The sequence below is a fragment of the Drosophila erecta genome, unplaced genomic scaffold (assembly GCF_003286155.1).
Source record: "Drosophila erecta strain 14021-0224.00,06,07 unplaced genomic scaffold, DereRS2 tig00000092-arrow-pilon, whole genome shotgun sequence".
Lineage (NCBI taxonomy): Eukaryota > Metazoa > Arthropoda > Insecta > Diptera > Drosophilidae > Drosophila > Drosophila erecta.
Window position 1 is genome coordinate 9,824,917 of NW_020825207.1, and position 269,707 is coordinate 10,094,623.

At 43.7% G+C, this 269,707-nt stretch overlaps 48 protein-coding genes, 1 long non-coding RNA gene and 4 other non-coding genes across 79 annotated transcripts; 24 read left to right on the top strand and 29 right to left on the bottom strand.

Annotated features, from left to right (window-relative positions):
- Positions 1-6,488: 6,488 nt before the first annotated feature.
- LOC6548001 (calbindin-32) lies at positions 6,489-27,314 on the top strand. 2 transcript variants are annotated; one of them, XM_015156259.2, is made up of 12 exons: positions 6,489-6,703; positions 16,796-17,017; positions 17,118-17,203; positions 17,261-17,350; positions 18,336-18,422; positions 18,493-18,633; positions 18,947-19,002; positions 19,070-19,115; positions 23,893-23,904; positions 26,350-26,406; positions 26,475-26,546; positions 26,603-27,314. In XM_015156259.2, exons 2-12 carry the CDS (start codon positions 16,867-16,869, stop codon positions 26,747-26,749), a joined length of 945 nt encoding a protein of 314 aa, XP_015011745.1. In that variant the 5' UTR covers positions 6,489-6,703; positions 16,796-16,866; the 3' UTR covers positions 26,750-27,314. The 2 variants fall into 2 exon arrangements, with proteins under 2 accessions (XP_015011745.1, XP_001975280.1); XM_001975244.3 differs by lacking the exon at positions 23,893-23,904.
- An 807-nt stretch (positions 27,315-28,121) lies between these two features.
- LOC6548000 lies at positions 28,122-30,839 on the bottom strand. 2 transcript variants are annotated; one of them, XM_026980741.1, is made up of 4 exons: positions 30,705-30,839; positions 29,237-30,645; positions 28,524-28,911; positions 28,122-28,469 (listed from the first exon to the last, which is right to left on the bottom strand). In XM_026980741.1, exons 3-4 carry the CDS (start codon positions 28,853-28,855, stop codon positions 28,259-28,261), a joined length of 543 nt encoding a protein of 180 aa, XP_026836542.1. In that variant the 5' UTR covers positions 28,856-28,911; positions 29,237-30,645; positions 30,705-30,839; the 3' UTR covers positions 28,122-28,258. The 2 variants fall into 2 exon arrangements, with proteins under 2 accessions (XP_026836542.1, XP_001975279.2); XM_001975243.3 differs by having other exon boundaries at positions 28,524-28,934.
- Positions 29,374-30,838, bottom strand: LOC6547999 (CAAX prenyl protease 1 homolog). The gene is made up of 2 exons (XM_001975242.3): positions 30,705-30,838; positions 29,374-30,645 (listed from the first exon to the last, which is right to left on the bottom strand). The coding sequence occupies exons 1-2, from the start codon at positions 30,813-30,815 to the stop codon at positions 29,389-29,391; spliced, it is 1,368 nt and encodes a 455-aa protein (XP_001975278.1). The 5' UTR covers positions 30,816-30,838; the 3' UTR covers positions 29,374-29,388.
- A 15-nt stretch (positions 30,840-30,854) lies between the features above and the next one.
- Positions 30,855-32,427, bottom strand: LOC6547998 (CAAX prenyl protease 1 homolog). Its single transcript, XM_001975241.3, has 2 exons — positions 32,228-32,427; positions 30,855-32,174 (listed from the first exon to the last, which is right to left on the bottom strand). Exons 1-2 carry the CDS (start codon positions 32,327-32,329, stop codon positions 30,933-30,935), a joined length of 1,344 nt encoding a protein of 447 aa, XP_001975277.1. The 5' UTR covers positions 32,330-32,427; the 3' UTR covers positions 30,855-30,932.
- A 77-nt stretch (positions 32,428-32,504) lies between these two features.
- LOC6547997 (CAAX prenyl protease 1 homolog) lies at positions 32,505-34,176 on the bottom strand. The gene is made up of 2 exons (XM_001975240.3): positions 33,975-34,176; positions 32,505-33,851 (listed from the first exon to the last, which is right to left on the bottom strand). The coding sequence occupies exons 1-2, from the start codon at positions 34,065-34,067 to the stop codon at positions 32,589-32,591; spliced, it is 1,356 nt and encodes a 451-aa protein (XP_001975276.1). The 5' UTR covers positions 34,068-34,176; the 3' UTR covers positions 32,505-32,588.
- Positions 34,162-35,809, top strand: LOC6547996 (probable asparagine--tRNA ligase, mitochondrial). Its single transcript, XM_001975239.3, has 3 exons — positions 34,162-34,326; positions 34,386-34,593; positions 34,657-35,809. The coding sequence occupies exons 1-3, from the start codon at positions 34,237-34,239 to the stop codon at positions 35,739-35,741; spliced, it is 1,383 nt and encodes a 460-aa protein (XP_001975275.1). The 5' UTR covers positions 34,162-34,236; the 3' UTR covers positions 35,742-35,809.
- On the bottom strand, positions 35,762-37,452 carry LOC6548168 (nuclear inhibitor of protein phosphatase 1). The gene is made up of 5 exons (XM_001975238.3): positions 37,286-37,452; positions 37,009-37,223; positions 36,737-36,951; positions 36,097-36,679; positions 35,762-36,039 (listed from the first exon to the last, which is right to left on the bottom strand). The coding sequence occupies exons 1-5, from the start codon at positions 37,312-37,314 to the stop codon at positions 35,918-35,920; spliced, it is 1,164 nt and encodes a 387-aa protein (XP_001975274.1). The 5' UTR covers positions 37,315-37,452; the 3' UTR covers positions 35,762-35,917.
- Positions 37,453-37,670: 218 nt separating this feature from the next.
- On the top strand, positions 37,671-39,967 carry LOC26526822 (phosphatidylinositol 4,5-bisphosphate 5-phosphatase A). Of its 3 annotated transcripts, none has more exons than XM_015157379.2 (3): positions 37,671-38,781; positions 39,262-39,531; positions 39,606-39,967. In XM_015157379.2, the coding sequence occupies exons 1-3, from the start codon at positions 38,035-38,037 to the stop codon at positions 39,633-39,635; spliced, it is 1,047 nt and encodes a 348-aa protein (XP_015012865.1). In that variant the 5' UTR covers positions 37,671-38,034; the 3' UTR covers positions 39,636-39,967. The 3 variants fall into 3 exon arrangements, with proteins under 3 accessions (XP_015012865.1, XP_015012864.1, XP_015012863.1); XM_015157378.2 differs by having other exon boundaries at positions 39,750-39,967; XM_015157377.2 differs by having other exon boundaries at positions 39,262-39,967.
- A 174-nt stretch (positions 39,968-40,141) lies between these two features.
- Positions 40,142-48,513, bottom strand: LOC6548167 (EH domain-binding protein 1). Of its 3 annotated transcripts, XM_026980740.1 has the most exons (14): positions 48,245-48,513; positions 47,509-47,762; positions 46,325-46,532; positions 46,082-46,263; positions 45,821-46,017; positions 44,451-45,273; positions 44,112-44,314; positions 43,658-44,052; positions 43,390-43,479; positions 42,762-43,034; positions 42,517-42,637; positions 41,335-41,431; positions 41,072-41,260; positions 40,142-41,013 (listed from the first exon to the last, which is right to left on the bottom strand). In XM_026980740.1, exons 2-14 carry the CDS (start codon positions 47,610-47,612, stop codon positions 40,932-40,934), a joined length of 2,964 nt encoding a protein of 987 aa, XP_026836541.1. In that variant the 5' UTR covers positions 47,613-47,762; positions 48,245-48,513; the 3' UTR covers positions 40,142-40,931. The 3 variants fall into 3 exon arrangements, with proteins under 3 accessions (XP_026836541.1, XP_026836540.1, XP_015012275.1); XM_026980739.1 differs by lacking the exon at positions 43,390-43,479 and having other exon boundaries at positions 41,959-42,637; positions 48,249-48,513; XM_015156789.2 differs by lacking the exon at positions 43,390-43,479 and having other exon boundaries at positions 41,959-42,637.
- A 638-nt stretch (positions 48,514-49,151) lies between these two features.
- On the bottom strand, positions 49,152-52,240 carry LOC6548166 (polyadenylate-binding protein-interacting protein 1). Its single transcript, XM_001975236.3, has 4 exons — positions 52,109-52,240; positions 51,883-51,995; positions 50,758-51,629; positions 49,152-50,435 (listed from the first exon to the last, which is right to left on the bottom strand). Exons 3-4 carry the CDS (start codon positions 51,610-51,612, stop codon positions 49,602-49,604), a joined length of 1,689 nt encoding a protein of 562 aa, XP_001975272.1. The 5' UTR covers positions 51,613-51,629; positions 51,883-51,995; positions 52,109-52,240; the 3' UTR covers positions 49,152-49,601.
- Positions 52,241-52,622: 382 nt separating this feature from the next.
- On the top strand, positions 52,623-60,917 carry LOC6548165. Its single transcript, XM_001975235.3, has 11 exons — positions 52,623-52,954; positions 55,775-56,187; positions 56,279-56,916; positions 56,972-57,095; positions 57,167-57,363; positions 57,467-57,711; positions 57,780-57,969; positions 58,059-59,733; positions 59,801-59,920; positions 59,973-60,119; positions 60,180-60,917. Exons 2-11 carry the CDS (start codon positions 55,786-55,788, stop codon positions 60,861-60,863), a joined length of 4,422 nt encoding a protein of 1,473 aa, XP_001975271.2. The 5' UTR covers positions 52,623-52,954; positions 55,775-55,785; the 3' UTR covers positions 60,864-60,917.
- A 358-nt stretch (positions 60,918-61,275) lies between these two features.
- On the top strand, positions 61,276-78,787 carry LOC6548163. Of its 8 annotated transcripts, none has more exons than XM_026980634.1 (24): positions 61,276-61,323; positions 63,091-63,438; positions 65,491-66,289; positions 66,466-66,558; positions 66,620-66,677; positions 68,777-68,916; positions 68,975-69,148; positions 69,484-70,545; positions 70,953-71,037; positions 71,091-71,907; positions 71,962-72,145; positions 72,212-72,323; positions 72,384-72,533; positions 72,590-72,640; positions 72,708-73,017; positions 73,076-73,213; positions 74,520-74,956; positions 75,024-75,615; positions 75,680-75,857; positions 75,925-76,118; positions 76,180-77,761; positions 77,824-78,033; positions 78,095-78,205; positions 78,267-78,787. In XM_026980634.1, the coding sequence occupies exons 2-24, from the start codon at positions 63,413-63,415 to the stop codon at positions 78,453-78,455; spliced, it is 7,692 nt and encodes a 2,563-aa protein (XP_026836435.1). In that variant the 5' UTR covers positions 61,276-61,323; positions 63,091-63,412; the 3' UTR covers positions 78,456-78,787. The 8 variants fall into 8 exon arrangements, with proteins under 8 accessions (XP_026836435.1, XP_026836437.1, XP_026836439.1 ...); XM_026980636.1 differs by lacking the exon at positions 61,276-61,323 and adding an exon at positions 61,526-61,765; XM_026980638.1 differs by lacking the exon at positions 61,276-61,323 and adding an exon at positions 61,526-61,761 and having other exon boundaries at positions 73,082-73,213.
- LOC6548164 lies at positions 66,695-68,179 on the bottom strand. The gene has a single exon (XM_001975234.3). The coding sequence runs from the start codon at positions 67,491-67,493 to the stop codon at positions 66,768-66,770; it is 726 nt and encodes a 241-aa protein (XP_001975270.2). The 5' UTR covers positions 67,494-68,179; the 3' UTR covers positions 66,695-66,767.
- Positions 66,695-68,224, bottom strand: LOC26526309. Its single transcript, XM_026980640.1, has one exon. It carries the CDS (start codon positions 68,032-68,034, stop codon positions 67,573-67,575), a length of 462 nt encoding a protein of 153 aa, XP_026836441.1. The 5' UTR covers positions 68,035-68,224; the 3' UTR covers positions 66,695-67,572.
- LOC26526475 lies at positions 68,233-68,746 on the bottom strand. The gene has a single exon (XM_015157323.2). It carries the CDS (start codon positions 68,659-68,661, stop codon positions 68,260-68,262), a length of 402 nt encoding a protein of 133 aa, XP_015012809.1. The 5' UTR covers positions 68,662-68,746; the 3' UTR covers positions 68,233-68,259.
- Positions 78,788-78,839: 52 nt separating the features above from the next.
- LOC6548236 (SET domain-containing protein SmydA-8) lies at positions 78,840-80,904 on the top strand. The gene is made up of 3 exons (XM_001975232.3): positions 78,840-79,143; positions 79,195-80,458; positions 80,544-80,904. Exons 1-3 carry the CDS (start codon positions 79,091-79,093, stop codon positions 80,691-80,693), a joined length of 1,467 nt encoding a protein of 488 aa, XP_001975268.1. The 5' UTR covers positions 78,840-79,090; the 3' UTR covers positions 80,694-80,904.
- Positions 80,905-80,979: 75 nt separating this feature from the next.
- On the top strand, positions 80,980-82,801 carry LOC6548235 (SET domain-containing protein SmydA-8). The gene is made up of 4 exons (XM_001975231.3): positions 80,980-81,044; positions 81,100-81,228; positions 81,287-82,415; positions 82,470-82,801. Exons 1-4 carry the CDS (start codon positions 80,980-80,982, stop codon positions 82,641-82,643), a joined length of 1,497 nt encoding a protein of 498 aa, XP_001975267.1. The 3' UTR covers positions 82,644-82,801.
- A 172-nt stretch (positions 82,802-82,973) lies between these two features.
- Positions 82,974-88,123, top strand: LOC6548234 (uncharacterized protein KIAA0930 homolog). Of its 2 annotated transcripts, XM_001975230.3 has the most exons (7): positions 82,974-83,614; positions 84,296-84,462; positions 84,519-84,941; positions 85,005-85,452; positions 86,109-87,434; positions 87,547-87,696; positions 87,757-88,123. In XM_001975230.3, exons 1-7 carry the CDS (start codon positions 83,497-83,499, stop codon positions 87,795-87,797), a joined length of 2,673 nt encoding a protein of 890 aa, XP_001975266.1. In that variant the 5' UTR covers positions 82,974-83,496; the 3' UTR covers positions 87,798-88,123. The 2 variants fall into 2 exon arrangements, with proteins under 2 accessions (XP_001975266.1, XP_015011750.1); XM_015156264.2 differs by lacking the exon at positions 86,109-87,434.
- Positions 88,124-88,225: 102 nt separating this feature from the next.
- LOC6548232 (spondin-1) lies at positions 88,226-93,543 on the top strand. Its single transcript, XM_001975228.3, has 5 exons — positions 88,226-88,549; positions 91,188-91,582; positions 91,642-92,103; positions 92,159-92,384; positions 92,438-93,543. The coding sequence occupies exons 1-5, from the start codon at positions 88,363-88,365 to the stop codon at positions 93,454-93,456; spliced, it is 2,289 nt and encodes a 762-aa protein (XP_001975264.1). The 5' UTR covers positions 88,226-88,362; the 3' UTR covers positions 93,457-93,543.
- On the bottom strand, positions 88,732-91,118 carry LOC6548233 (protein teflon). The gene is made up of 3 exons (XM_001975229.3): positions 90,623-91,118; positions 89,473-90,563; positions 88,732-89,414 (listed from the first exon to the last, which is right to left on the bottom strand). Exons 1-3 carry the CDS (start codon positions 90,990-90,992, stop codon positions 88,899-88,901), a joined length of 1,977 nt encoding a protein of 658 aa, XP_001975265.1. The 5' UTR covers positions 90,993-91,118; the 3' UTR covers positions 88,732-88,898.
- A 525-nt stretch (positions 93,544-94,068) lies between the features above and the next one.
- LOC6548231 (general transcription factor 3C polypeptide 3) lies at positions 94,069-97,017 on the bottom strand. Its single transcript, XM_001975227.3, has 2 exons — positions 95,183-97,017; positions 94,069-95,126 (listed from the first exon to the last, which is right to left on the bottom strand). Exons 1-2 carry the CDS (start codon positions 96,932-96,934, stop codon positions 94,269-94,271), a joined length of 2,610 nt encoding a protein of 869 aa, XP_001975263.1. The 5' UTR covers positions 96,935-97,017; the 3' UTR covers positions 94,069-94,268.
- A 55-nt stretch (positions 97,018-97,072) lies between these two features.
- LOC6548230 (putative helicase mov-10-B.2) lies at positions 97,073-100,298 on the top strand. Of its 2 annotated transcripts, none has more exons than XM_026980024.1 (4): positions 97,073-97,243; positions 97,301-97,419; positions 97,481-98,340; positions 98,461-100,298. In XM_026980024.1, the coding sequence occupies exons 1-4, from the start codon at positions 97,217-97,219 to the stop codon at positions 99,888-99,890; spliced, it is 2,436 nt and encodes an 811-aa protein (XP_026835825.1). In that variant the 5' UTR covers positions 97,073-97,216; the 3' UTR covers positions 99,891-100,298. The 2 variants fall into 2 exon arrangements, with proteins under 2 accessions (XP_026835825.1, XP_001975262.2); XM_001975226.3 differs by having other exon boundaries at positions 97,305-97,419.
- On the bottom strand, positions 100,057-121,593 carry LOC6548229. 6 transcript variants are annotated; one of them, XM_026980023.1, is made up of 8 exons: positions 109,528-110,036; positions 106,714-107,096; positions 106,056-106,450; positions 105,816-105,944; positions 105,193-105,599; positions 104,010-104,796; positions 101,619-103,877; positions 100,057-101,558 (listed from the first exon to the last, which is right to left on the bottom strand). In XM_026980023.1, the coding sequence occupies exons 1-8, from the start codon at positions 109,916-109,918 to the stop codon at positions 100,892-100,894; spliced, it is 5,418 nt and encodes a 1,805-aa protein (XP_026835824.1). In that variant the 5' UTR covers positions 109,919-110,036; the 3' UTR covers positions 100,057-100,891. The 6 variants fall into 6 exon arrangements, with proteins under 6 accessions (XP_026835824.1, XP_026835822.1, XP_026835823.1 ...); XM_026980021.1 differs by lacking the exons at positions 104,010-104,796; positions 105,193-105,599; positions 109,528-110,036 and adding exons at positions 114,982-115,723; positions 121,117-121,593; XM_026980022.1 differs by lacking the exons at positions 104,010-104,796; positions 105,193-105,599; positions 109,528-110,036 and adding exons at positions 114,982-115,723; positions 116,358-116,430.
- A 731-nt stretch (positions 121,594-122,324) lies between these two features.
- Positions 122,325-125,848, bottom strand: LOC6548277 (sphingosine-1-phosphate lyase). 2 transcript variants are annotated; one of them, XM_015156782.2, is made up of 6 exons: positions 125,686-125,848; positions 125,229-125,393; positions 123,651-124,312; positions 123,147-123,595; positions 122,939-123,085; positions 122,325-122,879 (listed from the first exon to the last, which is right to left on the bottom strand). In XM_015156782.2, exons 2-6 carry the CDS (start codon positions 125,380-125,382, stop codon positions 122,654-122,656), a joined length of 1,638 nt encoding a protein of 545 aa, XP_015012268.1. In that variant the 5' UTR covers positions 125,383-125,393; positions 125,686-125,848; the 3' UTR covers positions 122,325-122,653. The 2 variants fall into 2 exon arrangements, with proteins under 2 accessions (XP_015012268.1, XP_001975259.1); XM_001975223.3 differs by lacking the exon at positions 125,686-125,848 and having other exon boundaries at positions 125,229-125,634.
- On the top strand, positions 125,814-126,956 carry LOC6548276 (enoyl-CoA hydratase domain-containing protein 3, mitochondrial). The gene is made up of 2 exons (XM_001975222.3): positions 125,814-126,366; positions 126,424-126,956. The coding sequence occupies exons 1-2, from the start codon at positions 125,888-125,890 to the stop codon at positions 126,800-126,802; spliced, it is 858 nt and encodes a 285-aa protein (XP_001975258.1). The 5' UTR covers positions 125,814-125,887; the 3' UTR covers positions 126,803-126,956.
- Positions 126,957-127,137: 181 nt separating this feature from the next.
- LOC6548275 (glutathione S-transferase S1) lies at positions 127,138-131,404 on the bottom strand. 2 transcript variants are annotated; one of them, XM_015156781.2, is made up of 5 exons: positions 131,091-131,404; positions 128,644-128,942; positions 128,408-128,575; positions 128,195-128,337; positions 127,138-128,108 (listed from the first exon to the last, which is right to left on the bottom strand). In XM_015156781.2, exons 2-5 carry the CDS (start codon positions 128,915-128,917, stop codon positions 127,941-127,943), a joined length of 753 nt encoding a protein of 250 aa, XP_015012267.1. In that variant the 5' UTR covers positions 128,918-128,942; positions 131,091-131,404; the 3' UTR covers positions 127,138-127,940. The 2 variants fall into 2 exon arrangements, with proteins under 2 accessions (XP_015012267.1, XP_001975257.1); XM_001975221.3 differs by lacking the exon at positions 131,091-131,404 and adding an exon at positions 130,667-130,851.
- Positions 131,405-134,152: 2,748 nt separating this feature from the next.
- LOC6548274 (triple functional domain protein) lies at positions 134,153-141,472 on the top strand. Of its 3 annotated transcripts, none has more exons than XM_026981203.1 (8): positions 134,153-134,200; positions 136,372-137,523; positions 139,524-139,622; positions 139,689-139,986; positions 140,047-140,133; positions 140,201-140,305; positions 140,366-140,500; positions 140,563-141,472. In XM_026981203.1, exons 2-8 carry the CDS (start codon positions 136,724-136,726, stop codon positions 141,064-141,066), a joined length of 2,028 nt encoding a protein of 675 aa, XP_026837004.1. In that variant the 5' UTR covers positions 134,153-134,200; positions 136,372-136,723; the 3' UTR covers positions 141,067-141,472. The 3 variants fall into 3 exon arrangements, with proteins under 3 accessions (XP_026837004.1, XP_001975256.2, XP_015011752.1); XM_001975220.3 differs by having other exon boundaries at positions 134,160-134,306; XM_015156266.2 differs by lacking the exons at positions 134,153-134,200; positions 136,372-137,523; positions 139,524-139,622 and adding an exon at positions 138,207-138,604 and having other exon boundaries at positions 139,693-139,986.
- Positions 141,473-142,784: 1,312 nt separating this feature from the next.
- On the top strand, positions 142,785-148,139 carry LOC6548273 (triple functional domain protein). Of its 2 annotated transcripts, XM_001975219.3 has the most exons (7): positions 142,785-143,218; positions 143,880-144,011; positions 144,110-144,443; positions 147,134-147,220; positions 147,281-147,385; positions 147,435-147,566; positions 147,629-148,139. In XM_001975219.3, exons 1-7 carry the CDS (start codon positions 142,935-142,937, stop codon positions 148,079-148,081), a joined length of 1,527 nt encoding a protein of 508 aa, XP_001975255.1. In that variant the 5' UTR covers positions 142,785-142,934; the 3' UTR covers positions 148,082-148,139. The 2 variants fall into 2 exon arrangements, with proteins under 2 accessions (XP_001975255.1, XP_015011753.1); XM_015156267.2 differs by lacking the exon at positions 143,880-144,011 and having other exon boundaries at positions 142,792-143,218.
- Positions 148,140-153,162: 5,023 nt separating this feature from the next.
- Positions 153,163-154,754, bottom strand: LOC6548272 (alpha-amylase A). Its single transcript, XM_001975218.3, has one exon. The coding sequence runs from the start codon at positions 154,725-154,727 to the stop codon at positions 153,243-153,245; it is 1,485 nt and encodes a 494-aa protein (XP_001975254.1). The 5' UTR covers positions 154,728-154,754; the 3' UTR covers positions 153,163-153,242.
- A 2,503-nt stretch (positions 154,755-157,257) lies between these two features.
- LOC6548271 (serine protease inhibitor 42Dd) lies at positions 157,258-158,605 on the bottom strand. Its single transcript, XM_001975217.2, has 2 exons — positions 157,588-158,605; positions 157,258-157,528 (listed from the first exon to the last, which is right to left on the bottom strand). Exons 1-2 carry the CDS (start codon positions 158,603-158,605, stop codon positions 157,407-157,409), a joined length of 1,140 nt encoding a protein of 379 aa, XP_001975253.1. The 3' UTR covers positions 157,258-157,406.
- A 559-nt stretch (positions 158,606-159,164) lies between these two features.
- On the top strand, positions 159,165-160,754 carry LOC6548270 (alpha-amylase A). Its single transcript, XM_001975216.3, has one exon. The coding sequence runs from the start codon at positions 159,200-159,202 to the stop codon at positions 160,682-160,684; it is 1,485 nt and encodes a 494-aa protein (XP_001975252.1). The 5' UTR covers positions 159,165-159,199; the 3' UTR covers positions 160,685-160,754.
- A 79-nt stretch (positions 160,755-160,833) lies between these two features.
- LOC6548038 lies at positions 160,834-161,435 on the bottom strand. The gene has a single exon (XM_001975215.3). The coding sequence runs from the start codon at positions 161,366-161,368 to the stop codon at positions 160,922-160,924; it is 447 nt and encodes a 148-aa protein (XP_001975251.3). The 5' UTR covers positions 161,369-161,435; the 3' UTR covers positions 160,834-160,921.
- A 1,434-nt stretch (positions 161,436-162,869) lies between these two features.
- LOC6548037 lies at positions 162,870-164,618 on the top strand. Its single transcript, XM_001975214.3, has 3 exons — positions 162,870-163,455; positions 163,518-164,242; positions 164,294-164,618. The coding sequence occupies exons 1-3, from the start codon at positions 163,219-163,221 to the stop codon at positions 164,541-164,543; spliced, it is 1,212 nt and encodes a 403-aa protein (XP_001975250.1). The 5' UTR covers positions 162,870-163,218; the 3' UTR covers positions 164,544-164,618.
- Positions 164,619-168,155: 3,537 nt separating this feature from the next.
- LOC6548035 lies at positions 168,156-168,998 on the top strand. The gene has a single exon (XM_001975212.3). The coding sequence runs from the start codon at positions 168,238-168,240 to the stop codon at positions 168,829-168,831; it is 594 nt and encodes a 197-aa protein (XP_001975248.1). The 5' UTR covers positions 168,156-168,237; the 3' UTR covers positions 168,832-168,998.
- A 178-nt stretch (positions 168,999-169,176) lies between these two features.
- Positions 169,177-169,715, top strand: LOC6548034. The gene has a single exon (XM_001975211.3). It carries the CDS (start codon positions 169,277-169,279, stop codon positions 169,655-169,657), a length of 381 nt encoding a protein of 126 aa, XP_001975247.1. The 5' UTR covers positions 169,177-169,276; the 3' UTR covers positions 169,658-169,715.
- A 132-nt stretch (positions 169,716-169,847) lies between these two features.
- On the top strand, positions 169,848-172,124 carry LOC6548033 (glutenin, high molecular weight subunit DX5). Of its 2 annotated transcripts, XM_026980249.1 has the most exons (3): positions 169,850-170,205; positions 170,302-170,966; positions 171,102-172,124. In XM_026980249.1, the coding sequence occupies exons 1-3, from the start codon at positions 170,084-170,086 to the stop codon at positions 171,626-171,628; spliced, it is 1,314 nt and encodes a 437-aa protein (XP_026836050.1). In that variant the 5' UTR covers positions 169,850-170,083; the 3' UTR covers positions 171,629-172,124. The 2 variants fall into 2 exon arrangements, with proteins under 2 accessions (XP_001975246.1, XP_026836050.1); XM_001975210.3 differs by having other exon boundaries at positions 169,848-170,205; positions 170,302-172,124.
- Positions 172,125-172,448: 324 nt separating this feature from the next.
- Positions 172,449-172,897, bottom strand: LOC6548032. The gene has a single exon (XM_001975209.3). It carries the CDS (start codon positions 172,808-172,810, stop codon positions 172,571-172,573), a length of 240 nt encoding a protein of 79 aa, XP_001975245.1. The 5' UTR covers positions 172,811-172,897; the 3' UTR covers positions 172,449-172,570.
- A 534-nt stretch (positions 172,898-173,431) lies between these two features.
- LOC26526816 lies at positions 173,432-173,835 on the bottom strand. Its single transcript, XM_015157375.2, has one exon. The coding sequence runs from the start codon at positions 173,748-173,750 to the stop codon at positions 173,556-173,558; it is 195 nt and encodes a 64-aa protein (XP_015012861.1). The 5' UTR covers positions 173,751-173,835; the 3' UTR covers positions 173,432-173,555.
- Positions 173,836-176,614: 2,779 nt separating this feature from the next.
- Positions 176,615-176,823, bottom strand: LOC6548031. Its single transcript, XR_046712.2, has one exon. It is a non-coding gene; the product is annotated as a small nucleolar RNA U3 (small nucleolar RNA).
- Positions 176,824-177,069: 246 nt separating this feature from the next.
- Trnal-aag lies at positions 177,070-177,151 on the bottom strand. The gene has a single exon. It is a non-coding gene; the product is annotated as a tRNA-Leu (tRNA).
- Positions 177,152-178,398: 1,247 nt separating this feature from the next.
- On the top strand, positions 178,399-178,480 carry Trnal-aag. The gene has a single exon. It is a non-coding gene; the product is annotated as a tRNA-Leu (tRNA).
- A 243-nt stretch (positions 178,481-178,723) lies between these two features.
- LOC6548028 lies at positions 178,724-178,932 on the top strand. Its single transcript, XR_046711.2, has one exon. It is a non-coding gene; the product is annotated as a small nucleolar RNA U3 (small nucleolar RNA).
- A 3,363-nt stretch (positions 178,933-182,295) lies between these two features.
- On the top strand, positions 182,296-182,977 carry LOC6548027 (leucine-rich repeat extensin-like protein 5). The gene is made up of 2 exons (XM_001975208.3): positions 182,296-182,395; positions 182,501-182,977. The coding sequence occupies exons 1-2, from the start codon at positions 182,393-182,395 to the stop codon at positions 182,795-182,797; spliced, it is 300 nt and encodes a 99-aa protein (XP_001975244.1). The 5' UTR covers positions 182,296-182,392; the 3' UTR covers positions 182,798-182,977.
- Positions 182,978-184,459: 1,482 nt separating this feature from the next.
- LOC6548049 (palmitoyltransferase ZDHHC15) lies at positions 184,460-186,017 on the bottom strand. Its single transcript, XM_001975207.3, has one exon. The coding sequence runs from the start codon at positions 185,932-185,934 to the stop codon at positions 184,909-184,911; it is 1,026 nt and encodes a 341-aa protein (XP_001975243.1). The 5' UTR covers positions 185,935-186,017; the 3' UTR covers positions 184,460-184,908.
- A 105-nt stretch (positions 186,018-186,122) lies between these two features.
- On the bottom strand, positions 186,123-186,834 carry LOC6548048 (leucine-rich repeat extensin-like protein 3). The gene is made up of 2 exons (XM_001975206.3): positions 186,740-186,834; positions 186,123-186,668 (listed from the first exon to the last, which is right to left on the bottom strand). The coding sequence occupies exons 1-2, from the start codon at positions 186,827-186,829 to the stop codon at positions 186,237-186,239; spliced, it is 522 nt and encodes a 173-aa protein (XP_001975242.3). The 5' UTR covers positions 186,830-186,834; the 3' UTR covers positions 186,123-186,236.
- Positions 186,835-187,942: 1,108 nt separating this feature from the next.
- LOC6548047 (skin secretory protein xP2) lies at positions 187,943-188,717 on the bottom strand. The gene is made up of 2 exons (XM_001975205.3): positions 188,622-188,717; positions 187,943-188,556 (listed from the first exon to the last, which is right to left on the bottom strand). The coding sequence occupies exons 1-2, from the start codon at positions 188,622-188,624 to the stop codon at positions 188,014-188,016; spliced, it is 546 nt and encodes a 181-aa protein (XP_001975241.1). The 5' UTR covers positions 188,625-188,717; the 3' UTR covers positions 187,943-188,013.
- A 4,350-nt stretch (positions 188,718-193,067) lies between these two features.
- LOC6548046 (skin secretory protein xP2) lies at positions 193,068-194,154 on the bottom strand. Its single transcript, XM_001975204.3, has 2 exons — positions 194,045-194,154; positions 193,068-193,974 (listed from the first exon to the last, which is right to left on the bottom strand). The coding sequence occupies exons 1-2, from the start codon at positions 194,045-194,047 to the stop codon at positions 193,165-193,167; spliced, it is 813 nt and encodes a 270-aa protein (XP_001975240.1). The 5' UTR covers positions 194,048-194,154; the 3' UTR covers positions 193,068-193,164.
- Positions 194,155-197,160: 3,006 nt separating this feature from the next.
- On the top strand, positions 197,161-197,473 carry LOC113564314. Its single transcript, XR_003407912.1, has 2 exons — positions 197,161-197,278; positions 197,359-197,473. It is a non-coding gene; the product is annotated as an uncharacterized LOC113564314 (long non-coding RNA).
- Positions 197,474-210,688: 13,215 nt separating this feature from the next.
- LOC113564291 lies at positions 210,689-211,032 on the bottom strand. Its single transcript, XM_026980545.1, has one exon. The coding sequence runs from the start codon at positions 211,007-211,009 to the stop codon at positions 210,899-210,901; it is 111 nt and encodes a 36-aa protein (XP_026836346.1). The 5' UTR covers positions 211,010-211,032; the 3' UTR covers positions 210,689-210,898.
- Positions 211,033-218,165: 7,133 nt separating this feature from the next.
- On the top strand, positions 218,166-220,071 carry LOC6548044 (transportin-3). Its single transcript, XM_001975202.3, has 2 exons — positions 218,166-218,210; positions 218,308-220,071. The coding sequence occupies exon 2, from the start codon at positions 218,317-218,319 to the stop codon at positions 220,069-220,071; it is 1,755 nt and encodes a 584-aa protein (XP_001975238.1). The 5' UTR covers positions 218,166-218,210; positions 218,308-218,316.
- An 8,019-nt stretch (positions 220,072-228,090) lies between these two features.
- Positions 228,091-228,569, top strand: LOC26526088. The gene is given in 3 exon segments (XM_015157254.2): positions 228,091-228,138; positions 228,197-228,395; positions 228,398-228,569. Coding segments are annotated over 2 exon segments (231 nt in total). The 5' UTR covers positions 228,091-228,138; positions 228,197-228,214; the 3' UTR covers positions 228,448-228,569.
- Positions 228,570-263,848: 35,279 nt separating this feature from the next.
- On the bottom strand, positions 263,849-264,432 carry LOC6548043. Its single transcript, XM_001975201.2, has one exon. The coding sequence runs from the start codon at positions 264,365-264,367 to the stop codon at positions 263,927-263,929; it is 441 nt and encodes a 146-aa protein (XP_001975237.1). The 5' UTR covers positions 264,368-264,432; the 3' UTR covers positions 263,849-263,926.
- Positions 264,433-264,648: 216 nt separating this feature from the next.
- LOC6548042 lies at positions 264,649-265,500 on the bottom strand. Its single transcript, XM_001975200.2, has 2 exons — positions 265,403-265,500; positions 264,649-265,302 (listed from the first exon to the last, which is right to left on the bottom strand). The coding sequence occupies exon 2, from the start codon at positions 265,294-265,296 to the stop codon at positions 264,898-264,900; it is 399 nt and encodes a 132-aa protein (XP_001975236.1). The 5' UTR covers positions 265,297-265,302; positions 265,403-265,500; the 3' UTR covers positions 264,649-264,897.
- Positions 265,501-269,707: the final 4,207 nt, after the last annotated feature.

Sequence of the window (269,707 nt, forward strand, 5' to 3'; positions counted from 1 at the left end):
GCTTTTAATTGGCCACGGAAAATCGAGGCCAAGTTTTCCACTGGGAGTGGCAAATGTGAATGCTCTGTAACGAATGCCCGAAACAAAATACGCATTTCATCAGCCAGCGACAAAGTAAAGTCGTTTCCCCCAGTGAAGTGCTCAATAAACTAGTAAATGAGATATTCCCGCAGACATTGCTCAAACCATCAATCCATCCATTCATCCAGTCATTCATCCACTTCCCACCTTTTCAATTTCACCACCCACGCAATTGATTGACTTCTGTTTTTGGAGGCCTTTTGTCTATTAAATTCCATGCAAACAAATTTAAACCAGAAGATCATTATTTTGTTATGGCTGCACATTTGATACATATAAACAATGTTTCGAAAGCAATTTATGGTAAAATTAAAAAATAATGTTGACCGGAACCCGGGCAGATATTTCAATAAAATACGAATATTTATATGCCCTCAGAAGAGATATAAAGTCATATTTAATGTCTTATGTCTTAAGACATACCTATATAGTAGCTGATACAAATACTGAAAATATTATAGTACAAATATGAAGGACAACTTCTACACTTAATAACCAAATGAAATCACTTTGTTAGATAAATTTATTAGATGTAATATTCGATTTCTAACCATTTTTTTGTGGTCAGTTTTCTTTAATTAACTATTGATCGCAATTGATTAGAGTAGCTCGAAATTTAATTTGGGTTATTATTAATATTATAATGTCCGAAAGCCGAATCACCCATGGAATTAAAAGAATTTGGGCGGCCCAATACCATAAATAGCAATGATTACTGTAAAAAGTCGTTTGTATTTATACAAATATCAATCAATTTTTATGTGATTTGCTACACGAAAGCTAGATTACTCATACGCCCAGAGTGCTTGTGGAGAAAACAACAAAAAGTGCACAAAATAACCAGCTTACGATGGAGAGCAAGAAAAGTGGAAGGTCTGGGACAAGATTAAGTCGTTTTCTCAATCTATTAATCATACGCCATGTTGGCCATTTAACAGTTTCTCACTTGTCATATTAAATTATGCTTTAAGCAGAGCGACGGGGATTAAATGTATTCATTATTCAGTAAGTGCACTCACTTAAGAGGAAAGCGGAAGGAAAAGTAGCCAAAAAGAATAATGCTGAATTTCCATCGAGTGCGAAAAGTTTTCATCGATTGCCAGCGAACTTGTAAATTATCGGAAACTTTGCAACCGCAAAAAAATGGAATAATTATGCAGAAGCCCTTCAAGATGCAATTCAGAACTTGGCGCTTTCATGCACACACTCTCTTGCTAACTTGCTGTCTGTAAATATTTAAGTAAGAATCTTGTGGCAGCCACATGAACATCGGCATTATCAGAGTGAAAATAGCCAGGATGGAGGACTCCTTGAGCGTTGGCATAAATATTTAGGATCCAACCTCCTGGCACACATGCATGTGATGATGGGAAAGCAACTAGGGCGACGGAAAATTCGCATACGAGCTGCCAAATTACACTTTACGCGGATATTACGCATACGACGTGGTGGCATCGCTTTAAGTTGCACAAATTTGCTGGGTAAATACGTGCGAAAGACACAATTCCCAAAAGGCATTATAATCTTCTTATTTTCAGTATTTATTCTTATTGAATTAATCCTTCAACTGTTGCTGCTGCGTTCTTGCTGCCAATTTTATTTGGCTCTCATGGCATATTAAGTGCCAGCAATTTACCAAAACGAAGCATGCAACCCGGGCAGCCACATTGAAAAGGGGCGTCACGGGTGGCAGGGGGCGTGGCACACACGAAGGGGGCGTCGGGTGGGCGTGATAATGAGCTGCAGTTTGTTTTGAGTCCTGCGCTGGGCGGGGCAAAAAGGAAATTTGCTTCGTCTATCCAAAGTTAACGAAGAAACATTTCATCTGACTCTGTCGGAATGGAATCAGTGTAATCCAGCCTTAAATCAACTCAATAAGCCAAAAAGTGCCGGATCTCAGGCTCTCAGCATCAATTGTGACCGCTAGCCTTTTGTTGGCCTCTCTATATGTGGTTAACCCCAATAAGCTAACCTGTTTTCACAGGGTATTAAAAGGTCTTATTTGAGTGCTTGGTCTGCATTATTGCTACTGTAATATATGCCCCTTTCCCGGCAATAGAAAAATGAATAAGAATGATAATCAAGCGTATGAAAATCCATAAGAAATGTATATATTAAATATTATATAAATAAATATATTATGCACTCTAAAAAATATTGGGAGTTATGAAACATTAGTTGTCTGTCATCTCTAATTAAAGTCAATAATTCCGTTCTGTCAGAATGAAAACTCTATGGACCATTAAAATTTTACTGCAATTACAAATGTAAAATCAATCCGCAAGCGGAATGTGAAAATAAGTCGGAAAAGGGATGAGGCATGAAAAAGCCCGCAGCAATTGGCACAAACCAAATGGCTTCACAGTGCCAAAAACCACAAAAAAATAACATGATGAAGAGGGAAAGCTGTGAAATGCAGGGAAACTGAGCAGCGAAATTCCAGCAAAAGCAGAGGAAAAGCTGAAGGAAAAGCAGAGGAACCAACAAGGGAAATGGATCAATGTCGAATGTCTGGGAACTGGATGGTAATTTGAGAGAGAGCCTTTGCTTCCCATTGTAATTGTGATTTAGATTCGAAGAATCTGAAATGAACGGAAGCAGATAAAGGAAGAGACATGATTAAATTAAGAAGCTTTTCTCCAAATCAGAGTTAGAAAACGAGATTGCTTCGCATCTCTGAGTGGAAGGACACGTTTTCTAGAGTATTTAATTATTCAATTAATTTATTTCGTTCTAAGATGAATCCGAAAATAGCATCAATTACATTAATCTGCTTGTAATTTACCCCTAAAAACTCCTTTTTGCAAACCCCAAACCAATCAGTGCTGCATTGTTGTGCATACATGTGACTTCCCTGTCGATACAGCACAGTAATTCATTTCACTTTCCCATTTTTTTCGCCAGCACAATTTTTTATTTACTGATTTTCCTGTCGATTAAGCCCCACGGAATGAACACTGCCCAACAAATGGAACCAAAACTGAACAAAGGGACACGTGTATATACAACATACCCAAATCCAGTGGCAAATTGCAACATATTTGCATGTGCCAGATGCAACATTTACGATCGACTAAAGCACTCACTCAATCATCGCTCGGGGACAACAACATACAAACAGCCACCAAAAATACGACAAAATTTTCCGCAGCAAAGAGGGAAATCCCGCAAAAGGGAAAGCGCGGAAAGTGGGAAAAGTGGGCGAGTTTAAGGGTGAAAGCCATCGATTGCGTGCCGCGTTAAATGTCAGCCCGCAGCCAATTGCAGATGTCAACACATGCATGGCACACAAAAAAAAAAAAAAAAAGAAAAGGAAAATGGATCACAAAAACCGGCACACACTTTGCGCCTAAAAATTGGCAGACAATTTCGCGGAAAATGTTGTGATTTATGCCCGCTTTTCCGGTTGTTCATTGCGTGTCGAATGCGTTCAATTACGAAATGCCAAAACTGTCCGGCAAATTCGTTTCAATTTCAAAGAACATTCCCAATTACCAATTTTGTTCATTGTACTGCCTGTCAATCGCATTAATTTATAATTATGTGCGGCCCAAACAGGCACATAGACACAAAGGACAACTAATTAAGCAAGGCAATTAACTTAAGCAGCGACTAAGTCGGCTCACGAACCACTTGAAACCTCAATAAGGGGCGTGCCACATCCACAATCTGTCTAATCCCATCGAGGGTCCAAGGTAATTTGGCTGGATATCACGATTTGCCTATTACTCATCCCCCATGCATCCAATCTGCCGACTTTTCCTAGTTGTTTGCACTTTGAATTAATTAAGCTGAATTTGATTTTAGTGATTGTGTCGCCTTTTCTCCTTTTGATTGCAAGCTGTTTAATGCAATGTAAACAGAAATAAATAAAGCTTTTGGCCCGGCTGCCGCAATCTGCTCTTTGCCTCCCACACTATGTTATATAATACGCTTTCCCGATGCTGATAAGACGGCGAGCTGAGTACAAAAGAATTGGGGCAGATGAAGGAACAGCTCCTTTAATGCCAACCGAATCTGAGGACACTCTTCTTATTAAAGTACACTTTGTTGTGGTATATTAAAAATATAGCTACTTAAGGAACAAGGTATACATCCCAAGTCATTAGAAGACACACTGAATTCCAAATACAATAAAATACAGTGAATAAAACACTAAAGCTTGAAAAGTATTTCACAATGCAAATACTCTTGGTTAGGGTAACAAAAACAAAGCCAGACTACTGAAAGAATATTGGCAGGGGATTGTATTGCGCCAGCATAAAAAGTTCCTCATCGCAATCAAAGCAGTGTTCCCGAAATAAAAACTTTCCGAATTTCCTCCTAAGAAATCAAAAACAAAAGAATATGCCAATATATTTAAGGTCTCAAAAGGAAAATCGCTCTTCAGAACCACCTCAACTAAAAAAACCCCCAAATTTTTTAGCTCCCCTGCAAATATTTGCTCTTTTTTCGGGGTTTAACGTGTGTGTGCTTGTGTATGGGGCATGATAAATTTTGAAAATTTATTTGAGGCGGCCTGTGGCTGCATTTGAACTGGTAACCATTACCAATGCCATGATGAATCCCCAGTCTCCTCTTTTTGGTTTATAAACATTTGCATGGCAAATTTTTGGAGTTTCTTTTATTTCGTTTTTACATATTATTCGGTGAATGTTTTATTCATGCTACCCCACAAAATCCCATTAACAAATTTACACATTTTCAATATTGAAAATGTGCTTTACTTTATGTATAATAAAAACAAACCGAAACAAAAAACCCAAAAACCAAAAAAAATAAAACTGTGAAGCAGAAAAATACTTTCAATTAAGCAATGTAAACAAATTTTTTTGCCCCGAAAAACTAAACTTGTGCACATGCTTGAGGCACTTATTTAAAATCTATTTTTGATTTTTTTGTGGCTGCTGTTCCATGCGCCCATTTTTTTGGTTTTTAAATATTTTAATTGTACGAAATATACAAACACATGATTTCCTTTGTTTTCCAATTTCCCTGTAAACGCAAAGACAGCGCAAAATCCTCTTAGCCATCTTTAGTTGAGTGATAAGCGGCGCATTAGTGGGGAAAATTTATGGCCAACTCTCATGAGCCGAGTTGCTAATGCCGGGATTTCACAGCTATTTCTTATGGGATTTCTGTTCTGTCGCGGTTTCGCAGATTGTTTTTCTCAGGTTACAACGTCTTGTAATTTAGGAGATAAAGTTTAAAGATCACACATGTTCTAGGAAGTCAAGTTCTTATACAAGCTTGAAGTAGACCAAAGCGGGCAGGCTAAAACAACAGAAATAAATAACTGAGCGAATGAGAAAATATTTTAGCAAGTTTACGAATTCAGCGAAAAATTACATAGGTGTTCTGCATTTCTTTGTTTTTAAAGAGTGATTGAATTTGAAAAACACGTGTTAAGTATTTGTAAGTTATGTATTTTCTCTTTGGCTCCACTCAACAAGTAAGAATGAAGTAATAACTCCGCCAGTCTTAAACTTAACCCTCTGTCTTACCTTTAAGATTCTACTCACAAACTCAGTGAGCTGGCACTCGAGGCCCAGTAGCAATTGCATAATGGACACAGGTCCGTCCCTTTGATATGACCCAGAGATTAGGAACCAGGCACACACAATGGCGTTCATGGGGCGTATGATTAATAAACACTTTTAGTTTTCGTTTCGGTCAAAATGGAAACCTTTTCAAGAGTCATAACAATTAACTTTAAAGGCTTAGACATAAATCCTTGCACAATTGTAGTCCTCACAAAACATACATGTGTATAATAGAACACGAAGAAAAAGGCAGAAAGTAAAAAGTAAAAGATGAATAATGAATGAGCCGCACGCGAGCAGAAACCAGGTGGATTGGGGGCGGGAAAATGTGGAAAAGCTCGGCGGCCATGCATGAGTAACACTTGACATTGCCAGGGCGAGGAAAATGGGAAAAGGAAAACCCACACACACGCACTGGGCCCGAAGGGCAGCCGAAGGAAGCTCGTTTCTAGTGAATTATAATATGGCATGCAGATAAAACATTGAAAGTCAAAAGGCCCTGGGGGAACTACAATTAAGCGCACTGCCACCCACAGCCACCCACAAAAATGAGAGGAAAAACATAGCAGTTTCAGCATTGGCGGAAATCATTTTCCAACGTATGTTTATGATATTTTGTAGATAACTGCAAGTGCTGGCGCAAAGTTTACTTGGAATTAGCCATATTACAGAAAACAATGCCTGCGTATTTTTTTCGCTTTTTATTTGCCCGGACGAACTACCACATAGGAGAAGAAAAAGCCCAGGAAATCTTTGCCCAAAAAGAAAAACAATTCAACAGTTTGTTGCCAGCAACATGTTGCCAACGCGCGGCTGCAACACTCTCCTACGCTCTCTCCGTGTTGAGTTTTCCACTTTGATAAAAGCAAAAGACCTGGCCATAATCGAAACAGTCTGCAAAGGATTCTAGGCGCTAGCGGTTCTCCAAAGATAACATACCGTCAGTATTAGGCAACGGCAATCGTCGCGTGCGTTTTAACCAAATAAAAAATCGAAAATTACCTGAAAAACGGTTGAAAAAAGTGAATTTTAAGTTTTGGAAAAGAAGAAATTCCAAAGGCGAGGAGCAGTTATAAAAAGTAAATATGACTAGTTATTTGAAACATTTTCTTGGCGGAGAACAAAATATAACTATGAAACTTCTAAAATTTCTTGAATTTATATTTTATTTATATTTGTTTAAGCCCGCAAAATATCTATTTATACAAAGCAATGGATTTTATTTAAGTCTTCATTATTGCTGTAAGGACACAATTTGTATTTATTTAAAAATGAATTTAGGTTTTTCAAGCTTAAACCAGATTTTAACCCTACGTAATGGTTGAAAACCTTTTATTAAAAATATTTGCATTTTATACAAAACAGAATAAGCTAGTAGTCTGAACTAAAATAGGCGGAATTTTTCACACTCATTTTATATGAATCCGCTTAGAATATAAAAAAACGTTTCTAAAAAGAAAATTTGCATTTTTCTCACGATTTCCAATCATTTTATTCAAATTTTATAATTTACGCTAAAAGCCTTTTAAATCTGAGCTAACTAGCCTAAGCTGAAAAACGCAGAGCAGATTGTGCTTTTGCAAAAAAAAACGTTCAATTTGCAATGGATTTCCAAAGAGGTGGAAAATTGGTTTGACGAGGTCGTCGAAAAAAGAGCAACAGTGAAAAATGTTTCGGCATTCTGTATTCAACACGCTGACAGCTTGAAGCGTGTTAAATATCTGAATTTTTCCGGGCACCACGGCGAAACCCTTTTGTGATAATTTTTCAAGAAGTCCGCATTCAATTAGGACAGAAGGCGAACCCTCATTGGTATGCCAAATGGCAGCCGCAGGAGTTGACAGTGAAATGCCGTCGCCATCTCCGAATGTCCTTGACTTTGCCTATTCATACGCAAAATTAAACAGCAGAAGGCACAAATAATGAGCGGGAATGGGTTGGAATGCCATGGTAATGGGCAATACACTACTATGTGGCCATGGCAAGTGGGGCTGCGTGCCAACATTTACGAGTCCCCCTAATTTATGCTCATTCATAAATCTCCCTCCGTGGAAATCTCTTGCAATCGGCGACGCAGTCGACGCCTGAATGTATGCAATGCGATGAAATAAAGCAAATTGAAAATTACGACTAAATCAAGCACTTCTGTCAGACGACGAAGCTCTGAATACCCTCTAAAATGGCCAGGATATTTTATTTTATTTTATATAATTTTTCAACAACATGTATTTACATAGAACAAATGCACTGGAAGCTGTTCCAATTATCTACATGAATTTTTGCATAAATAGGCAGCAAACAATATCATAAAAATTAATGAAGAAGAACATGTCTTATAATCACTGTTTCTATTTAAATTATAGAAACAAAAAAACCTAAAGAATTAGAGCAATGATGCACATGATGAGAACTATGATGAGAAATCAAAATGAACCTTGTGAGAGCATAAAGGGAGCTGTCAAAAATAATTGAGAAATATCTAAATATAAAGTACGACCCTTCGCTGGGTTCCCCTGAAGATACGGCTGCACAGCATTGTTTGCCAAGTGCAAATTTGGCTAATTAGATGACATACCAATTGTAACTTGTACGATCCGGATTGTCGTACTTTCGACCAATTGCTTGGTTGCTTAATTGCAATTACATTCGTAGTTGAACACAAAATCAAGCGAGGAATTTCTTGTACGAACAATTAAAATAACTAATTTCCTGTGATCATTTCACTTGAGATGCTTTTATTTTCGTTTTTCTCGATTTTGTGCACGTTCCCGGCCAGCGAAAACAAATAGGCATATCAGAGCCGAAGAATTATCAAAATAAATACGTTTGTCAGCCGAGAATGGAGGCCTTCTTTGCATTTTCGACCATTTAATGGCATTGGGAAGGAAGTTGGATTTCGGTTATAAATAGACGGCTATTTGCAAAAGGATGGGTGATTAGGCGGATGGAAAACAGTGGCCGAGTAAGGAGACGTCATTTGACAGACGCAGAGATGAGCAATTATTGCCATTAATTTGAATTAATTTCACACTATTCAGGGGCTGTAAGATTGATGGGTTATATGCAGTTCAAATTGTGTGGGCTTTGGAATACAAAATGGAAACAATGATGTAATCTCGCCGCTGCCAAAATAAATATGGTTTCTGTGAATTTCCAGTTGGTAAAGAAAGCAATTCGTTAAGCAAAGCTTCCGGTAATTATTTATCTACTTTTTTCAAAGAAATAAATTACACCCAATATTAACTCTGGGCCATTGGAACAAAATGCGCGGTTTTTAGAATATATATATAAACTCTGACAAAATTGGTGGAACCAATGCTATGATGTTTTTATGTGTTGGCCATCATTCAAACTGAAGGAAATGATCGCATTTGTATGAAAAGGGAATATTTTTTTAAGTTTTCTAGAACATCAGATACAAGCAAACCTTTCTTCCCTTACCTTCTTTTACTTAACCTTCAAATTCTCGACAGTTAAGTGCCTTTATTTTCAGGACACCCACTACCTTCGCAAGTTTCCCGCCCACAGGTATTGGGCGTAATTATCTTAGAACAATGTCAAAAACACAAAGTGCCATTAAAAAACGTTCGCGCCTAGCGGTAATAATTATTCTAATTACGAGGCGTTTCGCTGGAAAACTTATCGAGGTGCTTGAATGCCCCGCAGGGCCTGTCAAATATGTACAAGTATTTTGTCCGTGCAAACAAGCCAAGAAGTGGCCGAGATCGCACAGCAATCAGCATAATTTTCCTCCTGTTGTACTTCACATTTTTGCGTATTGACTCTGGTCTGAAATCTTTCCACACCCCGACATCCAGCTGGTTAATTACAGCTATTGGCCCCGAGCAGCATTATTATTTATTATTATTATTATTCTTTTCTGATTACTATTTACGCACAGGCAGCGCAAAAAGTGCCTTCTATTAGCTATGTAAATATTTACATCATCATCACTTGAGGTTTTTCGGCAACAATTACGCGTTGCGTCACCAAACCGAGTAAACACTAATAAAGCCTTTAAAAAAACGATGGAGTAAATATTCGTGTGGGCGAAATGTACATATGTGCATACTCTCAGCAGTTTTGCATTTATTGTGATCTTTTTATGGTTCTGCTTTTTCCTGGATTCCATGAAAAACAAAAGAATACAGTAAGGAAAAACAAATGACGCACGGATTTTTTGTTTTTGTTTTGGCTTGTTTGCCCGGTTTTCATTTCGACGCTTTCCTTTTGTCGGTTATTTATGATGGCAGGCTATAAAAATGCAATTCCAGTAATTGGGCAAACTTCAATACTTCTGCACTCTGTCGTCTTAAAATGTTGATATAGATTGGCAGGACTCCGCACTCTATTTTGTTATTTATAGCTTTTGATTTTTGAGCCCTTTTCGACCCTTACAACTGTCATGCTCCTGGCTACAGTGACAATTCCCAAATTGAGTGACAGGCATATCCACATATCCATTTCGAAATGTGTTTTATCCCAAATGCTTAGACAACACTCGCTTTTCCGGTGATTTGTGTGCCCATTTTTGCGTATAAATTTTAATGTCATCATCATAATGTAATACTAATAAGATATCGATTTGGAATCGGTTTTCAAAAAGCGAATTGTTTTCAAATGGAATTAATGTAAGGAATTGTAGGTCCTGTAATTTAACATGGCTGTTATTTTAATTAATAGCTTCCCCGTCTGTCAATTGCTTGTGGTTTCATTTTCATTGTCACTTCTACACATCACGCATACGCAGTGTATGCCATCGCTAAAACGGAATTCGTTCGAAGATGAAATCAATTTACACATAGTATGCACTCCATAATTAATCTGTTCTCCTTACTTTATTGCTTTTTACAATCAAGGGATCGACGTCTGACACGGTTTGCATGTGGGCGAATTGAAATTTATTCACAGCTGACGGGGACTAATAACCATCCATAAGTATAGCCACATAGGGAGCTGGCATGGCAGGACATCGCATTCCCCTCTGCCCATTCGGTATTTAATTAAAACTGTCTAAAGCCCAGCGGGTGTCAGTCGCCGGACAAAGAGAAAAAGCGTGGTGTCATGCAAAAAACCATTATTCTTTAGATTTCTTCCATGCTAGATTATTTTCCAATATAAATTCAACGGAGCCCAGTGGTTAACCAGAGTTGGCCAAGCTAATTACGGCCACGCGGTGACCAATAAAATGTAATTAAAGTACGGGCAGCAGCAAAAAAAAGGGAGAGAAAAAAATCGGCTTAAACAGCACCGCAACTAGCTGATACTACAAAGAAGGAAACAACTGAAAATAGTTTCCCTCTGGCCCTGCGAATTTTCACACATTTTACTTCGCACGCAGCGCTGGCCGAGAGGAAAAAGAAAAACACAAATGAAAAATAAAATACACAAAAGCTTCCGAGCAGCAGGCATCCCAAGCAACACATCGTAAACAACTCTTGGCCAGCTCGGCATGACAAAAAGCCAGATAAAATCGGCCAGCGAACCAGATGCAATGTGCCCCCCAAAATTTTTGTAATTTAGCAAATCGCTTCTCCAACACGAGTATACAAATTGGCTACATTATCGACAGTAAATTACAAAGAAATTCTCTTCGGCGTTCAATAATTTCTATAATTGTTTACAAAGTGCCCAGGTCCGGAGGAAGAGGCATCTCTCTTCCTCTGAATGCAAACTATATAAATCAATATGTGAGGCGTTCTACTAAATCGTTCGCAGCTGCAGAGGAAGCAAAGGAAAAATAAATAAAGCGATTTATTAAAATCAAAAGCCATAAACCATTGCATTAAGTGAGTTATCTGGGAGCAGCTAAGCATGTGAATTCTAATTAAACCTATTGAAATGACCACTTTTTGGGCAATTAAAATTTATGTTTGCACGCCATAAATTCGGCTGTACGGGTCCATAAATCAGCGACAAGTTTCCCGTCTTTATATCAACAGATCAACACTATATATCAACAGATTTTCATTCGGTACTTTTCGCATAATACACAACGTACCTTGGCAAGCAATCATCCGCTCGGCGATGACCTAGCAAATTGGCATTTAAATTTTTAACTGCATTTTTATGATGGTGCCGCAACCCACAACCCACTGACTACCAATTTCTTTGGGCCAAATAAAATACACCGTAATGCAATAAATTACGCTGTTTATCTTGTCGATCCTTCTGCAAATTGTCTGCCGGACTTTGGGCCATAAATTTAAACCCCTTACCATCCGAATCTTTTGCGTCCGACATAAGCCTTTTTAGGATAAGTCTACGGCTTTTGAGGGTGGACACGCAAATCAGTGTTGGACTCGCCATTTAATAACCAACTCGGGGGATTAACTGATGAATATTCCTTGGGATAACCAGCCTTGCATATACTTGCATAAACGAATTTCTTGAGGCACGCCAAGCAAATGTCAATGTCAACTGGCCTTCTTGGGCCTTGGGTTTGCCTGGGCTCGCTGGGTTTTCTTTTGGGTGGCCCAGAGTGGCCCAAGCCAAGGCTAAGTTTATTATGCCGCGAAAAATGCAGGCCCTCGAGTGTGAGTGCCGTAACCCTTGAACTCAAAGACATGGGAAAAACAAAGCACCAACTCAAAGTACACCCACCACCTTGTGTCTTACATTTCAAATGCTAAGCACAGTGGTTCCTCAGAAATAATAATCAGGACTACTCTTTGTTTAGTGTTAGATTTAGGAAAATGTTGATTTTTTACGCAAATTAATTGTACTTTCTGCTGAAAAAGAAAGAAGAATTTTCTAGAATTTTATTTATGTCAATACTTTTTATTTTGAATTTACTCTTGTATATTGATCACTTATTTTTTCTTTTCTTTATATTCATAAACGTACCTGAATGAATTTTAGTTAATGCAAATTCGCAGCTCGCCATATCCGAGAGATACATAGGTGTGTTCTAATTTTGTCAATTAAAATACTTAATCAAAGGGCGTCATTTTTAGACTTCCCTGTATAAGAAGCCTGCGGGCAAGGAAAACTTTCTGCCAGGCAGTCAGTATATTATGTGAATCCCCTGCATTTCGAGTGCCCGAGCTTCAGGTCACTCGTACTTGAATATATTTTACAGCGCTCTGTCTGTCGGCTATGTCCGCTCATGTTTCAAATGTCAGATGTTTCAGAAGTGTGAGACTGTGTTTTGTACGAGCAGGAGTTTTTCATATTATTATTTATGAATGCGACTTTGGCTGGCATTTATATATTTTGTGGCACGTTGTACGTTATACAAGTGTAAGGGCTTTAGCTACCCGTGAAAGCCATCTTCTAGTTTTACAACTGCGTCACTCAAGGCCAATGGCAAGGAAAATGCAGTAACATTGTAGGAATTATGGTCAGGTTGTAAACAGGAAATATCCCTTTAAACGAAGCGGGCAATCTTTTACCTAAGTGCATTTTTAGGTGCATTAGAACATTGATATGATTCTATTAGCTCACACACTCCGGTTTTATCACCTTTGTGGGTGGAAAGCATCGGGAAAACCTTTAGGGCGCCACCGTAATGGATGCTGGATATGATGGATGCCTGAGATACCATTGATCCATGAAATTGACACAAGGTGTTCGGAAAGCAAGAGGAGCCCTTCATCATTTATGCTTTCATTGAAAGGACATCTTTGCTGGGAAAGCTTAATCAAATTAACGCAACGACGGCAGAAAGATAAATATTTGTTCAAATAATTATAGTAGTAGTAGTAGTAGTTGTAGTTGTGTCCTGATTCTTGCTCGCTGATTTACACCTACATTACTAGCATGTGGAGTAGCTGTTGTGTTGGCCCTAGTAGTTAAATTATGCACCTTTCCAATATGTATAGTAGAGCCGAGTGGTAATTAAAGCTATATATAGATACACTGGTATGGTATCAAACCAAATAAAGGCAAAAACCCTAGTCTATAATTCAGACTAGGCAGAAAAACTGCGGTTGGGCGCAAGCTCTTAAAATAGAAATAATAACAGATACGCCAGCAACAAGCGAGGGGAAAACCAGGAAAGGGAAAGGGAAATTGGAGGAAAAGGAAGAACTGGGAAAATGCGGGGGAAATGACTGGCCGCCAAGCGGGGAAAATAAACAGAAAAACACTTAAATTAAATTGCGAACTGAGCTTAATGCACTTAAAGTCAGTACATGCCCATGAAAGGGTGGCACTGTGGGCGGCCATTGTGGAGCAATGCCAATGTCAGACAGACGGATGGATACCATTGACAGGTAAGCAGGTGCTCTGCGCTTTTCCCTGCCTCTCGCCCCCTCCCCACTGGTTTTCCCCGACTTTCCTGTGGCACTCGAGCACGCGCCCGAGAAAAGCCCAGAACTGAGAACTGAGAACTGAAAATCGAGTGTAAGCCGCGGCTTATGCAATGCGGCCAACGAGGCTTGACAGTCTGGTTTGCTTTTAGTTATCTGTTTTTCTTGGCCCAAAGGCTCGACTTGCTTTCTGCCTTTTTTGCCATGCAAGGCGGCCATTAGTGACGTCGAGTGAACCAAAAATATTTCCTGCTCAATAGGTCACCCCATTGATTCATGGCGGCGCAAGAATATTTAAATATAAAGTTGCCAAGTTTATTTCCTTGGGGACTCATTGCCGCAGTTTTGGTGGAACCAACTTTTTATCTGCAGCATTTTATTTCATGTTTCTGCCTTATCGTTGTTTTATTGATTTAATTTGTTGTCGGGCCCTAGGCTGAAGAGTATTGAATATTCAAAAGGCCTATTCCAAAGGACCAGTTCAAAAGTTGTCTCCCTACTGTATATGTAAACTGCAACTTGGGTATGTAGACACACCAAAATATAGAGTCGCTATGGAAGTTACTTTCCTGAATCCCTTCGGCTGATTATATATTCATTGCTGTAGCCATATTGATTTATTTTTTCATCCCCAGGCTGCATGGGTTTGCATATTCAATGGGCAAAATTCCAGTGAAAAGTTCTGCCATTTGTTTAAACTATTCAATCTCAGATTAGGAAAATCCGTTTCAAAGAAGATTACATTGGTAAATTATTGTCGGCAACACACTGAGAACTCCAAATGTTCTCATGAATTTAATAAATCTTTGACTAAATAGCTACTTTTAAATAGAATTTTAATATAAATATTTATTTTAGCTAATGAAGAGTGCTTCCCAAGAAGCATTGCCTTTATTTTCTTAAATTAATGACGTACATACCACGATATATCTATATTATTGCAAATTCGAATGCCTGCGTATTTTTTCTATATAAATTCCTCCATTCGAGGGCACTGCATTCGCAACTCGGTCCACAGCTCATTACACAATTTATATTAAAGCCGTAACTTAAACCTCGGCATCCAGTTTGGCATTAGCTGGCAGTTGGAGCGGGGCCAAAAGTATTTGCCATATTGCACTCTGGATTGCAAAAGTTCTCGACCAGCATTCCGCCATAATCGTATAAATACGTATACAGTTCTAGCACTTCCTTTCTCTACACACATTTGAAAAAAAAAAAACAAAAACCAACAAGGACAACAAAGGATGTTGGATGGATGTGGGTTGGGTGAACAGCGGAAGAGGCTTGAGGCGACTGCAGTGGGTGAAATGCAATTTCCAGGCCATCAAATGGCTAGGCAGGAAAAAATAGCACTTGGCCCGTACGAAAGCGTTCGCAGGTAATGGCCATCATCGCAGCCGGTTAATGCGGCCAACTTGTTCTGCAGGCAGATAACACGAGTTCCAAACTCCTCGCGAACGATGCGATGCGAAAAGTTTGCCGGCAAATTAAATGAAAGTTAATATGGGCAGCGTGTTCGATAAACAATAGGGACACAGTCAACAAGTTTCGCCCTAATGCGATTATTGCACAGTGCCTAATGTCTTTGAGGTTGGACAAGATGTTTCAGTCTTATCGAGGAAATCAGCTATTAGTAAGTATATTTATACAGAATTCTTCTGATTCTAGAGCACCTGATTTTTCACTATTTTTCGCCCTTCAAACTGAAATTAGTGGCGATTTTCCTGTGTGTCAAGAACAGTGTGCATTGCGAAACTCATTTAGTGGTAACAGCTGCTGCAAATTTATGCTCACGGCTTTTCTATTCTGAGCGTTGTTTTAGCCACAAAGGAGCGACCGCAGCAAACTGTCAACGATTCCCACCGCAGATATATGTACACGTATATCCGGATGCCGGCAAACGGACTGGCTAAGTCCAAGCCAAACTGGCACATTTCAAAGTCCACTTAAATACAGCTTGGACACACATATAGCATTATTTGCTCCTTTAATAATTTTAATGCCATATTTCGACTTTAAAAGCCTTTTGTATGCATTTGATTAAGACGTTCAAGAGCTGAAAAAAAGCAAAATATTATACAAGGTGTATTGAAATTTTATTCAAATTCATTTGATGCTTTTCTCAACCATTAAAACATGAATTCCAACGCCGGAAAGTATCCAATTAAAATGCTCTTCCTCTTTCGTTGCTAAGAAGGACGATTTCCTAGTTTTCTAGACGGAAAATACCTTCTTCAAATAGAAAGATACTATTATTTTATAAAGATATTGTCTGAATTTCCACAAGTGAATGAAGACTCAAGGCTTTTCAGCACATAAAATAAATAATAATGTAAAGAAAGGCCGCCTGCAGTTTGGCACCTTGGTAATTATTTTTTTAAGTGTCCCTTTTAAGCCCACATCATCTGCAGACGCGCCTTGGCCCAGGACTTTGCTTTCTTATTTTTAGATCCACCCATCCGGGAGGCAACTGCAGTCGTGGGCTGTGGGTTGCTCAGCAATTTTGTTTACATTTCTTGTTTTCCCCCTGGCCGCTGGTGTGTTTAACCCTCAATGACTTGTGACAGGGGCGGTGTCAAGCGATGTGGGCGTGGGGGTCGCTTGGGGCCGCGTGGAGGTAGCGTGGCGTCCTTTCTCACTTCATCTGCGGGAAATCCCCGCGCACGGATGCAATGTCGGCGCCTCCTGCGCTGCAGTGGGACTCCCACTGTGGCCATTCCTCACCAGCCATACCCGTGTACGTGTGTATGGACCTGTGGGATGGATGGCTGGCTGTGTTGGCTTTCGTGGGTGTTTCTGTTTTATGCTATTAATTTGACAGTTTCAGCTGCGCTGACAACTGGCTTTTCCCCAGACACCGAGCATAGCGTTTAATGGCTGCAAATTAATTGTTGTATTTCTTTTTCTCCACCCCAGAGATAATTGCTCAGCATCTAGTTTCTCAGCCAGGACAAATAAACCCGAGACAAAAAAACAAACCATAAGAAATGGACTCTGCCGCCGCCGCCGCCGCCAAACGCGTCCAAATCGAGAAGGCCCACAACTTTATGCGCCAATATCGCGATCCCGAGTCCAGGGAACTCAAGAAGCTGTCGGCCAACCAGTTCATGGATGTCTGGGCGCACTACGATAAAGATGGTGAGTGTAGATCGAATGGGGCTTGCAGAACTTTCAACGAAATGAGTATTTGTTTGATGTATTTCACTTATGCCATTACTTATTTAAATTGCCATCTTAGGAAATGGCTACATTGAGGGCACCGAGCTGGATGGATTCCTGCGGGAGTTCGTGTCGAGTGCCAATGCCACAGACATTAGTCCGGAGGTGAGCCTAAAATGGAATGGTACAATTGCATCCTAATCCATCTGCCCCAATCCCCAGGCTGTAACGGACACCATGCTCGAGGAGCTGAAGTCCTGCTTCATGGAGGCCTACGATGACAATCAGGATGGTAAAATCGATATCAGAGAGGTGGGTAATACATGCGCCACATTCGGACCCAAATTTCGGCTTGATGGGGGCTTCCATGTCGTATGCGCAATGTTGTCTGTATGGATTTTTGTATTCGAAATGACATTTCCGTAAGGCGTGGTGGCCCCGTTTTTGCCTTCTTTAAATTGGTTTTTAAATGTCTTGGCCGGCCCGAAACGTATAAATTATTTGGCGATTTTCCCTGGAGAAAGAATCCACTTCTGGCAAGGTCTTTGCCCGAAAAAAGTTTTTTCTTCCTTTTCTCTCATTGTGGGAAGGCCACATTAAACGAGTTTTTAATTGAAGTTGAACTGGCAGCAGAAGTAGGGACTATTGGAAGGGGATTTTTCCATTTTTTTTTTTTTATACCAAATAATACAGCAGTGCACAATGGGCTTTTGATAAATGAGCCCACGAAAAAAGAAAGTTTTGGGGAAGAAAAGTGAAAAGTTCAAGTAGCCGGGTCCCCCATGGATTGTTGATTAAGATTGCTCGCAATACAAAAGGCACTGGGCATTCATAATTCATGTGGTTCACATTATTCATACGCCACGTCGAACGCCAATCGAAATGGCTTGGGCTGTTAAATTACTGGCTTGTCAACAAGGCTTTGGCCTGGGGATAAACTTTAATTACGATAGTGCTGTAATTACCAAGAGCAAATAAAAATGCAAATCCCACGGCCACAGCGAATTATAAAGTTTTCCCTGCCACAGATGATTACTTGTAAAGGGTAAGGGCTTCAATTCGACACTTCAATTATGCCGGAAACTTTTAACGAATGCCAGCGGCGAAACTTTTCCGGCCGTTCGCTAATGAAAGTGCAGCAAGATTTCCCCGCCTTTTACGCAATGCACCGGAAAAATAGGAGTCCTAGGTACCCAGTATGCGAAACATCCCCGCAGCATTCCCATTTATAACTTATTTCATTGTCAAGTCACGCACTGAAACAAAAGGCTATTTTTCTTGTAACCATCTTCCGCAGCTGGCTCAACTTTTGCCCATGGAGGAGAATTTCCTTTTGCTCTTCCGCTTCGATAATCCCCTGGAATCAAGCGTTGAATTCATGAAGGTAGGTGACAATCTGGACCCTGGAATTCCCCAATTCATTTGCACTCCCATCTCGTCTCCTATGAAATTAGATCTGGCGCGAATACGACACCGACAATTCGGGCTACATTGAAGCGGATGAGCTGAAGAATTTCTTGCGCGATTTGCTCAAAGAGGCCAAAAAGATCAACGATGTGTCCGAGGACAAGCTCATTGAGTACACCGATACTATGGTAAGTTATTAGAAATAAATGCACTAAATGGCTTCGATTGCTTCCACAATTCAGCAGTAGAAGTGATACAAGTACAAAATTCTATAACGCAATTCATAAACTGTCTGTTTCTACTATCTACTAACTACTACTACTACTCATCAATGATTATACATAGAATTGCTAAACAAAAACGATTTCATTTTGACATGCATGGCTGTGATTGTTGACAGATGAGCCATGCATTTATACACAAAAGTGTAAATTATGCAGATTTGCTATAGGCCCAGAATAATGTATGCCCAATCACCATTCCCACTCCGAATCCTTTCAGCTCCAAGTATTCGATGCCAACAAGGACGGACGTCTGCAGCTGTCGGAAATGGCCAAGTAGGTGTCCTTGAAGTTGCTTCTGAAATTCCAGGCGACAGCCAGCCAACTCACTTATTTATTGCAGATTGCTTCCGGTTAAAGAGAACTTCCTGTGCCGCCAAGTGTTTAAGGTAAGTGACAAAGATAAAATGTAAAAACATCGTTCAATCGAGGAAATTGCCAAGAGCAGATACTGTCAGCAAATCGCGGTTTTCCGATCATTTATTACTAAGAACTTATTTATGAAACCAATTCAAACCAAACAGCTTGCCTCGAACAAAACACGTTTAGCACTTAGGTTAGCCTGGCCTTTTGGTTTATCACTAGCTGCAGCCTTGACTATTCAACTAACTTAGCTTTGCAACTAACTCAATCAGCAATGCATATTGGTTTGTCTTTTCTTTTGTTTACCTTTCATTTCGAGCGATGTCTGTGCCGACTTCGGAAATAATCTTTAAAACAAATGAACCCAACTTATAAGACAAGACTATACTTTTTAGTACGAAAATATTAGGGCTTTAAAGACAATATAAAAGAGTACTTATATAGTTGAAATTCCATGCAATTTACAGCCAACCAACCATTAAAAACGAAATGGAATGATATTGGTTATCAATTATAATAAAAATTAATTACCAAATTTAGTTTTCACTCATGAACAAGCATTAATTGGATAAAAGCATTGCCATGGACTAAACTAAATTTAAAACTTTAAATGGCTCGGAAGGGAAAGTGTTATGCCTTTCTGAATAGAACCTCGAAACAACAGAGATTCTAAATCCTTTCAACAGCTTTTCATTCTCGCTCGACAGATCAGCAAATACAATTTTTACAAAAAAGAACAATGGCACTATTTGTTTTAACTTTCGCATTCGACACTGAATGCAACATTGAATTGTTTTGGCCATAAAAAAATATATTCAAGCCAATTTTGTCTGCATCGCAACAAATAAAGCCATGGCCAAACAAAAATAGCAAAGAAATATTGTCTGCAATCGTAAAAATAAACGAAGCAAAATGGCAAAGCTCAGCTGAAACTGGCAGGTGCTTTCCACCCACACCCACACCCATTTCTTCATTTTTTTGTTTCGCAGAAATAAAATGCGTGGGAGCTGGTGGAATCAATTTCCGCAGGCAACAGCTTCCTTGTTTCCCCAGTTTTTGCTGAAGCGTCAACAGATTTCATGCGATTCGAATGGGCTGTAAAAAAGGGGCAGCTAAACAGCAATCACTACACAAACAGAAGGTGGAAAGTCCCCAAATGGCTGGCCATTAAATACTTTAATATTAGTTTGCCTCGAAGAGATACCCAGCCGAACAATTAGCAGAAGAAAAGCCATGTGGTGTTGGGAAAACAAACTTTTTGGCCACGACTGACGCCGCCGCCAGATGTTGGGTCTTAAAATTCCCCTGGGAAATTCTACGAACCCATTTTGACTTGGCCCAAATGCTGATGCCGTTGCTGATGATGCCAAATGCGGTCAAATGAAGCACTGTCATTGCATTTGAGACTGCCTCCGAATGTCACGTAGGTTCCCGCAAGCCAAAACTTGGCCAAAGGAGCATATATTTCGAGCATGTCGTCCGTTTTCGCATTTTAAGCATGTTGGCAACGAATTGGGCCATCCAAATGCCAAGAAAACGCTTTGTTTGCTCAAAGCAGCAGCTGCTTAAGGAACATGCCTCGCGTATATGGAGGCCTTAAGGTGATATGGTTCTCTATCTAGGGGTTCCAAACATTATTTGAAATTTCCTAAAAAAGTATTTAAAATCAAACAGCTTCCATGAATTTAAGTATAATGTGCATGCGAGGAAAGAGCTTACAAAGACCACTGTACATAAATAATACTACTTAAGAAGGGCAGGCGGAAATAAATGTTGGACCTGCAGCCTTGAAAACTCCCAATTTGCTGAGCCAGCCCCTTCGAAATTTTCCGAGTCGCGTTTCCAACGTCCTCATCGAACACTTTTCTGCCTCTTCTCGTGTTCGTCCTCGTGTTTGGGTTTCCTCTTTGCTGTTTGCCACATGAACCACCACACATCGCCACATGGACTATCCACCCAAAGGAAAACCACCTCCATTCGGTTGTCGGTGTTGCTCTTGGCAATCAAGTGGGTTAGATGCACGGCAAAATGATCTGAGGGGGCAGAATCGAAGGGCATTGAGAGCTCTTATTGTTACGAGTATTTGCTGCAAATGTACGTGCTTCAGTCGCATTGATGCTTATTCTCATTGCTCATTGGCAGTAGTTGCCGAAAAGTTGGATGTGTTCGCTATCGGAGCGCCATTTTTCGGCCAAATTTTGTGGGTGGCGCCTCCAACAGTGTGCCGAAATCAAATGTATTGCATTCAGCCTGAACTCACTTTGTTTTGGTTTTCTATTGCAATCGGATTGCCATTGCACTGAATCACTTTGCTGGCTGCGCACGTTGTTGGAAACTAAACGGAAAATTTGGAGATGTGGCTAACGAAATTGGCGTTCCTGACGCGTTGAAACCCCCAAAGAACGCCCCCGACTATTTAATTATAATATTTCAAAGCCAATTATTGCAACTTTCGCTGTGAAAAGAGAGAGTTAATATTTGTTCCATTTGAAACGCACAGGAAAAGTTTGATGCTTTTTTGCGAGATATATGCGCTTTCGGGCTTTAACTTTAAACTTAAGGTGCGAAACGAAAAATCCTTTAAATTGAAAGTTTAAAGACAGCTAAGAGATCTTTGATATACAAACATTTTTTGCCAGGAAAGTATACTATAAAACGTTATATAAATGTTTTACACTGCATCAAACTAGCTACTACAGTTTGGCTAAGAAAATGAAATGCAAATGTTTTGCCAAACCATCACTTTTTTCACTACTGCCCGTCCAAAATAAACATATTGAAGTCAACTTGATGCCAGCTTACATCCTTCACGCTTTCCAATTTAAAACGGCAAGCTGCTGGTGTAAATTCAAATGCAACTCGCATGTTCCTTCAACGAGATATTTGTGTTGTGCGCGGAAGGACGTCCTTTTCGCCAGGATAGAGGCAGGATCTGGAGCAGGACTGGGGACCGTGGCCATGTAGCGATGTGCACCCATGTGGAGCGGCAGTCCGAGCAAGGAGCAGAAGAAGCCGCAGGATTGCACAACGAACAATGCCCAGTGCTCGGTGCTCATGGGTTGCATGCCGCATATTTGCTCATTGTTACAGCTCGCAGCACAAACGACATTTTATTTGGTTTTTATTGATGGGGGGAGTGGGCAAGAGTGGGCAGGAGTAAGCACCACTCGTTCGGAGTCATGCATAACAATGTAGCGGCGGGACAAGTTGGATTTTAATCGAAAACGCCACGGCGCGGACATGGTTGCTGTCACTCAGTTCCGAGCCACTGAATCCTAAGGCATCCCAGTGCCCAGGCACCTGACCGCCAAAGATACGCGTCTGTACTTACCGTACTTTCGCCATCGTAAGTCGGCCGTTATGAAGTGCCATAAAAAAGGCTGGAAGCCGCAGCTTCTGGCAGCCATAAAATAGGCATTTCCAGCACATTTACCCCAGGTGCAGTTATTACTTTTCAACATCATTTCTTCGGGACCATAAAAGCCCAAGCATGCATCAGCATTTTGATAACCGCAGTGGGCCAGCTGCTGAGCTATACCAACATGCAATGCCCCTCAACCTTTTTCGAGAAGCTGCATGACTCCCAGAAACTTCTGTCTCCGGGCGTCCAATTATACGGCGCAGTGTATTGCTGGCTGGTGGCCAAAAATGCCAGAAAACGTTATGCTAATGCACATCACGTATACGCCGCATGCACAGCAACGAGCAACGAGTGACATAATGTGCGGCAACAGGAAAAGCCACTGCAAATGGCAATAGGTGTGGAGGGGCGGGGAGGGAAGAGGGTGCCGGACAGACAACTGGGGACACGAAGCAGCAGGACATTGTGAAAAATAGCGCGGTACACTTAGCGTTTTGCCAGGCGCATTATTTTGCACACATACAGTATACATACATATATGAGCACAAGGACTCGGCTAAGTAAATACGTGACATTGCGGCACAGACAATTTTTCAGTTCATTTTCTTGTGTTATTTTTAGAACTTGCAATTAGAAACAATTTTGAGCAATTAACTAAGAAAGCAGAAATCGTTTTCTCTACAATTGGTAATGCATTCGACTAGCTTACGTTCAACTAAGCGTATACGTATTTTTTCTCACTTTTGGTTTTTGCATCCAGATCTTAGATCTTTTAGCTTACTAAAATAATAATTAAAATTTTAGCCTAAAATCATGTATACAACTTTAAAGCGATAAGTTAATGCAAGCTGGCAAACTATTAAAGAAAATAATAATATACAAAAATATCATTTAATATTTGCCCATTTTAAATAGCCTACAACAAACTTAATTGCTTTAGTTTATGAATTTTCTAACTTTCTATATATCTTTTTCGTTTCCCCCCGCCTACCTCCTCTATGCCATCTGTATACTATCAACAAAATATACCATATATCTTTGCATATACTTCTATAATCTTGTGCATTTTTATTTCAAAACAAACAACTTAACAAAACCCAAACTAAAAATAACAATTACCGAATTAACTATACCGTGCACGTGGTGTATAACAATTTGGGCTGCCACCTTCAACTTCCGACTTATCTCACAAATGCAATTTGAAAATCAACTCTGAAATAACAAAACAATTACCGCAAATCAAAACTCTTGCCATCTGCTGTATATACAAAAATTTGCATACAACAATCTGCAACCAATTGCACTGCCAACAATAAAAACAAACAAAAATATTTCGTAAAACAATACACAAACTATTTGCATTACTGCAAACAAAACCGATACCAATGAAATAAAATAAATAACATAAAAACGTATATATATATATAAACCACACACTGAAGGAGGGCATTGACGTAAGTATTTTCCACCCCATCATAAAACATTCAAACAACCAAAAAAGAAAAGCCCACAAAAAATAATAACTCATGTGGGTGATAGAGATTACAAAGACACTGGTGGCCCATTTAAACTCTCAATAAAAGTGTATCATTTCGTGCTTTAAATAACACTTGTTTGAACAATTGTTTTTTGTTTTGATGAGTACTCAACCATTTATATTTATTAATGCAAAACACCCGAATACCTTCTAAATGTATTAAATTTGCCAGATAAATTCATGTTCATAAATGGAATTGCATGAGCATAGCATGGTTTATTTTTTGAGAATAAAAATAATCTTTTTGCTGCGTGAACGATATAAATCTTTCAGTATAATAAATAAATACAAGCCGAGCTTATATAATCAAATAAGCTTGCCAAAGTGAAAATAGTGGAGTCAAATAGTGGCTAAAAGTGTTATCTAAATATTAATGATGTTTTGAAGCCACCAAAGAGTGTCTAAAAGTATGCAAGACATCTGAAATTTTATTATGAGACATACTAGTTTTTGGATGCAAGCTTTTAGACAGTTCTACCAAGTTTCTCTTTTTGTTAAGTAACTAATAAAAGCTTACCTCTATTAACGTTGAGCGACTAAAACTTGCTGCCAGTAAAAGTTAGAGTAATTTGCAACTTGCCGTTTTTAGGGTCCTAGCCCAAAGCCACAAGCCAACTCGAAACAAGAAAATGATATCTACGAGCTACTAATTAGACTTTTGATGGCATTGGTCCACCCCATTTGCCACTTAACACATCCCGCATCCCAGTACGTGAACAGCTTTGGCCCTAACGATGTGAGGTCCACGCAAATTACACGTTGATGTGGAATTCCGCCTCCACCTCCTCCATGGAACCTTTTGCATAATTTAGTCATTGAGTTCGTTGGCTGTGGGGCCGGAGAGCTGGAGAGCTGGGGGAGCGGATATATTTTGTGGCAGTGCCATATGGATAATGGCAGCCACAGGCTGACACGCTCTCTGCCATCGGCTTTTCAAAGTGTTGAAGTGTAAAATAATTACTTCATTTCATCAATGTGTTGGCATGGGGCCACATCACATCACATCCCATCACGTTCAAGGCGAACATCGACTTGAGTCTGGGCAATTTGACAAAGAGTCAGGCCACGAAAATGAAAATAAAAAGCCAGCCAAATATATACCTTTTGCGTTCGTATGAAATTCAATTTAAGGAGCTTTGCCACCGGCAAGTGGCAGCAAGATCGCAATTTATAATGTCGGGCTAAGCACATTTTTTAAGGCTTAAGCGAAAAAGGGTATCCACTTAATGGGTTTCTAATCCCGGCAAGAAAGAAACCATGCGCCCGCTGCGTTTTCTTGGCGCCAGTAAAACAAATGTTATCAGACTTTCCCAAGGATAAAGAAAACAAAACCTTGAGTTTCACGCGCACCGTAAGTGCACTGTGAAAAAAAGAATCTTACAGAATCAGAAAGAATCTTAAATAGTCACCGCTAATGCTTACTATAAGGCAACATTTTACGAGACTTACATGTTACGGTTGTATAATTACTATACTATTTTCCCCAGTGCAGTGAACTTGAGGCGCCACCTTGGCCACATTGCATAACCCCCAAAATTCGAAACTGCATGAGTATGTGGGGGGTACATACATGTATGTGAAAAGAGGTTTATATACGGGGGAAAGTAATTCGTGCAATTTGCCGGGCGCAAATGGAATCGATAAATTTCGTGTTCCCTCGTGGAAAACACATCCGGGAAAATCCCGAATGAGCATGCTGAATGGTAATGACAAATCTGCTCTACCTGCGCTATAATTCATATTAATTAGCGAATGTCAACGGCAGAAAACACATATGTGTATAGTAAACGGCAGTATGTTTCATTTAGCATAATTAGGCTTCTACCTTAAGCTTAATGAATGAGTGTGAATATGGAATACCTGTTTTTTATACGTAGCATGTTAATTATTCTCTTAGGATTTTCATAGGAATAATGATTCGCTCCTCATTGCATTCCTAAAAGCATGATTTCATTATAATTAGCTGTATTTCGCATGAGCTCATTCGTTTATATTTAACTAATCAAAACCAAAATCGCACCAGAAGACACAACTCAACCTGTAGTTTAGGCCTATATAGGGTAGCCCATTTGGAAAGTTCCGGGATAGTCTAAACAAAGTTTTGTGCTATCCGGAGTCTTGAAATAATATTTTTGCATTTGATTTGATGGATTTAGCATACTTCCAATTTTCTCGGACTGTATTTGTGTATTTAAGTTTAGTGTCCCTTAAATACGTTATTCAACATTCCTTTATTTATGTAAGAAAAGTATGCTAAATCCCACTATACACGTTATTTATAAATACAACTTTATGTGAAACCTGCATATGAACGAGTTTTGTTGAATAATATTATATTGAGTATGGCAATTTGTATCCACAGGGCGCCACAAAGTTAACCAAAGAAGATATTGAAAAAGTATTCTCGCTCTACGACCGTGTAAGTAAAGCAATAGATTGAGGAACCTTTATAAAGTTGTACAATAAAATAATACAATATCCTTGCAGGACAATAGCGGCACTATTGAAAACGAGGAGCTCAAAGGCTTCTTGAAGGACCTTTTGGAGTTGGTCAAGAAGGTGAGTGTCGCCTCAAAAGATAAATACAAAGAATATTAACATTGGGTGGTTGCCAGGACGACTATGATGCCCAGGATCTGGCCGCTTTCGAGGAGACCATCATGCGGGGAGTTGGCACCGACAAGCATGGAAAGATCTCCCGGAAAGAACTGACCATGATCCTGCTGACACTGGCCAAAATATCGCCCGACGACGAGGAGTAAGCCGGATGTTCGAGAACATACCACAAAGAGATTTTAGCCAACTCTATTTTTGTCACCCGAACGCGGGAAATCCAGAAATGAGGCCAAAATGGGCTTCGAGGCAATTGTTTACTTTAGAGCTGCATTAAATGGGGCAGCAAATAAACCAAAAAAAATGAAGGGATATTGGAATCGGGGGAGAATCGTGAAAGATCCAAACCGAAACGAAGCTATTGGTAACATAAATCTAATATAAATGTTTCAATCTTAAATAAATGTTTATCGTACGTTAAGATATTGAGAGTATATTTCCCCCAAACTCAAACCGAAACGGAAATTTATCCAGTCAAACAATTTGCAACACTAAATCGAGCCACTTAAAGTAAACAATTAAGAAATGATAACAACAAGATCAGTACATCGATTTTATATTATACTATATATGTATTTATATTTTCTATATGTATTTGCATAACGTATTTTATTTTATTACCAATTAAAATCGAAATAAAAGTAGTTATATTTAAGGATACCACATTTATTTGAGACTACCTAAGTAAAAGCATATGTGTGGCTACAATCTGTAGATAATTGTTGTTAATCATTGTAACAGTACCCCCAAAAGTGGGTGGCTGCATTCTGCGCCCAACTCCCGCACTTGTGCTATGAATACCTCCCGCAAACATCAATCAATCAATCAAGAGCCACTTGCATCAGCCCCACGGAGGATGCCACTACTGCAGGTGAATGCGAATGTAAATGCATCCGCCACCTGAACGTGACAATGTCAAGCTGTAGGGTGGCGTTGTATGCAGTTAATGTTGGACACACTCGTCCTTGGATTTTCCACCCGAGGGGAGATTACGAGGAGCTGATTGACGCCGGTTGAGGCTAACTTTTCCACTCAATTCCGCAGCTTAGGCAAATCGAATTCTTAACCAAAACGAAAACCTAAAGTTTACCTACAACGCTACGAACTATCTAACGTTCTTTCAAGGTGCTATAGCTATATATATTATGACTTGTTTCGATACATATTCCCTTCCCAAGCTGTTACCATTGTATTTTTTCGAAACCGAACTAACTAAAAAAACTAACAATTAATGACTTAAGCTTTAAAACCAAGACAACTTGTTCCAATCCTGAAACGGTCTTTACCCAAGGATTCATTTTTAGAGCCAAGGTTATGAAATATATCGATTCCATCGCCTTTAAAAATGAAACCCTGAGTACAGACGACATGCAACAAAATGCCAACTTATCATATAAATATACTAATTACGATACAACTCTATATGATAACATACTTATGCTAATCCTAAGATATTGTTCAAAACCACATGCATGTAAAGCTTCGAACGGACTTTCTCTATATGAAACAAGATACAAAATATCGAATATCTAAATGGATATATGTCTAATACTATGGAAATACAACAGAAATGTTTTAATAAAATAAATACAATACAATCTATGCAGACATCAAGGGGTCAGCACTCCAATCGCAGTCTTTGGCATTCCTATAATTTTCTATTCATACAGGCGCTTGTATCTCCGGTTGCGCTTCTCCTGGAGCTCTAGAAGATCATTCAGTTTCTTCAGCATACCAGTGGCACCAAACACTTTCTCGGTTAACGCGGCTAAGGGAGAAGAACAATCCTTCACAGAATTGTCCTGTTCCAGTTCCGGGTCAACGAGACAGTTGACATTGTCCATCGTTTTCTTGATTCGCGAACAGAAGCTGAGGTGGAACTTTTTAGCTAAATGATAAAAACATTAGTTATAAGCTAGTTACCACTTGGCATCCTTCATTCTATTACTGATGATGAGCTGCCAGGCCATGCAATTTTGCAAGTGCCAGGAACAAAAGCAAGAGCTTAGAGTTTCCGTGAAGGGATCCTTCCACTCCTTGATAACCGCACACTGAGCTGGAGGAAATCTCACCTTCTCCACCAGCCAAGTGTGCCAGATAATCGTCTTCCTGTCCTGGAAACCCACTGCACCCCAACTCTCGTTCAACTGCATAGAATCCAGACGCTTGATTCCGAAATGTCGCTCCATAAAAGAGGCTGCCTCCTTTTCAGAATCATGGGTATGCGGTTTGTCTATTGGCCCCAATTCCATCATTCCATTTTGGAAGTTCAGCCACGTGGGATTTGCGTAGAAGGATCGTGTTGTGGCATCTGCATAGGTAAGAAAGGTTTCGCTAATGGATTTTATTTTGGTGAGTACTGAATTGGGAACTTATTAATTCTGTCTTCTAGATATATGCAGTCTAATCTTTTCATTTCTAACCAAGTTAATATATTCTGTATTTAATTGTATACTTTAGAATTTGTTCAAAGGTGGTTGCTTAACAGTATTCTGGTAACATTTAAAAATAAATTAAAAATAAACTAAACATTCTTTGCAAAAGAGAAAGAAGGCGAAGGATTCCATCAGAGCTTGAAAACTTCAGTTGAACGATCCTCCATCCTAGTTCCCTCCATTAACATTTGCAGAACTCACCCACTGTCGATGCTGACCACCAATTTGGCAATAGTTCCACAGCGGGGCGCAGCAATTTGTGTTCGAGTCATGGTAACACGGTCAATTTTACAGGATATCTCGAAAAACATACAAAATCAAATGGATTTATAGGGCGGGGACTACTGAGATTATTAGGACCAGGCATTCATGGCCCTCCCATCCAGTTTTTGCTGATAGGCCAGTCTCTCAAGAATCGTGGGATGGGTGTGATGCCAGCGAGCATAGCACTGGTCGTAGACCGGAAAACTCATGTGATCCGCATAGATCTTGACCAGAGCCATCCTCAGTTGAATGGAGTATCCCATGCGATGGGCAAATTTATCGGCGGCATATTCAAAGCGACGCAGATTCCACAACATCAGGACATTCGCTAACGTGAGATAAGGAGTCAGGGCAAATCTCAGGACAATGATGAATCCCACAATGATGGGCATTACGCCGGGTGCGAAGCCCACTGCCATGTACAGCTGCGGGGAGTGGAAGAACAATCCAAAGAGTCCCATGGTGAGAAAAAAGTGAATCTTCATGATGATCGTGGCCTTGTAGAAATGTCCGTGCTTCCAGTGACCCAACTCGTGGCACACCACGCCCGCCACCTGCATGTTGGTCAGACCTCTGCCCACCTCATAGGGATGGATCTCATTGGCTTCCTTGCCCTTGTTCAGTAGCAAGGTGTCAAAAATCACAATTCTTTTTAGACAGCAGCTTCCGTAAAAATAGGCATTACTATACTGCATGGTCCGGGTCTTAATGATAAACACCCGATTCATGGGAAAGCCAACCACATCGCAAACCCGCTTCACCTCCATATAGAGGGCAGTGCCCTCTGGGAGAACCACCTGTCGTCCAATGCACGGAATGCAGCAGTAGGGCAAAAAGAATACCAGCAACAGGGTGAACACAGCCCAGAAGAGCCAGAACCAGAGGAAGAAGTAGTAGCCAATGAGCTGTACGCTGAACACAATGGCCGCCGCCAACGGGAGCAGGACGAGCTGGCTCAGGAGAACGGACAGTGCGCCAATACAGCAGTAGAGGTACCACGGAAACTTGCCCGACATCCCATATCGCAGCTCCAGCAGGCACTTGTCATAGATCAGCACCGGCAGGAACCTAATACAGATGTAAATGGTCAGGTAGAACACAAAGATCAAGGTGATCCAGATCTCTTGGGAGGTAAATTTCTGTAGAGTCATCGCTGACAGTTTCCAGAGGAAGGGATAGAAACCCAATATCAGCTCACAAAGCGTAATAATCAAGTCGATGAGGTACTTCCATAGCTGCAACTCCGTTTTATGCAGCTCGTAGATGCGGGCCCGGTGGTAAATCTCCGGCGGAATGATACCTCTCAGCTCCTCGGGCACCATTATCGAATTCAGGCACACCAATTGCTGAGGAAAGAGATCCGCAATTAGTTCTTAATCGGCAGAGCAACCAATCCACTACTTACCTGCCTCTTGGTGAGTATCATCTCCCATATCCGGTCAACTAACACGATCAGACATAACACCACCAGCACTATGACTGGATCTACTTTCGGCCAAGTATCGTAGAATGCCATCAAAACTTATCATGTTCCCCCAACAAACAATGTTTACTTATTGTAAATTGTACATATATCTATATTACCCAAGACGGATAACTCAATCAGCAGCTACTATGTTTTAAAGTATATCGCCTAACGTCGATATTCTTCCAGACGACTCAACCGATCCAGCATAGTGGGATGCGTATGATTCCAGCTGGAGTAGCAAGAATCCGAAACGGGGAATGCCAAATTATCCGCATATAATTTGAGCAGAGCTTGACGAAGTTCTCCTCCATATCCGAGCCGGTAAGCAAACTTATCCGCCTGGTACTCAAAGCAACGCGTCATGCTCAGCATACTGAAGTTGGCCAGTGTCATGTATGGAGTCAATACAAAGCCGAAGATGATTAAGCATCCTATGACTATAGGCTCGAGACCGGGAGCGAATCCCACCGCCTGGTAGATGGGTCCATGGTCAAAAAAAAGCGCGAACAGCATGATAGTCAGTATGAGATGGACTTGAAATGCAAGAATTGCCTTGTAAAAATGTCCATTCCTCCAATGGCCCAGTTCATGGGCCACCACAGCAATCACCTGAGGATCCGCCAGTCCCCTACCCAGCTCCTCTGGCGACAACTGGGAGAGATCCGCTTTGCCCCTATTCAGCAGCAATGTATCGAAAATCACAATTCTCTTCAGGCAGCAGCATCCGTAGAAGAAGGCATTACTTCCCGTGTTAGGGTCATGCACACGGATAATGCGCACCTGGCTCATGGGAAAGCCCACTTGTCGCGTAACGTACTCCAGTTGAGTGCGCAAATTCGAGTTTTCCAGGGGCACACGTTGGCCCACAAAAGGATCGATCAAAAATGGAATTAACAGGAGTATGATCATCGTCAGGATCAGCGATTGAAAGTACAAGCCCAGAGGTGCATAGGAGCCCAAGCCGATAAACATGTACACCAGGGCGACCACCACCACAGTGGTAACCGCCACTCCCACAATCAGGTCAACGACAAAGTGACAGATGCGGGACCACCACGGTGGCTTCGGCCTGGGTTGTAAGCTTTTGATGCAACAATGCTCGTAGATCATGGCCGGCAAGCTTTTTAGCCAGAAATAAAGGCTCAGGAGAAGGACGAAGATCACGGATACGCAAGCCTCGTGCTCCATCCACTTGGCCAGGGTGCACTTCTCAGCCACTCCATACAGCCAGGCATAGAACCCGAAGTATAGCTCCAGAGCACCCATTATAACCGCCGAAAGCAGGGTGTGGACAATGGTGAACCAGCCCTTGTGAATCTTGTAGACGCGCATTTTATCGTAGAGGTCCTGTGGTAGATATGGGCTGATAACATTCGGTACTTGATGCGTTTTGTAAGCCACTTGTATCTGAAAGAGCAATTAAATCCAAAATATACTCAAAAGATATTTTCATCACTTACGTCCCGCAGCAGCAGATATATGGCCCATAGATTGTCCAGAACCAAGAGAGCTATGATTATGTAGAGTATTCTTACTGGATCATCCCAGAAATTTGTCGACATGTTGGGTTCCTCTGACAACGCCTTGATATGTTAGGCATATTTTTTCAATTTTGAAGCTCCGTTAGGAAATCATTTTCGAATCATTTGGTCTAGGCTCTGACGGACGGATTTTTAACTACTAGCTTACATGTTTTGCTTTTTAGCAATACACTTTTCCACATTGAAAAATCTGAAATCTGTTGGAGTCCCCTTACTTTATTTTGTGTACGTTAAATCAAGGGAACAACGTGAACTTTGGTCTTTCATGATGTGAGCGGTCTTAGTTAAGTTTCTTCTCTTCCCTCAGCTCCTTGAGGCGATTCAGGCGCTGGAGTAGCGTCGGATGTGAGTGGTTCCATGTCGAGTACAGCCAATCGTAAACGGGAAAGCCAAGGTTGTCAACGTTCAGTTTAATGAGGGCCTGACCCAACTGATCAGCAAAACCCAGCTTGAAAGCGAACTCATCAGCCTGGTACTCGAATCGTCGCGACAAAATCGTCATGGCGAAGTTCATGAGAGCATTGTACGGAGCCAGCACGTAGGTAAAGACGATTAGCAAGCCGACCAGAATGGGACGAGTACCAGGTTGGAATCCCATGGCCACGTAGAATGGTGGATACTTGAAGACATTTCCGAAGACCAAGAACATCAGAAAGAGGTGAATCTGCATGATAATGATGTTCTTGGTGACGTGTCCCAGTTTCCAGTGTCCAAGCTCGTGACCCAAAACAGCCAGCACCTCCTCGTCGGTGCAACCTTTCCCCTTTTCTTCCTCTGCCAATTCGGAGTCGTCCGGTTTACCTTTGTTTAGCAGCAGCGTGTCGAAGAGCACAATCCTCTTCGAGTTCCAGAGACCATAGAAGTAGGCATTGCTGTGCGAGGAGCGCTTGGATCCCTCCACCACGAAGAGCTTAGTGAGGGGGAACTTGAGCGAAGCGGCCAGATCCTCAATAGATTGCCTCAGAGCACCCTTCTCCAGCGGAGTATACTTGTCGAACAGGGGAGCAATGAAAATCGGATACAAAGTGAGTAGAACCAGCGAGATAACGCCTGTGAATATCCACAGCCAGATGAAGAAGTTGTCGCCGCCGCGCTGAACGATAAAGATAATAGCCGCTGTGATGGGAATCATGAGGACCTGGGTGACTAGGAAGCCTTTGAGCTGATCCCAGGCGAAAAACCTCGCTGTTTGTTTGTTGAAGCCATGAGTCTCCTCCAGCACGAATATCTTGTAGATCTTGAAGGGCAGTCCTTTGAAAGTGCTCAATATATTCGATATAAGCACAAAGACGCAGCTGACGATGATCTCGTTCTTGGAGTCCCATTGCAGGTGATCCACCACCTGGACAGACAACTGCCAGAGCACAGCGATAAGTCCGATATACAGCTCCATGCAAAGCAGCCCCACATCCATAACAACAGCTTTGAAGATGCCGAATTTCTCCTGGTCCAGACCATATTTCCGCGCCTTATGGAACGTCTCCTCGCCCATGTGTGACGTCAGTTCGGCCGGCACCTTCAGTGCAGTTCGGTACACATTCACCTGGTGGCGACGGAAGGGTAAATCATTTAAGGGGGAATTTAACATTTGGCACTCTAAATTTATCATTCGCATTGATAAAATTCCTCGCCTGGCTAGATCATGCCGGCACTTCGGAGAACTCACCTGCCGCAGCGATATATAGATCTCCAGCGCATTCTCGATAACTACCAGAAACAAAATGCTCAGCAGCACGGTGTCTGCGTCCAATGAAGACATTTTTAAATGCTATTTCATTAAAAAACTAATAAAACTGGAATTTTACTTTACAAGCGCTAGTGACGAATTGTTAGTGTGACCGTCGTGTGGCATTTTAAATATATCAAAGCAATAGCAATTCGAACGATGTGGCAGCGCTGCCTGCAACAGAATCAAAATAAGAATAAAGATGTTATTCTTGAGACGGTTTTATAGTAAATCCGGACGGATAGCTCAAATATTTAAGACTAATAAGCCAGGCGACTCTTTGGCAATACAGGTACGCTCCATGAATAAAAAATTCAACTCCGTTTATGTACAATTCACACATGTAAAAAGGGATGGATCAAAAATGTTCGCCGGTTGAAGAATAACACATTCCTGGACATCAATGATGGTTCCTCGAGCTGTCGATTCCAGGTGGTAGTGCCCCGGACTCCGGAAAACCAGCACTTATCTCCAGGCAGCGTCATTGCCGCGGTCGGTAAAATTCAAGTAGCTCCAAATGGTAGCTTTGAGTTGCATGCGAATCAGGTGGAAATGTTGGGTAACTATGTATGTTTGACAACAAGACGAAGGAATCTTTTAATGCTTTACCTCCATTCCCCAGCGGAAGGTCGATTGCAGGAAGGTTATCCCTTCAGTCCCAAACAGAAACATCCACCGGAATATGTACGTGAGCATCTACATCTTCGATCCCGCGTGGATTTTGTGGCCGCCCAAATGAGAGTCAGACACAAAGCACAAAAAGCCATTCACGACTACATGGATGAGCAGAATTTCGTGCAAATAAACACTCCTCTGCTGACAACCAATGATTGCGAGGGAGCAGGAGAAGTTTTCCGGGTACAACCGGACTCCGAAAATCTGCTCAAGCAAATGAACAGACCGAATATACCCGTGGAACAGAGCTACTTCGACGGCAAGGTATTCCTCACCGTCTCTGGTCAACTGCACCTAGAGGCCATGACATACGGTCTAGGCAACACATATACCCTCTCACCAGCCTTTCGGGCGGAGAACTCGAAGTCTCCGTTGCATTTAGCCGAGTTCTATATGTTTGAAGCGGAGCTGGCCCATTTAGAGGAGCTGGAGAAGTTAGCGAAGTTCATTGAACAAATGCTGAAATCTGTAACAAACCGTTTGCTAGAAACTAGTGCCGAGGACCTAAGTTTCTGTCAAAAGAATTCAAGCTCAGTCTCCGATCTGCCTTGGCTGCAAGTTCCGTGGACGATAATAAGCTACGATGATGCCCTACAAGTACTGCAGGAAAATAAGGACAGTCTAAAGACGCCCATAAGTCTGACCGAAGGTTTCTCCAAGGACCAAGAACTTTTTTTAGTGGCCCACTGTGGTGCTCCCGTATTCATTGTGGATTGGCCAGCTGAGCAAAAACCTTTTTACATGAAAGTATCGCGTACAAATCCCAATCGAGTTCATGCCCTAGATCTGCTGATGCCAGCTGTTGGAGAATTATGCGGCGGAAGCCTGCGTGAATGCGATCCTTCTATATTAAGATCCCACCCGCAACTGCCAAAGGATCTGGAATGGTACGTTGACTTGCGAAAGTACGGAGGAATTCCAACTGGAGGATTTGGAATGGGCTTTGAGCGTTACTTGCAGCTTGTCACGGGTGTGAAAAACATACGAGATGTAATACCCTTTCCCAGGTATCCACACAGCTGCAAGATGTGATCAGTTAAAGATGTAAAATGTTTTGGTTTACTCATGTTGAAAGTGTAATAAACAAATATTACTCCAGAGTGTGTTTTCAATCATACGCTTCAGGAATTCGTAGGTGGAATCTTAATTATTTTGCTACGAACATAATTATTGGTGGCCTGCCAAGTCTCAAATTAGCTAATAAGCCTTTACAGCTGTCCTAGCATGGGCTTGCGACCTGGCCATGCTTCCTTGGCGTATTTCTTTTTCTGTGGGCACAGAGCGTCGCCCTCGCCACTGGAGTCATGCGGATCCTCTCCATAGCGACGAACTAAAATGGTATATACAATCAGAGAGTTTACGAAAGAATTGCCGCGAATACTATTACCGTTTGCATTAGCAACTGCCAACTTTTGGGCCAGGGTCGATGAGGGCTCCACAGCCTCATCATAGACTGGCAGCACTTCAGGGGCGGGATTCGGGAGCAGTAGGCCGAGCTTGGATCCAATGGTCAATGGGGAGATGGGCTCTAGGTCACCCTTGGCTTGCGTTTCGGCCGGTAGTCCTTGATATAGGGAATTAGTAGGCGAGTGAAGCACCGCATTGGGCGGAGGCATGTCCCTGTGCAGCTGCTGCTGGTGCTTCATGTCAACTAGGCTCTGCTGGAACATTTGGTGCACATGGGCGGCATTGGCACTGGACAAACTGCTGTTACCCGAATGGATGCCCATATGGTTGACGTCGAAGCGAGCCCTCTTGGCGGGCACCACAGTGGTTTGTACCAAGTTCCTGAAGCGACCCACATTGGGATCTACGTCCTCAGGATTGATGACTATCTCCTCATCGTTAAAAGTGATATTTCGGATGCGACGTCCCTGTTTCAAGGCGTTTTGCTTTCGCATATTGGTATCATCATCGATGCCCAGCATTGAGATGCGCCGGTTGTGTGCCGTGTTATATTCTGTGAGATTCTGAAATGTAATAAATGGTTAGTTAACATCGTAGCTTTTTCCCTTGACCCAACGCACATCAAGCTCCGTTTGGCTTTCGGGCAGGCCCAGGAGAGCTCCATCGCTGGTTTCACTAAGCGGCAGGTCTTCCATGATGTTGCTGTGGTGACCAGATGGTCGTTCCCTCAGTATGTAATTCCGGGTAGAAGCCCCAAAATGGAAGGTGCTATTAATCTGCAGCTGGGTGGGCTTGTGCGGCTCCAATCTGAGGGTTCCAATGAAGGTGCCGTGGGCTGTGGAGTAAAGTAAATTGATAAGTCTACTCGGAACCCCTGACATCTAGCACCTACTGGACCCCAGATCCACGAGGTAAGCTATGTTGAGGTGCTTGTGGTAAACGAATGCCGAGTGGACCCGCGAACAGGAAGCGTGGTCTATGCAGAAGTCGTTCATCTGACTGTTGCGACCAAAGAGATAACACCTCTTCTCGTCCACCATTAGTTTTTGAACCAGTTTGTCGTCCTTCAGCACATCCAGATGCAAGCCAGTGGGCGGTTTACCGGCCCTAAAATAAATCAAATCCTATGTGAATTTGAAGCAGAGCCGTGGCTGAATTTGATAACGAACCAACTCGGTATGTCGTAGCTGCTAGCCATGAGATTAATGTAACTTAAGTCGTGCGGAACGTCAGTTTAAACAAAAAGTGTTTATTTTTATGAAAAATCCTTAGCCACCAATGTGTACACATCAAAACTGAAGTGCTGGCGATAGTATCGGTCAATGGTGATAGCCCAATAAATTACAAAAGTGGTATTCCCTTATTCAAAGTTTTTATAGGCACGTTAAGTACAGTACAATTATTATGTTACACACACATGTAACAGATAACGTGACATCAATTGAATTAGGATTCAATTTTTGACTAAAATAACATTTTAAGAGTACTTCATGGTATACTATATACAATATATATAAAGTTCAACACTACCGATGTTCCCGATAGGTTCCAGAGCTTTGTACTATCGAGATACCACAAAGATTTTAGCGCCCCCTATTGTATATTTAAATAGTTGTGCTGCGGTCACACTAGCTAACGCAACGGGCGGACAAATAAACATAAATAACGACAACTGAGAATTCTATAAATAATATAGGCAACTAGCACTACTTAATTCAATTAAAGCGGCTTAAAAAATTAGTGCTGAAGAATTAACGATTACATAAATGAAAGTTGCGTGTGCAAACAGGCCCCTCGCTTTTTTTGCTGATGCTGTCAAATCCGTAAACCTGTTTTGGATGCCCGTGAACTCATCAACAGCCACCTTGTGACGTTCCAAGCAACAAGTATTATTCATAGATAATTAGAAGACGGAAAAATGGTTACGGCCACTGCGATTGCGGATCTGTGCATCTTCCTTTTGACCTGGAACGTGGGCACTCACTCGCCGCGAAATCAGGATCTGAACTCTCTCTTGTCCCTCAATGGCACCACCACCTGTCCGGATAACCAGCTGCCCGACATCTATGTGATCGGATTCCAGGAGGTGAGCACCACACCACAGGTGCTAAAGATCTTCCATGACGATCCGTGGGTGCTGAAGATCGCGGACTCCCTGCACAAACAGCAGTTCGTAAAGGTGGACTCGAAGCAGCTGCAGGGAATTCTTATAACCATGTTCGCACAGCACAAGCACATACCGCACATGAAAGAAATCGAGACAGAAGCCACACGCACGGGACTAGGAGGGCTCTGGGGCAACAAGGGTGCCGTGAGCATTCGACTTTCCCTCTACGGAACAGGCGTCGCATTCGTCTGCTCCCATCTGGCGGCCCATGATGAGAAGCTGAAGGAGCGCATCGAGGACTATCACCAAATTGTGGACAATCACAAGTACAATGCCCAGGGATATCGTCGGATATTCGACCACGACTTTGTCTTTTGGTTTGGCGATCTCAACTTCCGTCTCTCCGGGGACATGTCCGCATGGGATATCCGCACGGATGTGGACAACCAGCGATACGCTGAACTGCTCAAGCTGGACCAGTTGAATTTGCTGCGGGAGAAGGGCAACGCCTTCAGCTTGCTGGAGGAGCAGCTGCCTAACTTTGCGCCCACCTTTAAGATATTAATCTAATATACAATCTGTTTATCTCTACAGTCAATGTTTGCCTTGAACTTTCTTATCTTAAGTTACATAATATAAGGGTAGGGTAGCGAACTAAATTTTAATTAATTTTATCTGCACTTGAATTTTCTATTTCTGTTTATGGCACTTCCGTTCCCAAATTAATTTATGGTAGAATTTTTGTCATATTTTGGACATTTTTTTTCGCAAAAAAAATTGCAATATATTTTCTTAAACTGTATTTTTGTGCCATGTTAAAACAAACAGTTCGTCCATTAGGGAATTCACAAATCCGCAGTATTGTTGGGGAATCCCCTTAAGAGTACTCAACATGTTTTTGTCTGTCAATCACTTAAGTCAGCTCCACAGACTTCACGAAAAAACCCAGTCCAACTAATTTATTAGCCAATAAGGCGAATGTAATTAATTCGGTTTATCCATAGCACCCATATAATGTTCATTTGATTTTCATCGCAGTTCGAGGAAGGCACTAATGATTACAACTTGAAGCGACGACCAGCATGGTGCGATAGGATTTTGCATCGCGTGCAGAGCAACATTTATCCGGGCATTACACTGAGTGCCAACCAGCTGTCCTATCAGTCCCACATGGATTACAGTCTCTCCGACCACAAGCCCGTATCAGCCACATTCAACTACAAGGTCGAGACTGCCAACCGAACCTACACCGACGAGGAACTCCACGAAATGACGCACGGATCTGCCTCATCTCCCGCTACGCCAAATGTTAGTCTAACCTTTGCTTTTGTTGTGCTCGTAGCTGTGTCCTATACTCAACTTTGATTTCGCTTCTTTTGTAGTTATTTAACGCTGAACTAGAGCAATGGTAGCACCGTCATGACGTCACATACATATTTGTACACTTAAACTTTTAAATCTCTTTGCATGCTTTTATGTAGATATACCTAATACAGTTGTAGAGTAATTAAAAGACTTCCTTTCAGAGGGAACCAGAGAAAGGAAAATAATGTCAAGTACAATGTGATGAAATCTCTGCTAATTTAGCAATCATTAAAGCAATTCTCAAGTGATCCAAGGAATCATTGCAGCTTCCAAGTATATATCACTCAATTAAGATATTATTTTAACGATTGATTGTATTAAGCAAATGTATTTTTGTACATTAACCTGTTGATCGAATAAAAAAACTATTACCTCTCGATGTGACTAATCTTTTTTGTTACTGAGTCAATTGAAATGATATTCTGTTAAATATTTGTATTGAAAAACCTGTTACATAAAATAAATAAACATAATGCACCTCGATATGACGCATTTTTGTTTTGTTAATGGACTGTCTTTCCTAGGAAACCACAGATAAGACTTCTTAGAATGGTTATTGGGTTTATTCGATGCTGATGACAAACACCAGCATTTTGGTTTATTTTTATTAGCTATTAATGTTCCTTGGGTCGAACAGTTCTTTATACATTCGCTTGGGCAAAGTAAATTAAAATGTATATTATATAAGTATATAAGCCACCTTTAAATTATGATTAAAGCGCTTTGCTTAACTTAGAGCAAATGTACGGGTCTAAATAAGGTATGGTAAGATAGGTTTTTGTATATGTAAGTGTAATTCATAAATATATAAGTGTACGTGTATTTTTGGATGAAGCGTTTCTAGTTATGTGGGATAAATGCTAAAGTAAAACTATCGTAAAGTTGCCTCCTCAATTCCCTATCTCACATCGTTATTGCGTTCAGGATTTACGTTAGGAGTGGTTCAGATGGCACAACAACAAAACATGAAACAAGGTTACCACCATTAAATTTAATGTAATACCAATAGCTGATTATCGTAATTAGGTGTATAAACGTGTGCTTGTCTTTTTACTTAGTTCACTAACGGACGTTTTGTTCTTATTTCTTGAATTGTTTTGCTTAAATACAAAAGCAATTTGTTGTGTTTCACAGTATACCTTTTTTTTAAATAACCATACCAAGTGGTCCAAGTATTTGTTGTCGTTGGATATAACGATTGCATAAGAAGCGACATCGAACCACAAAAACCACACGACCTTATCGCGTGTCACTGAACATAGTCGTTATCTAACTAGTTACATAGATAAGATTGAGTGTGTGTAAGTAAGTAATCTCCAGTCAGGTTTGGTTAATTTCGATTTCTATTGAAGAACACATTTGTCTTTTTCAGCACTGATGTCCACGTGCTCCAGTTTTCTCGCGATCTCCTGGTCGTCTTCGATCCTAATAGAGTGCGAGGGTTAACTTCATATTTTAATGATGGGAATAGGGCTTTACTTACGCTATCTCTTGGTTGTGCAAATGCTGAACCAACTGGTCACGCTTGTCGACAATCGTCATCAGTTCCTCTAGCAGCAACCGCTCCTTTTCCCGCTGAACTTCCGTCTTGCGCCAATCTTCCACAGACTGCGCCGCGCGGAGCTCCTGATTAAGCATTGTATACTTTCGCTCCAAATCTTTTTCTTGTTCGCTGAAGGGCAAATAAATTAATAAGAACCAAAGCTGATAGTAATTTTATATATGTATATACTCGTATATACTTACAGTATATTTAGCTGCATCTGTCGTCGGAGGAGTGCGTTCTTCTTGTTGACCAGCGTAAACCATTGCGATAGCAGTTGCTCCTCTGTCTCCTCGGTTTCTGTGGAATGTTATAATGACTGGTTATAAAAGGCAACGATAGGGTTTTTCTTTGTAAAACACTACGATTAATTAAAGCCTGCCTGTTCTGGTTATACTACTCAAAGGTCGCAACCATACTAGGCTACATAAAAACAATTTTGAAAAAGGTAAAACCAGAACAGGCGCTTCGTGCTTTGTTTTGTTCTAAGGCGTCCTTTGGCGGTTTCAAAAGCTGCTGCAGAGTGAGGACTCTGTGATTAGTGAGCGTTATATCATCGGGGCTGTTAGAACCAAGTCCGAACATAGTTAGACACAATTTAACGGTTGCCCGTCAAGTTAAGAAGCAAACACAGACATTAATTGGAACAAACAAACGGCACAAAGAATGAGCGAGTGGATGCGGTTGAAAGAGGCGAGCGAGCGAGCAGGCGGAAGATCTGGGCGATCGGCCGCGCAGTCAGGCGGTGAGGCGTGGCAGTGCTTTGGCAAAAGCAATTAGCAGGGCAGCTCAATGAATCAGGCATGATAGGATGGGCCGCACTTTACCACAATGACTGGGACTGTGACATAAATGGGAGCGCCGCTCCCGCCGCTGACGGCGTCGCCTGTGGCGATCCTGCTGCCGCCGCAAGGAGGCCGCACGACCGGTGGCCGCCAGCGCCAGGACCTCGTCATCATCGCTGCACGCGGGCAGATTATCACAGGAAGACTGCTGCGAGGAGAGCGCCGACGGGGAACTGTCTAGCATGTGGGTGTAGGGCACAACATGATGCACATGATGCGGGCGCAGATGAGCGGGCGTGTTCATGGTCGATGGATGGTTCTTGTTCACATTCACAAAACACGAATGGGAGCGCGGCCGGGGGCGCAGCCGCGTGTGCAACTCGTCGCCGGAGTTGCAGACACTATCGCTGGACGAATCCCTGTCATCGTCCTCGCTGCATGCCCCGCTTCGACCGCCACCACTACCGGCACCTCCACCAAAAAGGCTCTCGTCATCCGAGTCGAGCAGCTTAATGCGTATCACATCACCACCACCAATACTATTTCGGATTAGCCTAAGGAAGGGGTTGCTGTTTCTAGCGCCACCTCGACGATTATTACTTGGATTGCCGCCCATTACGGCGCGCAGCTTGGCCTCCAAATTGCTGGCCTTCTGGTCGATAGCCTCCTGCTCCCGCTCGAGGGCCTCCAGCTCGGAATCGATGTAGGACAGCTTGTCACCCTGAGAACATTGAGAAAAAGACTTCAATTAGTTAATAATGTCAATCAAGATGAAAGACCAAGTGGACACATCACACATCAAAAGGTAGCTATTTTCTTTGACTAATTAAACCATTTAAGCTTACCCTCTTCTCGTGCTTTGGTGAGACGCGGTCCACGATTGCGTTGAAGGACTGTAGAACCTTCGGATCACTTAACCTATGACTAGGACTGCCTGGCTCCTTGTGCTCCAGCTTTTTCACATGCTCCGCGTAGAATTCCTCGGCTCCGTTGTGGATCGGCGAGATGGTGCGCTCCAGCTTGGGCCTGGTTGGACTCTCGATGGAGCCACCGCTCTTCACACGAGTCTCCAGGATAAGGCGACGAGCCTGCTCCCGCAGACGCTGCTGCCTCTCCTCCTGTCAGGGCAAAGACATTGAAAGAACTAAGTGAGGATTTACACAAGACACCACCTTCAGTATGACAAAGTTAAATAGCTAAAAAAATTATCAAAGGTTTTCTTAGGAATTGAAATAAAATCTGTTTAGATCACTTTACGAGGGCAATATGTACACAAGTTTCAAGCTTAACAAAATTATACATATAGAAGTAATGTTCTAAACAGGAAATACTTAAAAATGTTTCAAAAACGCAATTAAACTTTCTGTGTACTCGAATTCTTAAAATTAATACAATATATTAAAATAAGAAGACATGCTAGAGATAAGCTGCGCTTCGTGCGGCGAACTGCGGCTTTAGCATGAAGCTACTTACGTCGTTCGCGTCGCTGGTTTTGTTAAGCTTTCGCTTTTCCATCATCAGCTTGGCTTTTTCGCTCATCAGCTTGTGGCGCGTTAAAATTCGCTACAAATCAAACCAAAAATAAGCCAAATCAAGAAAAGCAAATACATATATACAGAACTGAAAAGGTCTAGGTAATAAAGTGCAAAGTAGATAAATAAATAAATCGCTAAAGCCAAAGCAACAACTCAATGGATAACTTCAACTCAACGAGGCAACTCTGATGCTGGCTTTTACTCACACTGGCTGCCTGGGGATCGATGGTGGTTATGGAGCTGTTCTCCTTGCCACCCGGTTGTGCCACTTTATCCAGCGATTCATCCTGCGGCGGCGGTGTCTGACAGCTGAGCATGGGCGACTGATTTGCATGCTGCGATGCGTTGATAGAGTTCTTGTCCTTCGTGGGCGACAGCACCTTGTCCAGAATATTCTTCGAGTTGTACAAAATCAGATTCTTCACATCCTTTTTGCTTGTGGGAGATAGTTGCTCCGATTTATTTGAACCATTTATCTCCTCATCGAATGAGTTTTGATGCAGCAGCAACGACTTGGGGTGCGAAAAGTTAATACGACTCTGCGACAAATTGTCCGACTTGTAATCTCCAATAACGTAGCTCGATTCGTCTGCCGTTGAACCTAAAAGAGTGTTTGCATGTTAATTATATTTTAATGACTATTTTTTAGAGCTTCCTCACCGATTTGCTCAATTTTTAGCTGCTTGCCGGTGAAGTGCGCCCGCAACTGATGCAAATAAGTCATCACGGCCAACTTGTCCGGTACTGTTAGCATATTCATGTCGCGCGGCTCGATTACACGAGGTATTCCTAATGATTCCGCCGCATCGAAGCCAATCCGACAGTTGCCGACAACGTCATGGGCGCTCAGCTTGGACATGTCACTAAGAAATTAAATGCATTTATTAGTTTATTCAATTTCCGTTATTTTAACCTGTAGTTGGAATTGGATTTGTAATAAATCAGTTGATTGTAAATAAAGTGTTCGATAAGAAATTCAACGTAATCATGACCACTCACATGAGCTCCGGCACAAAATGATGAATAATAGCGCAGAAGGCCATGCCGTTGCGCCAGCTGGTCGTCAGGTTGGTAACCTTAACATTGGGGTAGTCTTTGGTAACTTCTTTGCACCACTCCAGCAGATCCTGCCCGGGCGTGTTCTCCTTCAGCACGATCTTCTCCACCGGCTTGAGGCTGTTGTTCAACGAGCCAGAGGTACTAAAACCCGATCCAATCGATTCGCTTATCACAGATGCGGGTGCGGGTGCGGGTTCAGGTGTCGGCGAGGGTTCGTAGCTCTTCTTTAAGTTTAGGGGCTGCAGTTCAGGGCGCTTGGCACTCGGAACCACCACGGATGAGGCATCCTTACTGGACTGGCTTTCTTCTTTGGGCTTTTCCTTAGTGGTGCTGTTGTCGCCGATGGTCTTGGTGGTATCCTCTTTGACACTTTCCACCCTTAAGTCCTGCTCATCCTCCTTCTCAGGGAGGAACAGGGCCCTCTTCTTCTTTGGCTTCACATTATCCTTGTTAATGTTGGGTTCGAGTGGCGTTGAGGTGACCATTTTGTCAAAGGTCTCGTTAGTTTTAGACCTCAATGCTTCCGCCGGTGTCTGCTGTGGCTGCTTAACTTCATCTGGTGACTTTATTGGCGTTTTGTTCACCAAATGCTGCAATCCATTCGGCGTTTTCAAAGACTCTTCAGCACCACTAGAACCACCGGATGCAGCTGTGGGCAAGTCTAACTTGTTAGCAGCTTCCCGCTTGCCGTCGGCTTCTAGTTCAAAATGCAAGTGATTAAATGACTCGGCCAACGGAGTTGGATCTTCAGATAACGAGGGTACTACATAATGACAAACAAAAAGAAAACGAAAAATAAAGGAAATTTACATTTAACAATTTACGCACAAATTACAAGTTGCAGGAAACCATTCAAGATACGTGGTGTGATGAAGATGTTTTGGGATATAGAAAGGAAATAATTTCGTTTTCAGTCAGAGAGAAATGTCTGTACAAAGAATCTAAAGCTAGGATGCTATAATTAGAATCAATCAATTTGTTGTTTTGGAGAATGTGGAATTTTGATTTGTGTGGATTAGATCATGCATCATCTAGTGTACATATATGGCATCCATAAGATGCGTAATTTCGCAGCTCTGTATCTTATCTATAGATAAGAAAACATTTACAAGGTATATAACATACTTAACCAAAGTACCTTACATAACGGAGACAGAGCTTCAAAATACTTTAACTCCCTGTTCCTTATGTTCAGCACTCAATATACATAATAGATACAGTCTAGTCCATTTTTACATACTAACAGATACAAATACTTGAATTTTAGCACATAAAACTTCGTTTGTAAGTCATAGAAATAGAATTCTTACCACTTTGAGGCGTGGCCACATCAATGCAGCCATTTAGGCTAGTTGTCATATGCTCCAATTGCTGGGTAAAGTCATTAAAATTGTCCGTAATTTCACTAAAGCCATCTAGATCGGGAATATCCTCCAAATCATCCAAAGGCGCCACATCATTATTGTTCACGGACATCATGGAGACAACGCTCTGCATGTCCTCATCTCTGAAATAGAATTTTAGTACTGAATCACCATTCTCAGTTAATATTTCAAGGGCAGTGGACTTACGTAGCCTTGCCTTCTCGCAAAAATACACAGCTAATCGTGAGTTCCAAACTGGCTGCCGTAATTTTCTTCGAAGCTGGCTTAAGTGTCAATGTAAAGCTCTGCTGAGTGGATTCTATGCTGGCATACTTTCTCATATTGATGCTGGCATTGGCCAGCACACGTTTCTTGCCCATTGGAGTGACCTAATGAAAGGTAACGCCAATTACTGGTAACTTTATATACCAATGTCATTATTTAACCCACATCTTCGATGACGAACGTCCAGTCCTTGTCCTCTAGCTCATGTGTACGGGGATCCTTAAATAGGGTGACCGATATGGTGTGATTGTCGGGCACTGGCCAGGATATATTGCCCACCAGGGGGTTCATCATGTCCGGCTCCCATGGCAAAGGAGCACTGGCCACTCGTCTAGATCTCCTGGTCCAAACGATAGAGAGGTTCGACGGCCGCCTGAAATTGGCCATCACATGATTATTAACCATTTCATGCCAAATTGGTTTACCAAAGTTCTTTCAACTCTATTCAAAGAACACACTCGGCGTTTTTGTTCATGAATTTTATATACAAGATGAATAACAATTTCTGGTCACCGGATGCGACGACATTATATGCATATGTGGGTTCTTCAGTTGATAAATGTATGCAATGAATGTTTATTAAACAAAAGTCTGTGCAACACATTTCATGTCAACAGGAAAAGTTGGGGTCATTTGTAAATATAAAGATATGGAATGTGAATGGAGTACATGTATATTAAAACATTCCCATTCAGTATTTGATAATTTATTCGGCAAAACCCCCATTTTTTTATTTGCATGACTAATTCCTGTCGGCAATTCAAATAATCTATATAATTAGTTGCTCAATGATATGATCTCAAATATGTACTTACTACTGCATTAGCTTACGATAAATAAAGATGCAGATGAATAAAGTTCAAGCTAAGTGCTTATCTTCAAGAAACAAGTCAATCATGCAAACATATATTTTAAAAACATTTATAAAACATTCATTGTATAAGTGTTTGTTTATCAAGTTCTTTGAATGTGATAAGAAATATTATTACTTCAATAAGTGAGATAATGCAGTAGTACTACACATCTTTTGCGCATAAAAAATATATTCATTAATAATAGTATACGCAAATAATATATATGCAAGATAAGGCAAATATATAAGAAACGCGGAGTCATCTTAAAATATTGTATTAATGAAAGTTGTATTTTTAAATTAGATTTGAACAGAAATAAGAGATATTGATTTCAATGATACAAACAACACTAATGGAAATCTTTAAACAAGATACATTTTCTCCAGAAACCTGCTATTACCCCTCAAGTTGAAAGGCACTTAAGACCGCCCACACCGACACGCCCACTTGAACCGACTCCCGATGAACTAATCCACTTTCATATGGGGCACTTACCACTTGGCGGTGGTTTCCAGATGCAGATCGTGGTACGATGCGGTGAACTGGAATTTGGCGGCTCGCTTAAAATTGCGCTGCAATCGCTTCCATACGCTGGCCATTTTAGCGGGTGTGGATCGTAGGGTACTTTAATTGGGATTTCTTCGGGGGTGTTGGGGTTTGTATAAAAATTAGACCCGTTTCGATCGTCGTTGCCTTGTTGTTTCACTAATTTATTGTGTCATGTTTACCAGCTAACTTCTGCAGGCGATCTAGATTCGGAATGAAATGCAATATAGACGCCTGGTTATATGCTATAAATTTCTGGGTCAGATTACAAGGTTCATTCATAAAAACAAACAAAAAAACGAAGCGAATGCACACGGCAGGTGTAAAAAGGTTTACTCTTTCAAAATGGAAAGTTAAAGTGTGCAAGGCGGAAAACATTATTTTGTAAATTTAATTTTGAATTTTACTGCTTTGTTGTCTGCAAAAACACTCAAAAAACACACGCACACACACACGCGCGCTCACGGTTCTTGTGTTGTATTTGTTTTTCTTTTTCGCTGTTTTGTGACCTTTAGTTGTCACTTTGCCTTTGTCTTTCTTGAATTTCTTATAAATACTCGAGATTTACAGCTTATTGCTAGTTTTGTTTTTATCTATTAATGTTCCCACGAGCGTGTGTATGTGTGTTTGCGTCTCACTGGCAAATATTTTAGCGAAATTTGTATACATAGATGGCTAGACGTACATACAAATACATAAATAGCACCATTATGACGTCACTTTTGTTTTGGTCTCCAATTTCGTTTCAAGGTCCTTCGATTTTGGGACACTGTACGCCGAACATTTGCGCGTTTATTACGAGCACTCGCTGCCGTTTAGTTTTTATCACATCACAGCGAATAATTTAATTCACACCGATTTACACTTCGATCCGATTTTTTTTACTGTCGCGAGCAGAATGAGTAGAGATGGCCTAACTGCAATAACATGCCCCAGACTATCGATACACCAAACATATGCGCTTGTTGTTTCTATCGATGAGGTAATATCGATTGTTTTTGTCAGTTTAAAAAATGTATAAATCGACCAAAATTTAAAGCTTTTTCTTGGTCGTTGCATTTTTAATTCCATTTGTGAAATAACTTTAAAAGCAAATATTTTTATATTCAAAAAAAAACGATACAAACAGCAGCTTAAGATCAACAGAGTACCCTTATTTGTATTAATCCGAAAGGTTCGAAACTCGGCTGTCAATTATCACAGACTCGACCCATTCTACATATGTAAATAAAACATCTAACCGCTCTTAGTCCGAAAACTACAGCTTTCTCTCCATTTTCAATTAAGTAGCTCATTTTGAATTTGTTTTAAACGCAATTCGATAAATTTTATTTATAATTAAATCATGGATTCGTTAACATTAATTACAATTATTTAAAAATTAGGCGTGGCTGCTGCTGTTTTTTTTTTTTTTTTTTCGTTTTTCGATTTGTATGATCAAGAGAATGTCGTTTAATTGAATGTGAAATTTGCGGTTTTGTTTTTTTTCTGCCGTTTATGAGTCTGCATATGTGCCATGCAAGTGTGTGGGTGCGCATATGAGTACGAGTCTTTGAGTGCAGCTGCGTGTGTGTGTATCAGCGGTTCACATCGGCGTGGCAGTGGCTATAATTAAAAATATATTTTTTTACCGTTTAAGGTCGAAATCCTGGCTTCGCGATTATTCAAAACTGAGAGTTAAAAAGTACAAACTGATGAATGAACTGGCTGGCTATCATGGCAGAGAGTTAGTTATCAGAGATACAGATACAAAACGGGCGTATCACACAAAAAGCGTTCGAACAAAGTTATTAACACATGTCATATTATGATAGGTGCATGAAACACGAAGATATCACAAACAATTTGCTATCAATAATTTAAAAGATAATCACAATTGGTTCTGAACCAAGCAACTGCAATCATCGATTCTACAACCGAGAATTTGTTGGAAATGCTCCACTCCTGCGCTCTCCACCATCCCTCCTATACCCTAAGCTACATCCTGCCAACGACCACGCCTTCATGAATCCGTCCAATGCCACACACTTCTCTACAGTCGTCTAGGTCTTCTGTTTGCCCTGCTTACAGAACTCCTTGTAGGCCCGCTCGGTTTCCTCGTCCATCTCGGCGTCCATTTCCAAGTCGGCAGCATCCCCTTCGAAGTCATCATCGCCATCATTATCCCCGGTGGCCAGGAAGTCGGTCTCTTCGGCAGTCAATTCGCGGCCATCGGGTCCGTAGAAGACGGGCTCATCGCTCAGGCGCAGTGGCTCCTTTACTGTATCTTCATCGTCACCCAAAGCGTTCGACACTTTCCTGCCCCAGTTGTTCTGCTGCAGAGCAATTACACTGGCCGCCATGGGGTATTTGCCCGGCGACTTCAGCTCGATTGCCTGCAGGGCCGTGATAATCTCTTGTATATCCTTGGGGCAATCGGCCGTCAGATCATAGCCAGCCAGCTTGAGGGTCTGGCACAGACAGCGAACATTCTCGTTGCTCTCGCTGGCCAGCAGCTTACTCAGTGAATATACAATATTCACAGCGATCAACTGGATGCGCGAGTCGTCGTCGCCGCGCAACTGCATGTATAGCTCGGCCAGAAAGAGGGCAGTCTCGCGAACCTTCTGCTGCTCGTTGGAGCGCATGTACTTGGTCACTTCCTCCTGGTGGTAGTCCAGCTTGCACTTGAGCAGCGTGTGGAACAGCGAGTCCGGCTTCGAGTTAAGCATGTGCAGCAGGTTGTACAGCTTGGCGCCCATGTACCGGAAGTTCGGCTGCTCGATCGACTTCTCGAAGATGTCCTCCATGGCGATGGAGAGCACAAATTGGTTGTTTTCCATGCCATCGAAAATAGTCAGGAAGCGTGATGCAATCGTATCAAATTGGCCCGGATTCTGGATGGGGATCATTAACATTAATGGTTAGTGGGGAAATTAAATTTAAAGAGTAAGATAAGTGCGTCAGATAGTCACTGAAATCTATTTCTAGATATTTACTATACACAAAAAAATGTACTTTGAAGCATAAAAGGAACACAGCCTTTCAATATACAATTATAATATATTTTAAGACGACTCTAAGTTGACCTCTATTAAAATTGCTTAAGCAATCATTTAACAGAAAAATATAAGTCATACGAAGCCGCCTTCCTCTAAGTTACTTTTAAGCTATTGTTCCGATGAACCCATTATTTTTCTTATCAATTTAAATCCTCACCTGGTTAAGGCAATGTATGACTGTATCGAGATACTCCAGTGCTATGGTGGCCATGTCCGGCTGCGAAGAGTTCGAGGACGACGAGGAGGCCGCCGCAGACGAAGTGGATGGCTGCGGTTGTTGCTTTTGTTGGTTCTGGTTCTGGAAATACTGCTGCTGCTGGTGGTTGTGCTGCTGGTGGTGCGGCTGGTGGTGCTGTGTTTGCTGTGCGATTTGTTGGAATGCGTTATTCAAGTGGGTATGCCGTTGGAACTTGGCGTGTTGGTTGTGTGGCTGATGCTGCTGCTGGTGTTGTTGGTGGTGGTGTGTGTTTTGGTGTACCTGCTGCTGCTGATAGTAGTTGCCGGCTGAGCCTTGCTGGCTATTTAGATGCAGACGATTCTGCACGGAATTCGTTAGCTTCTGCATATCGTTGTTGAACTTCTGCTGATGATTGTGATGATGGTTGTAGTGCGGCTGCTGGTGGTGCTGCTGCTGATGGTGATGCTTAAAGCCATTCATATAGCGCGGCTGCTGTTGGCCATAATGAGCTCCTCCTCCGGAGCCGGCTCCACCAGCCTGCTGGTATTGCTGATGTCGCGACTGCTGCTGCGGGGGAGCAGCTTCTCGAGGGATGAAAATGGTGGCCGTGGCCGACAGATTGGATGCATCGGACAGAGTCTGCGCCTGGGCTTGCATGGCCTGCACAGGGAAATTACCAACAACCTGCCCGTAGGCCTGGGCCCCAGCGTAATCCCCAAAGAGATGCGCCTGCTGCTCCAGTCCCGGCATGGCCACTCCGCCGGTTCCGCCGACGTTCGGCCGGCGCAGCTGCTCGTACTGATCGTCGGGCTGGAAGGGGGCGCGGCATGACATTGCGTTGGACTTGAAAACTGCAAATCACGAAACAGAGTTAAATAATAGATGGGGATTAGTTAATCTAAATAAAGACAAATCCAGCGTGGTTACGTCTGTGAGCGTCGGGGACGCCGATTCCGTCAGGGTCGCGGACATTTTGTTTTCCTTGCACTGGTTTTTTCTTGCTTTTTTTATGTCTTTTTTTCCGCTGCCGGGTCAGGCGGTGTCGCCCAGTGTAATGGACCTTTCCTATCGACTGCCGTGTAGGGAGGAAATTGCAATGCCTACCTTAATTCTGTTCAAGTTGAATGTGTACGTCGCCGATTTTCGTTTTTGTTGCTTCGTTTTGCTGCGTCGTCACTTTCTCGTCTGCGTCTGCTGCGCTGCTCCGAATTTGCTGGCTGATTTTGGGTGGGATTTCACGTTTTACTAACCGTCGAAAATGGAAAATGGGACGGGTGGGGGGGCCGGGTCGGCCGCTGACCGCCGATTGGGTATGAGAAAAGCTACGCACCTTTTATTCGCACTGCGGCAATTTGTTAAAATTAATTATTTCGCCTTTTCACCGTCGGTGTGGTCGCAAGTGGCTAGCGGAAAATTACCTGGCGAAGAATACCTTTGTTGTCTTCGGCGGCAGGATTGCTTAAAATGAATCGAAATATCGATACGTCCCAACATGGTCACATTTTAAGTAAAGAGAAATGTGCTCAGCAATGTCGTAGAAAATTTGCATTTAACCTACTTTATTCCAAGCAATTAATGCATAAATACATATAACATAAATATATTATATTGCGAAACTATTATGATCATAACACTTTTTGTCTCAGGCGAACCACTCGAAGGAATAACTGATATCATATAACTGATATCTGGCTTAACTTTTAATTTTAATTTTTATGATTTAATTTTTAACAACTTATTCCTTTTTAATATAAATAAACAAACAATTATCTTGAAACAGTACAATTTAGAAAATAATAAATAAATACTGTTTATGATTATTAATCACTATGCAAAGCGGAATCACAAATACACATATTTTTTAACTGTTTGACAACCCTATTGCGATAGCGCAGAGCCAACTTGCTTGTGTTATTTTGCTTGCGTGCAACGGTCACACCCGGAAAATGTTCTGTTTTGTTATTTTAATGGACCAGCTTAGCTGGTGGTGTGCAATTATATGTTATTTATTCAATTCGCTTGTGTGTCGCTTAGAATGTGCTAGAACAATGTGAACACTGCGAAGAGTGCGCCCCATTGCAGCCGGAGCATCGATATAATTAAGTTAAAGTGCAATATTTACGCATACACTAACTAAAAAATAAGGACGACGATTTGTTAAAAATAAACGACGAGCGTAAGTATATGTGCAGGTGAACGCATATGTACCTGTAGCGCTTGTTTTCTGTGCTCTACATGTGCAATTGTTGAATTGAATTCTTCTGTTTGGCCGTGTGCGCCTCCTCGAGAATTCCTTTGTGGCTACTCCGCTCTTTCATGCTGTAAATTCAAGGCACTGTGACGTGTGTGTGTGTGTAAACTCAAACAATCGCATTTGAATGCTACACAGACAGCGGCCAAGTTCATTCACTCTTTCCCTTGCTTATATATAGTTACTCATCTTATTATATAGTTACTCATCTTTCATATCTGTCTTCTCGCGCTTATCTAACTGTGGAGCTGATTCGGCGTGCAAATAATGTTGATTCGATTAGTTGATCACCTGATTCGAGTCGTTCTGATCCCAACCGATTTTGGTTCGACGACATTGGCGAGCGGATCAGAACAGAACTGCAAGCGGAATTGCCTTTTTTGACGGTTGCACCACCGCTCACGTATTCCGAGCTATTTGGAGCTGATCTCGTTCGCGTCCTTGTCGCTTAGTTGTAAAATTACCGATCCTCCAGTCGATGTCGCATTTTGGATACGTTACCGTATTTCACCACTCGCCGGGATCTTTTTTTTTGCGTTGGTTCGTTCAAATAAAGTGGGTCAAGACCGCTTGGCGCCAAGAAAATCGCCATATGTATGTACAGCTGCGGCTAAAAAAATAGCACGACTGCAGGTGGAAAGTTTATTTCCTAAAAAAAATGATTGAATGTTTATTTTTTTTAAAGTCAGTTTGCATTAATAATAAGTACCATATGTTGTCTCTCTGAGCAAGAAATTTTTACTCTCTCAATGTAACGGTTCTTTTTGTTTTTGGGCACTTTCTGTAAAAGCGCCCGAAATGAGGCGGTAACAAAACTAGCACTGACCACGTATTTGCTGAATAAAATTAATAGGAGTGATTGCTTTGGGTTTTTTTTTGACAAATTTTGAAAAAAGGAGTTGCATTAAAGGTTTTAATTGAATTTTTTCCAAACGAAGACCAAAAATTCTCTAGTCATGGGTCGCGGAAAGCATTGTACCGTCGAATAAAGGAATTTGATTAAAAACATGGTCTCTGAAGGTAAAACCTACGCTAAAATTGATCGAATTTTTGGTTGTTCAAACAAAATGATCCGCAAAGCACTGCTGTTTGTCGAAAAGAACGAAACACGTGGAAGAAAGCCCTCAATGTCCAACGTGGAGATCAAGCGCTTGGTTCGGCAAAGCAAGAAGGAGCCTTTTAAGCCGGCAACGGAACTGAAGAAGGAGCTTCAGATAGCTGAAAGCGTGAAAACAGTATGCAAACGCTTAAGACAAAACAACTTTAATGCGTGGAGTCCCAGAAAAGTCCCGCTTTTGACTGTGAAGCATGTGGCAAAGCGAATGGAATATGCTAAGATACACAAGGATTGGCCTGTGGAGAAGTGGCGCAACATTTTGTGGTCAGATGAGAGCAAAATTGTGTTGTTTGGTGGAAAAGGCTCTCGGTCTTATGTTCGGCGTCCACCACGACCTGAATATAATCCTCGCTTCACCTCTAAGACGGTAAAGAACGGAGGATCAAACATAATGGTATGGGCGTGCTTTTCATACTATGGAGTAGGTCCGATCCATTGGATTCAAAGCATCATGGATCAGCATATTTACACAGATATCCTGGAAAATGTGATGCTGCCATATGCCGAGGATGAAATGTCGTTAGTTTGGACATTTCAATAAGGTAACGACCCAAAACACACGAGCAAGAAAGCTCGAAAGTGGTTTGAGCAGAAATCGATCAGAGTAATGAAATGGTCTGCTCAGTCACCCGACTTGAATCCAATCGAAAACCTTTGGGCGACGTGAAAAAAAAGGTTTCTGAAGCCAAACCCAATAATATCGAGGAACTTTGGGGTGTGCTCAAGGATGCATGGAGCAAAATTCCTCAAAAACGGTGCCAGGACTTGGTGGACTCCATGCCAGGACGATGCGCAGCTGTCATCGCCAACAAAGGTCACGCAACCAAATATTAAGATTCTTTAAACATAGTTCTTAAGATATAATCCATTTGTTGAATTATTTTTTTATTTTTTTGCTTAGTTTTAGCAAACTACGAAAAAAAGTGCTATTTTTGTTATCGCCTAAATTTGAAGGTTTTCTTTTTGTTTTGCCAATTATTTTCAAAATATCCATTAGATCTGTTACTAATTTTGTTATTTCGATTGAAAATCATTGTAGAATTTAAGTTTAGTGAGTAAAATGATGAAAAAGTGTCAGAAAATACAGAAACGCTGGGACAAACACGAAATGTGCTTATGGTGCTATTAATGTCTCCGCAACTGTACATACGTGCAAAATGCTTGGAAGCCAGAATGCAGTGCTTCCTCACAAAAATAAACAAAAATTGAAACTTTTTAGGGACTGGCACAAAAACTAAAGAAAAATTTATTTTTCTTTACTCTTATCAGTATGCTTAAGCTCATGGGCGTTATAACGCATATTATGGGCATATTAACGCAATAAAGGGAATTTTGTGAATGCGTTGGTATGACTTAATCGTCATCCCTTATCAAAAAAATTTTATTGTCAGTCGATAAATGATATTTTCCTGGTTTTGCCTAATTTTGTTCCGACTTATGTTTGTTATCATGTCAAAGACACTATTTTTTGTTTGTATATGAATCTTATATATGTGTTTTCTTTGTTTAGGCCAGTACCATAAATATTTTTTAAATGTCAAGAAATAATTTGTATTATTATTATTATATAATTATATGCCATAGAATTAAAATTGTATTTATCTGAATACCCTTTACTATTTACTTAGTTAATACCAATATGGATTTTGAAACGAGAGTTCCGCAATACAACTACAAGGACATTTTGTTCGTGTTCTTTGACAATTTCGTCGAGGATTTCGACTGCAAGGATGTCCAGGACATGCTGCTACGAGTGTTTTCCAAAGAGGAAATTGACCACATCATCAACTCCAAGGATGCAGACACCGCCACTCTTCGCTTATTTTGGGCACTGCTCTCTAAACAGGAGAAAACAGTACAAATCTTTGTGGAGGACGTTCTCAATGGTGGTGATTCGGCCAACTACGCATTTTTAATGGATGCTATCAAGGATGAGCTTCGGCAGCCAAGGTTGAAGACAAGGATGTACGTCGAGCAGCGAGATCGTCTTTACAATGACAACCAAGTGTTTGCAAAGTACAATGTGAACCGCCTGCACCCGGTAGGATAATCTCTCATTCGAAAGCAAAAAATAAGTCGAACTTGAAAAACCAAAAAAATAATTTTACTAAAGGGAGTTTTTATATTTTCAGTATATGAAACTAACGCAGGCTCTGCTAGAACTTCGTCCATCAAAAAATGTATTGATCTATGGCGCCTTGGGATCGGGAAAGCATTGGGTAGCCTTGGACGTGTGCCTATCGTACAAAGTGCAACGCGAGATGGACTTTAAAATCTTCTGGCTGAACTTAAAGAACTGCAATAGCCTTGAGACCGTGCTAGAGATGCTGCAGAAATTACTTCACCAAATGGATCCAAACTGGACCACTCGTAGCGATCACAGCAGTAACATAAAGCTTCGAATCCACAGCATTCAGGCGGAACTGCGACGACTACTTAAGAGCAAGCCATATGAGAATTGTCTCCTTGTACTGCTTAATGTGCAAAATGCCAAAGCTTGGAATGCCTTCAACTTGAGCTGCAAGATATTGCTGACCACAAGGTTCAAACAGGTCACTGACTTTCTCTCGGGAGCTACCACAACTCACATTTCATTGGATCATCATTCGATGACGCTAACGCCGGATGAGGTTAAGTCTTTGTTTCTAAAATACCTCCACTGCCGACCACAGGATTTGCCTCGTGAAGTTTTGACAACGAATCCCCGCAGACTAAGCATTATTGCTGAGAGCATACGGGATGGTCTGGCGACTTGGGACAACTGGAAACAGTAAGTGAAGTTTGGGGTTTCACACTAAATAACTACATAACTACATTGCTTCCAGCGTAAATTGCGATAAGCTGAAGACTATCATTGAGAGCTCCATTAACGTTCTGGAGCCCGCTGAATATAGAAAAATGTTTAATAGACTGTCCATTTTCCCTGCCTCAGCCCACATACCCATTAATGTAAGTAACCTCCATTTTTTACAGCATTCATATGTATATGTACTAATCAATATCAACTTCCTGTTGAACAGCTCCTATCGCTGATATGGTTTGATGACAAATCCGATGGCGACGATGCAATGGTGGTGGTTAACAAGCTTCATAAATATTCCTTGGTGGAAAAGCAACCGAAGGAGTCAACCATAAGTATACCCAGCATATACTCGGAGTTGAAAGTCAAGGTTGGAGACGAATCTGCACTTCATCGGAGGATCGTTGATCGCTATAAGTAAGCCCCTAGCCCTTTTCTTGATATAACCAATCCTTAATGTATTAACATTAAGTTACGTGTAAAAAAAAGTATACTGAGTGATTTTACCTTTTTTTTTAAGCATCCCAAAAGCGTTCGATCACGACGACTTAATACTGCCTTTTCTGGATAAATACTTCTATAGCCACATCGGTCATCATCTGCAAACAATTGAGCCCACCGAACGGGTGACTCTCTTTCGCATGGTCTTTTTAGATTTCCGTTTTCTAGAACAAAAGATTCGCCACGATTCAACTGCTTGGAATGCCAGCGGATCGATCTTGAACACGCTGCAGCAGCTGAAGTTCTACAAGCCATATATCTGTGGTACGTACACATGGAATCATTAGAAACAAAGAAATCTTTTATACTATATTCTTTTTTTTTTCGTACAGACAATGACCCGAAGTATGAGCACTTGGTAAACGCCATTCTGGATTTCTTGCCAAAGATTGAGGAGAATCTTATTTGTTCAAAGTTTATGGACCTGCTTAGGATTGCCCTGATGGCCGAGGATGAGGCGATTTTTGAAGAAGCCCACAAGCAAGTTCAGCGATTTGGCGATCGAGTTTGGTTTACCGAACAGTAAGTACTTACCAACTATTGATTAGTTAACCAAACAATACTGTGATAGTTTTATATGTAATTAGTAATTCACTTTTTCCTTTTATCAGTGGTCGTTTCCACCAGCACCGCCAGATAATAAACCTGGGCAATAATGAGGTGCGCCATGCTGTCTACCTTGACAACGACTTTTGCTTGCTGGCGCTGAGCAGCAAGCAGCTTCTGCTAACCGATGTTTCGCTAGAGGGAGAGGATACCTATTTGCTAAGGGACGAAAGCGACAGCAGTGACATTCTACGTATGGCGGTGTTCAACCACCAGAAGCACTTAATCACCTTGCACAGCAACGGCAGCGTAAAACTTTGGTCGCTGTGGCCCGATTGTCCAGAAAGGCGCCATAGTGGTGGTAGCAGGCAGCGTGTGCGTCCTCCCGCCTCCGCTCATCTTCGAAAGCCCACGGGCACGCGCAGCTATCAGCAGTTAGTCAACAGTGTGGTCAAACGCTTTATTGGCAGCTATGTAAATCAGAAAATTGTGGCTTTCTATTTGGATGAAGACGCCAGATTGCCAGAGACCAAAATCCAATTGCATGTGGCATTCAGCAATGGTGATGTGAGCATTTTGAATTGGGACGACCAAGATCTGGTGTTCAAACTCTCGCAAACGCCTATTTTAAAAACGATGCAGTCGGAAATTCGCTGTTTGGTTCAGGTTTTGAAGCGATATTACGTGGTCTGCACCTCCGATTGCACACTTACTGTATGGGATTTAAAAAATGGTTCCGGCGACAAGCCGGAACTACAAGGTTTTGATGTTGATAACGACACTCCATTGGCCTTAGAAGTATTTGGCGAAAAGACTCAGACCTCCACCGTATTGCTGATTTTTAAGTACAGCGTATGGCGGCTCAACTTTATGCCAGGTCCGTCAGTTAGCTTGCAGTCGGAGCCAGTGCAACTGCCAGAGGGAAGTTTTATCACCTGCGGAAAGCGTTCGACTGAGGGACACTACCTACTTCTTGGTACATCGGAGGGACTTATTGTGTATGATCTTAGAATCTCTGATCCCGTACTACGCAGCAATGTCAGCGAACATATAGAATGTGTGGATATCTACGATCTAATTGACCCTGTCTATAAGTACATTGTTTTGTGTGGCGCTAAGGGAAAGCAGGTGGTTCATGTGCATACATTGCGCTCTGTAAGCGGATCGAACTCACATCAAAACAGGGAAATCACCTGGGTTCACAGTGCAGATGAGAAAAGCGTTATGACAAAGGCTTGCCTAGAGCCCAATGTTTATCTGCGTTCTCTCATGGACATGACCAGAGAGCGGACGCAACTTCTGGCTGTGGACTCCAAAGAGCGCATTCACCTAATTGAAACTGCCACCAATCCAAGAGCTCGAAGGAGATCTAGCATTTCGGCATGGTCTACAATCACACCCACTCATGCTGCCAGTAACTGTAAGATAAATGCCATATCCGCCTTCACCGAAGAACAGATATTCGTGGGATATGTGGACGGGGTGATAATAGACGTTAACCTGGATGCAGCTCTACCTCAGCAGTTTATAACGGGGCCCATTGATTACCTCAAGCAGGTCAGTCCAAACTTTCTGGTGGCGTCGGCACACAGTGCCCAAAAGACTGTGATATTCCAGCTTAGAAAGACAGATTCGCTGCAGCCCAATTGCCAGTGGCCATTGCAGCTGGATGTAAGCACCAAGTACGCGTCCTTACAGGAAGGAAAGTATATCATTTTGTTTTCCGACCATGGAGTCTGGGTGAGTGTTCTTAATTTCAGTTTATGCGAATAAAAGTTCAGTATCTGAATTCAATATTTTCCAACAGCATTTGGATATAGCTAACCCATCTGCATTCGTGAAACCTGAGGAATCGGAGGAATCCATTGTTGGCTTTGATTTAAAGAATAGTCTTCTTTTTCTGGCCTACGGAAACAACACCATTGAGGTGGGTTAAACAAAAGTAGTAAATACCATTACAATGTTATTTCCAACCACAGGTATTTCGTTTAATATTCAGCTGTAACCAGCTAAGGTACGAACCGGTCTGCGAAGAGGAGATCGCCCAGAAGGCCAAGATCAGTTATTTGGTAGCAACGGATGATGGTACCATGTTCGCATTGGGTTTTGAAAATGGCATTTTAGAGGTATACGTCGTTAAAATACGTCCCATATTAATATCCTGCTAATTATAAATTTCGCAAAAGATCTTTGGCGTAGAAAACCGACAAGTGCAACTGATCTACAGCATTCAAGAGGTCCATGAGCACTGCATCCGGCAATTGCGATTCTCGCCCTGCAAGCAGCTCCTGGTAAGCTGCGCTGAGCAGCTGTGCTTCTGGAACGTAACGCACATGCGCAACAATCAAATGGAGCGCGAGCAAATACAGCGACGCAGTCGACGCCACAAGCAGCACAGTGTTACACAAGAGGATGCTGTGGATGCGGCGCCCATTGCACCGGACATCGATTTAGATCTCACATTTGTTGCCCACGAATTTCAACCTGGTAACCGAGAGACGGCGGAACTGTGGCGGAATAAGCGCGGAAATGCCATACTTCCGGAACTCTTGGCCTGCATTAAATTTGTGGGAAATGAAGCGCGTCAGTTCTTTACAGATGCCCAGTTCTCCCACTTTTATGCCATTGATGACGAGGGTGTCTACTACCATCTGCAGTTGCTGGAATTGAGTAGACTTCAACCTCCACCTGACCCAGATCCAGGGGAGGTTGCCGATCAATATGAAGACATAAAAAATCTCCGAATCCTGGATAGCCCGCTAATGCAGGATCCGGATAACGAGGGTGCCGATGTGGTCGGCAACCTGGTTCTGGAGAAGAACAGAAGAGTGGCGGCAGCGAAACCAATTTTGGAGGAGGCCAGCTCATGACGCCAGAAGTACGCCCCTTGGCGGCGCACGATACAGGAAAGTCCAAACTACAACATGGCATTTTTAGGATTAGTGCTCTACTACCTGGTGGTATTGCTATTCTACCTCCTGGGTCCAGATTTGTCCTAGGCAAACAGTGGTTGTTGGCCCGTACATTTGCACATGTTGGTGGCTAGTCAAGTATGATATCTCAGGAGGCGGTGGGTGCGTTGCCCTGCCTTTGTTTGGCAACCCGAGTAACCGCCACCAAATAAACGAAATTTAAAAAAAAATGCAATTTTGTTGTCTGCTCTTTGTGCTGTCAGCTTGTCTGCGTGTGTGTGTGTATGTCACGGTGTTGTGTTGTGCGTTTGTTTTGATTTCTGCAAGGCACGCCAGATCAAGTGTTGCAAAAGCATTGGTCCCGGGCCAGTGCTGCTAAGTACTTTTATCGATATCAGTGTTGCGGGCCAATAAAAAGGTACGTACGGGGATTGTAGTTGGGGGAATTCGAATCTGTCTGAAATAACTAACAATGTGCCCATAATGCTTACATTTATAATTTATTTAAAATTTCAATATATGTTCAGGCACATAAGCTTAATGAACAGACGGCCAGAGTATAATTTGCGTCAAATAAAGCGATACGTAAAAATCCAATGTGTTAGCTAATTCTTATCTTCGGGAAGGTACTCAGTTTCTACCAATCGTAGGTACGGTACGAGCACTGAATTCCGTACCTAACCGCCGCCCTATTCAACACTGGCAGATATGCGCTCTTTCTCGTCATTTCATTCCAATTTTCAAGCTGAAAAGAAAAGAACGTCGTGTGCGTGTTGATGGCGCGATAAGTGGAAAAAATAAAAACTTTTTCGCAGCTTTGTGGAATACAATTAGTGGCAATACAAGTGCGTTTTAAGTAAGTGCGTGGCGAAAGTGGCGGAGCAGAGAAAGAATGATGCGCAACTCGCTACGCGTGAGCTCACTGAAGCAACAAAAGCAATAAATAAAAAAGTGACTTTTACATGCATTCCGCGCACCCACACACTGGCGTTAAATACATACATATTTAAGTGCATTTGTGCATGCTCGTCAACGGGAAAATCGTTTATTCGCGAGCTTGCAATTGCCAGGAAATATTGTACGCAAATTTGTCTAAAAATGATCTCTAACCCATCGCACTCAGACAGACGCAGCGCGCTTATAGGGGCAGCGTATGTATGACGGCATATGTGTATTTATTTTCCACACTCGCCCATCGCTGTAAGTGAGTGTGAGTGAGCGGCGCGCGTGTGTGTGTGCGTCGAGTGCTGAACTCTTGAACTGCAGTACATGGCTTTAATTCGATTTTAGGGATGTGCGGCTTGGCGGAGTGGGAGGCGATCGAATTAATGAGTACATGATAAACAACTGGACGCTTTCCGAGGCTCCGAATCGCTTGTTTTTCTCTAACAAGTGGCTTGCGGCAGCCATATTGTTTTGCCTTGCGTTTGCGGCGATGATCGCACTCGCACCCCCACACACACACACACACTCAGTCAGTCTGTCAGTCCAGTTTGTGTGTATACATATTTATTCAATTAAATATTTGCGTTTAATTAAAAAGGAGTGAAACTGCAACAATTGATTTATTTAGGTAAACAAACAGTGAGATCAGTGCAAATTCAAAGAGAGAGAGAGAGTCTTTGTTTTTATTTTCGGTTTTTCGTCATGCTAATTGAACAAGCCATTAATTGAACAATCAGCTGTTCCAATGGAAAATACGCAAATCTGGAAAGGATCGCTGGAATTTTCCTGCTTGTGTGTCCGCTCTGACCCATTAGTATAGCATTAGTATTTCAGTTTTTCGGCCAAAAACTTGTTTTCCCCCCAACCCCAAGACGTCATCCATTAAATGTTTCGTGAAAACTAGTCAGCAAAAAGCACAACAATAAAACCAGCAACAACTGCTGCCTGAGAGTGACAAAGAGAGCAGGAGACAGAGATAGCGAGAGTGAGTGAGAGCGCGGGGAGAGAGCCATAGGCATTGGAATATGTATGGCTTGCGCGTGATTGTGTGGGTGTGCTGTTCAGTTATCTGTGTTGAAATAAAAACAATGAAATTGCAAGGAGATATCTGCCTGAACCCTCTCCGATCTGCCCCGCCCCCTTAACCCTTCACCACCCACTCAAAAAAAAGCAAACAAATATTTTAATGTACATGCATTAATGCCCGAAATGTGTTCAAACGAATTTTGTGTGCCCACAGGTTTAAGTGAAAAGTAGCAGTGCAAATATATACATACATATCAAAACCCATTGGAATAGTGCAACCAAAAACACATAAAACAGTACTAAAGCCGCGAAAATCAACGCAATTAAATCACTTCTGGATTCATTTCGGCCCGGTATTACTAGCTAATTTTAAAATAGCTGCCGAAAGCATTCCGCAACCACTGCTGGTGACTGGTCCCAAATCAATGCGAACAATACTCCACGGGATCCTCCGACTTCGAGTGGCTTACGCATGCCTTTGAATTTGCATCTTCGCACCCGCACAGCAGCCAGCAAAAGCCATCGCAGAAAACCCTATGGATGACCCATCAATCAAAAAACGGTGAGTTCAACTGCTCCACTGTCTCCATGCGCTATAATTTCCCCCACTTTGCCACTGGTGGTTAAATTGTTCGCAGTGCGATAAGAGTTTATCTTTTGTCCTCTAGAGACTTAATGATTGTTATTTTCGCTCTTATTGGCAAGCAACAGTCGATTATACTAATAAATATACAGTATGGAGGCAGGTTTAATGCAAAGTTTGAAGGCAGTGTCAACTGGTTGTTAGGATTGAATAATTTAAATGAAATCTTGGAGTTATGTGTGCGAGTAGTCACAAAATAAGCTAAAGCTTTTCATATGTATATTAATCATAGATTATAAGAAAACTTAAAAACTGTTGACCTAAGTGCTTTGCTATGTGGATTTAGGCAAACCATAAATTGTACAACCGACATATTATTTGATCTGGGAACTGCCAAGTTATGTAAGATCGTTGTTCAAATTATCTTGAAGTAAGTAAATATAGCCAATAATATAGGTAAATAGTTCCAAAGCCACATACAGATGATTTAACTGTGCATTAGATCACCGATCAACTTTTGTAACAAATTACTAATTCATTTGACCCGTGATTAGTCACCAAACGTTGTTTGAAAAATTCCAATTGGCGAGGTGAAACTTTTCGCCGTCTCACAGTTCTGAAACGCACTGTGTTTGCTGATTGTTTATACCAATAGTTCCCCCAAGCTTGGGGTTGTTTTTGTGCGGTTTCGACTACCAAATGGATGACTTAATACATATATACTCGCACCAACTTAGGGAGCGGCCAGTTTTCACATTTTACCATTTATTTCTTTTATTGCCACCGAGGGAAGTTTTAGCCCAAATAGATTGGCGAAACCAGTGACTTTCTAAGCATGCTAGTGTGTGCATTTGGTGGTGGTGTCTTAACTACGAATTGTATAATACCCATGCAAAATGATTTAAATCTATTAACAGCTCACTATGCTCACCATGGTGTTGTTGTCTCATTTGTGGGCCTTAACAGGTTTTACTCAGCCCGTCAACGGGCTGCATCAAGATTTCCTCAAAATTAGGCAGCTATATTTAGACATAAAGAGAATTCACTTGGATCAAATGGAGAGACATGCTATTGACATGGGCGGCCAATCAGTCAAAAAAGTTAATGTAAACATTTGATTTTTGGAGGTCTTGCCCGGCTGTTATGGAAATAACTCATCATAATGATGAATACACCAGGCGGGAAATGAGCTTTTATTATATTCCGGTATATGGACGGGTCCGAAGGTACACACTGTATACTCGGACTGTGTACATACATACATATATCCATTCCATTCACATGCAAAATAATCAAATAAGCGGCAATTAAACTGTATCTATTCTTCTGGCTGATTTCATTTTAGCTCAATTAAAAGAGACCCACCAGCGACGACAAATCGCTTCGCTTTGGCTTTGGCCGTGACTTTCGTTACATGTTTGTCGCATTCACGGCGAGGTCTTGATTAGCCACTAATCTAGCTATCTGCTCTTTAAAACCCAGCATACCACATGGGAATCGTTGGCGAAGAGCAGAAGCAGTTCCGCCATGAAATTATTTAGCATTGATTACCTCCCATAGATGATTGAGCTGGCAATCTGCAGGTTCTATTCACTGCCTGAAGTCTGGTATTTTAAAGGGCATAAAAACTTACTAACCAATCAGCCTTCTGTTATAGTGAATGAACAATAGAAATGTATTTATTTTAAACACAGAGGCGGTAGTCAGAAATCTGTGTGTATAAAAAGGCGATAATAGGTTTTACAAGATAATTAAAATGGTGCTGGTGACAACCAATCTGAGTAAATGGAGATAAAGATTTGATAAATAGCGTTGGATGGGTTAGTCACTCAAAACAAAGACTTCGAAATAATAAAAATAACCACTGAGCTATGTGTCTTTCATATTGAATTATTTGTCATTTTCATTTTTGCTTTAAAGAATTCATATTATGCGGGCATTGTTTATCTGATTTTCATTTTACTTCACTTTATCGGAATTAATTTTAAATAAGATTTTTAAATTAACTACATATATATTTTGGTCCCTCAGGTTACTAGATTTATATACTGACGAACATGAATACGATGAGGTTCAGGAGATACCAGAAGAGTCAAGCATTCAGCCCCCGGAGTCATCAACGAGCCATCCCAGCACGAACGGATCGAGCCACTCAGGACCTGGAACTGCAACTGGATCAGGAGCAACATCTGCAGGCCCATCACCGGTTGCGCCACAGTCACCAGCTATCGTTGTGGACTCGGTTCCCGAGCTGCCAGCGCCCAAGCAGAAATCTGTGAAGAACTCGAAGAGCAAACAGAAGCAAAAGCAGTTGGCGAACAAGTCGAAGATTCCACGGTCCCCTTCGCTGGCGAGCAGCCTAAGCAGTCTGGCCAGCAGCCTCAGTGGTCACAGGGATCGGGACAAAGATCGGGACAAGGATCGGGACAACCACAACCCAAACGCCGTGCCGCCGCAGACGCCGCCGTTGCCCTCGAGCTACAAGCAGACCCAAATGAATGGTGACACCACATCTGCAGCTGGTGGTGGTGTTTCTGCCCCAGCCACGCCCACCACCGCCAATAATAACAATGCGAGCCACAACAACGGCAGCGTAATGGGCGGGGGCGTGCAATTGAATCAATCGGACAACGCCAACCCTGTTCTCCAGGCGCCGGGGGAGCGCAGTAGCCTCAATCTGACTCCCCTCTCCCGGGATCTGGGTGGTGGCCACTCCCAGGAGCCCACGACGCCAGCGACCACGCCGACTACGCCAAGCCTAGCATTACCAAAAAATTTTCAGTATTTAACCCTGACTGTGCGAAAAGATAGCAACGGATACGGGATGAAGGTATGTGTTCATGCTTAAAGGGTTGCTGCTTTCCTTGCTGTGGATATCTGAAATTTAACGTAGAGCATTAAGTAAGACTTTATATAGCTTATTTGTAGGCTTTATCCATTAGCTTGAGCAACAAACCATGATAATAATTGATTTACTTCTTAAACCTTTTTCTAAATCATTTACAGGTTTCCGGAGATAATCCTGTGTTTGTGGAGAGTGTTAAACCCGGAGGCGCGGCGGAGATTGCAGGACTGGTTGCTGGCGATATGATACTAAGGGTGAGTAGGATACATTGTCCTCTTGCACCCACTTTTCTTATGTTCTTGACTATAATTTTAGGTGAATGGCCATGAAGTGCGACTAGAGAAGCATCCAACTGTAGTGGGCCTTATAAAAGGTATGAAAACACAGTCCTTACAAGAAAGTAACCAAATTTATATTGTTGAGGTTACTGTACAATAAATTTGGTCAATGAATTAAGGGATTTCTAGGTAGCGGTTTCTCGAGGTGTTTTTCGGCACTGTTTGCAGGATTTGATGGGCTCCGAGCGGGGTTCTGACTGGGGTTTCTCACCGCATCTACACTTCCCTTCATCGCTGGGTAGTCTGGCGCACTTGCGTTTGTTATCCTTCCAATTTTCCGCCTGACGTTGCTTGCACTTCGAGCACTCGCACGGTGGCTTTTTGGGCAATCGCGGCTCGTAGATAAAGCTATCCCTGTTCCGGTCGCATCCTGGTGGAATCAGAGGAGCCTTTGGGCAGTCCTTGTCCTTACAATGCGGTGGGACTAGTCCTGGTGGTCTGACCAGAGGAGTCTCGTCCAGCTGCCCCTTGGATATCTTTATTTCCTTCTTCGTCGACTGGCTCTCCTTAATGTACTTTTGAATGGTTTCGTTAAAAGCATTGACAAAGCTTGGTACTTTTCCCAAAAACGATGCCAGTCCAGCGGGAATGACGCTCAGTAAGTCGAAAACCGACTTAACTAACTGATTGTAGTAATGGATGCCAAAGAAGGACCATTCTCCTTGCGGTGGCGGCCTAGGCGGGCAGATGTTCAGTTGACGTCGCGCCCGATCGGCGTAGGGTTCAATGCGCTCCACAGTTTCATCGTACACATCCTGCGTCTTGTTCGGCGATCCCCACACGCCGTAGTTCTTGGTGACCATTACCACAGCATAGACAACGCCCGCTCGCAAAATCAGGCCCACTACCATTTTACCTAGCGTCGGAATCCCGAACTCCCTGTGATGCTTAGGTGTGACCTCGAATTTTCGACAGCCAATGCCAGGGTGTTTAGGATGACACTTTTTTGCCACACGTTAAGTCGTCCTTGATCTTGGGTGATCGCAGTGGTCGCTTTGATTTCGTTTGATTGGAAACTTGCATTTCTCGGGGAATGTTTTCAAAGAATTGTGCACCACTGCTCTCCGAGAAGACTTCGCCATAACGCTCAGAACGATAATCTCCATAGAATTTCGATATGTTCGTATGCTGTTCGTTGCTGCTTTTGTAGCTTTTCCTTGAGCCGTCAAAACCATGGGATAGGATCTTCTGGGTCTGGTGCTTAAAGTCCTTAGCCCAGTCGGGCATGCGAAGGGAGAAGTAGAAGCCCCGCTGGAGGGCCACATTGCAGCTGCTTGCAGCCACGAAACTGAACTCGCTTTCTCCAAACAGTTGAGGGCCCATTGACTTCCAGGACTTCTCGGAGGCTGCCAGGACCATCTGCTCCTCCGGCTTCAGTTGGCTCACAGACATGTTTATTCCGTATATATAGCCCAATAGAGAAATTAATTTGTTTCACTTTGATTATAATGGATGAAAATCGAGGGTTAAATTTTTAATTCATTTTTGATTTTAAATTTCTAGAGAACTTTGAATGCTTAAAAGTAAAAGGTTATGTTTACTAAGTTTGGTGAAATTTCTAAACCATTAATTAAATGATTTGTCAATTCATTTGAAGATGCTTATTTATATGTGAAGTCATTTATCTCCCCTGAAGAACTGACATATCCTAACGCCCACCTTTTCAAAGGTTGCGCTCCAGTAGGACGGAATACCTTTTAGGGCCACCCATGTCTTAGAAAATGCCTCGCCAATGGTTTCGCCCAGAGGCTTTGGTGGGGGTTCGCAGAAGGTGCCCTTGGGGCAAAACTTTTTCTCTAAATCCTCTTTTTTCTTTAGGAGTTCTTTAGATATAGTGGTTCCAATATCTGTGCCCTCCTGTGGCTTGTCGTTTGAATTTTTTGTCTTCAAAGGTTCTTCTGCTTCTATTCCAAGTTTACTGCTTGTGGGTTTGATTGGTTCGTCCCAAACTCCTAGTTCTTTGACCAAGTAAATGGTACTAGAAAATAGCACAAGCTTCATGAGCCTGCGCATGATCATTTTGAATTTGAAAAGGAAATATTTTAAAGAGATAATGATTAGAAAATTTGTAAAAAAAAATATTAATTTCTGACAAAGTAATCAAAGCTTCTTATTATTTCTTCAAACTTTCAAGCCTCGACAACTGTTGAGCTGGCGGTGAAGCGAAGTCAGAAGCTAACGCGTCCCACTTCGGTGTCAGTGGTAACGCCCTCGACCCCGATACTTTCTGGACGAGATCGTACCGCTTCTATAACTGGACCACAGCCGGTGGACGTAAGTATCTCAAATGGGAGTCATAGAGCATCCTAATGTCATTGTCTTTTAATTGCAGAGTATTAAACGAAGGGAAATGGAGACTTACAAGATCCAGACGTTGCAAAAAATGCTGGAGCAGGAGAAACTAAATCTGGAGCGATTGAAAAGCGATCAAAATAATCCGAGCTACAAGCTGTCCGAGGCGAATATTCGTAAGCTGCGCGAGCAACTGCATCAAGTGGGAGCCGAGGTGAGTGAGGGAATATTTCTGTAGGGCATATCTATTTATACTTTAGGCAATATAGGTCACCAAAATCTCCATAAGCCCAGGAATCCTTGCCCTCCCAAAACATGATATTAATGCCGCAAGCAGATGCCAGGCAGCTCTGTTAACCCAGCTAATAATACAATCTAACAATGCTATTTCGCTGTTCGTAACCGTTTTGAGTTGAGTTGAGTTGAACGCATAATGAAACGAGAGTTCCAAAGGGATTTAGTTGAAACCGAATGATGCTACATGATCTCTATCTTTCTCTTCCATTTCGCGGCATTCTAACGCACTCCCATGATGAAACCCTAACACAGGATGCACCGACTGTTAAACTTCAGGCGGCCGCTGGCAATAAGAACACAGCATTACTAACGCCCAACCAAATCCAACACTTGTCCGCGTCCGCCACTCACAGCAATCAGCAATTCCATCATCTTCACCACCACCACAATCTCCACAACAACAATTATCCGCCACAGCAACAGCCAGCTAGCACCTCACCTGCATTCCTGTCCCTCCTGCCGCGTTCCCTTTCGTCCTTGTCGCTGGGCACGCGAAAAAACAAGACCGAAAAGGACCTAACGACTACATCTCCCTTTGGCCTTACGACGGATTTCCTGCAGCAGCAACGGATGAGCCACCAAGCGGAGTCAATGTCTCAATCGATGCATCAGCACACCAGCACTCCGACTTCGCAGCAGTTCTTCCACCCGCATCAGCAGCAACATCGCTTTAAGGAAACTGGGCCGTCTTCGAAAGGCAAAAACAAGTTCCTGATTTCGAGGAGTTTAATTGAGGAGGATGTGCCGCCACCACTACCGCAAAGGAATCCGCCCAGGCAGTTAAACTTGGACCTCAAAAACGGAAACGCATCACCGAGCGGCTCACACCTGGTGGCTCCAGTTTCCGATCTGGATCGCGCCACAAGTCCCCAGTTAAATAGATCCCAACAGCAGCCACTACCTAGCAGCACTGACAACAGCCCGAGCAATGCCAAGTCCAAGCGTTCCAAGATCAAAACGAAGGCCTTATCGGATCCCAAGATGTCCACCCAGATGTTTCTGCAAATGGAATCGGCGTGTGCGGCTGGAGTAGCCGGAGGATCCATCGAGGTAGATGGTGGTCCACCACCACTACCGCCTCGTTTGCCTGGCATGATGACGGAGGACATGAGCCGCGGCAGCTGTCAGAACCTCGCTCAACCCAATTCCGTGGGCACTGCCTTCAACTATCCTCTGGTTTCCACAACAACAGCGGTGCAGAACGATAACCTGAACATTGCCTTTCCCTTGTCCCAACGCCCCAACATTGTCCAGCAACTGCAGCAATATCAACAGCAGCAGCAGCATCAAATGAGCGGTGGCCAGGCCACAGGCGTAAGTAGCCAACGAATCACTCGATCTCTATCTCTCTGCAAAGAAACGCACTGCCGAAATCCTAACCTTCTAATTCTTTATTTCTTACACCCTTTTCATTCTCTAACATTTCTCTGTTTCATGCTTCTAATTAATTAATTGACGCCATCATAAGTTGCCAATGTTTATAATATTAATTTAAATTAGCTTACCGCTAGCTCAACTAACAGCAACCGAAAACACATTTGATTACTCACTAAACAATGAATAACACGCAGGAAATTCTTATTTTGGGTATATTGTTTGCATCGGAGATGTAGTTTTTGAAAAGCTATTTACAGGTTGAATTATTTCTTATTTCGTGTGTAACTTGGGCCAAGTATTGTTTAGCTAGATATTTTAATTTCTAAACGCCTCTATGCTCACAGGCTCTTGGACAGACCCCGAATTTGGGAAAAAACAAACATCGACGCGTTGGCTCTTCACCGGACAATATGCATCCCCGTCATCCGGGTAAGATATATTTTTGCAATTTAATGCCAATCTCAATATGAAATCATGAACAGATCGGTTAACGAAAACAACTTCGGGCTCGTGGGAGATTGTTGAAAAGGATGGCGAATCCTCGCCGCCAGGAACACCGCCACCACCATATCTATCGAGCTCTCACATGACCGTGCTGGAAGATCCTAACGAGAACAGTCGCGGAGCAGCAGCCGGATCAGGAGTCTTCATCGAGTCGCATCAGTTTACGCCGATGGCGGGAGCCTCTTCCCCGATCCCGATATCCTTACATTCCGGCCACATACATGCGGCCCAGTCGAACGATACGCAGAAGGAGATCATCTCGATGGAGGACGAAAACTCGGACTTGGATGAGCCTTTCATTGACGAGAACGGGCCCTTCAACAATCTAACTCGTTTGTTGGAGTCCGAGAACGTCACTTTCCTAGCCATCTTCCTAAACTACGTGATCTCAAACTCGGATCCCGCGCCACTTCTGTTTTACCTGATTACTGAGTTGTACAAGGAGGGCACCTCCAAGGACATGCGCAAGTGGGCCTACGAAATCCACTCCACATTCCTCGTGCCGCGGGCTCCATTGTCATGGTATCGCCAGGATGAATCCCTAGCCCGCGAGGTGGATAATGTCCTGCAGTTGGAGTATGACAAAGTGGAAATCCTACGGACCGTTTTCCTACGCAGTCGCAAGCGCGCCAAGGATCTGATCAGTGAGCAACTGCGTGAGTTTCAGCAGAAGCGCACCGCCGGCCTGGGAACCATATACGGACCCACGGACGACAAGCTGGCCGAGGCGAAGACGGATAAGCTAAAGGAGCAAATCATCGACAAATATTTAATGCCCAATCTGCACGCGCTGATGTGAGTACATTAATATATTTACCTACTCTTGTATTTACACATTTATTTTTCCAGTGAGGATGAGAACGGTTCACCGCCGGAGGATGTACGCAAGGTGGCGTTGTGTTCGGCTCTTTCCACCGTCATCTACCGAATTTTCAACACTCGTCCGCCTCCAAGTAGCATCGTCGAGCGGGTCCACCACTTTGTGAGCAGAGACAAGAGTTTCAAGTCGCGTATAATGGGCAAAAATCGCAAGGTAAGAGATTTGGAATGTAATATTTAACCGACATTACTTTTTAAATAAAAATCGATCACCCTGCAGATGAATGTTCGTGGTCATCCATTGGTATTGCGTCAATACTATGAAGTGACGCACTGTAATCATTGTCAAACGATTATCTGGGGCGTGAGCCCGCAAGGTTATCATTGTACAGGTGAGCGTCTCTCTTAAATTTGCTTTTGAAGTGAGTATATTTTTAACTTCCGTGTTGCAGACTGTAAATTGAATATACACCGTCAGTGCTCGAAAGTAGTGGACGAGAGTTGTCCCGGTCCATTGCCCCAGGCAAAACGTCTTGCCCACAACGACAAGATCAGTAAACTCATGGGCAAAATTCGACCGCGCGCCAGCGACGTCATTGGAAGTAAGTAGGAGTATCTAACACTGAAACGGAAATAAATGAAATGTGTTCTTTTCTAGATGAAAAGCGCAGTCGGCAAGATGAGGAATTGGATGTTGAGTTGACTCCAGGTGCGTCACTTAAAACCCACATTAAACACTTAATTAACTAAATAATTCTGATATTTGTTCTTTTCAGACCGTGCTCAGACGTCGATTGTACGTCAACCCTCTGATCGGCGGCCGGATGCGAACATATCGATAAGGTCGAATGGGAATACCTCCTGCAACACTTCGGCGCTGAACACTACCGACCTGCAAAGTTCTTTTCACGGCAGCTGTGCCAACGACAGTATTAACCCCGGTGGTGGAGCCGGATGCAACATGGATTTATCTACGAGTGTGGCGTCAACGACTCCGTCAACCAGTGGATCCGTGTCAGCCGGTCTGAGTGCGTTTGCCGAGCTGAACGCCCTGGATACAGTGGATAAGGAAGCGCGTAGGGAGCGGTAAGAATATTTAAAGTGGTATTAATTTCCGTTTAATAAGATACCTTATCCCCCGCAGTTACAGTCAGCATCCGAAGCACAAAAGTGCCCCAGTCTCCGTGAATCGGTCGGAATCGTACAAGGAGCGCTTGTCCAACAAGAGGAACCGCAACAGTCGCCGCAAGACCTCTGATCCAAGCTTGTCGTCGCGTCCCAAGTAAGTTTAAGAAATCGATTTCGCTGCCATCTAGGATAAGAAGTGGAAGTTCTGACCTACTGTCTTTATTTCTTGTCCTCCTTCGCCGTCTCAGCTTACCAAATAAATTCTTTCATTCCATTGTCATTGGCTGAGCCACTCCTTAGATCCTCTCAACTAAAGCATTTTCCTACGCCTTTCTGTGGCCGCGAAGTAACCGGATATTAATTTTACTAATTAATGTGAAGTGCGACGCACTGCAATCAATATACGCTGTCTGCTTTCCGTTGTCGCGTCTCTGTGGCGCAAACTTTCCACAGACTTTCCGCCACACGTTTATTCCAAAAGATTCGCTTTAGTTTGAGTTTTTAATTAAACAATATACAAGTTGGCAAGGATATGATTAGCAGACATTGCATTAATACATTTTCATGGAATCGCTGGGAACCCGCTGGGTCGTCGACCAGGGTATCCAGCCTTCGACTAATCATTACCACAGACCTCGTCTAATGTTTACGATGACTATTACCGCTGTATATATGTTTAGCAGCCACTGTAGATAGGATAGTTGATTAGACGCCGGCATTGACATCGATTATATTGTCCGCCCCGCTTTTTGCACCGCAATGTAGGTTACGCCAGTCCGCTCCCGACCATGTTAGCCAATGCCAGTATGCGTCCTGGCTTCGAGCTATCCTCGTTTCGTGGCTTCCTGTTGACAAACTGTTTGAGCAACTGGTCCCGACATATATTCCTACCAACACCTGCCAGAACTGCTGCCCTTTCAGTGGCATTTCTCGCGTTGGAATTGACTCATCAGTCCGACACGGAACGCAATTGAAAATCAAAATAGTGGCAATGGAAAGAAACATTCGGTTCAATCGCAGTAAAAGCTTCAAGACGACTCTGAACTTTAATAGCTTCAAGTAAATGAATATTGTATTTGATTTTTGATTTGTGAGCTCCAATTCTATTAGTTGATCACATAATACTCGTGATAAAGTTCCATGTACATGGAATTATTTTTGATGTAAATCTAAAAATAAACCTTTCGGATGTTACACTTATAGTTCTGGGAAAATGTGTGCACACATTCAAATTGATTGAACTTGAACGCATTCGAAATGATCAAAACATACAGTTGCTATTTTATTGACAAGCCCTAAATTATTTTTTGAATTTATTTGTATTTGTTTTTAAATTTACATAATCGAACTTGCACTAGACTTGTACTATATCTTTTTCATTCGCTGTCTACACACATTTTTTTTACGCTTCCTTAACGAACACATTCAATATTGTTTACTTTTCTTATCTTCTAACAAAGTGATGAGCAACTGGACTTGGGTCTTTCGAATGCCAACTATGTGGCCAGTTCGAATTCTAGTCTCTCTTCTGCTGGCGGCAGCGAGAGTCCCAGCACATCGATGGAGCATTTTGCTGCAACCGGAGCAGCGGGTGGCGTCCAGGTGCCTCCAATGGGATTGAACCAGAACCAGCATCCCCATTTGCTCATCCAGCAGCACGCTCAGCAGTACTGTCAGCAGGATTCCTTTCAGGCAGGTTTTGCAGGGACCGGTGGGAGCAGTGCATCGAGCAACTCTAGTTTCTGGAATGCTGGTCACCCGTTGCCTGTAGGTCGTTGGACTTTGGAGAGCGAGGATGAGGACGATGTGAACGAGGTCGACTGGAGTTCCATGGTGGCCGCAGAGGTGTTGGCAGCTTTAACGGACGCTGAGAAAAAACGTCAGGAGATTATTAATGGTAGGTTTATCCTAATATTTCTGTTTAACAAACTATACTGAATTGATTTTCGTTTATTTATTTTAAGAAATCTATCAAACTGAGCGCAACCATGTGCGCACCCTAAAGCTGCTGGATCGACTATTCTTCCTGCCACTCTATGAGAGTGGATTGCTGTCACAGGATCATTTGCTTTTGTTGTTCCCGCCCGCATTGCTGTCGCTCCGTGAGATTCATGGAGCCTTCGAGCAGAGTCTTAAGCAACGACGCATCGAGCACAACCACGTGGTGAACACCATAGGGGATCTGCTCGCTGACATGTTCGATGGTCAGTCTGGAGTCATTCTCTGCGAGTTTGCGGCTCAGTTCTGTGCCCGCCAGCAAATCGCCTTGGAGGCCCTCAAGGAGAAGCGCAACAAGGATGAGGTGCTGCAAAAGTTATTAAAAAAGTCGGAGTCACACAAGGCATGTCGCCGCCTCGAACTGAAGGACTTGTTGCCCACTGTGTTGCAACGCCTCACCAAGTATCCGCTACTGTTTGAGAACCTGTACAAGGTGACCGTGCGCTTGCTGCCCGAAAACACTACCGAGGCGGAAGCAATTCAACGGGCAGTGGAATCCTCTAAAAGGATTCTTGTCGAGGTCAACCAGGCAGTAAAGACAGCGGAGGATGCTCACAAGTATGTATTTATTAGAACGCTGTCAGTTGCTTATATTAAATAAACTTTTATTTTATTTGAACAGGCTGCAAAACATTCAACGTAAGTTAGACAGATCCTCCTATGATAAGGAAGAGTTTAAGAAATTGGACCTGACCCAACATCACCTCATCCATGACGGCAATCTGACGATCAAGAAGAATCCCAGCGTGCAGCTACACGGACTTCTGTTTGAAAACATGATTGTTTTGCTAACCAAGCAGGCAAGTTAACCGCCATAGTAGCATTTTAATGAAGTTGTTAATTAAAGGATTACTATTATATCTTTAGGATGATAAATATTATCTAAAGAATTTGCACACCCCGCTATCGATCACCAATAAGCCAGTCAGTCCCATAATGAGCATCGATGCGGAAACTTTGATCCGGCAGGAGGCGGCTGACAAAAATTCCTTTTTCATCATCAAAATGAAGACATCACAAATGTTGGAGCTACGCGCGCCCAGTAGCTCGGAGTGCAAGACGTGAGAAATTTCTGCATTCCATCAGTCAGTCACTTCTTAATTCTTAAATGTTATTTCGCAGATGGTTCAAGCACTTCTCGGATGTGGCTGCGCGCCAGTCTAAAAATCGTTCGAAGAACGTCTCGAGCAACCATGACACGAGTATTAGTGATCCAGCTCTCGCCGCTATTCCGCATTCCAACACCAAAGAGTCGTTGGAGTTGAGCACCGATACAGTACAGCCATTGACTGCGACAGCCACATTGACTACCACTCCCTTGGCCCCAATGTTGCCTATAGCCACGGTTACACCGGCTCCAGCGACCAATAATAGTAACGTTAGCTCTATTACTGGAATTCAGCTGCGAAACCCTCAGCGGGATGCGACAGCAAGTGAATCTGATGCGGATTATGTAAACACACCAAAGCCGCATTCGAGCCAAAATGAAGTTAATCGCTCTATGTCCATAAGGAGCACTGGGGAGCCCATTCAGAAGTATCCTGCGAATGGGACTGAAGCAAACGACGTTACTTTACGCCACTCTCAGTCGACTAGAGAATCAGTTAGACCGGGTTCAACCGGTGAGGAGAGAAACTCCACCTACGGTATGGTTGGAGGTAACTCCAAACGCGACAGTGCCAGCATTGTCTGCTCGAACAACTCGAACAACACGCGCACCCTGTTGATGCAAAGCCCCTTGGTGGACCCCACGGCCATTCAGGTCAGCATTAGTCCAGCCCACACGGCGGAACCTGTGTTGACTCCAGGAGAGAAGCTACGCCGCTTGGATGCCTCTATTCGGAATGATTTGCTGGAGAAGCAGAAAATCATTTGTGATATCTTCCGTTTGCCTGTGGAACACTACGACCAGATTGTGGACATTGCCATGATGCCAGAGGCGCCGAAAGACAGTGCAGATATAGCTTTAGCTGCTTACGATCAGATTCAAACCCTGACCAAGATGCTGAACGAGTACATGCACGTGACGCCTGAGCAGGAGGTTTCAGCGGTGTCCACGGTGGTTTGTGGCCATTGTCATGAAAAGGAAAAGCTTCGTAAAAAGGTGGCACCATCCTCATCGTTTTCCTCATCACCACCACCGCTGCCGCCCCCCAATAGGCAGCATGCCCAGGCTCAGGCCCAGATACCGCCATCGCGGCTGATGCCAAAACTACAAACCCTTGATCTTGACGAAGTTGCCATACACGAAGACGATGACGGATACTGTGAGATAGACGAACTGCGCTTGCCGGCGATTCCGTCCAAGCCACATGAACGGCCCACAACGCCACTGGCTCCGTTCAAAACTGAGCCAAATACTTCACAATCTGTTGTCATAGATTCCTCGAAACGTCAAACCACTGATGCCGATCCTGAGAAATTACTGGAACAGGAACAACTCGAGGGCGTTACGACGGAGAACAAGGCTGAAGATGATGATGCGAAAACTGTTCCGTCAGATAAGCTTAGTGAATCATGTAATGAAGAGATGCAAAGTGTGGAGACGGATATCACAAAGGAAATGACAGTTCCAACGACCTCTAAGAATGAAGCTGCGACAACAGCATCGGTGGATGACTTACCAACCCAGAGCCGCGAGATAAAATCGGCTGAAACAGCCAACAAATCTGTAGCTGACAAAAAGGAAAATAACGAGCAAACCGTAAATAAAAAAAATATATATTATTTGTTATAAGTAATCTTTTAAATAATTATCCACTCCAGATCGAACAAGACGAGGTATCCAGGGTCGATAGCTCCACACAAACATCACCAACTGAAGCGCCAAGGGAGACGGATAAGTTAACTGGAGGATCGAGCAGCACCTGTGGGCCGAATCGCATTCAGCACGCCAGTGTGCTGGAGCCGAGTGTGCCCTGCCATGCACTCAGCAGCATTGTAACAGTACTGAATGAGCAGATTTCCATGCTTTTGGTGGGTTTTCATTTTGTTTAGTTTGAGATAAACTCTGTAACTTCTCTTTACCTAATAACAGCCAAAAATTAACGAGCGCGATATGGAAAGGGAGCGTTTGCGTAAAGAAAATCAACACCTTCGTGAGCTTTTAAGTGCACTGCATGATCGACAGCGAGTGGATGAAGTAAAGGTAATAACTCGAAATTTCAAACCAAATATATCAGAAATGTTGACACTGTGCCTTTCCTCAGGAAACTCCGTTCGATCTTAAGAAGCTGATGCATGCTGAGGATGTAGAGTTTGACGATGATATTGACGCCATTTCCAACAGTTCGCTGACGCCAACGCCTACGCCGATTCCCACGGTCTCACCTAGCGCCAGCGGCCAGGCACAGACAGCGGAAGCCATCAGGATTACTAGCACTGAGGATGAGGAATAGGAAACTTGTTTACTTTTTTTGTATAAAATACATATTTGTTCTTGTTTTTCCCGCACGCATTTGACCAATTGAATTGGCGGCGTCTATGTTTTACGAGTAGCCTTTCTTAGAGCATGCCTTTTACTACTGTTAATGTAGCTTCATTTGTTTTCTTAAAATATAATGTATTCCACAAGAGCCGATAACACTTTAAATTAAGTCTAACATTGTCCCCTCGTATAACTAATTAAATACATATATATATGCATATTATCGACTTAAAAAATATCAGATAAACACACAATGTTTGATACATTTATAAAGAACAATAAACAACATAGTTATTGAGAAGATTAACAAAAATGTTCATATACATAATTTTCCGTAAAGGGAAAACAAAGTAAAAAGTAGACACCTTAGTGCGGCATCACCTCCTCCAAACGAGTGATTCTATAAATAAATCAACATCTCGTTCGAGCTACGCACGCAATTAGCAAAAGTACTTAGCAATACGACAGGGCTTCTGAAAAAGAGGGATATTCCTCAACCAGCAGCACTGCAGAGTATATTTATAATTGCTCAGTGCGTTTTAGGAGAGTAAACGAATCGTTGGCACAGTCACTAAATCACTTCTCGCCAGGCAACAGACGTAATCGATGCAGGAATTTGGCGAAAATATTCAGCAGGCTCACGATGAGAAGCTGGGCAGGTATGTTCAAATAGCTTTCCAAAGCAATAATTAACTTATATTTCTGTGCAGGCATCTGGTGGCTAGTATAAGCATCGAACCGGGAGAAACTGTATTGGAGGAGCGACCCTTGCTGGTAGCCCCGCACTGGGAATGCCATCAGCTAAAGTGCGCCCAATGCCTTCAGGAATCCTATGTGATATGCCGAAGGTGTCAGGTATTTCCACTTTGCATGGATTGCAGCCAGCATGATGAGTTCGAGTGCGAGTTTTTCGCCAGTGGGGCGGGAAAAGCGCTCTGCAAGGATATTCTTGTGAAGAACTTTGGCATATGTGGGCTTCTAAAGCTCCTCCTTTTGCTGGAGAATCCCAATACGCAAGCAGATTGCCAAATGCTCATTGATGTTCCTATAAATCTGAGTGATTACCGCGACGGAGAAGGAATGTGGCAAGAGCACGAGGAGCTAGTGGTGCGTCCGCTAATGGAGAGTGGACTAGTGGATGTTCTACCCACTCAGCAGTTAACTTCGGATGTACTTCATGCTCACTGCATACGTATCGACAGTAATTCCTTCGAGGTGACCGCCAAGGATGGGGATACCTTGAAGGGAGTTTTCGTTTGGGGTGCTACTTTACCGCATCACTGTGTTCCGAACACGGTGGTGGCCTTGGATGAACAGTTCAATATGAAGCTATATGCGGCGGTTCCCCTGCAGCCTGGTGACATTATCTACAACTCGTACACCAATCCGTTGATGGGCACCAGTCAGAGACAACACCAACTGCGTCTAAGTAGGAGACTGGAGTGTTCCTGCTCGCGCTGTCTGGATCCGACTGAGATGGGCACCCACATGAGCAGCATAAAGTGTAAGGAGTGCGGCGGATTCTCAGTTTGCGAGATTGATTTAAATGGAAAACTGGGAGACTGGCGCTGCCCGGATTGTAGAGCTCTGCTAACCGCGGCCGAAGTCCACGAACTACAGGCCGAAGTGGGATCAGCTTTAGTAGACGCCATGGGTGACCTACAGGTCTATGAAGCTCTGCTGACCCAGTACGGGCCACTGCTCCATCCCAACCATTTCATGCTGCTGGATATCAAGCAGAACATTGCCAGTATTCTGCGAGCGGCTGCCCTAATGAACTCCATGGACCAGCCGTGCAAGAAACTTCTCGCCCGCCGGGTGGAACTCTGCTCCGATTTACTGCCCGTCTGTCGGGCTGTGGTTCCAGGCATCTCCAAGCTGTATGCCATTGGTCTGTTTGAGTATTTGCTGGCCTTGGTGGAGCTGGTGGAATTACAATTTGCCGAAAGTGATCTGAACAAAAAGGAATATGTGGTGAGTATATTAAATAAATTTTAAAATTGAATTCAAGTATATGCCGCTTTTAAAATTGAAATTATTAAATGCGTGTATTTTACAGGCTCATTTAAGGACCGCAAGTCTGGTGGCCACGGAAGCAATGGAACTACTTCGTTTTGAGCCGGAAAACTCAGCAGAAGGCTATCTTGCGGACCGGATTTCGATGGAGCTGGAGCGGATTGAGTCCGATTTGAAGAAATACGGCAGATAATATACCCACGTTAGGCATCTTGTATCCGCTTTGTGCCACTGCTGTGGCGATTTTAAATTTAAAACAAATTTGATTAGTCGAAGGGAAGCGAACACAATGCGCTCCCTTCAGTTGTTGCCACTTTTACATTGTGTACCGGCGACATGGTTCAACGTTTGGCTGGGTGGGGGAATCATTGACCAAGAAATAAATAAAGAATTGTCGTTCAATTAAAAATAAGTTGCCAGCATGGCGCTGGTTGTGTTGTCAGTATGCCAAAGGTAGCCAAAGGGAACGGGAACAGAGAATGGCCGCAGTAACCGACGATTTTGCAAAGAAGTGCGAGATAAAGCAGAATGACACGCTGGGCAGGTGGGTGCATCTATAACCCATTTTATATATTTAACTCCTACGGGTTTCCTTCAAGATTTGTGGTTGCCTTGTGTAATCTTCGGGCTGGCGAAACTCTGCTGCTGGAGAATCCCATCGTGGTTTTGCCCCAAATGGGTGATAGGCGCTGCTCCAAGTGCTTTAAACTAACCCAGAGTTTTTGTAGGTGGGTGAACTCCATACATATTTGTTACTCATTTACGAATCTTATGTAAGCCCTTTAGAAAGTGCCATCTTTTGGCTTTGTGTGAGGATTGCTCGAATCATGATGAACGCGATTGCCGAAGGCTTGCTGAAATGCATTTTTCTGCCGACCAGGTGGAGCTGCTCCAGAGAAAGGAGCACACCGAAATCCAGCCAGTTCTAAAATGTCTGCTGTTAAGAGAACACGAGGAAACCCTGCCCTTGTACGAGGAAATGTCCCAAATGGAGTCCCAACTGGCGACTAGAAGAGGCACAGATATATGGAAAAACTACCAGGAGCACGCATTTGCTCCTTTAGATGCTGGTGGAGTGCTAAAACAACTACGGGGCTCGGCGGATGAGGACCTGGTGCAGGGCCTTCTAGGCATCCTGGACATAAATGCATACGAGATAAGGGCTCCGGAGTCAGGTGGCGCCATGAGAGGACTGTATCGTAGGGCGGGACTCTTTGCCCACAGCTGCATGCCCAACCTGGTCATCTCAATAGATGACGAGAAACGTATAAAGGTCTACGCCAATCGATTTATAGCCGCCGGAGAGATCCTTTACAATTGCTACACCAATGTGCTCCTGGGCACCGAGGAGCGTCGCCAAATCCTGAAGGAGGGCAAGTGCTTTGACTGTACCTGTGCGCGATGCCAGGATCCCACCGAGCTAGGAACACACATGAGCAGTTTCATGTGCAGCCACTGCTCCTGCACGGGTGGCTACATAGTTCGTCAGCCGAATACGGGAACTTGGCAGTGCCTTCTAAATCCGGAGCATACACTGAAACAGGAGTTTGTATCGAACATGCTGGAGCGGGCTAAAGAGGAAATATTTCACGCAAGGGATGATATATACAGGCTGGAGCTCCTTTTGGCCAAGTTGAGTCGCCTTCTGCATCGCAATCATTTCCTAATGCTTGATTTAAAGCAAAATATCGCTTCTATATTGCGACAGATCCTTCAGAATATAGCAACGCGACCAAATAAGAAGGTCTATGAGCGGAAAATTCGTTTGTGCCAGGAGATATTGTTGGTACTCAAGGTCGTAACCCCTGGAATCTCCAGATTGAAGGCTATCGCCCTCTATGAGCTGGCCAACACGCAGGCCGAATTGGCCAGAAAGATGTATACGGAGATGGAGCACAGTGCCAATGACCTTCTGGTGGGAATGTCCTGGATTTATTCCTTAATATTACCTTAATGAAATTTTTTCCAGGCGGAATTGGAACGAGTTGAGGTCATGCTGCGGGAGTCTCTGCGAATGCTCCTATTTGAGCCACTGGCCACGCCAGAGGGTCAGCTGACGCGAACAATGCTCCGAGAGCTAAAGGAGCTGCAGGATGATATGAAAAATCTTCGAGAATCTAATGACGATGTGGTAAATCAGTAAGATCTACGAGTTTTCATATTCAAACTGGTATTTGAATTCAATACACATTGATACCAATTGATGACTTATTAATGCTGACAGATTCAACTTTTTGAATTAAAATTTAAATCCGAAGGAGGATACAATATTACTTGAGTTAAACTTAAATTCAAATAAAAGTTTGGCAAAAGCAATCAACCGAAAGTAGAGAACGTAACAAGCTACTTTATTGGTTCACTCTCAGCTTTAACTAAAAGTCAGCCTCTTGGGATTCTAAAATCTCTATAATCAGAGTTTGCATTGACGTATTATTTGAATTTAAATTCGATAACTTGTATTGAGCTTGTTGTGCGATTAACTGTAAGTTTGCTGTTATCGTTTAATTGACAGCTTTTGCAACACTACTGAGTTTATTTATTGTTATTTATCTTTTTGTGCATTAAACAATAAAAGCTCAGCTAGACAAAAGAGTTAACCGTGGAATTTTCGACCTTTTCAAATAAATAACATAAGGAAGCGGTGAAATTATGGGAACAGCTGATGACTGATAATACAGAGGGGTATGCACCTCAAATAAGGGATAAAACAACCCTCAAGTGGGAAAAACCGAGGGTCTGCTGCTCAGTTGCGATTTGCATGTGCCGTGGTGATAAGGTGTTCCTCTACGCCGCTTGATTCTGCGACAGCAAAAAATTCCCAACCGCGGAGCAACAACAAATGCTGCAATATATACAGCACTAGTAGCGTTCCCGCACCGCTGCCGCCATCCCCGCAAAGGCCGTAATGTGTTGGACGTTGTGAAATAGTAATACTCACCATTCTACATCGACATTCATCATCCGGAAGCGCGGAATCGTGGAAATCCACCTTTAGGATGGCCCTCGCCAGTGCCGCCGCCGCCCTCCTGAAGGGCTCCCAGACGCCTCTGCAGCAGCTCCTGGAGGACATCAACTTCCAGCGCACCAAGGAGATGCGCCAGCTGCTCAAGGATGGTGGGTACAGCCCTAATCCGGACACCGGAGCTCCCCGATTCGGTTCACATAGCAGGGAAAATTTGTCTACATTTGCACTTTATCGATTTGTCACGCAGGGCAACCCCCAAGGATGTGTGTGCTTGTGTGTGACCTGCTGCGCCTGTGTGTGTGCGTGGCTTTTCCGCCCCACTTTTGGGCAACCTCTTTGTTTTCCTTTACATAAGCGGCTTTTACTTTTATCGGCTTAAATGGCAGTATGGGAAAACCGCAAACAGCTGTTCACCTGTCGGTCAACATCAGCATCCCCCAGTTCCCCACAATTCCTCTAAATCCATAAGATGGGGCAGAAGCATAAGGTTCCTAGAACTATGATTGCAAATAGAATTTCTATTTCAATAATTTTCTTTAATTTGTATCTAAATAGTTAAATATTTTGATGGTTAATGGAATGGATTCAGGGAATTAATTCGTTCCATTTCTTACTGGTGTACTTTTATATTGTTTGTATTCGAGAAGTTTAGCCACGCTTTGGTCATAATAATTCTACATTACAAATTATATAAGATACATATATACATACATAAGTATATACTTTTTCCATTTGTCCTTTTGGATTTCATAACTTTGAAGCTCAAGCTTAAAAGGTTTACTCTTTTCATTATGGAATTACACTTTAACATATGTTACCATGTCTTTTAGATGGCGGTTTCGTGGTCCTACAGGGCACCACGTACTGGACGGACCTGTTTGTGCGCCACTTCCTCTTCCAGACAGAGCCCGTGCACAGCATCGACTCTGACGACTTGCTCTTCTTCGTGCGCAAAAAGCACGTGAAGAGCTCCTCACGCCAAATGCCAAAATTTGAGGTAAGCATCAGGAATTACCACAAAAACCTATTGAACATATTGTATTCTTTAAACAGACTGAGGTGGAGGTATTCCGCAAGGACTCGCGCAAACTGCCCATCGGCGATCCCGATGTGGACTGGGAGGAGACGGTTTATCTCAACATGGTCATTCATCAGTTCGATTACACGTTGACACTGGCCATTTGTACCAGGACGTCGCCCAAGGAGCTGCAAGTGCTGAGAAGGCATTCGCAGAGAGTCTACGCAAGCCCCAGTCGTCGGAAGATGGACACCAAGGGCGAGGGCGAGGAAATCACGTATCCGCACATCTGCTTCATGGTCGATAATTTCGACGAGGTTTTCAGCGACATCTTGGTACGCGACGGGGAGATGGTGTGCGTCGAGCTGGTGGCCAACGACAAAGATGGAGCAGTCCAAGGGGTCATCTTCTTGGGGTCCATACGCTATGATGCCTTAAAAAAGGTGTACGATGCCAGGGTAAGAGCAATCCGAAATACGCTCTGTATTTTCCTATCCTAACTTGTCCATTTTGCTTCATAGCAATCCAGTCTGAGTTCCAAGGTGGCGCAACGCATGTCCTTTGGCCTGTTTAGCAGTGGTGCTGGTGTCCAAACGCGCTGTGAGTTTGTCCGGATGAAGGGACCTCAGGGAAAGGGCCACGCCGAGATGGCGGTGACCAAGCCAAAAGGATCCGGTGTGGAGACACCCACCAGCGAGCCGGGATTCTGCGCCACTGATATGTGGGACGAGTGGGAGGAGGAGAACGATGACTATTGCACCTATCGACATCAACGACGACTCAGCGACCCGAGCGCCAATCTCAATAACTTCTCACGCTACGGGTGGCGTACGAAGAACTCAAATAACCAGGATATGGTGGGCAGTGGCACCAGTCCCAGTGTAGGAGTCAAAGCGCGATCGGAGAATGAGGGACTGGACTCGCTAGCTAGCGAGGTGTCAGAGATCGAGGCTGGAGATTTGCGGGACGGTCAGTTTGAACATTTACTTCTTTATCATAGTTTCGTTTTCATTTGAGCATCCTTTAGTTGCATGATATTTAGAATTGTATTACTGCTTACAGTTGTTGCCGTAGTTTATGCTGCTTTTCCGCTTGCTCCTTTCATTTTCGTTCATACTCCTGATTTACTTCTCGTAATGTGTTGTCGTTCCATTGATTTTCCTTTTACAACTTCCAACTATCAAATTTATATACACTTTAAGTGTGCCCCTAAAAACGACTCCAGAGTATATATATAAAGAGAACACCAGACATTGCCGAGAAAGCAGGACAAAAACTACACTAAGGACAACCAAAATTATATTCCGTTTGGCTTATTGTTTGACACTGGATTTTGGTTTAAACGGGAATCGTTCACCGCATTCCGTAGTCCCGATCATTTTCCCAATTCCCAATTCCCATTAGAAATTGTTTGGTGGCTTGACTGTATATTCATTAGACATTCATTCATCCGCCTGTTATCGATCGATCCCCTAGGTTTTATTTGTGTTTCCCTATTCTGGCTTATCATTTCCACTGCTTTCTGTTGCCAATTACCGATTAAGTTGCTTGGGCCGATCCTCGGTTGTACATGTGTGTCGATGTATATGCTTTTAAAACGGAAAAACCGATCTATCTACTTGTAGATCAGCAACGTCCTGCTTTCTCGGCCTCTGCGGCAAAACTGCACCCAAATCCGAACTGCGAGACACACAAACTCGCGACTGGTGACCAAGAAAAGTTGCCCCAAGAATCTCCTGGTGAGGGTACTTCCTCTGCTCCAGCGGAAGCCGCTGTTCCTGCTGTTACTCCGCCCCCATTGAGTGCCGCCGTGGAGGTCACAGTTTCCGGCGACAACAGCGGCACTGGACAAATCTCAACCACGGGCTGCAATTGCTTTGGTGGCAAAAAATGTAAGAAGCGCTGGGCGTCGGCCAAGAACACGGACACCCCGGAAATGTCCGAAGTATACTGTCCCAGTTGCGAGGATCCGTCCAACGAGTCGCCCGCCTGTCTGGCCAAGATGCCCGACAAGCGGCCCACTCGTCTCAAGCCCAAGAGCAGCATCCTGAGCGTGGAGAGCGAGCTGCTCGTGGGCAAAAGAAGTAGTTTCCGGCTACCATCAGAGATCAAACGCAAGCAACAGGGCGGAAGCATTACGAGGAGCGCCTCCCTGAGTGCCGCTGATCGTAGGACCAGTCTCCCGGTAGCCACTAAGAGGATCATACCTCCAAGACTGCGCACGGCCAAAGCCAAGGATCTCGAGAAGGACAAGGAGAAGGAAAAGGATAAAAACAAGGAGAACGATAAGAAGTCTTCAAATCAGAAGGTCAACGGCTCTGCGACCAACTTTCTGGCCAAGATGTCGCCGAAGCGGCTTAAAGCCGGCAAAGAGAAGGACAAGGACAAATGTGGCGATAAGGATAAGGGAAAGGACAAAGGCAAAGCGATTGATGCAGCTAAGAAGAAAGCTGTTGTTAATAATAACAATCCAAGGCCCGACACTTCCAAATCGGAGGAGTACGAGATCGCCGATGATGCTACCTCCCTAAATGGTAGTGAATCAGAAGCAGTTGGAGCCGCCAAAATGGTCATCCTCAGTGAGAGCGACAGCAAGCTAATGATTAGCGTGCGTGGACGAGAAGAGCTGCCGGTCGTGGATTCCCCCAAGACCCCGCCAAAACGTTTTGAAAAGTGTGTCGGCTTGCCTGTGGAGCCAGAGAACCATCCGCTGCAGCCGGACGAGAACAATGAGAACGAGCAAAGTGATATCACAAACGTGATATCGCCCACGGAACTTACACCCATGCTGGATGCGGCCAATGGCAACGAGGAGGCCACCAGTGCTACGCTTCCGAGAACAGCCAAGCAGGCTCATATTAACAAGATGCTGCATTTGGTGCCCAAGCGCAGAACACCCGATGGCACTAACATCTACTACTGGTGTGATGTGCCCAAAAAGGCAATAAAAGGTTATCTCCTAGGCTCTATTTCATAATTTTTGATATATTCCGTATGCATGTACTTGGATTTGAATAACTTTGACTGACATAAAGTGATTTGGTGTGCCTTATATACTTTTAGAGCTCGACGATGGCGCCTACAATCCCCTGTGGACTAGTCGAGGCTTCACGCAGTCTTTTCATTTCTGGAAGGAGAATAGAAGACAGCAGTCAACGCCGCTCAACGCATTCCTCACATATGTGACACTGCCCTGGTGGAGCATTGCAAAAGGTGAGATACTGAAGCCGCGCTTAAAAACAGTCGATAATCTCATGTAACTTACTCTTTCAGATCTCTTGGATCACCGGGAAACGCCTATTTTGACCTTTTAGTATTAACTTAATCTGCAATTGTGATTTAAATGCTTTATAGTTCTCACGTGTATTCCCTATTTATCGATCGAATGCCAACTGTGTGATCAGTCCAAGTTTGATTTATCAGTATATTTGCTATGTTCTCGACCAATGTTGAGTTTCCTAAGGCGCAACCTCACGAATCATACTATTTCGTGAGCGGAAAGCAAACCTACAAATTTATGAACTACAAACTACGATAGTGAACTCTGTTACCGATGATATGGAAATATATAATTGTAATATTATTTGTAAATTGTACGGCAACATTTATACCACGAAATATATACCGAATAGAAAAGACACGAGGCGAAAGAAAAAATATTCGAGGAGCCAGTAGATGAAAGTCAAGACCATCTCACGAGTAATGCTTGTAATCAGAGTTCCCGAAGCATTCGACATCGGGTCACCGCTCGACTTAAAGATTGCTCTATCGCCTCTCCGGCTTGATTAGTCTGTTTTTGAGCCTTGCCTGAAGCGGTCGTTGCTGCAGCTGAGCTTGGTAATCGAGTCAAGTGATAACGCGTCAAGTGAAGCATTGGAGATGGGGCAATCGCTGCCGCTGCTCATCCGCCTCGTCGTAGTGATCTGGCTGACAATTAGTACGGTCACCGCATGTCCCCGGGCGCCCACCCACTTGAACCACGGTCGACGCACACGCGGCGACAATGGATACAAATTAATTGTGGCCGATGGACCCAACGGATATGTGCCCGGCAAGACATATAATTGTAAGTCAGCTACCTAGCTAGCTGGTTTCGTAATCATCGATGTCACTTGAAAACTAAAAGCAAAAGCCATTGAGATGATAAGAGAATCCAGAGCAGATGGTGGTGGGGTCCATCTGATCAGTCTAGTTGCTATTTTGATAATGCTTTAAGTATTATTGTAATAATGAAGAAACTGAAACGTATTTAGTAAACAAAACGTGGTGATTTATTAGAAAAGATCATCGAATTCAAATTGTAAAGTTTTTTACAAAAATTGGTTATCAACATTTTTTGGAATCCTTTTTTGACAGATACATATGTAGTGTTGAAAAAATTGAAATCTAACGAATCGTTAATGGCACATGGTTTCTTAAGGATGAACGTTTTGCAAGTGCTTCTCAAAGTGTCCCCGGTACTTAAATGCTTTAATGCATTTTGTGCACTGATACCGGGCTTGCTGAGAAACCAAATGCCTTGTGTAGTCTTCGTTTAAGGTGAAAATATCGTCGCAACACTTGCAAAAGTAGGCAAAACTAACAGGCAAAAACGAGAATAGCTTTAAAGTATGTCGGGCAGTTTCCGAAATGGTATCCAAGACAATACATTTGGTATATATATTGTAATGCCAAACTGAAATCTGATTAATAATGCTTTTTATAGCGCTGTTAGCCAGGTTGCATCCCATTGTCTCGTTAACTTCTCGAGTTAAAGCGAACATTTTCTGAGAAATAAACTCAGGTTTTCCGGGAGGGAAAATTTTCCTATAATTCCAAATAGAATCATACTTCTTGTAGATTTTGCTAAATTGATCTGCCTTTTTTCGCATCGTTTCTAACTCGTCTAGCAATAATGTATCCTCGAGTTTTTGATCTGTGATTGCCGGCAACTAAAATGGATTAAGAAATGAGATGTGAAATGTGCAGTGAATTATATTAAGTGCTTACTCCAACGACTTTTAATATTTCGCAACTGCTTATTGTTGCCATTTTGCTTAAACGGATACTTTTATTGGAGCAGGGGTCCTCCTTCTTAAGGGCGATGGAATTTTCCATCTTTAATTTGCGAATCTTTGTGCTGTTGAACTCAGAAGCAAAACATTTCGTTTTGTCATTAGATCGTATTTGGGTTTTGCATGGACTAGATTTGGCACTGGAGGTCTGCACCCGTTTTACTATAATAGGGTTTCCCCTGTACTTTGTTATTTTTACACTTTTGCTAGGACTGTCTTCACTTTTCATCCATAATTCGCCACGCTTTTTGAAAAACTTTTTAGGTTTTTCTTTGGGCAGATTTTGGGCGGTGTATAAATTCACCGTGTTATTCTCCACTAGGGCATTGACACGCTCTTTTTGATTGGGCGTAGTTGAAGTTTCAGGTAATATAAGTGGTGGTAAAACATCTATTTGGGTTATTTTTACAGGGAATGACTCCATTTCTTTTGATCCTTGACTAGTTGCTTTGGAGATATGATAAGTTTCACTTCTCCCATTTGAATCGGAATAAACCTGAGATTGCTGACAAGGTAAATTGGACTTTGGTGTGCAGTTCAGTAGCTTAGGTATGGTAAGCGTTGTTTTTTTCGCGGCATAATTGGTACACGCCAATGAGACGTTTGGCTCTGATAAAGAAGACTTTCTTACACTTAAATTAGATGAGCTCGGTATGGGCTTAGGCTGAGTTTCAAAACATATTTTAGGTATGTTGTCTTCTTGGATGGTCTCAGTTATAGGGAGTATGTAGTTGGGCTCAGACGGTTTCATTTCACGCTTAGCAGACACATCGCTGTCAATAACTCGTAGGATGCGGTTCTTTAACATGCTCATTCGCTTTCTCGAAGTCCTTGCAATAGTATGACTCTTTAGATCGCATATTCTCAGAGAATTGCTCTCGCTACTAGCCTTCTTGCAGGGTCCATTGAATCCGCCATTTTCGGGTTTTGATTCATTATTAATGTGTTCCCTCTCTTTGCTTTGCAATAAAATGTTTGTCACTTCTGCCAGAAGGTTTATTTCATTCTGCATGCCTTTTTGTTCAGCTGCGGATTAGGTAATACGCTAAGCGATAATTTATAAAGATATGCCACCATATGCTTACATTTTACTGGGCTATTGTCCGAATTATCCTCGGACGCATCGATGGCCCTTGAATCCTCTGATTTCGCCGGTATCCTGGAGTCACCGCTGCTACTGTTGTGCCCCGCCGAGTGGGCATCCTCCTGGGCATCGTCCTGTTCACCAGACATCAACTCCTCCACGCTGTACACATTGTGCTCCTTGGTGAAGTGCAGCACATCCGAATGGGCGCCCTGGAGGTGTCTCAAGAACTCCGGCAGTTGTGTGAAAAGGTCCCGGCAGAAGTGACAGTAAAGTGCAATCATACAGTCGTTGGTCGAGACAACCACATCGCCGCACTTTTCCAGGCTAACGCACTGGCTCCCCGATAGCTTATCCAGAAACGCAGACATTATCAAAATTACAGAACTAAAAACTAAATAATATTAACAAATTACAATCGCGCGTCGTCTTAAAAGAGGGCTGATAGAGCGAGATAACTATAGGTACTGAAATGTGTCGATTACAGAGCTAGAAATAATGGCATCGATTTCTTTTAATCGATACGTAGTTTTTCTATCGAAATTTAAATTTGAAATATTTGACAGTACTTCTACTTGGATCCCGTACTCACTTGAAAGTCCAGCATTTCACCCACTTTACCATTGCTGCGGAGGCGCACACTGGCGCTCGACGACCCCAGGCAGCTAGTCCCCGGCGAGTGGGCCGCTTTCAGCTGTTTAGTGACTCCCTGACCCAGTTCAACGACCGATGCGTGAACACAGTTTCCGAGGCGGACGACCTGCCCAAAACAGAAGTCCAGGTAATGTGGGTGGCCCCAGAGTCGGGCTCTGGCTGTGTCTCCTTGTCAGCAATGGTCTACGAGGGTCCGAGAGCCTGGTTCGCCGACGATGGCAATCTATCCACCGTGATCTGTGAACGTAAGCCTGATGCAGCTGCTGCTCAAAAGGAATGCTGCGCCTGCGATGAAGCGAAATACAGCGTAAGTCAGGAAGACAGATTATTTTTTCCGAGACATAACTAATTTTCTTCCCATTTCAGTTCGTTTTCGAGGGAATCTGGTCAAACGAAACCCACCCCAAGGATTATCCGTTCGCCATCTGGTTAACCCATTTCTCTGACGTGATTGGCGCCTCGCACGCGGCGAACTTCTCTTTTTGGGGCGAGAACCATATAGCCACCGCTGGATTCCGTTCTCTAGCGGAGTGGGGTTCTCCGGCTGCTCTGGAAACGGAGCTGCGTGCGAACGGGCCCAAGTTGCGCACTCTGATTAAGGCCGCTGGGTTGTGGTACCCGAACGTCAACCAGAACACCTCCTCCAAGTTCCGAGTGGATCGCAAGCACCCGAAGGTATCGCTAGTGTCCATGTTTGGTCCTTCCCCCGATTGGGTGGTAGGCATTAGTGGTCTGGATCTGTGCACTGCGGATTGCAGCTGGAAGGAGTCCATGGATTTTGATTTGTTTCCATGGGATGCGGGCACTGATAACGGCATCTCTTATATGGTAAGATTCAATTGATATTTCATCTGCTAAATATTAAATGGATCTTTCTTGGTAGTCACCCAACTCAGAGACGCAACCTCCGGAAAGGATGTATCGCATCACCACCATGTATCCCGAGGATCCTAGGGCTCCATTTTATAACCCCAAGAGCCGTGAGATGACTCCACTTGCGAAGCTGTACCTACGACGTGAGAAGATTGTCTCTCGGAACTGCGATGATGAGTTCCTGCAGGCTCTTCAGCTGGAGGTGTCCGATGATGCAGAGGAGCAGGACACCAGAGGTGGGTTGCGTCTGCTTGAAACCATCGTTTCCATCTAATCAATCGTTTTCCAGCCGAATGCCGATTGAGCGACTACTCCGCCTGGAGTGCTTGCTCTGTGAGTTGCGGCAAGGGAATCCGCATGCGCAGCAGACAATATCTGTATCCCGCGGCGGCGGCTCGAAACAAATGCGATCGCCAACTGGTGTCCAAGGAAATGTGCGTGGCCGCCACACCCGAATGTACCGATGGTACAGGACCGAATGATCGAGACGATGATGAGGGCGAGAACCTGGCCAACTCGCAGTCCCTGGTGGACAGCAATGGCGAGGGAGCCGGTCTCTGCAAGACCACTTCCTGGAGCGGGTGGTCCGAGTGTTCCGCCAGCTGTGGCATCGGCATCACCATGCGCACGCGCGGCTTTGTCAATTCCTTGGGAAGGAAGCGATGCCCCCATATCACCGTAGTGGAGAAGAATAAGTGCATGCGGCCGGACTGTACGTATGAGCAGGTGGAACTTCCTGATCCGCAATGTCCCATCACCCAGTGGACCGACTGGAGTCCTTGCAACCCGACCTGCGGCCGGGGAGTTACCATTCGCACTCGGGTGGTTCTGCTGGAAAACGGACCCGATAAGGAGAACTGTACGCGACGCATGGAGCTGCATCAGCAGAAGGAGTGCGTCAATCCCACGGACTGTCACATAAGCGCGGAACAGGCCAAGGAAATCTGTGTACAGCCACCGGATGCGGGTCGCTGTCTAGCCTCATATATGAGGTATGCCTACGATCCTCAGACCCAGCGTTGCAGCTCCTTCAGATACGGAGGATGCCTTGGCAACCAAAACAACTTCCTCACGGAGAACGACTGTCTGAATACGTGCAATGTGCTTAGATCGCCTTATCCCTCAAGAGCGCATCAGCCCACGGCCTGCGTCCTGTCGGATTGGTCCGCCTGGTCGTCCTGCAGCGTTAGCTGCGGAGTCGGAGTCTCCGAGAGCCATCGTTACGTGGTCAGCGAACCCCAGAATGGTGGTCAGCCGTGCTCCAAGCGCCTGGTTAAGTCACGTCCTTGCTCCATGCCGGCGTGTTAGGCGCTACTTTCTTCATCATTTTTATAGTAAATGTTACTCCACTGGAGTCAAAAGAGACATTTTCTTAATAAAGTTTATTCGAGAAACTGTAGCCATTTTTTTATTAGGCGGTATGTTTAGTACTAAACAAAAAATTATACTATATTATACATATATTGAATTGACAGTCACTAAAATATGAATCAAAATAATCATATGGAGTTTGATTAGGAAATCCCAAAGATCAACCCCTTGGGATGACTACGCTTCATTCTAGCCATCAAATAAGTGTTATCATTGTTAAGCTATAAATTCTATACCATTACAGAAATGTATGTAATGACTATGAAAATTTAATACAAAACTCGAAATCCGAATGGGCATCGACTGCACTTGAAATATTTGATAAGGCATGCATATAAAGGGACTTCCCGTTATAAACTTTATAAATACATATGTCGTACGACCAACGCTTGATTTCATTACTAAGCATTCACTTCAGTTACGAGCATCGCGTCCCGCTTTAAAATCCATTGTGCTTCCTGAATTTATGGAAACGGGTTCATGTTTCCAGAGCAGGTAAAAGTGCTAAAGATACATGTATCTTTACATGTAAAGATGTAATCGAAAAGGATCCTTTTATAAATTTTTCATTTCAATATGTGCAGAAAGTGTAACATTGTAATAATTACAATCCATTTGCGGAAGAGACGAAAAAAGTCTGTTTAGCCATACGAAAGCGAAATGCTAGTTTTGTTAAACGTGCTTATAAAACCAAATTATTTACAATAATTAAACCTAATAGTCGAGTAACAGTTCATGAACGCCGCTGATCAAACCACACAGTATCGCATAAGATATTGGCGCGCTTTCCACTTGTTTCCATTGGCTCGGTAGATGAGGTGCAGGTTGAAGGCCACTTCATGCTGCAGACCAAGGGTAGATTCGTGCTCCGCAATTAGCGGATGCACGGGCACTGCCAGTGCCTTTTCATAGTACTCCACGGCCAGGTGAAGAATGTTGGCCTGGTGATAAATACGGCCGATGTTGTAAAAGATCTCCTGCTGGGCGGCACAATCAGCTAACTCTTGGCCGGCAGATCGTAACTCCTTGTAGCGCTGGCCAAACGCCACGGCTTGTGCCACAGACGCCGATTTGCGGAGCACCTTCTTCTGCAGCGACAGTTGGTTAAAGGCGACGGCTATGCAGAGGGCCACCAGGGGATCGGGATTCTCGCGCAGAATGGGCATGTAGATGTTCAGAGCATACTTAAAAGATGCGCAGTTGAGGTGATAATGGCCCTGGAAGATTCGCATCGGTTTGGTATCCACCGGATGTCGGTGCATAAGGCGCCGCATATAGCGATAATAACGCACTTCGTCACCCTTTTGTATCATCAGCGAAAGCATGTTCCACAGCGTTGTCTGGCTGGGCTGTTTGGCGATAAGCTCACGCAGATACGAGAAGGCTATGGCACAGTCGTCGTTGTAATAGCAGGTCAGTACCATAATTCTCTCGATCTCGTGATGGTAGTATGTAAATCTTTTTGTGGTCACCATGGCAAAGCAGATCTTCTCAGCGGCGCTGTGCATGCCATGCTTAAAAGCCGTACGCACAAGCTCCCGAAAGAGATCAAATTCATCCTTGACGGTCAGGTCGGAGGTCTCGCTGGCGGCATTTTTTGCAGGATCCTTCAAGGAAATTGGTTTAAATGTAGCAAATATGTATTATTATGCGAATTTCTCACCTGAATATCCTGCTCTGCAGAGCTGTCAACCGCCTTGCTTCTCATTTGGATGATGGTCTTGAGGCTCTCCGAATTGTAAGCGCTGCCTCCATTGGCGGCCGCCATCATCTCCTCGCGGTTGTACAGCTTGATGGAGTGCCGACTGAGCAGGGCATATCCCACATCCAAGAACTCCTCAATGCGCCCGATCTGCTGTAGCATCACACATCTCTCATACAGCAGACGGGCAATCAGCGGCTGGCCGTCAGCCTCACCCGGTTGCTCCAATGCCTGAACAGCCTCCTCGTGCCGGCCCTGCTGTTTCAGCAGAGCGGAGAGGGTGAACCGTGCATCGTAGCAGAATGGCGCCAGTTGCACCACCCTCTCGTAGCTCTGAATGGCCTCGTTGGTCCGGTTAAGCTGACGAAGACACTCGGCCTGCCTCAGCCACACGAATGCCGGGCACTCTACGGTGTCGCCGTCGGTTATGGGACTCATCAGCGCAATGGCTTCGGCGTACTTGTGCTCTTGCATCAGAGCCTCGGTGATGTCCATGTATAGCTCAACTCGATCCGCCGTCAGAGTGATGTGCTCTTGGACATTCTGGATAAGGTAGCCCAATAGATGGTGAGCCCGCATGTGGATGAGACTGACGCAGAGCTTGGCACGCAGCTCGGGGACATAGTCATCTGGGATCTCGCAGAAGTATATTAGCTCCAGACTCTCCTCTTGGTCGTTCTCCAACTCAAAGTTAGTGCGCTCCCGCAGGCACCGAAGAACCTTGGCATACTGTTTGTTCAGGATCAGCAGTTCCAGGTAGATGTTGATATCCTCCAGGCTAAATCGCGCCCCACAAACACTGTACGCTCCCTCCATGGCCTCCAGGGCAAGCGAGTGCTTCTCCAACACATGAAAGTACCGGGCCACGTTTTTGGCCGTATTCAGGCACATTTTCCACTCATCTGGCGGCATCAAGGGAAGCATTTTCAAGTACGTAAACATGGAGGCATTGGTTTCGCCCATTTTTTGCAACAGCTGCGCCTTTCGCAGCCGGAGCTGGTACACTTTGGGCAGCATTTTGATGGCCTTCGTGTAGATAAGTCGCGCACGGGCCAAGTTTCCCTGCTGCACCAGCAGATCGGAGACCCGTATCCACATGTCCCGGTCCTGGGGATTCAAGTGGGCCGCCAATGTGGAGAAGTTGAGAAACTTGACCTCATCACGGTTCTCATAGATCTCGGCCAGCGTGTAGAACGGTTCACTGGCCAGTGGATTCTGTCGGATGATCTCCATGCAGATGCGCTCTGCTGTTTCATAGCGGCAGTACGCAAAGCTCAGGTTCGCCTCGCCCATCAGTCCTTGCAGAGCGGTGCTGAGTTGGCTTTTCCGAAAGCCACCTCCCCCAGAACGACCACCACCAGTTGACTGTTCCTGCGGCGGTTTCGCCTGCGCCGAAGTGCTGGGCTTGTCAACGCTGCTCGCCGCCTCCCCGGGCTCCCCTTCATTACCCTCCTCATCCTCGTCGCTAGCCTCCAGCTTGGTGCAAAAGTCCGGGAACTCCAGGCACTGGACACCCTGCACATAGCGCTTAATCAGCGCACCCTCCTCCTCGTCCTCCGCGGAGGAGCAGCGCCGCTCGCCATCAGCGTCGCAGTCGATGATGTCCACCACGCGCAGCGGCTCCGTTTCCTGGAATTGCTCCAGTTCGTTCTCCGGCACATCGTTGCTGTCTATTTCCTCAATTAGAACCTCGTTCGAATCTGAATCGGCCATTTACGCCGATTCTATTTTGTAAACAGATCTCAAGATATTAGCGATGGTACAAATCCAGTTATCGCCTGAACAATGCTGCTCAGCAGAGTGACTATCGATGACTATCGATATATCGATGAGTGCAAACGCGCAAGCTTTGCGCCAAATTATCCGCCTCTAGAAAACTAACGGAACTTTTAATTTCATCGAATTGGTTTTTCTCCAAAAAGCGGCGCAGTTCTCCTCGTCTTCGTCTAAATGTATGTGGTTAAATCTGTGTGACTGACTTTTAGCAACCAAACAATGTACGAAATTAAGAATTTGGAATCGGTGAGTGTTTAAAATAAAAAACTCGTCAATATGAGACTATACTTCTGGAGATTTCAGTTAGATCGACAGTTATCGAGTATAGCTCACCATGGAGTTCCTTTGGAAAAAAATGATAAAACTACGTTCATTTTGTGTCCAAAAGCCAAGCAATGCAAACCTCTGGGGAAACAACAGAAGTGAGTATTTGGTCCGCATGTACATACATAGATCACCAAACTGATTAAAATCCTCTCCCAGACTTTTATCCCTGATGCACAGTCTGCCATATTATCCGCCAAGTAACAAAATGGTGCAGGCTCTGCCCACTAAATTCACGGACACAGATTTGACCGTAAATAATATTGTATTCGCCGAGTTTTTGCATACCAAACGCTTGGAGTTTTATAATGTATGCTCAGTGATGCAAACGCTGCTAACCATCGAGGACCTGTCCGTCATGGCTCTGTACGCTGAACTGATCCAGGCTGATGTGTCTGTGCAGCGGGTCTCCAAGCTGTTATATAAAATTCCTCTTAAGAGCAAGCTAGTGAATGCAGAGGACATTGTTGCTCCCAATCTGGACGAAGTGGTGCTGGTGCCCAAGTCCAGCCTGTTGGCATCTCCACTACCTGAACAATTGGTGCTGGCCCTGCTTCCGCATCCTCACGAAAATTTGGAGTCGGGCCATCCGATGCGTCGGCTTGTGGCCGGTGTGGAGCAGGTCAGCCGCACCACTGTTCACGTGCGCTTCACACGCGGAAACTGTCCAAAGGAAGCGGTTTTGGTGGGCCAGCGCTTCTACGTCATAATCCGCTCCAAACGCACTTCAATGCGATACATGTACCGCGCACTCAAGTTGCTCCAGGAGAGCCCCTTGGTGCGCCGCTACCTATTTCCCTTTCCCAGCTGGCTGACGCAGATGGTGTACAATTCCCAGAGGTTAGGCGTCAATTTGCCCAGTTGGATGCAAGCGAAGCCATTAAAACAGCCAACTACTCCGAACTCACTCTCCCTTCTGAATTCGACCATCTTTTCCAACGCTGAGCAGTTAGAGGCCGTACAACGCATTGTTGCGGGACCAAGTACTCAGGGACCATACATCCTGTTTGGACCACCAGGTACTAATGCTGAATTTGACTAAGTAAAATTGTGCTAGGGTGCACATCTTAAGCATCTTTCTTAAAGTAAAATATTTAGATTTTTACATATCCCTTTTTTTCCTGCACTGCGTTTTATAGGCACTGGCAAAACCACTACCATTGTGGAGGCCATTCTACAGCTGCGCCTTCAAAAACCACAAAGCCGTATCCTCGTTACCGCCGGTTCGAACTCGGCCTGCGACACAATCGCCCTGAAGCTTTGCGAGTATATAAAAAGCAACCCCCGCCTTCAGAAGCACTTTGCTCGGCAGAAGCTCCCAATGCAGGATCACCAGTTGATCCGCGTGTACTCGCGCAACATTTATAGCAAGGGACTTAAGTCCGTGCCGTCACTGCTGCTGAATTATTCCAATTGCTCGCAGCGCATTTACAAGCATCTTAGAGGGTCATGTATTCTGGATTACGGCATAGCGGTGGCCACGCTCTGCACGGTGGGTCGCTTGGTCTCTGATAACCTTGCCAAGTACAACTTCTTCACCCACATTTTCATCGATGAGGCGGGCGCTGCAACTGAACCCGAAACTTTGATCGGTATAATGGGTATAAAGCAGACAGCGGATTGTCATGTGATCCTGTCCGGAGATCATAAGCAGCTCTGCGCCGTGATAAAGAGTAATCGAGCTGCATCTCTGGGATTAAGCCAGTCTCTAATGGAGAGGCTTCTTCGATCCGATTGCTATAAATTTGATGAAAACGGAAACTACGATCGTACCCTGCAGACGCGTCTGCGTCGTAATTATCGATCCCATCCGCAGATTTTGGGCCTGTTTAATAAGCTCTACTATAACGGAGAGCTGATCTCTGAGGCACCTGCTAGGAATGTGAATATAGCGGCCAACTGGAGCCTTCTGCCCAATCCAAACTTCCCGATAATATTTCAGGCTACTCATGGAGTAACCGAACGGGAGCAGCACACCACTAGCTCTTACAATAATCTGGAGGCAGAAGTAACATGTTGGTATGTAAAACGCCTGATTAGCGGAAAGATAGTGAGACAGGAGGACATCGGCATTGTTGCGCCGTATTCCGCTCAAGGTAAAGTAGTTACCAACTTACTCCAAAGCCGGGGACTATCAAATGTGGAGGTTGGCAGCGTGGAGAGCTATCAGGGTCGCGAAAAGACTGTAATCATTGCAAACTTGGTTCGATCCTTTGCAAATATGGGGTTCCTGCGTAATCCCCGCCGTGTGAACGTTCTTTTGTCAAGAGCTAAGGCACTGCTGATCCTGGTTGGTAATCCGGTCACCCTTCGTCATCATCGGGACTTCAAGTTCATAATCAAGGAGTGCAAAAAACAAGGCACATATCTTTTCAAGAATAAGCGGAAACCGCATATCCTGCCTGACATTAAGGATGATGAATCAGATGAGTCGAGCAGTGATTCGGAAGACGAGGAGCTTACTCCTTGGTCTGCCAGAATGCCACAGGACATTGACAAAATAAAAGCGCAGGTCAACAATGAACAGGACCAGCTCGCTGAATCCATTCTGAAACTGCAGAAATTGTAAGACTTATGTATAAGTTGTATAAGTAGGCTAAGTTGAAAATGACAGACTACGAAAAGTTCAAGGCATTATCGTGTCCATAAGATGAACCTCTAGAAGAGATGTAATGAAACCAAATCTAATTTATTGGATGCTCAGACAGCACCAAGCTATGCCATCCGTAAACCTGAAGTTTTTGTTATGTTTTAATATAAGTTTCTGAAAACAAGTATGCAGTCATAGATTAAGTTACGAAGAAGAATACCCAAGATATTCCATTTGGTGTCCTGCAAATGGAGAAAGGAAAACATTTGATTCAAGCTTTGTGTAAGAAATGGACCAATGAAATTCAAACGGATGTGTTCTCATGAATGTTAAGTCAAAATCGTCGTTTAAATTTAATTTTTTTATATTCAACCAAATCGGTGATGCGAATCCGGATTTATCATATATATTTATATATATTTAAGCAGTGTCTATATAATTAGTAAAACGATTACAAAATACAAATACAATGGAGTTGCTGCGTTAGGTATTGAAAAAATGTTTAAAAATAGTTCTGCACTTGTCGCGATAGTTATTCCATTTTTTAACGCTCTATCCTTTAAATTTGTTCAGTCTTTGTTAATCAACAACTTTGTTAAAGTGTTTTTTTTTTTTTTTACGTTGAGTTGCGTTTTTTGCTTGCCTTTTCGTTTTTTAAGCAACTGAAGATGAGAAAAATGTTTACGATTGAAATGCCAAGTTTAGTTCGATTAATTAAAGTTTGTTCGACATAAAACCTTTGTTTTGCTTGATTTAGTTTGTATTAAAATATATATTATTCGTATTATTCGGTATATTGGCGGTGTTACCGCTCTCCGCAAAGTGTTTGCGTTTAACAACTACATTTGGTATATTTAAGATCCCAAAACCGATCCAGGAGGACGTGTTCATTCCGGGTCAGTGTTCATTTTTCGGTTTCTGAGGACTTTGTGTTTTGTGAGTGGTGTCAGCTACTGAAAACAATGGCTACGTGGGTTAATCTAAAGTTCAGCACGCCGTAGGCCGCAATCCATGCAGAACTTGGCGGTCTCGAATATGAACTTGGAGCCACATTCGTAGCAGTAATTGGACTTCTTACTTGAGCTCATGGACGAGTTGCTCATCAATGAGTTCTCGGATGTGGTGGGTGTTATCGGTACATTGTTGTTGTTGGTGTTGTAAGCTGTTGGTGTTGGGACTTGAGCCTGCTGCTGCTGCTGCTGCTGATGTAGCTGCTGCTCCTGTTGGTAGTTGTAATTGCAGTTCATTTGCTGCATCTGTAGCTGCTGCTGCTGCTGCATCTGCTGCTGCTGCATCTGCTGCTGCTGCATCTGCTGCTGCTGCTGCTTCTGCTGCTCTTGCTGCGGTGGCTGTTGATAGTTGTAGTTGATACTCTGCTGCGGTTTTGGATGTGCTGCAAAAGAGTGTTCAGATCCGCTACTGTACGACTCGCCTCCATCGCCATTGTTGTTTCCACATTCTGGTGCAAAGAGACGCTGGCGAGCCTTCAGGGTTCCATAATCAGTGTGTGCCTGCGTGGAGGCATCGATCATGCAGCTGGGCAGCTTGGCACTGGCCGTATGCGGACGCATCAGTCCCTGGAAACGTTGTGTTCCGGCTTGGAGTTCAGAGGAGCGTTGTCGCGACAAGCTATAAGGTGAGTTGCTGCTGCAATGGAATGGCATATAATGGAATATAGTGCATATTACCATTTGCAAAAGACCTTACCTTCCGTATGCTGAATCGGAGCTCAGCTTGGAGCTGGCTCCGCGACGTGAACCCTGCGACGAGGACATGGTATAGCCATCCAGACTGCTTAACTCATCTGAGTCTGCCGACGGTGAAGGAGTCATTGGCGAGCTGCCTGCTGCCGCAACCTGGTGTGCTGGATTTGGAGCAGGGAGCCCACTGCTGGAGCGCTGTTGTTCCTCGCCTCGTCCGGCGTTGCTTGCGATAAGCTGGCGCCGCATGGAGGCACTCGCCTCCTCGCCCATTTGTCGGAACTCGCTATGCATTTGGTGGATCAGATTCTTGGCATTGTTCAGCTGCACGTTGGGCGCCAATGCGGAGCCGCTCGAGGATGTGGCCAGCCGGTTGGTGGATTGGCTGGCCTGATCCCTGGGCTCATCTTCGGCGTCCTCCGTGTCGCTGATCTTGCTGAACCTTGCGTGCTCCGGCTCGTTTCCGTTCTCAATGTGCAGGACATCGATGGGCGTCTGGGCGTTGCCCACCATGTGGCGCAGTGAATCGGGCGAAATGGGTGAGCGCCCCTGGGCATTGGCCTCCGTCTCAATGCTGATGAAAATCTCTCGCTTCTTTTCATCTTCGTCGACTGGCCGTTTCACCATCTCCAGGCGGCTCTTCTCCTCCTGGCTGCTGGCACTTAAGGAATTCGACTGCTGCCGTTGCAGTTTGTCCTCGGGCATTTTTGGATCAGACCTGTGGGCGTGATTGTCTTTAATCTTGGACTGGTGACTGAGTGGTGTGATCTGTGTGGCTGTCGTCTGTTGCGTCGAAGTCGCTTTCTGGAACGAGCGTTGTCTGCTCGTCGAGCGATTCATGAGGAACTCGCGACAGTCCTTGAACAGCGGGAATTGCTCGTCATCATTCTCGTTCTCGAATGAGGAGAGGAACTCCTCAAAGTCAAAATCATCGAAGGTGGGCATGGCGTTGTGCACCATGGGCATGACCAGCGGCAGTGGATTCGCCAGTAGTTGTTTCTGCTGTTGCTGCCAACACTGCTCGTCGTACTCCATGGACGAGCGGTTGGCCTCGTCGTCTGCCGAACAGCCCGATGAAGCATCCGCATCCTCGGGCGAGGCATCGTACAGAAACTGGTTCCGTCCCAATCGCATCTTCCGCTTCAGCAGGTTCCTGGCCTCCCCGGACTGCCTGCGTTCGTGGGTGATGGTGGATTGGGAGCTACTCCGGCTCCGGGCTTGGGACAACTGCTGGGGCGTGGAGCTGGCATCCGAGGATATGCCACTGTTTACATGCAGATTATCGAAGGCGTTTATCAGCTTCGGATCTATGTAGTCGCCTGCCACAGATCCCGATCCCGATCCCGACCCTAGACCCGATTCTCTCCGCGGTCCAAAGATGCTTTCCAGCTTGATGGGCGTAAGGGGAGCCGTCGAGTTCTTCGCCACCTTGCTGATGGGCTCCAATCGGAGGGGAGTGGCCACCGGTGGATAGTTGACCTCTTTAGCCAAACCTGGCGAAACTGGCAACATTGTTGGAGTTAATGGTGGCAACTGGGTGGGAGTGCTGTGTCCCAAGCTCTTGGCAGAGTTCTGTTTGCTCAGCGTGTTGCTCTTGTCTTTTTGCTCCTTGCTGGTCAACTGGCTGGCGGCTGCCAGCTCAGCCGCCTTGGCATTCAGCTGCTCCAGCTCGTGCTCGTACTTGAGGAACACAGCCAGGGAGTCCGTTTTGGCCACACTGCGGGCGGCCTGAGGAGAGGAAGGTGCGTTGCTGGCTTCACTGGTGCCACCCACTGGCAATTTAAGCTGTAGCTTTCGGTTGGAGGCGCTGGTATCCCGGCGCACGACTCTTGGGCTGTGGAAGTCATTGCCGCACGCTGCTCTCACCGGCATCTCGTCGAACTCCTCTGGTTTTAGGAAGTTGGTGGAGATGGGCCCCTCATCGGAGAGACCACGCTGAATGGTGGGGCGATAGTTGCTGGCGAACAGTGGTCGGCTGTTAAGCATGGGCGTACGACGCGGCCCTCTCAGCGATGAAGTACGTCGGAAATTGGAGGCCGGAGTGGTTCTTTGGGTAACCTGTGCGTGTTTACCGGCTGCCGTGGTCAAAGAAGTGGTCATGGCGATACTGGGTGTGGTTGTAGGAGTGCTGGTTACTATGGGTGTCAGTGTTCTGGTAGCTTTGGTGGCGGTCACCTCCTCCTCCGGCGGCGGCGTGCTGGGTGAGCAAAGCTCCTCCAGCTGCCGCTTGGCCGAGAGGAAGGGATCGTATTTGTCCCCCAGGCCGCTGTTAAAATAAAGATTACAAACGGTTAGGAACACATGATATATGCTATGATGAACCGCCCATTAGTGCTCTGTCTGGCCGTCGTCTGGGGAGGATTGGATGGATTAGTTGGCTCTCATCTGGGATACAAACCTATTTGAACGACGCTTGGTACTAGGTGCCGACTTCAAATACATAGTACCATTTTCGTTCTCCTCAAGGAACAAACGGCGACTGACGTTGCTATTTTGTTTGGTCAAAGGCGGCAGCTTGAGTTCCGGCTTCGCCTCGGGCTGAACCTCATCATCTTCACTGTGTGTATCTACTTCCTTAGGATTGGGTACGGTACTTGAGCTGGATCGAGCCCTCTCTATCAGCTCAATCGCGCGAGCTATGAGGGCGGAATCATGGGGTTCTGCGGCTAGATCACTGGCATAAGTATCCTCATCGTGCTCCTCCGTTTCGTCGTCCTGCCTCGTATTTTCCAGCTGTAATCTTGGGAGTACTGCTTGCCCCATGGATTGCTTGATTGCCTCAAAGCTTTCCTTTAAATCTGACATTGGCAAAGCGCGCATGGGCTCCGTGTTACTCTTCACCTGGGAGGAGCGACCTGATCTCTTTGTGCGTCGGCATGTGCGCATGGCTGTGGCTTCTAGCGTGATCTCGATTTCTGGCCCTGGCGAATCCTCCTCAGATCCGGAGTACACTTTGGGCTGCTTTCGCTGCATGCACTCCAAGCTGGAGTTCAGGGAAGCATACTGCACGTCCTTGGAAATTACGGAGCAAGACGACTGCAGGGCACGCAACTCCAGATCGGGGTTCTCCTTGGTGCGAATCCGACGTCGTGCCTGGCGCACTAGGGATGTTGAGGAGGGGTGCTTGGAGACCAGACTACCGATTCCCTGCTCATCCATTTCCACATTGCAAATGGGCGTGCCGCCTGATATGGAACCGCATGGAGGATGGGATGGTTTTGACTTGGGTTAGACTAGGTTTTCTTAAGGAATTTTCCTCAAATATTCGGAGGATTACTTTGTGGTTTTCTGTAGGAAACTAATGTTACTAAACAGCCCCACTTCTATTCCCCCAACCATATTTTCTTTTGATACCCCCCAATCTTATTAAAACCCAACTGGAGGCACTTGCACCTGGTCTGCGCCTACTCTTAATGCTTCGCTGATCTTTCGAGTGCTTCGATGCGGCGCGCACTAATTAACGATCATGAAATGGTTCCGGGTTCTTAGATCTTGAATGCATCAGTGTTTCAGTGTTTAATTGGAGAACTGCATGCCGCTTAGGGATTGGCAAATTGGCAAATCAGAAGTTCAACCCATACCTTTGCGCTTGATTAGCCCATTGAGTTCATCGAATGTCATGGTTACTTGGGGCAGGCAGATCCGCTTTTCGGCCGCATCTACTTTATCCGTTTTGGGCCCACTCTTGCCGCGTCTAGCTGGCTGGAGAACCGGCGCCTCCACGCAATCGAGTTTGGCCACCTGGAGAGCATCTCCGCTGCGGTTCCACCTCATTCGCTCCAGGGTCTCGTCCATTTCGCTGCGCAATTCCAGCTGAGTGCGCTTGGAACGACGCAGTTCAACTCGTTCCCTGGGCGGCGGCGAAGATGGTGGATCCTCATTGTTGGCCATGTACAGATTCACTTGGTTATGGGTCACCGTGGAGTTTGGTGTGGCACGGCTTCCTGCTTTCTCCAAAGCTCTTGATCTGGAGTCTTGAGCTTGGGTGCTGAGGATCATTTTGGGGATGAGTGGAGATCGCTGATCGGAGGACTAACTACGGTGTGTTGAGACTACACGACGGTGGCAATTGCTATCGAAAGCTTACGATTACGGTTACGCTTTACGGGATTAATCAAGGACGACTAAGATAACGCCAGAAGAGCATCGGGGGTTAGGACTATCTATCTAAAAGAGATCTATGGATCGGAAACCTTCTACTCACTTATCACTGTGCACGGACGACGTCATCGAGAGGGACATCAGGCTTGGCTTGGGTACCGTGACCTCACCCGCGTCCAGAAGCTCCTCGTGGTTACCGGAGTACTTATCTCTGGCGAGGGATCTCTTGGTTCTGTGTGACATCGCGGCCAATTGAATAAAGCAGCAAAATAAATTGAAACGAGAGTGAAAACAAAAAACGTGAGTTGATTGGACACAGTATGTCAACTAAATCCAGGCTTACTTCAGATTGGGAGGCCTGTACTGCTTCCTGGCCTCCAGGCGCTCCTTGGCCTTGCTGGTCTCCTGACTGTTGGTGGACTTCATGGTAGCCTGAATCGCCTTTTCCTTGCACCATTCCACGTGGCGATCAAAGGCCTTCGGATTGAAGGTACGCTCGCAGTGGGGACAACGATCGCAGGCGGGTGCCTTGATCCGCTTGGCCAGCGATCGTTCACGGACGAGAGGAGCAGCCGGAGTAGCTGGAGCAGCGGCTGCAGCGGGAGCAGCAGGTGCCACAGTTGGAGCCTCCGGCGCCGAGTTAGAGGAAAGTGTGGATGCTGCCTTTCGCAATGAGGCTCGGGCGGTGGAGCGCACCATCTCCGACTTTCGCTGGTCTGGCAGTGGTGAATTTGCTGGCTGAAGTCGGTAGAGAACATACTTATCAGTCTTATCTATAGATTAAGACAAAGAATATTTGTCTAAGAAGCTGGCTTCCTTTGAATACTGATAAATTTGGGTTCACAAACCATAAGATATTCATAGATATTCATAGATAGAGTCAATAAAATATATATTAAATATTATATAAAAATGCAAATTCGCTAATAGTATCTAAATCTCTTGTATATATCTTATACATCTCTTGTATTATCTAGAAATTTTCAAAGAGATACACTCACCTCGGGAGCAGCATTTACAGACGTGGTCTCGCGACTGGTGGTCGGAGGAGATGGTAATCCCGCCGTGCGCTCCGCATTGGGAAGGCCAAAGTTCTTGGGCAGCACGTACGTGGAGAGAGCGGTTCCATCGCGGCGTTGGCGCGACGAGTCGAAGATCTTGCGCTTCTTGGAGGCCTTCTCGCAGATGACGACGTGCTTGCGCAGGGCGTTCACGACGAAGGTGCGACTGCAGCAGGGACAGGGTGTCAGCTGGGTGGCCTGATCGGGCACGTATTCCGGAACCGGAAGGGAGGATCCGGAGGTCAGTGGCGGCGGGGCAGGCGTATCGTCCTCCTCTCCCCGCCTGGAGTCTTCCGCCTCGGGATCCGTGGTGCTGCTTGTTGCTGTGGATGGGTCCAAAAGATGGATATGTTATTTGGGTATCGAATTTCGACCGGGGTTTCAGTTAGCTACGAGCACTTTGGCAATGTTTGTTAGATGAATTGAGGGGTAAGAAACAGGAGTGTGTCTCAGTTTAAACGAATTAACAGTAGCAAACTGGCAGTTGATTTTAAAAACTTCAAATTCAAACTGTTGAAGAAAGAAGTCAATAGTGAAAGGTCAATAGGTTCCTACAGCTTCCAAGAAGTAAATTCCCATCCGAAGTTACTCAATTTTAAATTTGTTTACGTAAATATATGGTACATGTTAATTAAAAGACTGTTTTAAAATTAAGCTGGGCCTGGCTCATACAGGGAAAGTTCGGCAATGGGAAAAGCCCAGTCACTTTCCCAGTGAAAATGGCTGGCAGCCAAGTGAAAAACAGCCGCTGGCAGATTCATGGTCGATTGTTTTTTGGGCGACAAATTGTCTGTCACACCAATAAATCCACCAAAAATACAGAAACAATGGAGCAATCCCAGTCCCAAATAATTTATAGCCATTATTTCGGTTCGTCTTTGGCGATCAGCCTATAAATTGTTATTTATCTTCTGGCCGCAGACTGATGAAATGTAGCTTTGTCCAAATTGGGCAGCTGGTCTCAGCCAAAAGTCTTTTGCTCTTAGCCTGTGGGCGGGAATTGTATCTCAAAGATCGAGTATCTAGTGTTTCGCGGAAGGCAGGTGCCAGCGTGGGCCCACGATCGAGTACTTCATTACTTGATCTATTTACTTTGGGTTAATTTACCTTCACTTCTAAACACACATATTAGGTACCTAAGAAATATCCATTTTCCTTAGGACTAGGATCACTATCATTCCAAGAATAGCATCGACTAGAACGTGTTTTGTTTGAAAATTGAACCATAAAATCTGAAAACATTAACAAATGCTCCCATTGCTTTCAATTAAACAGCAAATGAATTTTTAACTAGCTTTTCAGGTTATATTCTTTGTAATAGGACCGTACTACTTTCGCATTCCGCTGATAGAGAAACCATTCTTTAACTGAGCCGCAAAAAACTCCCCCTACTTTGAGTGGGCATTGGGAAATAGCAATTAGAAGCACCCGTGGAGTTGGCCACTAATCACAGAGATGAAGGAAATCCAATTACCAAGTCAGACTGTGATTACATCAATCAGCGACACGCACAAGACAAGAGTAGCAGAATTTCCGCAACATCTTGGGAGCATTATGTCTCATTTCCATTTGAATCAATGCAAAGTTGTGTGTTACGCATATTATTCATTATATTCATATTGTTCCAACACAATCCTTAGCGCTGAGAAGTGGGTGAGTTGGGCTATCTATCTAGCCGTCTGTCTAGTGCTAATGATGCTCCGCACATGAGATATATGCATTATGTGCATCCACTTCAGATATTTAAAAATACAACCCACCAGGGCCTCCCCGTCTCATCGGATCTTTAGCAGATCTCGAGCGATGGAGCCCAGGGACTTTCAAATGGTCAAGAGTTTACTAGATCAAAAGTTGAAAGCCATTGAGGCGGGTGATGAATGCCACTGTAAATCTAGTCGAGCATGCTATTTCGGCTTGCCCAATCCAAGGGCCATCTTTCTATTTGGTTAGTCGGAGTAGTATGGTGTAGTCTGGTCTTAGGCATTTCCATATTTCGTTGTCTTTGCGGCAGGTTGAGCAATCTCCATAAGCCACTTAAGTCGTCAGTGGGCCCATAAATGTATTCTTGTGTGTGCAATATGGTAAAAGCGTAATACAAACAGTTTCCCTGTTCCCAGGCCAAGCAGTTTTCAGGTTCTTGGCTAGTCTCTGAACTTTTAACCCTGCGACACCCAAGAAGTATGGCCGTGGAAACTAAAACCGAGGACTTGGCACCTCGGAACGGGTAAGCTGGCAACCAGACGGGCTGCACTTGGCAAAAATATCGAAACTTTACTTTTGAATTCAGTTCAAAAGCCTATTTTTAAGGGGAAACTTACTATCTAAACAACTGCCCACTCAAAACTTTATATTACAGAAAACCCAAGATGACATCATTTTCTGGCCGAGCATTGATAAGCGAAAGGAGTCAACCAAGAGGTCACCGTGGAGCCAGATTAAACAATTGGAACAGATGTGGGCAGCAGGCGATTTGGCTGAGATTTTACCCACAGCTTTCACCGCAGACTAAGCGCTTCATTAGTCAGAAATGAGTTGTTAATTTGTACTGGAAATTACTTGATTTAATTGCTTCAGTTGTAGTCGCAGTTTCTGTAGGATTGGCATGCAAATGGTTAGTCAGGCAGTTAGTGGCCACATCGATCTTATTGACAACAATCAAGACGCGTTGCAGTTGATTGTTAGTTGATGTTGCTGATGTTGCTGCTGTTGCAACTGTTGCTGCTGCTGCTGCTGCAGTTGCTGCATCCGACTCACTTGGCTTGGCATTTTCCAGCTTTTTGCTGCTGTTGCGTTTCATGGAAAATGTGTTGCGAACGCGCGAAAACGTTGACAGCTGTTGCTGCTGCGATTTTTGTTGCTGCTGCTGCTGCTGTTGCGCCTCACTAAACTGCAGCGAGTTGAAAGAACCTTGCAGCGGCTGCTGCTCGAAAACGTTAATGCTGCCGCTTCCACTGCCATTTCCATTTTCATGCTCATTTTCCTTTTCGTTGCTGAAGCTGAGTTGCCCATTTTCACCGGCCAACAGATCGTTTAATTGCTGGAACTCCTCGTAAACAATGCGACTATGCCGCTTGTTGATTTTGGCCAAGGGCTGCGGCTTCTGCGACTTTGACTTGAAGATCTTTTGCCACATTTTCTTGCTCATTGTGTGGCGATTTCAATCGGAATCTAATCACTTATGAATCACTTATGGGTAAAAAAAGCTTCTTTCGAACGCATTTCGAGCGAACTTCACGCGCCGGCTTCTCGTGCTCAACTGAACGGCAGCAGCAACATCGACGGCGCAAAGCTCGCGCAGCAACATGTTGCACGGCATTATAAATAGTTGCACTCCAGTTTTGGCCCGAGTGTGGGTGTTGTTGTTTGTGTGGCTGGTGCTATTAACAAAGGCCACGATTCTGTTCCGACTCCCGCGCTCTCGCCGGGATTTGAGTTGTCTGCTGGCGGCTGGTCTCCGCTGTCTTTACGGCTGATTTATTTAAAGCCGCCACCGCCGGCGACGTCAAATGTTGCTGAACCCTCGACTACTTGGGCATTATTGTTCGCTCTCTGCCAGAATGACTGCCAATTTCCCAGAGCCAGCCATTCCAGCAGTTCCAGTTCCAAATTGAAATCTCACCCGCCACGGCCATCAGTCAATCAGTTAACCGACTTCAAAGAGAGCCCATTTCCTGGGCTAATGGGAAATCGGAATGGGGATCGGTGGCGCGACTGGGTGTTGCCCCCACACATGTGCAATTATGTCCACTTTTGGGGCATGAAAAACATCCACTTACTGCCACTGCTGCTGTTGCATAAGTGTGCCAAAAAAGGTAGCCGCAGTTGGAGTTGCAACGGCGAAACTGCACCACCAGCAACATTTGGCGATCCCAGCAACACGCGGTGTTGCAGCCGCTTCACATAAATAAGCAGCTGGCCGCAGAGTTGGAGACACTTTGGGTGGACTTTATATAAATCAGGGGCATCACAGCTGGGGAAGTCGGTTTGTGGTATTGCACTGAAGGTCTGGATGTTCTAAGGCCTCAAATGTGCTCTTAAATACTGCCACGTAGTTTTGAATATGCTTCTGAATCAAAGATTACACTTCTATAGAAGTAATATATGCCCTATTCTTGGATTTTTTTTATGTAAGGGAATAATAAAAATATTTATAAAACTAAACACTATTTCGTAAAGTTCGCTACTTAACACCTGGAACTTTTTGTATCGTATGCTATTGATGCCAGCCAAAAAACTTGTATCTTTAAATACAAATGCCTCTATTTCGTCAAGTGTAATTTATGCTAAGCTATGTTTGGGTGATCTTGAAATTATATAGTCCGACACTCGTTTGCAGTGCATTCCATATTCGATTTTCGCCTACATTCAGCTCACCATATTCGTATCTTCTTTCCATCTCTCTTCGCTGTTTCTGATTTAATTGAAATGCGAATGCACTTTTGAGCATCGCTCTCCGCGGGCCAAACGATCCCCATTTGTTGATGCTATAAATCTGGGAATATATACGCATATATAAGTTGCGGCATCCGCTGACGTCACTAGGCTGTGGAACTCTCTTATGAAAGTTGCCTTGACATACGACCAAAAGTTCGAATTTGCACGTGCCAAAAACCAGGCCGAATTATTAGTACAAGTCATGAACTTGAGGCTTGATGATGTTTGTATTTATATCCGGTTTATCGAACCAACAACTTCCCTTTCAAGGGATTTTTGGTGCTGAGGAAGTGGGTGGTACTGGGTGGAATGGATGGTTTTCGGGTGGTGTAGGCGGCATCGTTTGTGGTCGCCCACGCGTCGCGACTTTGAGTCTTGGATAATCTCTTATAATTGTCACGCTTCGGAGCGCCAACGAAAATAGAAAATCTGTTGCAGTTGCATATGGTCGCTTGTTGGTGGACGGGGATCTGATGCACATAGATATATCTCTGGCATCTCTGGCAATTTTCACGGTACAGCCGCCTGCCCTCAGGAAATCGGTTTTAAAAAGGGGCGCGTGCTTATAAATAGTCAAAGTTCTAGAATCTAGATGATGTGCGGATGGCGTTTTGGGGGCAAGGCGGCGACACGACCGAAGAACTATATTTTTATAGTGAACTTAAAACTTTATGTTTCCCATGCACTGTTACAAAAACCATTTACAGTTTAATAAAACAGCTTTTAGAAATATGCTGCGGTTGCTTTCGTCACTGGGATTTATCTCGTGTGTAGCTTTCACAGCGCTTTCTACTCAAGGAAAACGCGGTAATTATATGATTCAATATGATTTTATATAATATTTTAACTTGATTTTCGCTAGCTCCTTTTAAGTCAGATGAACATTTTTGCTCAACAGGAATCTGCGCCCAAGATCTATAAATATTGTGCTAGTGTATGAGAGACTTATTCGATAGATAGATAGACTTGGTGACATTTCGGTGGCCCCTGAAACTTCACCTGCGCTCTCTTTCCAACCCAGCTATATTCCTTCTCCCTCTGACAGACAAAGAACACACTTCACATATCAACAACATAGGGCCGTCGTATTTTCCACTAATTAAGTTCTATTTCTTCCAGTCGTCATTTGCCCCTGGTTTCCCCTATCGCCCCTTCGATCTTCTAATGAAACCATTTCAGTTCATTGGCGCTGAATGTTTTCTTGTTTTTGGTTTTTCTTTTTTATTTTCAGTTTTCGTTTGTTCCCATCGCAGGCATTTTGCAGATTGCACAATTTTCCCTCTGTTTTCAGTTTTCTTCTGTATTTTTTTGTTTCTGTCTTCGGTTCTGTTTGTTACTTGTTGAGTTCGATGTTGTTGCAACAAATTGAAGTTGATTTGTTTGTTGTTGGCAGTTCGTTGTTGGCAGTGCTGATTGGCTTTTGGAAAGTGTGAAATACTTTTGTGTTTGTATCCAATACGATTTTGTGTGTTTTCCGCTTTTCCATCTTTTGTTTTGCATTTTTTTTTGAAGTGTGAGGAGAATTGGGCCGCTAATTGAGGTAGGTAATTTCCAATTGGATTTGGAACACCTTCGATCGATAGGTGAAGCCAAACGATTAGCAATTCAATTTGTGAGGCGCTAAGCCTTTCAATTCTTTTCAGCAAATTAAATTTAAATTTGAAAGGGACTAAGTGATTTTCTCTTTCGGTAGCGCATTAAATTTAATGAATTAAGCAATTATAAATTATTTAGGTAATGAAGAAAAATTATATATTATTAATCAAAATTTCTGAAAGATTTAAACCACTTTTTTCGAAGTTCCCAAACGTAATACTACACACAATATAAATGTAGTAGCTAACATTCAGCACGGCAACACTGTTCACTACTATTTTGCAAAGCTTTCTTAAGCTTTTTGGATTTGGATTTGCCGGCATTTAGCGTTTTTAAATTTGTTTCTTTGGTGCAAATAATTGTGCCCAGATGCTTGTGCCCACTTCAAATGGACATTTAATTGAAAAGCTGCAATTCATCAATGACCAATTTCTTCAATGGCACAACTCATCCCTAACAGATAGTGACTTGCAAGAGATTTTGAAAAACAGGTTTTTTCAAAGCGCAATTAACACCTTTATACGAAATGCCAATACGAAAACTGGTTGGGATTTTGACTTGGAACTGATTCTATGTTCGTTTCATGGGACTTGTAAGCCGCTTGTGCCACCAAAAGTGTTTCAATGTCAAGGAAATTCAGCGGATTAGCAGAGAGAGGGAAGTGTTTTCGAGTGGGCCGAGGGAAGTGGGTCAACTGCCTGTCGTTTAGGCCATATATATGTGTACATACGAGTATATATGTGTGTATATAGGGGCAGGCCATTACTGTCAGATGGTAGGGCGACAATGGAATAGTTTTTTGTACTTATTTATTGGCATTATCGGAAACTTGTTAAAACTGGCACGCAAATCTGCCGGCCAGACGTGACTGACATGGCTAAAACCGACTAGAAATCGGTCGCAGCGCCCGATTTCTGTCAGCCAGTTGGCATATTTATCAGCCATATAAATATGGGCTATAACCCGAGCTAAGCTTTTTGCTTCTGTCAAACTTTAATTGAATTATTCTCGATTGCTGCGCAAAACACATTTTGGGTTCCAACCTGGGTTGAATTTCTTGTTTTGGGCTTGTCTTTAATTTAATTAAAACTCATGTGATTCTTTTTGTGTATTTCTTCTTTTTTTTTACTTTTTGGCTGCTTACTGCAAATGGAAATTGACATAGATATGTCATTTGGCGTTGTTGTCAACTTCTTGGCTTCTGTTTGTTGTGTTTACTTGCGATTTTTAAATGCCTTCCACGTTTTCAGTGTTTGATTTGGTTGGAAGCTTTTTGTGCGTTTTGCTCATTTTCGCAATATAAAACATGCTATATAGTATTTGCAATAATAACTGATGTCATCTCGGCCTCTTTGGCTGATAGAAAGCTATATATGTTATATTCAAGCTGTTTCTTTTATTAAAAGGAGCTTTTTTATATTTTTTTTTGGTGTTATTCACATCCGTCCACTTAATAATGATTAATGCTTTGTTTCCATTATCAATATTGTTTTATTTTTAAAACATGTATTTAACATATATATTTCATAACATATATATTTCATATTCCCATATTCATATTTGTATTGTTCTCTATATCCGCCGGAAAATCCCTTGAGATCTTCGACACTGCATATTTTTATGGTTCCAACAAAAATGTTAACAACCTCTGTTCTTTGCCTTTCCATTGGAATACGATGCTCAGTTGGTCATAAAAAGAGACTTCAGGCTTTTTGAGTTCATTATAAATTCAAATCGGCGCCCTCTCCTCTTGGTTATTGGCTTTAAGTGGATTCCTAAACACTTCCTCTAACACAGCTGGAGTTTCTTAGCCTGGGGCTGCATGCCAAGTGCTTTTCGGGGATTTTTATTTTGTGCGCCTGCGCGGAAGTGGCATGGGTATTTGAGTATTTTGAATTAGCCGCACATTGTTTGCATTCACATTGTATGCATTTTTTCCCCAGTGCACTGGAAAAACCTGATTCACTTATTTTAAATCATATTTTTATCTAAGTAGCTAGTGCGGAATAATAATAGGAATAGGCACCCGAAGCAGATAACTTTTAAGTAATACAATGACAGTCATTTCTTTCAGTGTAGCGATAGCTCATGGTTTTTGTGTGGGAAATCGATTGACAAGCTCCTAACGCTGGGCCTGCTTACAGCTGTAATTGGCCAAAGTACTTAAGATTGGCTTACCGAAATCGAAGTGGTACATGGTGGGCATTTCGCGGGGTGTGGTGGTGCGCGTTATAGAGCCGTGGTGGTGGAGCAGGGGAGTCGCCGGCGGGGTGGCGATGAAGATCGGCTCCAGGGGCCTCCTGCTCTGCTCCGAGGTGGCCATCCTCCGCAGTTTATGCAACTAACTTGCTTTTAACTTGGCTATATATCTTCCGCTAGTTGAGCAGGTTTGGGGGGTGTAAAACGCGAACGCGTCTTTAGTCGCGAGCGTTTAAAAGCGCGCCAAACGCTCGTTTGCTCCACATGCAAGTTGAAGTGTTTTCTTAGCTTTTCCCGTTTTGTTCGTGTTTTGCTGGTGCTTTACTTAATATTCATTAATGATTTTGCCGCATTGCTAATTAATCATATTTCGTTTTCACTGCACTTTCAAAAAATCATACAAAAAGGCTTTGGAAACACTTTTGCCTAATGTATCTTTTGTTGTTTTCACAATATCTTTTTTACCATGCACGCTATTTATTTGGTGTTTTTTTTTTTAATTTTTGGCTTCTGCGTTTTTATTGTATGATTGGTTCACATTTAAAATTCACTTCGTTAGTCGCAAGTTTCCACCAAAATCCTATGGAAATGCGGCGGCTGGCTTATAATTTTGGGTCTGCAATTGCTGTTGGATGTATCCGAGAGTTGCAATTGGAGTTCGGCGCTGGGTTTCCCCTTCTACCCCTTTTCGAAGTTCGTTGTCGTCTGTTTTTACAAATATCTGCAAAAGGTCAGAGCGTGAGATATGAATTTAAAGTGAGTTTTGGCAGTGGCTGGAGAGATGTATATTGTATTATAATCCAACAGGTCTTAGCCTTATGTATCAGAGCTTATAATTTAATAGATACTTCTTTTTTTCATCTTACATGAAATTTATGTAAAACTAAGGCCTCATTGATGAGTTAAAACTAAGAAGCTAGTTATTCTTTTGTTTAGCAGACCAGTTTTATAAGTTTTGTAGGCTGTTTGGCTATTTTTCCTGTTCTGTGGAAATAAGCTGCCTTCAGAAACCAACACAAATCAGAATTGTATACCAATTCACTACATACTTCTCCACATGTGACGTTCAAACAAATTCGAAATGCCAGACAAACATTCACCAATGAGGCTAAGCGCACATTAGCTAATTTGCAAATATCCACGTCGAAACACAGGGAACTGCAGGAGCGTGTATCTAATGGATACGCAAAGCAGAGAATATGATGAAATCAGCTAAACTTAGATTGCGAATTCACGAACTGTTTTTTGCTATTTGGCTTTTGGGGCTTGGCTCACGCAATCGCAGCAGAAAAGGGTGGAAACGGAGTGAGAGAAAGGGTGATTGAATAGTTTTTCCTAATAGGCCAATTAATTACCGTTAACTTTTCGTTTCAGCCACAAAAATTCGCTTTCAATGGGAGATCTCCCGGTTTGTTGCGCAGTTGAAACGAGACTGAAAATCTACAAAACCGCGAGAACCAAACATTTTTCTCAGCCTCTCTTAATTGCGAAATGAAAGTGAGCATAAAAATCAATTGAAGATCTTTTGTGTGCGAGCATCTCTCCCACAAGTTTGGCCATCTTTGAGATACAAAAGAATATCGCACACTAAATGTGTTGGAGTGAAACTTTTTATTCAGGTTCATTTGGTACATCAATTACGATCTGAGACCAAAGCAAAGGCGCAAATAAAAGATATCGTGGAAATAATCAAAGATTGGCAACCCAAGCTCATTAGTACTATTAGAACAACCGAAGGCCAAGCCGATTATAATAACCAACTCATTAGCAATCAAATAGTCATTATACTAAGCGGCTAATCCAACCCACACTTTCCTATTTTCAGACCTGAAGATGTCTTTGCATATCCGCAGATAAGCTAATCTAATGACACGCTTGTCGATATCTATGTTTGGCGACAACTAAATCTATAAATCTTAATAGACGTCGACAGACGTTATGTGCTATATAGAACAAGTTTGTTGTTGGGTAATTGCTGGGCTCACTTGAAGCGATAAACTCGTTTGGATTTTACATGTTCGTTCCCAAGTTAATTTATGCCCCTCCACTCCATTCGAACCCCAACCAATTTACCAGTTTCTATGCGTAGATAAGGCCTCAAAATTTATGTAAGATCATTGTGCATAATTCGAGTTGAAAGGTTCGCCGCGCCCTCCCTCCATTTCGATATTCTCTTATGCATATGAAGTGACTCGGAACAGTCATATCGACCATATTGGGATAGGGCTGCTGAGCGGATGGAGGACGTGCTCTGAATCCATCCGGAAAATCAAGTGAGTAATGCCATTCGAGATTTCAGTTATTGGGGTTCCGTGCTTATACATGAGCTAAGAGTGCCTTTGAGCGACATTAAGATATAAGTGAATTGAAAGGAAAAATAACCAAAAACCACAGTCGTGCTGTGACTCTTTCAAACTGGTTTCCATATAAAGCTAATTTATTTATTTATTATTATCCCAGCCATATAATCATCTTCATCATCGACTTTTTCGCCACCCACTAATGTCATTCCACGGCGTTGACGAACTTTATCTTGATCTTACTTCATATATCTGTACAAGTATATCAAATATGCAGCTCCCACGCTTTAACATTTCAGCCCAATGCGCACACACTCAAATTTAAATGATGACAAAGTGATGGGAGTTTCTTGAACCAAGTTTTGGAATAATCACAACTTGCGAAACTAGCACACTTGTGCTGCAAAAAGGTTCTAAGCCGTCGAACCAGAGCATTGAACCAGTGGGCCGGTAAACAAATGCTCCGCCTTGGGTTTCCACTTCGGAATCTGTCCAAAGCCGCGACAGCTGTCGCAAGCCGCCTCCGAGTCTAAAAGTTCTCCAAGTCTGGGGCCTAACAAGTGCAGCATTGTCGTTCCATTTGGACAGGCTCACCTTCAAAGTGGCTGCGACAAACGCACTCTTCTATATATACATACATACATGTAGACTGCATCACTTTCGATTTGGCACAGTAACAGATGCAAGTGAAGGTCGCTTGGGATGCCAGAGGTGTCGGCTTACACAGATCTCTGGGTCTACTCCTTATCGAGCATGTGTGCTGACCCGCAGTTTCAGTTTCTGTTTACCTTCTCGCTCGGCTTTATCAGCTGTTGTTTGATAAGTGGTATTGCAAAAGAGTCAACAAATGTGGATCCTCCTGCTTAAAAGATACACATTTTTGCGTTCATTTATAAGATACACATACTTAACTAATTAATACTAAGCAGTGAGCGGCAAAACTGGTGAGAAATTTCATTTTACACTTTATGCATAAACAGAAATATTTCAACTCCACTTTTGATTTAAATTTACTTTAATTATTTAAGGAACCTTACTTTTATCTGCACTCGCTTAAGTGGAATGAGCAATAATTCCATGGCTAATGGTGTATTTCTACCAAGTTTTCACTATAATGTGTAGTAGATATATCTATTTGCATAGCATTGGCATTAGATTCATTGGCTAATTGAGTTAATCGATCGACATGAGCATTTGCCTTTCAGCGGAATCATTAGAGTTGTTTTTCCCTCTGCAGCTGCATTGTCGAGCAATTTGTCAGCATTTTAACAACTTGACTTATTGATTGCAAACGGGGAAATGTGAAACCGGCCAGTGCCACCCTAAAAAACCGCACTATTAGCATGGAGGTTCCACTCAAATTACCAGATACCGATTAACCACAGATGATAATCGTTGGAATCGCTGGTTTCCATAATTAATGAAGCCGTTTTTGGCCAATTTCAAAGCTTTCGCTGGGCGAGAAGAAAGCCATAAACTGTAGTCACAGTCGGTTTGCTCGGACTTTTGCTTTGTTAGCCGCGCTGATGTCATGTGGCAATCATCTGAGCTTGGTGAGTCCGCTTAGAAGTCGTCAACACGTCACTCCAGTCTACGCTCTACAGTCTCCAGTCTACAGTATACAGTCTACAGTATCTGGGGATCGGGCGAAGGTTACCCAGAATCTCGAAACAAAACGAGGCACATTTCCAGAGGCGTGTTTGGATCTCAATTTCAAATTAGAGCCCAGTACGAACGAGGCACTTTGTCAATAATACTCGCATGTAAAGTGCTTGAGTTTGATGTTAATTGCGGTGTACTTACACACATCAGTATGGATACAGATACGAGTGTACAGATGTATCTGCTCTTTATGCAAATCTTTTGCCATCGCCAAAAGCAATGAAAAAGCATTTGCTGCTGCCACTTGTGATTGCCGTTTATTGGACTTTTTGGAGCGTTGCAAGTATGCATGGCAAATAGCTACAGACTGTGAAATACTCCTAGATTTTCGTATTTTGCTTTCAAAGAAATAGGGGATTATGGTAGTGAAGGGAGCATTAACTAATTAATTGCAGGCCGATTGTTAATAAACTTGGCAGACCGACTATGTACAATTTATCGTATAGATAGATGATCTTCGAAAAATGTTTACCCTATAAAGTATGTTGAGTAGGTTCATATACATTGTATAAATAGCATCAATCTTAGGTCAGGTAACTATGCTCAACTCTACATATCATTAAAAGCTTTCGAATGTTTGACTTGTACTTTGTTGATCTTTTAGCATACGCTATTCATGAGATATTCACCTGCAAAGTCAACACTTTGGGGTATTGGTTCCAAACTGCGTCGCGAATTTCCGAACGAAAATTAACAGCAAACCTAACGAGCTCCAAGCAAATGGTAAACAGTGGACTGGGCCACCGCCTCCACAGTGAAGCCTCCTAGTACTGCCCCATAAATCAGTTACTTGGCCCCGATCTGCAATTAGCACACAAAAGGCAGAGGCAAAGTGGCAAGGAGGCAACCAGCAGCCATGAAAATGGGAAATTCCGGGCTTTCCTACGCTCCTTTCGGCATTATCGATTAAACACCGAAAGGAGCAGCGAAAGTTCTGGGAAAACATGGGCTATAAATGGTGTAATGACGCCAGACATTAAAGCCGCGCCCAGCTGGCCACTCGCCGGAACAAATGTCCCTGGTGGTCAGGGGGTTGCCCGGGTGGACCCGGTTGGCATTGCCATTATTGTTGTTGGGTGGTGGCAAACAACTCCGGCCGTGGTGTTGGATGTGGTGGTGGACTTGTTGTGACCGGCTGGCGGCGGCCAGGTTGCCATGGCAGAATTGCACATGCGAGTAGCTCCAAACTTTTTATCTGACCGAGCATGGGGATACATACGAGTATGTGTGTGAAAGGGTGCTGCCCCATTGATTGCCCCATTGCATGCCGACTTTTGACCGAACAAAGAAACCCATCAAAACTGCGGACAAATCAAAAGTTTCTGCGCGAAATTGGAGCAAGAGTGCCACATAACCTAGAGATATATGTGCGCGGTCATATCTTATCTGCTAGATAAAATACATAATACTAGGCGAAAATCGGAAAAAAAGGAGAACCTTATCTTTTCGACTGGGCGGGGGTTGGGAGTACCAAGATGTTAGCATAATATGAGCCTTGGATATGCCATGGGAACTCAAGGAGACTTCGGTTCGAGTGCCTCATAAATTTGTGGATACTTTGCGCATTCGTTTAATAACTAGATTTCAATATTTACTCAGCTCTTCTACGATAAGCTGAAAGAAGCCTGAGAGACTGAGATAAGCCTGTCTAGAAAATATATTCAGTGAATATATTCAGGTATATTTACGCAGTGAGTCAATAATAAAAAGATTATGGGGAAAGAAAAGGGTAAGATAGTAAGTGGTAATTACCAAATTAAATTTACATTTCGTAACACAATAGATATTGTAACACTGTTACGTGGAATACACCTCGTCTGCCAATCAACGGAATAAACTATATTTTTCCCATCTTTGTTATGTTACATAGTACGATCCTCGCTCGAGAACCAGTTAATTGTTTAAACAAAGTTGGGTTTACTATAGCCCGGTCTGCGTCTATTTCCTCTGCTATGTATTTCAGCTCGTCTGTTTACCTTATCGATACTGAAAAAGCAGCTAATGAACAATTCATGATGATGATGATGATGTGGTTGCTGGTGACTTAATAATTGGCCATTAATATGGCATTTAACTTATCGCTGCCAAATCAACGGATTCCATGGGGAATTGAGTTACTGTTTCACCTGTACTCCGTTTGCTTGGAAATTACCTTGAAGTGCACTCTTTCCTATCGAGTGGCTAAGTAATTGAAATTCCGCAATGTGCACTCAATGAAAACCGCTTAGACAGCTCAACCGATGGGCTAATTCACTCCATATCATATCATAACACAGTAGCACATATATACGCGAGGGCTTAAACGGAAACTATAGGTACAACCACTTCGGGCGCCAGCTTATTTATAATTTATTAATAAGAACTGCTTAGCTCGACTTTACACAGGGTGCGTTTCGAAATGTGAGATATATGCAACTTTTTAGATGAAATCAGGTTTTCTTCCCAATATTTTATATTCCCTGTTTGCGCTGTTGTTTTTACAAGGAAGGCGCAACTTCTCACACCCGCGACGAAGGCGGCAGCGGTTTGAACGTCTCGGCGGTTCGACGAGCGCGTAGCGAATGAACATATCTCACCCAGTGGAACCGCTCCACCTTCCACCTTCGCTCAGCGCTGCGTCGGCGGCGACTGCGCAGTCGGCGGGCAGCGTCAGTGGGGAAAAAAGTGAATTTATATCATGCATATTTTTTGGCAACCCGGTTTGAGCCGAATCTTTCTGGCTGCTCGGCCCGGAGTTGGTAGTGCATCCGGAGATCTGGAGCGCAGGGGCAGGAAGTCCGGAGTTGCGTGGGCGCCTTGTTGGTGTGACAGGTTTGGAAACTGATGCCACCAATCGATCGCCACCTTTGTGCGACACTTGTTGCTCACTCTCGGCTATTTATGTTTAAAAATATTATATTTTTTCCTTTGAAAAATGACAACGAACGCGTGCCTTCCCTTTGAAATATATGTTTCCGCCATAGAAATGTGTTTCAAATAATTTGTGCACGCCATTCGAGACTTCCATAAATTACAAAAGCGGAAATGGGCGTGTCAGCTGGGCATCCAAGATCAACTAAATTAAAAAACGCCGACGCGTGGCAAAATGTTCGAAAATAAATAAAAACACCAACCCAGATCAGATCGGACCGGATTGCATATACCCACGCAGCAGTAATTATTGTTAATTGCTGAAGGGGTAAACTGTAAACAAAATATAAATTAAATGGTAACAAATCGAGCCATGCTAAACAATTGTGGTTCCACAAAGCAATTAAGCCATATGGATAAGTTATGATTCTATAGAACACACACAAGTGGTGTTTAAGGATTAACAAGCTCGCTACCATCATCGATTACAGATTAAATTAAATCATTCAATTATTTAAGCACGAAGCTACGGGTAAAACACTTTACTTTCGTAGACAACATTTGATTAATATTATATTATTTCACTAGCAAGTTACACAGAAAAACACTTCAATAACATGGCTCTTAGAGCGACGAATGTTGACAAATGGGATGAATATAGATCATTTTCGCGTAGAACGACGTTTTGTACCCTCGATTACAGCACTAATTGCAGCCTAATATAAATTGCTTGAGGAAGGTTTAACGACGGGGTGTTTTGGTGGTTTAAATACAGCACAGGAAATGCATTAGCTCCGTGGGGTGGGCGAGGAGTAAGGGGACTCCATTGCTCCAGGTGTCTATTTCTGGCTGGGTGTGTAGTACATGGAGTGCAGGAATAGGCGAGTCACTTCTCCGATCACCGAACGGTCGGGTATGCTCTGGGCCATGCCGTAGAGAGCCATCTTTCCAACGACGGGCTGGCCGGGATCCTTCATGATCTCCGCCGTGCAGCTGCGCACATCGGCTATGAATTTATCCGCTACTCCGGGCTGTGTGTGCATGTCCGTCACGCAAAGGTGGATACTTAGAGGGAATTTCACTTATTAGAATGGTTCCGCTAATTTAAAAGTTGAGTCACCTACCCAGATGGAAACTGCAGGGCATTCAGGTTCCAGCCCAGTTTGCACAGCGAGTCCGATAGCCGGAAAATGTCGAACACATTGGAACCTAGGGCAATCACCGAAGTAGCTGGCTTGCCAAAGATAAAGATGCCATTGATGTCGCGAACGCTGGAAAGAGATATACAATTAAATCATTGTTACAACAAATCAAATGTTGAAATAAACTTACCCCCTCTCGATGTACCGCGCTGTGTCCACAATGCGCTTGGTGGCCTCCAGATAACCATCATAGCCAAAGCTCATCATGGTAGCCCAGCAGGCGGCGATAATACCTCCAGCACGAGAGCCGTTGACTGTGGGAGAACCGTACACGCCACCAGGCCAGTCAGTGGTCACAGTGAACTGATGGTCCTTGTACTTCTTGTCCGAGTAAAGGATCACCGAAGATCCCTTTGGTGCGAATCCGTACTTGTGGGTATCAGCGGAGATACTGGTCACTCCCTTGACCTCAAAGTCGAAGGGACGCAGCTTGTAGCCGGCGTTGCGGACCAGGGCCACCACAAAGCTGCCCAGGCAGGCGTCCACGTGCACGGGTATGTCGTACTTAACGCCCAGAGCAGCGATAGCTTCGATGTCATCGATGGTTCCATACGGGAAGTTCGGCGCAGACCCAACCAGCTGATAGAAGTTTAAAGATTAGTTTTACGACACATTTAGCTATGTAAGACTCTACCAGAATCGTGTTCCTATTGATGGCACGCCTAAACTTCTTAATGTCCACTTCGTAGGTCTCCGGATCAACATCTACGGATCGCACGTGGATGTTAAAGTACTGGCCGCCCTTGTCAAAGGCCGCGTGGACCGTTTTAGGCACCACGATGTTCGGCCTGGTGATTCCCTTGTGCTCTCTCGCGTAATCCCTGTACGCCTTCATGGCCATTACAATGGATTCGGTGCCGCCGGTTGTCATGGTTCCACAACTGGCTGAGTTTCCATGGAACAGGTTGCATGCCATGCGCACTACCTCCGCCTCCATCTTGCAGACTCCCGGGAAGAGATCCGCGTGCAAGGGATTGGTGTAGGAGGCCTTTCCGTACACTTCTGTGACAAGCTCCACCAGATCGGGCTTGTAGCCGTATACTGCGCCAGATACGCGACCATCACGCCAGTTGTAGTGACCGGTCTTCAGGTGCTCATCCACCAGTCGGAGGATCACCTCCTTGCTGAGTCCCTTCTCGGGCAGAATTTCCGTGTAGGTAAGGTGGGCGTTGCTCTTCTTGATGTCCGCCTCGAAGTCGTTCTTAGCCTTGGTCAATTCGGTCTCCACCTGACGACGCACAGCAGGAATCTTCTTGGCACACTTAAAGAACTGGCGCTTGCCACGGATGTAAAGATCTAGTGAAAAGAATTAGGAAATTAGTTCGCGTACAGTTAAGATGTATATATTACTAAGAGATAAACCTTTTTTTTATCCTTTGCTTTCACCAGACTGAAGTCGTTAAAAAAGGCAATTGTTTTATGTTCTTGACGGTAAATGACCCGAAACAAAGAATCATTATTGAAATAAATTGCAGTCTGATAAACGAAATATGAATGATACCCACTCCATCTTATCGGACATGGCATGCTTTGCTGTGGACGAAACTTTGGACTTTGTGGCACTTTATGGGGAAGCTATGCTCGGAACACTTTTCTTTAATCATTCCTTATTTAAAGCATTACTCATGGTATCGGGGAAACTACCTAATCATTTTAGTTTTGGTACCAAGCATGAAGAATGCATAACCCCTAACCTATTACTATATGTTAGCAAGGGCATGATATCTCAATCTTATCAGTTTTCTTCGCGCTGTTGAACTTTGCATATGTGATTGATTTTAAGTTTCTACACGCTTTAGCAAACATTTAAACTCTAATCTATTGTAATCTGTGGCTAGATTAAATCCAGAAGTTCGGGGAGGGCACCTGACGAGGGCATGCTTTATATAAGCTTGAGCACAAAGTACACTGTAAAGTGTGCCATTGTTAATGAACACTTATAAAGGGAGTTAAAATGTTAAGGGAAGAAGTCTAGCTGCGTTTGCAAGCAACGCACCCAGCAGATAAGATAGTTTGATGGATTTAGGTAATTGACGTGCCCTGCTCTGCAACCACGAAATGAAAGAAATCGTCTGACGACGATGACTTGGCACTATGTTCTATACAAGTCCAGATCTGGGTGATCCAGCCAGAGATCTGGCTTCTTTCCTGGCATATTAAGCAGTAAAACGGGAACTAATAACGGGGGATGCATCGCATATCACCAACTCACTTTCATCCTGGCAGATCACAGTCCAGAGCCAGACGCCTCCCAGGACCGTGGTGGCCGTGATGGTGGCCACCTGCCAGGGCTCCTTGGCGCCGAAGGCCCGGTTGATGCCCTCGGTGACGGGCTTAACGAAATCGCTGCCGGAGAACGGACGCATCGTGTGGCAAGCTGGAATGTGGTAATGGAATGGAGTACGCTTTAGTGGAGCTCAGGTCGGTGGTTCCGCACTCGCGTGGTTCGAATCGTTAACTGATTGGCGGGGCCGTGAGTGTGGGGCGACAAATACAAATGGCTTTGGTGGCTGATAAAGTTCTGCTTTTGTAGTAGTCACATAGATTTACTAAGTACATTAGGTGTCGGGAGCTTTGTTGTTCTGGCTTTGTTGTTGTTCTGTCTGACCGCTCAGCTGTGATGCACAAAGAGCCGCAGCGGTTGTTGACGCACCTGAGCGGTTACTCACCTGTACAGTGGGGCAGCTAAAAAACGGAAAAAGCTTTGAAAAACGCGAATAGACATAAACTTTTAATCGTAAAAATGCATTGCGGCTTAGAGTGACCGTTCGCCAACTGTTGCGCGCTGCTATCGCTTTACAGCTGTTTCGATAGCTGGCCAGCTGTCTTGGGCGGCGAATTTACCAACACTGATTGCAAATCAAAATAAAAATGTTGCGCATCTTGAACAACTCTGTAAAGATATCGAAATATGCAACAGGTTGCGTGCCACAGGTTCTTCGCTTCGCCAGCAATGCCTCCAGTGATTTGGTCCTGGTCAGGGAGCAGAATGGCGTGCGAGAGATAACGCTGAATCACCCAAAAACTCTGAACTCCCTCTCACTGGACATGCTGTGTGCCCTTCAAGATGCTCTGCTGAAGGACAAGGACAGTGTGGATCTGAGGTGCGTGGTCCTAACGGCCCAAGGAAAGATCTGGTCGGCAGGCCACAATCTCAAGGAGTTGCACAATGACCCCAAGATACAGGCTTGTGTGTTTCAGAAGCTAACCGACGTTATCAACGACATCCAAAGACTACCGGTGCCCGTTTTAGGAAAAGTCAATGGCTATGCGGCTGCTGCAGGCTGCCAACTGGTGGTCTCCTGTGACATGGTAGTCTGCACCAAGAACAGCAAGTTCTCCACTCCTGGGTAAGCATAGGAATCTTCTATGGAACCAGTTAATCATGTTAACATTTCTACTTTTAGGGCTGGCGTCGGAGTTTTTTGCTCCACACCAGGCGTCGCGGTTGCCCGCATTATGTCGCGTCCAAAGTCCGCATATATGCTAATGACCGGTCTTCCTGTTACCGGTGAAGAAGCCTACGTATCGGGAATGGTCACCAAAGCTGTTCCTGCTGAAGAACTAGATAAGGAAATCGAGGAAATCACCAACGCCATCAAGGCCAAAAGTCGGGCCGTTATCTCGCTGGGAAAGGAGTTCTACTACAAACAACTAGCCATGTCCCAAGCAGAAGCCTTTTCTGCTGGGCAGGAGAAGATGTGCGAGAACTTCCAGCTGGGCGACACCAAAGAAGGCATTGCTAGCTTCTTCGAGAAGCGCCCACCCAACTGGAAGCACAACTAACATAATCTATTATGTAAAACTAATGAAACAAAACTGGCCAATTGTGCATTTATACTTTTAAGCGGATTTAGCTTGAATTGTCCAAAGTGTCTGAAAAATATGTTAATATGAAATGTTTTTTTAATATAATGTTTGTGATAAATGTTGAACAAGACTCCGTGCTTTATTTATTTCTGTCTGTACGTTGGGTCTGTTTGGGAATGCCAATTTAAAGTATCATTCAGTGAGTATAAAATTGTATTTATTTTTTTTTAATACTGCCCTTATGAAATTCTTAAATGAGTGAATTAAGTATTCCAATACATTTTATAGCAACGAAATAAAACGAGTTGTCGTGCTTTCAAAAAGTGCTCTTTCCTTTTTAGGTGTTAAGTTTATTAAAAAGTGTTTTGTGAAAATATTTAAAAAATACAATTACAAATTTGAATAAATAATATGTATGTAATAATGTACGTGATTATGTGCATTTGAAATTTGGCAGTAGAAGTCTGTTTTTTTTAGAGAAACCGGTTCTATTGATGTGAGTCTTTTTTTAATGGTTACTTAAAGAGAAAACTGGATGAGACGAAGAAAATTCCTGGGGCCGCGATGGCGTGTTATAAAAAAAAAAACAAAATAAAAATTTGTAATTGTTGCTCAGCCTTGGCTGTGGTTGTTTTAAATATTTGTTGAGCTCCTCGCATTGAATTAATTGTAACAGAATACGTCTAAAGATGAACCACTCGTAGTTTTTTGTATTTATATAATATAGGTACAGCAAAGGTCTGCATAGGTGCGCTAAATGTATGTTCTAAATGTAAGCCAAAATATTATAAACTGTGCAATAAGTATTATCTTTCATCATTTCAGAAGAAGCTAACGAACGGCGATCCGCTGCCGGACCCCAATAGAAATATGTATATAGCGCCATGCAAAGAGAATTATAACCAAGAAATTAAGGACAAATACGATTTGTCCATAGTGATACGTGCTAAAATCCTACGCGTCTATGACCCCGTGCGAAAGTCCGCTGCCCTCTCGGATCCTCCGCAAAAAGGAACAAAATGTGTACAGATGTGGGTGGTGTGCATTTCTGCGGTGCGGGTGTGTCTGAGTGGTGTGCAATGCTTTCCCTCCTCCCAAGTCCCGTTCGGGGAACTTAGACCTCGGTGACGGGGCGCTTCTCGATCCAGGCCTTGATCGGTTCCAAGGCGTTGATGGCATCAACGACTCCGCGCAGAGCTGGGTAGGGTTCCAGCAGATCGCGCTTGACCATGTAGTTCATGTAGTCGGTGATGCCTGCGAAGTAGACGTCGGCCCAGGTCAGCTGTGGGTGAAAGAAAGCGATGGAGTTTTGAATTGTTCATCCAGAATTGAAGAGTGAATGGTGTAGGTTCCAATTTGAGCACCAACCTTGCCCAGAGCCAGGTGACCATCGTTGTCCTTGACGGTCTGCTCGAGCTTCTCCAGGTAGAATGGAATGACCTCCGCATTCAGGGTGACCAACTTCTTCTCCTTAATCTCGTCCTCCGGTTCGTACGAGACGACTGCAATTTCTATACATTAAAAATTCCAGAGTTAATCAAGGACACTGAACATGAAACTGAGGCACACATTGTTCGCTACTTAGACGGAAGTCATTGATGGTGTCAACGACAATGTCGATCTGCAGATCCTCCCACGGAGTGGCACCGCACAGGCCGACGGTCTTGGCCAGGAATCGGGCCATCGAGATGCTCTGGTGCACACGCTTGCCGTCCACCTCCAGCACGGGCATCTGTCCCATTGGCATGGCTATTGAATGCAATGGTTTAGACTATGGTTAGTCCACTGATCACTTAACTACGGATTGTGGCACTCACTGGGCTTCAGGGCTGGCCACTCGTCGCGGGTGACGCGCACATCCTCGTACTCCTGGTTGCCGTAGGCGAACAGGTAGCGCAGGGGCTCGGCCAACGCCTTCACGTTGAAGTAGAAGAGCGTGTAGCTGTGCTTGATGGGCTCGGCGGGCTCTGCCGGAGGAGCGGGCTCTCCGCCCTCGACGGCACCCTCTGCGGCACCCTCGGCGGGTGGTGGCGCCTCTCCCTCGGCTGGTGGTGCTCCCTCAGCTGGTGGTGCTTGTGCTTCATCGGCCATCTCTGCGTTTTCTCAATGCAATTCCCTGAAAGAAATGTAGAGCAATGTGTGTTAACAGGATCTTATCGGAGCAGTACTATTGATAACTTGAAAAGTTAGAACCATTACGTTTTCTTAGCTTCATAATAGATATATGTACATTTGATGAAAACTCCGATATTAGCAGTCGAATACAAATTGCAATGCTAACCATTTCACGCCATTTTGAAATGCTTTGATTAGTTTTCCAGAACTTTCGTAGTTTTTCTTTACGTTTGCTGGCTGATTAAACCCAGTTAATCAGTCGATAGCCTGGTTTTAATGATAAGGTGAACGTTGCCAGCTGAAGTGGGCCAGAATATGCGTGAATGATAAGGATAAATTAGAGTCTCGTATAACTTTTAAGATTCACGATAAAGAGTGCCTAAAACACTTTATGATAACTCTTTAGCAGTGTAAACAAATAATATAAGAACCGCTGGGTCAAGCTGCATAAACTCTATATAAAAGCTACTAGCTAATTTTGCTCTAGTTTTAAAGCCATGTTTGTCCTCCAGTTGTTTATTTGCGTGCCTTATGAGGCGATTCTTCAAGAACAATGCTATAAATCAAGCGCAGTCAAGGCAAAAGTTGACAGAAAATATAATTACCATAAAACTGCACTATATATATAGTTGATATATACTAAATTGCAAGAGTATTTCCCAGCGGAAGTGCATCGATTGGCGCACAGACAACACACCCACGCATATCAAAGAAACAGACACCACTCCTCCGCCCGGCTGCCCACTCTTGGTCCCCTTATGTTTTCCGCTGAATCGCACAAAGTCGGAATCAATATCTTTCGGGGCGTTGGCGCTGCTGGAAGAATCGGAGGAGCAAACAACGCCCCTGTTTCCACTGTCGTCCACACTTTTTGCCTGGCTGGATAAACATAAACGATTCAATGTGCTATAGGGTCCATGTAGAGCGTAAACCCGTTTTCGTTCGACTTGGCTGAGGAATCATGGTGTCTCTGCCTTCGCCATGATTTTGGCAGGGCGCCCAGTCAGTCACCAAGACTTCGGAACCTCTTCCCAACCCCATCCCCTTTTAGTAATGGCCGATTGGCCGCCTCTTCCGCTGCAATTTTCGCTTTCGGAGAGTCTCAAATTGCAACAATCGATTCGACTTTTCGGCGTTATCTTCTGGTTTCACCGTAGTGCTCTCCCTTTTTCTTTTTTTTTTTGCTGGCACTTGTTGCCATGACAGCTTCAATTGAATTTAATTTGGTCTGTCTCGGTGTTTCGGTGTCATGATTTAATTAAATTTCGATTTTCTGATCTATTTTGGCTCTTCGACACTAAAATCGAGGCAATGGGTTTCACTTTAGTCGTGGGAAAAGGTTAGAAAAGATAATGACGCCAAGATTATCCAATCCGTGGGAAAGGGCAGGGATCACAGCGGGTCAAGGACCCAAAAGGGGGCACACAAAGTGCGTCAATGGGCACCGAAGGGATTCACGTGCACCCGGCCCATATGGGCAATATTTTGCAGATGAACTCGCCGATCGGGGGGTTATCACTTGAATACGAAAGTCTGGGACCCCTCGCCTCAAGGCATACACTTCATTATCAGTTCAAAAATATAACTGATTGTTTGTTGCTAAATAATTATTTGTTCGATTTCAATTATTTCTCTTCGAAAAGGTATTAATAGGAGTTATGTAAGCCTGCGTTTGGATAAGATCCCGAGTATGCACCGCACTCAAGTTGGTTCCGGTTCGAGTACCTCACGCTTCGAAATACGTTCACGCACTCCACAGTCGACGGAGGTGCTATGGTCGTTTCTATATTTCAATTCCGATCTGATCGGTTCTGAAGAGGCAGAAGAAGAGGGCTTCTAGTTGATCGGTTAACGTCGTTGTCCTTCACATATTTGCTTGCGAGCGGGGCGAGAGATCCGCGCGAACTGCGATTCTGCGAAACGAGTTCAAAACTTTTCGATTTCGAATCGATTGACCCAAAAATCAAATCAAATCAATCGAAGCCAAAAAACCATTGTGTGTAATTTTAGAAACGAATCGAGACGAACACCATTCGGCATCGAAGTTCGCAATAGCGTTTTTCACTTTTTGGCAAGGGTAAAACTTGGTGCGTAATTACATCACTAAGGTGCCACGAAATGAGGTGGTTCCAGGGATTCCTTGGCTTACCTCAACAAAGAATACTAAATCAGCTGGGCACTGGGGCTCTCGGGTCTTCAATTCGCCAATAAGCGTTCGCTTTAATCGTGGGTGAAGGAAAAGCGTTCGGTTCGATGCGCACTCTCTTGCCGTTACTCTCTACTCTCACTGTCTCTCTCCAGCCACTGCTCTCACTGAACCGATCGGCACGACGACTGCACTTCAACTGACTTTCTTCTGCCGGCGACACTTCTTATATACACTTGCCGCTCTCCCCAAACACAAACTCTCAACTCTCTTCCAAGTTTGCGGTGCTTGACTGTATGTGTAAGCCGGCCGGTTAACTGGAAAGAGTTTTACTCTTTCTCTCTCTCTGGTTCTAGTTCCAGTGGGCGTTGTAAAAAAACGCAGTTATTGAATTCATTAACATATTTAGCAGGTTTCCAGCTCTTCTTCTTACCCTCTTTTCTTAGATGGAATGCAATATTCCTATAAGCTCGGCTCCCTAATTTGGCAATTATCTTTCATCTACAGGTTGCTCTCTGTTTTTTGAAATCTCTAGATCTGCACTTAGATCTCTTGGGAGAGGTTCTCAGTTCAGAGATAAACCAATTATAGTAGCAAAACAAGACAGTCAATATTTGTTTGTGGATGAAGCTTGTTTACTGCCCACTTAAAAAATAGTTTAAAGAACGAAGATAAAACATTTATCTTATGCGTAGCTAAAACTAATTATTAAGTAATTTGCTAACTTTCAAAAAGCTTTGGCTCAATTACATCTTACTCTTATTTTCATTAAGTCCTATCTTATCCAATCTTTAAGTCATACTACCACACTCGCAGGAATTTCCGCCGCATAAGTACATAATTAAAGTACTTCTGGTAATGCAATTAAAGCAGCCAGGAAATTTGAAACGCCCAATATGGACTTTGCTTAGTTCGATCCCGACTGGCGGTGCCTGGCGACGAAATTCGAGTGCATCTAAGATGTTTATTTATGTGGGAGGCATCAGGTTCACTTCGCAGGGTTGCCTACTATCGCAAAAATACGCTTATCAATTTTGTCAACTTAACATTAAAACTGGCGATTTAATGCATTTTTAATTGCTATAAACGGGGTAGGATATTTTTATATTCTGTAATGGCTTAAGGTCGAGTTATTCATGTATTTTCGAACTCAATTTATAAACGTAGGCTCATAAAGTAGTATAAATACTTTAATAAAACTTATTTATCTAGACATATTTTATGAAGGTGGGAAATATAATCTCTTAAATGACAAATTCAACTTTTAACATATTTATAAACATTGACTCATAAAGTAGTATAAATACTTATTTATTTAGAACTTAGTAAACTTACTTAGTAACAAAACTTATTTATCTAGCATGTTTTATGCAGTTGAAAAGTATAAACGTTTAAATGACAATTTAAACTTTTAACGTATATGTTCTAAATTAATAGTCTGGCAGCTCTAAGTGTGGTTGTGAAACTGAATATTGAATGGCCTGGTAGGCAACCATACTAAATCAGGTTGTGTGCTCGGCTGACAGTAAGTGGATCGAATTGTGGCGAATTCGATTACGTAAAGTATGGTCAATTTAAATTTTGAAAACTGGCGCGATAATTAAGATACAGTTCAGAATATAGTTGAGCTTCAACTAAGTACTATTGCTACGAAAAATGTGTTGCATAAATTAAGTTACATAGTAAAGTTGTAAAACATCTCCTAACCCATATCTTATCCTTGGTTTAAAATGACTGCTCTTTACCTAGCACTTGTAATAATCTAGTATACAATTGATTGAATTGTTAAAAAAACTTGATTAAGAGTGCTATTCACTGAGAATCGATGGGACTCCCACATTTTCAGATTGCACCTACAATCTTTGGTTCTACCCAAATAACTACCATAAAACGCCATCGAATTCACCAGTTTTTCGCAATCGTTGGACTCCCACAGCTGGCAGAGGAGCATTCCAAGCGATTTGGGCACTGTTTGTGTGTTTTTGTGTTGGCTGGGTGGCGTACGTTCGAAAATGTGCAAAGATAAGCAAATCGGTGCAGAAGTATGAAAACAGAGCCCAGAATTCTCGTAGAGTTACGCCAAAATCCACAGCAAATGACCGATTTGTGGCCTTTAATGCGAAGGTGTGTATTCAGCTCTTCGTTTTGCGTTGACGGCTTCGATTGCGGCAGACCTCGATTGATAAGATATAAAAATCGTTTGCGATAGGACAGACATTTCAAACACGCTGACGACTGCATAAATGAGTGAAACAAATGGCAGACATATGACAAATGGGAAAACGGGAAAAACTCAAACTGTGATTAAAAAAGCCAGAAGTTTATTTGACACACTGCTCGCACGCTAGTCGGGGAAATTTTCAATTCGTTTTCGATTTTGAAGTAGGTTTGCCAGACTGCCTGGTTGTGCGCGAATTTTCTCCGCATTCTTATTCGTTTCTCTATTGGCGAAGACCAATAAGTTTAATGCACTGAAAGAAATTGCCATACTAATCCTAATGGATATTAAAAAAAGAATTATAATTGCAGCTTTAACTACAGTTAAAAGTACTTGCAATTGAAGCATGTTATGTTCGATATGTGCATGTATTTCGCGTTCTAAAAAAGTATTTTTCAATTGTATGCTATGAAAAACAATACATATTCCCGTAAGGTGCCAACTTTGAAGTGAAAATAATATACCAGTAGAAAAAAAAACAAATTTATTTGCTGTGTGGCCTGCACTAATTAAGAATTTATGCCGCCTGCAATTGCACTCCAGAAATAAGAAAAAAGGAGGAAGAAACGAAGAATGAGCGGCGGAATTATGACAATAATTTGCTGTGGAAAACGCGACACAGAACGGAACCGCCGAGCCCGCGAGAGCAATCTACATAATAAAAAAGCGAGCGCATAAAAAAATTATAACTAACACTCGGCGGGCGAACAGTTAGAAGCAGACGGCGGGAGCGGGAGCGGGAGCGGGAGAGGGTACAGATATATGGAGCTATATGGAAAGAGAGAGAGAGCGGCGGAGAGATCGGGAGAGGCGATAATTCTCGCACTTGCTGCACTGCGAATTCCACCTTCAGTGCGAATTCAAATGCGCAGGTGAGCGAACGTTGCGCGAGTCGGTGAGTGCACTCCAATTGGGCGATCGCTTCAAGCCCACATTGCGTATACGCAGCGTGAGCCGTGACCTTAAAGCGAGCAAAGGCCGATCGATAAATAGCGAACAATGTAAGTGCCGAAATTGGCAAGTGAACTCGAATGGCGGCTAGTGAAGAAATCGCATTTCGAAGCGAACACACGAAGCGTCTGCACGCGCTTACAAAGCTGTCTCATTAACACGTGCCCACAAATTATGAACTGTGCAAAACCTGAAAATCAAACTCTGATTTTAATTGTGTAAATAAACGAAAAAGTTGTCACTTTTCGCCCGAATCAGTGCTGGCTGTAAAGCTGTTTTGGTTCAAACTCGCACCGAGTCGTGTCGGTAACGAGCGGTTTTCCCCACTTTAAGCCATTAAAACCATTCTGTGCGCCTTTATCTTTGTAATCGGCTGACTAAGCATACAAACTCTGTTTTGTTAGCTGACTTTGCTGATGGGCGGGCGAAAATCATATCATCCAAATGTGTCTTAATTCAAGGTTTCCACGTATCCATTTGTTAGCCGTTCTCCCATAAGATCGATTTGATTAAATAAGTTTCATATAGCTGTGCGAAAATGTACCCACTTATGATTGCCGACAAAAATACCTAGAAGTGGCTTTAAAACCCATTCAAATATTATAAAGGGCGATAAGGAGTGGAATGGGAAGATAACAGAGTGAATCAGAAAACGATCGACCCAATACTTTCCGATCGTTTCTGTAACTGCCACTTTTGTTGCATGCCGCACTGTGTGATTTTCGGGTGAGATTCGGAATCTCCGGCAGAATGCCAGCGATAACCACCGGATTACGTCTGTGCAACCTCGTTGCACCTTCGTTTCAGCCGGCGCAATGTTAGCCAAAGGCAAACACAATGGAACTTGCATGTGACGACGCTAAATGGCCAATTAGGCGGCTATAACCAGTTTGCGGTCTATTAATAACGATTGAAAAATCCCCCAAGACACTCGAACTTCCATAAGCAAATTAATCCGTTTTCGGTACCAAAGCACCAGTAAATAAAATAACAAAGTAATGCTGAATAGCATTCGGTGAATCACTTTAGATAACACGGGTACTTTTTGTAGTTCAGGGCAGTGAAACTGCACCTGCGATTGAAGCAATAAAACAGTTGTATAACTATAACTATAATACGAATATGGCACCCCCGATTAGATATGGAGTTGGAATATCTTCGAGAGTTGTGCCATTGTGTATTGGAACTTATCTAACTGGGGCATGCAAGTGATGTTCTATGATACTGGCATCCGCTGCGTGCTAAGCGTGGATAGAATGAGATCTAGTTGGGCAGAAGTCCTCGATAACTCATTATTTTGAATGAATGTAGTAGACAGTGTGTTAGAATTGTTCTTGCAGTGTTTTTTATACGAGTGAATAGTTAACATCGTAGGCCTGTTGAAATGTAGACATTCAAATGAGGAGCTATTCCGGAATCGAAGTGCTGCATTTGTGCGACTTTTTGCACTTTCTTTTGTTCGGGGAACCTCGTACTTCCTCCTCTATCAAGCCGTTCACTCTTCATTTGCTTTTTGTAGGGCCTCGTTTGCGGTTTCGAGTGCTTTGTACTTGTTTTTTGTTATTACTATTTTTGTGTAGCTTTTTGCTCAAATAAAAAGCGGCAGAAACAGCAAACCGAACGTCACACATAATTAACTATGCACAGAATGCCTCCCTTTCCCACTTGAGCGCTCTCTCTTTCTTTCCTTGTCACGAACCTCCGACAATTTGACGTCATTTGTCACAAAAATAAGTCTTTCGTATCTCTTAGTTGAGTTTTATGCAAAAATTTAAGAATCTTTTCTGCGCAGACATTTGAATTAATATATATAGAAATATATATGTTACTTATTTGCTTACCTACTTATTTGCTTTCAGTTTTAGCATATACAAAAGTTGCTCCTAATTTCTTACTAGTTATTGTGACCCATTTCATTTGTAATTACTTCCTATGATAGCTTTGTGTTCAAGGTTACTTTCCGGATTTCCTAGTCGCTAATGATTAAGTCCCTTGTTCAAATTTGCATTCGCCATACGACAACACTTATTTCCCTACATGTCTAATTAGTTGTACACTCGTTATTTTTAAGCCTTTGACGATAAATCGCTTTAATTGTAAATTTCTGTTTCGCAGCGCAATAAAGTGACGAAAAAGTATCAGAAGTCAGGCAAAAAGCGCAACAGTTGACGCCAACACAAACAGAAAGATACGAATACGTGTTTCAACGCCAAAAAAAAGCTTAAAACAAACACATTGAATATACATACGTATAAGATAAACATTATATACACTTGGTGCTGACAAAAACCGAAAGTAAATAGCTGCTCGTAAACAATTAATTCAACTGGAGCGGCGGGCAGAACTGAGAGCCCAAACTCGCTCGACGACAATGTCGCAGTGAAGTCTCCAAGACAGAGAGAAAAAACCCCAGAAGGTGAGCCCCAGCCCATAGATAAGGTTTATCGGAAGACCACCCACCCGAAAAATGGCGGACGACGATCTCAGTCCGCTGCCCTTCCGCCGGGAGCGCAATCTCAGCAACCGCAACTTCAACAAGCGCAACTCGCGCCGCCGGATCAGCCAACAGGCGGCGGAGCAGGAGCGGCATAGCAGCACGCTCGTCAGTAGCAGTCTGGAGTCCAACGACGTCGCACGGCCAGTCAGTTCCGTGAGCAGCAGCTCCAGCTCGATCCAGCTCTCGTACTCCGCGAATTCCGATACGGAAAGTGCCTTCCGTCGCCGCCAGCTGCTCAAGATGCACGAGGCGGAGAGCACAGGTGGATTGGAGTCTCCAATCTCGCCCCAGCCGCCAGATCCCGCCCTGCTGGATGTCCGACAGAAGGTGCACCGCTTCGAAGCGTTCAAGACAAACATTTGCTTCACGAAGCAGGAGAGGCACAGCCTCAAGTTGCTGGAGAACCGTCGGCATCCGTCGTTCGAGGATCAATCCGGGGATCATCGCACGCCACCTGCCACGCCCCCGCGTCGCATACGCCTCCCGGGGCTGGGCAGCAGTCGCAGCAGCTCCATACCCAGTATCCAAGGTGGCATCCATGAGGTGCGATCCGAGGACGAGGTGGATCAGATATCCGACTTTGAAACGGATCCCCATCCCCATGCCGCCGCTGAGGAATACATAATTGTGGATACCTCTTCGGAGGTCGTGCCCAGTGGGGAGGTCGAGGACTCAAAGGTCAGCCAGCAGCAGGTGCAGCGATCCATTAGCGCAGATCAGCCCAAGGAAGCACTCACATTGCCGCTGAAAATGCGCAACGATTTCCCCAGGTAAATACATAGATAACAATAGATACGCCTTATCAGTGCGGGCGGATTTAGGAAAACTTTAGATTGCGGAAACTAACGGGTGCAGCAGTGTTATATCGCAAATTATTTCTAATGGAAATAGTTTGTAAGGGTGCGTTATGGAGAAAGTTCTCAGGAAAGGGAGTTCCCTTTCCTTAAAATGTTTTATGTGGCATGTATATTAGCTAAATACTTGGGAACTGGAAGCCTATCACCTATAGTTTTTATCTTATTTGAAAGTTGCAGCAATTACACCCTCTAGCGCCTCTTGTTTTCATAGCTAGATTTATGAATAGATTTTAAATCAAATAGTTATGTTCAGTTCTATAGATTTTTCTGATTGTTTTCTAACAGCAGAATAGCTGCAACTGAACGTTTTATCTTTTATTGATTAGGTAGCAAATAGTAACATGATATAATATAATATGATAGTGATAGCAATAGCTGTTACAACTCTTACGATAGTTTTACGTCAGGATAGCTATATAACTAGTATAAAGCTCCGACACAGTTGGCCTCACTCCAATCTGGACTAACTAGACTTCGCGGTCGTTCAGCTTCCTTTTCGGCGTCAAAATCAAATTATGCGAGTTTGCCCATAAAAGAGTGAGCTTTTCACAGCAATCGCACCGTCGAAACCTAATTGGCAAAGTGTTAATTGCATTTTGGAGCACTTTTCGACGACCGGTTCGTAAGTGAAACGTCCAAAGAAAAACACACCAAAACCGAGCATAGACAGCTGCCAAGCAGAGCAGGCATTTCGTAGACTTTTTTAGTTTTGAGAACTATGCCAAAAATCGTAAAATGAATCCCTGGGAGCCGGGCGCCTTAAAGCAGTTCCACCTCGATCATGGATGAGCCCAAGAAGGACGCGGATAGCAGTTACTCGCAGTCGGATACCGGACTAGATGCCGAGCGCCAAGTCTCCGAGGAGGTCCTCCAGGAGCGCGAGCAACGCACCATAGTGTATAAGGCGCCCGCTGGAGTGTCCGTGAGCACAGATACCCACGACGATCCCTTACCGCCGCGGAAAAAGGTAAAGAAGGTTCCGCCAAAAGTGCCGGCGCGGAAACACGTGGATGGATATGACACCCAAACGGATGTGGGAAGTGCCGAGAGTGCGGCCAGTGCACCCATATCACAGCGCTCGGAGAGATCTGCCAGCACCGAACTGACCTCCAGTTCACGATCCACTCGTAGGGAAGTGCGAGTAATGCGAACACGTTCCCTCGATCGGGACAGTTTATCCTCATATGATGATGGTGATGTGCCAAAAAGAAAAACTAGTGTGGCGCAAAGACATATAGACTACGACACGGCCGAAGTTCTGAGGGAGGGCAGGTCGGAGGAGAACAGGGAAGACGTGGAAGCCCGTCCCACACACAGTTCCTCCTTCCACTGGCGGATGTCCAGCACTTCGCTTAATGTGGAGGAAATGGATGGCCTCCTTGCCGGGGTTTGTACCATTCAAAATCCAAATCGCACGGACTAACTGCCAACTCTGCAAAGTCCTTTTCCAGATGACCGGTTTCATTGTGACCGCACTGGCCATGGGTCTTCTAATAATGATCTCCTGGTTCATTATCTCGCAAATGGACTTCATTCTGAAGGTGGTCACCTGGACGGCCAAATCGCTTGAGGAGTCCATGTTGATCTTTGGCGCCCCCAATAAAGTTCACCGAGACGAAAGTCGTCTTTTCCCCGAGCTACCGGACTGAACTCCCCGAAACTTGGGTTCTGTGACTCACTGCCTGGGCAAACATGTTTGCTCCGACATTATCTAGGCCTGTCTTCAGCTGCCTAGAGGTTGCCATTGGTCTTATCACTGCTGACTCACCCGATGTCTCCGGCTGCCGGGGGTTTATCTAAACAGTTATCACTGCTGCACTTGTTTTTGCTATTGTCTCGAGGAGCTATTTTCATTAAGCTGCAGATATCAAGTTTTTCACTTAACCGGGAATCGCATCTCTCTCCCTCGCCAGAAACTATCGTTCTACGCCGAGGCGAAAGACTGAAATCATTGGGACCACCAACGAGCATGTAGTGGGCAAGTTTCACTCGGTCTACCAGCCCAAATATGAGTGAGTATTACCTTCCGCATGGGAAAGACTTGATTTATGTTAAATTGTATCGTTCATTTTTTCCAGGGAGGAGGAGGCCGAGATCGAGCTGCGCGATAAGAGCGACAAGTGCGTGCATCCCATTCTGGAGGAGCTGATCAAGACGGAGGAGGCCTACGTGAACAACCTGTTCACGGGCATCGAGAACTACGGCAACATCTTCCAGCGCAAGGATCTTCCGCTGGGTCTCCGGGGAAAGAAGTACGATCTGTTTGGAAACATCGAGCAGATCGCCGAGTTCCATCGCGATGAGTTCCTGCCCATGTTGCAGCGCAACAGACGCGATCTGAAGCGTTTGTTCGACGAGTTCCTGCACTTTCTAGATGTGAGTTTCCCTACCATATACCATTGCACACTATTCTGACCTCAATATATTGATCTGCAGCATAACTGCTTTTATGGCTATGTCATCTTCACCATGAACAAGCAGAAATCCCTCAAGCTGTGCGATCTCTACAAGAATTACTTCACTGTAAGTCAAGTCCGCTCTCTTTCAAAGTAGTTTTCATTCATATATGCATATATATTCAATTTTTCAGAACATCCGCCTGGAACGCGACGACAAGTTGGGCATAAATAGCTTCCTGGTCCAACCCATTCAGCGCATGGCTCGCTATCCCTTGCTGCTCACGCAGTTCATCAATGTGAGTAATTCAAAGTGCAAGATTTGAAAGTTAATTAACCCTTTCCCCAACTATTCCCAGACCTTTTTCAAGAACCGCGACATAGTGATGAAGCCACTAATCGAGTCCTGCTGCCGCCTGGAGAAGCGCCTGCGTTCCCTTCTGACCACCACCAACGAGTCGGAGATCATCAACGACATTGTGGATTGTCACGAGGTAGATATTACCTACAGGGCTTACCTCATCCGACTCTACTAACTATCCCACTCCACTCACAGTTCAACGTGTACTATCAGGGCAAATTCCGAAAGGTGAACGAGTTCCAGGTGCTCGATCATAAGCTGAAGCGCAGCTATCGCTCCAAGGTCTTCATTTTCGACAAGTGCATCATCTACACGGAGATCAAGGGCAAGAACCTGCTCTTCCATGGTCGTTATCCCTGCGAGCACATCGGCATCTCGGCCAAGACCAAATCCTTCACGCTTTACTACGAGCGCAGGAAGCAGCAGGAGTGCGAATTCACCGCGGATCCTGTACAGATTGCTGCCTGGCTGGACCTCATCCGGGATATGATCAATAACTATGCCAACGAGGAGCGCGAGAAGCTGCAGGAGCGCTACTCCCGCGAGAACGACCACCTGCATCGCAAGGCACCCAGTTTTTCGCTGTACCGCGACTCCAATCGCTTCAGCTCAGATAGTGGAATCGGTAACATCTGGATAATGCCAAAGCCGGACGAGGATGCGATCAGCAACAGGACCACTTGGTATGCGGGCACGTAGGGAATGGAATAAGCATCAGACATGCAGAGGATCTTCGTCCGGTTAACTGAAGTCGGCAGTTCCGGATCGATGTGTAAGGAAACCAATCCCATTCCATCTGGAGGATGGATGCTGCTTGGGGCGTCCAATTGTCGAGGGCCACTGAGCCAAGCCAAGTCAATATTTGAAATTGTCTCAAATTCCTGCTCATTGTTTGTGGCTCAAGGAGATGTGGGAGTCAAACGTCTTTCGATTTGAATGCTATGTAACCAAATATTGAATTATAAGTGTAGCTGGTTAGTTAAGTTGTATATATTCCTGTATTATTGTTGTCAGCAAGCGCAATTCGTTGAACGTTTTCTAGTGCCTAGTTTAATAAGCTATTTTTTGTTCGTAAATATGGAATAATAAATAAAAGTTAAATAAATCGAGAACAATTTACAAACGATTTATTGAAACTGGGAGAAGCGCAGTCAAGCTGTATTTAATGGTATCTTTTTAAATTCCGTAGATACAATTGCGGAAATTTACCAGCAGATTAAAAAGCAATACAGCCTCACTTTAATGAGACCAGTGATTCGAATATTATTTTTTATCGCGATTTCCCACTGCTCCTAATTAAGGAAATATTTGTGTACCATATTTTAGAAATAACCGCCACTTCCTTCCACTTTCCGCCAGCGAAATCACACGCTTCACAGACGTCAAAACAAATGAATCTATCATGGAAAGGTCGCACGCCATCGGCGTTGTCATGAGAAGCAGACGTGGGGCAGCTGTTACGGACTCCCAGCCCCAAGTCCCCGAGATCCCCGGGTCCCCGATCCATGCAATTCATACAATCCACCTCATCACTCTTAATATTGCTAATGATACGGCACGCAGTACTCGAAACAGCGAAACAACTTGTTTCTGACTGGCACTTGCAGCCGCCTGTGACATCACTAAGAAAATGTATAAAAATAAACAAATGGCGCATATAAATAAATATAGGCAATTATTATAGATCCCCATCCTCATCATTCCGCTTGCAGCTCATCAATCGCGCCCAGAAGTGTTCGGTGCTCGGTGTTTATTTATAATTCTCATTGTTTTTTGTAGCCCCATCAGGGAATTCTTTGATACTGACTACCACCACTAACAAAATCAGTTGTACAAACAATAAAATGCGAACAATTTGCCTGGTGAAACTCAAAAATGCAAATGACAATTATCGGTTTTCCGATCATCTGTATGAGATCACCACTATTTGCACTCTTAAACGTTTAATGAGTGGGAAAATGATTTACGTTCTGGCGAATAACTCTTCGATTTCTGTTTTATAACTCCATTCGCATAGTGCCGAGAGTCGATAAAGCGAAACAAAAGGCAACCAGTTTCAATGCACCCGAAAGTTCAAGGCGAAATCGGAATCGCTGATTATAGGTAGTGGCCATAATAACAGTTATTGCCGGCCATTAGCCAAAGCCTTCGTGGCCTAATTGATATGCAAATGTGAAATCATAAGCGATTCAACGATGAAAGCAAAAGTGCTACAGACCATGTTGAATTCTATTCCAATGCCAGACAGCGAAATGGTTTACACAGTTTCAAATAGTTTTTTTTTTTTGTGTTTACAAACAAAATGCTCGACGCGTGGTCAGCTTAAGCTTTTTATATTAAAGAGTATTCGGCATAAGAGAGAACGATCGCATTAAGCTTTCGAAGCTTTTTCAGCCTTTGCAATGCTCATCCACGTTTTAGCTCAGTCGAGTTTCGCGTTTGATTCGCTGCGGATCGGTATCGTTATACGGTTGACCATATATAGTACACGTTTTGCCATCGATATGCGTCGAATTCGGCGGCGGTTTAGTCTATAGAAAGCAGTGCAAAAAACGAATTCGGCCATTATGGAGTTAGCATTGTTCAGCTTAAATTGGCTGGATGTGGTGTCGGTGGTGCTCACATTTCTTGTGATATTCCTAGTGCAAGTTCTCAACGTTTATTTGCATATACTCGACGATAATGCCGATAGTAGCAAGTCGATCGATGTGGTGGACAAGGCCCCCGTGAAAGAATGTAACACACTGGAGTCCCACTCCCCCAGTTCACCCGTTGCAGCCACTCCACCGAAGTTCCAGGGATCGGCCAACGGCAAGTTGGAGAAGCAAATAAGTCTGCTGGATAACGACAGGTAGGGCTAACCCTCCGTTTACCCAGCCATGTTGTGTTTGAACGTGTTCCTCCATCTGCCAGCTGTTTGCTGTTTCTCATAGAATCTATCGTCCACTATTGAATGTACGAACTTTGGCTTGTTTAACACCACTTACTGTGCGTATACGTGATAAGATAGCGCATACGCCCCGGTTATTTTAAGCCTTTCCACGGTAATTGCTGTCGGGAGTGGCTGAGTTCATGACATGTTAAAAATTAATTCCTGATTTGAGATAAGCAAAGTGTTTTTATTATTAAGGCTTTGGTAGGAAGTTGTTAAAAGAAATTTCATGCAATGCGGAATTTTACAGAGGAAGTAGACTATTTAAACGATAAATGGTCTTCTCCTTTGCAAGACGTATTTTGTTATGACTTTGTACTTCAGCTTGCTCTAGTTTATAGATGCCTATTTTTCAACAAAGTTGATAGCTTATATCGTAGCACATACCAGATTTTTCCATTCAAAGTTTAGCTTTAGCTGCAGAGAGTAATATCTGTCGGGGCTTAAAGTTTCTGGAGACTTAAAAGTTCGATTATACTTAATTTTGCTCATAATTATAATTTATACACCCACCTCATTTTCAAGTGTTCCTCATTCACGGCTTGCTGTTCTTGTGCTTTCGTTACTGTTCTGTTTCCAGCGGCATCTCATTGAGTTCCATCAACACCTGTTCGTCAACCGCAGCGAACTCATCCCCAACATACCGAGCACCCAATGGCCTCCACTCTTTCCCATCGCACACGCTCAGCTTCGAGACTCTGGGCGATGAGTAGTAAGTACAGCTGGGAAAGTCACAGCCATTCTAATTATCCGTTTATTGGTAATGGACTTGGTAACTACGTACTGACCACCCACCTCCACTTTGTCCAGCCACGAGGATGAGGACACGTTGTCCTTGGAGAACCTGTTTCCCTGCGACCAAACCGAGATCTATGCCTCCAAGAAGATCAGCTTCATAATCGACGAGCTCATCCAGACGGAGGTGAACTATGTGAACAACCTGAAGAAGGGTCTGCTGAACTATGGCCAGCTGAAGGCTGTCGAGGATCTGCCAGAAGCCCTCAGTGGCGAAACGAAGCAGAAGCTGCTGCTGGGAAATGTCGAGGAGATACTCGAACTCCATGAGAAGGAGATACTGCCGCTCATGCTGCGCAATCAGCGGGATCTCAAAGGTCTATTCGATGAGTTTGCCGCTCATTTTGAGGTGAGTTAAGGGGCATGTTTGCAGAGGGGGGTGCTGCGTGGGCTGGGTCCATTAGCAAACCCGTGTCGTTGAGCTGCGTCCAAGTAGCCGTTAGACAGGTTCCGACATCTCATCTATCAAAATTCTTTTGTCTTCCGTAGGCACTTGGGTGCCTAATTTCAACCTCAAATATTTACACATAGTGATGTGCATAAGTCTTTGTGCACATTTTTCGTACGGACTTGACACCTGCGATTCGTGTCTCGTTTCTTTATTACCTCTTGCTTTGTTAAGCTTTTTATATTTATTATTCGAACGCCAAGTGATTCGTGTCTTAATGCAAATGAAGGCAATGTGGGTTATGCAAACTGTGCGAGAATCTCAATTGAATCTCAATTATTACTTAATTTTTAGTAATACATTTCTGCTCACACCTCGCGGCGAGTGTGTCGCCAAATTTAATTATTTTTTGTATTTTCACAAAATACAAATGTACATCCCAGATCACTTAACGGATGACGAATGGGCTGGCTTAGTGCAGTCCCTGATAAGATTGAAGTAATCAGCAGAACGCCGTTATAAAACACAAATGAAATCAGCCATAAAAGCTGGCACTCACTTACGAAAATCAGTTGAAAATTGTTGGGGCAAACAGACCCAATATTGTATTTTTACTTTTTCATTTTTGTGGGCTGGGGTTCCATTTGCCGGCAGCCAGCAGCTGACGTCATCGGTTCTCGGTGAGCAGAGTCGACAATTGCTGTCCGGGGCTTGGCGTCTCAGCATATTCAGATATAGCTATAGAAATCCCCAAATCATCTCGTTAAATTTTTCGGGCCACTAGAGAGCGGCCATGTGGCCAAGTTGAGCCGAGTGTTGACAACGCAAATGATCAATTTAAATTGAAATGGAAATTGTCTGAGGCCTGTGGAATTCTTGTTCGCTCGTAATTCTCTTATGTCATTCTCGGGTTCCCAGAAATCCCGAATATAAATTAGGCAGGAGTACAGTAAGCTGAAAAACTGCGGCAAAAGCAGGTAACATTCTTGGTGAGCACCCCGAGGATCTGGCATCTTAAGATCTTAATGTTCGACAGACATGCTAAGCCCTGGGTTGTGAATTATGCTCTTTTTGCCACAACCACTTTGCATTCTTCTTTTGGCCAATTCAAAACAAACATTTCTGACTCACAGGACCAGAGCCGAGCGAATATTTTGCTAAATATATCATAAAAATGCTCGAGATTTGTTTATACATATTTTCTAAAATTTTACTATTCCCTGCTAAAATTTGGCAGCATGCTGCATAAACAAAAGCGGCGTTGATTTATATAAACTCGTGCCATGAATTTCCTCTTGACTCGTCGTCATCTGCAAATTAATGGGGCTTTTCACAACCAATTGTAAAAACCGATTAGATCGAACATCGATTGATGGGGCGACTGGATAGACCTAGAATTGATGAATGCTAGATGGAGATTTGGAAGCAGCTTTCGGTCTCGAAAGACAGAAGTGTCCATAAATAGAGTCGCCTTCATTTATTAATCGGCTTTAAATGGCCAAAACATCAAGTGACAAGCGTGTCGATCAGACTTCTCACCCTCAAATCGAATCAGCCACAAGCGCAAAATCAATTAAAAGTTCCACCACATTCGGATGGATGTTTTTGAGTGGTTAAAGGGGCCGGGGAATGCTGAGATTGATGCAATCGATTTGGCGATCCAAATTGTGTTAGACGTTTGCTGCGAAATAAACAAACGAAGATTATATTGATGGGGAAGCCTCTGTAGCTATAAATTCTATTTATACAGCTGCGTGTTAAAAGAACAATAAAAACACTTCAAAAACTAACTTGCAATCTCATTGAACAACGTGAATAAAACAGGCTACTTATGCTACTTTGATATATATTAATATTGTGTGTGTTTAAAACACAGAGCACTAAACACCATTAAGCATAGCTGACATCTAGTTTGGATTTCTACAACACAGCACCCACATTTTTCTTTAGACAGTCCCAATTACTAAATTAGTAGGAATGCACTGTAGATAGCAATTTCATGCTAATAAAATTCCCGCCCACCAAAGACAATTTTGCAATATGCAAAAATATATACTTGGTATATATATTTGTCACCTTTCGCCAGCCAGGCGAGGCGACAATTGTTTAAGTCATTTGTCCGACTAAATCGCATCAGACATGCAAAACCCAGAGCCCCCGGATGGAAAGGGAAATATTATGGCCAAGTCCGCAGAGAGATGATTATCAAATCATCTAAATGCAGAACTTCGAGCTCTGATTGTGATTCCGCAGCCGGGCGGAGCTAATGAAATTAAAATGGAAAGGAAATCGTTAGACAGGCAATTTTCTTTGCAGTTTGCACTAGTTTCGGTTTTGGCAAAACATTTGCATTGGCATTGGCCACAGATAGCGACAGGAATTTCAAATTTTCCCTCTGACTTGGCCAGGGCCGCTCCACTTGGACCGCTCTACAAGTCCGGAGTTACGTGACTTAAATGCTTAAGAAATTATGATTCGCCAACTTGCCAACGGCATGCGTGTATATAGCACAATTTACACATGTACTTATATATATCAACGATGTGCCAAGTGTGAGACTGAGGCACTTGGCCCAGACACAAAGGTTTTCCCAGTTCCGACGAGGTTAAGATGGGTTTATGATATGCCTTGCTGTTTTCTTTACCTAACAGAAAAACAGCTTCTACTGCTATGTGAGCTTCACCATGGGCAAGAAGTCGTCTATGCAACTGCGCCAAGATAATCGACTGTGGTTGCAGGTGAGTGCCCTAATCAACGACTATCAGAGCTCCAGATTGCATCAATTATAATCGTTTCAGACATATCAAACCCTGATAAAAGACAAGCTGGGCATCGACAGCTTCCTAGTGCAGCCCATCCAAAGACTGACCAGATATCCATTGCTCCTGCAGCAGTTCATATCGGTAGGTAACGCATTTTACACCAATCAACTGACTAATATTTCCCTTGCAGGAGTTCTACAAAAGTGGAATTAGTTGCAAGCCAGTGCTGACTGCAGTGTGCAAGCTGGAGACGCGGATGCGCCGCGCTCTGGATGTGGTCAACCAGGCCGAGGAGATACCCAACATCGAGGAGCTCAACGAGGTGCCTCACGGACGTCTATTAAGTCTGCAACTGGCCACTAAAGCTATTTTCATCTTCCCCAGTTGGACCTGCTGCAGCTGGGACACTTCCGCCGTGCGACGGAGTTCGACGCCCAGCACATTCCCACCCGGAAGAAGTACCGCTCCAAGGTGTTCCTGTTCGACCGCTGTCTGGTCTGCACGGAGGTGCGCAAGAAGCGATTGGCCTACCGGCAGCACTACAACTGGGAGCACGTGGAGCTGCAGCGGCCGCTGGACTCGGTCTCGTCCAATGCGAACAAGATCATCAACCTGCTGCTGAAGCAGCAGGAGGGCGGCGCCACTGGCGGCACCAAGCGGGAGGAGTACTCCTTCGTGGCAGCGGAGGCGGCGGTGGTGAAGCAGTGGCTCCAGGCCACCCACAAGATCATCGAGATCGCGCGCAACGAGCACGCCAGGCGGAACACCTTCAGCCTGCCCATGGACCTGGTCCTTGGCGTGCTGCTGGCCATCTGGCTGATATGGCAGTACTTGTAGATAGTTCCCATAGATCGTAGATCGTAGACATCTAAGAATAAAGCTAAGTTATTTCCTAGTCCTGTTCTGTGTCGTCCTCTTTGCTTGTCCAAGCGTAAAATAAGCTGCAGTCGCCTGACAAATATTCATGATAAATTGCCTTTGCAGTGGCCATCTTGTCGTTGTCGTTGTCCTTGCTGCAAAATGTAAATAGCTCTTCATCTTCTTTGGCCGGCACACACAAGGCAATCCCAATCCCCGTGCAGTGTGTGTGTGACAGGCTCCGAAAAATGTATGACAAATCTTTTATTTAGAATTTATGACGGCCCAGTGCAGGAAGCCCCCAAAGAAAAGCCAAGTCACGGTGTGCGGAAACCTAATGAACCGCATCCAAGGATGTGCATGTGAACTGCTCAGTATGCTGATGGCTTTTGGTAGTTTTGGCATCAACTTCCCAGAGATTAAAATGTATATTTTTAGCCAAAATCTGTTTGTTAGCAACCATTTTATGCGATTCGGTTTTACTTATGCGATCAGTTCTTATTTATATGTTCATAGCTCAACCCTGAAATTAGGCTACACGTTTCCAGCGCTCCTCCCAAAAGACAACTTGAAAAAACAACTATCAGTTCATATCAATCTGGCCTGCCCGCAACCACTGTATGACAGCCATCGATGGAAATCAAATCAGAAACTGATTTCCCACATTACACGGCCTGATTATCCGGTCAAACGATGGTCAAGTAATCATGGTATATGTGTGTGTATAAGTAGGAGAAAATCTGCCTTGCAAATTGGTTGCAACTTCAAAGTGGAAAAAACCAGAGTGCACTAATGAAGCTGCGCAGGATGTGGGGTGGGATGCTCCAGCTGGCTCTATTTTCATGTCCTTGGATCCGTGGGTGGAGTGGAGAGGAGTGGAGTGGGTTTGTATTGGTGTTTGTGCTGGGGATGTGACAAAATTTGCACAAAAGCAATTTGTTAAAAGGGCGCAAAAAATAAAACGCGACTCCCTTGACATCTTGCTGCGGAATGTGGCGCATGGGGCATGGAGATTGGGGAGTTTTCATGTGAGCTGCTGTCTAAGCAAATTTCGGTTGCCGCTTTTCCTATCTACGCCCTACAAGTATATCCGCTCATTTTGTTGGTCGCTGTTGGTTTATTATATTATGTCATTTATGTTGGCATGCCGCCATCGCATCCGCTTGCCGTTTGCTCAAGGGATAAAGGATGTACGAGTATGCAAGGCAGCTGGCTAAAGGATAATGCCCGTGTTCTTACCAGGCAGCTTAAGTGTATTAATGTCTGTCAAGTAGTTGTCACAAAAGTGACGTGTATGTAAACGATTTGACATTTTTATGAGCCAAAAAGTCGCAGAGCTGAAAGATTACAAATTTCCGGAGACGTTGCCCCATCTGAACTCATCTTATCTCCGCTCTTTCAATATTTCTGGGCCATTGGCTCTTGAGTTGCGCTTAATTTTTGTCTATGCCCCTCACGTAGTTTGTTCTGCACGCTCCACATGTTTTTTAAACTAAATGCATAATTCCGAACGCAGAAAAAAGTGTGGAAAAAGAAGAATTTGGCAAATAGAATTGGAGCATGCCAGGGGCATAATTTATTTGAATTTTTTTTTCGGGACACGTCGCAGGGCAGCGAGGACGCCGAACAAATTTGCCAAGTAATTGCACAAATTATTGCACGTAGGCGGGCAACACATGGCACTGCGTATCTGCCACATGCCCCACAGCCACAGCCACCCACCTCCCCCTTTTCATGCTACATTAAATTAACTTGACATATTCGCAGCCTTCAGAGTCTGGGCCACAACTGTTGCTAATTTTTGCTTAATATGCCCCACACACGAACTTATCTCCTGCTCCATTGGATTTGTGCGTATCCAATTCACGCCACGGCGCCAGTTGTTCTTCCCCATATAGGAGTACTCGTCGATATCCCAGCCTTTATCTCACCCACAATCCACGATTGTATGGCCATTCCATGTAAATGCAGCACAACACTTAGGCACGCATCCAGCACACATCTTCATCCATCCGTCCGACATTTACTGCCTCGTCTCCGGATTTGTGAATTCGTTTAGTTCTTCTGCTCCGGGTGCTTGAAAAAGTTCAAATTTCAGCTGCGAAATGGCACGTGAAACAATGTGCTTCTCCGTTTGGCAGTTGGAGTAATCGGGTGGTGGACAGTGGTATTCACGGGATGTCAGGTTCGAGTGGCAAGAAAAAGGTTAATAGAAAAGTTATTCGTGAAGGATTGTTCAAGTAGGACTAAATTAGATTACATTATAATTAATGCGTTCAAGTTGGTGCCGCAAGCAGATAAATATATCTTTTTTATTGTGAAAACATGTCATTTCAGCCCACTGTACCGGTTACGGTGGCACAAATCAAGCAGAGCGACAAATGCCCATGCGAATGTGTGAATTTGCCGACGATGACAACTGATAAAAGATCGAATTGCGCATCTGAATCCCGTGGAGAGTTCCAGGACACGTTTCGCAAAAATGAACGGGGAGTGAATTGGGAGGGGGCGACCCTTAAGACCCCGGGTTAGGCATAATGTCGCCAGGCATTAGATAAAAAACAAAGGCATGTAATTTTCGGGGCACGGCCTAAAGCCACAGAACGAGCCGAGCAGCGGAAACGGAAACGCTCGATAATCGCACGGAGTGCAGCGTCATGTGTGGAAGGGGAATGGGGATGGGAATGGGGATGGGAATGGGGAAGTGGTAGGTGGGCACGTTACTGGATGAGGTTGCTTCCTGATGGCTGATAATGCGGGGCGGCGAATCACGTAGGGCTGGAGCAATACCCACTCCCTCATTGATAAATGCCCTCCGTTAAGTGGCATGTTTTGGGTTAAATGCGGTGTAAAATGTCCTAGCCCCTAACACCTAATGGCATAATAGCCTGGCACTGAAACAAGACCATTTGGGGCATACTATGCAGAAAATAAAAAAGAAAAACCTTTGATTTGACAATTATCAGCATTAATTTTAACCGTTACATGTAGGTAACAGGCAGACGGAAGTGTTTCCGCAATATAAAGTATATATTCTTGATTAGGAATAAAGTTCTATACTCCATAACTCAACTAATCTTAATCGGATTTTGAAGTGGCATACCTCTAAATGTTTCTGGCGCAATTATCTAAAAATCTGCATTTAAATTTAAAAATTTATTTTTTTTAATTTTTTTCGAATTTTTTTGATGTATAATGTAGAAATTCAAGGAAATTAAGAAATGTCCCAGGGCCGAAGTTCTATACTCCATAACTCAACTAATCTTAATCGGATTTTGAAGTGGCATACCTCTAAATGTTTCTGGCACAATTCTCTAAAAAACTGCATTCAAATTTAGAAATTTATTTTTTTTCAATTTTTTTTAAATTTTCTTGATGTTATGATGTTGCAGAAATTCAAAAAGTTAAAAAATGTCCCAAGGCTGAAGTTCTAAACTCCATAACTCAACTTATTACCTCTAATAATGATACCTTTGAAGTTTTTGGCGCAATTCTCTAAAATACTGCATTTAAATTTAAAAATGTAATCTTTTTTTAATTTTTTGTAATTTTTCTGATGCATGATGTAGAAATTCAAGAAAGATAAGAAATGTCCCAAGGCTGAAGTTCTAAGACGCCCACCCTAACGCCCACAAACCGTCTAAAACTGTCAATTCAAAACTGCCCTATTTCTGCCGATATTCCAGAAAACTATGAAATTTCGCGGATGCACTTCCACTAGCTGAGTAACGGGTATCTGATAGTCGGGGAACTCGACTATAGCACTCCATCTCGCTTTTCATTCAAGCCATTTCAACTCGAACTTTTTATTTAATTTCGAAAAATGTAACGTTCGGAAAAATGTAATTTCTCTGCGTGTAATTGAAACGAGAAATGGTAACTCCAGCTGAATGACAGTTTAGTTAGCAGCCGGGTCAACAAGTCACAGCACCTTGAAAGTGTCAACCTGGCGCACTGACGCAAATAAATCGACCATCGTTTGGTGCACCTGAGACTGTCAACATACGTATGCTCTCCGAGAAGGAAATGCATGGCTTTTCTGGCGGGGATTGGGGGAGCTGCTGCTACGGCCTTGTACATACATCTTGCTTACAGGACGCCAAATTGAAATTTAAAACGTGAAAACCAATAAAAAACAAGTTACAGACGCCGCGTTACGGGCGGCAATACAAATTGCACTGACGACAGCTGAAAGGCCAGTGCGCTGAGCCAACCGAATCCGCCCAGAAATCAGCCAGGAAGCAGCCGAAACCACCCGATCCCAAATGCAATTCGCGCCCGGGACCAGCATACAAATGCCTTCAGCCAAAGGATAATATAATGCACGTTGTTGAAGAATAATGGTCCTGCCAGAAGACAACGTCGCCATCGTCGTCCAAGGGACTAAGCATGTCTGCCATTCCGAACAGAGGAAGGGCACCAGAGGGCCAGGATGAGGCAGCCCAGCCATCCAGGATCCAAGGAGCGGACAATAACGATGCCGGCTACGGCAATGACAGGCAATTTTAATAGAATCTGCCGCCGGGTGTGGGTATACGGACTTAACTTGGTGCGTGCCTTGGCCGCTTCTCCGGGAACACGAGGAACATCCCGGACAGCTTCAATTTGCACCACCAGCCTACGAGTTCGCAAGTCCTTCGCAGGATACCAACAATGGGCGGATGAGGTGTGATTTATGTATAGCTAAAGTCAACAATCAATATTCAAACTCTCACAAAACCTGTTGAAAGCTGTCTGCTCTTCAAAAATCCATGACTGTTTTAAATAAAGGAACTCGAAAACGTATTTATACATTTCTCATTTGATATCATATCGATATCATCCGAGACTGTCATCAGTTGTATCTCCATGTTTGAGTAACCAAATTAGACTATCATTTCATTCGCGTGGAGTATCCAGATCAATAGATAGCCTCACCGCTGGGGACTTTAGACCTGGTCAGAGAATAACAAGGAAATAAATTTTCCTCTTGGCTCAATAAATAAAATCAATGCTTTGAAGTATACGAATATACGAGTATTTTACATTCTTATCATCCACGCGAATAAAAGTGTCGTGCGTCTATAATCTCATCATATATATTTCGTACAATTAATAATCTCAATTTACTGCCTGGCTTTTTGCAATGCTCCCCAGCTGTTTACAACTTGGCGTTGACGTGGATGGCCAGGACTCCGTCGTCCTCGGAGCGGCCAACGGAGATGGAAGCCCGTCCGTCGGATCCGACGCTGACGGTCCTGCCCGTGCAGGAGGAGCCGCTCTTGGAGCCGGAGATGACGTCGCAGTAGGTGCCGGCGGGCAGGCCCGTCTGCAGGGAGCTGTTCAGGTCGTAGTTGTCGTTGTTGAAGGCCACGAAGCCGCGGCTGCCGCGGCTGAAGGCGATCTGGTTGCTGCCGTTGTCCCACCAGTTCTGGATCGCGTCCGAGCCCACGGCGTTCCGGAAGGCCACCATGTTGTAGATCTGGCGCCAGCGGTGCTCGCACACCCAGCCGCCGCTGCAGGAGTGGTCGCTGTTGAAGACGGGCGAGGCGATGTTGTGGCCGTCGGTGGTGGGCGGGCCCTGGTCCGTGTCCGAGAAGGAGAAGGAGGACATCACGCGGGGAGTGCCGAAGGGGTGCGCCAGCATGAAGGCGGAGGCCATCTTGTACTGCTTGGGCACCTTGTAGGTCAGCACGTCGGCGCCTCCTGCTCCGTGTCCGCGCTGGTTGTCGTGGTTGTCGACGAAGACCAGGGAGCGGTCGGAGGCGGCGAAGCCCCAGGCGGTGCCCCAGTTGCGCAGGTACTGCAGCTGGTCCTTGCCGCGGAAGGCCTTGCCGATGGAGTCGGAGTGGCGGAACTCGGTGATGGCGCCCAGGCCGGTGTACTCGGACTTGCTGATGGCCTCGCCACCCATGTCGATGACCTCCTGGACGATGTAGGCCTTGGAGCCCGAGGCGAAGCCGTGGTCGGTGTTCAGGTTCTTGAGGCGGCCATAGATGACGGCCAGGTCGGCGGGCCACATGTGCTTGGCGGCGTCCACGCGGAATCCGGCCACGCCGAGGTCAATCAGATGGTCCAGGAACTCGACCACCTTGTCCCGCACGTAGGAGTTGCCCTGGTTGAGGTCGCGCAGACCGACCAGCTCGCAGTTGCGCACCTGGTTGGCGTCGTTGTAGTTGCTGATGCCGCAGGTCGGGTTGAAGTCCAGCGAGGAGTAGGGCACTCCGGGGTAGCTCTTGCTGCTGGGGCTGGCGGTGCTGCCGCCCGTTCCGTAGGTGCCTCCGTCGGCGGCCATGTGGTTGAAGACCACGTCCACGTAGATGCGCACTCCGACGGCGTTGCAGCGCCTGACCATGCTGGCGAACTGCTGCTCGTTTCCGGAGCGGGTGTCCAGCTTGTAGGAAATGGGCTGGTAGCGCTCCCACCAGGGGCGGCTGTCCTTGACGGCGTTCTCGTTCACAGGGGAGACCTGGACGCCGGCGAAGCCATTGGGTCCCAGGAAGTTCTCGCACTCGGCAGCGATGTCGTCCCACTTCCACTCGAAGAGGTGCACCATTCCACTGCGACCGGAGGCGTAGTTGGTGTCGAACTGGGCGTTGGCCACCGCCAGGAGGGCGAGGCACACAATGCTCTTGGCCAGAAACATGCTGATTCCAGATGGAAGCTCAGTTTCACTCTGGTCGGCATTAGTCAGTGCTGCTCCTTATATAGTGGACCCGGACCCCACTGCTACTTTATCTGAGGGCTTCGTGGGGAGTGATTTGTGACTGCGCGGGATCTTATCGCTTTCTAAGGGGTTTATTTTTCACGCATGGGGTCTAATCAGAATTCCGAGCAGACGTATTGACTGGGGATCGCAATTTTTCGGAGATGATTAGTGGGCAGGCTTATTTTGATTACATTTCTATCAATAACTCATCGGGAAAATGCATTCCTTTGATATCGGCTTCTGTTGGGAATTTATTGACCGTTTATTACGTCCAAGCTCCAATTCCAATGGCCGGATTTTTATTTTTAGCATTTTAAAACCTTGCAATCTTGCTGTATCGCCAAAACAAGTTGAAGTAAAGGTAGCAACCTTTTTTGGCTTCAGGCTTCGGTCGCACCGTTTACTGGAATACGTGACTTCTGGCCTTGACTGGCGGCCACTTGATCTCCGGGCTCTGAAGTGGCGGAATGTTAACACGTCCAGGACGACGGATTAATTGGCAACTGCTGCGCAACTTATCTCTGTCTATGGAGGACCCTTTTCGGCTTTGCATGCTCACATTTCCTTCCTGTCGCAGTGGCAAATGAAATTTGCAGGGCGTAGGAACGTAACAAAAAAGCGAGAAGGGCGAAATGCAACACATGGAGCTAGTCAGACTCCTTGGGGCGCTTCCTGTTGATCCTTGAGCGCATAAGAGAGTCCTGTCATGCCGGATGTCTCTGGGTAATTTAGATAGCTGCAGTTCTTGCTGCTGCCGCTCAAAGTTGCATAATGTCACTTTGAAAGTGTCGCAGGGCAAAGGACATGCGAGCACCCACAGGACATGCAGACATCTTAAAGCTGCGATAAGCCGGCAACGATTTTTATGAAATTCCTGAGATGGCAGTCTCCATTCGCTGTTTGCTTACATCGCACCCTGTTCCTTTTAACATTTGGCTCTTAGTCAACAGCCTTTTTTAATGCGACTGTGTATGCCCGAAGGATTTGTGCGTAATGAAAAACTGTCACGAAGGGCGAAGGATGAGCCTAAGCCATTTCGCAGGTATGTGTATGTGGAGAAATTGAAAAGCGCTAGCCGAGATCCGGGGCGCATTAAAATGGCAAATTTGTGACCAGGACTTCGGCCAGGACATTTATGGCCGACAGACGGCGACGACAGGCACATAAAAACGGCGACGCCTGCGTGATAAGCGCATAAATCAGTGGAAGGACGAAGGAATCCCTTACCCCAAAGCCAAGGGCTCAAGCCAAGACGTAACTCCCGATGTAGAAGACACTTTTTAATTTCAGCTAAGATCTCAGCTGGAGTTACTAGAGTAATTCCCTCCCAGTTCATTTTGGCTTAAAGGCGCTGCTAGTTTACAGGTAGAAAATAAACTTTCTTGCTTACAAATTAAAGTCTCTCATCAGACCGACAAATTAAATTAGTCATATCACGCTCTTGGATGTTAGCTCTTGCAATTAATTAACAACTTTTTGATTTAGCTGATTAATTGAATTTACCTTATCATCGTTACTAAACATTACCTCATTTTCTTATCACAAGCGCAGAACCACAAATCATTGCAACACACAATGAAAAGATAAAGCTACAAGAAAATTTAATTATTATTCAACGTCAAGCGTTTGTTTGACACATGTCAGAATGTTATAAGCAATATATCACACCTGCTGATTTCCGGTAGTGGCATCTAGGAGCCTCCTCTGATCACAACGGGACTGGATTCCTTACCCCCAAAGGACACCGGCGAAGGACATGCTGGTGAGCTCATTGCTTATGCCCGAACACGGAGCACATTCAAATTACAAATTATGTTTTCGTCATTGAGCCAAGTTTTACGAGGGCGTGCCCTGAATCCCCGCCCCCAGCATCCGATGGCCAATGTCCGCGCGGTGTCAACTATTTAGTTTCCGGTTTTAACTTGCGCCATAAACCGGGCGTTATGTGTCCGCTTTTATGGCTTCTAGCGACGTCCCGTCTTCATTGTTTCTTAATAATCCGACGAGCGTCTTCGGAGTGCACACGTCCTCGCATTAAGGATGTTTATGGGCCAGACACTGTTACCACCGGGATCTGGTGATTCCCGGGGGTGGTGACCCCGACTGCTGCCCGTTGCCCACCCGGCTAGTTGCATGCCACACATACTTCCGCTGCGCTGCAGTCATAAATGCGCTTAATTGGCAATTTTTGTGTGAGCGTGTTGAAATTTTTACACCCACCCGACTCGACCGAAAGTTGCAGCCATAAATAGGAAATATGTTCCTGGAGTGCCTCGGAGTCCGTTGGCCGCGTTGGGTCGGGGGTTTTTATAGGTCATGCATGAATTTGCCGGGATTTATATGCGGACTACATGACCTGGATTCTTATGGCCCACAACCAGTGCCATTCCTTTGGCTAATCAAAAGATATTTCGGCAGCCCGAATAAATGAAAATGGCTCGACCACAAATGAACTGTATCTTTTTAATGCATGAAACGATTTACTTTATTATTCATAAACATCTCAGCTCTGCAATCACTTTTACCCCAAACGGTGGGAGTACAAAAATTACCTGACCATTAGCTATCGATGTATTGCACAAACTTGATGCTTTAATGTTTAGATACTGAGTCGTTCTAAAAGCTTGTTACATGACCGGCAAAGAAGATAGTTGTGCGGTCTATGATATAAAAGGCAAATGGATGAGTAGCCAGAAAGTATTTCACCCCATTAAAGGTGTGCGTCAAACTACCATTGCCTGCAAACAATTAAGCAATAGAGAAGTATCTTCCAGGTCCTAAGAATAATTCAACTTACCAACATCAGTACTGGGCATACCAATGCCCTGCTCCTGGAACTCAAAGGTGACCACATGGATAACTCCGTCAATCCGAAAGTTGGTATTTCTGTGCAGCAACGTTGAAAACGACTTGCTCGGCTTAAATATATCCTTGATGCCCAGCTTTTCAAGAGCTGAAGTGAGTTCCAGATGGCTGTGTAGCCTGAACTTCGGTAAGCCCACAAACACATCCATCATTGTGAGATTCCTGGCCACGCTAACGATATCCATGCCCGTCAGCTTCCCTTGCAAGTGAGCGAGTCCATCGGGCTGGTCTGGCTTTATCAGGAGCATTTGGAGATCTCCTTGGGAAAAGGGCACGAGCACGGCGGTGGCTTTAAGATGCCCCAAGGTGCCGAATGCAAACTTACTGTCCTCGTGCATCATGGGTATCAGAACCTCCTTTGCGGCACTTACTCGAAACTGCCGGGGATATGTGGCCTCCGGATTGAAAGTGCGCTCCCAACTGAGATTGAAGAAAATGGCATTTATGAGGACTCCTTGGCTATTCGGTTTCCACCAGCTTTCCTTCACCACCTGCCCAAAGTGCTCGCCCATTTCGTGGCTGTACAAGGTATTCACCTTGTCCAGCGTTTCGCGATTAAAGGCTATATTACGAGCTCTTCCCTCTGTATGTCGCATAAAAACTCTGTATTCCGTGGACATCTTCAGATTCTGGCGTACGTAAAACCGGGTAAGACTCTTGGCCACAGGTGCCTTCTGCGCACTCATATCGAAGATCTTCTGTGCCTCCGGCTTGTAGTCAGACAGATGGGTTCCCTGGTAGTGCAGCGCCTTGCGAATCTGCTCGGACTCATCCTCCTCCACGCCCACATAGATGAACAGCATGCTGGATCGTATCATCTCCGTGGAGAACATAATGCTCCTGTTTGCAAAGCTGCTCACGATGGCTGTGTAAAATCCCTCAGTCCATTGCTGATTCTTCTGGGCCTTGTAGCGCGAGATTCCTAGAAGGATTAGCAGTGGCACGTACATTACTATTATGTATAATTATATTATTACTATTATTTAATATTGTGTTCGATTGTTTAGCAATTTCAACCGTGTAATTAAGAACTGTTTGCGTACAAATTGCAATTCTAGTGGTGATATGTGGGCCACTTTTTGTTGGCAATATCGATATCTGGAACTTATTTGTACATATTTAGTAAATACCAAATAGTAGTGACCAAACTTTCGGCATTTTCAATATTATGTTTATGTTCCAGTTCTGGAACAATATAAATTACTCCTGGTAGGCCAAAGTTCGGATGGATCACGCTTCTGGTGGCGTGCAAGTCAAGTGGCCAATAAATCTCCAGTATCAACCAATATCTGTGGAATGCATTGTCTTGGTGTTTACTTACCTCGAACTAATTATAATTAGCCACCAGTCAATAGGTCTGCCCCGAACTCAGATAACACGCCTTAATCGCGATTTAATCAACTCAATACATATAAGCCTTAGGAGCGATAAGATCAATCCACAAATCACTCCCTGCAAAGCGAATGGATTTAGTCATCATATATAAGGAGGTGCATCAACGCGCTTTTGATCAGAGTGAAACTGAGCTTCCATCTGGAATCAGCATGTTTCTGGCCAAGAGCATTGTGTGCCTCGCCCTCCTGGCGGTGGCCAACGCCCAGTTCGACACCAACTACGCCTCCGGTCGCAGTGGAATGGTGCACCTCTTCGAGTGGAAGTGGGACGACATCGCTGCCGAGTGCGAGAACTTCCTGGGACCCAATGGCTTCGCCGGCGTCCAGGTCTCCCCTGTGAACGAGAACGCCGTCAAGGACAGCCGCCCCTGGTGGGAGCGCTACCAGCCCATTTCCTACAAGCTGGACACCCGCTCCGGAAACGAGCAGCAGTTCGCCAGCATGGTCAGGCGCTGCAACGCCGTCGGAGTGCGCATCTACGTGGACGTGGTCTTCAACCACATGGCCGCCGACGGAGGCACCTACGGAACGGGCGGCAGCACCGCCAGCCCCAGCAGCAAGAGCTACCCCGGAGTGCCCTACTCCTCGCTGGACTTCAACCCGACCTGCGGCATCAGCAACTACAACGACGCCAACCAGGTGCGCAACTGCGAGCTGGTCGGTCTGCGCGACCTCAACCAGGGCAACTCCTACGTGCGGGACAAGGTGGTCGAGTTCCTGGACCATCTGATTGACCTCGGCGTGGCCGGATTCCGCGTGGACGCCGCCAAGCACATGTGGCCCGCCGACCTGGCCGTCATCTATGGCCGCCTCAAGAACCTGAACACCGAGCACGGCTTCGCCTCGGGCTCCAAGGCCTACATCGTCCAGGAGGTCATCGACATGGGTGGCGAGGCCATCAGCAAGTCCGAGTACACCGGCCTGGGCGCCATCACCGAGTTCCGCCACTCCGACTCCATCGGCAAGGCCTTCCGCGGCAAGGACCAGCTGCAGTACCTGCGCAACTGGGGCACCGCCTGGGGCTTCGCCGCCTCCGACCGCTCCCTGGTCTTCGTCGACAACCACGACAACCAGCGCGGACACGGAGCAGGAGGCGCCGACGTGCTGACCTACAAGGTGCCCAAGCAGTACAAGATGGCCTCCGCCTTCATGCTGGCGCACCCCTTCGGCACTCCCCGCGTGATGTCCTCCTTCTCCTTCTCGGACACGGACCAGGGCCCGCCCACCACCGACGGCCACAACATCGCCTCGCCCGTCTTCAACAGCGACCACTCCTGCAGCGGCGGCTGGGTGTGCGAGCACCGCTGGCGCCAGATCTACAACATGGTGGCCTTCCGGAACGCCGTGGGCTCGGACGCGATCCAGAACTGGTGGGACAACGGCAGCAACCAGATCGCCTTCAGCCGCGGCAGCCGCGGCTTCGTGGCCTTCAACAACGACAACTACGACCTGAACAGCTCCCTGCAGACGGGCCTGCCCGCCGGCACCTACTGCGACGTCATCTCCGGCTCCAAGAGCGGCTCCTCCTGCACGGGCAGGACCGTCAGCGTCGGATCCGACGGACGGGCTTCCATCTCCGTCGGCCGCGCCGAGGACGACGGAGTCCTGGCCATCCACGTCAACGCCAAGTTGTAAGCAAGTGGGGCAAAGAGCAAGCCGAGCAATTGTTTGAGATTATTAATTTTTAAAATATATATGATGCGATTATAACACGCAAGTGTTTAACATTTTACAATGAAGATGGGGAGCAATCGGTTTGTATGAATCTGAAAAACTTTCCGATGACGAATGGTAAATTTTATTGTACTAAGAATTGTCCACAAAAACTGTTGCACATAAAATGGGGAAAGACACACTTATGGATGAGCTTATTTAAGAGGGCTGCCTTTTCGCCGCGGTATTCAGCATAATTTGCAGCCGGTTCACTACAGGCACAATCATCTGGAGCCCGAGATGTTCCTCCAAAATTAGGACAATTTCCTTGCGGAGAGCCTGCTCCAAGGATTCGCTGATATTGCGCTTCTCCACGATCTGCACCTGCGGCACTTGGAGCGGATAATTCGCGGGACAGGTGAAGACCAACTGGAGGGCAAAGCCCCCTCGTTCCCCCGCTCCATGTTCATAGTTTTGGGTGGACATAGGAACTTTCAACTGCAAGTTTGGGCGACGGGACAAACCGAAGTAGGCCATTCCCAAATAATGCATCGTTTGCACCTCATTTTCCTGCAAATCCCTTAAGTATCGAGCCGTCCTTACAGCATCCCACTCATCCGGCTTGGTCCTCTTCCCAACTCCCCGCTTCTGTTCCCTTAACGCCATCCTTCGGTAATTTTGAATTTTGCCTATCTCCTTGGAAAATTTCAGCTTTGCCTGGATTTCTGCTTGCCCCGCCGAGAATTATTTGAAATGAAATGCCAGGCCATCTCGCAAGCCGAGATTTGCATAGTCCCATCAAAGCAATAACAGATGGATGCGGTGGTTATGAAGGCTTATATCAGACTTAAGATCTCTGGGGTGGGAGTCCTGAAAGCCTCTTTGCGAAGTTCAAATGCTCTACTGGAAATATTTCAAAAGAAACGCAGAGAAAAGCCTATTTCCGCTTCCCAGATTAAGCAAATTTACCATTTGTTTTAGGGTTCTTAAGTTATGTTTTTATTTGTAATAAAAGAAGAAGATGAAGAATAAATAGAAAACAAAAGGAGCCCAAAGGGAGCTAACACCAATATCTACCTCTTATGTAGAGGGTATTTAAAATAAAACATGCATACTTGTGTCATGAATAAATTCGCATTAATACTCGAGCCGCAAATTGAGTTTGTTCGTTTGCCTGATTTGATTAGCCCAGATTTGCTGGTCTCAGTGCTATGCAAATTAGATGTGTGATTATCGCGAAAATTGGCAAACAGAAGGCACCCGGAACCGGGGTAGAATAACCGCCACCCCGTAATAGTTTTCAGCTTCAGACGTGCGTGCGAATTTTCTCTTTGGTCGCCTGCGGCACTTGGGAAATCTTCCACGCATATGAGTAACGTTTTTATTAGCCCCGGAAAATTTGCATTTTAGAGCAGTTTCGGTCACGTGAGCAGGTTTGATTAGGGCTCACATGTGTCCTTGGTGTGAGGCTGGCTGGTTGGCGGAGGTTGGCTTATCCTTTCCTTTGATTTCACACCCCAACGCCCTGGCATAGTGCTCCTCCACCTAATGAGAGATGATGAACGAGCGATGCTCACCTCGCCGTCAATCAGATTTCAATGAAGCGGCCCTCAGCAGGCAGTCTCAATCTTCATTAGAATCCATCGTGTAGATGGTTGGGAACAAAACCCTATCATCGAACTCACTCAAACATGTTGCATCGCCCCTACAACGGAGAGCCAGAGTGCCGAGCGTCGAGCGTCGAGGCTTTCCACCCAGTTTTCCGCCCGCTTTTCCGAGAGTCCTTTCGGCTGGCTGGCGGTTGGCTGGCCGCGTTTGCGGCTCCTGGCCGAGATGGCAACGCCCAGGAACGTGACCAAATCGCATTCGGGGCGTGCACCCCGAGTAATCGGGGAACGGATGCCTGACTCCTCCGTCGACTCCTCTCGCCCCCAAGGGAATTGCAGATTTTTCCTCAATCTTGTATTGACTTTTTGCCACTGCCTGCCGGGATTTGAGGACCTCCACCCACTGTGTGATTGGCTGGGGGTCTGAGAGTTCCTTGTGCTTTGTTTTTGAGAGCTTCCTGTCGCTGTTGTGAAAAGTTTCTGAAGCACTTGTTTACGATTTGAAGTGTATTTTCCTGGCTGCCTGGGGGAGGGTCTGTCATAATTTGGGCTGCAGTCGACGCCCATCGATTGCGATCTCCGGCAAGTGTGAAAAGTTTTCCACTTCAGCCCGGCAAATCCCAGCTGCTAAGTTCTTTGGTTATGCTAATGAGCCAAACTTTGGCCACTCCGATCGCTGGCATGTCTATAATTGAAACTTCTGTCTCTTTTTGCTTGAGTGAAGTTGGTAGTGCTGTGCGGAGGAAACAAGGTCACTTGAGGAAACCCCACCCAATTCAGACACACCTTGTGCTGAACAAGCAAATCGTATTTGGAGCCCCAAAAATCTGATAAGATATCGCCTTTCCCCGAAGGTTATAAGAAGCCCATCCAGCATCGATGGCTGTGCATAGAGCTTTCTAGCCCAGCATGAAGTACTCTACCTTGCTAATTCTGGGTCTCGTTTTGGCCCTCGCCTTCACGGGCGAGGCCAAGTCCAAGTCCAAGAAGCACAAGAAGAAGCAAAAGGAGCTGGCCCAGCAGGAGTTGATCCTGGCAATGGCCGAGCCCTGCAAACCGAGCAACTGCAAGCTACCCGATTGCCGCTGCTCCGATGCCGTGTTACCCACATCCAAGTTCCAGGGCAAAGAAAACGAGATTCCGCAGGTGATATTGCGCACATTCTGTTCACCTCAATAAATCAGAGATCTAAATACTCTTTCGCCCAGTTCGTAACCATCACTTTCGATGATGCTGTAAATGCTGTCAACTTCGCCCAGTACGAGCTGCTCTTCGAGGGATTGATCAATCCGGATGGATGTGGAGCCGCTGGCACCTTCTTTTTGTCCCACGAGTACACGGACTACGGGAGGGTGAATGCACTCTATAGGGCAGGTCACGAGATAGCCCTGCACTCGGTGACCCATGGAGATGGCACCGATTACTGGCGATCGGCTGATGTGGCCACCATCGAGCGGGAGTTTGGAGCGCAGATCAAAATGCTGGAGACCTTTGCCAAGGTGGATCCCAAGAAGATTCAGGGAATGCGCCTGCCTTTCCTCCAAATTTCCGGCAACAACACCTTTGCAGCAGCCAGTCGCTTGGGCTTGACCTACGACAGTTCCTGGCCAACGCAAAAGTACAAGGATCCGGCCATGTGGCCCTACACCCTGGACTACATGTCGAAGCAGGACTGCCAGATAGGACCCTGTCCGGAGGCATCCATACCCGGATTCTGGGTAAATCCCATGGTCACGTGGACCGACACTGAGGGCTACAGTTGCTCCATGATCGATGCTTGCGTCTACCCGCCGGAGGACGATGTGGACGAGCTGTTCGACTGGATGTTGGAAAACTTCAATAGGCACTATCTGGGCAATAGGGCTCCCTTCGGGATGTATCTGCATGCGGCTTGGTTTTCGCGGGGTCGCAATTACTTTGCTGCCTTTAAAAAGTAAGTAACTACTACAAAATTGGCCATATCTACCCATTTTAATTCGCGCAGATTCATAAACCACCTGAACACCTACTCGGATGTGTATTTCACCGGAATTTCGCGAATGCTGGAGTACGTGCGGCAGCCCACGCTGGGTTCTCCGTTCAAGGACTGCCCCGAATTGCCGGAGGCGGAGTGTCGAGTGGTCCAGTGCCATGTCCAAAAGATGTCCACCGGCGAGGAGCGCTACATGACCGTCTGCGACAAGTGCCCCTCCGTCTATCCCTGGCTGGACAATCCTTTGGGTCAGCAGCTGTAAGCCCGCCAAGCGTGTGCACTGAAAATAATAAAATGTATGTTTTGAATAGAAAAATAGCGCTCTGCTTGGACATGCACTTTTCTTTTCCTTTGTGTGCTGTGTAATGAAACCTCCGTGTTTTTCGAAGGACAACGGCTGACATTTGCCATCTCTAAGGCAAATTTACATGCGCCGCACAACCGCCGTCACTGATAAATGGGCCCAAATTATGTTGCTGGCCGTGAGACGCTTAATTAACTCATTCAGCGAAGCAGAGCCCCCGAGTGTTGTCATATTTCATGCCGTCCTCCTGAATTAATGCGCCAACTTCCGGGCCCTCACATGGAGTCCTGCTCTTGGGCTCCTGTCAATGCAGCTGCTACCTGTAAATGACGTTCGACCATCGCCGTCTGGCCATCGCAGCAGCCATCGCAGCAGCCATCGCAGCCATTGCATTTTTGTTAATGGACCTCTAACTAATGACAGCCCTCGGGTTGCATATCAGTCAGGGGCTGAGTTTTGGCCGGAGTGGGGATCCTGTGCGGCCGCATTTTGCGGTTGCTGTCGCAAATTATGTGTGCGGTTGGCCCGTCCCCTGGGTAACGTTGCTCCGAGCGGAGGTGGGGCTGGTGGCCAGGTTGGACATGGAAGCAACCGCAACATATTGGTTGATAGTTAACCGAGGAGTGGGCAATCGGGGGCCATCGAGGCTCTTCGCTGGCAGCAAAAATCCTCGATAATGGGTGGGCAGAATTTTCTTGTAGCCACTTAGCAATACCATAAGGTGATATTTTGATCGAGTGTTTAGTTTAAAGAGTACAGAAAGCTATTTCAAGTTCTCTACTGGGCTGATTTTAAATCATATTTCACATATTGTGTGATAAATTCTATTAATTATTATGAGGATTATGTATACACACTTAGCAATACCATAAGGTGATATTTTTAGCGAGTGTTTAGTTTAAAGAGTACAGAAAGCTATTTTAAGTTGTCTTACTGGGATGATTTTAAATCATATATATTTCACAAATTGTGTGATAAATTCTATTAATTATATTAGGAGAATTATATATATTTCTTTGCTCTTCCGTTCAAAATTTGTTATCATGGAAGTTATCTTTAGGTAACCATTACTTTTATTTCAAAACCAAATAACTTTTAGGCACGCTTGTGGCAGTGCTTATTAGCCAGGACATAGCCAAGTGGGCAGTTGGTCTCCAGAATATTATAGGGTTGCGCCTGCATAGCTCCATCGGGGCTCCAAGTTTTCTCCGGTTTCATTTCCACATTTCCACTGAGGTTGCTTGACTTGACTTCGCTGTCCAGCGCCGAAGTATCCAGCAGCCTGCTGCTGATGACCAAGATGCCAAACAGGCAGAGTAGCCCCGTCCACGATGCCATTTGGGCTTAAACCGCTGCCGATGAGTAGTTAAATTGAACTGAATCAAAAGCGCAGTTTTCAGTTGATCAGTACGCCTCGATGGCCAAGATAATTGTGAAAGTAGTCAATCTCTTGCCTTTTAAGGCTACATGACACAAGGGCTCTCGAATATCAAACGATGATGATGCAAATGATTGTCGAAGGTTGGCAGTAAATCAGATCTGTGATAGATTTCCATTTGTATCTGAGATGGAAGATGGCAGTTGGAAATAAATACATGAACAATCGAGCAAACAATGCGGCAGAGGAAAGAAACCGCGCTTTTATGAAAATTACGAGAATGCTCGAGAAAACCGCAACAAAAAGTGGGAAAATATTTGCTGATTACTTTCCGAAACTTGCACTGATTAACAGCAAACGCAGTTCCATTGTCCTTTTGCCAGGACATGCCATTGCTCAGAGCCCAACTGCCACCCTTCAATTTGACTCTTCTTCCCCGTTTGGCTTCAATTTCGCTTGGGTGAGAAGGTGGCTGTCATAAATAAATGACTCTACGAGCCTTTCGCTCTGCCCCAGCTGTCTGTGACCTAAACAGGCATTATTTTAATGTACTTTTATGTGGTACACAGTGAAAAAAGGTTCTGGTATTTAACACTGGGTTGCCCCATTGCCACCACCGTCGCCCACACAGTCAAATTACATTTTTATGTTTCAACTCTTGTTTGCTTTTCTTTTTACTTCGCGAAAAATTATGCCAACCACCACGGCAATTTGATGATGATTATGATGATGTGGGTCGCCGGATGGCAGTAGCAAGTATATCGAGGGCCCTATGTGCTTTGCGGTGGCTGACAATAGAATTGTCAAAATTATTTGCTCAAATTGCTGACATTTATTAGGCAGGTTACGGCTCGAGCTCAGGTTACTTCGTAAAAAGTCACTTAGAAAATGAGATATGGGTTTTTCATCGATCCTCGGGACGCGCATCTGACTGGAAAAGCGTGTAATGACAAAATGTAATCAAAAATGTTATGTTTGCTGAAGCTCCTGGTAAGTTAAAAAATTAATCGGGAATATTTATCTGGGATTTATATTAAGGTCTTTATAATCTTAAGCTTATTTTCCCTACCGTCTGGTTGAAGGACCTTCTTTGTACAAAGGCTATCACACTTAATAACAAACTTTGACAATCATATCATGTATTTAAAATCTAGCGCGTTGCTTTATGTACTAGCGATGTAATTCAATTTGAAGGTAAATTATGCTCGGTATGTAAATTATTATATTTTCTTCACTTTCAAATCCTTTCCGTGCAATTGCCAATTATTCACGGCGGGGATTCCAGAATCAGCTATAAAGATAAATTCTAAGACTAAGGTGTGTCATATGTATATAATATATACATATATAAATATATATAAAAGTATAAATAAAAGTTATATGAAAGTGTTTAATTTCCTAAAAGGGGAAATACACATAGGTGAATTAATAATGCATATATTGCGACTATCTTTGATGAAGTTTCTATTCCCCCAAATAAACGATGTCCTAAACTTGCTTAGCAGTCTTGAATTTCCAGTGATTATAACTGAATAATACTTAGAAAATAGTTAAACCTTTTTTTAGTAGTTTTTGCGACGGGAGGAATACATTTCTGTTTTATAGGTGTGTTAAGCTCACTGTTTTAAATTAGAAGCGACTTGGAAACTGCAATAAATTCGAAAGAACGAGACTCGTTTCAATCACATTAAATTTCACAATGATTATCAATCGGCATTCCTGCTCGAAGCTTCTGTTTCTGATGGTTTGCCTGTGCTTGGCATTTAAGGCAAGTGAAATTGTATCAGTTGAAACAAGTAAATAAGGCCTGAACATTACAAAAGCTTGGTATTTAAGAAAACTATTTTTCGAGATAGTTTTTCAAATCAGTTCGCATGGGGGAGATAGCATTCGAGTATGGACTTATGAACGTTGCCTCGAATCTGATTACTCGCGATTCATTCGACCGATTCGCTGACTACTCTCCTAATTATGTAAGCGGCTTCCAATTGGGTGCCATGTAGCCTTATCAGCGTGCAAATATACCCGCACATTTGCCAACAGGTTGTACAACTGACAAGCTAATGCCTCTCGGACCCCGACTTCTGCCTCTCGAAGTGGATCCCAAACTGAATCAGAATCAGAAACTGAGACTGAAACTGAGACTGAAACTGAGACTGAGACGGAGACGGAGCTGGAAACTGAGACTTGGGAGATTCAGTCTCGAAAGCGATACTGGCGAGTGTGAACGTGTTTACTTGGGCTTCGATTGCAAGTACACAAACCAACTTTACGATGGCAATTACGCGGCTTTCCTGGTCGAAGCTGCTGTTTTTGTTTGCCTGGCTGTGTCTGGCATTGGATCCAAGTCGTGGAGCTCGAGTGGCCAGCGATCAGTTTGTGTTTCCCTCGGAGTCCAGGCCAAATGCCACAGCCATCCGCCTGGAGTCCAGACTTAGGGAAATCGAGCGGGAGATGGCGGAGGTGACCAGAGCCACCAATGTAAGCCTGCCAATCCTCAAAGAAATCAAAAAGGGCAGCCCGAGAACTACGGCTGCGGACAACAAGTCGCAGACTCCAGCAAATACTCCAAATGAGTCGAAAAACTTGACCGAAACCCGGAACAACTCGTCAGGGCAAGAGATCAAAATGAACGGAATACCCAGCATATCCAAAAATCTTACACATCCCTCCACCGAGTCCAAGATGATCACCTTCGGCAAGGAATCTGAGTCGGATAAGCCTGCTCCTTGGGATCAAACCAAAGCCAGCGCCGCTAGCAATTCCAGCAGTGTGGTCATTGGGCCCAGGATTGTCCTGGAAACAACGCGAATTTGTCCAGAGGGCACCACCCTGACTGTCAATGATCATTGCCGGAAGATTGCCTAGCCTGCAACTGAGCATTATTTGACAGTAGTTAAATAAATACGAGTATATTCAAAAGTATTAAGTGTAAGCGATCGTCTTGCAAATCATGTTTGTGTATCAGAGAGCCACGTTTGAAATAGCTGGGAGCCAAAATATTTGATTAAAGAAAAGTTTTACAAAATATACCGTTGACGCTCATTAATTTCTGTCAGTGTAGACTAGCTGAGATATATCTGAAAAGCTCAATGCTACTCTTCTGCTTTGTTTACGTTTTGTTTTTACGGGAGAGCTTGTGAGCTCCCCTGCCATTGTTATTGTGGTCCCCCAGCGATTTGCTCCCATCGTTTATCTGGTTTCGCTGGGAATGAAAATGTGAATGTGTTTGGAAAGATGATCGCCAGCCAGTTGCTTCCGCGCTCAGTCATCGCTGCTCCATCGTAGCAGACGAGCGTGCATCTCGCAGATAATGTTGTTACACTTAAGCCCATTGGTGCTGTGCATCCTGCCGCTGGCGGTCCTCCTCATCGAGGCAAGAACTCAGCCCAGTGGTGACGCTCGCATCGTGTTCCCAAAGGACGACGAGGAAACCAGCTATAGATTCACATATCCGAGCACGAACTCGATTACGACGACGACGACGACGACGACAGAAGAACCCGCATCCACAATAGCATCACGTGCGGAAAGCACCAACAGCTCAGAACAGATGAGCAGCGGATCGGAGGAGCTGGATAATGAAGGCACCACCATGCTGCCCGTCATAGACAACCGAATTCTGCTGGAGACGACCCGAAAGTGTAAGCCTGGCTTTGAGCTGTTCGGAAAACGTTGCAGAAAGCCGGCTTAGTCTGTAGACTCTAAGATTGATGTTAGTCAATAAAGTGATATTTGTATAGAGCTAGAGATTGATTGATGGTCAGATTGCTTTTTGGTGATTATTCAAAGCGATTTGAAGGCAGACAGAAATACCCATCAAAAACCCATTTGACAATTGTGGGAGAAACGCTCTGGGGAAATTTAGCGTCGTGTGAAACAAAGTAAATATTGTTTGCTGTGAGTCAGTGTCCAACTCAAACTATTCCCGGTGCATTCAGCTGCGTCCGTAATTCCCTGCTCCTCTGCTATGTAATTTGATGCCTTATCTGATGTCATGAACCTCGCTTATCAGCAGCTCAAAGTAAATACTGAGCTCGGTTAGATCGTCTATTCTCGACTCGACAATGCTGTTCAGTCTCTTTTGAATGTTTAACGCCGCCGGTGGTTCGCGTTGAAAATGTTTTCCCAGCTCTTATCTGTAAGGTTGGCCGTGTCACTGATCCTTTTAATCAGTGGACAATGGACTTCAGCTCGTCCCCAGAATCCGTACTATGTGGAAAACGGAGGACATGGTTACTCGTGAGTATATTATTTCAAAAAAGCCTTCAACTAGAATATCTCACCGAGATGGTGAAAGATTAATGTTTTAATTATTAATAATTTCCTTTTCTTTAGGCACCATCACCACCGCCATGGTCATCCCGGACATGGGCCAGGACATGGGCCAGGACTTGGCCCAGGATCCGCTGGACCACCTCCCTTTGCCTTCGGTCGCTTCCCACCGCCCCCTCCGTATTATCCAGAAAATCAACCATCTGGAGGTCGTCAACCGTATTATCCGAACGGTGGTGCAGTTCACGGACAAGCTGGCGGTCCATTTCACCAGCATGGAGCTGGTTTTCACAGAGGACAACAGGAATACCCGGACCCTGTAGGAGATTTTAACAGGGGACATCCAGGCCTCCAGCAACCCGGTGGAGATTTCAACAGGGGCCAACCAGGTTTTCAGCAGCCAGGCAGTGAGTTCAATAGAGCTCAACCTGAGGGAAGGGCGCCAGGTCGTCAACAACCAGGAAGCAATAATGAGTTACCCACCTACCCTCGAGGATTGGAAGGCGAGCAGCCGGGTGGCAATGCAAATACTCTGCAGCCTCGACCTGGCCAAAACTCTGGTGGATTCCAACAGCCAAATGAAAATCCAGGCGGATTCCCACAGCCAGGCCAAAGTTCGGGGGGGTTCCGGCAACCAGGCCAGAATTCTGGAGGCTTCCGGCAGCCAGGCCAGAATTCTGGAGGCTTCCAGCAGCCAGGCCAAAGTTCTGTAGGATTCCAACAGCCAGGCCAGAATTCTGGAGGATTCCAGCAGCCAGGCCAGAATTCTGGAGGATTCCAACAGCCAGGCCAGAATTCTGGAGAACTCCAACAGCCAGGCCAGAATTCTGGAGGATTCCGCCAGCCAGGATTCCAACAACCAGGCCAGAATTCTGGAGGATTCCGGCAGCCAGGATTCCAACAACCAGACCAGAATTCTGGAGAATTCCAACAACCAGGCCTCAACCAGGGACCGAACCAGGGACTTGGAACGTCTAATAAGCCCATACAACCACGTCCCGGAAGCGCAGATGAAGACTTCTCCGAATTTAACTTCCAGTCGCCCAAGACTTTGCAGCCTCGACCTGGTCAGGATCACGAAACTGGGGTCGCCGGCGAGGGGCAGACTATTCAACCGATTCCCGGCCAGCAGCAGCCTTCTGTGATCCAGCCTATTCCTGGGAAAGCGCAATCCCCCGACAATGTTGGCCAAAACATCAATGACCTCTTCAATACCCATGAGTTTTTGTCGCCCGATTTGAGCAAAGCACCTGGATCCAACAGAGATCCCAAGTCGGATGCTGAGGAAGCGGATCCAGAGATGGTTAATCAGCGCAGTCTCTTCGACCTGGATCCCAAGTGTCCTGAAGGACTCAAGGTTATGGCAGGACGTTGCAGGAAGGAAGCCTAGAGAATTCGCGAATGAAATTAAAATCTGAATAATACTGATTCATCTACACAAAACATATTTCATTGTGCCATTAAATCTGTCATTCTGTGTAATAATTCAGGCTGACATTTTTTGGGACATTTTTCTCTACTGATAAGGTTGTTTATGTAAGATTGGAAGTACAAATTTCCCAGAGATTACCTCAGAATGCTCTTTGGGAAAAAAGTGACTTACAAATAAATGAGTGCGCTAAAAGTTCGTACATAAGTAGATTACGTATGCCACTGTAACAACTTTTGATAATCACAAAATGTATTAATCAGCCATATGCAGTTATTGCAATCTTGAAATATATCAGTTAAGAAAACGTTATCTCTATAATATTGAATTACAGTTGTATAATTACAAAGCTGTCTGTAATTGATTACATTGGCTTATCAAGTTAATGGAATGCGTTTCGCCCTGTCAATTTTATCTTGAAGAGCAAATACATAACAGGGAGAATCCCCAAATAAAAGCTAGCTTTTTAGATCCTCGGGTAACATTAGTCTTCTAGCGATTGTAGTGCGAAGTCTGGAAATGCGTTGTCCGGAAATGGCGGTCCACCTTAGAAAATGGATGTATCTGATCACTTTGACGGCGATTCTTTTACTACTCCAAGTCGAAAAAAAGTGCTCTCCTGGTTTCCAACTGTATATAGATCGATGTCGAAAACCAGCCTAAAATGCCATAGGAGCTACGGATAAACTCTACCGAATATTTATTATTGAAAAATATTTCATCAGTGCCAACGTTTAGTTTTAATGAATCTGTATTCTTATAAAGAAACTAGATTTGTCAATATGTGTGCGAGAATTTCAAGTATTTATATAATTTATTTGTACGTTTAATTTCGTTTATTTAAGTATCAATAAAAGCACATTCTGGTATTGAACTTTAAGCCGATGGTTGCAGTTCGTCTTCCTAGGCAATCCTACGACACGTGTGATGTGGACCCGTGCGAACGTATCCCTTGGGACACTGCGATGGATCGATGTTGAAGATGCTCTGCACAAATATATCCGGGGATCCCGGTATGTCCGGCCTACTTATGGATACTTCGCTGGGTGGGTTCTTCGGAAGGGGCGGCATGGCCATCGCCATTGTCCACTGCCAGCTCAGCATAAGTAGGCCTACTACGATCAGCACGGATCTTGATAGCATTTTCGCGAGTTTCTCCAGGTGGCTCGACTCCTCACCTCCGGCTTGGGAACTGAGTTACTGAATCGAGCTGGGCTTATAGTTGCTAATTTCTCAGTCAAAAGCTGGCAAAGCTTCCATCGGAGGGCTTTCGGAGAGATTGCGAGAAGCAAAGCAACTCTCTCTGATCGTTTTTTAACTACAATTTCAAAAGTTGACCATATGCATTAGCATGTCCAGTAAACATTAGTTAGCCATCAGTACAATTTATATATGTACATATGCGGAGAAACTTGTATTTTAAAAACAAGCTCATGTTTAACATGAAGAAAAATATATACAAAACAATTGTAGTGCACAAATTTGCATATACATTTCTTTATAGTTTTAATTAATTCCTGTTCGCATTGATTTCATCATAGGAGATCATATGTATACAAAAATTAAGCTAAGAATGCTTCAAAATCAAAAACATGAATCATATTATATGATCTATATTAAATTAAATTCTATAATGTAAAACATGGCACATAAGCAATTATTGGCATATTTTTGATACGTCGCTGACTGAAATCACTATGCCTTCTGCAAGGGTATAAAAAGCTCTAAGCAACGGTAAGCTTTAAATGAAATCTTTAAGACAAATAGGTAAGCAATTCATTTTATTTTTAATTCACTTATTTGGCTCGGTTTCGAGCAACAATTAACTAATATGCACTCAGTCCGTGGTGGTTTGCTGAACAATATGGGTTTATCATCCGTAGTTATATCACTTTTCCGCGAATACCGCTCGTAACTGTTCTTGCTGGGCCTTCGCCGCCGCCTCCTTGGATTCCGCACCCTGGTTGACCGCCTTCCAGCCCAGCCAGCCGACGGTGTGGAGGACCAGGACAGCGATTCCGATCCGGACAGCTGGTCCGTATTTAAAGGAAGAGGCTGGGACTGCGTTTTTGGAACTATTCATAACAAAACCACTCCAACTGATCAACTGATTGCACGTGAATAAATAAGTGAGAGCGAAAGCTCTCAAAAGCTTTTTTAATATATTTTCAGGGCTACAGAACTTACGATCAATGGAATCAGTTCCAAATTAATACTTAGTGCATTAAAAAGTATTAGTACTAAAATACAGAAGAAAGAAAATGAAACCTAACAAAAGTAAGGATCCACAGCAAAGTATTTAATTCCCTTTCATACAAAACAAAAAAGCCAATTGAAGTTAACTTTTTCAAAATAGAATTATTGTTAAAAGAATAAAATTGTTTTACATAAAAACGCCCTAACTACCATGACTGCAAAAAAAAAAAAAACAAATAAAAATTCCTTCTGGCAGGGAATACAAACCCACACATAGCACAAAGGCAAATGGCAGAAAATAGAGGAGAACTTCGGGCTCAAATGGCACACAAAACGCTCGTATTACATAGCCAACGAGTCCTGCCGCAGGACGATCTCCGAGGGCCCAAGGATGGCAGCTGGTGCACACATATGTGTGTATGGAGTGGGTGTGGGAGTTTCACCTGGGCAGGTGAAAGATTGAAGCTGCAGGCGCCAGGAATTAGCATGTTATGTTTAACGCATTTTTGCACCTTCGGCATGTGTGTGCTGTGTGCGTTTAAACTGCTTTTCCGACTTTTCCAAAATATCCGACTTTCGCAGCGGCATGGGAAGAGCTACGTGGTGGCGCCCCCTAGCGACACATGTGCAAACAAGACATTGCTTTAACCCATTGTGGCTTATCCAGCAACAACATGGGCAAATCGAGAACAAGAGCTCAGCATTTTCCGCACATTTAATCGCATTTTGTTTGGGAGAATTGTTGAAAAGCTCACATGAATTTTAAACTGCGGTTGGAGCTGGTGCTTTTGGTCTGAGGTTTTCGAGGGTGTTGGGGGATTTTCGGGGACTTTCTTGAGCCGCTTACGTGTGAGTGCCATTGAATAATGCAGCCATTGCAGCTAAATTAAATTGAATTTAAGCTGCGACATTTAAAAATTTCATGAGCTCTGCCCACTCTCCATTTGCCTTCAAACACTAGATATTCCAAATATTCCAACCAGCCATTTGCAGCCACCCCACCCCTTGAAATTTCTTCGCAAGAAGAACCTCTTGCTGGGCTCATTAAATAGATGCCCGGTACGTGCTTCCATTTTGGGGCACATTTCATTAAGTGCACGTAAACGGCTGGCTGTCAACTAGCTGGGGGCGTGGTACCCCGCCCATACACCGAGCGACACACATGGGTAATTCCCAACGTAAACACTTTGGGAAAGCATGTCGCAAAGACATCAATTACGGCATCAGCCGCATTGCCATCAGCAGCAGCAGCATCATCATCATCATCGATTGGCCCGGGGATGATGATGATGATGATGTCAATTCGGGCCTCTAGGTGGCGCTGCCCCGACTGTGCTGTGCTTGCTTTTCCTTTTTCCCTCGGCTCCATTTTCCATTTCCCTTCGACTTCCTTCGCATCCCTTTAACCGCATTTCAAATGTGTTTTTATGTAAGCACTCAAAAAATACGACATTTGTAAGTGAACCGAAAGGGGGTACAGTGTGTTTCAAAATGTTATGCTACGCCCAGAATTATCTACAGTTCAGATATTGAGAGTAAAATTTAATATTCCATTTAGAGGTAATAAATACATTCCCTACAATTCTTATTGATCTTCCGATCACCATATATAACTTGCTTCATGAAACGCACTGTACCCTAACTGGCGCTCGTATTTGCTTTGCATTGCTTAAATAAATTTTCACTACGTGTTGTTCCGTGTTTGGCAATCGAAATGGCAAAAAACGAGGCCCCAGAGCAGAAGCAAATGGGACAGTTGACAACAACTAGGCAACCATTAATTGTTGTTGCGTGCAGCAGACAAGCTCCTCAAATATTTATGCACCATAGTCTTACGTATACGATTGTGAGCATCTCGAGGAAGTGGAGCAGTTCGCCAACCAAAACACGAACTCGAAAAAGTTCGCCAAGGACCTACTTGAAGGCACTTCCAAGTAGTCATCATCCACTAATTGGGTTCGTTGCATTAAGCCAAAAATCACGCCCTCGCTCAAGGACCATTCATATGCAGCATTGAGTAATTAGAGCCCCCAAACGCCCCCACAACCATTAGCGAAAATTGTATTACAAATTTGCAGTTTTTTCGACCACTCACTGCCAAGTCTTGAGCACGAAGCGCACTTGAAGCAACAAAAAGCGGAACTCTGTTTCCCACTAAAATGTTTTATAATTCTCGTGGGGTGGCGCCTGTGTCACCTTTAACGGACTGTCAACGTGCAACAAAAACACTTGAAACTGGCAACAAGCGGAGCGGCAAAAGGGTCGCCCCTCAAGTGCTGTTTTAATTGCTTTGCAGAGCACCAGCAGCAACAGTGTTTAGAGCAGGCGGAAACAACAATATTATTACTGCCTGGGGACCGAGAGGTTTACTGCTCTGCATATTCAATTATAGCAGTATTAAAAGTTACTATTTACTTGCAGTAGAATAGCTCCATTACGCAGGGTAACAAAATTTTCAATTAACAAATATTTATACTTTTAAAGCCCAAATGATTGTAAAAATACTATATAATCACATTTGAAAAGGCAACAATTTAGCATTGCATAATAAATACAGCACTTTCAATTATGTAGATAAATAAATGCTGTAACTGATGTCCAGTCCCGCACTGGTAGTAACATAAGCTCGTTCCATAATTAACTCAAATGCTGCTGATAACAACAAATGAAATGATTTGAAATGATGAAAATATTTTTCAGGAGAGAATTCATGTCTCCACAGAATTTAAATTGATTAGCTAAAAAGGGGGCACCACTCAGAATTCGCTCTATCCGTTTCTACCGAGCGATCATCGAAGCCCTGCGTCCCGAAAGATGCGAAGCACCAAAAGGACACTGGACAAATCCTCACGCTGCCGAATAGAACGATTCAACTCATCAACGCGGGTGCACTCAGCTTTCATCTAGTGTGAAAGTATGTGAAGACTGACTACAGAAATGATCCTGTGAAGTATAGTCTTACCTTTTCGTTGCCCAACCTGTGGATCTTGGTGCGCCGCAGGCCAGAACAAGTTGGGAATTATAAGAGCGTGCGCACGAACAAATTGAACAGCACGCGCGGCGATAAGTGAGCGATGTATCTGCTTGTGGATGGAGGGGGAGGGGGAGAATAGGTTCTTGTACGTTTCTTCTTCTTCTTGCTTGACAATCGTTGGCGAAGATCGGAAGAATAAAAATTTTGGCAATTAAGGGATAAAAAAAAAACTTGGCAGCGGTGGGATTCGAACCCACGCCTCCGAGGAGACTGGTGCCTTAAACCAGCGCCTTAGACCGCTCGGCCACGCTACCTCGATGGGGCGCATGTCCAATGCTCATGAATAGACGCTAGATAGCATCTGAGACGTTCTAACAAGACTGGCACATAAGAAGTAAATATATATGCCAGTGGAACTATTTTTATGGGCGCAACACCTTGTCTTTATTTTGCCACCCACACTGCTGCGCATATAAATGCTCTAATTTGGAGAAGAGTCAGAGAAGAGAATGTCAATCAAACGAAATCAATTTCTGGAGCAAGCCTTACTCCTTCGCCGCTCTGCTGCATTAAAATATTTATTATATGTATTTTGCAAAACTGTCAGCGTTTTTTCCTGGCAGCGTCAGCTCTGAAATGTGTTTAAAATTCAAATGAAAATGCGAATTTATGCGTGACAGGCGGTGGTCGTGGTCTCCTAGCTCACACATGCAACCGCAGCAACAATTTCTGGGCTTGGGCTGACTGGCGTCCCATTGTTGCAGCCATAAACTGAAGCCGGCATCGGAGTTGGGCAGAAGACTCCGCAATGAAATTAGAAAATTGCAATAAAAATCTTTGCACGGCACGAGAAGCAAAACAAAATAAAGTCTGCGGTTTCCATAAGGGTGCTGTCCGTAGCCGAAATAAGGGGTTGTGAGGCAGCATTTGTGGTTTCATTAAAATGCCACCGAAAAAGGGAGCAAAAAGTCGGAAGCCGCGTCAGCAATGGGAATATTTTGCCACACACGTGGATTTGTATACAAATTTAAAGGGGAGCGACATGGAAATAATTATAAAATTGTTAAATTTCCACTCCAGACAGCTGCTGGGAAAACACAAAAAATCACGTACAATCCGAGCGGACAGAGGTGAGTCATCTGAGACCGGCCAGGTAAAAACGCTAATGGAGTTAATTGTGGGCATTACCAAGAATGTTGGGCAGCTGGTATGTTGGAATCAAATTAAATTTCAAACAATTGACAAATTGAAATTCCACCGACACAAACAGAACAATAGCCGCATTCCGAGCGCTTTACTCGGTTAGGCGGATGTCCACTTAATATGCTCGCCGGCAAGGAGCAGTAAATGAAATGAATGACTAGACAAAATAGTTTTGTCAAGACCGCAGAGCTGCGAAATCACTTGGGACAATAAGGAGTAGTTGTGGAAGAAAAAAAATCTCCAAAGAAATGCTGAAATATACCACAATTTCAAAGTACAATTTTCCGCCAGAAGTCTGACTTTTCTCGTTGCTTTCTCGCTTTATCTCTTAATGAGTGTTGGACATGCGGCACATCGAGGTAGCGTGGCCGAGCGGTCTAAGGCGCTGGTTTAAGGCACCAGTCTCCTCGGAGGCGTGGGTTCGAATCCCACCGCTGCCAAGTTTTTTTTTTATCCCTTATTTGCCATAATTTTTATTCTTCCGATCTTCGCCAACGATTGTCAAGCAAGAAGAACAAGAAACGTACAAGAACCTATTCTCCCCCTCCCCCTCCTACGGACAGATACATCGCTCACTTATCGCCGCGCGTGCTGTTCAATTTGTTCGTGCGCACGCTCTTATAATTCCCAACTGGTTCTGGCCCGTAGCGCACCAAGATCCACAGGTTGGGCAGCGAAAAGTTAAGACTATACTTCACAGGATCATTTCTGTAGTCAGTCTTCACATACTTTCACACTAGATGAAAGCTGAGTGCACCCGCGTTGATGAGTTGAATCGTTCTATTCGGCAGCGTGAGGATTTGTCCAGTGTCCTTTTGGTGCTTCGCATCTTTCGGGACGCAGGGCTTCGATGATCGCTCGGTAGAAACGGATAGAGCGAATTCTGAGTGGTGCCCCCTTTTTTGCAAATCAATTTAAAATCAAATTCAATTATTTAAGTATTGCTTAGTTATTAGTATTTTATATTTCGTGAAGTTGGATTTCTGTCGTCTATGTATGTTTATGATATATGTTCCCAAATGTGAACAACAATCATATTCCCTTATTTTAATGGTCAGAAACTTCCTTGATAATTATTGCAGCCATTCATTTTTGGTTACGATTTGTATTATGACAAATTAAGTAGAGAGTGGTTGTGGGAATGCTGGCCTCTTTTGAATAGAGTTCTCTAGTTTCGTTATTCTGTTTGTGCATTCGGGGAAGTGCATTAAAAGTTTGGCTGCCAGGAGAATTGCGTTCTGCGTTCGGGGAGGTAACTCTTCGCTAACAACGTATTATTGGCAATATTTTATAAGCTTGCCAAGACCACCCTGCTTCCCTTGGAGTACCTATGTGTGTCGGCCCCCTGGTCCTTTGAAAAATTGGCATGTCGTTGTAACTTTTACCCGACTATGAGGAAAAAATAAAATCTCTTGGCACATAAGTTTTGTGCACGTTAAGTACTTTTTCATAACCATCGCAGTCGTTGCTGTTGTCTGGCTTTCGCCGGGGCAGAGATGGTGGAGAAGTGTTTTCCTATGCCTCGGGGGCATAATATGCATATGCAACGACAGAGGGGCAACAAATAATAGCGAATGGCAATAAAAAGTACGATACACATTGAGGGTAAAGCAGCAAAAGGAAACTTTAAATAGTTTCAGCTACTTTTTCGAGAGTTTTGCAAATGTGGCGGATGTGAGGGTGAAACTGCACCAATGTTAAATTACTTTTGGGGCCATTTTTTTCTTTTGCAGGGCTTTCGTTATTTTGTATTCCGTTTTGTGTAAAAGTTTGTGGCACTAAATTAAGCGATTACAAATGGCTATTCTTGATAATAGAAATTATAAATTGATATCAAGCAAAGTTGCCAACAAGTTGGTGCTGGAGGAAGCAAATTCTTAGGTAGTAAAAATAGAAAAAAAGGAAAATGAAATTTGTGGGAAAAAAAATAGGCACCTGGCTAGGAATCGAACCCGGTCCTCATGTCTCGTGGTTTGTAGCACTCAGCAATTAGTAGTGACAGCAAAAGTATGCAAGAATTTCTGTGCTGAGAACTTTACGATTATATCGCTTAAAATAAGTTTATTTGGATAAAGTTGCATAAACTCTGATGCTATTTGACATGGCAAGTACCGTTTTTTGTGAACTTTGCCCCGGCACTCGCCAGCCGATTTGCTTGCTCTGCACGTAGCGTCATTTTTGACATTTAATTATGGCCGCTGCCAACAGAGAAGTAAGATGTAAACTCGATTTCATGGCCCCGAACTTACAAAAGGTGATTCCATATTTCGTTTCTTGGGACTCTGGCAATGCGTGCTACGTGTGCATCTTGTACCTGTCTATTGTAGTTCCATATGCAAGCCACATGACCCAGCCATGCCCTCTGCACTGAGCGAAATTAAGTGAGGGCTGCGAGATAGAAATAGATATATATTGATTTGGTTTCACGCATTTCACGGACTTAATTTTATTTAATTTTCGCACTTTAAGCCACATTTCAGAAACAGCATTTTAGCTTGAATTCTTGTTTGGCAGTGTAGTCCTTCCTTCTTTTGGGTTGAACGTGCGTTGTCAAAACTGCCGCTTCATTTTTTTCCCATAAAACTGGGAATCTTCGTCCACTATTTTTTTTTTTTTTGGGAGTTCCTTCTCCACACCATTTTTCCAGCTTTGCAGCTGGACAACTTTGTGTGTGTCCTGGCGATTTATGAAAAAAGAAACAGCAGCAGGACGAGTAGAGCGTCGCACGTGATGTGAAATGGCAAAGGATTTGCCGCGGGAGCCGGCCGGCCAACAGGGGAGTGCACTGGACAATGGCGTCTAAATTAATTATCAAGGATAACAGCGTGAAAGGTTCAGCGACGCTGCATTGTCTCCTGGCTCCTAATTCAATTACGACAGCTGGCGGCGTGGTGGGGGCAAATTAAAAAAGGCTTAGGCCAGAGTTAATACGGACTTAAGCGGGGTAATTAAAAGCCAAAGCTGCAATTGCATTCGGGAAATGTCTTAACTCACAGCGGCTTCCAGCCCCATTTTGAAAACGAGGGGGGGTGGCTTTTCGCAGCCCCCTGCCCTCCTTGGCTGCCGGAAAATCACGAACTGCAAATCTCTTGAGAATAATTTGAAACATAGAACAGCCCGAGGAGCTGGAGAGAAAAGCCAAAAGACGATGCCGCCGAATCCCTTCCACATTAAAATATGATGAGCTCGTGAAGGCAACGGCACAAATGAAAACGAAGTTAATAAAAAAGGTTGTAAAGGGAGGAGGGGCCGTACCAGGTGAGTCTCAGGTGTCTGCGGAGGGTGTCCAAAAAATAATCAACATAAAAAAGAAAATTATTTGCAATATTATCAAGCTACAAAAGTTACAAGACAGACAACAGTGGAAAGCCAAACGAAGAAATGAAAATGCTGGCCATGAGAATAAAAACCGAAATGAAAACATGCCAAGGCAGTCGGAAAAACCTGGTGGAATTGAATACCAAAGATGAAGATAAATAGCGGAAGCAATGGATAACTTATAACAGTGAAAACAGTATTGGCTATTAAATACATCTATAAGGTAATCGTTTTGTTAAGATATTCTGTTTTAAAAAAGTGATTAAAATGGCTTTACAAATCGCTTAATTTTAAGAAATGGTTCAGTTGAACATAAAACCAATTTTATTTTAATTTTAAGTTAGTTAAATTTCCGAATTCTCCCACTGTTTAATTCCAGATAGCCTTTCACAGAACGTTTTCTCCACTTCAACTTCGCAGCTGCAGTCCCTTCGAGTTTTGTAATTGGGGTTAGGTCCAGCCATAAACCCCCGGCCGTTTAATAACAACAAAACCAAATAAACCAGCAAAACTGCGATGCAAATTAAATTTGATTTTAATCAAGCAGAGCCAGGGACTCATGTATTTTCCATGCGGGGGCCGACTCACAAGGCCGTGTTCAACAAGCAAATCAATTAAAGGGCTGCGCCTCGAGCGTCAAACAAAAGGCAAAAGTCAAGACTTTCGATACGAATTCGACCTCAAACGAAGTCATCACTTGACCACTTTGGAAGACAATGGGACTAGCGATGCATTAGGCAAACAAAAGCAAATAGTCGAAACGTGATCAAAGTTTTTCCATTCAAGTTATGGCTTGTGCATCCAAAGCTGGCGGACAACCAACCGGTTCGATGCGGCCGGATTCATCGATCAACTCATTGGTGAGCGCTTGAAGATCAGCCCACAGATCAAGTTCAAAGTCATTTGGGTCTGGTGGTGCTTCCGTTGCCGCCGGCATGAGTTGGCCACGCAGTTTTGGGCATATAAAAGCCATTGGAGATCACCGCATCCACAGCACACATCTTTCGTTGAGCGCAGTCTAAACACTTGAAATCATGGTGAGTTGCCTGCTCTTGGTCTTGTCTGTACCAAATATTTACCATCAACTTTGTTTGTTACGATATGTTTATTGAACATGCATTTTTTATTTTATACATGTTCAGAAATTCCTGATCATTGCCATCGCCTTCCTGGCCTGCGCCTTCGCCGATGTCTCGGAGCTATCTGGCTACGACTACCAGCAGCCAGCTCCTGCTCCCGTGGAAACCTACATCCCACCAGCACCTCTCCCAGTTGCTCCCGTCGAGACCTACATCCCACCTGCACCACCTGTACCCGAGTACATCCCGCCCGCTCCTGTCCAGGCGGAGGAGCCCATCATCGAGGAGATCGAGCAGCCCGCCCAGGACGGATATCGCTACAAGACCGTCCGCCGCCGCGTCTTCCGCCACCGCAACTAAGTTGAATGCCATTTGTTATTGTTGATTTGTTGACTCGAGTGCGATTGTGGAATACCATCTTCAGAAATTCACTTGCAGAGTAAATAACTGAAAAATTATGCATTGTCTTGTACTTCTTTGGTCGTTGTCAAAGTTTAGTTAACAGGAAAATATACCGCCACCTTGATACTTATACAAAAATCCCAAAATCTTATTTGCAAGTTTGCAAGAAAATCTTACCATAGTCCAGAGTTACTAAAAACAGTTCATTCAGAACAGCACAAACTTATTTCAAGTTCAAATAATTCGATGTATGGAAGGACAGTTTTTAAATTCAATCGCCTTATCAACAGGTTCCCATCGGCCAAGTTCCCAAGTTCAATTTGCAAAGCCAAAGTCGCCATTTGAATGGGGTTTTCTTGGCGATAGCCATCACCCCCTCTGCCGTTTTCCCGTCATCCAACCCTCTTTAACCCCGACCAACCCACAAAGGCCTAAACAAACCGCTCAAGGACAAACACATGTTCGGGCCAACACTGGCATTCCAATGGTTTCTCTTCCCCTTTCGAAAGTCTGGCAGTAAAAAGGTCAAACCGTCGACTAGACCAATTTGACTTAACCAAAAATTGCTGAAACATTCAATGAGCAGGGACAAAAAGTGCTGCCCCTTTCCCGGCTATCGATTGGCCCCAGCCAAAGCAAACAAATCCTCGATTACAAAATCAAACAGAGCACAAAAACAAAGGATGCCGAAATGGAAAAAATGTTTGCCCATAATGCAAAATGGGGAAATATGCGAATTCAATAAGCTGCGAGCGGTTGCTTGGTTGGCTGCTTGGCTGGTTGGCTGGACAGAAAGGGAGATTGGAGATGGGAGTTGGGAGTTGGCGACAGGGACATGTGGCTGAGCAGGACACCTCCGCCTCCGCCTCCACCTCCATCTCCTACCATATTTGCTCCGTCTTCCGACGACGGCCCTTACAAGTCATTTGGGCCAATTGCTGTTGACTCTGCGCTCTAAGGCGAATTTCCGCTGCCAAGTCGAGTTCACATATTTTGCACTCACTTTATGCTGATGACATGCAAGTGGCAAAAATTATTTGCGCTCGTGCATTTGGCGACCAACTTTCCACGTCTCCGGACCAGCCAAAGGCGAATAATGAGCAGCAAACAAGCTGTGGAAATCAGCAAGCTATGGGCCAGACACTGAGCGAAATTCTAGCAAAATGTAAAATAATGCAAAATTCTAAAATATTGCAATGTACGGCTCCGTTAAAAAAAATCGAGTGCTAGAAAACCAATTATGTTTGAAATATAGGTTTTGAACATGGATTCGATTTCGCCCAGTGCATGCGAGAGCGGGACAGGACTCAGACCTCAGACTACAGGAGCATGAGGAAAAATGCCGCCCGACGGCAGACAGCTCCCATTTCCATTTCCATCGTCCTCTTTGTCGTGACATACGGAAAATTCCCCACGGAGTCTATCAACAGTTGATAAAGCAAAATGTGCGTAGAGGCAGCCGGAGCAATGGAAGGACCCTGGATGGCATTCTTTTCCTTTTTGGTATGTACATAAGTTTATTATTTTGAAGGTAATTGGATTTGTGTTGCAGCAGTCAAGAAGTCGCCGCAGCATAATAAGAAAATATAGTTGAGGACATTGAACTTGGGGGCGCGACAATCCCAACATATGCTCCAGTGCCCGAGGAATCGCCGCTGGCCGGGGAGTCCATCCACTGGACACCGCACATTGGCCATTGTTTGCACTCGTAATTGTTTTCCTAATGGATAAAGTCTATAAATTTCTGCGCCCGACGCGCGGCCAAATGCGAAATATGTCACGAATGTTAAGCGTTTTATAAACGACTCCGATGCGGCTACAGAGCCGGAATGCCGAGGATTTATCGATGTTGGCCACTCAGCGGGTCCAAGAAATGGCCAGCGGATTGCAGTTGCCAGGCGGACGGAGTCCGATGCCGATGCACTTGCCAGTGACTCGTAAATTAAGATGTAGATGGAGTCCCTACTTTTCCAATTGTCTGAGGGTGCGGGCTTTTCTTCGCTTTGAAATGGAAACTAAGACTTGTACGGTGATAAAAGTGAAACATTGAATTTTAATTTTGTGACAACTTATTCGTCGTTGAATGGCGGCTGATGAATGCCGAGAATTCGGGACACGTTTTCCTTGTAAATCTGAGCTCTGTTGGGCGCATTATCTTTCTCCTGCTTATCGACGCGTACTTTCCTTAGTCGATCGTGGGCTATTGGGAACGACAATCCGTCACCACGACTGGAGAAGATGGGCAAGGGCCAGAGGTACCACTTGTCGCCATAAAGCTCTCGCAAATTGGCAAAACAGCCCAAATTGAAACCACTATTGCTCTTGCCGCCAGCGAAGAAGTATGTATGATAGGCCGATTCCATGGTGGTGCGATTTCGAGATACGTGTATCAAGCTGACAATGTACATGATCAGGGTGAATATGTTGAAGAGAATGCATACCAAGTACTGCAGAACGTTCCAGGAATGCTGATCCTTCAAGTGAGTCAGCTCAAAGTCGCAGATAAGGTACAAGTCATAGACCATCACGCAGAGCAGATAAAAGCAATAGAGCTCAGCGTAAAACAGGAAGAGCATGAAGTACTTGAAGTTGTGAAAGTGGACGCAGTTCACTATCCAAGGGCAGTGGTGGTCCATTTTCAGGACACACATGTGGCAGGTGCGACAGTGATGAGCTCTATCTGGCTTGATCAACCAGCAAGTCTTGCAATATCGCACTAGTCCATCGCTGGTGCAGGTGGCAATGGGCAAATTTCTTGCTGCAAAACTAAGGACTCGAGCTGCTCCCTCTGCTCCGTCGTTTCGCCTCAATCTGTCCACATCCTCGGCAGATAGTTTCCATTGCTCGGGAATCCTCACTGGAGCCACGAATATGCACCGAAACCATGTCCACAAGAACATGAGCAGCAGCCAGTGGTAGAAAAAGAGCAGGAGCCCCTTGGTCAAGTAGTCCGACACTCTCTTCATGCAGATCTGGTAGACCATTACGTGGTAGGACCATACCAAGGCGCCCAGGATTATGAGCGCTGGCAGCCACCTGGCCAAGCAACAGGGTACTCTTCTGCGTCCACCATGGCCTTCCCTAATCAGGCACATTCTGGAAAGGCTCCTCCCCTCCGGTGGCACTAATGTTCTGATCCCTTTGCGGGCACATGTTGCCCATGTTGTGTTTTCGACGACTTTTGCCAGCCTACTTAATTTATCTAACATAGAAGAACTACCTATAATTTAAAGCAGCAAATTCGTGACCTAACAACTTGCAATTCCAGGTAATAGAGACTTTGTGCTGTTTTATCATTTATTTCTTCTTCAAACTTTAAAGAAAACATCAACTGATACCTCGCAAATGATCTCTGCGTACGGCCTATCACATTAGTCAACAATTGGGAGTCACGCACTTAGTTGCGGTGGCGGAAGACGCGGCGGCGGACGGTCTTGTAGCGGTAGCCGTCCTGGGCGGGCTGCTCGATCTCCTCGATGATGGGCTCCTCGGCCTGGACAGGAGCGGGCGGGATGTAGGCGGGGGCGGGGGCAGGTGCTGGTGGGATGTAGGTCTCCACGGGAGCAACTGGGGCAGGTGCTGGCGGGATGTAGGTGTTCTTGGGCGCCGGTGGCGGTGGTGGCGGTGGGGGTGGGATGTAGGCCTTGGCAGGTGCGGCTGGGGGCGGAATATAGGTGTTCTTGGGCGCTGGCGGGGGTGGCGGTGGCGGTGGGGGAATGTAGCTCTTCACAGGCGCCGGCGGAGCGGGGTAGTCGTATCCTCCGGCAGCCAGCTCCGAGACATCGGCGTAGGCGCAGGCCAGGAAGGCGATGGCAATGACCAGGAATTTCTAGGATGGAAATGGAAATGGTAACCCACAGTATGAGATTATCCTTAAGGCACTGTAATCCGCGCACTTACCATCTTAGGGAGATGGGCTTGTTGCTGCTTGGATCGCAAGTTGATTTGTGCTGCTGAGCTCGAAGTGTGACCACGGTTTTTATAGCTCATTGTTTTGTGGGGCTGCGGGTCAACCGGAGCCAAATTAATTGCACGATGCCCCATGATACATGGGGGTCTTCACCTCACTCGAAAAAGTCGGAAGACAACCGATACCAAACACACGACAACGAGCCTCCAATGCCAAGGCGGTTTGACGGGTTTTCTGGTTTCGTTTTCGGCTTTCGGCTTTCGTTTTGAGTTTTAGTTTTTAGTTTTTAGTTTTTGTTTCCAAAGCGTATTATCGCTGCTTTGACTGGGCCAACTTTTTGTTTCAGTCTGCAGATGCTGCAGATGCTTCTTTAATTAGATCGAACCAACCTATTGTTGCTGCTGTTTAATGGTTTAATTTGCTTTTTGTCATTTTGGTTTTGTTTGCCAACTTGATGAATGGTCGTGGGTCACACGCAAGATTGGCTTGGGCTTATGTTTTAATAATCATTTTAATTCGCTTGGATTATTTTTTCTGTTTTCTGTTTTCGGTTCTCTGGCTTCTTTTTGAAGCGCTGCGAAATATTCGCCGTCGGGACTATAAAGTCGTTTCAAGTTTGTGCCAAAATTAATTTCAATTTGCTTAGATTATGTTGATCTTGAAAATGTCTGGCTTAATTAATTACTCAGCTCCGGATAGACTCTGCTTCTGGCAAACACCTGGCAAATAATATATTATATTTTTACGTCGCATCACTTGGCTGGCAGATGATGAACACGTTTTCGGGTGGTGCACATAAATAGCCAGAGATGTGATTGCTAAAAAGCCAAAAATGCTTATCTATGAAGCTGGTCTTGTGTGTTTTGGTTTCTAGTCTAATGGGATTTACTCTTTATATTCTTTATATTTATATTTATATATTTTTGTATCACATTTTCCTTGACTTCTTGTACTTCTGCATCACATTTTCCTTGAGTTTTTGATGTTTTATGTTTGCTTAATTACTATTTCTTAGGTGCAATTTTATACCTGGAAATCAAATCAATTTCTAAGAGCTTCAAGTCGAGCCTTAAACAACAAAGGCTAACTGAAACTGGTATAAGAAATGTGAAGGAAAAGGATATAGTGCCTAGATTAATGTTGATACACATATGATATGATATGATGGACTTTAAAGACAAACACAATTTAGATTTAGATAGTAACTTTTTTCTTTTTATTTAATGAACTTCCTACTGGCGGGGATCTCCGCTAGAGCAGCTCTTTAGCGACGACGACGGATCACACGGCGGACGGTCTTGTAACGGTAGCCATCGGCGGACACGGGCTCGATTTCCTCCAGAGCGGGCTGAGGGGCCAGGACGGGAACGGGGGCGGGAGCGGGAGCGACCTTGATGGGCAGGGGAGCCGGGGCTGGGATGCTCACGGGTGCGGGGGGAATGTAGGTGTTCACGGGTGCGGGGGCAACCTTGATGGGGGCGGGAGCGGGGATGGCAACTGGAGCGGGAGCTGGAGCTGGAGCCGGCGCGGGGGGAATGTAGGTGTTCACGGGCGCAGGAGCGGGAGCGGGAATGGCCACGGGAGCGGGAATGGCCACGGGAGCGGGTGCTGGGGCGGGAACCTCAATCTGGATGGGAGCTGGCGCCGGCGCGGGGGGAATGTAGGTTCTCACGGGAGCGGGGGCAACCTTGATGGGTGCGGGAGCGACCACGGGCAGCGGAGCTGGCTGAGCATAGTTGTAGCCCGACAGATGGGACACATCGGCGTGGGCAACGGCCAGGAGGGCGACGGCGACAACCAGGAATTTCTGCAAAATAATTCACCAAGTTAGTCAGCAGGACTCATGGCATTGCCTTTCGATTTCATACTTACCATTTTGGATGTATGTTACTTGGAACGTGGACGTTTCTAGTATGGTTTGGATTCATCTGCCAGGTTGTATTTATATCAAAGCTGGGCGCGGTGCAAAAGCGAAAAATAAACATTAATACGAGCGAAGAAGTGCGGATATCACAGTCTCTTAATAACACAGAAACCAGAATTTTACGAGCCACGCCAATGATCAACTGTGATACCCTACGCTCACCAGGAGCAGTTGTTTCGACCGACGCTCACCTAGTTGTGCATCATTTTGTGTAGAGCAAGACGACAGTCCGTCTAGTTCGACTCGTACTTGCTTGTTTTGCCATTGTCTTCATTTAAATATCATTTGCATAAAACATTAGTGCCTTAGTGTATCAAATTGAACTGCCAAAAATAAAGCTGCTCGAAAACTGGAAACCAACTCTCTGGCTTTTGGCAATAAAGGCCTACAGCCCACGGATTGTTTTGTCTACAAGCGCCAGACGATTGGCGAGTTCAGGCGGTCATTAATCTGCTTGATTAGCTAAGATAAGTTGGCTAAAAACAAAAGCGTTTTGCCTAATTACACGGGGAAAAAGGCCTCGTTGTCTTTAATCAATCTACTCAATGTTTCTCTTGTAGTCATCACCAAATTATAAGTTTAAAGATACATTTCAAGACAAAATCTACCTACCCTTTTTCTCCCAGTGCTATTTTAAAGCCCGACCAGATGGCAGGGAATCTCCGAAATTAGCAAGCGGTAGCTGCTTCGATCGGGTCAAAAGTTGAACATGTCGCCAACCAGACTGTCCCCATGTGTCACTGCCAAGCCGAAAACAAATTAGCCAGGAAGGGAAGTTGTGGGGCCACTTGCCGCCTTAAGTGGGGAAAGGGAAGAATACCATCCAGCGCTGTGAAGGACAGCACTTTTGTGCCCGTGCACTCTCTCTTTTTAATTACACAAATTGCTAATGAACAATTTTCCGGTTGGTGCCAAAAATCCGCGGAGACTTCCCGACGCCGAAGTGATTTAATTTCCGTTGAATTTGTTTTCCTCGGAGTCTAAAAATAAAGTACGAATGGCATGCACATGAGGCGGTGGGCGGCGGAACGGAGTGTTGCTGTTGTCAAAAAGCTATGCAAACAAGCACTTAACCCCTTTTATTTTGATTCCATTCCATTATTTTCGCAGCGCCAATAAACCGAAACTGCAAATGTATTTCGAACAAATACAGAAACACTCTCTATGGCAGCACTGCACATACACAGCCGCAATGGCATGCTAGTCATGCAACACTGCGTATACGTTATTTAGTTGTTTGCCCGTTAATAGTTGACATGCAGTGCATGGTGGCGTCATCCGAGGGCCAAAGGAGAATATATAGTTCGTTCCCCTAGAAGTGCTTCAAAAATGGGACAAAGTGCAGCATTGGAGAATTTGAAACTATGCCCAGAAAGGATCGAAATGTTTAAAGATAACTTGGGTATTAATATTTTCATTTTATTTGAATGCATTAATTTTTTGGTTCACTGAACCGCTGCGTCCATTCTAATGAAGTATATATAAATAGTTTTTAAATATTTATTCGATTGATTTTGGATACACGCGCTTCGAGTTAACAGAAGCTATCGCCTAGATCCCTTTCGCTTTCATTCGCATTAACACTATTTGCATAACTAATTTGCATTACTGGTGCAAAATTGATTTCATAAATATTCAAAATTGCAGCTCGCTGACTTGCCAGACTTGAAGTCGAAACACTTGCCAATCGATTTTCCACATTTTTCAACGCTCGATGGGCCCCAACTCATAAATTCATTCGCCGCGCCGGTATATATCTCTATAAGTGTGTGCATGCAAATATATACATATATATGTATATATACCTGGGCCAGATAAATCAACGGGCGACAAATTAATGCTGCAAATGAAGTGCAACTGCTGGCATCGAACGCGAGAGGAATCGAGTACCCACCTGTCCAGGATAACGATTATTTTCGCGCCTCTTGCCCGGACCTTCCCAGTCCAGCTGCCCCTCGTCCGGTGGCGCCCCAATATGCAGTAACAGTAAAAATAAATGAAGGCAGTCAACGTTTGCATATTTCAGTGGCCGCCGCCCCAGCAGCCCCACCATTTTCCCGCCCTTGTGACTTTGTCGTTTTTCTGTCTTGTTTTTGTTTTTCGTTTTTCGTTTTTGGCCCCCCCCCCCCCCCCCCCCCCCCCCCCCCAACTGCTGATATAATTACGCTGATACTGTCAATTTCCCAACGATCCATGTCCCATATCCATGTGCACTCCGCACGTTCGATTTCGCCGCTTTAAAGCCGTAAGCCAGCCGGCCAACAACTGGGATTTCGACGGGTTCGAGTTCGAGGGACTCGTCAGTTTTTACGCCCGATTTATTGAGTAGCCCAGAGTGAAGGGTATTTTGGTAAGTTCAACTGTCGCTGAGAAAATACCAGTTCACAAGTATCCAGATTATTAGTAAAATATGCAATTTCCCACAGTTTAGTTTAGCTTATAGTTTAGTGAAACTATTAAAAAAGGTTTCTAAAATTTTGAAGTGCCCGAAAGGGCATCAGTTATTCGCATAGCTGCAAAGTGATGATATTTATGGTTTTTCAAGCGCATGTTCACTTTTTCCATTCGAGCACTTTCTTCTGCATACTTTTAGGCCGGCGAAGGGGGTGATTATTTTGTAATCCACGGCGCCTAAAGCATTGATTACGCATTTTGCAGACCATCTGCCCGACGGGTTGAAACCGAAATGGGCTGCATTTGGGTGGCACTGGGCCGGAACTGCTCCTCCGGCCACGCCGATGGGTCGCAGCAGCCATAATGCGTGTTAATCAGGCATCATTAACTGCTAATTAAGTGCGGTTGGGAGTGCAACCAACTGTCAATTGTTGGGTGTCCGCCATACCTGGCTCCTTTTTATAAAATCGCCAGCCCTTCTGGCTGGCAGAGCAGAATGCAATGGGGCTGAAAATCACCCAATCCCTGCCACATTGCAGTTACTACTGCAATTCCAACTAATCGCTGGCGGGGATTAGTAAAGTGCTGCCATGCGTGGGTGCTGCTCAGATTAAATTACATCAATCACATAGTGAGCAGTCGGAAGCAAACAATTCAAGTGACATAGGTAAGCATAAAAATTTCTTTTAAATTACTAGTGAAAACTAGTGACTGCAGGGAGATTTTCATTTGGCCGCCACACAAACTAATCAGCGTTGTTGGCATGCGGATGACCGAATCGTCTCTAAATTGTAATTGCCTGTCAAATGATTTTAGTAGCCCCTATTTTTCCGCCCACAAAGGATTTTCTATTCCTGCATGCCAGTCCGCATAAAAGCAAAAATGTGTTTTAATTCATTTAATTGAGCTGCCAATATTTGACCAGAATGCAATTAACGAAATAAGCCAGGACAATCAATCTATTGCGGCTTGGGCCAAAGGGAGTGGATACAAAAAATGATTTTGTTTTAATTACGCAATTAATTTTAGTAGCTTCCCGTTTGCCTTTGTGCTTTTAATTAGTATGCGCCGTGGCAAGTGTAATATGTGGCTCTGCGGTTGTTCCGGCATTCAGACTAGAATGTGGTGGATTTGGAGACCCAACCAGCCAACCAGCCAGACATTTCCCTAATCAAATTGGTGAGAGGAAAAGCTCCGTAGACATTTGTCGCTGCATTTTCTTGTTAATTTTCCACAGCGTCCATCGTCTGGCGATGTCCTTCTTCCTGCAGCGCCTTCGATTTCATCCTGCCACTTGTTAGCAGCCACAAGTGGTCAGTGGTCGTCTGATGAGGCCAATCCACTCGGCTCCATCTACATTTTGAGCTGCCGCTCCAGCTTCATCGATTTCGTGTGGGTGCACCGACAAAAATATTACCCAAATTACTCGCAAGTCACACAGTATTTGAGGTAGGAATGTATTGAAGATTTTTTTGAAAGATTTAAAAAGAATTTCGAAATGGTTCAGAACTAAAAACTAATCAGGAACGGTATACAATTTTGTGTTTTAGGGAGTTCCTAATCAAATCGATATTTACCTCCATTTCCGTGTCCTTGGATGTACATATTTAATTGTATAAGTTGCATAGCATAAATTTTCCGCTTTCTGAGTGCATCTGAAAACTTTTGAATCTAACGAGAAAAAATTTCCACATCATCAAAGCTCATTCCAGGCCATAAATTTCGTGATAAATGTGGAGTGGCGAGGACTGCGGAGTCCGCCATCGAATCGAATCCTTTGGGAGTGTTCCGCAACTTGCTTGCAACTCCTTATTATCCTCCGCTGCCCCCGCCCCCGCCCCCTGCCGACACTATCTGTCCGATGGCAAGTTGATTCCACCAGTCTCGCCATCTCTTTGGGTTTCATAAATTTCCAACTCAAATGGCCAGAGCAAACTTAAGAGTTTCCCTTCCTCCTGTTGCCCGTGTGATTTGCTATGATTGGAAAACAATTTGAAGACTTTTCTTTTTGTTTAACAAATTGAAGGCGGACATTTTTTATTGCGAGTCCCCGTAGGGATTCGTTAGGAAACAGTTTGTCGTTGGGCTTTGGTAAATTTAGAAGCGGTGACGGAAGACGCGACGACGCACGGCCTTGTAGCGGTATCCATCATTGGAAATGGGCTCGATCTCCTCCAGAACCTGAGTGTTGCTTGGCTGGTAGACGGGAGCGGGAGCTGGGATGCTGATGGGAGCTGGCTGGTAAACGGGAGCCGGGGCTGGGATGCTGATGGGAGCTGGCTGGTAAACGGGAGCCGGGGCTGGGATGCTGATTGGTGCAGGTGGGACATAGGAACGCACGGGAGCTGGAGCTGGGATCACAACTGGAGCGGGAGCAGGGGCTGGGATCACAACTGGAGCGGGAGCAGGCGCTGGGATCACAACTGGAGCGGGAGCAGGGGCTGGGATCACAACTGGAGCGGGAGCAGGCGCTGGGATCACAACTGGAGCGGGAGCAGGGGCTGGGATCACAACTGGAGCGGGAGCAGGGGCTGGGATCGCAACTGGAATGGGAGCAGGAGCAGGCTGGTAGACCGGAGCTGGTGCAGGTGCGGGAGGAATGTAGGTGTTCACTGGGGCGGGAGCCGGGATGCTGATGGGTGCGGGTGGGACATAGGCCCTCACGGGAGCTGGAGCTGGGATCGAGACTGGAATGGGAGCCGGAGCAGGCTGGTAGACGGGAGCTGGAGCAGGCTGGTAGACCGGAGCTGGAGCAGGCTGGTAGACCGGAGCCGGAGCAGGCTGGTAGACCGGAGCCGGAGCAGGCTGGTAGACCGGAGCCGGGGCCGGAGGAGAGTAGTCGTAACCCAAATGGGAGACATCTCCATAGGCGCAGGCCAGAACGGCAAAGGCAACAACCAGGAATTTCTGAAAAGCCAAGCAACCAAAGCGTTTAGAAATATAATCCTTGATCCTTCATCCAGGTGGGTAAGCTCACCATGATGACAGCTGCAATCTGTTACTTCAAGAGCGATCGAAAAGCTTCTGTCTGATGAGGCTCAATGGCTAACTATTTATACAAGACCGAGCCCAAAACTTGAACTGAACCTCAGGCCGACCGAAGATCATCGTTAACGGCTCATCTGAATATTCAGCGCAGATGAGATTTTTTTCTGGTTGGTTTTTTTGGGGGTCGTCAGTCGTCAGAATGGAGAAGCGCTCGATGGAGAGGTTTATTGGATCTAAAGAATGAAGATTGAGTAGCTGATAGATAGATAGATGGTCCTAAGCCGTGTTAGCTGGCAACACCAAAAGTGACTTTTAGATGACATTTATCTGCATGCAGACCGCTAACGGCATATTTTATTGGATCATCTTTGGTTTTTTGGGCAGCTGGATTAATGGGTATGTCGTATTTTTGGCACATGCGTCTGGTGTAGCCTAAAACTTGCAATAATAGTTTGAAGCGAATGCAGATGGAGGAACTGGTTGGGTTTTACGACTAGCATGGCAAATGTTAGAAGGCATTGTTTTGGATCAAAGAAATCCGAAATTATTCAGCAGTTTTGAAGTCGTTTTTGCAGGCCTTTTAGTGGAATCTTTTGTCTAGACTAATAGCAATCCAAACGGTTATGTAAACACATACTGTAAGTTGTCAAAAATAAACATAGTTTTTCTCATATCCATACTTTGGATACCTAGGAACCCTTGGTGGCCAATTAATTACATGAAACCAGTTGCCCACGCATATGGTCATAAAAATGGGTCTAGCTGACGTCTGAGCGTAAAATTATAAATTCGATTTCAAGGTTCCGCTATTTATGGCTTGGCGTTTCAGCCAATGTTTCTCAGGAAAAGATTTCAATAGCACATAATTATATGATCCATACATCGTATAATTGTTTGGACCCCAAAGCGCATAATACTCAAAATACCATTTCATTTTTAATTATGAATGCTTCATTACTCTGCGGCGGCTTGAATTATTTCCTATTCATCTTGATTCATAACTCTTCTCCTCGTAACTCTTATCTTGAATGGCTGATAGTTTAATTTGTATCCCTTGCAAATTACCACTAGTTAATAATTTAATTATTATAGAGGTCAAAAACTTCATGTACTGCCGTGTTATAATTGCTTCATGATTTGGACACCGCTTGCTGAATTATTCGGGGTGTTGTTTGGACTTCAAGTGCAAACGCGTTAATCACACTATTCATGGCCCGCATCTGGTCAAACATTTAAAAACTTGTTGTTAAGTATCCGAGCTTAGTTTGGTCTACCAGGCGACCAAATCTTTTTCTGCATTTGTTTATATTTCATGTATGTAAATGTAGACATGCTAGCCAGCTAGGTTTTTTTGCTTGTCATTTGCATGGCAAATGGCTTCCGATGTTGTTTTTACTTGGCCCGGTTTATGGTTGTGCATATCAGCAGATGTTGTCATAGGCGAATCTCAATTAAACCATTGTTTACTCACTTAGATATTCAACCACACTTATGATGGCTGGCCATCATACCTGGTTTTCAAAACGAATAAATATAAATACTTACGTGAAGACTTTGCGTTGATTGTTTTTGGGCTTGTGTAAACTACAATTTAGATGATTTATCAGTTTCGTTTCTCGTAATTAAGATGGACCTGTTAAGTAGCCATGTAAAGGTCGTTTATATAAATTACTAATTAAATGTTCATATCTAGTATCAGCCGGTTTTGTGATACTCCAGTAGCAGTCTGTGTGTTAATAAAATTTACCGGGTTCTGACAATAAATAACCTTTGCTTGTCGGAAGAGAAAATCTTCTAAATAATGTGATTATTTTTTGGTTCGAAAATATGAAAAACTACATGGGAGCATCATCTGTTTTTGGTGAAGATAATGGCGAATGTGAATAAATTTGAATCGATTTGATCCCACAATTCTGTAGGCAAAATAACCGGTTACCAGCTAATTTTGATTTTGAGCTCTTTAAAATAGTTTCCCAATGATGGCATTAAATATGGCTATTCGGTGTTATCAATCTAAAAATCATGAACAAAATATATGATGTTTTGGTTTCAAAAATCATGGAACAAAATAAAGTATAAAGTTTGTTCATTAATGCAGCTGCAAAGGTTGCTGCCCCAAAACTAGATAGCAGCATATAAACTACACGATAAATAACCAAATTAAAAGACTGATTTGTGATTATAAAAGTCTGCGAAAATATTTTAAGTTGTTTTAATTAGTCTGCATTCAAGTTTTTGTGTTTTATATGCAAACATTTTCTTTTATTAGTTTCTGCTGCATATATTGTATATACAGATATTGTATTTAACCTGAATTGTTTGCTTTACCATGGCTTTGCATTACAAAACTATGGATAGTAAAGATTCACATTTATATCTTTTATGCACTGCAAATTAATTTTGGGGCAATGCCAGGCTGTGTTAAGAAACCACAAAATCCACCGATAAAAAGGCTTCCCAAGAAAGCAGGGGAAAGTAAGGATTTCGGTGTGAGAATGGTGAGAGGGTGATAAAAAAACAGAATGGAGGAGTCAAGTTACGAGCAATGCACAAAAGGCAACAACGGAAATGAAATCACGTACCAGGGGCGTTGTCATTCACAATGAGTGTGTGCCTTAGTGTTCGGTTGTTGTTCGCGTTGTTGCTCCAAATGTGGTTGTTGTTGAAGTTGTCAGCAGTCGCGGCGACGACAGAAGCTGCCATCTAAATATATATGCGTGCACTGGAAGAAACTAGCTTGATAACCGGTTCGATTCCACAGTGATTAAAGCAAGCATATGTCATGTATGGGGCAGTCTAAAAGTATACTTTGGTATTGATATCATTAGAAACGTAAACGCTTTCTCAGAACCTGCAATGCTTTTCTTTGTCCAACAAAAACATTGTCTTATATTTGGGAAAGGTTATCAGTTGGCCCCTCTAATCAAAACGTTTCGCGTTATTCACCTTTTCGTATAAATAGTGGTACCTATGCACTGAATTTCAGTCGCATTCGGAGCTCCATACCCAGTGCAGCAATGTCATCGCAGTCGGGAATGTCCGCCCTTGATTTTACAGGATCGTTACAACGATATAAGTGTATTCTTCTACCGATCCTAGAAGAAACGGCGGACATTTCCGACTGCTAGTACAATTACGCAGTGGATTTATTAGGCATACAAGTTCAGAGTTCAGCTACTTACCTCAAGCGAAGTTATCTTGACGGAAACGGCGAGAAAGACAAGTATGTTCCCCAATACGCAAGCCCAGTCATTTACCATTTAAAAATTCAAGCAGCATACTAATTTTGCCTCTTACTTTCAGAAAACTGCTTCTTTTTGTACCTGTTTGGCTGGTGGTGTCATTGCTCATTAAGAGATTAAAAGCAGTTTTTTAGATGAAACAATATTCACTATCACAAATAAAAGGTTTTAAAGAACGGCCCGTGTTTACCAGGCATTTTCCTCAGTGCAAGTGTTTGTTTGTAGTTGCTAGCGTCTAATGTCCAATTTCAATTTGGACTGGCTGGCTGACAGTGCTTGTCGCCGACCACCGCAAATGGCAAACAATGTATGGAAGGTGCCCTTCACCCAAAGCACCCAGAACTCCCCGTTTCACATATCTACAGGGGAAAAGTGGACAGATGTGGAGGAGCTTCTGGAACTGCGGGCTGAGAGCTGAAGTTGGGAGCTAAGTTTATTTACTTTTAACACGAAATAATAAAGTTTACAAAAAGGAAACGTGCGCCGTGCGCTATGCTGCACTTCCTAGCTATACCGTTATGCTCGTGCTCACCGCGCTAGGTGGTGACTGTACCTCGCCTTTGACAAAGGCCATTTTAAGGATTCCTAAGCGCACAAAGCGAAATCTTACCTGCTAAAAGGAGTGTGGGCAGAGATGAGCAATGGAATAATAGAACTTGAAGAAGAATATTTTTGGAACTGTAAGCCGTTTTAGGGTTTCCGCCAAATTTGTATAAGCTAAATGGGTTTCCGAAATAAATACCGTACAAACAGGGTATTTACAACCATAAACATAGAGAGCCAAGCGCTTTTTTAGCTATTAAATAAAAAATGTATATTTTAAAATGCGAAGCCAAGCCCTGCTAATCCCGCCTTACCCTCATCCGCAATTTATCATCGTCGAGAAATACCACCTTTTTTTGGGACAACTTCCAAAGAAAAGGGAAAATTTTAACCGGCGCATTGCAGTGAAGGAAACTTTGTGACCGAGTGGCAAAAAAAGGTAGAAAAATTAGCGACATGCTGTGTGACGTGACTCGACTGCATTACGTAGCCGCCCCGTACGCCCCGTACATCCGACTTGCCTGCCAGATGCCTTTGACAAGGGGCGTGGCCGTGCTCGGCCTAACGACACAACTAAATTATTTAAAAACTCTCTAAGAGCAAAGAGGCTTTGTGCAATTAAATGCGTTCTCAAAGCGCCACGCACACATGTGACAACATGCTCTCAGCTCCGGACGAGCATCCCTCTGTAATGTTAATAATTACGCCGCAGTTTCGTGTCCGGACACATGTGGTGGTTCCAACTGGGTGGATGGGAATGGAATGGAATGCCCGGTGCTTACGTGTGCAGCTAATTACAATAAATTTGGCCAATTATTGTCTGGCATTGTTTTGGCCCCGGCGGCTGTAAACTTGAAGTGGCTCCCAAAGACGCGGACGAAGTTTCGCTGCCATCGATACGGTTTTTCTGGAATGGGTTCTCGTATCGAAGGAGCACACATTGCGGGCTAATTGTCTTCGAAATTATGATAAGAAGAAACTTTCGTTCGCCGCCGTGTTGAACGGGAAAGTGGAGTCACTTAAGAGGGTCAGTCGGGTCACTCGATGAAAACTATGATGCCACAATTGGAATGGGTAAGTGAGTGCCAAAAGGTTATTAGTGAGGGAGGATTGTGTGGGAGTTTTGACTAGAAATTGTAAGCATTTTGGAGGAGTAAAGGGGGAGTATGAACTCCTATTCAGTTAAAAATTTTGTAAAAAGGAAGCGGTTTTAATTTATAAAATTTACAAAATTCTTAACTTATTTTTTCGTTTAGGAACTAAAAAAGTGAGATCTTAGAGTTTTATTGCCACTGCACATTTTATAAGACTTACAAAATTCTAAGCTTATTTTTTCGATTGGGCACTAAAAAAGTGAGATCTTAGAGTTTTTATGCGCTGTTTTGGTGATTCGCCCATATAATAATATGCTATGAGTGCAGCATGCCACTTAAGCATCTCCATTGGCCGATGTCATTTCTGTCTCGCAGATATTTTTAGCAATCATGGCAAATCAAAACAAATGTCAAACGATTTGCTTTATAGCCATCGCCTGCGACCGAGACTGCAGTGATTTGCCTGGGGAATACAGCACAGAGTCCTTCATTTTTATTATCCTAGCCCATCCAGCCCTTTGTGCCCGTGCAGAAAGGGGTGCAACATATGCGCGCTTCATAAAGTGCCCCCTTTTCCTCCTTTCTGATGCATGCCAAATGCCACAGTAGATGCAGTCAAGTCGTGCGCCAGCTGAGAGCGCAATTTGGTAGAACAATACGATACGTATACGCCCTGTTGTTCTCTGTCTTACGGCGGCGCAGTGAGAACAATTCTTGAGATATCATATCTTAAAGGGAATGTAAAGGGAATATATAATGTAACTGCAACTTGTTATAATACCCTTTACAATCAACATCGTATTCACTTATCAAAATCTTCATTGATGACGAACTATTATTGAGTGTCCCAATTTTCTCGCAGTGCAGGTGGTACTGGCATTTAGAAACGCCTTTGTCTTGGCTTCGGTCCTGCGCCTGCCTTCGTTTCTGCCAAATGCGCCATATATTTTTTCAGGTTTATGTCTTCGTTCTCTAGCAAATATTTCCAAAGGAGCAGCGAGCAGGACAATAATGCATATGTCGGAACCCGTTGTCGTTTTGTTTTATTGCATATTTATTTTTTATAGCGAAAGTAGCAAAATATAAATCGCTGTAACGCCGTGTGGGCCACAATTTTTGGCCCTGTTTGCCGTGCCTCCTTCCCTTTTCCCCTGCTCCTCCCCTACCTCTTCGTTTTCGATTCTTTTTTGGCAGGCACACAAGAGCCATAAGCTCCGCCAATCGCATATGGGCCTCAACCAACCGTACACATGCAGAGCAGCCTGCTCGGAATTAAGTTCCCATTGCGCTTTTTGCGGGAGCTACTGGATCCGGAGCTACTGGGTATTGTGGCGGAAGGGGATGGCCGATGTGGGGCCAACCAGCAGAATTCAATCATGAAAGTTTTTCAATAATCCGCTTTGCCCCGATTGCATTTCAATTTGCCATCATTTTGGCGCAAAAACTTAATTTTCCACCAATTAGTTTTCCGGGCAGCGGCAGGGGGGAAAACCCGTAATTGATGTGTGTGTGTGCCTACAAAAACATTTACACTCTGAGGAGGTTTGGTTGCTGGGGCGTCGGGACTAAAAAACTGCAAATAGTTTTGAATGCAACTTTTGGCTTAAAATTATTGCTATTTCATTTGGCTGTTGATGTTCGACTTTTATCCACTTTATCGACTTTATTCCATCAAAAAAATTTGAAAAAAAAATAAATTTTTAAATTTGAATGCAGATTTTTAGAGAATTGCGCCAGAAACAATTAGAGGTATGCCACTTTAAAATCCGATTAAATTTGGTTGAGTTATGGAGTATAGAACTTCAGCCTTGGGACACATCTTAACTTTACATCAAAAAAACATCAAAAAAATGACAAAAAAATGACAAAAAAATTAAATAAAAAAAATTTGTTAATTTTGAATGCAGATATTTAGAGAATTGCACCAGAAACATTTAGAGGTATGCCGCTTTAAAATCCGATTAAGATTGGTTGAGTTATGGACTTTAGAACTTCAGCCTTGGGACACATCTTAACTTTACAACATTATAACATCAAAAAATTAGAAAAAACTGTAAAAAAAATAAATTTCCAAATTTGAATGCAGATTTTTAGAGAATTGCGCCAGAAACATTTAGAGGTATGCCACTTCGAAATCCGATGAAGATAGGTTGAGTTATGGAGTTTTGAACTTCAGCCTTGGGACATTTCTTAAGATTGTTGAATTTCTACACATCATAACATCAAAAAAATTACAAAAAAATTGAAAAAAAATAAATTTCTAAATTTGAATGCAGTTTTTTAGAGAATTGCGCCAGAAACATTTAGAGGTATGCCACTTTAAAATCCGATTAAGATTGGTTGAGTTATGGACTTTAGAACTTCAGCCTTGGGACACATCTTAACTTTACAACATTATAACATCAAAAAAATGACAAAAAAAATGACACAAAATTAAATAAAAAAAATTTTTGAAATTTGAATGCAGATTTTTAGAGAATTGCGCCAGAAACATTTAGAGGTATGCCACTTTAAAATCCGATTAAGATTGGTTGAGTTATGGAATTTAGAACTTCAACCTTGGGACACATCTTAACTTTGCAACATTATAACATCAAAAAATGACAAAAAAATTAAATAAAAAAATTTTTTGAAATTTGAATGCAGCTTTTTAGAGAATTGCGCCAGAAACATTTAGAGGTATGCCACTTTAAAATCCGATTAAGATTGGTTGAGTTATGGACTTTAGAACTTTAGCCTTGGGACACATCTTAACTTTACAACATTATAACATCAAAAAAATGACAAAAAAATTAAATAAAAAAAATTTTTAAATTTTGAATGCAGATTTTTAGAGAATTGCGCCAGAAACATTTAGAGGTATGCCACTTTAAAATCCGATTAAGATTGGTTGAGTTATGGACTTTAGAACTTCAGCCTTGGGACACATCTTAACTTTACAACATTATAACATCAAAAAAATGACAAAAAAATGACAAAAAAATTAAATAAAAAAAATTTTAAATTTTGAATGCAGCTTTTTAGAGAATTGCGCCAGAAACATTTAGAGGTATGCCACTTTAAAATCCGATTAAGATTGGTTGAGTTATGAACTTTAGAACTTCAGCCTTGGGACACATCTTAACTTTACATCATTATAACATCAAAAAAATGACAAAAAAATGAAATAAAAAAAATTTTCGAAATTTGAATGCAGATATTTAGAGAATTGCACCAGGAACATTTGGAGGTATGCCACTTTAAAATCCGATTAAGATTGGTTGAGTTATGGAGTATAGAACTTCAGCCCTGGGCATTTTTTAATGTTAAATTCAAGTCTTGGAGAAGGCATACTCTGAATGACCTCCACATTGCCTTGTCTCAGCGTTGGTTCTAATGGCCTTTTCAGGCATCATATGGCGCTCGAAAAGTCATTGAGCATATTTATTGATCCCCAAACACACAGCCAAGCACACACACTATCTGCACACACAGACACCTGAAGACGGGCGAAGCGGAATGGCCGCCAAAGTGAGCTGCGATAATGCTAATTTTATTCAAAGGTTATGCCATTAGAATCCACTGCTGCAGCCGGGGCCGAAAGCTGGCCAGCAGACAGAGCGTAGAGATATAGGAGCGACAGGAGCTGAAGCTATCGGATTCGAAGGACGAAGGACGAGCGATGAAGATGGAATGCAAGTACGTGAAGAAATTCACGAAAAATTACGATAGACGCCGGGCGAGGCTGATGCACACAAAATTGCAAATCGTGGCCGGAACGAAGACGCAGACCACGGCCAGATGGGGCCAAGATGAGGCCAAGATGGGGCCAGGATGGGGCCAGGTTGGAGAAGAGGACGAGTCGCCTTGGCCAGGAGAAAGGTTCGGTTGCATCCAAAAGGGAGAACTCGCCATGCAGCATTTATTGCCAGCGAAGCGTATTTGGCACATTTGATGCGGCGCATAATGGGGAACGCCATTAAATGTCCATTGACATGGCAGCTCAGGTCCGTTGGCCAGCACAGTGGGGCAAGATGGGATAAAAAGGATAAAAAAAATTCTAATTTAGTGGCTGTTCGGTGGCTTTTCAAATGCAATACTCAAATATTTTACTTACTCATTTTTGAGATTATCAGTTATTTAATTCGTGTATCGCCTATTATCATGTGTTTTTCCCCACTGTGCCCGCTGTGTGGACAGTGGTGCAGTGGTCCATTGCTGCAGCGGTGGTGCATCGCAAATCGAATGCGAAACGAGCGTAAATCGTGACCAGCAAGGATCTGCTTAGTTTTCTTATTAGCTGCGATTACATTTTATGTTTGTTGTTGGGTCAACATGGCGTATACTTCACTTCACTTGGCTGGCAGGGGTTTGTGTGCGTTATATACAGTTTGTATGCTTAACCAAAGTCACAGTTGTTTTTCTGAGAGCAGCAGTTGTTGGTTTTGCACTTTGCTGGCAACGATTTCCAGCAGCTTCTTGATTTTCGCTCCCGTTTCTTTTTTCGATTTTCTCCTGTACGTGGCCAAGTTGCAAAATGTCGAAAGTCGTCGTCGCATCAAATATGTTGAAAAGCAATTGGCAGGCGTTGCTACCGAACGCCCCTGTCTACTAATGCGCTGCTGTTGGAATTTCTTCATTGAGTACGTGCATTAAATATCAAATCACAATGAAAAATTCCTGCTCACTGGCTGGCTGGCCGAAAATTAAATGCATTTCTGCCGTTGCATACTTGCAGGCGCGCGTTCGACTGTGCAGCAATCCATTGCTGCAGTTTATCGCAGTTATACTCGATTTTTTCTCTTTTAATTGCCGGGGCTGCATTTGTAAGGCAAGTGGTTATGCGTGTGTATGTACATGTGCCGCATGATTGTGGAAATCAATTTCCTGAAGCAGAGCCAACCGCAATCGGTAGACAAAACAAAGAGACATTCAACTACAGCAATGCATATCAATTGCCGCTGACAATTTCAAATAGAAAACGTCTCAGCATGCCAATACAAATGAATGAACAACAGCAGGAAAATCCCGAGGAGCGGGGTAGCTGAAAGCAGCAAGGACACAAAATGCTGCCTGTCAACGGCAAGCTGCAAAACAAAGTTCTGCGGGAAAAGGGTGGAAAAATCTGCATGGCAAGGTTAAAGTACCCTGTATAGAAAGAATCCTTCTTTTATCTTATAAAATGATTAATACCTAAACTGACGTAAGTAGCGCATTTTCGTCCGTAATAATAACGTTTAATTCATTTTCGGCATGGTAAAATATATTTGATTCTTCCATGTAGCAAACATCATCCTCATATACACTCTTTTCTAGCCAAAGCCTGGGTAACCATATTGAAATGTAACTGCGATTGAGTTTTGGCTCCCCACTAACACAACCAGTTGCTGTCGTTTTGCTCTTCTATTATTTTTTCCATTGTCAATTGTCAATGAGTTTTCAATTGCCGCCAACTTGCATGTTCTGAAGATGTCCCTCCACTGCATCCACTGGTCCTGAGCCGCCAATTGGGATTGGTTCTTGCTTTTGACAGTCTTGGAGCCGCCAGCCGCCAGACCCAACCCCAACCCCCGCCCCTTCTCACCATCCATTCTAGACCCTGTCAGTGGCAGGGCAGCTAATTCGCTTGTTTGTGGTTGCGATGGCAAAAAGAGCTGGAAAAAGAAGTCTTTGTTTTGACAGCGCAAAATAAAGGCGTAGTGGTTTGGGGGAGTGGCAGCTGGAGGGGCGTATGGGCCACCTTCCGTCAGCTCCTGACATGGCTTTCCTATCCGCAAGTGTCGTCGAATGATAAATGGTCGCGAATTTGTTAAAATATCGCGTGCTTGCGACTCTTTCTCATCATTTCAAAGTAGGTGTTGAAAGGGGGCGGCGGCACGCCCATTTCAATACTAATATGTAATGCAAACTCGCTCGACGGCTGGCAAGAAATGGGAATTGAAACTATCAAATGTCTGAGTTGGCTTATACTAGAAAAATGGGAACAATGCAATTGTTATTAGAATAGGAAGCTACCTTATACCGATTTTAGCTTTTCCGTTTTCCCAAACAATTTTTTAAATGCGTTTATATTTTTCTTGCCGCATGTAAATAAGTAAGCGCTATTGAACATCCTTCAGTGCCATTTACTTACCCCAATTCATGGGATATTGGCAAAATTTTGCATAGATATTTCGCGGCAGCTGTGCAAACTGGCGGCCACCAGCTGCTCCCCAAAAATGGAAGGCCTATGCTGCCACACAAATAAGAGCCGAATGTAACTGCTTATTGTTTGCTGCACTCGCATTTCCAATTCCCATTTCCAAACAAATGAAAGGCAAGAGGAAAAGCCGTGCCGTGCAAAAATTTTCAATTGAAACCCATTGATGAGTCTATATCTTGTGCCAGACTGTAGCCCGCTATTTTTTGTTTCACATATGTTTGTGCCAGCACTGCCAGCGGGTGGTTCCACCATTTCCCGAGTCATCGGTGGGTACTTTCTTTTTTTGTTGGGGGTTGGGGCACAAGGCCGCGGCTTTTGTTGACATTCGCGATGCGGACGCCCACGTAGAGGCAATTAATTGGAAAAAATGCGCAAATAGAGTGGCGCTGAATGGAGAACTGTATCCGCCTCGCGGTACCAGGTGGCCTCAGTTGACTTAACCTCCATTCCCGCACCCATTTCCCCATCTTCCTCGACTGCGTCCATCCCCACTGCCATTACCAGAGCTCAAAGTCTTTGGGCTGCTGTCTGCGAAAAAAGCGAAAATAAAGTGCTGTCTTTGTCAAATGTCATTTGTTGCTGCTAATAGCCTAACATTTAGCATGTTTCTTTGCTGCCCGGGTATAACTCTTTGTTGCAGATCCCATTGGGATCTGATTCTAAGCTCTCACAGTATCCATGAACTATAAATAATTAGAGGTTTTAACATATCATTTATTACAAATTAAAGGTAGAAGTATATGTGTCTTAGACGAGTTGTGCGTACAATTCCTATGTGCAAGTGTTCTATCGAGAACTCCAAGTAGTTCTAGCCAATTTTTCTAAGGTTCTAATATTTATAGAGTATCACCACGTCTATTGGTGTCACAGCCTCCATATAACTCCTTAGGCCAGTGGAATGCAGTTTGCCGATGGTTTAGGAGCGTGGAAATGGAGGAAGCAAGCGGCAACGAGGGCGTTCCCCAACTTTTCGTCGCTGTCAATGGCTTTTGTCTCGTGGCGCGCCAAAACTTTTCTAATTAAGTGGCAACGCCGGGTAGCAGCCCCAACGTATTGGAGCCCCAAGATGGGGTTGCTATGGAGGCGGTGAGGGCGGGGCGGGGCGGGTTTCTGGCCACTTGTCCAGTTGGCCTACGAGCGGTCGCATTACAATAAACTGTTATGGGTGGACTTTTAATGACCAGCTGGCTGCTCCGTTGCTGCATTTCCCAACCGATGGGCGTTCGGAAAAGGGGGCGTGTTAATGGTTATCGCTGTTGTTGCTGCGGTTGGCCAGCATTAGTTACAAAATGTCGTTAGCCAAATTATTTGCCATGTTGGCGGAAAATTTTTTATGGTTTTATCAGAGGAAAGTCGTGCAGCGAGGATCGCGGGTCATGGGGGGCATTTCAGAGCCTTGCACGACTAATTGCAGTTGAAATTTTGTTTTATGCGCACGCGGCACATTAAGTTTTATACGTTGTGTCGCATTCGAGGCAAAACGGCGGATGGGGTGGAATTTAACTAGCAAACTGTTAAGCCTGATAATTAACTTGAGTCCAGCTACAGTCACAGGAAATATGACATTTGGAAAGTGCACGAGAAGTGGGCGAAATCTTATCACAAAGCATTTTACGAGCCATTTAAAGTGAGTTTAAGGGGAAACTTGTGGTCAAGTGGGGAGATAGACATCTTAAGTGGCTGAAAATCATACATACACTTGCTGAAAAGCTGGAATCATGTAATCCACTCCAGGGTGGAAATAGTGCTTTCCCGCAACATATTTACAGCTCCAATTTTCTTTTAGCCAACAATCCTATACAGAACTGATTTGTACGTCTGAAACTAACTGTTTGCACTTTTTATATATATTTAAATAATTTATGACACTCTTTCATTACTTTTTCACCGGCTGAATTTGAAACTTTTCATATATTTCCGGCCCTGTCTGATTGTCTAACCCCCATCCAATCGGTTGGCTTTCGCAAGCCGAAAGCTTTAAATATTTAACCGCCGCTGCATGCGGCTCCCATTTCAGCTCCAGTTTTCCGGCTTTTATTGCCGGCGCTCCTGGCTGCCGGCAAACCGCACGCTGTTGTAGATTAAGCCACAAGACTTTCCCAGAAATTCACTCCAATAACGGCACATGCACGGCCAGCAGCAGCGGCAGTGCCAGACTCTATTTATAGTTTGATGTTGGATTTTATTTCCAGTGTTCTGGCTGCTGTTCTTTTTCCTTTCTTTTTTACCTCGTTTAAAGGGCCGTGTGTGTTGCCTGGAATTTATATTATTGCATGCCAGAGACTGACTAGCAGTTGGGCTCGAATTTCCCCCCTTTTTGGGGCGCCCTTCTGCTTTGGTTAGCGAACAAATCGCAACATTACAGCTCCATGTTGCACTAGTTTTTTATTGATATTTGCGGCTTGCAATTGTTGCGCGCTTGGCTTTCGAATTCCTGGCCTTGTTAAGCCAGGACTTTTGACTTTCCTCCACCCGGTGGCCTTGCAGCACATTTATTGGCATCAGTGCGAGTACTCAATTAAGGTCCGCTCACCTGTCAGGTGATCATCCTTCAAGGGGCCTCGGCTATAAATCAAATGAAATACATGCAAAACACTTCCTTTCATCCGGGATATTGTGAATTTTGTCCGAGCTGCAATATAACTAATTTGTATTTTGAAGGCAACATTGTTCCTGCACATTCATTAAAAATATTTGTATTTTCTATACCATTAATTAGTCAGTGACATTAGTATCTTTCTCTTTTGCACAGTGTATGCACACTTTTCCAGGCCAGCAAAAACGTGATGCCATTCGATTTTTTGCCAGCTTAAAAACTCATTCATCAATTAAATCGACACATTCATCAAAACAATTTCCCCCACGTTGATGTCAACATGGCTTCACTGTGGTGACGTCAACGGAGCACGTGTGGAGTTCACTGTACATGTGGGGGCTGCTGAAAGTGGGTGGTTGACATATGCGAAATGGGCCTCTGACTTTTGGCATTTCATTAGTCTGCATGCGAATTATGAAGGCCCATGAATGTCGAATTGGTGAGGTCAACTGTGCGACTTGTCAAAAGCGAATTTATTTGACTTGCGCTCCAAAAGTGATTGAGAGGTCTTCGTGCGAAGGGGTTTCATTGGAATTTATTAAACTTTAAGTTGGGGAGAGCAGTACGTGATGTGAAGGAGTTCCATTAGCATGCCTTACATCATTTTTCATTTGCGTTCCATGTTCCAGACACGGAAAAAGTCCACTTTTTGTTGTTCTTCTTTTTGGTTGCTGTTGTTGCGGCAACTTAAGGACTTCACACTTAATTGCTTTTTCACGCCTCTCGCCACCCGGAAGGAATATCTAATACTCCTGACATCCCGCCATTGACGTGCGCCCACTGACAGCAGCTGTCAGCTCAGTTTGTATTCAGTTTGTATTCACGGCGAAGACAGCACCACCCAACCACCCAGCCACCCATCCACCCACTCCAGCATTTTCCGCCGCGTCACAGCCATGGCCTGCAAATTGCTCATTTCAAGGCTAATTTGTTAGCATATATAGACTTTGGAGGAGGTAAAAGGCGGTACACAGGAAAGTGTGCTCCATCGATTGCAGCACTTCATAGCTACAGCAAAGACTTCAGATACCAGTAAAATAAAATTATAATATATAATATATATATAAAATTAAGATTCTGTTATAGAAACCGCTTAGTTTCTTTCCGTGTAAACAGCTGAAGACGGCGCATAACTTGTCCGCCAAGGTGGACCAAATTTGTCAGGCAGCAGATGCAAAGCCTCGCTCCCCTTGCACTTAATTACAGCGCAGTGTCAGCTAAATAAATTTATTTACATAATTTTAATTAAACAAGCGAACGGAAACTGTCACCCCAAAAGTCAGCCTGTCTGTCAGGGTCAAGTATGCGTATGTCTGTCTGTCTGACTGTCTGTCTGTCAAGGTGACATCGGTGAGAAGTGGCGGAGTTGGGGTCACCATCACCGCCCAAAAATCACCTGAGGGGTGAAGATGAGGTTTCCTTTTTCAGGGGTGGATCCGCTGCCAATTTTGGTGTGCTTAACGATATAATTAGATTGTTTTGTGGATGCTTTTTTCTTCTTTTCCTCGGCTGCTCGCCGACTGTGATTTTCAATATGCCAGCCAGGCAGGTGAACTTTGGCCCACCACCCACTTTTGTAGTCTGATGTTGCCTTTTTTTGGTCCCGCTGGAAGTTGCGGAAAATTGGGGTGACAAACCTCATTAATTACAAATGACTTCATTTCTTTTGTTTAGCGACCATTCAGGGGATTCCCATTCAGCGAGTCTCTGAGGTGTGAAGTGTGTGTGGTTGTGTGGGTATGTGGGTGTGTGTATGTGTGTGTGTGTGGGTGGCTGAGTGTTTGTGTGTTGTGACAGCTGAAGGGCAAAAGGCAATGGATATTTTCCCTAGAAGTGCGGGCCAATTATCATGTTGATGGCAAGTTTAGTTAGTGGGCCCCTGGAATGGGCGATGGAAATTTCTGGACCCTTGGGGTTGTTAGAATAAGGAATTGCGAGTATCTCAAAAGTGCATACATCATTCGCTGATATATATTCCGAAAAAAGAGTACTCCACTCAGCTTAGCTTCTCCGAATGTCTGACAATTAAATGTATAAAATATTTGGGCTTCAGCCGAGTCGAAGGCGCTTTTAGTGCGGCACATCCCGATGGCCTTAGTTTATTTTTTCAAACGCGAGCAGATGGATGTACAAGTGGAAGTGGAAGGGAAGGGGGGCAAGGCTTTTAGCCAAAGTCCCCAGTTGCTTGTAAATTGTTCTATGGCCGCCAAACACATTGCGAAATGTGACAAATATGCATTTGGCAACAATAAATTTTACGACCGCAGTCGCCGCCGAAAATATTTCACACAGCCTCGGGAGTCTGGAGTTGGATCGAAATTTAGGGGGCGGGGCGATGGCGATGCACAAAGGGGGCGTGAGGGGCGGTGTGTCGGAAAAGTCGGCTGGGGAATAACTCCATATCCATATAAATATAAATTAGCATATTTTGCGGCGCCAGTGCGGCGGCAACTGCAATTTCTCTCCATGGCCAATTGTAATTAAATTGTCGCGAGGCCAGAGAAAGGCACACAGCCATCCGCATATATGCATAAATATAATTGCTAGATTTTATTGCTCCAGTGTTTTTTCGTAATTCAATTTGGCTGATTTATGCCGCCAGCTCAATCACAATTTCAACTGCCAAACAGGCAGCGTTCCGCTGATTTGTTGGCCTTGTTAACGCCAATTTATGGTCGATGCCTGATTATTGCCAATTAGCTGCAATTGTCCCACCTATCCGCTCCCCTTTTTTTGCCCCACAGCACCCCTTTCGGCAATTGCATTCATCCCCAATCGCAGGGTTACAAGTAGCAGGCTTAAAAAGCCAACTACATTTTGAGTGAATTACTACCCAAAAAACTGAGGCACAGTGCGCCTGCGCTGCCTAAAACTATCTCAAAAACGTGCAACAAAAATTGCTACTTGGAGGAAATGAGCTCAAGAGTACGTACTCAGCTGTGAGTGGAATAGTTAGCTACCAATCAAACATTACACCGTAGTTATTACAATAATGATTTAATCATGTCTTGTGTTTCATGTGTCATGTACTTTAGCACTGGCTCGTAAACCTGAACTACCGGATCGGCATATAAAACTTTAAGCCTCTGACTTCGAACATTATTGAATACAGTCAGAGAATTGTGGAAACAACCTTCGGCTTACCAAGTATCAATTATTTTTATTGTAATGGCGATAACATTATATTCTACTTTCCAAAAGAAGGAGGAACCCTTGGTTGGAGATGGGCTTCTCCGAGGAAAAGTACTACGATGGTCAAGATCAGAACTGATAGCTTCATTATGGATGGATGTTCCATGGGAAATGGGCATTTATGTGTTTGAGGCAACTGCCAGGTATGAACAATTGGATTGGCAATAGTTTGACAAGCAAGTGAATCAATCGGTTCCTAATCGCTGTAATACAATCATCTGTGACGTTACAAGTTATGAACCCAAATGAAACAATAGATCTAAGGCTAAATACAGTAGCTTTAAGTCATTCCTTGTAGAAGATTTATGATAGCACTCTCCAAATATATTTTTTATAAGCGTTACTCGTAAAATAGTTATACTAGATTCGTTGAATAGTTTGTAGAAGGTAGAAGATCAGGATCAATAGCCGAGTCAATCTAGTTCATCCGTCCGTTCATCCGTCCGTTCATCCGCTCGTTCATCCGTCCGTTCATCCATCCGTTCATCCGTCCGTTCATCCATCCGTTCACCCGTCCGTTCATCCGTCCGTATGAATGTCAAGCTTTTAAATCTGAGGAAGTTGAGATTAGGAATGCAGAGTTGATTAAAATATCTTCCCATCTATGTCGACATGCAGATAATCAACTAATAAAAAATTGGCATCTTGCTAAAAAATCCTTACAATGGGTGTCTGCCGATAGCCCCATTTGGTTTGGATTTGCCATAAGATTATGGCATAACATCAGCAGTGCAAACTAGAACAAATTGATTGGGTACGGCTCTAGATTCTAATTGTTAAACCATTTTAAAACCTTGGCATTAAGAAATAACTAGACTCTAAAAACGTTGAACTCGAGCCTTGACATTTACAATCTAATAAGCGATCTCCCCTTATCTGCCATCTGAAGCCATGGCTTAAAGGTAATAGGACTTGGTTCAAAGGTAATAAAATCAACAGGTGGTTTTGCCAAGTTAAGTTAATTTGCTTCAACCAGTAATGGAGCGTTTCTCTAGGAACTGAACAACTTATTGTTTAGATACTTTAAGGAGTAGCAAACCAATTCGATTGGGCTGTTAGTGGAAGTAGGTGTAAAAGTCTTTATTTAAATGGTTTTTAAGGTCTAAATGACTCACCAGCAACAACATTCCTAAGGTGGCAGTAATAATAATGATAATTATTGTTATCACTTCTTGCTAGACCTTAAAAGAGCAACAAAGATAAATTTATCATGTGTATTATCCAGACAAAAGTGTACACTACTTTAGTTGCTGCACTGAACTAAAGTCCTCTGTTTAATGGCTTTCCTTTGGTGGCTCTAGTTTTAGTTTAATTTACTCCAGCATAACGAAATCGTTAGGGCGCCAAATGCAATAAAATAAAAAGCAAAACGCAATTAAAATTATTTCAGACGACGCCATGCAGGGCGCAAATGTTTTGCGTAATTGCAGTTTGGGGCTCATTAAAGACTGGGCCGTTTCCTCGCTGGCTCCTTCGCAGCTTAGCTGGGTCTCCTTGGGGGTTTTCCCCGCTTTTCCCCGCGTTTCCCCGCTTTTCCAGCCGGACACAGCTGGCGTGCGAAAAGTGCCAAGCGGACTTAACAATGCGTTACATTATTGTCCACCCACCGGACGAGTCCGGCGGAAAAACATTAAAAATCCATTGCACAAAGCTAGACAAATAGACGCACACCATCCGCGGGTAGAAGGGGTTGCAGATTCCCCCAGACAGACAATCGGTTGGCTGACTATATGCACCATAGCTCCATATACACAGCCGTACATCAGGCGCTCCTCTGGCCGGAGTGGCCTGCTTAATTAATAAATTGATTGGATTGTTTTCACAGCACGCGGTTCGTTTGTTGTTCTATTGAATTTTACTGGATTCACTGGATGTCGTTGGCGTTGGCGTTGGTTGCTAGACTTAATAGCACTTTCTTGTTCTGTTTCATGCACTTACCTAAGTTTTTCCTACACAATGCTTCTAATATTAAGCTGATTTATGTTATGATCCGTAGAATCATATTTTTGAAGAATTTATTAAAGTAATTCCACTTTATTTCAATGCGAATTTATTTTTCCATGACGCTTTAAACTTAAGAAAAGCCATTCAAGTAAGATATCGCTGCTGGCATCCATCTGCCTAATAAGTAAATGGGATTTACTAACCAAGTTAACACTGTGCTAGCTCCTTCTTCATGCACTCGAACGAGTGTAGGGCGACCCGCAGAGCTGCCCTTTGACCCCCGTCCGCAACCCCTTATGCCGGCTTGCTGTTAACTGCTATTAAGCTAGCCACAAGTTGCTACGCGACTGGCTAACACAAACACACCCACACGGGCAGACACGGACACACATGGGAGTCGCCTGCCTTGTTATTATGGCCAACAATTCAACAGTTATCCTTTGGCTTTAGCCCCCTCCCCACTGCGCCCACTTCACCCACTTCACCCAGTTGCCCCACCCAAGCCGCCAGTTTTTACGAGCGCCACTTGAACCCGTTTATTTTGCATGTGTTTGCTGGTGCCGCTTTTTCTGTGCTTTTTGTTTTCCGTGTGCTCCTTTGGTAGCAAACACATTTCACATGTCGCCATCGTCGTTCTGCGCACTCATTTCCGTTTCCTGTTTTGTGGCCAAAACTTCAGAGCCACAAAAAAGGTTTGTCTGTCCGGGCAGAGCCCCTCCCATCGCTTTTTGGTACAATTTTCATTTGTACGCCACGGCCTCGTAAATCATGCGCTGACATGGCTAGCAAAATTGTCGCTGCAGTTCATAATAAAAAGATAAGAAAAGGCGGCAAGCCGTCCGCAAAAACAGCGGGAAATGCTGCAGCATTGGAATTTCAGCTGAGAAATGTCGCAGGGTAAATAAAATTAATAAACTCCACTGAAGACAAGTGGTCAGATGAAGAATTGTGTGCGGAATTCCGTAAGTAATTGAGTTTTGAGTTGCTGGAAGCCCAAGAGCTAAAGAGGCTGCTGCAGTTGTTTATGCATATATTTAAAATACCTTTAAGAACCCACATGATTTGTTAAAACATGACCTCTCTCCTTTCAAAACGTGCTCATTAAGCCGACCCCTATATGTACACTCGCCATTTGGATCCCGTGTCCCATTTCATGTGCAAACACTATGCAATTCAGCTTAACTTTTATTATGCATTGCGACACGAGGCGGCAAGTTGAGCTTGTAGCGCCAGACATTGGCTGGCTTTATCCTGTTGGCGGTGCCGCTGGTGCGAAGTCCGCACTAATTAATCCCTTTACGACTGAAACCTATCAAAACACAAGCTTAACTTTTCCAATAAAAATAACGACGACATCGCCACAAAAACGACCAAAAAAGCAGAAAAAACACCGAGATGCGACCGGGAAAACCGCAAAAAGCAGAAAGCATAAGGAATCTCCAAACTTCCTATGACCAGGAGCTGGGAGTGCACTGGGAAAAATAAGTGACAAAGTGCCTGTCAGATGTGCAAACTAATTTAAAGATAACTCGTGCAACGCTCTAGATATATAATTATTTATGATTATTTTCATTTCAGTAATTTGATGTATATTTTTGGTAAAAGAAAAATGCTTACCAAGTCTTTCAATTCGAACTTCAGTTGTTTAAGCAAATGCATTTAAATACTATACAAAAATACATTTGCAGCAAATATTTTTTATATTTTTAAACGAGCTAATACAAATTACCTGGTACTGGTATCACTCTTTTCTCCCAGATTGGCTGGCGCTGAGATACGGAAAAGCAGCCAGCACGCAAGTCCCTCTCCAGCGGCGACAGCAGTGACTACAAGGTCCCGTCCGCGTGTCCTGGTGTCCTTTGCCGGCTCAAAATGCAGCAAAAGTTGGCGCACTAATTACCAAGGATTAGTTTCATATTTGTTTGTCAACAGCGGCCAAAGCAGCCCAAGTGGTAGGAGCTGCTGTTTCCTTGCAACTCGAGCAGCCAGCAGCTGCTGGTGGCTAAAACCGGGGAAACCGGGTAGCCGGAAAATAGGTGGAGGGGAGGGGGGTGAGTGTCCTGTCCGACAAGTTGGCAAGATTATTTATGAGCTCGGCTTGGGCCGAGCGGCGAAAGAAAATCATGGCACAAAGCGAGTGAGAGGGCAGCGTTTAGCTGCCTCCGTATTCATAATGAAATTAAGTCGATTGAATGCGCTGATTATATTCATTCCATACCTTTGAGCTCGACAAAAGACCCTCGGTCGGCAGTGCGTATATCCGCTGGGTAAAAGCGAAATAATTCCACAACAAAAAATGTATCGCCGTTGAAAGTTGCTGATGCGCGAATACCCTATAAAAGAAATTGGACTTTTTGTATATGCGGGTACCTTTCAAATATAATACTTTTCCCACATGTACACGAAACATTTTCCAAGGTAGACACATGTAACCAAGTAAAATGTTCGATTAAAATGCCTTTGTCATGACTTGCCTTATCATCTCCCAAAATCAAATATTTGTCTAGCTGCGTAATTCACGCAGTTATGCAGACGCTTTACCATATTTTTCCGTTGTGGTACAAACATCATGGCAAACGCACAATACCTCTGGCATGTTTATTATGCGGGGAAAAACTTATTACCCGGCCCTCCTCCTCCTCCGCACACATAATCAGATTGCAGAATGCAGAGGGCAACCCTTGACCAAGGACCATGGACGAGGACGAAGGACGAAGGACTATGGACGAAGGACGATGGACGGGGATCGGATCCGGGTGCAACCACCCTCGAATCGCATGTCTCTAATGTGATTGACCCTTACGCCTCGTTGCCGGCATAATACTTGTGTTATCCCTGGCAGGAGAATGCAGGACCAGGGACAGGACCTTCCTTCTGCTCTGCTCCCATGTTGGTCATCGTGGGCTTCAATAAATTATCACGCCATATAAAGCAATTAATTCTGCAGCTACTGCTGCTCAAGGGTTGTTTGCAGTAACTTCGTCCATATAATTTCCTTATAGCCGCCTTCGCTTATCCACTGTGTGTTTTTTTTGTTTTTTTGGCCAGGATAAATAAGGTTTTAATAGGGTTTTGCTCTTGTTTTCTGTTAAGTGATATTTCCAGCGCCAACGTCACTTTCTTCATAATTCGATTTTCTATGTAGTGCAAATTTTTCAATTATTTCAACAGCTATTTTTTAGTGTCCCCGTTTTGTGGCGCTGCAAAGTGGCTTGCAAATTACTTTCGCCTTTACTTCGTCGACCGGAAGGGGGTTCAAAGTGGGGTTAAGGTTCGGTTCGGGTTATGGGTCCTGTTATGGGTGTCCTGCCATGTAAGCGGTCAGCTTGTAAGCTTGATTGGCTTTTTCTTGCGGTTGTCTGACCCTCTCGATGGCACTGCAGCGTAACAATGTTGGGGCTGCAAATTAAGTTTTGTGCTCCAGTTTGCGGAACATTTCGCAATTTTTAGCCCCATGTAGTGGGGCACTGCAGGTTGCAGTGAAAGTGCTTTCTCCGCCGCACAGCACACGTTCTAGATACTTTCATCTATACCATTTCAAAGTCTTTTCAACAACCTGCCACTGCAGCGCTTATTTAATAGGTTTTAAGTATTTGCTCATAAGCTGCTTATCAAAATAGCCTTTCAGCCATATTATTTCACCCACCGACCCAGTTAGTCGCATTTGCGCTCTATCGACATAAGTTCACTGCCATTTGTCGCCGGCGAGTGCCAAGCAATCAATTTCCCAGACAACGAGGACAGCCGCGCCTTTGTTTAAATTTTGGCAAGGCACTATAATTTTCCTACGCAATTCGGTTATTTGACCCCACTCCCATTCTTGTTTGGCCTGCCAAAATAAAGGCGTGTGCCTTGGGTGGTTGGCGGAAGTTTTCGGGAAAAAGACGCCACTGGCCGGCCTCATAAATAATGTTGACAAAATGCATTGCAGTGGGCGTGCCCCCACGCCCCCTAATTAGTGCATTAATAAAGCCAAGAGACTGTTGGCAGATGGATAGACAATAGATTCGGATAGTTTTATTTATGCCATTTGACGTCGCTCCGCTGCAGCGGAGGCGATCCAATAAAGTAGTCGAATCCTGCTAACGCCACTCGCTTGTTGTCGCAAACAACGCCATAATAATGTAATGAAATTTATGATGCGCATTTAATGTACTCCTCACACAACGCAGCGCGACAATAAAGGACAGACCCGCCAAGCGAGGGGTGTTCGAGAAGTTCGGCTTGCTTGGAATGCACCGAAACAGTGTGTCATATTGCAAATATTCAATATATATACAATGCGAATATATTTGAATCAATATATTAATTTAAATGTTGTACAAATAATAATAAATAATAATAATCATTTTCAAAATATTGAAATCAATTTGGATTGGGTTGTAACGCACTCGTACCAAAGACACTAGAATAATTATTATATATTATATTATATAATATATTATATTAATAATTATTATTATAAAGACACTAGCTTTGCTCGTACTAACAAAACTTATGAGTAATGTAATATTTGGCCAATATAAATCCGCCCATCTCACTAGTATTTTTTCCAAGTGTAGGACTGCTCTTGAACGCCCGATCGAACAAAGCCAACACTTAACTGATTTCAAAATTATATTGGCGCGAGTGCGAGTGCGAGTGTGAGTGGATTGCTGGCCAGTGTATATGTATAATATGGCATATAATTTTATTGCTTATTGTTCGCGCTGGTCAAGGCACTTCCCCACCCCTCCGCCCCCAAATGGAGCCCAGCCCCCAGTAATTTGTGCGTTTGTGCGTGATGAGCGGCGTCCTGGAACTGCGAATCGAGACGACAGGGTAAACATTTGAGCTGGGCAAACGCTAGTTGCGGCAATCTGGACACATATCTATACTCGTATGTACAATGGGTTCGAGTCCCTTGTTTGTATAGTTTCACAGAGTTTTATTGTCTCAACGCACTGCATTCATTGGGAAAATTGATTGCCGCGCAGGACCAAGGTTGCGATTTCCCAGAATAACTTGCAAAGTCTATATTTCGCTTGGCTGGATTAGACTTATTGCTGTTCAAGTATGAAATATATAAATGTAGCCTTGTGGCGGTATTGAGTCATCTATACTGAATTTCCGAATATTCCAATTGATATGTATGCCGTTTAAATAAATTATCAATTTTTCCGTTTTTGTGGTATGCTTGATGGTATTTAAAATAATAAAATTTACTAACAAAAACAGCACCTAAAGAAGAATACTTCCATTCATTACCTGGCTTGTCGTTCTTTGCATCTCTAGTTTTCCTTTTGTTGTCAATATTTGTGTATATTTTATGTCTTGGATTTAGTAAATAAAAAGGATTTCTTACTGTCCCTGAGGATTTATAGGTATTTTTTCGCCACTGTTGTTTTGAAAGTTGGCCTTGCAGGCTCTTCCTTGGATTATCTGTTAAGTTAATTACATTTTGTTTAACAATTATTTTAGATCCGCAGAATGAGTACAGAGTTCACAGCGGACCAAGTCATAGATGCAGTTAATACGCTGAGCTTGGGCAACGTGGTGTGGGCCGATGAGTACTTGGCCGCTTTTCAGAAGTCGAATGACACCTGGATTATAGCTGAGGAAATACTATCCCACAGGCCACCCCATGATGTGCACATCATGACCTTTGCGGCAATGAGCTTGGCCAAAAAAATAAAGGAATGTTTTCATAGTCTGCGAAAGCCCCAGCTCGTCTCTCTAAGGGATTGCCTAATCAATCACCTGAAATATGCAGCTATGATGTCGGACTCCAATTCTTTGATTGTGCAGTTAGGAGTATGCCTATCCGCCTTGGGCCTAATGGCTGCACAATGGGATTACGATCTAGAAGACTTTGTAACGAAGCTATCTGGAAAACCCCAGCACGTGATGGCGCTTTTGGAGGTCCTGAGGGTCGTGCCTGAAGAGACTCGGCCATCGAATCTGCTCTTGTCAGCAGAGCAATTGCATTTCGTGATTCACGAACTGCGATTTCAGTCCACCTATATCTTGGATGTGCTGGAAGGACTTGTAGAGCGACCGGACTTGCCGGACGACGTCTTGTCGAAATGTCTGGCAGCTTGCGCGTCCTGGACCAAATTTGGTTTGCTTTCACCCAATGAAGTGCTGGACAGCAAACTGCTTGTAAAGGCTGAATTTATTCTAGTTACCCCGCTGGCTGAAGGACATTTGCAGGCGGCGGAACTGCTCGTAGCCATGCTCGAGCAATCGCTGGTCAGAGTTGATCTGAATGGTCGTTTGGCTGACTTGGTCATCTCCCTAAAGCCGGCATTCAAACGCTCCATGGGCGAAAGCCCATTGTTGCAAAACTATTGCAACATATTTGTGAATCTGTTCCACACACACTTCCAGCTAACTCAAACGAATCCCGAGCGACTCGAAGAGCGACTCCAAACCATCGAGCTATTGTTACTTATAGCCGAACTGTCCCCTTTGGAGGTAATAGAAGCCTCTTTGGGCATGTGGTCCTCGATTTCAGAAGAAGTGTTTCAGCACGCCGATCCCCACAAGTATTCTGTGTATCGGCCGTACTTCCTGCGGCTCCTGGATCTGCTGCTTCCACGTGCTGCACTGCCAGCCAGTTATGAATTCATGATGCCACCAGACTCGGCAGATATACAGCGCTTCCGAGGACTCATTGGCGAGGTCCTGTTGGATATGGCTCACATAATAAACGCTGATACCTTGGAGAAGCTGTACAATATAGTGGTGGATAGGCAGAGCTCCTGGACAGAAGTGGAGGTTGGCGTTTTTTTCCTGCGTCACCTGATGGGAAACATCAAGAAGCAACAAACTGACATAATCCTAGGCATTTTAAATAGCATACACGATCGCCCGCAGGCTTTCATACGCCTGCAGCTCCTGGAGCTGATCTCAATCCCGGAAACCGTGAGTATCGAGACCATCTGGGCTTGTCTGGTCAACGAACTCCGCCGCGCGGATCCGATGCTGCCGGCTGTCGAGTGCCGCCTGAACCTGCTGATGCCCCATTGGAATTACTTAGTCATCCTGGCCATCGAGGTGGACGAGTTCCGCTTGGAGGAGAGCGAGCGGTGCCAGCTGCTGTCCAGTGTCTGTGCTTTGATCCGGGAACTGCCTGCGGCGGATATCCTGCGAGCCCAGAGGTCAATGCTTAATATAAAGTGGCTTAAGTGTCCTGTCCACTGGCAGGAAAATCGCCTCAGGCTGCTACAGAATAGTTTTTAGCTGCTTTTAATTATATATTATATATTCGAATTTTTAAGAAATTCTTTTAAATTAAGCTCATAAAAGCAATTTGTATAATTTGTAAGGATAATTTGCAAGATGAGTCAACAGTGAGTCGCCTATCTACGCGAAAGCCATAAAACGGCAATCCACGCCAATAGACAAGTTAATTTTGCTAACTAATTTGGCAACAGCTAAGGCCAACACACGCCTAAATCGTAAAATAAAATCAGATCCGAGAAAGCCGTGGCTCATTTAGCACGGCGTTTTTATGCCCACCCATTCCGGGCAAAGAGTCCTTCGTCCTTCGCTTGGGCGGAAGTGACTGAGTGACATTGACGTTGGACTGACACGTGATATCAATTCTCAGCTTCGTCCTTGGCGATGATTCAACCGAAACACAAAGGACCCGCCTGATGATGAGGTGCCACAGAGTGGGCCCAAAAGGCAGGGAATATGCGTCAAACAGCCAGTCCTGATGCTCCTTTCTATAATTTTTTCGCTGTTCGCACACTCTGTTCGCCTGCGCACTTCCGCAATAATTTTTATCGCATTTATTTCTCTCCGAGCAGCATTTTTACTGCCGCCCGCCTTTGGCCACATTTGCTGGTGGTTTCTGCTGGTGGGTTCGGTGGGCTTGGGTTTTCCTAGGCGCCACTTGAACTATGAAAATTTGTCCCGCCTTGCTGGCGCCGTGTATATCGATCGCGCGTGGAAAACACTTTTGCCATTTGCTTTATCTGCCAGCAAACATTGCCCGGCAGTAGGAAAATACATATATATGAGTACGTGTGTGTGTGAGTGTGTGTGTGTGGTGCAGGAGAGGGTAGACAGGACTTCGGACTTGGACTTGGTTCGTTGGTCTTGGTTCCATTTCCATTTCCATTCCCACTTCCCCACAACTTCGTTTGGCGCATTTTCGCTTTCCCTCGTCGCGTGGTGCGTTCATAAATATTCCGTTTTTGCTTTGCTGTTGAACGTTCTGCATGTGTGTGTGTGTGTGTTCGTTTTAAGTGTGTTTCTGTTTTTGCAGCAATTTCAGTTTTTATTCCCGTAATTTATATGCCCCCCACTTATTGGTGCAAGCTTGGGTTTGGGTAAACGTTTTCCAGGAACCTACCAAAAATCAAGCAGCAGATCTAAGGATATCTGTGTTGCAATTACCACTCGTAAAATTGCGGGTTGTGCAAGTTTCCAAATTTGGAATCACTTGGCAATTATGAGTTTCTGTTCAGATATGTACAATGTTTCTGCTGATATCACGCATTGGGAAACCCAAAAGAAAGCTATACCTAAACGTTTAGCTTAAAAGAATTAGAGCAATATATGAACTCTATCTTATTTGGCCAACTTGTAATTTCTCACTCATTGCAAAGGCAATTTAAAAATTCTATTTTTCAGGCAGAAAACCCCTCACCCGCCACTCCACTCATCTCACTTAGACCCACTTCAAGTGACCCTCATAATTTACGAAAACATTTCATTTTAAAAATTAATTTCAAACATTGCCCCCAAATGGAAAATTTGTTTTAATTGATGATTTACGTTGCCAGTCACGAGCGGGAACCCTTCTGCCTAATGAGGACAGTTGTTGTGGGCAAGTGTTAACATGGAAACCCCATGTCAGCCACCCCACTTGGCGGAAATATGGAAGTGCTGCTAATCAAGTGTTGAAGAAGGATATTCGGGCCGCTGAAGGAACTTGGTCGAATGGCCTCGTCCACGGGGAGCTTTTCGCCTCGTCCTTTCGTCCTTTTAAATATTTAAGTGGCTTTATTTGCGCGAGTGAGGAGGTGCAAGGAGGCAGGATATTCAGACAGACTTGGAGCACTTGCTTTTCCATTTAGAAATTTGCATGCAACTTTTTGCTGCAGTTTTGTGCGGCTGCTTTTATTTTTCCACCTGTCGCGTAAAATTTCACACAGCAGCATAAATTTCAGCCCGACGGCAACCGCACCACAGGGCTGAAGGGAATGTGGAGGTGGAGGTGGGAAAACCACCTGGCCACGCCCACACCTCCTGGATCGCCCCCCGAGGATCCAGTTGCAGGCGGTTTTCCCTCAGGCGACGCGACGCATTTGACGCCACATAATTTTGCTGTCGGTGGAACTTTCTGTTAGCCGCTTGTTGTTTTTCACCCTCTCATTTCCTCGAATTGGCGAATTTGTTGGACCAGCCACGCCCACACAGCCCCCAATTTCGCCCCCACGCCCGTCGCATTGGCGAAATTTATTTGGCGACAATAACAAAAGTTTTGCATACTTTTCGGCGGTTTCGGCGGCATTTCATTTACGATTTAATGTTCGTTTTGTTTGCTAATTAAAAGTAAGTGCTCGCCCCCCCGCCCCTTCTCACCTGAGCAAATGACACTGTGGTTTTTGAAATAACAACTAAATGTGGAAAGCGCTAGCTTGAAGCATTAATATTAATATAAACATTAAATGGTTTTGTTCCCTAAACTAAACTCTATATTCAATATATGGCGAGCAATTTAAAGACATAGATACTCAATAAATTTTACACTCTTTTATTCTGTGTTTTTATATGTCATATGCTAATTGAGTACCACAGTGATAATTAATTGCAATCCAAATTATCAGCAGTTTCGCTCACCACATTGCAGCAGAAGGTATCTTAGCTGGCATAAAAAACGACCGTCTCCGGCTAAATTAATCGCTGGGAATGGGCAAATTTAAGGAAATATTTCGGAAAACTGCACACGTGTTAGCCTGCGCCCCTGCCCCTGTCCCTGCCGCAGCCACGCCCACTTGGGACGCCATTTTGCACGCGAACTTTGGCCGCAGTTTGACATTTTGCCGCAAGGAAAAAGCACCGCGAAGAGGAAAGACTTGAAAATAAAAAGGAGCGAGGCGAACATTTAAAACTTTCGCAGTTTTAAATTGTCGCAGAGGAAGAAGGAATGGCAGCAAAGGCTGCAGTTGACTTTCCTTTTTTTTGCTTTTGCTGCCCCCTTTCGCCCGGAAAAACCTTGGGACCCACGGAAAACCTCAACTGAAAACTCAACTCGATGCGACTGTCAATTGCAAATGTCACACTGGGAAAGCTCTAAAGGGCAGAGCTGGAACTGAAAGTGGAGTCGGTCTTTCCGCTCGGCTGTCACTAATTCCCCCAGCTCGATTTGCATTTTTCGGTTTCGGTTTGGGTTTGGATTTTTCCTTTACCGTGTTGCACTCACACACACACGAAGCACTTGTTTTTCCGCTTTGTGTGTGCGCCTTTTTTGGGCCATGTGCCGCAGCGGTTTTTCTAAATAAATTGAACATTTGCTAATATCTTGATCAAATGTCGCTGTTATGCCGCTTGATAAATGGAAATTTTCTGTTGTCTGAAGGTTTTCCACTCTCTTGTTTTTCGCTTGAGCGTTTTTTAACGGTTCACTTGATTGGCGGCTGCTCCCTAACAAACAAATAAACTCAACAATTGCCGCGGGCCCTAGTTTTTGATAGTAATACCAAATAAAATGTATGCTGCAACTTTAAATTTAGCCTTAATAAATATCTTGAAAATACTTGATGGATATTCTGAAAACCGTCTAGTTGCTATTCCGTAAAGTTTCGCTTTTCTGGCCGAAAAAAATAACAGGGCAAAACAAACTAATAAGAAAGTACGTGCGAATAATTTTACAAATTAGACCAAGACGCTAGCAAAAAGAGAGCCGACACCGGGGCATGCAACCAAATACTTCTTGAGCCACTATTTCGGGGCAATAAAGCCCCAACTAACATGATAAGAGACCAGGGACTCGTGTACAAACCAGACACGCCGCAAACTTCGTGTGGCAGAACTGCTAAATGCAAACTGTAAACTAGAAAAGCTGGCAACAACTACTTTGTTTTGCTTGGGGAGTCTCACGGCGTTTCATCGACGACCACACGTCGGATACTCGATATATAGCCGTTCTGGCGTATAATTTGAAATCAGAGTTTTAGGCCATTACAATATTCTCCGTAAGTAAAAGGTAAGTCAAAAAAAAAGAGAAAAATGGTAATATTCATTTTACATTTCTTCAAATTAAAAATCTGAACTATTCAGTATTTAAATATTTAAAGCTGATATCATTTAATGACTAAATATGATTCTTTATGTTTAAAACATTTTTGTGCATACAATATTATTAATATTTTCACTTAAGCTGCCCATTAATTGCTGGACCACCAAACACGAGACCCCAAAACAAGTCCTGAATTTCACTTATTTTCCACGGGCTAGTTTCGATCCCGGGACCAAACAAAAAGCAATTAGCTAGCACAAATCCGTGGAAAAACAAGAGGGAATCAAGCCAGTGAGCTGGGAAAAAGAAAAACACAGCAACCCGGCCAAAGTCCAATAATAAATAAATAAAACTTAAAGCAACTCACATTAATGAGGCCGCTTGGCGCCACTTGGCATGACAAACATGTGGCGCACGTGGCCAGCAATTCGAACTCGGACTGCTCCTGGGTGTTTTTGGCTGGGTAACCACCCACCCAGTGCAGGCAGTGGATGGGTGGTGGTGGGTGGTGGGTGCTGGAATGCTGAAAGCGGGGCTATAGCACTAATTCCCTAACATGTCACGAATCATATTGAACATGCGGCTCTGCCAAATGATGATGAGCGCCGCCAATGAAGAGGGGATATGTGCCAAGGAGGAAAAGCGGAAAAACTGACGGACAAACAGATAGACAGACGGCCGAGCATAGGAATTAAGCCAAGTGTTGTCTACTTCCGCTGGTGGGATGGCCAGCACTTAACTCATTTTCTACATGTGCCGCATACTAAGAGTGCAATGCTCATTTCGGTTCGCTGGCAATTATAATTGGGTGTGCGGAAATTGTGTAATTTTTCACAAATTTTCATGCATTCCTCCTGCCCCCTTTGCCCCTTTCCCGCTTTCGGCCCATTAATTATTATTTTGCTCGCACATTTCGCTGATTTATTGAGTGTCAGCTGGGCGATGGGAGGCGGAGTACAGGATATATATACTACAAATTATTTTATTTGGCGCCCCAACTGGTGCAATCAGTGCGGCCCACAAATCTCTCCTGCGAAAAAAAGTTGCATGCAAATTGCAAATGAAATTACATGCACTTCCACTTGAGAAGAGCGCAGGCCAAAAAAGGCAGAGGCAAAAATAAAAATTATTAAACAATCAACAGCTCAAACAGAAGCTGCGGAATACCTAGACAGGAAATCACCGCCCCCACCCCGCCGCTGATACACACCCCCTCCCATCATGATGACGCACATTAAAAGCCTGCAACATTCCGACCGCCATTAAGTCAAATGGATGAGCTTGTGTGTAATAAAATTTTTTATTATCATCTGTCGCTTGCGCTTGAAGCATCGAAATGAAAACCAGAAAAAATACAAAGTAAAACACGAAGTGAGTGGAAGATGGATATCTGGAAGCTATCAATGGCAAATGGCAAATGCCCTACGGAAAAGGTAAATTAAGACCCGAAGGATACGACAATTTCCCAGAAGTTTTACCTTTTGAAATGCCTTTAATGCTTTCACTTGGTCAAAGGCTAAAATATTTTTTTTACAAACTCCCATACAATATTTTTACCTACTGTTAAACGCATAAAAGGTGTTATTCCTTGGACTGAAACATCGAAATCATCGAGTAAGCCAATCGAACCACTTATCCTGTTAGGACATTCCGACCACCGAAGCCTTGTCTTGGTAAATTCACACAAAAAACAACACCGAAACCCGCAGAGAGGGACGGGCATAATAAATAGAGGGGGAAAGAGAGACATTGAGGCAGACAGATGCAGGCATTCAGAAAAATGATGGTCAGCAACAACAGCAGCAACAATCGCGAAATTCAGCAGCAAACTTTTGAAAAACAATTTTTTTCACTTTGTCTGCCGCACAGGGAATATAATTTTTATATTTTTTTTTAGTTTTATGGCATTTTAAAAGTAGTCAGAGCCCCAGCGCCAGAGTCCAGGCATTTTACACTCGACTGGCGTGAAAATTCATTAAAAAACTGTGTTTAACATGCCAAACAAACAGCTACCGACAAAAAAAATTGCAAAAAACAAGGCGGAAATTTTTGCGAGCATTTTTTTATTGCGGTCGAACAGCTTCAACGGAATTTTGCTGGTCCCACGGATCTTTTGCATTAATGGCCGCACTTTTGGCGTACTTTTTGACATTTATTTGACGCATGGCAATGAAGTTCATAAATTTTCTGCCAAGCAAAAGTGCAATTCTCATTGCAGTCTGCATTTGGAATGGTTTTACCCTCGATTTTTGTCATTTCCGCTGGGTATCTCTAGCTGTGTCTTGAGTCTAGAGCCGAAATAAGGCCTGTCACCACCAGTTGTCTTTCGATGAAGAGTCTACAAGCCAAGCCCACCCAATCCCAAGCAATATGTGGAAAAGCAATTTATGGCAAAGAAACTCGCAGAATGGGAACAACTTGGGGTTGGCAGAACAATGGCACGGGCCCTGGTGACTTGTCAAAAGGAGCGGGGAGGCCACCCCTCAGCGAAATTCATTTGTTATGCAAGCTACATTTCCGTTTCCGGTTAGCACAGTTAGCAGCACGACTCAAGACCAATTCAAGGAGCCAGGATCAACGAGGGCCATAACAAGAACAGGAACAAATACTGCAACGTCAAGTCGGAAAAGTAATTTGCATTTGCTCGCTGATTAATTACTGGGGCACTTAATGATGGAAGAACATTTCGGGGCTTTATGCGTTCACTTAATTGATTTTCGGAAAACTTTTCACAGTAGCCATTAAATTATTAATTGTCTGTTGACCCCAATTTAGTGCGATTTGACCAATTGTAACAGCGGAATACCTTACCCCTTGTTGCGTATACGCCACGTAATCTTTTTTACTTCGGTGTGATAAGCGCAATGTATGCAAATGTTTTGAAAGCGAAAAGTATTTCTAGCTTATTTGCATTTCTGCAACGAGCGTCGCATTGCAGTGGGAAAGCTGAAGCGGAAAAGGCCCGCTTAAAATGCATTTGGGCCCTGAACACAGGGCCCGTATCGCAGACCCATCAACCTTAGATGGCCAAGTATTTGTGCAAAATGGCTTGGGTTCGAAAATAGCTTGGGGCACCTGGGCAGCCCAATTGTTTATACCACACGTACAAGCCATAAATTTGCCACACACAAATGCGTTGAGTATCTCCAGCACTATATCATTATTTGCCAACTTGAGGTGCGCATTAATAATTAATAATTATCGCCGGCGATGAGGGTCCAAAAGTAGGAAACGGGTGTTCTAATAGCTGATGCAGAACTTATGATCTTTATAATATATTTGAAATAATTAGGGCAGAATATTCGACGAAAAAGCTAAAATTGTTTTAAATATTTATGTCAAAAAGAAATGGTTAAAGCAAAATGAAGTCAGAAGATGCCTGAGATCAGATTACTGGCGACTGACTAGACTTGCATCATCAGCACCACCAGGCGCACCACCCACTCCATGCACCACCCCCTCCACGCGTCGAGTGCTGCAGTGGCTGTCAAGTCAAGTTGGCCGCAACACGTTGCCCCTAATGATTTATCATCGCTCATGCTCATACTTATGCTTATGAGTGCCGCACGATGATGTCGATGATTATGATGAGCAAAAGGACGACGAGGACGAGGACGAGGACGTGGACGTGAATGTGAATGGGAACGAAAACGGGACTGAGTGCTCGAGTGGCGCATCCTTTGCCATCCTTGGCGTTAATATCTGCTTAGGTGCACTCTGGCTTTCTGCATTTAAGCCACCACTAATTTATGCAAAGTGACTTCTCGGCTTTTGATATAAACTGCCAGTGAGCAGCGCGGATCTCCCGATTGCAATTCGATTTGCATTGGCATTAGACGCCATTCAATTAAGCACGCAACACTGGAGCATTGCTCATAGCGAATATATAGTTGATTTAATCTCTATTACAGTACGTGATAAATTAACTTATAGAGGTTTCATTAAATTGTGGTCGTTGTAAATTTTATTACAAGAAATATATTGTTTCAGCAAGCTGTGAAAAAGAAACTAAAGTTTTTACCGATATCGTTAGCCCGGAAATAACCATCATAAATGTAAGTTGGTGTCGAAATAACATAGCATTAACAACTCTTCCTTCTTTTACCTCGATAGTGACAATACATTTTAACAATGGCTGATGGATTGAATTTTACGGTGGGCGATTTTCCGCCGGGTGCCATAGAATACTCAAGTACTGAACCAATCAGTTCCGCGGAGGTTCCCATACCAAGTGTCTGGATGTCGGGCCTTGTGGTCCTTGGTCAAATGATCTGGCTTAGATTGCGCTCTAAGTGGGAAACTGTGAAGGGAAGCGATCTAAAGTGGAAATCTCGGAACGTTCTGAAGAAGTCTTCTCGCGTTAAGAACAGCAAATGTGTCCATTGATTGAAAGTTTTTTATTCCCGTGTCGTCAATCGCAAGACTCTGCTTTATTTGGATCTATATTAAACATACTTGTGAAGTGTATTTCATTTTGCATCGTGGTTGCGAAACAATTTGAATTGTTTTATTGGGAACATTTCTGCTTTGCGAGTTGTTGGCTAAATTAAAAGTGCCCAGTCCCAGTTTCATTTCTAGACTTTTCATCTTCAAATTAAAGCCAATCAAGCGGAGTCCTGCCGGCGTGGCTCCTCGTCCTTTTGGCTCTTCGGTCAGCTCCTTTGGCATCTTCTGTCCGGCAATGAAGACATTTTGAATAGCACAAAAACAAACAAGCGGCAACCAAATGCCACCACTTGCCGCTGCCGCCGTTACTGCCACTGCCCCTCCCCCTTTTTTCCACTCCGGGTTTTCTTGGTTGCTGCTTCATCTTCGTCTTGCGTTCTTATACACTGAGAAACTATTCACTGTGCTATGCATGCTGGCATTGTATGTTTGCAATTTGTAGTTTATGCAATTATTTACAAATATTTAAGATTACTAGTCTGCTGTTTGCACTGTTTTGCAATGATTTGTTTTATAATTCATGGAAATTTCATTTAAAATCACATCACATTTGCTCCGATTCGTTGTGCATCTTTTCTTTATGTGTAGTTGGGGTCTTAGCTCAGGTAAAAATAAATTGTAAATAATTCCGTTTATGCGGCATGCGAAGACAAAACACATAAAACTGCCAACCAACCGAGCAGCCAGCCAGCCAACGATCTGTGAGGGGGATTTGGGCCAGGTGAGTGGGGTGGCCAAAGGTGAGCCCCAAGTGCTGTTAGAATTTACTGCGCTCGAGGGGCGGGGCAGGGGGGGCAACGACGGCGTTGCAGGTCATTTTCATGGCTGCCGTGGCATACATAATTGAATAGCAGACAGCGGGAACAAAGAAGAGTCGAGCGGAGGGATATGGGAATGGATCCAAATATACCTCGCACTCGTTGGATTAATTTTTAATGAATTCTCTCCTCCAGCCCGTGCCCATTCCCATTCCCATTCCCATTCCCATTCCCATACACATACCCATTCCGTTTCCATTGCTGCGACGTCTTGCATTTAGACCAGCGGTGGACAGCGTCCCATTAGGCGGCACAGGAACAGGATATGGCTCAGCTCCTTCTCTGCCAGCACACGTACAGTGCTCAAGTTCGGGTGACTTCGTCCTGCGTCTTCGGGTTTTCTTGCCCCTTCGCGTGCTGCACTGCTAGCAAATACGTTAAGTTTGCAGAGCTACCTTCATTATATACCACTAGTATGGTAAAAGTACCTCGTACTTGGTGGGCATACTTATTAACCTTTTCAACTTTAACTTTATTTAAAGCCCAGTCTTCTAAATATTTATTTTAGTTATACTTTACTTCAGCATTTTTTATTCCAACATAAATTAGCTCCTTTTTGAAAAGCCTTTGGCTCGTGTTGTGTGCACGCATACATTGCATCGCCTTCCTGTCATTGTATGTGTGTGCCGACCGCTTATTTAGACCGTCTTTATTTGCGGCGGCCAAGACAAATACACAATAAAACGACGTGTGTGTGCGCCAGGATATAAAAACTTAAGTGAGATCGAGTGGAGATGGGGTGGGTTCTGTAGTGGAGTAGATGGTGGTGGAGCTGGTTCCTGGGGGAACTTTAATATTTCAGCCATTTAAGTTTGGCGTCAGTCTGGTGGCTCATATGCAAATGCAAATATGGCTAAGGGAAGCGGGCTTGAGCCACAGGAATTATAAAAATATGCCAGTTCACGGCACCAAAAGAAGCTGGAAGAGTGTGGGTCATTGCATGCACATGCAAGCGAATTAACATTTAAATTAAAAAAGCAAAGGCCTCAAAGTGCCAAGCCAAATAAACAAAAACGGTGAGCGCCGGACACCGCGGCGACTGGCAGATACCGTGTGAATAATATTTAGCAAATATATGGAGAAGGACATGAAATATTTACCTAAAAAGTAAAATCTCTAATTCATTTATTCTCTAATATTCTGATCAAGTCAATTATAAAATAATAATATAAAAAATAAAGTTGATTTATTATTAGTATAGCTCCATATGCCCCTAAACGGTAAAACCCTTTAAATCTGCAGCGAAGCCCGAAGTTCCCAAAAGCTCACTCGCCTCTCTTTCCTTTCGCAGGACTCGCATTCTCTTTCGCGTGCCTGCTCTCAGTTGCAAAACAGCTGCTTGTCCTGTGGCATAATTCCGCTTTTGTTGTCCTTTAGTATTGTTGTGGCAGCTGCTAATATTTGGTTTATCCCCGTCCTTTTTTTACCAGCAGAGTAACCTCTGTGAGCTGAAATCTGTTTAACATAAAGCAGCTCAAATTTGTTGCCTACTTTTGTGGGCTGAGCAAAGTGAAGTGAAGTCAAGTGGTTAATTAGTTTGCTTAATGAAATAGCTTACAAAAAAATGTTCAGTATTTAAAAGAGACCGTTTTTCTAAATATATATTTTATAAATAATTTTTAAATATTTTTTTTACATATTAAACCAAAAAGGCGCAAAGCTGCAGCTGCATCAACAGGGAAGGCAGCTGACAAAAGCTTGAGTTTCGTATGGAAAGCTTGCTTCAAAAAGCTTTTGTAATGCAGTTTTGGAGCGCAAACTATAAATTATTTGAATTTCCCAATTGAAGACAATAATGTGAATATAATGTGATAAGCTGGAGCAAACACAGGTTCAGGTATGTTAGCTGAAATATAATTATCCATTTCCATTTAACTTTCGCTGTGCACTTCAATTGACTAAGCGAGAAACGTGATTATAGAAAAATCAGTCGAACTGAAACGTGCTTGAGCTGCAATCCAAGGGGATTAGCAAACTAGTTGCATTTAGCGAATTTACCTGTTATTATTTTTTCAATTTGCATTTAACTTTAGTGCGAGACATACTATGAGTCATACATATTGATAATGCTTTAAAATATGGGCCGACATACTTTTGGAACTTGCAATTTCTGGAGATATAAATCAAATATGATTATTTGATGACCCTTCTGCCCCAAATGCTGATGTTGCCACACTCATATCTGCAGCAAATTAGCATTTGTTCAGGCAACAACGAGCGTTCTGCTCCTCAGTGGCCGTAAACAAAATGTTGCAGCATTTAGAGCGCAAATAAAAATGGCAACAAGAAGCACAGGATCTTCTTTTCCTTCCCCTCTCCCACTTGGTCGGGTCCACATTCTCAGATATTGCATAAATAATTTATGTAGTTATTTTTGTCTTTTGCCCTTCGCCGTGTGCTTTCCACAAATAGTTTCTCGAATGCGGATTCAATTTGCCGGAGCCAAGAGTGTTGGGCTTGGGCTGCCCTTCTTGAGCAGAAAATGCATATTTAAATCAAATAAAACTCCTCAGCTCGGAATTAAATGTTTAAAAATTTAAAAACTGACTTTCGCTGACTGGCACCCTCTTGCCAGCCATCATCTCACCTTGCCACCCCCTTGGGGAGTCGTTAATTTTTATCACATCTCCTTGATACTTGTACTCTGGTTGGTCCTCTGTTTTAGACTGCATTCCACTCCAAAAATGCATTGAGCACCAGTGGAGCAGGTGTCTGCCCATTTCCTTGAGACGGCATTTCTTATTAAAGCCAAGTGCAGGACCCAAAAAGACAGCAAAGGAAGCTCGGAATGCCGCAATGGTTAGGAAATGCAATGGAAATTGGGTGAAGAGTGATTCGAGCAATGTGAGATGCTGTTCCCAACGAACTCTTTTACCACTAAGTGTGGCTACTTGAAAATACAAAAAATAAATTCATTTCTAATAAAATGCTCCTTGTTATTTTCATTTAAAAATTAATTCATTGATGGAGAATTGTGTGATGTATACAAAAAAAAAAAAGATTCAAAAGCAGAAAAATATATTTTTTTCCAGTTATTCAGCTTGGCACATCATATTTTGTAGCTACCTCTTTCGGGAAGGGTAAATTTCGCATTGAGACGCGACATGCATAGCAAATGACCGAATCCTCGCCGTCTCTCTCTGTTGCTGTCGAAAAAGTAATAAAGCGTGGCCAACAAGGCGGACTCAAAGCGAAATTCGTCAGCAAAAGTAATAGAAATTGAAGGCATGCCCCAAAATGGGAAGCTGCAGCCGCACAAAAAGCGAAACGGAAGCGGAAACCGCAAGCGGGTAAAAGACAAAAATGGCTGCCCATCTATCCGGAATCTTCCCTTTCTCTCCCACTCCCTCCCTCTCTCTCACTTTAACTATCCGCTGATTATGAATACGGAGAGCTGACCGCAGGATGCAGTCTGTTAAAATCCAGGGGTCGTCGGACCCTCGAGCACCGTGTCGCATATGTAAGCAGGCCACGTTGCAGTTCTTTGTTGTAAATTGACAAATATGCAAATCAGACCCAGACGATCAACAGGAGACAGGACCCTCGGCACCAGCTCATCACCATCAGCTAGCTTCGGGACTCCTTGGACCCCAGTCCGCCGGATTCGGTTTAGATTTGTGGCCAATTGTGGTGTTGGTGCGCGTGACCTGGAAGCGCAGTTCTTAGCCCGCTGAAGGCAATAAAAAAATTAAATCCGACAGCCACTTGAAGCGAAAAGTTGGCCAAAAGCTTTTTTCCCAAAGAAAGCCACTAATCGCTGGCATTTCAAACGCTCGCCCTAATCCTAATTGGCCAAAATCGCCGAGGAAAGGCTGACGGTGCTAAAAGTTACCAGTTGGCAGTTTTTTTTTTTAATGATTTGCAAATCCTCCTCTGAAGATGCAATAAATATTGGGCTGAGTCGGATACCACGCACTTGAAAAAAAATACAGCCATTTAGTATTAGTATCAAGGTGTATGATTATTAGTAAGCTCAAATTAAAATGAATAATATTAAATCAAAAATGTAATATTGCCAAACATATTTATATTTGTTTGTTCTTAGAAACCATAATTTCCCCAAGCTGTTTACTCAGTGTAAGAAGCCCAAAGACAAGCTCAGCAATCTAAGGAAAAAAGCAGTCAAATCTGTTGGCAGCAAAAACGAAGCCAGGCGCGTTTTGGCCGCTGTAAAAGTTGTAAAAATATATAAAAATTAAAAAGTTGTTGCCCAAAAACGTCAGCACCAGTGCCAGACAACGAAACCAGAGGCCACAGCCAAACTGGAAAACAAACCGAATGGAATGGTAATGGGTACCAAAACCAGAACGAGAACGAAACCAATAAAGCAAAACAAATCCACTTAAATGTGCCAAGTGACGACGGCCACAGCGAAAAAAAGCAAAGAGCCGGGGCACCGGCCAAAGTGACAAAGTTAAATTCGAAACTCATAAATTGGCTTATCCACTTAACTGTTAACGGGTTCTCTCTGGCCAGGACCAAGTTTTGTTGCCAAAAAAAGGGAAAAAAAAAACACGTTGGATGTAAAAACTGTTGGCTAATAATGGCCACGGCCCAAAAAAGGACATTCGCATCGATCAGGCAAAAAACTCTGACTCCGACTCGACCGCTTCATTTGGCAGGGCAACTTTGACCCCTTTCCCAGCTGCGATTTTTGCGCTGAACTTTTGCCATCATACTTCAATCAGCGTTAGTCACTGTCCTCGCATGTCCTTCAACTTTGCTGGTGCATCCAGCCTGAGTCCTTGCCACAACTCGCAGGACCAATTGCAGCCATCCCGATGACTTTCTTACGCTTGGTCGCCTTATGAGTCACAGGCCCAAGGATTTTTGTTTTGTATTTTGCTGTATATTTCATCTATGAGCTGTGAAGAATATGAAACATATTTTAAGAAAAATATAGCTATGCAAATTGCTTTTCTGTGTCCAGCGTGGGTTTTCTGTTTCATTGAAATTCGAGGAAATAAATAGAGTTGATGAAATTGTTCTTGCAGAGAGCACTAAACCAATGCTTCCGTACGAGAAATAAAATTGGAATAGATAAACCCATTGCTCTGGGACAAGCAATTAAGCCAGATTTATTTAAAAACAAAAAATGTATTGTGGATACGTATAAAACCTTTTCGATTTACTTTAAAGAACTCTTGAGTCAGGGAAAATTGCGACACATGCCGCACTTTTTACTTTGGCTGCCATTTGCAACAAATTGCAGCTCATTAGTTGGAAATATTGCTGAAAAAGGAATAAGCTGGGCCAGAAGCATAAAGCAGAAATTGAAAGCACTAGGAAAATTTTCGCTTTACATTGCAAATGTCTTGCACTGAAAACAGTGGTGAAATCAAAAAAAAATCAAAGTGTATTTCACATATAATTATAACTGAGAAAATATTGCCACACGAAATGTATACAGAAAAACTTGATAGATTGCAAAAAAAACATTAATTTCCTGCACGGTTTTGTGCTTTAAAAATTCAAGATGTTCCACTGTACAGGCAGCTGCAACTGATGCGAATTTCTTGCAAAAATTCCACCACGGCGAGCGGCAAAGAGTTGTGCCAAAAGTTGTAATAAAAATAAAATACACCTGCCGCCATTCGCATGGAACAGGACTTTAAGGCGGCCGCAGGGGGCGTGGTCGCCGGAAAAACACACACTAATACGCGTACGTATGCATGCTGATGTGAATGAAATGTTTGCCTGTGGTAATGACCGCTCACAAACACAGACACGCAAGTCGCATTTATAGCATAATTAATTAGAAATTATACGCGTTCTGCATGTGTAATTTGCATATTAGTCGACCACCAGGCGCCGAAAGAGATAGCAGCCAGCTTGCCGCACGCGTGTGCAAAAGAGACAGCACTAACGTGCCCCAAGCTGACGCTTCTTTGCGGTCATAGAGCAGACCATATTTACTCCCTTGGGGAGGTCCTTTGGGCCCTGTTCCCTCCCATTCCGACCCTTTCCGTGTATAAAGTACTCTTCCTCCTGTCAGCACTCAATTAAGAGCCATTTTTAAGCAATTTATCCACTTGGTCTATGACCATCATAAAATTTTGTAACTTAAGAGCATTGTGGGCGATATTTTCAAACAAATCAATTTTTCTCTACAATTTACGGCCTTGTTTATCAAAAAGGTTTTATCATACAAAAATATTCTTCTGTAACTAACATTTTACTCATGTTTTGCCTCCGAATATTTTCCCATGAAGGTTTTAAATCTTATTTCATACTAAACGAAGAGATGTCTTGCTTGTGGCTTAATAAATTTTCGCAGATGATCTAAGTAATTGGAGATGTGGCCTCGATGACTGCTGTTTTGGGGGTTTTTCCCCTTGACAATCTGAAAATCCGCAATGCAATTTTCCACTTGTTTGCCTTTTGCCGTTTGATTGTCTTTACTTGGTGGAATTCAGTTTGACATTTTTCACTGGAATCTAATGCCATTAAGTGCTTGTGCTGATTTGGCGGAATCGCTTTCTATTATTCATAGATTACACGCTGATATATGTTCCCTGTTTTCGTTTGTCAAGCTATGTAACGCTGGTCCTTAAAGTGAAACAAATAAGTGACAAATGAAAGCGACAATAAACTGCGGAAACCCTAAGTCCAGCTCCTGTGGGAAATAAGTTCTGAAGAAAATTTTAATGGGGTTGAGGGTAAGTAAAGTTTATTTGATAGGCGCGTGTTTAATTTTCACCCCAGACACCTTGTCCTGGCGCCCTCGTCCCATCTCATAACTTATTTAACCCGAATGGCCAAAAATAACATTTGTGCCTGGCATAAGCAATTGTTTAAAGCAAAAGTCACCCGCACATCTTGAAAATTCCTGCGGCGTATTTTTCCATGGAACAACCCAGCAACAAAAAGCGGCAATAGCAAAAGAACTTGTTAATGGCCCTTGGTTACAACTGTCAAAGCACGTAGTTCAGTGGGTAGGAAAAAAACGAAGGGGCGGTCTGAAAAGTTTTCATTTACAATGGGCTCGAAATTTATGCCAACCTTACCCTGGGTCACCCTTAATTCACACAACTTCAACAGCTAATTAGGCAATCAGCTATAAATAACTATGAAATTATTATTAATAACAGAATTATTTGAAAAATTTCGTAATTAAATGAAATTAAATTAAACACCGCGGCATATGGAAGCAAATACTATTTATTTACCGCCAAAGTTACTCGACAGCTGACTAAGTTGGCGCAGCGCTAATGATGATAAAGTGTGCCGGAACCTCTCGCTTTTCCACCCTCACCTGTCCGAACGAGACAAAGTTTCAAGTTATCATAATATGAAACCCACAAAAATGTATTAAGCTTGAGGGTCCAGGGTGGCAAGAGCTGTGTCTAGACTGCTTACTTAATAATAATTTGCCAAACAGCAACAACTGCAAACGAACAAACAAGCCAACACCAAAGGCATCTCATTTTGAGCATTACTCGTAGCGGAATACACCGAAAGAAACTAGCACACGCAGAACCAAGATTTTCTGTGAGTGTTAAAGATTTAAACGATTAAAGTTCTTTTTGCAAAAGAAAGTAACATTACACAGAAACATGCGATAATAATCTTCTAAAGCCATACTTTTTGTCTCAATGCATCAAGAAGGGCAAACGTTGCGTATACGCAATATTTGCTGTAATTTACACCAGCTACATTCGATGTGCGGTGCGGGAGGGGAGGGACCTAGATGGCACATGGCTAAAAGTGAGCATGTCTTGCATTTAAAAAATATATACACACACACAGCAAAATTGCCAGCCAATGTCCCTTTGATTGTGTGTGTGTGTGTGTGTGAGTTACGACAAGTTGATCAAATGGCCACCGGATGTACAGGATAAAGATAGAAGAAACTCGGTGAGAGAGTGCGATGGCGAGACCAGACAACCGGAAGGCAGCTCAAAATACTTTGGCCCAGCTTTTGTCACATTTTTGCAGGTTTTTGCATAAGCCCGGCCAATTTCCATCTGGATTACAATTCATTCCTTGTGGCTAAGGGCCAACTTTAAAGTGCGACACAGGCGCCACCTAGCGCCAGCTAGCAAGCGCATTAGAATGCCAAGAAGTTTTCACAGACGTGTGCGAGTTTCCCCTCTGTTCCCCGATTTTCCCGCCCCTTTGTCAGGCACAAACTCCGACCAAAGCAAAACCGGAAAAGATGATTAATTCAAAGTTATTAGAAACATGACTGAAATTTATAATGTCCAAGGATCAAGGCGATGGGGACGAAGGAGTCCGGGGAAGGCCAACAGAAATAGAAAAAGGCGAGGCATAAGAAACCAAATGAGTTCAGAGCTCAAATGGCTGCTCAGCTGCGGATTTTCAGCTTGAAAATAAGGCAAAGCCTGAGGCCGGAAAAAAAGTATCTATTTTTGATTTTCAATTAAATATTATTATATTTAATGTAAATATTTTTGATTTCCAATTAAATATTATTATAGTTAATGTAACTACTTTTGATTTCCAATTAAATATTATTATAGTTAATGTAACTACTTTTGATTTTCAATTAAATATGAATATTTAATGTGACTATTTTTGATTTTCAACTAAATATTATTGCGCTTTCTTGGGAGGAAAAAAAATGTTTAAATAATCCTTACAAAAAATAAAACTTTACCCGCCAGGCGTTTAATTATTAATTTTTTCAAGAGAGAGCGCACTGCACTTTGTTTTCCTAGTCAGTTAAATAGCCACGTACACACACATTTTGGCTTATCAGCAAATGGAAAAGCAGCAATGCAACAGCAAAGAAGCCAGAAGGAAATCAAGGCAGAGAAAGAGAAAAGACCGCAAAATGCGGTTGAGCTGCAGAGCCATTAATTTGTTTGTTGCCTGTTTTAACCCCCGAACAGGTTACGAATGTGGGGGAGGCGTTGGCTGGTATCCTTAGACAATTTGAAATTAATATTTAAATGGCTATGCAAATTCACTGGCAGCTGAAAATGAGCAAGTGCCTGTGGAAATTGCTGCGGTCGCCAAGGAAGGAAACTATTTTCAACTTCACTGAGCCAGCGGCATTTTCGCGTCTCTTCCGTTTTCTTTTCCCCTCTATTTATTATTTTCTTTTTTTGTTTTTGATAAGCCAACCAGTGGAAATTATAACGAATGCAAATAAAAGCGAAAGGAGAATGGCTGCCAGTATGGAAAACCAAAATTAAAAGCTAGCGCATAACAATTTGCATGAGTAAAACGTCAAAATGTACTAATTTCCTAATTGTTGAAAATATGGCTAATTCAATAATTTTCTTGAATATTTGAATGGTTTTTCTAATACATATTTATATTGCAAAAATTTTTAAAGCTTTCCCCTATTTTCCATAAAAATTGATTAAGTAAATATTTTTCATTTAGTACTTCTATTTTGCCAAAACATTTTCATTTTTGTTTATAAAATATACAAATCTAATATTTCCCCTCACTACAAATCGCGAAAATACTGGGAAGAGCTGATGGGAAAACCACTCAGTGGATTTTCACTCAACACGCTCGGCAAGCTCTGTCTCTTAAGAGCTTTCTGGCGAGAGATAACGGTTGGAAAAGAGATTTCCATTTCCCAGAGCTTTGTAGAGAGTGTCATAACAACGGGCCGCGTGTTTGTTGTTGCTCAATTTTTGAGGTAAACAACATATGGCAAAATATGGAAACAGGCGGCTGAACATAAGATGCTTAAATATTGATATTTGCATGGCCCCAACGAAAGGAAACTACGAGTATGTTAAATGCGGGCAAATATAGGCAGAGCATATAATTAACAACACTTTTGAGAAAATATTCGAGCATTAATTGCATAAATATGGCTCGCATAAGCGAATTGCGAAAAATAAGAGTTATTTCACTTTCACTTCGATATTTGGCTCTCTTCACTGATTCGCCTACTCTTGAGTGGGTTGGCTTGATTTCCACTTCCTGGCTTGTATTTCCTGCCTAACAGCTGTTGGTAACATGGCCCAAACTGTTCGGCTTACAGCGACTGGCGCTTGCTGGCCTTCTTTTCGGCTCATGACCAAAAGACCCAGCTTCGGGCCATTGAGCTAGAACCAAAAAGGCGCATTCGTGGCCAAGTTCGTTGAGTGCAAACTGCATTTCGCAGCGACTGCGACGCCGGCGTCGAGTGCAACTATTGGCTTTAGCCGTATAGCCTCGTATCTTCGTATCCGCGATTCTTGGCAACTCGCAGCTCGTAGCTCGCAACTCGGAACTCGGAACCAGCTGCTTGCAACTCGCAATCCGCCCAAGAAGCGCACTTTGATTGCAAGTGCCGCCCGCTTGTGCCGCCGCTTCTGCGATATAGATTCCGATTTTGCCTTCAGTCTCCAGCCGACTTCCTCCACGTGCGGTTCTCAGTCGTCAGTCGCCAGTCGCCAGTCGCCAGTCGCCAGTCGCCAGTCGCCAGTTGCCAGTCGCAAATCGCAAATCGCATATCGCCAGAGTTCGTAGAATTAGAATTCGTTGTCGCGCTTGCAGTTTGCAGTTTGCAGTTCCGCTCAGCTTCTTTCAGCCGGGAGTTATCCTTTCGTCACCAACTCCAGAAAACAGGTCCTTTCGCCTTTCAGTTGCGCGCGCGATTTTCCAGCCCGCGATCTTTCGCCCGATCGAAACTAATTCTGTGAACAAGAAATAAAACGTTCGAAAAGGAATACATCCTTTTAGTTTTGGTGGACTTTTAAGTGACGAAAGAAAATAGAACCAAGCAACAGTGTGTGACTAGTCAGAAAGGCTCAAACTTTATGCAGTTAATCAACAGCTTTACACTTAGACTCTAAAAAAGGTATAGAAATATTAACGAAACTTGCTTCTTTTGTGTTTAGTTTAAAGCGAATGTTAATGGTCATTTAAAAATGCGGTTCACCGGTATGGGTCTAATGTAGTTTTGGAAAGCCAACAAACAAAGACCTTAAACAATATAAATATTAGCTTGACTTATTAATAAGCTCGTGTGTTTACTTTAATATTATTTTATTTCACAACCGGCTACATTTATTTTTTCTATTTAATTTAATAGCTTTTAGACCGAATTTTTAGCCAACTAGACATAGCCAACGTAGACATTATGTAGTCAGGAATTCATGTGAAAAGCTCTCTAATTCTTAATCCTTTTTAATTGTCTATTATTTATATACTTTATGTTTTTATTATTTAAGCACATGTAATGGTTTCTTACCTATTTCCCATTATCTTGAATAAAGCAATAAAGATTTCGAAATTTGAACATCATTTTGTTTGATTTCAACGCATTGGAATTCCCTCTTTGAGCTATTTCGAAAGTTCAGCTGATTAGTTGCATGGCTTTGAGGCAGCTAAATTTGCATTGGCCTGCCTTTAATTTATTGGAAACTCTGGAACAAAGGAAGTTGTTGCCGTTTCGTTGCCCTCTCAAAACAAATTCCAAACAAACTTGCAGGACACCGCTCCCAGCAGCAACGCCATCATCATCATCATCATCATCATCATCGACATCTCCATCATGAGCATCTTGGTAGTCGTGGCGAGGTTGGTCTGTTGGTTGTATTTTGGTACCAAATATCGTAACCGAAACCACAACATTCGACGTCAATCAGCAAAGCAGATTTCAATAGCTGTCCCAGAGTCTCCAAGTTCCTGCTGAATTTGTTGTTCTGCTGATGCAGTTGTTGTCGCAAAACACTCGCATTGCCTTCGGCCAGCTTCTGGTGTACCCCACAATTTTCCGGACTCCTGTTCCCTGTCTCCAGGCATTTTCCACCCAGCTTCCCAGCTGCCCAGCTCTCCACTGTAGAGTTCTCATCTCGGCTGCTTCCAGCTGTGCCAAGCTGTTTCCGTTCATTGGCAAGAGTAGATTGGCCCATAAAGTTGCCAGTTGTTAGTTGCCAGTTCCAGTTTCGATTTGCTGGCTTTTTTCACCGACAAAATTGCTGCTGAGTGGGGGACATCTTGCAAGAGATTTAACTTAAACAATCAACACGATTCAAATTGCACTTTTTTGCCGTTTGGGGAATTTCTTCCCAATATTCTTCGACCAAAAGTTAATTGTTGACTCAAGTTTGCAGATTACGCCCTAATTCAAATATAAATTTAGTGCATACATTGTGTGTGATAGTTTGAAATTGACTACTAGCCAGCCACTCTGCTTATTGTCCACATTTAATAACCAATTTACACCAACCGTAAGGTATTGATTAAGTTATCAGTTAACTGACTAATTAATCTTATTTTTAAACATTGCTTACTTCATTTCACATTGGTCTTTGCTTTACTGCAGATGATTAATTTGTTTACACAATCTAGTTCGGAAAAAGTACCCTTTCAAATTGTTAACTTTTATGTGCGATTTCCCAACCATAAATCTGCAAAAATTAATTGCGAGTCCACACCTCGTCGGTACTTTGCGTTTAAACTGTCTGCGGGCTTCTCAGTTTCGCAACAGATGCTTTTTTAGATAGCTTATCTTATATAAATCTATCCTTGTTAGCCCATTTGTTTTTATACCCTCAAGCCGTGGGCATTAAGTCGTAAATTAGGCCGGCTGACAAACTGACAGCTGGACATCGGTGGATTGTGTATAGGAGACCTGTCCGTCGACTACTTGGCCATTCATTAATTGCGGTCACTAAAATGTTTACGGCAACTGGCTCACATGGTGCCGTAAATATTATGTTTGGCCTTTGGCGCAGTTTTAGTGTCGAATATCAAGTGATTTGGGAGTTTATCACGCGACTCGTTATTGTATCATAAACCCACAACGCCCCTTTCCCAGTAAAAGGTGTTACTCTCACATGGGAGGAAGTGCAATCGGAGCCCCACTGTGCGATTTTCTTATGCAAAAATGTGAAATGCGATTCCCTGCCCAACTCGATGGCTAGAAAGTATTTTTCCTTTAGCCAGGTCCCTCATGGCAAAATGCAAGTTGAAACCGAGTTCATGAAAATGTGCACCTATAATATAAAACTTTGGATTAATGGGAATCTTAAAATTTGGCTTTCCATAAAAAAAATTATTGCCTATAAAGTTGGGTGGGTTTTTAAACGAAAATTAATTGCAATTGTATTTCGTATAAATTGAGTAAATTTTGTACACTCCTCTTTAAAGGTTTAATTGTACCTAAAACATTTCCCCACCTTATATTTTATTTACAAATGAAACTTAGCGTTTGGCCTTTTTATGTTGGATTTACTTAATTTACCTTGTCGCTTTTATTTAATAATATTGATATTGGTATGGCATTTTGCACTTAAAAACTGGGAAAGCTTAACAAATTCGAGCCACTCGATAGCTGCCAGCAATTTGCACACATTTCCTTTTTACAAATTCAAATTATTAAATTGATGGCCGTGTATATATGATATAAGCGATACTGAAGGATTATTCCGGGACCGCTTTCAGCAGTTTGTGCCCATTCAAAACCACGACTTTCGACTTTCGGCTTTCGGCTCTCGACGGGCGGTAACCGAGGCATTTAGGCCGAGTGTATAACTGCCAATCTGTCAACGTGTTTAGCGACAGGCTAAACTGCAACCGAAACTGCTTCGATGAAGCAGCTAATAGGGAAATAATTAATTTCCACTTTGATGTCTCGTGTGTGTTATGCATTTTGAGTCGAGCTTGTAATTAATTCGGCGGTGGCATGACGGCTTTTGTGCAGCAGGAGCTGGTTTCACTGCTCCATTTCCCTTTTCCATTTGGCTTTCTTGGCAGCCGATGACCCATTTTCCGAGCAGTATCTCATGAGATGCTTTTACTTCTTACTTGCAGCTTCCTCTTACGTTCCGCCTACTCTTCGTCCTTCCCTTCAATTGCCCAGGTAAGTTACACAAAAAGTTTCTGATTAGCAGAGCCTCATTCAATGGGAAATCCAAAGAAAACGGAAGGAGGGAGAATTGAAGTGGGAAAATGGTAATGAAAAGGGGGGAGTTCGCAATGCACTATGTGCTTTTATGATAAATGATTTGCGATTTGTGTGCATTCGTTTGAGTTTTATAGACGTTTCATTACCAGTTCCCCACCAGCAATTCCCGTTGGCGCATCGTAAAAAAAATGATTCCGACTGCAACGCAGAATCAAATCAAACTGCATGGAAAATTGCCATGAAAGGGGGCGGATTTTCCGGATGAAGGGCGGGTATTTGCATGGATTTTTAGCATCCAGTGATTCGGCTTTTAATGCATCACGGAGGTGCTGTGCACAAAGTTGCCATTCAATCGTCATTGATGGAATGGATCTTGCAACTTTGCAGTATGCAACGCGGGAAAAAAGCCTTTTAAATTGCATTCAAATCGAATGCAAATTACTTCAATTAAATGGAGCAAAACGTGCTTCTTTGTCGGGGCTGTTAGAAATCAAACTGGAATCAAACAAAACATAAACTAATAATAAAGTTGAAGCTAGAACTCTATAATTTTCCATGGAATCAAAACAATTAAAAGGCAAAGCATTTCTGTTCAAAACGAGCGAGTTCGAACCAAGAAAGCACACCTTTTAAATCCCGAACCAATCCATCAAGCGGGGCGTGTGAAACCGATTGACTTGTTGACCACCTGAGAGGTGTTGACTGATGCTGACTGCCATCAAATTCCTGGCAGCCTCCACTCGAAGCGAGTATCCGAAGGAATCAAAAGTTCTCTGGGGTCGTGGCAAGTGTTTCCCTGCCCCTTTATGTCTCACGGATCAGGCAGGACATACAAAAGGGGTGCAAAAAGGTGGCAAACACCAAGCCCGTGGGAGGGAAACAGGCGACAAAGCCGTCACACAGCGAGTATCGTGTTATCCTCTTTGCAAAGGACACGACGCTATCCTTTCAATGGCTTTAAAATGCAGCAATTAAACCGCAATTTCTATAAAATACGAAAGAATACACAGTGGGATGTGTGATGGTGGGGCACAACAATTACGAGATCCATTTAACTTTGGCAGGATGCGAAGAATGCGACACATGTCGCTAAAACTCGACGGGGAGCCAACAAAACTGGCGACACGCCGACTGAACTCATGAGAGGACACACTCGCATCCGCATTCATGTCCTGGCCGCGTTCAAAAGTCAGCAAACACAGAATAACATGAAATAAAACCAAATGAAATCACATGAAGCGGGCAAGAAAACTTTGCAACGTCGCTAAAAGCGCACAAATCTTTCCTTGGCTAGCTGCGCAAAGTGTGAGCCCAACACTACACAGAGAGTAAATTCGCGTTAGTTAGGTATTTGTTAAGGGATTATTTCGCAAAATATATTGCTTCACTAGCTATAACAAGCAATTATTTTCAGTGGTGCCACGCTATAATATTCCATATTTATTTATTTATGCACATTCCCAGATTAATTTATTATTCTCCGTGTGCCAGGACGACAGAGTCGCAGCCTCAGACAATCAGCACGGGATGTTTTTGCGCTCATTATGCGCCAGCTGCAGATGCAGAAAATTTTTGCGTCAGCTTGCGTGTGTCCCTGTATCCTTTTGTTGATCCCTCGCATAAACATTGGGTCAAAGAAGCTGAATGACGTAGGCCACATGAGATACTCTTTAGAGAAAGTTCGCAGATTACGCATGAATTAGAAATATGAATCTCATTTCTGCTACCATAAAAATTACAAGCAATGGCTTTTTTATGGCCTTCAAATGAAGTAGTCGCAAAGGTATATACACGTAATCAGAGAAGCAGACATTTCAAACTACAACCGCAAAAGTAATGGGCTTACAATTGCTCTCATCGGCTTATTATCTGCGAACCAGTCTTCAATCGGTTATGAAATGGCAATCAAAACTGACTGTTAATGGATTGGGGTGCGCTAATAAAAAGTTATTAACTGGGCTAATTGGATTCGATTTGAAAAGTGGTAAATATCCCGGGGTTTAGATGCGAACTCCGCTCAATACTCAATATTATTAGTTATATTATGTACAATATATATTATATTATAGACAATATGAGTAATGTTGTTAATAATTTGGGATGCAATTTTTGTCAGTCAACCATACATTTCACCTTTATAGGAAGGGTATGCAATTTGAAACCATCCAGAGACAAAAACGTCTATTTTCTGCTTTGTTTGTGTACGAATATGTAAATAAATACAAGTGATGTACTATATGAGTCCCTTATTCACAGGTGCGGGTGTGAGTGTGAGTGTGAGTGTAATCCCCGTACTACTGAGTTGGAGTATGTGTGTAATTGAGTTTCACTTGGCGAACAGAAGACCGTCTGACATTGACTTTATTCGGAGCAACGCCTGTTGGCAAGAGAAACAACAGAGACACAAGGACTCCGGGATTTCAAAGAAAGGGAATCGCAGGAGTGGGACTCCAAAGGATATAGGGGATGTATGGATCTTATTTGCTGAAGTGCAAGCAGAAGTCAGAAGGGGCCTAATGCACTTAAGAATTATGTGAGTCGAGACGGAGAAAGGCCAAAGAATTATGCGGATTGTTGTGCACAACTTAGACTAGTACAAATGGATAGCGGAAGTGATTTTATAGTCAACTTTTCTCATTAACCTGTTGTATCGCCAATATGTTCCATATTTAGACATGAACGAAAGTATAAATCCCATTTTATTTATAATAATTCAAGGAGTATTTGCTGGAAATTATGGCCAATATTTTGAACATTTATCTGCCGTACACTTTGGCTATAGTTCAAATCGACATAGATGCAAACAAACACATTTTTTTGAAATACCACCGCATCGAGTACCAATTTTGGCGACATATTTTCTCATTGCTGTTTCTGAAATTCAGACCATCATTGACATAATTCCTCACCAGCAGCGACATGAATATTTAGTATCCGCCGCAAATATGACGGGATTAAAGCCATGAAAAGAAACGCCAGCATAATTGTCGAGTTTTGTGCATCCAACGGCAGTCAGATGGGATTAGAAAACCCACAACACACGCATATATACGTACATATATCGGAAATCGGGCAGAGGTGCTAGAAAAGAGCCACAAATTCCACACAATGCCAAACACCAATGCGACTGTGGTCGGGGGGTGAAAATCTGGGGGAAGGTGAAATGATGAAACATCGGCATTTGCAACGGCAAATACTGAAATACTGAATAAGTGATTCAATGAAGTGAATCGGTGATTGAATGGGACGAAAACGGGTTAGAGATTGGGGAATTTTTCGAAACCTTTTGTAACCGATTTGCCTGCGATTATGGGGCTCTCATGCCTTCTGTGGAATGCTTGTATTTAGCACTCTTTTGGGCTTTCCTTTTGCCAGGAAATACACAAGGGATGCAGGCGGGTGTGCCAGGTGAAATGGGTTTCTCTTCGCCATTTCTGTGCTTTTTTCAACTCAATGCCATGTATTCAGCAAATCAGAAACTGCTGAAACTTTCATAATTAATGGCTGCAGTTTTTGATTTGGCACAGTGTATAATAAGTTGAACTTTCAGTGTGTTAAATGTTAAATTCCTGCTTTTCTCACACTTTAACTACCGAATTTTATTCAATACAATAAGTTATGTTTTGTGAACGGCTAATAACACAAATTCATAAATTTATTAATGTGCAGCTGAGTACTTTTAGCACCGTTGGGTACCTCAGCGTCGATTACTGCCTCTGGAACCACATCGCAAATCTTTTGTCTTATTTTGGAGCCTGTTGTTTGGGTTTGGGATTACCCTCTTTTTTGGTGTCGACTGTGCCTAATTTGGAGACCATTTCGCATCGCTAATGCCGCCACCAGTCGCGTGAGTTCGCGTCAGTTGGCAACAGCAGTTTGGTGGCAGTGGCAGCCGGGCTAACATGCCAGACCGCTGCCACGCCCCCCATTCCGACGCCCCCTTGGCCAGGGTCCTTTCGCCGCCCCCCGCCGTCCCGCATCCTCATCGTTCGGCTGTCATGTCGCTGCATTCACTCGTGCATACATGAAAGTCAATTAAGCGTATTAAGTGTGCATGTGTGAATGTACAGCGGCATGTGTGTGTGTGTGTGTGTGTGTGAGCCTTGCTCCCTCTCTTTCTTCCCGTCCTGACCCCAATCCCTTCACCCAGCGTTCCGCTTTCCCCAGCTCCCCGCATCGCGCTTATCGTGACATTTCTTGGCATCGCCATCAAACAACAAACGCTGCTCGCCACCCCTCGACTTCTCGATTTCCCAACCCTTTCGTGCAGTGCAACTTGCAACCCTTTGCACAGGATTTTCAGATTTTGCCTTCATTTCTGTCGTTTCGATTTCTGTGTGAATTGTTTGCGGCTGATTGCGGTTCTTAATTTGCTTAAAGATATACTGGATAAGATAGGGGAGCAAAATGGCAGAGTAAAAGGGTTCGGCGGTTTCTTTTCGGAATTTCCAAGTTTATTTGATCTCTGCGATTTTTTTAAGAAGTACTGAGCATTTGAACTAGTACTGAATACATTTGCTGGTTCCTAAAATTAAATAACTGCCCTTTTATGGCATCTTAGGTTAATTCTTGACAAGTTTGTGAAGTACTTGAAAGTATATAATAAAAAGCATATAATATTAATTGTATCAAATATTTCAATTGTCAAACCCTTCATTGTTGCCCAAAAATCAGCATTATTTTCTAATTATCTTTAAATATTAATTGTATCAAATATTATTGCATTGATATGAAAGTATTCCTTAAAAATGTATTTTATTAATTACTCGGTTAGACCTAATCCTGTGAAGCCATTGATATAATTAATGTCATATTAAGCAATTACTTTGTTCGGATCAACGACTGGCAATAAACAGTCCACCTCCCGAATCCCATCTACGATTCGTATGCAATTGATCCTTGGCTCCCAGTACACCGAACCAAAAGATTGTTGTGTTGGGCAAATATTTACAAATTCTCATTAGGTTAGTTTGCTTTTCAAACAGCAACTCCATTAACATATTCCACTGGCTGTGATGCTGCCGTCTCCTCTCATTTCACCTCGTCCTTCGTCCTTCGTCCTGCCTTCCATATATCCACTGTTTCTTGACGTCGCACAGAAGACACAAAATTACGCATACGCAATGTGGCACGGGGTGGTGGCTGCAGGACTGTTGCATTCGTGCAAAGTGCAGAGGATAAGCCGAGCACACGCACACACACACACAGGGGCACACAGAGGCACACAAAGGCACACAGACGCACACACAGGAGAAGCCAGGACACATGTGAGTCTCCTTTTGGAGTGTTAATTGTCGTATGCAAATTTTTGCGCATGCACAAAATGTAACAAAACACGATTTTGAAAGATGCAAATTGGGTGCTGTTGTTGTTATTGCTGCTGCTGCTGCTGCTGTTGCTGCGAAGAGGGGGTGAAGTGTCAAAATAAGCTTTAAATTACGACACCCTTCAAGCGAACCCCAGCCAAAACCCCAAGTGCAACCCCCTTGAGCTGCTGATCCTGCTGCTGCTGCAGACGTGCGATGTAATTTGCAACTGACAAGAGTGAAAGTTATGCGAAGGGCAGCACAAAAAGTGTCAGGATCTGAGGGGATTGCATGGAAATGGGTGAAAATCGGAAAGGGGAGTGGAGAAGGAGCAGGGGGGCTGGTGATTTTCCCAGGACCTGCTGTGGCTTCAGTTCGCTTCGTTTTCGGCTGCCGGGGACAGCCGCATGCGTGATTCTGACATTTGATTAGGTTGCCTTTGTCGAAATGTTAATTTGTCCATTGAAGGTGAGTCCTGGCTACTAGCTGCTGGCTACCGGCTACTGGCTACTGGCTACTGGCTGCAGATTACTGGACACTCGGCAGGACTCCGGACAGGGACTCCCATTTATCAAGCCGTTACCGCCTGCCTCCAAATTGTGGCATATTGTTAGTGGCCAAGGGGGAAAACAATGCCTGTCGTTGACTGCTGCAACTCGAATAATTATCGATTCAAAACCAGACCCAAGATCGCATAACTTGGCCCAGCTAAACGTTGGGGGCTAAGTTTCAGAGAGGGATACATGTTAGAATGTTAAATTCACCCTGGCGTCACTCTCAAATTGAGACAAATTTGCAATGGCTGGAATTTACTTAAGGCCATCTCACTTATTACACAATTGGCAAAAGACACGGACGCATAATTGCCGTATAATAATCATAATCCCCACAAAGCAAACACACACAAAGTCTGCCAACTTGTCCACTAATTAAGAAGACAAACTTCGGGCACTGTGTGGATTTTTGAAGTGAACTATTTGGGCAGGACTTGTGCCAATATACGTAACTTAGTTTCGGCTCGGTTCTTAATAATGCAAGTCCGCCCGACTCCTGGTGGCTCCTTGTGGCTCCTTGTGGCTCCTTAGCCGGCTGAGAAGCACTTAATTTGGTATTCAAATGACTCAGTTTGCTCCGATGGATAGCGAGCTATACACTGGATTCTGGCACTCTGCGAATGATTAGTTAACTGAATAAGCGAAGGGATTCAAGATGATATGGGGCTGGCTATTCAATTAGAGCAAATTTAGCAATCGCCACAGGTGTATTCAAATTGACTAGTGACTAGATTAAAGCCCCCCTTTAGCATAATATATATTCTTAATATTGAAAATAATACTGCTTCGAAACATACGAAGTTAATTTTTGTAATGGCTTGCACCATTAAGAGGCAATAAACTCCAGTGGTTCTGCCATTTTGAATTTTCTGGCAACACCATCTGCCAAACACTTCACATTGATTAGTGACTAGATTAAAGCCCCCCTTTAGCATAATATATTTTCACAAAAAATGATTGAATATAATATTGAAATATTGAAAGTAATACTGCTTCGAAACATACGAAGTTAATTTTTGTAATGGCTTGCACCATTAAGAGGCAATAAACTCCAGTGGTTCTGCCATTTTGAATTCTCTGGCAACACCATCACATTGATTAGTGACTAGATCAAAGCCCCCCTTTAGCATAATATATTTTCACAAAAAATGATTGAATATAATATTGAAAGTAATACTGCTTCGAAACAGACGAAGCTAATTTTTGTAATGGCTTGCACCATTAAGAGGCAATAAACTCCAGTGGTTCTGCCATTTTGAATTCTCTGGCAACACCATCAGCCAAACACTTCCGTTTAGGGACGATCTCGCCCCTAACTCTGCATCCGATACCCTTTTTTTATATTTTGCTCACACAAAGTGTCAAGTGTTTGAGTGGCATATTCGCTCCTCCCGGCTGCCAACAAAAATGGAGCCTGGAAAAAAAAGTGCCAGGAAGCCAAACAGCCGACATTTCTACGTGCCAGACATTCAAACCGCATACTCACACCGGAACTCAGGCTCAAATTCGCTCGTACGGGGGCCTCACTGTGCACACTTCCAGCTCAATTGCGCGCTCAATGAATAATTTAGTTGAAATTTTCAGCGCACTTTTTGTCATGTTGGGAGTCTGTGTGTGAAACCGAGTGCAGCAAACTCCCCAGCCACCCCATTAGCTCCGCCCCAAACTCCAGCCCATTCAGTCATAAAATTTATGCGTTTTCCCCACACTTTATAGCCGAGCTGAAAAAAAAATCGTCTCGCGCAACAGTTGAAAATGTTCTAAACTCAAACTCCCTCGAGTTTTGAAAAGAGGATTGCACCATGTCTGGGTCGTAAATAAATTTTGTGATATTTTGCGAAATAATTTTAACAATTTGCGCTTGTTTTTCTGAAAACATTATGATATGCCGGACGATTTATGCCAATGCGTGCTGAAAGAAAATCAAAAAACCGCACGCTAACAAAAGCATCTAAACTGTCATAAATTAATATAGAGTTTAGTGTTTTGGCGAAAACTATTTCAAGTGAATGGTGACTCAAATTATAGAAATGTGTATTCTTCCACAATAGAATACTTGATTTGAAAATGCAGCAAGAGTTCTTCAATGCTACCTGTTGAAATGCAATATAAATAATAATTAAATCAGATCGTGTCATTCAAATGATTTCCGTTTAACATTGAATCGCCATTGGTTCAATTTGCTTGAAACTGACGGATTGAAGGACAAAGTGTGTGTGTGGAAATGCTCATCACTTCGAGTTGGAAAAGTGAACAGCCCATTAATCAAATGGCCAGAGCCCTTCTAACCCAAAGGCTTGCCCAGTGACTTGGACTTGCAGCAAGAAAAAACCGGGAAACTGCAACAATTTCGTTTGAAGGCTGAAGAAAAGCGAAGGCCAAACTGATGACCAAGGGACGCGGGCAAAGGGATAAGGGATATGGGATGTGGGATGGGGGTACGTACTCATAAATCATAAAATTCCAAGCCCGTCGCCGTCATCTATAAAATCTTGGCCAAGGCTCGTGGCCACTGAAAGGTATGCGGAGCATTTTCCCGGCTATGATGGTGCAATTTGTAGCTGGTAAAGTGTGAAATTGCGTTGGCTGCGAGAATTGTTCATTTTGTGCCATTTCAATGGATGTTTACCGAAGGTTTCTTAAGCTCTGTGCGCAATAAGAGCAAGGCAATTAAATGGGTTAAGGCATTTTTCAACTAGATTTGCCAGCTTCAACGAAAGTAATTCCGCAGATAAATCAATTAGGTCCGCTAGCACCCATTTCCATTTAAACTCGACCCCAACCAACTGTTGTCCTGTGGCAAAAATGCCAGACGCGCTGCTTAATTGATATAAACGACTGTCTCCTACGGTTCCGTAATACAAAATGCAAGATATACACAAAGAACGGAAATAAAATGGAACGCTTACGGAGAAAGGTAACATAAAGGACTGGGCTTTCACTGACTTGGCTTCTGATCCTTTTATTAAAATTTATGCTTGGGCCCCCGGACGAAAGTTGCGTTTTTTCCAAGACCTACCACCTTTAAGTGTTTAGTCTAGGGAAATTTCGCACATCCATCCTGCAGATGCGGCAGCCTAATGCAATTCCACACCATTATTTTCACCTGCCAGGTTTTAGCAGAGCACACCGAGCCAGACTCGAAGCGAACCGAAGCCATGAATCGCTCCAACTTTGAAAACCACTGACATGCAACAGAATTTATAATCGTGTACGAGGTAACAGTATCGCAGTTGCCCCTGCAACGGACTCCATTTCTTCCTGCACACTTTATATCATTGGTTAAAGTGAACTAAAGTTTGAACTTCATTTCTATGATCGGAAGCTCACTGCAGTTGTAATAACTTTTTACTTTTCCATCAGCACACCGATTTAATAGACATTTTACTTGAAACTATAAAAGATACACGATTTACGGCAGGCTGAAAACTCATGAAACTCCTTGGCAGAGTATGCAGCTCACAAATTTTGCGTACGCCGGTTATGAGCGTGGGTGTCGCACAGTGGGCGTGTCGATTGCATCGCGCTCCACGCAGACCGAGCGAAAGAGATGGAGTTGGGCAAGGTGAGAGAGAGGGCGATATGCCAGATCCTGGTCCTCGTTCGCCGGCGTCGGCTGCAAAGTGCGTGTCTCGATTTCTACATAATTAAACTACGTCAGCTTGTCCATAGCAAGCGCTTGCCCATCGGCTCCCCGCCCCCGCCTCCTGCTCCTTTCTGCAGCACTTTCCACACCGTTCCCCCCCAGCTACCCTTCCCGCCCAGCCCTTTATTACCACTTCCGGCTTGCACCGGCTCAAAAACACTGTTTGCCCGGGCTTAGTTGGCCGTTGGCTCGGTTCAGTTTGGCTCGGTTGAGTTCAGCTGGCCATGGATCGTATATGGCTGCCTTGGACCGATTTTGCCGGACAAGTTTGGCGCTAAAACTTTTTAATGCACGTGCCCAGGACGAAGGACGTGCGGGGTGTTAATGGGCGGGCGCAAAAAACGACAGGTGGGCGGCTGCAGTGGGAGCCAGGTTGACTTGGGAGTCGATCAGGCGACCAGTGTGGCTCTAAATTACGAGATGCAGAGATAACAATACTAGCTAAAATTAGCTACATTTTATATTTACCTCTGAGTTTGGCCAAAATAATTAAATAAGTACGTTTAATAAGTACTGTTACATATCCATATTTCTTGTTGCACTTGGATTAGTTGCACTTGGCGACTTGCTAAACACCACACAATTAGATTTTAAATTAGTCCAAGCGACTTGCTGAGCACCCTAATCGCAGTAGTTTAAATCCAATTAGACACATTTGTGTGGTGCACACTTGGCCTGCAGTTTTGTGTCTTGGCTGCCGCTGGTGGAGTAACTGCGTCTGGCTCGTTTGCACGAAAATTTGCTGGAATTATTTCGAGCAGTTCTAAATTTCGCAATAACGAGCCGCATTTGACGGGCATACAAATTGCTATTGCCCCCGCCGCAGAGGCCCTTCGTCCAGGACCTGGGATGTAGGATATAGGATGCAGGATGCAGGATGCAGGATGCAGGATGCAGGCTGCAGAGGGCAGAAGGCAGCATCATCTGGGCCTTGGCTTTGTAAACTTTCGGGTGCGTGAGTGTGTGTAAACTTGCTCCTTCGATTGCGCAAAGTTTGGCTCGAAGGATACTACATAATTAAATAGCTGAAGCAGGCCACATGCAGCGCAACAACAAATGGGATTACAACAATTTAAGTTGCACCATCTTTGGCAAAGATTTGGCCAAACTCAAGTGGGAAAATATTTGTGCTAAGTTTTCAGTGGGTTTTCTTTCCATTCGGCCCCTTGTCTTGCGGGTTTTCCATCCCCCCACTCGGCGCTTTTCATGCTGCGGCAATCTTTTTGATTTAGCTGCGGAGCCATTAACACGGATTGATTGCCCCAAAGGACAAAAGACGGCAAGTGGCTTAAAGGACAAGCGTCAAGCGTTGCCTGGGGCAAGGACATCGCCAGTGGGTGGCAATCCCCTCCAGCAGCTGGGGGCGACAAATTGGACTGGACCAGCGGGATGGTGTGCGTGCAAAGAAATTGAAAAGTGGCTGCCTGTCGACGTTTCTCTCACGCACTTGCACCCAATTTTTTGCCCTTTGGCTCTCGGCAATTGATTCCAGTTTGATTTTTCCACTTTTTTCGCTGACTCTCGGCTGTCACAGCAGATCGGTTTACGGTTTACCAGTCTGCTGTCCATGGAGATTAATCCCCGTAATCCCATTAAGAAGGGTATCGAAAATATTCCCCAGGAAATGCAGAGTCTGACCTCCGGTTAACAGCTAACCTAAGGTTAACCAAGCTTCATTCACTGCAGTGATGAACAAAAAGCTCGTGACAGAAATCGCTTTGCAGACGGGCCATAAAATGCCAAGCAATTTTAGAGCGCCAGCAGGAACTTATCGATTAAACAGCCGAGCCACCGGGAGGCTCTTTCCTGGAAACCTTTAATGCTGCACCACCCAATGGCCACCCACACATGCTAATAAGAAAAGCTTTGTTGTGCATTTCCTTCCGGTTACGTGGCCAGAGGTTGAGTCGCATTTGCGAAATTGAAGACGAAGTGCCAGTGCCAGCAGAATTGCGGGGAAAGCCCTAAAAACGTAAATTGAAAACTTTGTCGGTCGGCTTGGTCGTTGGCTCGTTGGCCCAAAAGTGTGCGGTGCTCGGTATATATAGATTTACCGAGCCAAAGGATGTATATACTCGTACACAGGCTCGACTGTGCGTGCCATGTCAACATAACTCAGGACTTGATTGAACGGAGCTGCAGGCCATAAAAGCGACAGTAGACGACATAAAACGAGGCACCGTTTTGTCGCTGAAACTTTGGCTAGTTTTAAAATCAAACGACTCATTTGTAGGGCTTTCGCCGGAGTCGGAGATGGAGTCGGAGTCGCAAACACCCATAGAACCCGTAGAATCCGCAGAGATTAATTTGTTATTGCCGCCCCGGAGGACTGTGGCCTGTGGAATTTTTAGCGCAGCACTAAAGGTGCAAAGGAATTTAATTAAATGTTCTTCCCGTTGCGAAAACTTTTGCAGCACTGCAGGCAGGACCTGTCCTGGGATTCCCAGGACAATGCCATCTTGTTGTCAGGCAGGCAGCCATTTCGGTGGTCGCCTGCCACTTGCCCCTTTTCGCGGCACCGGCTCAATAAACTAAACAAATTTGCTGGAGCCAAGGCGAACAACAACCGAATGGGAACTATGCCGGTGCAGAAGTGCAAACAAAAGTCACTTGTCCTGGTTGAATTCAATTCGAAAGGAGGATGGGTCGGAATGTGTGCAGGATTCAACTAAAAATGTTTAATTTGCTTACTACTTGTTTAATATTATTGAATCTTTGAAATCAGTGTCACCAATATAGAATAAATTACTACCTAACAACTTTCTTTGCAACGGCGTTAAATTTGCAATTTCTTAGTGGTCGCCCAAGACTTTAGAACACGCTTTGGCCATCGATTTCAACTCGTTTAAGTAGAACTTGCAGGCGGCTTGTAGCCCAACCGCATCCGTCATAATCAACCGAATACCAGTCCGGTTTTGACCACAAAGCCTGCCACCTCCCGACTTTCCCCATACCCATCCCGTTGATTCCTCCGCCTGCAACTGGCCGCCCACAAACATCGCCATCAGCATCTGCATCTGCATCTGCATGCCATTGAATGGAGTTTAAAGAGTTCATAATCCGAAGAGTACACAAGACCAGACGTTGGGCGCTGAGGTCCAGCGTCCTGCGTCCTGCGTCCAGCGTCCAGGAGCTAGTAAAACAAACTGATCAATGGGCTATAATACGACAGACGGGCGAACAAGGACAGCTTTTCGGGCGGAGAAAGGGAGAAGAGCCTGGCTGGCTGAAAAGCCCAGACAGACAAAACATGGACAGCTGGCATGAAAAATTATTTACTGCAAGAAAAATCGCATGCAACATTTTTGCACCCAACTAGTGGCGAACAGGGGCTTTAATAGCACTAGAGAGGTTATCGTGCTTGCCCTAAAATATTTGAGAACATTTTCAAATAATAAAATTGGAAATTTGGTAGCTTTTCTGCGCTAAACCGAAAGAATCTCTGGCAAATAAATCAGTTATATTTGTTTACTATTTGGTTGGTGGCACAAAACTGAGTTCTAAGAAAAATGAAAATATTTTTCAAAAGATATTATTTGATTATTATTTTGAATATCTACTTCGTGACACGCGCCGATCTCTTTGGGTGGCAGGAACCTAAGGGCACAACGTGAGTGACGACGCATCGAGAGCGGGTTACGTGCACCACCACCCACTGGTGGCAGCCACCGCAGCACCCCGATCTGCCCCCGGAAAACAGCAGAATGACCAGCGGCATGATGAAGTTGCCAATGATGATGGTAGCTGCTCGTTGGCAAGAGGCATCTGGAAGCGGCAAACTGTAGACCGAAGCCCCTGCAAATGCGAGTGGGCATGCCGATGGAGATGAGGATGACTGGGCAGGCGACACAATAATGCCGCCATTAATCTTCTGGCACGACTGATTTGTTTGACTTACGGCTCACGGCGACAGGCGGCATCAGGGGGAAGGTCCCTGGTCTTTCGTCGCTGGAAGGGGCATTTCTGATGGCCGAGACAGCCAGCTACGAGTATGGCTTTAAGCAGCGACTGGCCAACGCACATTGCAAAATAATTTGTGTAAATCATTGGCGCTCGCTGCCAGTGCATTATATAAGGCAAATACCGCGTTGAAGTCCGGCCATCAACACTCAGCCTGTTTTGACAGTTGTCGCCATCGTCGGAGCGACATTCATAATTTGGGTCTTGTTAATGAAAGGTTTTTCAAGTAAGCGTCGAGCTGCGAGCTTACTAGTTTGTGGCTAGGAAAAGTGAACTGACGCTGTGGAAAAGCCATAGGAAAACAACACTAGGCGACAAGTTTGCCATTAAAGATTAGTTTACAAAGTATCCATAACTTTTAACTTGCCATAATAACAAAAAACGTACTCATCAACAAAAGAGCTTGCAACTATTTTGCTTTTCCATATGTGCTGCCCAGTGTAAGCAAGATGTTGTAATTTGGCGATTTTTTAACAAATGCTCGCCGCATGTCCGACAATCATTATATCACACCCATGTGCGTTGTGGCTATCTCCACAACCCCTTTGCAGCCCCCCGCAGCCCCCCGCAGCCACCAAGTCAGCCCGAAACCACCGATGAACTATCACTCAGTTTTGGCCTCTGAAATGGACTTGTTCAACTATCCGATTGGCCGGCCAAAGCGAAAACGAAATGCGAAAAGTGAAGCCAATCCCTGTTACCAAAGACGACCGCAAATTACTCTCCACTTGAGTGCGAAAATTGCAGTGGAAGTGGGGGGAAATACTTGGTTTTCCAGGCGCAGAGCGAGGGGCATCCAGAAAAGGCAGTGGTGTGAAAAAATTAGGTTTCCAGTTGCTGCACTTGGATCTGCTGCCTGAGAACTGCCTTGACATTCGAAATGCTAATGAGAATGGATGTTATTTTCACTGGAGGAGAGAGCTGAATGTGTTCATCATTTTTGAAAGGTATTCGCTGGAACCTTTGAGTTACCCAATACCTTTAATCAGCTAGCACATTAAATTTTTGTTACCCAACCTTTTATGCACCTGCGGAGTCATCTCAAATCTCCGCAGAAAAGCCTTTAAGTTCGCTGGGTCTTTAAAGAAAAATAAAATACCATTTTCCTTGGTATTGTGCAAGGCCTTTGATGCATTGCCTTGATTAGAAGCACGCCCACAAAACAATGAAATTTTCAATGGGTGCCTGCCAGTTTCGAAGGCAATCTTTTTCACATTTTCATTGTATCCAGCGGGCAGTGGCAGAAAACGCAGTGCCAACGATGGACAGCTGTCCAGCTGGAGTTGAGTGGCCAGGACCAGGAAGCAAAAGACATGGCCAAAGAAAGATCAAACCGGGCCAGCTTAGTCATTTTATCATGCCAAAATCATTTGAAATTTGACAGAAAATTACAAGACTTAATGCCGCCCACTTGGCTCCAAGGAAAAAAAACGCGGCCGCAAGGAAACCCACAGAAGGAAAAGCGAACTGCCAGCTCCGGGCTCCCCAATCGAAATTAGTCAAAATTTGACTCGGGTTAGACAAATGGCCAGCGCGAATTTCCTCCGGAAAATAGAGGAAAAGAAAGACTAGTCAATGGCGCTTTCTGGCGATAATTATGAGTAATTTATTTAATGATGATTTGCATTGCGGACAAAACGTAAACAACGAAACTGAAAAGCGGGAAAAACTGTTTTTCACTTGTTTGCATCTGCTGCAGTCGGTTGTTGTTTTTCTGTGTGGCCCGCTTGTGGCTGCTCCTTGATAATTGCAGTTCATTTGCAGTTGTGGGTCGGTTGATATATGGCCAAAAACTGTGAGTGAGTTTTTCTGTGAGCCAGTCGTTTGGCGTTGCTGCATTTTTTATGGCGCCCATCAATTAAGCAGAGCGAATGAACGCCTTGGAGTTGCACTCACATACAACACGACACGTTTCAATATTAATTCAGCCCATCCACCGCAGAGCAAAAATGCAGACACACCTAATTGCCGAAATGGCCGAAGGCCATAAAACTTTTAACGACACAGTCGAAAAGCCAAAGACCAAAGACCAAAGTGGCGAAAAACGCGTAAACAATGAGCACCAATATCTTTGGAGGGAGGGGTGGGTTCAAGGGTTAGAAGGCGCTCGCCACGCCCACTTCGCTAATAGATGGCACATAAATTTGTAATTCGTAACTTGAAACTGCGGAAAAGTGAAAGATAAGTGGATAGTTGGATTACCAACTCTATTGCAAATTTCATTTAACTTATATGCAAATCTGGCTTAACTTAAGGCTTATTTATAAATCTTGTAAGACCACACAAATGCAATCAAGTTGAATTGGAGTGAATTGAGGTGATTCACTTGTTATACCTTATGCCAATAATAAGCCACATTTAATATTTAATTTTGTTAAATATATATCAAGACTTGCCCAGTTAAGTTGGTCTCATTAAAATTAAAGCCAATTTATACAATTTAAGTTGATTTAGGCCATTGAAATGGAAAGCTGCACGAGTGCTCAATTCTGGGATGACGCTTATCAGTCATTTTACTGGAAAATTGCATTGATACAAAAATTATTTCCTGCCGTTTGTCCTTGAACCAACTAACTAGGAAATGTGGAAAATAAAAGACCATGTATTTTCAATCAGCCAAGTGCAACAAATAACAACGAGTGTTGTTCTGTGGAAAAGATTTTCAGCCTTCCCAGATTTTCTTGCTGTCTGTTGTTGTTTGGATTTTCCTGCGTGGCATTGTTTGCTTGCTGCAAATTGAACATTTTCATTAGATTTTCGTTTTCGCCATGGGTGGGTGTGGAGAAGAAAAGCCCTGGCACATTCAATTGTAATGCCCAGGAGAGCGATTCAATTGAATCTGTTTGTTTTAGTATACGGTTCATTTATTTGCAAAAACGGATGAATGAAAGCAACGGCCATACATTGGTTTTCCCCCATCTTTGCTGAGTAATTTGAACTTTGTCGAACTTCCGGTCAAATGGCGAGGGCTTCTGCCTCATAACATATGCCTGGTATTGTTCAAGTGCAGATCCAAGTAGTTCTTATATATTTCAGGTGTGTTTGCCGGGCTTTCCCACCTTCTCCATGTGAAAGTTTTGTCCCAAAAGTTTCCCGCTTCCGCCATTTTCCCCGGGGACCTCTTAAGATTTCATTGTGTAAATTTACTGCGGCATTCTTTGCTCCTTTATGCTGCTGCCAGCATATAAAACAAAGGAGCGGCCAAGTAAAAAGAAGTAAAATAAAAGCCAAAAACAGAACGACGCCAAATTCAAATCGCGAACTGCTTAAAAATGAACAACAAATGAAATTCCCATAGGTGCCAGAAGTTTGCCGCGTCTGCAGGCATTTAAATGGCACGGTGGCGTATACGCAACGTCAAGGAAATCTCCTCAGCTGTGCCACCAAAAACTTTTGCAGCCTGCATCCTTGGTGTCGCTGCTCCTTTCACCTGCTTCTGTGTCTGCGAACGGGCAGGGCAACATTTAATGTCATGTTTGTAAGTTTCTAGACGATGCCAACATGTTACTTTTGGCCCGCCCCGGCGATTCCTTCGTCCTGCCCAGAAGTTCCTGCTCCTGATTCGGGTTCTTCCGCTTCTGCGTTTCCCGGCGACGGCAGAAAGTCACTTTCTGAAAATGTCTGGGCTCGGCTACCACGTACTTCGCTAGCTTTAAGTTTCAATAATTAAATGGGAAACTCACAACTTGTCTTGTTTCTGATTTAAAGACGTATACTGATTTCCTATTTTAATACTCACTTAGAGCGCAGATTAATTAGGTGAACATGCCCATTTAATATTCGCATCTTGTAATATTTCGATTAACATTTAAGATAATATTTTATACAATATTTTAGTTAAGAAGGAGCAAGACAGTTGGCCCGACTATCTAATCCCGCTGCCAATTAACAAGGCAGAACTATAGACAAGCTTCTTGTCAAAGTCAACATAGCAAAAGTTTTTACTATGCTCAGACATTATCCTCCAATGGCATTATAAACAATTCATAAACATGCTCGCATGCAAACACCCACAACTACAGACAGCTGGGAAGATTATGTCAGAGACAATCGGATTAATATCAGAATATCAGACAAGAACAGCTCTGAGCAGAGCAAACATCAATGAGACGACAAATTGTAATGAAAACGGATCCCAGCTGGCAGATGGCAGCGTTTGTTGCGGGTGAGGTGGGGAGGCGGGGAGGTGGGTGAGGGGCAAAAGGATTGCAATTGCTTTGTTGCCTCAGCTAATAATGTTGATCTGATTAGCCAAGCACCGCGGGGCAATTGCTGAGTAGACTTTACAATTAAATCAGGAAAACGGCTAAATGACTGCCAGACAAATAAGTCGACTTACTTGACTTTGTCCTTCTCATTAAGCCCCTGCTGCCCCCGAATGTGTGACAAAAGTTGGCATTTGAAGTAATTAAATTTAAATTGAATTCAGCCAGCAAGTTTGGGGCAAAAAAAATTAATAAAAGCGGCAAAAGCAGAAGGCAGGAAACTTTTTTAATCCTTTGCTCATTTGTTTTCCTTCGGTCTTTGGTCTTCTTTTTTTTTTTCATTTTTGGTGCGTGAAGTGGGTGGTTTTTTGGGGAGTGGCTTTGGGTTTGGGGCTGCCACTGCATTTCCGTGTTATTAAAACTTTGAATGGAAAACTTTACTGCGTAATGGATTTGAATTAAGCGAAATACGCAGCAGTAAGAACAGCCTTTTCTGCTGTTAAAATGCAAGAAATTAATAGTTGATGCACATTAAATTAAGAAAAAGGCATACTTCAAGTAATGGTTATTTACAACGTGCAACTTTAAGTTTCCGCACTCGCAGAATTAGCTCAACTGGTTACAAACACACTACATAACTTTAACACCAGGTGAAATTGTCGCGGCCTCAGTTATCGATGCTCGTAAAATGCCAGCGCTGCGAAATGAAGCCATAGAATGGCCGTGTGCCACTTGGGGATCCGTCCATTCAGATCCAGCTCTAATCGCTCCCAGTCCACCGATACCCCATCCCCATCCCCATCCCCATCCCCATCCCGACTGCAACTGTATTCCGCTGTTTGCCAGCCCACTCGCATGTTGCATCCGCTGGCGCATTGACTTTCATGTTGCGCCCCTGCCAAATGAGTCACAATTAAAAGCGATTCGGGCCAGAATCACAGCAGGGTATGTGCCCACTAGCAGTATTGTGGAGCTTAAAAAAATTAATTAAATACAAAATAACTTATGGCTAGCGGGGTAAAATAACAAATTTATTAATTCAAAGTATTGTTTAGACAAATGAAATTGAATGGAGAAACCCGTTTAGAAACTTCTGAATGAGTGCTAACAATTTCTAAAAAATATATATTAAATAATAAAATATTTGTAAAATTTAAAATATTTTAAATTAGAAGAATCTCTATACATATTATTTGGCTTTGAACTATAGCTTAATAGCCCAGATTTTGTAGAGATTTTCCAATTGGGTTAACGAAAATTCTTAGAGGTAACTTGTTGGCTAACCAATATCCCTGTCTTCGCCAATGGCCACGGGGTATTGAATGACTTACCTTACTGGAAAGCGAAAGCGAAATGGTTATTGCAACATGCAACCGCAACTGCCGAGGCAACAACGGCAACAATAGCAACAACAACAGCGGTGGCAGCATTAACCACTATGTGGCTGCGTCGTCTCGCAATAATTGTGAGCAAATATTACACGAAAGCGCGGAAAAGTGAGTTGGGGATGGGGGATGGGGGATGGGGGCAGGGGTTCCAGATTGGCGGGCAAACGGCATATTATCGTGGCAGGCGATGACGATAACCACAACAACAATGCAACATCATAATTATCGACCCGCTCCACACGATTTTCCCTGCCCCACCCCCCACCACCCATCGAAAAACCGCCGGGGCAATTATGCCAAAAGCGCGTTTATTATGTGAAAAGAAACCAGAGATAAAATATTGAATTCGAGTCAGAAAAAATAGCGAAGCTTAAATCATTTGAGGAAAAGCCGTCAAGGAAATCGAGTAGCAAAAAAGAAGTGTGCGTGTGTGTGTAGGTTCGCGTAAAAGAAAAGCAAATAAAAAACAGCAAGAAAAGCCGAACAACAAAAAGTGTAATATGTAACGAAAGTTGTTGGCTGCTTGGCGGCGCTGCATTTTACTTTATTTAGACCACGTTTCTGTGGCACATTACGAAATCAATCCGGAGTTGCATTCAAACTTCAGCAACATCGGCGAACAATTAAAAGACTCACGGAGGCAGCACAGTTGGCACATTTTATTGATAATTAAATAACGCGAAATCTGAAGAAGTGATTGAGCTAGGCAATCCATCAACATGCAATCAAACTGGGTCTAAAGGAGGTAATTGTTTCCGCTGACTGGGTGGTTATCCAATATTAATTGCTTGCCGTCGATTTAAAGGAGTAGTAAAATATTTAAGTGCTTTTAAAATGGTCTTTAAGTAGCTGACTACTTTACAGCCTTATATAATATTCATAAAATGGTTCGTGTAGCATACATTTTTCCTAAAATCAGCTAAGAACTCAGTCCTTGTTAGCTTGAATTTAATGGCATTTTCACCAATGGTACGGACGAATGTCATTTGAGCAGCGCCACAGCGTCATTGAATTGATTTACCAACGCCCATTGCTAATTGACAGCGGCATTCATTAGCCTCTTCCCGTCCCCAAACACCCGATCGTCGATGGGCAAGGGGCGGAAGGGGCGGCTGGCAGTGGGGCGGAGCGGAGCGGGAACTTCTGGGCGTGGCTTTTGGCGACAGGATGATGATGGCGCGTGCAAACATGCTGAGCACACAGACACGGCTCGGTTGCAGTTGCATGTGCCCCAGTTTCCGTGACCGCTGCCGCTGGCTGCGCCATGAATTTCCCGTTTGCCACTGCCTATGTATACATTTTCCATTTTTCCCCATTTTCACCACTGTGACATAATGACGCGCCGCTCGGGCTTTTGATTGATCGATCGAGACGGAAACAGGAACAAAAACTTAAACCGGGAGCGCCGGCAGGCTGAACCAACAGCAAGGTGTCAAAATTGTTACAAATCAATATAAATGCAAAGTATAAAAATAACTCACAACTTTGATTGTTTACATTAAAGGCCTTTTGCCCATTCAGCTGGGCACTTAATTTGCAATCTCAAATATGACAGTAGATAAACTCGTTTCTAACTGCAATCAGCAATGCAATGAAATCAGCAATCCATCGATTTGTCTTTAAACCAGCTAAGCACTTGTGACTGCAGAAAACGTTTTATAACTGATAATGCAATTTGGTGATACACTAACTCTATCAGCATATTCCATTTGATAAGTTGGCGGGCGGCACATTGACTAGTCGATCATTATCCCGATTCACTGATAGTTTCAAGCCCAGTTCCACATTATCTGTAACCTCATCTGAATCGCCTTCCTCGCAATCGGAATCCGTCTCTGCCTCGGAACCAGAATCGTTTTCCGCGTTGTCCTGCCAGGGATCGGACTTCCTAACTCTTTGCTTCTGGAGTCGCCCCAACTGATTGGCCAAGCCGAGCGCACGAAACTTGACCCACATGACTTTGGTGGCGTAGACGGCGACTGCGGCTGCCGCCAACCATGGGTGTTGCATCATCATCCGGGCACCGGAAGTTGTGGCGTCCACGCCATGAGGCGTGGTATCGGGAACTGGGGCGGCAGCCACCCCCTCACCTTCCGCCGACGTGCCCTCTCCTCCAGCGGATTCTGAGCCACTCATATTGAACTTCTAGCCTGGCAAAGGAATAATAATAATAATTTTAAAAGCAGTTGTTGACAGTTAGGTGTATGGTGTGTGGATGCCGTAAACTCAAATTTGTTCTTTACAATCATCAAATTCAATCATGATATCTCAGAAAAAATGAAAGACACGCCGATACGACAGCAGCACCTTTGGCAATATGCCGAAATGGAAAAACATAAATTTAAATGCTCGCGTCTGAATAGACGAGTACTTATTTCTCCCACTTTTCCGCCCACCGCAACACAAATAGATTTTTGTTAATGTTAGGTTACCATACATTCATCGCAGGCTTTAATGTAAACTCATAAAAACTAATTCAATATCGCAATGGCTTACAAGGATTTTGGTTTATGTTTTGAAACTAACAATTTGTGTCCCCCAAGTGGACGATTGACGATCCTCCCCTACTGAAAACGCAAGCATTACAACAATTAGTGTAGTTGTCCAGTGTAGTTGTGTGTGTGTGTGCAGTGTCCTTTCATGGTCCTTCATCACCGAATCGAAAACTAGCAATCGGCGGGGGCAACTTCGATCGAGCGATGGCTTAGCCTCGGACTGTCCATTTTCAGCCAGTTTCCTGGTCCCTCAGCTGCACCTGCCACTTGGGGCACGTCGTCGTCGTCGTCCTCTTCATCGGATTCAGATTCGGTGTCTTCATCAACATCCTGCAAGGATTTAGACTGCTTTGCCTGTTGTTTTTTGAGTCGCTTTGCCAGGCCAATCTCGCGCAACTTGACCCACATGACCTTGGTGGCATACACGGCCACTGCGGCGGCCGCCAGCCATGGGTGGTTCATCATCATACGGGCACCAGATGTGGTTGAATCAGCGGAAGCTATGGTGGTGGGTGCAACTTCAACAATTTGTACTGGTGCACCTGATCCCGCCGGTGATTCGTCAGCCATTTTTGACTGCAAGACAAATTCAACAAAAAACGGCGGTACAATTAAATCACAAAAGTCAAGCTTCTGAATGTAAAAAAAAAATCCAAGTTTTTTCGTTTTTACTTGCCTGTTGGAGTTAAAACGGCTACGGCAAAATTAATTTCTATTATAGTAGTAGTTGTTAACGGTTGGGATGATGGCGTAGGAATGAGTTGAGCTACCGGCCAGATGTTTCAGGTCTTGGCATTTCGAAAAATCGGCCTGCTGAGGTTGAATTTAAAAGCGTTCTAGTAGGAAGTACAATGGGATGAATTGAGTAAATGTTGCATAAAAAGTAAATATTATGTCAACTTCTTAAAAAAAAAAGGTCTGCTTTCTGCTATTACTAGATTGATACTGAGCTAGCTGGTCATCAAAGAGAACGCCGTTTCACTTACTTAGGCCTCATTAAGATAAATGTACCCGCATTAAGTGAGAATAACCCATGGTACCTTCGAAAGGCCTGCTAAGGTAGCTCTGGAAATTGGTTTCAAATGGTTTTTAAGCCTGCAAAGCCATTTGGAACTGCAAGACTAATGACGTCTGTAGAATATTCTAGACGTACTGGCGCCCTGCCTCGTTTTATCTCTGCTGACTCCTCCAGTGTGGTGTGTGATTTATATTTCATAAGTTGATGAATTTTGTAACAAGTTGTCACATTTGCCAGCTGAGAGTTGTAGCCAGCCCCTGCTTTCCCTCGACTTTCCCACCTCCCCTCCTTGGCCATATCATTTCGGCTTCACCCAAGCGACAAATGACACAACGCAAACAAATGCAATTTGCATTTGCATTTCGGCGTATACATACGACTGTGCTTGTCTGAGTCAGTATGCACATGTGTGTGCGTGTGTCTATGTGTATGTGCGTAGTGTGGTGGTGTTAATTTCATACACAAACATTTCAATTCCGGTGCCAGTTTTAACTTCAACCACACGATAAACTCCATTAAAATATCTTTACATCAAATTATATTGTGCTTTTTTAATTTAGTCTTACGAAGTTTTCTATGTGTTAGAAACTATTACAAAAAAATTTAAAAAAAAATTAAAAGAAAATAAATTATTAAATTTGAATGCAGGTTTTTAGATAATTGCTCCAGACACATTTAGAGGTATGCCACTTTAAAATCCGATTAAGATTGGTTGAGTTATGGACTTTAGAACTTCAGCCTTGGGACACATCTTAACTTTACAACATTATAACATCAAAAAATTCGAAAAAACTGTAAAAAAAATAAATTTCCAAATTTGAATGCAGATTTTTAGAGAATTGCGCCAGAAACATTTAGAGGTATGCCGCTTTAAAATCCGATTAAGATTGGTTGAGTTATGGACTTTAGAACTTCAGCCTTGGGACACATCTTAACTTTACAACATTATAACATCAAAAAATTAGAAAAAACTGTAAAAAAAATAAATTTCCATATTTGAATGCAAATTTTTAGAGAATTGCGCCAGAAACATTTAGAGGTATGCCACTTTAAAATCCGATTAAGATTGGTTGAGTTATGGACTTTAGAACTTCAGCCTTGGGACACATCTTAACTTTACATCAAAAAAACATCAAAAAAATTACAAAAAAAATAAAAAAAAATAAATTTTTAAATTTGAATGCAGGTTATTAGATAATTGCGCCAGAAACATTTAGAGGTATGCCACTTTAAAATCCGATTAAGATTGGTTGAGTTATGGACTTTAGAACTTCAGCCTTGGGACACATCTTAACTTTACAACATTATACCATCAAAAAATTAGAAAAAACTGTAAAAAAAATAAATTTTTAAATTTGAATGCAGGTTATTAGATAATTGCACCAGAAACATTTAGAGGTATGCCACTTTAAAATCCAATTAAGATTGGTTGAGTTATGGACTTTAGAACTTCAGCCTTGGGACACATCTTCACTTTACAACATTATAACATCAAAAAATTAGAAAAAATTGTAAAAAAAATAAATTTCCAAATTTGAATGCAGATTTTTAGAGAATTGCGCCAGAAACATTTAGAGGTATGCCACTTTAAAATCCGATTTAGATTGGTTGAGTTATGGACTTTAGAACTTCAGCCTTGGGACACATCTTAACTTTACAACATTATAACATCAAAAAATTAGAAAAAACTGTAAAAAAAATAAATTTCCAAATTTGAATGCAGATTTTTAGAGAATTGCGCCAGAAACATTTAGAGGTATGCCACTTTAAAATCCGATTTAGATTGGTTGAGTTATGGACTTTAGAACTTCAGCCTTGGGACACATCTTAACTTTACAACATTATAACATCAAAAAATTAGAAAAAACTGTAAAAAAAATAAATTTCCAAATTTGAATGCAGATTTTTAGAGAATTGCGCCAGAAACATTTAGAGGTATGCCACTTTAAAATCCGATTAAGATTGGTTGAGTTATGGACTTTAGAACTTCAGCCTTGGGACACATCTTAACTTTACAACATTATAACATCAAAAAAATGACAAAAAAAATTAAATAAAAAAATTTTTTGAAATTTGAATGCAGATTTTTAGAGAATTGCGCCAGAAACATTTAGAGGTATGCCACTTTAAAATCCGATTAAGATTGGTTGAGTTATGGACTTTAGAACTTCAGCCTTGGGACACATCTTAACTTTACAACATTATAACATCAAAAAATTAGAAAAAACTGTAAAAAAAATAAATTTCCAAATTTGAATGCAGATTTTTAGAGAATTGCGCCAGAAACATTTAGAGGTATGCCACTTTGAAATCCGATTAAGATTGGTTGAGTTATGGACTTTAGAACTTCAGCCTTGGGACACATCTTAACTTTACAACATTATAACATCAAAAAAATTACAAAAAAAATAAAAAAAAAATAAATTTTTAAATTTGAATGCAGGTTATTAGATAATTGCGCCAGAAACATTTAGAGGTATGCCACTTTAAAATCCGATTTAGATTGGTTGAGTTATGGACTTTAGAACTTCAGCCTTGGGACACATCTTAACTTTACAACATTATAACATCAAAAAATTAGAAAAAACTGTAAAAAAAATAAATTTCCAAATTTGAATGCAGATTTTTAGAGAATTGCGCCAGAAACATTTAGAGGTATGCCACTTTGAAATCCGATTAAGATTGGTTGAGTTATGGACTTTAGAACTTCAGCCTTGGGACACATCTTAACTTCACAACATTATAACATTAAAAAAATGACAAAAAAATTAAATAAAAAATTTTTTGAAATTTAAATGCAGATTTTTAGAGAATTGCGCCAGAAACATTTAGAGGTATGCCACTTTAAAATCCGATTAAGATTGGTTGAGTTATGGACTTTTGAACTTCAGCCTTGGGACACATCTTAACTTTACAACATTATAACATCAAAAAATTAGAAAAAACTGTAAAAAAAATAAATTTCCAAATTTGAATGCAGATTTTTAGAGAATTGCGCCAGAAACATTTAGAGGTATGCCACTTTAAAATCCGATTAAGATTGGTTGAGTTATGGACTTTAGAACTTCAGCCTTGGGACACATATTAACTTTACAACATTATAACAAAAAAATAATCAAAAAAATTACAAAAAAATGAAAAAAAAATAAATTTTTAAATTTGAATGCAGGTTATTAGATAATTGCACCAGAAACATTTAGAGGTATGCCACTTTAAAATCCAATTAAGATTGGTTGAGTTATGGACTTTAGAACTTCAGCCTTGGGACACATCTTCACTTTACAACATTATAACATCAAAAAATTAGAAAAAATTGTAAAAAAATAAATTTCCAAATTTGAATGCAGATTTTTAGAGAATTGCGCCAGAAACATTTAGAGGTATGCCACTCTAAAATCCGATTAAGATTGGTTGAGTTATGGACTTTAGAACTTCAGACTTGGGACACATCTTCACTTTACAACATTATAACATCAAAAAATTAGAAAAAATTGTAAAAAAAATAAATTTCCAAATTTGAATGCAGATTTTTAGAGAATTGCGCCAGAAACATTTAGAGGTATGCCACTTTAAAATCCGATTAAGATTGGTTGAGTTATGGACTTTAGAACTTCAGCCTTGGGACACATCTTAACTTTACAACATTATAACATCAAAAAATTAGAAAAAATTGTAAAAAAAATAAATTTCCAAATTTGAATGCAGATTTTTAGAGAATTGCGCCAGAAACATTTAGAGGTATGCCACTCTAAAATCCGATTAAGATTGTTTAAGTTATGGACTTTAGAACTTCAGACTTGGGACATTTTTAATTTTTTTTAATTCTTCAACATTATACATTAGAAAAGCTACAAAAAAATTAAAAAAAATAATTTCTATTGATCCTGATCAAGAATATATACTTATATACTATACTTATAAGTAAAGATAAATATATAACAAATTTCTACAGCCAATTCGATT

What these genes read in the sequence shown, in the direction of transcription:
- LOC6548235 (XM_001975231.3), top strand. Translation starts at nt 80,980, where the DNA reads ATGGCCGCAGTAACCGACGATTTTGCAAAGAAGTGCGAGATAAAGCAG. An exon ending in CAGAATGACACGCTGGGCAG is followed by an intron (nt 81,045 to 81,099) that starts GTGGGTGCATCT and finishes GTTTCCTTCAAG; the next exon opens with ATTTGTGGTTGCCTTGTGTA. An exon ending in ACAGTGCCAATGACCTTCTG is followed by an intron (nt 82,416 to 82,469) that starts GTGGGAATGTCC and finishes AATTTTTTCCAG; the next exon opens with GCGGAATTGGAACGAGTTGA.
- LOC6548164 (XM_001975234.3), bottom strand. Translation starts at nt 67,493, where the DNA reads ATGGTAGTGGGCCTGATTTTGCGAGCGGGCGTTGTCTATGCTGTGGTA.
- LOC6548037 (XM_001975214.3), top strand. Translation starts at nt 163,219, where the DNA reads ATGAAGTACTCTACCTTGCTAATTCTGGGTCTCGTTTTGGCCCTCGCC. An exon ending in AAGAAAACGAGATTCCGCAG is followed by an intron (nt 163,456 to 163,517) that starts GTGATATTGCGC and finishes TCTTTCGCCCAG; the next exon opens with TTCGTAACCATCACTTTCGA. An exon ending in TACTTTGCTGCCTTTAAAAA is followed by an intron (nt 164,243 to 164,293) that starts GTAAGTAACTAC and finishes TAATTCGCGCAG; the next exon opens with ATTCATAAACCACCTGAACA.
- LOC26526816 (XM_015157375.2), bottom strand. Translation starts at nt 173,750, where the DNA reads ATGAATAGTTCCAAAAACGCAGTCCCAGCCTCTTCCTTTAAATACGGA.
- LOC6548044 (XM_001975202.3), top strand. Translation starts at nt 218,317, where the DNA reads ATGAGTACAGAGTTCACAGCGGACCAAGTCATAGATGCAGTTAATACG.
- LOC6547997 (XM_001975240.3), bottom strand. Translation starts at nt 34,067, where the DNA reads ATGTCTTCATTGGACGCAGACACCGTGCTGCTGAGCATTTTGTTTCTG. An exon ending in TCTATATATCGCTGCGGCAG is followed by an intron (nt 33,852 to 33,974) that starts GTGAGTTCTCCG and finishes CGTCGCCACCAG; the next exon opens with GTGAATGTGTACCGAACTGC.
- LOC6548231 (XM_001975227.3), bottom strand. Translation starts at nt 96,934, where the DNA reads ATGGCCGATTCAGATTCGAACGAGGTTCTAATTGAGGAAATAGACAGC. An exon ending in CTGCAGAGCAGGATATTCAG is followed by an intron (nt 95,127 to 95,182) that starts GTGAGAAATTCG and finishes ATTTCCTTGAAG; the next exon opens with GATCCTGCAAAAAATGCCGC.
- LOC26526309 (XM_026980640.1), bottom strand. Translation starts at nt 68,034, where the DNA reads ATGTCTGTGAGCCAACTGAAGCCGGAGGAGCAGATGGTCCTGGCAGCC.
- LOC6548001 (XM_015156259.2), top strand. Translation starts at nt 16,867, where the DNA reads ATGGACTCTGCCGCCGCCGCCGCCGCCAAACGCGTCCAAATCGAGAAG. An exon ending in GGCGCACTACGATAAAGATG is followed by an intron (nt 17,018 to 17,117) that starts GTGAGTGTAGAT and finishes TTGCCATCTTAG; the next exon opens with GAAATGGCTACATTGAGGGC. An exon ending in GTAAAATCGATATCAGAGAG is followed by an intron (nt 17,351 to 18,335) that starts GTGGGTAATACA and finishes CATCTTCCGCAG; the next exon opens with CTGGCTCAACTTTTGCCCAT.
- LOC6548048 (XM_001975206.3), bottom strand. Translation starts at nt 186,829, where the DNA reads ATGAGCTATAAAAACCGTGGTCACACTTCGAGCTCAGCAGCACAAATC. An exon ending in AAGCCCATCTCCCTAAGATG is followed by an intron (nt 186,669 to 186,739) that starts GTAAGTGCGCGG and finishes TTTCCATCCTAG; the next exon opens with AAATTCCTGGTCATTGCCAT.
- LOC6548273 (XM_001975219.3), top strand. Translation starts at nt 142,935, where the DNA reads ATGGAGTTAGCATTGTTCAGCTTAAATTGGCTGGATGTGGTGTCGGTG. An exon ending in AGTCTGCTGGATAACGACAG is followed by an intron (nt 143,219 to 143,879) that starts GTAGGGCTAACC and finishes TTCTGTTTCCAG; the next exon opens with CGGCATCTCATTGAGTTCCA. An exon ending in TCCTGCAGCAGTTCATATCG is followed by an intron (nt 147,386 to 147,434) that starts GTAGGTAACGCA and finishes TTTCCCTTGCAG; the next exon opens with GAGTTCTACAAAAGTGGAAT.
- LOC6548165 (XM_001975235.3), top strand. Translation starts at nt 55,786, where the DNA reads ATGGATTTTGAAACGAGAGTTCCGCAATACAACTACAAGGACATTTTG. An exon ending in CAGCCCACATACCCATTAAT is followed by an intron (nt 57,096 to 57,166) that starts GTAAGTAACCTC and finishes CCTGTTGAACAG; the next exon opens with CTCCTATCGCTGATATGGTT. An exon ending in ACGGAAACAACACCATTGAG is followed by an intron (nt 59,921 to 59,972) that starts GTGGGTTAAACA and finishes TTCCAACCACAG; the next exon opens with GTATTTCGTTTAATATTCAG.
- LOC113564291 (XM_026980545.1), bottom strand. Translation starts at nt 211,009, where the DNA reads ATGGAACATCCATCCATAATGAAGCTATCAGTTCTGATCTTGACCATC.
- LOC6548230 (XM_026980024.1), top strand. Translation starts at nt 97,217, where the DNA reads ATGTACGAAATTAAGAATTTGGAATCG. An exon ending in CCTCTGGGGAAACAACAGAA is followed by an intron (nt 97,420 to 97,480) that starts GTGAGTATTTGG and finishes ATCCTCTCCCAG; the next exon opens with ACTTTTATCCCTGATGCACA. An exon ending in CATCCTGTTTGGACCACCAG is followed by an intron (nt 98,341 to 98,460) that starts GTACTAATGCTG and finishes TGCGTTTTATAG; the next exon opens with GCACTGGCAAAACCACTACC.
- LOC6548234 (XM_001975230.3), top strand. Translation starts at nt 83,497, where the DNA reads ATGGCCCTCGCCAGTGCCGCCGCCGCCCTCCTGAAGGGCTCCCAGACG. An exon ending in GGCTGGAGATTTGCGGGACG is followed by an intron (nt 85,453 to 86,108) that starts GTCAGTTTGAAC and finishes ATCTACTTGTAG; the next exon opens with ATCAGCAACGTCCTGCTTTC. An exon ending in GCCCAAAAAGGCAATAAAAG is followed by an intron (nt 87,435 to 87,546) that starts GTTATCTCCTAG and finishes ATATACTTTTAG; the next exon opens with AGCTCGACGATGGCGCCTAC.
- LOC6547998 (XM_001975241.3), bottom strand. Translation starts at nt 32,329, where the DNA reads ATGTCGACAAATTTCTGGGATGATCCAGTAAGAATACTCTACATAATC. An exon ending in TATATCTGCTGCTGCGGGAC is followed by an intron (nt 32,175 to 32,227) that starts GTAAGTGATGAA and finishes TTGCTCTTTCAG; the next exon opens with ATACAAGTGGCTTACAAAAC.
- LOC6548229 (XM_026980023.1), bottom strand. Translation starts at nt 109,918, where the DNA reads ATGAGCAAGAAAATGTGGCAAAAGATCTTCAAGTCAAAGTCGCAGAAG. An exon ending in GCTGGAAAATGCCAAGCCAA is followed by an intron (nt 107,097 to 109,527) that starts GTGAGTCGGATG and finishes ACCCATCCACAG; the next exon opens with CAACAAGCAGCACCACGGAT. An exon ending in ACCAAGCGTCGTTCAAATAG is followed by an intron (nt 103,878 to 104,009) that starts GTTTGTATCCCA and finishes TTATTTTAACAG; the next exon opens with CGGCCTGGGGGACAAATACG.
- LOC6547996 (XM_001975239.3), top strand. Translation starts at nt 34,237, where the DNA reads ATGTTATTCTTGAGACGGTTTTATAGTAAATCCGGACGGATAGCTCAA. An exon ending in GCGACTCTTTGGCAATACAG is followed by an intron (nt 34,327 to 34,385) that starts GTACGCTCCATG and finishes ACATGTAAAAAG; the next exon opens with GGATGGATCAAAAATGTTCG. An exon ending in GAATCAGGTGGAAATGTTGG is followed by an intron (nt 34,594 to 34,656) that starts GTAACTATGTAT and finishes TCCATTCCCCAG; the next exon opens with CGGAAGGTCGATTGCAGGAA.
- LOC6547999 (XM_001975242.3), bottom strand. Translation starts at nt 30,815, where the DNA reads ATGGCATTCTACGATACTTGGCCGAAAGTAGATCCAGTCATAGTGCTG. An exon ending in TGATACTCACCAAGAGGCAG is followed by an intron (nt 30,646 to 30,704) that starts GTAAGTAGTGGA and finishes CTCTTTCCTCAG; the next exon opens with CAATTGGTGTGCCTGAATTC.
- LOC6548042 (XM_001975200.2), bottom strand. Translation starts at nt 265,296, where the DNA reads ATGGCTGACGAATCACCGGCGGGATCAGGTGCACCAGTACAAATTGTT.
- LOC26526822 (XM_015157377.2), top strand. Translation starts at nt 38,035, where the DNA reads ATGGTTACGGCCACTGCGATTGCGGATCTGTGCATCTTCCTTTTGACC. An exon ending in ACTTTGCGCCCACCTTTAAG is followed by an intron (nt 38,782 to 39,261) that starts ATATTAATCTAA and finishes TTTTCATCGCAG; the next exon opens with TTCGAGGAAGGCACTAATGA.
- LOC6548271 (XM_001975217.2), bottom strand. Translation starts at nt 158,605, where the DNA reads ATGTACGTGCCACTGCTAATCCTTCTAGGAATCTCGCGCTACAAGGCC. An exon ending in TATGCCCAGTACTGATGTTG is followed by an intron (nt 157,529 to 157,587) that starts GTAAGTTGAATT and finishes AATTGTTTGCAG; the next exon opens with GCAATGGTAGTTTGACGCAC.
- LOC26526475 (XM_015157323.2), bottom strand. Translation starts at nt 68,661, where the DNA reads ATGATCATGCGCAGGCTCATGAAGCTTGTGCTATTTTCTAGTACCATT.
- LOC6548049 (XM_001975207.3), bottom strand. Translation starts at nt 185,934, where the DNA reads ATGTGCCTGATTAGGGAAGGCCATGGTGGACGCAGAAGAGTACCCTGT.
- LOC6548167 (XM_026980739.1), bottom strand. Translation starts at nt 47,612, where the DNA reads ATGGCCAGCGTATGGAAGCGATTGCAGCGCAATTTTAAGCGAGCCGCC. An exon ending in TTGCGAGAAGGCAAGGCTAC is followed by an intron (nt 46,018 to 46,081) that starts GTAAGTCCACTG and finishes ATTCTATTTCAG; the next exon opens with AGATGAGGACATGCAGAGCG. An exon ending in CAGATGCAGCTAAATATACT is followed by an intron (nt 41,261 to 41,334) that starts GTAAGTATATAC and finishes TTTGCCCTTCAG; the next exon opens with CGAACAAGAAAAAGATTTGG.
- LOC6548032 (XM_001975209.3), bottom strand. Translation starts at nt 172,810, where the DNA reads ATGCTATCAAGATCCGTGCTGATCGTAGTAGGCCTACTTATGCTGAGC.
- LOC6548163 (XM_026980634.1), top strand. Translation starts at nt 63,413, where the DNA reads ATGGATGACCCATCAATCAAAAAACG. An exon ending in GCGGTGGCCAGGCCACAGGC is followed by an intron (nt 70,546 to 70,952) that starts GTAAGTAGCCAA and finishes CTATGCTCACAG; the next exon opens with GCTCTTGGACAGACCCCGAA. An exon ending in GGATGTTGAGTTGACTCCAG is followed by an intron (nt 72,641 to 72,707) that starts GTGCGTCACTTA and finishes TGTTCTTTTCAG; the next exon opens with ACCGTGCTCAGACGTCGATT.
- LOC6548038 (XM_001975215.3), bottom strand. Translation starts at nt 161,368, where the DNA reads ATGGCGTTAAGGGAACAGAAGCGGGGAGTTGGGAAGAGGACCAAGCCG.
- LOC6548000 (XM_001975243.3), bottom strand. Translation starts at nt 29,346, where the DNA reads ATGTTTTTCGAGATATCCTGTAAAATTGACCGTGTTACCATGACTCGA. An exon ending in GTGGTCAGCATCGACAGTGG is followed by an intron (nt 28,935 to 29,236) that starts GTGAGTTCTGCA and finishes AAAATCCATTAG; the next exon opens with CGAAACCTTTCTTACCTATG. An exon ending in AGAATGAAGGATGCCAAGTG is followed by an intron (nt 28,470 to 28,523) that starts GTAACTAGCTTA and finishes GTTCCACCTCAG; the next exon opens with CTTCTGTTCGCGAATCAAGA.
- LOC6548270 (XM_001975216.3), top strand. Translation starts at nt 159,200, where the DNA reads ATGTTTCTGGCCAAGAGCATTGTGTGCCTCGCCCTCCTGGCGGTGGCC.
- LOC6548033 (XM_001975210.3), top strand. Translation starts at nt 170,084, where the DNA reads ATGTTTTCCCAGCTCTTATCTGTAAGGTTGGCCGTGTCACTGATCCTT. An exon ending in AACGGAGGACATGGTTACTC is followed by an intron (nt 170,206 to 170,301) that starts GTGAGTATATTA and finishes CCTTTTCTTTAG; the next exon opens with GCACCATCACCACCGCCATG.
- LOC6548277 (XM_015156782.2), bottom strand. Translation starts at nt 125,382, where the DNA reads ATGCGTCCGTTCTCCGGCAGCGATTTCGTTAAGCCCGTCACCGAGGGC. An exon ending in TCAATAGGAACACGATTCTG is followed by an intron (nt 123,596 to 123,650) that starts GTAGAGTCTTAC and finishes AACTTCTATCAG; the next exon opens with CTGGTTGGGTCTGCGCCGAA. An exon ending in GCCCTGCAGTTTCCATCTGG is followed by an intron (nt 122,880 to 122,938) that starts GTAGGTGACTCA and finishes ATTCCCTCTAAG; the next exon opens with TATCCACCTTTGCGTGACGG.
- LOC6548233 (XM_001975229.3), bottom strand. Translation starts at nt 90,992, where the DNA reads ATGTCTGCGTTTCTGGATAAGCTATCGGGGAGCCAGTGCGTTAGCCTG. An exon ending in GGACAATAGCCCAGTAAAAT is followed by an intron (nt 90,564 to 90,622) that starts GTAAGCATATGG and finishes CCTAATCCGCAG; the next exon opens with CTGAACAAAAAGGCATGCAG. An exon ending in AAATATTAAAAGTCGTTGGA is followed by an intron (nt 89,415 to 89,472) that starts GTAAGCACTTAA and finishes AATCCATTTTAG; the next exon opens with TTGCCGGCAATCACAGATCA.
- LOC6548272 (XM_001975218.3), bottom strand. Translation starts at nt 154,727, where the DNA reads ATGTTTCTGGCCAAGAGCATTGTGTGCCTCGCCCTCCTGGCGGTGGCC.
- LOC6548168 (XM_001975238.3), bottom strand. Translation starts at nt 37,314, where the DNA reads ATGGCTAGCAGCTACGACATACCGAGTTG. An exon ending in AAAGCCAAACGGAGCTTGAT is followed by an intron (nt 36,680 to 36,736) that starts GTGCGTTGGGTC and finishes ATTACATTTCAG; the next exon opens with AATCTCACAGAATATAACAC. An exon ending in GGCAGTTGCTAATGCAAACG is followed by an intron (nt 36,040 to 36,096) that starts GTAATAGTATTC and finishes ATACCATTTTAG; the next exon opens with TTCGTCGCTATGGAGAGGAT.
- LOC6548034 (XM_001975211.3), top strand. Translation starts at nt 169,277, where the DNA reads ATGTTGTTACACTTAAGCCCATTGGTGCTGTGCATCCTGCCGCTGGCG.
- LOC6548043 (XM_001975201.2), bottom strand. Translation starts at nt 264,367, where the DNA reads ATGAGTGGCTCAGAATCCGCTGGAGGAGAGGGCACGTCGGCGGAAGGT.
- LOC6548274 (XM_026981203.1), top strand. Translation starts at nt 136,724, where the DNA reads ATGGCGGACGACGATCTCAGTCCGCTGCCCTTCCGCCGGGAGCGCAAT. An exon ending in ATGCGCAACGATTTCCCCAG is followed by an intron (nt 137,524 to 139,523) that starts GTAAATACATAG and finishes CTCCCTCGCCAG; the next exon opens with AAACTATCGTTCTACGCCGA. An exon ending in ACATTGTGGATTGTCACGAG is followed by an intron (nt 140,501 to 140,562) that starts GTAGATATTACC and finishes CTCCACTCACAG; the next exon opens with TTCAACGTGTACTATCAGGG.
- LOC6548275 (XM_015156781.2), bottom strand. Translation starts at nt 128,917, where the DNA reads ATGGCCGATGAAGCACAAGCACCACCAGCTGAGGGAGCACCACCAGCC. An exon ending in GTGGCCAGCCCTGAAGCCCA is followed by an intron (nt 128,576 to 128,643) that starts GTGAGTGCCACA and finishes TGCATTCAATAG; the next exon opens with CCATGCCAATGGGACAGATG. An exon ending in GTCACCTGGCTCTGGGCAAG is followed by an intron (nt 128,109 to 128,194) that starts GTTGGTGCTCAA and finishes TTTCACCCACAG; the next exon opens with CTGACCTGGGCCGACGTCTA.
- LOC6548035 (XM_001975212.3), top strand. Translation starts at nt 168,238, where the DNA reads ATGGCAATTACGCGGCTTTCCTGGTCGAAGCTGCTGTTTTTGTTTGCC.
- LOC6548232 (XM_001975228.3), top strand. Translation starts at nt 88,363, where the DNA reads ATGGGGCAATCGCTGCCGCTGCTCATCCGCCTCGTCGTAGTGATCTGG. An exon ending in GCCCGGCAAGACATATAATT is followed by an intron (nt 88,550 to 91,187) that starts GTAAGTCAGCTA and finishes AATATTTGACAG; the next exon opens with TACTTCTACTTGGATCCCGT. An exon ending in AGAGGAGCAGGACACCAGAG is followed by an intron (nt 92,385 to 92,437) that starts GTGGGTTGCGTC and finishes ATCGTTTTCCAG; the next exon opens with CCGAATGCCGATTGAGCGAC.
- LOC6548276 (XM_001975222.3), top strand. Translation starts at nt 125,888, where the DNA reads ATGTTGCGCATCTTGAACAACTCTGTAAAGATATCGAAATATGCAACA. An exon ending in AGCAAGTTCTCCACTCCTGG is followed by an intron (nt 126,367 to 126,423) that starts GTAAGCATAGGA and finishes TTCTACTTTTAG; the next exon opens with GGCTGGCGTCGGAGTTTTTT.
- LOC6548236 (XM_001975232.3), top strand. Translation starts at nt 79,091, where the DNA reads ATGCAGGAATTTGGCGAAAATATTCAGCAGGCTCACGATGAGAAGCTG. An exon ending in CACGATGAGAAGCTGGGCAG is followed by an intron (nt 79,144 to 79,194) that starts GTATGTTCAAAT and finishes ATTTCTGTGCAG; the next exon opens with GCATCTGGTGGCTAGTATAA. An exon ending in TGAACAAAAAGGAATATGTG is followed by an intron (nt 80,459 to 80,543) that starts GTGAGTATATTA and finishes TGTATTTTACAG; the next exon opens with GCTCATTTAAGGACCGCAAG.
- LOC6548166 (XM_001975236.3), bottom strand. Translation starts at nt 51,612, where the DNA reads ATGTCATGCCGCGCCCCCTTCCAGCCCGACGATCAGTACGAGCAGCTG. An exon ending in TCATACATTGCCTTAACCAG is followed by an intron (nt 50,436 to 50,757) that starts GTGAGGATTTAA and finishes ATCCCCATCCAG; the next exon opens with AATCCGGGCCAATTTGATAC.